Source organism: Panthera tigris, chromosome A1 (assembly GCF_018350195.1).
Source record: "Panthera tigris isolate Pti1 chromosome A1, P.tigris_Pti1_mat1.1, whole genome shotgun sequence".
NCBI lineage: Eukaryota > Metazoa > Chordata > Mammalia > Carnivora > Felidae > Panthera > Panthera tigris.
The window spans coordinates 481,853-739,130 of NC_056660.1; the positions used below are offsets into that span (position 1 = coordinate 481,853).

At 40.1% G+C, this 257,278-nt stretch overlaps 3 protein-coding genes and 1 long non-coding RNA gene across 17 annotated transcripts; 2 read left to right on the top strand and 2 right to left on the bottom strand.

Annotated features, from left to right (window-relative positions):
• Positions 1-538: 538 nt before the first annotated feature.
• CENPJ (centromere protein J) lies at positions 539-55,608 on the bottom strand. 9 transcript variants are annotated; one of them, XM_042991075.1, is made up of 19 exons: positions 55,450-55,608; positions 54,733-54,785; positions 50,989-51,056; positions 49,122-49,631; positions 48,502-48,625; positions 42,827-43,126; positions 40,777-40,888; positions 39,396-39,498; positions 37,641-39,270; positions 34,010-34,142; positions 24,119-24,284; positions 20,216-20,458; positions 16,358-16,442; positions 7,809-7,873; positions 7,196-7,315; positions 4,042-4,182; positions 3,644-3,728; positions 3,217-3,337; positions 539-882 (listed from the first exon to the last, which is right to left on the bottom strand). In XM_042991075.1, the coding sequence occupies exons 4-19, from the start codon at positions 49,563-49,565 to the stop codon at positions 690-692; spliced, it is 4,065 nt and encodes a 1,354-aa protein (XP_042847009.1). In that variant the 5' UTR covers positions 49,566-49,631; positions 50,989-51,056; positions 54,733-54,785; positions 55,450-55,608; the 3' UTR covers positions 539-689. The 9 variants fall into 9 exon arrangements, with proteins under 9 accessions (XP_042847009.1, XP_042845510.1, XP_042846091.1 ...); XM_042989576.1 differs by having other exon boundaries at positions 50,989-51,196; XM_042990157.1 differs by having other exon boundaries at positions 54,720-54,785.
• Positions 55,609-60,255: 4,647 nt separating this feature from the next.
• PARP4 (poly(ADP-ribose) polymerase family member 4) lies at positions 60,256-168,904 on the top strand. Of its 2 annotated transcripts, XM_042987727.1 has the most exons (34): positions 60,256-60,541; positions 66,615-66,747; positions 69,949-70,150; positions 72,725-72,788; positions 73,680-73,755; positions 74,491-74,607; positions 77,456-77,605; positions 78,137-78,274; positions 79,329-79,502; positions 82,971-83,131; positions 86,711-86,848; positions 89,107-89,202; positions 92,868-93,051; positions 93,243-93,399; positions 94,843-94,967; positions 103,094-103,225; positions 103,998-104,084; positions 108,192-108,356; positions 109,025-109,071; positions 109,378-109,456; positions 115,695-115,832; positions 127,595-127,790; positions 128,792-128,859; positions 129,438-129,625; positions 132,561-132,660; positions 134,318-134,488; positions 134,771-134,851; positions 136,225-136,305; positions 137,393-137,488; positions 138,081-138,203; positions 146,084-147,088; positions 149,664-149,763; positions 165,155-165,287; positions 168,525-168,904. In XM_042987727.1, exons 2-34 carry the CDS (start codon positions 66,616-66,618, stop codon positions 168,718-168,720), a joined length of 5,100 nt encoding a protein of 1,699 aa, XP_042843661.1. In that variant the 5' UTR covers positions 60,256-60,541; position 66,615; the 3' UTR covers positions 168,721-168,904. The 2 variants fall into 2 exon arrangements, with proteins under 2 accessions (XP_042843661.1, XP_042844166.1); XM_042988232.1 differs by lacking the exons at positions 60,256-60,541; positions 66,615-66,747; positions 69,949-70,150; ... (3 more) ...; positions 77,456-77,605; positions 78,137-78,274 and adding an exon at positions 78,316-78,696.
• A 5,015-nt stretch (positions 168,905-173,919) lies between these two features.
• Positions 173,920-225,883, top strand: MPHOSPH8 (M-phase phosphoprotein 8). Of its 5 annotated transcripts, none has more exons than XM_042995262.1 (14): positions 173,920-174,249; positions 194,371-194,535; positions 196,896-197,741; positions 199,054-199,153; positions 200,931-201,188; positions 208,729-208,854; positions 208,937-209,025; positions 212,683-212,769; positions 213,737-213,823; positions 218,073-218,227; positions 220,690-220,844; positions 223,866-223,993; positions 224,838-224,921; positions 225,548-225,883. In XM_042995262.1, the coding sequence occupies exons 1-14, from the start codon at positions 174,025-174,027 to the stop codon at positions 225,587-225,589; spliced, it is 2,547 nt and encodes an 848-aa protein (XP_042851196.1). In that variant the 5' UTR covers positions 173,920-174,024; the 3' UTR covers positions 225,590-225,883. The 5 variants fall into 5 exon arrangements, with proteins under 5 accessions (XP_042851196.1, XP_042852490.1, XP_042849986.1 ...); XM_042994052.1 differs by having other exon boundaries at positions 173,921-174,249; positions 212,683-212,823; XM_007087875.2 differs by having other exon boundaries at positions 173,921-174,249; positions 194,371-194,526; positions 212,683-212,823.
• A 3,418-nt stretch (positions 225,884-229,301) lies between these two features.
• LOC107180170 lies at positions 229,302-236,767 on the bottom strand. The gene is made up of 3 exons (XR_001510917.2): positions 235,813-236,767; positions 231,975-232,073; positions 229,302-229,418 (listed from the first exon to the last, which is right to left on the bottom strand). It is a non-coding gene; the product is annotated as an uncharacterized LOC107180170 (long non-coding RNA).
• Positions 236,768-257,278: the final 20,511 nt, after the last annotated feature.

Genomic DNA, 257,278 nt, shown 5'->3' on the forward strand with positions numbered 1-257,278 from the left:
CAGTTTTATAGGTTATAACATCAGGGTACCTGTGGTTGTTCAGTTAACACCAGCTAGTTATTTTTCACACGCCCTCCATCCTCAAGTGTCCTATTCTGACCACTTACATATCCTCACTGTAACTTTTCTCCTGTGATGCTCTGTACTCACAGAATGAACTCTTCTACCTGTGTTGTTTGACCTATTTATATTTATTCATGGTTTTAACTTCCCATTCCATTATATTAAAGAACCTCTACAGTAGATAAATGCTTTAATTTTAGTACTAATTGAACACAGTATATTCTGACTGGAGACATTCTCTTATTCCTTGACTAAACTTTCTGTGCAAGTCTTGTTCTGTGGCTGATGTGCTCATGAAAAATCTGTGCTATTGTATTTCTTGTACTTCTTGGTTTTTATAACCATCTTCAATAAGTAAGAGTCTCATTATTTTTACAGTCTACACAGTTCATAAAGTAATATTTCTTAGACATGCATTCAACTGTAGAAAAGACAGGTGAATTAAAAATGAAAGCTGTTCTTGTACATTTCAAAGAATATAAAAAACTATGATGTTTTATTTTATAATCCAAACATAATCTCTTCCACTTATATATAAATGAAACCACAGAATCCACAAGAAGTGTACATTTTTTGAGAAGAAAATCAAGTTAGTGTTATTTCATGATGAGTCACATATAGGATCATTACAATTTTGTATCCATTAGGATATTACCATCCTTGTCTTTAACTCTTATTCGACCAGATGTGTACTTTGTTTCTTGATGACCATTTGTATATACGGTTTTAACAGTGCCATCTGGATATTCCCGTCTCTTGAACTGGGCAGTGTGTAGTTCTCTTTGGCCATTATTAAACTCTATGATTTTGTTGCCATCTCTGTAAATTTAAAATAGAATTTATTTAAAAATATTAAATATGTAACAGGAAAATGATCTAAAAATGGCTTTTGATTCTGACAGTTCTCTCTTTTCTTAAAGCCTCCTGTGGTCCTTTTCTTGTACAATGCCTTCTTTGCAAATTCTTTCCACCCTGTTTCTGCTTCACGCTATTAGTTCCAATGATCAAATTAGCACTTAAATGTGCCCATGAAAAGGGGGACGCCTGGGTGGCTCAGTCAAGCATCAGACTTCAGCTCAGGTCATCTCATGGCTCCTGAGTTTGAGTCCCGTGTCAGGCTCTATGCAGTGACAACTCAGAGCCTGGAGCCTGCTTCAGATTCTGTCTCTTTCTCTCTGCCCCTCTCCTGCTCCCGCTCTGTCCCTCTCTCGCTCTCTCAAAAATAAACATTAAAAAAATAATAGAAAAGGAAAGGTGCCCATGAAAAGTTTTTTAATAAATTTATGTCGTGAAACTACAAAATCCTTAGGTTTGTTTTTTAACTTTAGATGTATTATGCATCTAAGAAAAACTGGGCATTGTATTAAATACCGCTTTCAGTTTTTACCTTTATTCTTTTCACTAAGTTAAGTAATGCTTGCTCTTTATCAGGTTGGAAACGAGACTTTATATTCCTGGGAAGGGGCATGACTAGACTTAAGACCTGTTCAGAAGCCATGAAACAAAAGAAGCAGTTAATCCCAAGTGGACTGCTTGATGTGCATGCGGGACATTCAAACTGAACCCCCTAAAAATAGGTATGATGTGCTGTTAGAAACAAAGCAAGGTTTATAGATGGTGAATTACCACTTCTCCAAACTGTTTTTTTTGGTTATTTCTCAGATTTTATGTAAATGTAGTGGCTTTGCGCCACATTTAAGTGTTAGACTTAAAAGCCATTTTGAGAGCCACTGCTTTATCATGCGCAGCCCTGGGACCAGGGATAACAGCATCACCTGAGACCTCATTAAAAATGCAAATTATTGGCATGGGGCCTAGCATTCTGCAATTGAACAATCCCTTCAGGTGGTTTTAATGCACAGTGAAGTTGAAGAACCACTGCTATACATCAGAAATGCCAAAATAATCCTCAATGAACTAATATCTGACATTTGCCTGAGTTTAGATGAAAAAAGACTGGCCATGAGTTAATAACAACTGTTGGAAAATGGGGGCGTCTGGGTGGCTCAGTCGGTTGAGCGTCCGACTTCAGCTCAGGTCAGGACCTCACAGTTGACGAGTTCGAGCCCCGCATCGGGCTCTGTGCTGATGGCTCGGGGCCTGGAGCCTGCCTCCGATTCTGTCTCCCTTTCTCTCTGCCCCTCCCCCACTCGTGCTCTGTCTCTCTCTGTCTCAAAAATAAACATAAAAAAAAAATTAAAATTGTTGGAAAATAGATGAGTACATGGAGGTTTTCATATTTTCTTTTTATTACAGAAAATTTCAAACATAAGACTTAAAAAAAAAAAGATGGAAGTCTCTGAAATTGTTCAGAGTATAATGTACAGATAAAATTTTTCGCAAATTTTAGAAGACATTGGTATTTATTTGGTTGAGCAGCAGAGAAAGTTTCGAACCATATTCAGGAAAAACACTACATAAGAAGTTGCTACATTATTTGAATTAGCATTTACTTTTTTTTTTTTTTTTTGCTGTGTGTCACAGAATTCAAGTTAGTTAAATGCATGCACACTCTAGGAGAGGAGGGTGCAAACTAAAGTAGGACAGTGAACTTGACAAACCTTCAGCACAGTGAGTACAAGAAACTCTGTATTGTGGATTGAAGACGTCACTAGGAAGAATTCTCTAACTTCAAAAAATGTAACACTCAGAAGGATAAAGAGATTGTTATTTTAAAAAATTGAGTCAGGGAGGCCAGGGAAGTAAAATGCTAATCAGGCTGGGACAGGGAGATCCAGCAAATCAAAATATAAGCCAGAGAAGAAATGAACAGTCTAATTCAAATACTGCTGCCATTGTTTGGTTATTCTTAAAAACTGGGCAGCTTTCCTTCTTTGTGTCTTATTCACTGTTTTCCAGTTTCACCAAATTTAATTCTGTACAAATACTTGCCATTCCCCTTTCATCATGTGCTGTACATACCTCCTTTAAGTTTCTGTAGAGTATATATTAGAACCTATACGTCTCTAACGAGATCTAAACTCCAAAATGCTGAAAACTCTTCACCTGCTCTCAAAGTGTGTATCTGTGCTCAGTGCTAAACTCACAAACATTCTGAATGACTTATACAAATGTTTTAAGACTTTCAAAATTCACTTGGAAACAGAAGTTGAAAATTGACAAATCTAGAAGCAAATTTAACAGGTATCATACCTTTGTACTCTAACAATTGTACCATCTGGAAAAATACTTTCTTCTTGTCCATCGGGAAATAGGTTTTTGATCGTCTGGTCAGGAAACGTGATTTCTTTTCTCCCGTTTGGGAAGTGTTTTTCTGTTTAAAAAAAATTACTGTAAATATTTTTATTTATTTTATTTTTCTGGGCTTTTTTTTTTTAAGTTTATTCAGTTTTTAGAGAGACAGCGTGAGCAGTGGAAGGGCAGAGAGAGGGGGCGACAGAGGATGCAAAGCAGGCTCTGTGCTAACAGCAGCGAGCCTGATGTAGGGCTTGAACTCGCAAACCGTGAGATCATGGCCTGAGCCGAGGTTAAATGCTCAACTGACTCAGCTACACAGGCGCCCCTTATTTTTTTTAAAAAGGAAACCATTTAATTAAGAAAGAGCAGAACAAGTTTTTACCTATTTGTCCACTTGAGAAATGTAAGACTTCTAGACCTTCTGGGTAAGTAGTGTGAGTGGTCTGGGCAGATGCATAGTAGTAGATCTGTAAAGACACAAAGTCAGTATGCCTTTTCTCTGGAGATGTTTGTTTTCTTTTTTTTTTTTTAACGTTTATTCATTATTAAGAGACAGACACAGAGCGTGAGCAGGGGAGGGGTGGAGAGAGAGGGAGACACGGAATCTGAAGCAGGCTCCAGGCTCCGAGCTGTCAGCACAGAGCCCGACGCGGAGCTCAAACTCACAAACCGTGAGATCATGACCTGAGCCGAAGTCGTTACCTGACCGACGGAGCCACCCAGCCACCCCTCTCTGGAGATGTTTAAGCCATGGAGAAAAACACTGCTATGGAAACCTACCACTCTCTCATCTGGCATGACTTGCTTCACGTCACCATTAAAGAAAGTGACGGTGACAGTCTTCCCATCTGCACTCACTTCTTTTCGAGTTCCATTTGGAAACAATATAACATGGCACCCATTCTTATAAACCTTTTCTATCTACAAAAAAAGAGAAACAAGATTATCAATATGAGAGATTTCCTCCTGAGACCATATGATAAAAATGTCCCTAACTCTTTTCCAAATTGACTACTTTGATATCTCTCATAATACAAGCAACACTGTCACAAAAGAAGAAAAGTTAATAAACTCCCAAGTATCAACACACCACCATTCTTATGTCACCTATTCTACCAAAACCAACTCATTTTTTGCTGAATTTTCTTTCTTTAGAGTATAGTTGACTGTACACAATATTAGTGTCAGGTGTACAACATAGTGATCTTACAAGTCTATCCATTCTGCTCTGCTCACTTGTGACTTTCCCATCGGTCTCCAAACTATTACAATATCATCAACTATATTCCCTGTGCTGCACCTTTCATCCCCATCCCCATGATTTATTCATTCCCTAACCGGAAGCCTGTTTTTCCCACTCCCCTTGACCCATTTTGTCCATCCCCCAAACCCTTCCCCTCTGGCAACCATCAGTTTATTCTCTGTATTTATAGGTCTGATTCTGCTTTTGGTTTATTTATTTAATTTTTTAGATTCCACATGAGTGAAATCATATGATACTCAGTCTGACTTATACCATCCAGGTCCATCCATGTGGTTGCAGATGGCAAGATCATATCCTTTTTATGGCTGTGTGATATTCCTGTGTGTGTGTGTGTGTGTGTGTGTGTGTGTGTCTGACACACACACATCTTCCTTATCCATTTATTAATGTACACTTAGTTTGCTTCCATAAATTGGCTACTGTAAATAATGCTGCAATAAACATAGGGGCACATACATCTTTTCAAATTCAGGTCTTCGTTTTCTTTGGGTAAATACCCAGTAGTGGAATTACTGGATCATACAGTATTTCTATTTTAAACTTTTTTAGGAACCTCCGTACTGTTTCCACAGTGCACCACTTTGCATTCCCATCAACAGTGTACAAAAGGGTTCCTTTTTCCCCACATCCTCATTAACACTTTTTTGTCTTTTATTTCAGCCATTCTGACAGATGTAAAGTGATATCTCCTTGTGGTTTTGATTTGCATTTCCCTGACAGTGATGATGAGCATCTTTTCATGTGTCATCAGTATGTCGTCTTTGGAAAAATGCGTTCACATCCTCTGCCCATTTTTTAACTGGATTATTTGTTGTTTGGGTGTTGAGTCGTATAAGTTCTTCATATATTTTGGATATTAACACCTTATCAGATATATAATTTGCAAATATCTTCTCCCATTCAGGAAGTTGCCTTTTGTTTTGTTATTGGTTCTCTTTGCTGTGTGCAAATGCTGTGTGCAAAAGCTTTTTATTTCGGTGTAGTCCCAATAGTTTATTTTTGCTTTTGTTTCTCTTGTCTTAGGAGACATATCTGGAAAAATGTTGCTATGTCCAATGTCGAAGAAAGTACCGCCTGTCTCTTCAAGTACTTTTATAGTTTTAGGCCTCACATTTAGGTCTTTAATCCATTTTGAGTTTGTTTTTATGTATGGTATAAATAAGTGGCCCAGTTTCATTCTTTGCTGGTAGCTGTCCAGTTTTCCTAACGCCATTTATTGAAGAGACTATCTTTTCCCCATTGGATATTCTAGCCTCATTTGTCAAGATTAACTGACCGTATAAGTATGGGTTTATTTCTGGGCTGTCTATTCGGTCCCATTGATCTAGGTGTCTATTTTTGTAACAAACTAATTCCTTCGTCATGGTATAACCTCCATGCTGTTTTCTCTGAATTCATGAAAAAGACTTTTTACAGTTTATTTGATCAAAACAGGGTCACATACAACACTTGATATATGTCTTAAATCTCAACCTTTAACAGTCCCTGCCCTGCCCCTTTTTAATGATAATTACTTATTAAAGGAACTGGGTCATTAACCATATAAAATTTCCCACATTCTGGAATTGGTTGACTGCTTTCCCATTATGGTGTCATCTACATGTTCTCATATATCCTTATACTTCCTGGAAACAAACTAGTAGTCACATCTAGAGGTGTGATTAAATTCTGGTTGAATTATTCTGACAAGAATACTCTCTAGGAACTGATGAGAGCTGCTTATAGCTACACATTCAGAAGGCAATCCCCTGCTGTCCTCATGAACTCAAGACCAACTGAGTCACATTAGTTAGATCTGCCTTGAAGCCCCATCAACCTGTCATCCATGGGTTCATGGTTTTTCATGACTACTGCCCAGAACCTGTATTTCAATTAGAGATTGCAAAGTAATGATTCTCAAGTTTTCTCATTCCTTTTCCATTTATTAGCTAGAATTCTTCTTTAAAAAAAAAACAAAAAAACAAAAAAAAAAAAAAAAAAACCTTTTCCTGTACCAACTCTGCTTTAGTATAACAAATTATTGGTGGGAAAGTCTAACTACTTCCTTGGACTATTGTTATTTTGTCCTTTCTCACTCCTCAAGACTAGCAGTGAATTTTGGCTTTATCATTTCAATTAAAATGGGTCAAATTAAGGTATTCAGAAAAGTAAATTTTCTATAAACCTGAGGAAAAACTACCTCATTCCCTCCCTGCTAACAAACCCTGTTTATGTCCCCCTTCCCTTTTCATTCTTACTTCTAGCTGGAACACTAAGCCAGGCGATTTCCTGCTCAAAACCTTTCCTAAGCACAAGAATAAAACTGTGCACCTAGAGATGGACAGAAAGGCTGCAGGAAGGATAAGGCCTAGAACAGAGGCTTTTAAAAAGTACCAAAGATTACAAAGGCTTTTTAGCTATGTTTAGAGAAAGAACAGAGTTTAAACAAAGAACTGTATTCCCTCCTTTGCTGTATCCCTAAACTAGAAAGGGCAACTAAATGCCTGTGTGTGTCTAGCATTTTTAGGAGTCCAAAGACTCAAGCTAAGGTCACACCCCAAGGAACTAAAGTTCTTAAGGTCCCTCAGTGGTCTGGAAGATCAATTATTTTAGAATCTTAAATGTTCCAATTCTACTTTAACCTATACTTATTTCTTATAATATTCATTATTTAAAAAAAAAAAGTTTAACCTTTCCATCAGGATGACTGATTTCTCCCTGGATTTCTTCTTTTTCCTCTTTTTTGTCATCCTTTTTATATTCAGGATCTGAAAGGTCCACTGATTCAGGGGGCTCCCTGGGTGAGGCAGTCTGTAAGGACAAAAGGCTCTCTTTCATCTGTCATAAAGGACGTGTAATAACATTTCAAGCAGCTAAAATTTACATTTATTTCCAAATGCCAGATTCTCCTATTATAGGATTTGACAGCTAGCATTTGGTGTTTATAAAAAACATTTACAGGGCGCCTGGGTGGCTTAGTCGGTTAAGCGTCTGACTTCGGCTCAGGTCATGATCTCACAGTTCTTGGGTTCAAGCCCCACATCGGGCTCTGTACTGACAGCTTAGAGCCTGGAGCCTGCTTCAAATTCTATGCCTCCCTCTCTTTCTGCTCCTCCCCCACTCATGCTCTGTCTCTCTCTCCTTCAAAAATAAATAAAAACATTAAAAAATAAAAAAATAAAAAAAACATTTACAATGTTAGGTAAAAAACCTTTATAAATGGTTTAGAAACTTAAGTCAGTTAACTAAGCAGTTTCAAGCCTGAGTAATCTATGTCTAAATATATAAAAATATAGAGATTTACTTGTCCCTTATCCAAACTGCCTAAGTCACGAGGAGGCACAGTCTTGGATCTTCGAGATGGATTACCTGTTAGAATATAATTGTCGGAGTTAGTTTTCATATTTAATTGAAAGTTTTAAATTTACTTAATATTATGGTCAAATATTTCCTTAGTTCATATCCTTTTGTGAACTACTATCCTTTACCCATTAGCTAAGGAAGTCTTAATGTTTTTCTTTACTAATTCATAGGAGTTCATTATAGAACTTCAAATATTTATTCAGGCACTTAAGTCCAGTGTGACCCAAGAAAGACAAGGACAATATCCAATTTCTGAGAATTTACAATCTGGAGGAACAGACAGGTGCTCAACTAACCTAACAGATGAACCCAAAGGTATTTTGGAGCTAATCACAAGGACTTTAGTTAGAGGTTAGATGTAGGGTAGATATAATAGAGGCATCCAAGAATACATCTCGAATTTTGCTTGACAAAATAACTGGGTATTAAAATCCAGACCTAATTGCTGTGGTTTAAACTGTTTAGGTTATGACCAGCACACCAATCATATACTATATTAGTAATACATACGTTATAGAATAAGTGTATACACATATACACACACTCACCAACAACAAATTAAGGTGAATTTTAAAAAATATACTGACATTCTAATATTTTTTTCCTATGTGCCAAAGGGCCATATTAAAAAGATGCCCAAGGGGAGGGTGGGTGATGGGCATTGAGGAGGGCACCTGTTGGGATGAGCACTGGGTGTTGTATGGAAAACAATGTGACAATAAATTTCATATTAAAAACAAAAAAACCATGCCCAAAATTTGCAGGTTTGTTTCAAGTACGTGCCACTAGATGCTACACAGAGAGCACACTAAAGAACAGAAGCAGAGTCCATTCAGGCAGTTGGCGGGCATCTGAGAAGGCTTGTGCAGTACTCAGGGAGACAGAAATGTTCTGACTGCACTGTGTTAAATCACTGATAGGTTCCAAAGAGCTGGGTTTCATATGGTTCAACCTACTTAATCGATTCAGAAACTATCAGCATCAGAAGGATTAGTTTAGAGATCCCTGGGAGTGCATTTTGGCTTGGGCAAACGGGTAGATGGTAGATGGTTCTGGGGACGAGAGGAATGCTCTGTTTTGATGTGATAAACGAAGAACAATTGCCTGCACCTTACTTACATGTGCAAAGTAAGCTCTGTTGGACCTCACTCCTAAATGTTTTAACCATCCTCCATAGAAAAGACTAATATCCCCATTTTAGAGGTAAGGAAAACGAGGCTGAGGTTAAATAACGTGCCAAAGTTGTCAGCTAATAAAGCAAACCAGGATTCAATCCTATGGAGCTGAATTCTTCTCTCAAGCTGTTCATGAGCAGAAACTGGAAGCCTCTAAGCAGAGACCCACTGAGAGGACCAGGACACATGAGCAGGAGCATGGAGCTCTGACTCCTGAGTCTGTGTTCACTACTTTGAGTATAAACATACCTTATAAAATTACATATCTTATAAAAGTTGGGACAGATTAAATTATTTAATAAACAGTGCTGGAATAGCTAGATATAGACAATATAGGAGGATAGGTTTATGACCGCAAGATAGGGAAGACCTAAGAGGCACCACCCGTAAAGTAAAAAACCTGAAATTCAACAACATTAAGTAAGAATCTTGGGAATTGTGGGGAACTATAAGGTACCATCAAGCATCATGGCAGTATAAGTCATTCCTTTTTTCCTTCCCTTTTTAAACAACTAATTAGACATCTATAACCAAATGAAAGTACCTCAGCACCTCACACCAAGGGATCTGGGAGGTTTCCTGCCCACCTGGGCATCCAAAAATAGGACCTCAGTAAGGGACGCAGATCCAAGGGAGTTAGTGAACCTGCCCCGTCCCCATTCACCATGACTGGAAAAGAAACCCAGAGAGCACAAACCTTGGTGGATACCCACAGACAAAAGAGAATTTGCAGAAGTCTAGTCCACCCTGAGGGGAGATTCCAACATGCCACTGGAAAAGGACAGCGATGAGTTTGGATGCAGAGAGGGAGGAACTTGCCAGAGCTGCTCCCCTCCCCAGGGAGACACAGCACGCTGTTGTTTGGCAGTGGCAGTAACAACCTCTCCAAAGGAAGTGATAGCAAAGCAAAAGCAAAAAGTGACTGCCCAGCTAGGCCAGTTACATGGGTTGTGGCTAAAGAAACATCTGTTTCCAACAGCACCCAGATCTCTGAGGAGAGACCCCCATGACTTGGAGAAGGAAAGAGAAAGGGAAGGAAGCATACTAGAATATCAAAGGTCATTACAGGAATGTTGTTCCTGCTGTCTGCTTCAGCACTTCAACATGAAGTCCACCCACAAGCCTCTGGTAGTACCCCACTCGAAGATCTTCGAGTGGCACCCCCAAAGCCCAAGTGCTAAACCCACACCTCTCCTAACTCTGCTACCAGCTCCTTATGTGCCCTCCCAACTACAACCAAAGAGCAAGATTCAGTAAACAGGGAGCATGCTCAGAAAATAGGCCACAGTTGGTGAGCAGGGGAATAACTACAAATTTGGGCCATTTTACCACCTTCTGGAATACAGAAGAATGGTTTCTAACAGCTAGACTGGTGAACTATAAAAACCAAAGAAATCATAAAAACTAAGAAGGTATCTGCTATTTCAAATGGGAAAGCAGAAGTCCATAGCTACAAACAGTATAAAAAATTAAGGAAACATGGCATCACAAAAAGAAACTAATAGGTCTCTAGCAACAAAACTCAAAGATATGAAATACCACATCTGATAAAGAATTCAAAACTGCTCTTGTGAAGAAATTCAACAAGTTACAAGAAAACTCAAAGACAATTCCATGACGTCATGGAACAAAATTAATGAACAGGAGTTCTTTACAAAACAGACTGAAATTATAAACAAGAACCAAACAAATTCTGGACCTGAAGAATTCAACAAATGAGATGAAGATGCAATAGAAAGCATCTGTAGCAGAGCAGAACACATGGAAGAGAAAATAAGTGACTTGGAGGACAGGAATATAGAAATAACAACAGAAGAGGCATAGGAACTAAGATTAAGAAAGAGTGACGAAAGCCAACAAGAGCTATGAGATTCCACCAGAGAGCCAAATATTGGAAGAATTGGGGTTCCACAAGAAGAGAAGAAAAGGGACAGAGAGTTTATTTAAAGAAATCATAGCTGAGGAGAGCCTGGGTGGCTCAGTTGGTTAAGCATCCAATCTTGGCTCAGGTCATGATCTCATTGTTTGTGAGTTCAAGCCCCACATCAGGCTCTGTACTGACAGGTCAGAGCCTGGAGCCTGCTTCAGATTCTGAGTCTCCCTGTCTCTGTGCCCTTCCCCGACTTGTGCTCGCTCGCTCTCTCTCTCTCTCTCTCTCTCAAAAATAATAAATGAATAAACTTTAAAAAATAAAATACAGAAATAATAGCTGAGAACCTGTCAAACGTGGGCAAGGACTTGAACAAACAAGTCCATGAAATAGGACACCCTATTACCTTAATGCAAGACCTTCTCCAAGATACATTATAATGAAACTGTCAAAAATTAATCACAAAGAAGAATCTTAAAGGCAGCCAGGAGAAAAAAAAAAAAAAAAAGGTAACATACAACCCCCCCCCCCAAAAAAAACCCCAAGACAAACCAAATGAGGCTACCAGTGGATTTCTCAGCAGAAACTCTATAGGCCTGGAGACAGTGGAATGACATATTCAAAGTGATGAAAGATAAATATTGCCAGCCAAGAATATTATATCCAGGAAAATTATCTCCTTCAGATATGAAGGAGAAATAAAGGCTTTCTCAGATAAACAAAAGCAGAGGGAGTTTAATCACCTGCTGTGCAAGAAATGCTGAAAACAACTCTTCAAGCTGAAACAAAAAGATGCTAATCAGCATCATGAAAACATGTAAAAGTAAACAACACAATGGTAAAGATGAAAAATTTATAATCAGGGGCGCCTGGGTGGCTCAGTCAGTTGAGCGTCCAACTTCGGCTCAGGTCATGATCTCACAGTTCGTGGGTTCGAGCCCCGCATCGGGCTCTGTGCTGACAGCTCAGAGCCTGGAGCCTGCTTCCGATTCTGTGCCTCCCTCTCTCCCTCTGCCCCTCCCCTGCTCATGCTCTGTCTCTCTGCCTCTCAAAAATAAAGAAACGTAATAAAAAAAATTAAAAAAAAAAAGAAAAATTTATAATCAAATACAGAAAACTCCAAATCTACAATAAGATGGTATATTAACCACTTAACTATAGTATAAAGGTTAAAGGAAAAGAACACTAAATAACTATCACTCGGTGAAAAGCTAAAAGCTTTTCTTTGGAGATTAGGAAAAAGACAAAGATGCCTACTTTTACCACTTTTATTCAACATAAAATTGGAAGTCCTAGCCACAGCCATTAGGCAAGAAAAATAAAAAGCATCCAAATTTATCCAATTTGAATTAGAAGCAAAAGTTTCACTATTTGCAGATGACGTACTAAATATAGAAAACCCTAAAGACTCAACCAAAAAATCTATTAGAACTAGTAAATGTTGTTGTAAAGTTATAGGATACAAAAATTAACAAAGAAACTAGCTGAATTTCTATCCACTAATAACAAGCTATCAGAAAGAGAAATTTAAGAAAACGATTCCATGTTACATCAACAAGAATAAAATATCTAGGAATAAATTTATCCAAGGAGGTGAAAGACCTATAGTCTGAAAACTGTAAGACTGATAAAAGAAATTGAAGATGACACAAATAAATGGAAAGATACATTATGCTTCCGGGAAGAATTAAAATGTTCATACTACCCAAAGCAATCTACAGATTCAGTGCAATCCCATCAAAATACCAAAGACATTTTTCACAAAACAAAGAATGCTAAAATTTGTATAGAACCACAGAAGACCCCAAATAGCCAAAGCAATCCTAAGAAAAAAGAACAAAGCTGGAGGCATCACAATTGCTGGTTTCAAACTATACTGCTAAACTAGAGTAATTAAAACAGTATGGTACTGGCATAAAAAAGGACACACAGACCCATGGAATAGAACAGAAAGCCCAGAATTAAACCCTCACATATACAATCAGTTAATATTCAACAAAGGAGCCAAGAACACTCAACGAGGAAAGATAGTCTCTTCAACCAATGATGTGAAAACCGAACACATGCAGAAAAGTAAAATTGGATCTCTTTTTAGACCACTCATAAAATTAATTTGAAATGGATTAAAGACTTAAACATAAAACCTGATACCATAAAACTTCTAGAGGAGAACACGGAAGTAATCCCTTGACATTGGTCTTGGCAATGATTTCTTGGATATGACACCATAAGCACAAGCAACAAAAGCAAAAATCAACAAATCAAAAATCAAAAGCTTCTGCACAACAAAAGAAACAATTGACAAAATGAAAAGGCAACACACAGAATGGGAGAAAACTTTTGCAGAGTTAATATCCAAAATACAGAAAAACTCATACAACTCAATAACAAAATAATGTAACTGAAAAATGGGCAAAGGAATTAAATAAGCATTTTTCCAAAGAAGACGTACAAATGACCAACAGTACATGAAAAGATGTTCAACTTCACTAATCATCTAGGAACTGCAAATCAAAACCACAAGATATCACTTCACACTTGCCAGAAAAGCTATCATCAAGAAGACAAGAGGTAACAAGTATTAGCAAGGATGTGGAGAAAAGGAAATCCTTATGCACTGTTGGTGGGCATATAAACTGGTTCATCCACTATGGAAGTTCCTCAAAAAAACAAAAATAGATCTACCATATGATCCAGCAATGCCACTTCTGAGTACATACTCAAAGGAAATAAAACCAGGATATTGAAGCCTATGTTTACTGCAGCATTACTCACAATAGCCAAGATATGGAAACAACCTAAGTGCCCCTCAGTGTATGAATAAAGATGTGATACAGATACACAACAGAATATTATTTTGCCATGAGAAAGAAAGATATACTGCTATTTGCAATAACATGGATGCACCTTGGGGACATTATGCTAAGTGAGATAAGTCAGACAGAGACAGACAAATATTGTATGATATCACTTACAAGTGGAATCTAAAGAAGCCAAACTTGTAAAACAAGAGTGAAACCATGGTTACCAGGGAGGGGGAGTTTGGGGGATAGGGGAGATGTTGTTTAAAGGTATAAACTTGCAACAAGTAGTAAATAAGTCCTAGAACAGTATAGTGAATATAGGTAATATTGTATTATAATGAACAATTTGGCTAAGAAACTAGATCTTAAACTCTTCAACCATTAAAAAGACATAATAACTAGGTGTGCCTGGGTGGCTCAGTCGGTTAAGCATCCAACTTCGGCTCAGGTCATGATCTCATGGTTGGTGGGTTCGAGCCCCACATCAGGCTCTTTGCTGACAGCTCAGGGCCTAGAGCCTGCTATGGATTCTGTGTCTCCCTCTCTCTCTGCCCCTCCCCTGCTCATGCTCTCTCATAAATAAATGAACGTTAAAAAACTTTTTTTAAAGATATAATTATGTGATATGATAGAGGTATTAATTATCACTACACTGGCAATAATAATATATAGATACATATATCAACATTATTATATACCTTAAATTTATACAATGTTGTATGTCAAATTTTCAATTAAAAAAAGGAAAAGAGTTTTGGTTCACCAAAAGATATCATAAAGAGTAAAAAGGCAGGCCACAGACTGGAAGAAGATATTTGCAATGTGTGTAACTCTTAAATGATTACAACGGAGGGAGGGGAAATCCCCCCACAAACCAATAACAAAAAAGACAACACCACAGAATGAGTAAAAGACCTGATCAATTTTCTCATAGAGGGAATCTAAATAGGTAATAAACATAGGCAATGGTATTTAACATATTTAGTGATCCCAGTAATGCAAATCAAAACTATGATGAGACAGTTTTCATCCGTACCAGACTGGCAAAAATTGAAGTCTGACAATACCAAGTATCAACAAGGTGTGGAGCAGTGCAAGCACTTACATTACTTTGCTGGTTAGGCAGTAAAATCATTTTGGAAAATGTCTTGGCAAAATCTATGAGTGTTAAAGATATTCTTACTGATTACCCAGTAATTGCAGTATGTGCCCTAGAGAAATGAATGTAACCAGAGACGTTTACGAATGTTCACAGCATCATTGTTTAACATCCCAAACTTAAAAAAAATTTAACCATCAACAGGTTAATTTTAATATATTCATAAACATTCAAACTGCCTTGCAGGAAAATTAGTGAACTAGAGTTGCAGATCAACATGACTCTCAAAAACAATGTACAGTAAAAGACAACAGAATACATACAGTGTAACTATTCAGAAAGTTCAAAAAGCATTTTTGTAGGACTGCACTTATAAGAGTAGAAACTACACAGATAGGGAATATAATATGATCATGGAGGTGAGAGCTCTGGGGTGCTGTTACTCTCTTTATCTTGCTGGTATTTATCCAAGTATTTCCTTTACAACCATCAAGCTGCATATGTTATATCCACTTTTATAAATTCAATTCATGAAAATAATTTCTAAAAATTCCTGGTAAATGAAAAATCTAGTTGTGAAAACAAAAGTTAATGAGAGAATATATATATTTGTGACCTAAGGATTGAGAAGGATTTCTTAAAGTCATAAAAAAAGATGGATAAATTCCATATTAAAAGGAAAAACATGTATATAAAAAACACAAACCGAAAGCTAAACCCAGACTGGGAAAAGATCGTGGCAGTGTTTGTAACTGAGAAAGGATTGGTACGCAGAATAACTTCAATAAAGAGAAGCCACTCCCTAAAAAGTTTTAAATGGGCAAAAGAAATGAACAGGCAATAAACAAAAGAGGAAACCCAAATGCCCATTAAATATACAAAAAGATGCTCACATGACCTTACCAGGAATCAGAGAAATGCATATTAAAATTACACTAACCCACCATTTCATGCCCATCTGACTGGCCACAGTCTTAAAGTCCGACCAGGTCAAGGGTTGGTAGGCACAAATAGCATACTCTGCTGACAGTAAAAAAACTGGCAAAGCCACTTTGCAGAGCAAAGGGAAAATCTCCTCCAGTAGCACAAACCTGGTATGACCCAGCATCCTACTCTTGATATGTATCCTGGAGAAACTCACATGACAGATATTTTCTTCAGCCTTATTCATTCTATTGACAAACTGGGGGAAAACATGAAGTCCATCAACAGGAAAACTCAACTGTGCAAATATACATGGAATCTGTATAGCTATTAAAATCAACAAACTAGAGTTTTATATGTATTAATGTGGGCATCAAAATATTGAGAGAAAAAAGCAAATTGTAGAGGGATACATAGAAACAATACTATATTGATTTATGGACATAATGTGGTAAAAGAATGAAAAACAAGCAAAGGAATGTTGTCAGGGTGGAAGTTGGGGAGAATACATAGGGGCTTCAATGATATTTTACAATGTTTTACTTCTTACATTAGGTGTAAATTCTCTATTCTTTAAATTCCTAATATATTTTGTAAAAATATCATGCAACTTCTTACCTTGTGTCGGCAAATGGTTTTTCTTGTATTTTTCTACCCGGGTTCCTGAAGAAATCTGACTCTTTTGTAATCGAACTGATGAATTCTATAGTATGAGATAATTTTGAATATAAAATTAGTACTTGTCTACATATTAGTACAATGAATGAAACTAAAACTCAGCTTGCAAGGAGAATGGCTTAAGTTTGTTTATGTTGTTTTCATTTATCATCACCACAGGTCAGAGTGAACAAGCTATTATTTATGAATGTACTATACACACACACACACACACACACACACACACACACACACACACCCCACCTTTGGAAAAACAGATGGCCCTGAACAACGCTGTGGGGGTTAGGGGCACTGATCTCCGAAGAAGTTGAAAATCCATGTACAACTTTGGACTACCTCAAAATTTGACTACTAATAGCCTACTGTTGACGAGAAGCCTTACTAACAATATAAACAGATTAGCACATATTTTTATGTCATATGTATTATACACCATATTCTTTTTTTTTTTAAGTAGGCACCACACCCAGTGTGGAGCCCAGTGCAGGGCTTGAACTCAACCCTGAGATTAAGAGTCAGACGCTTAACTGAGTGAGCCACCCATGTGCCCTATGTATTGTATTCTTACAATAAAGTTAGCTAGAGAAAAGAAAATGTTATTAAGAAAGTCATACACTCAGGGGAACCTGAGTGGCTCAGTCGGTTGAGCCTTCGACTTCGGCTCAGGTACTGATCTCCTGGTTCATGAGTTGAAGCCCCACGTCAGGCTCGCAGGTGTCAACGCAGTTGTCCCCCTCTCTCTCTGTCCCACCCCTGCTTGCACTCTCTCAAAAATATATAAAATGTTTAAAATAAATAAAACTTTTTTTAAATTTAAAAAATGAAAAAAAATTGTACGGAAGAGAAAATATATTTACAGTGCTGTACCGTATTTATTGAAAAATTGTGTGCAAGTGGACCCACACAGCTCAAACCCATGTTGCTCAAGGGTCAACTGTATATTCATTCTTCAAGTGAGGGCATAACAGACAACATAAAATGAAAGTCTTCTGTAACTGTTGCCAGATTAGCCAGAGAAGAGGGCAGTTAGTTACTCCTCAACATCAGCAAAACCCCCTTATCTCTACCTCGCCTGTGAACACTTCCCAACCATCTTGCTCCACTTTGAGCCCTAGCTCCTTACTAAGATGGCTCACCACTGCCTCCTTCTAGGGATGGAAATTTCTCACCCTCAGAATTTACACCCCTAGGTTTAGAGGCAGGGTACAGGTAGGTCTTCCTTGCTCCCCATCACTGATTCCAACCAAATCTCTCTCCTGCCTAACCACCCCTGTCCTAGTTCTGTGTCTCATGTCCACAACTCACCCAACACGTACTCACCTTGCCAGGAGATAACTCCACTGCCTTAGCTTCAGTTTCCCAACCTACTCTATCCTCCCTCAGCCATGGACACCAATGGCAAACTCTACAACTGGTCATTATCAATATGTGCAATTACCAATAACTGCAAACATCTCATTTTCAAAGCCTTTGAATCCAGAATGTGGGGAATTCTACAAAATCATTAGCCTGGTCTACTGAAAAAGCCAATGCCATTTAATAAAATGCTATAGTATCCAGGGGTAAGATGCCATGATTTCTGCAATTAGCTTCACATGGTACAGCAAAACACATACACACAAGTGGTTAAATATTAACAGTGATTGAATCTAGGTGACTCTTCAGGTGGTCATCCTATTATTCTTTCAAATGTCTCTATTTGGGGAAGCTGTTATAATAAAAGGTTTGGGGAGGTGGGGAGAACCCCACTTTCTTCTGACTGCTATATCTAGCTCATTCCTCTAACACCCTAACTCCACCAACTGTACAGGGTCCTACAATTCATTAATCCATATTCCATGTAGATTTTCTATGTCCCTCAAAACCTTATGGTCTTATGCAGCTTAAACCAAGTTTCACCACAGTGACTCTGGTTGCATATACTGTTGCCTCCATGCCCTCAACTCACTTTGTGGTATTCACCTGGATGACCACACCTCTTCTAAAATATAACTCTCCACCACCTTACAACCAAAATGCTGAACAAGAAAATAATGCAAACAACTCTCACCTGAAATATATGATCTCTAACCTACATAGGCTCCCAAAGCAGTCCAGGAACCAGACTACACTTCCCTAGTTCCTTTGCCTTTCACTCTCCTTCTCTCATCTCCCCAAACCTCCTACATCTTCACTCTCAGCTGACGACCAAGCTTTCACTTCACTGACAATACTAACATTAGGAGGGAGCTTCCTACCAACAGGTACCACACGTTGAGCCTGGGTTCCACACCTTCAACCTTCTGCTACCAGGCACATGGTGTCCATGCTCCTGGCCAAGGCCAGACCCTCCCTTCATTCCCTAAATCCCCCCTTCTCTCATTTATGAACATTGCTCCAACAATTTCTTCCCACCTTCTCCTGCATCGGCATTTTCCTCTTTACTGAATCAATTCTGTCAATACAGAATACACTTGTTAATTTTCCCATTAAAACAAACAAAACAAAAACAAAAAAAACCTTTCCTACAGCCACTACCCCTTCTCTTTCCATTCACTGCAAAATCTCTCCAGAAAGTTCTTATTCTCTGTCTGAAACTTCTCATTCTCTCTTATCTAGTCAGGCTTTTACTTTCAACACATTCCTACGTGGTAAATCCAATGACCAATTTTCAGCCCTCATCTAACTTAGCAGCAACCTTTGACATCGCTGGCCACTCTCTCCTCTGGGAAGTACTTTCTTTACTTGGCTCTCAGGACACCACGCTGGCTTCCTTAACTCCATCCTCTGGTTGTCAATTTTCCTCCCCCCGTCTTCTCACACTCTGGCTCAGTACGTGGATCTCTTTACTACCCACACTTTCAGCTTTGGTGAACTCCGCCAGCCCAAAGCTTTACCACACATCCTGATGACCCCTAAACTTTTAGCTCCAATCTGACCTTCTCCTGCTATGTACATAACTTCCCAGACAACATCTCAACCTGAGGGCTAATAGGCATTTCAAATTTACCCATCTAAACCTGAGATCCTAATATCCACGCTCCCAAGAAATACATGCTCTTTTCTTGTGGTCTCTTACAATAAATGGAAACTCTATTATGCCAAATCACTACACTACACTTGGAAGCCATTTTTTTTTTTAAGTTTATTTATTTTTGAGAGAGAAAGAGACCGCATGAGCGGGTGAGGGGCAGAGAGAGAGAAGAGAGAGAGAAAGAGAATCCTAAGCAGGCTTTGCACTGTCAGCAGAGAGCCTGATGCAGGGCTAGAACTCACGAAACTGTGAGATCATGACCTGAGCCAAAACCAAAAGTCGGATGCTGAACCAACTGAGCCACCCAGGAACCCTACTGGAAGCCATTCTTGACTCCTTCCTTGCTGTCACACCCAATATCCAGCTTATCAACAAATCCTATACACTTCTCAGCCCTCCACTGCTGCTCTTCCAGTCTAAAGCCCCTCTCATCTGCGGTGTGAATAACAGTAACAATCTCCTAACTGGCATTCCCAATCACGCCTATAACCTTCTCCTCCCCGTTCAGTCTACAGTCAGCAGCAGACAGAGTGACCTTACTAAAATAAAGGATCAGGCCCCCTCTTCAACCATAGCCCTCCATAGCTCCACTTCTCACTCAGAGGAAACACCCAAGTGCTTACAGGAATCAACTAAGGCCTAATGAACTCTGTCCCACCTCCCTCTATCACATCTCTGATCACATCCCCTACCATTCTCCCCACTTCCTCTGCTCCAGCTCTATAAATTTGAGGGCTCAAATATTTAATATCTCCCTGACTTGACGAAACTGGCTCCAAACCTACCACGGATCCATCTTTTTTTGTGGCAGTCACACACGGACCCATCCTTATGTTGCTCTCTGTAGCTTCTGCTTTCTTCCAGGCGTCTAATCGGAATCTTTCCATCACTTTTATTTCTTCCCTGAGGTCTGTGTTCTCTCTGACCAACATTTCTATTTGGCTTCTAAGACGGCCATGTGTGCTTGACCATTTTGCTTCCTTTCTTTTCAAATCTTCCTGTAAATCTGCTATCTGCTGTTTCAAAGCCTCTCAAAACAAAACAACAAAAAATTACTAGAATAACGCAACAGAAGAAAAGAGATACATCATCAAAACATAAGTGCTGCCATAGCACAGGCAGCAGAAAGGGAAGGCTTGGTCAATCACATTTCAAAAACATCAAGTTTTTCACGAAAAGGGAATGGAGTTCAGGGTAAAGACTCACCTCATACCATCAACAAAACTGATTCCAGAAGAAGGAAGGCACTACTAAGGAGTTCACTGCAATAACACTGCCATGAGGCAATAAAGGTCTACACTAAGCTATTAATTGAAATAGAAAGAAAGACAAATGGGAGATTATCTGGTAAAGAAAAAATTAACAGGAATCATGACTAATTGAATGAAGAGCTGAGGTAAAGGGATGAATAAAACATTCAAAGTCAGGGGCGCCTGGGTGGCGCAGTCGGTTAAGCGTCCGACTTCAGCCAGGTCACGATCTCGCGGTCCGTGAGTTCGAGCCCCGCGTCAGGCTCTGGGCTGATGGCTCGGAGCCTGGAGCCTGGAGCCTGTTTCCGATTCTGTGTCTCCCTCTCTCTCTGCCCCTCCCCCATTCATGCCCTGTCTCTCTCTGTCCCAAAAATAAAATAAAAAAAAAACAAAAAAAAAAACCATTCAAAGTCAAAACCACCAGCCCTGAAAGCAGATTCTGTTCCAGATTCATTAGAAGAAATGGGTTTTAAGAAACTGATCTGTTTCAGATGGACTAAATGACATTTGTGAAGAAACTCCTAGAAATGTCTAGAAGCAATTTGCAACTGTACAAATAAAAATCAAGACCAATGTCAAAACTAAGGAAAAATTCATCACCTACATGGCTTATGTGGGTGCATGATATGGGGAGTGCCTGAAAGCTGAGGCAAGGAGCATGAGCAGAAGCAAGATCTCCTTGCCCACCACCTGAGAACTCACCTGAAGGCAGTGAGGAGCCTTAAGGAGCTCATTAATACGCATGCAAAACTTGATATAAAAAGATGAAATAAAAAAGTACATGGCAGCAAATGAAAATGAAAACATGACAGTCCAAAACCTTTGGGATGCAGCAATGGCAGTCCTAAGAGAAAAGTATATTGCAATCCAGGCCTACCTCAAGAAGCAAGAAAAGTCTCAAATACACGACCTAACCCTACACCTAAAGGATCTAGAAAAGGAGCAGCAAATAAAGTCTAAAGCCAGCAGAAGATGGGAAATAATAAAGAATAGAGCAGAAATAAATGATATTAAAACAACAGAACCCAGCAGAACAGATCAATGAAACTAAGAGCTGGTTCTTTGAAAGAATTAATAAAATTGATAAACCCCTAGGCAGACTTATCAAAAGTTAAAGAGAAAGGACCAAAACAAATAAAATCATGAATGAAACAGATCACAAACACCACCACAGAAATACAGACAACTGTAAGAGAATATTATGAAAAATTATATGCCAAAAACTGGGCAATCTAGAAGAAATGGACAAATTCCTAGAAACATACAAACTACCAAAACTGAAACAGGAAGAAATAGAAAATGTGAGCAGACCTATAACCAGCAAAGAAATTGAAACAGTAATCAAAAATCTCCGAACAAACAAGAGTAGTCCTGGGCCAAATGGCTTCCCAAGGGAATTCTACCAGACATTTAAAGAAAAGTTAATATATATTCTCGTCAAACTGTTCCACAAAACAGAAATGGAAGGAAAACTTCTAAACTCAGTCTATGAGGCCAGCATTACCTGATTCCAAAACCAGACCAAGACCGCACTAAAAAGGAGAATTACAGGCCAACATCCCTGATGAATCTGGATGTAAAAATTCTCAACTAGATATTAGCAAATCTAATCCAACAGTACATTAAAAGAATTATTCACCACGATCAAGTGGGATTTATTCCTGGGCTGTAGGGGTGGTTCAATATTCACAAATCCATCACCATGATACACCACATTAATAAAAGAAAAGTACAAGAGCCATATGATCCTCTCAATTGATGCACAAAAAACATTTGACAGAATAAAGGACCCATTCTTAACAAAAACACTCAAAAAAGTAGGAATAGAGGGAACATACCTCAAAATCATAAAGGCCATATATGAAAGACCCACAGCTAATATCCTCCTCAATGGGGAAAAACTGAGAGCTTTGCCTCTACAGTCAGGAACAAGACGGGGATGTCCACTCTCACCATTTCTATTTAAACACAGTACTGGAAGTCTTAGTCTCAGCAATCAAACAATGAAAAGAAACAAAAGGCATCCAAATCAACAAGGAAGAAGTCAAACAATCATTATTCGCAGACAACATGTTACTCTATGTAGAAAACCCAAAATACTCCACCAAAAAATTGCCAGAACTAATACATGAATTCTGCAAAGTAACAGGATATAAAAATCAACATACAGAAATCTGTTGCCTTTTTATACACCAATAATGAAGGAGAAGAAAAAGAAATCAAGGAAGTGATCCCAAAAACTAGCACCAAAAACTTTAAGATACCTAAGAACTTTAGCACCAAAAACTGTAAGATACCTAAGAATAAACCTAATCAAAGATTTGAAACCTACAGAACACTTATGAAAGAAGTTAAAGACAACACAAAGAAGTGGAAGAACATTCCATGCTCATGGATTGGAATAACAAACATTGTTAAAATGTCTATACTACCCAAAGCAACCTACACATTCAATGCAACCCCTATCAAAATACTACCAGAATTTTTCACAGAACTAGAACAAATAATCCTAAAATTTGTATGGAGCCACAAAAGACCCCAAATAGCCAAAGCAATCCTGAAAAAGAAAAGCAAAGTGGGAGGCATCACAATTCTGGACTTCAAGCTGTATTACAAAGCTGTAGTCATCAAGACAGTATGGTACTGGCACAAGAACAGACACATAGATCAATGGAACAGAATAGAGAACCCAGAAATGGACCCACAAACGTATGGCCAACTAATCTTTGACAAAGCAGGACAGAATATCCAATGGAAAAAAACAACAAACAGTGCTGGGAAAATTGGACAGTAATGTACAGAAGAAAACTTTTTGGCTTTTCATAAATAAATAAATAGTTAAGAGCTTGCAAGTATTAATAACTGGGGGAAAAGAGGCCCGAAAGCTATGAGAAACATCAAAGACAAGCTAACTAAAACAGATTTTTACTACAAGACCAGAAAGTCAAACCAATAAGTGAAAGAGAAAGGTAACTATTAGAGAAAAACACACAAATGTAGTGCTGGGAAAGATTGGTGAGCAAGTGCTCTACCCAAAGGAAGAGTGCAAGATTTACAGTTAGTACAGAGGGCTTCAATTCATATAAATGAACAGAATTAACAGCATTTGGTATGCGGGACATTAAACAGGTCAATGCAACATGACACTGGTGAATTTCCAACTCTTGGCTTATTAATTCACCGATGCCGTTATTGTAGTTTTTTGTTTTTTTTTTTTTTTTGGAAGACTTTGGTAAGTAAACAACTGATATATTTCACTCTAAAAGCCAGAACTACAAAAAATGTTCTTCATGTAGTATCTCAGATTATTTGTTGAGTCAATGAATGATTAATAAATTGATACCCAATTTCTCTTTGACACATCATATAACTCTGAGATCCTTACCAGACTGTCATCCTTACTAACTTATATAAGTATAACAAAAAGAACTGGCATACCTGTATTTCTTCACGTTCTTTTTTATCTGGAAAAGTTCTGGCAACTGTAGTATACTTTTCAAAAACTTTCCGTTCCTTTTGTAGCTTCCTCATTTCCTCCTTTTTAAACTCTTCTATCCGAGTCAATTCTTTTGCTTTCTGTTGTTCAAAGTCTGTAATTTCTCTCCTAAAATGACCAAACCATGTTATCATCTAAAGGGACCATCTTAATGGAGTAATCCACATGTGGTACAAAACAGAACACCAGGGACAGCCTAGGAATGTAGGAACTGCTGGTCTTAGTGAATCCATCTTCCATCCATCGTACTGAGATAGCTGTCAATTAATTCCATGAAGCATTCCCCCAATAAATATTCATTGAGCATTTGCTATGAATCAAGCACTACCCTAGGTACTGGAGAAACCACAGTGAAAAAAAACAAACATCCTTATTCCCATGAAGCCTCTCATTCTAATGGGAGAGACATAATAAACAAGATAAAATATATGGCACATTAGAAAAGTGTTAAGGAGAAAAATAATGTAAGTAAAGAGTGTAGGAAATAGCAAGGAGACTGAAATTATGGATGGGGTCATCTTGCTGAGATAATATTTGAAGTAAAATCTGAAGGGACTGAGAGAACAGCCACGATGGTATATGGACAAAACAGCTCGGGAAGAGGGAACACCACAGGCAAAAAGCCCAGAGGTAGGAATATGCCTGATGTGTTCAAAGATCAGCTAGGAGGCCAGGGTAGCTAAAACAGAGCGAACAAGAGACAGAACAGCAGGAAAAAGTGTCAAAAAACAAACAAAACAGAGGGCCCAGGTGAATTCAGGTCTTATAGGCCAGTGTGGGGACTTTGGTGTTTAGCTCAGGAGAATGCTGATCAGAGAAACTGTCATAACCCAGGTTCATTCTGAGGCTCTGTTAAGAACATATGGAGAGTGACGCCGGCCAGATAGTGGAATAGGACGTCCCCAGCTCACCTCTCCCTACACAAACAACAATCTGACAGCCAACCACAGATAAAACTGCTTTTGTGAGAGCTCTAGGATCCAGGTAGGAGGTTGAGAAACCCCAGTGAAGCCTAAGGCTGAGGACAGCCACTTTGAGAAGACAGTCCCATGGCCCAGTGGCAGGCTGACCAAACGTGGTCCTAGCTACAGGCCTAAAACAGCCCAGTCTGTCTGGAGGCTTGGCTCCAGCCCCATCTGCCAAAGGACCCAGGAGGAGCCACACCCAACTGTGTCCCTGGTAACAGGCCCACAGACCTCAGTCATGACTATAACATCGGAAACAGCTCTGTAACCTGGCTCCAGCCCTGCTCTGTTGTGGTACTGGAGTCAGTCCTGCTCACCCAGGGACCCAGCAGGAGGACTGAGGAGCCTAGCAGGAAGCTGCTCAAAACCTGTAGGAGCCACACCCATTCTCACTCCTGGTAACAGACCCACTGTCTGCACACTCAACAGTGGACCTGAAAGCAGCCCCATGATGTAGCTTCAGCCCTGCTGGACTCTGGTCCTAGAGCAGTCCTGTGCAACTGAGGATCTGGTAGGAACCACATCCATCATGTCCCTGTTCACAGACCTGCCAATTAAGGACACTGTGCACTCAGCACTAGGCACACTACAACCCCACTCAATTATGATCCTGGAGGCAGAACATCAGTCCAGGCATCCAGCAAGAGAAGGTCTTTACCTGCCAAAACTGGTCTGTTAAGACAAAAAGAGCTTTTTGGCCTTTCAAATGCAAAAATGTCAACACAAGAATTAGGCAAATGTGACACCACCAAAGGAAACTAGTAAATTAATAAGGCTCCAGTAACCAATCCCAAAGAAATGCAGATCTAAGAACTGACAAAGAATTCAAAATAATTGTTTTAAAGAGTAAACTACAAGAGAACACAGATAGGGGTGCCTGGGTGGCTCAGTCAGTTGAGCGTCTGACTTCGGGCTCGGGTCAGGATCTCATGGTTCGTGAGTTCAAGCCCCAAGTCGGGCTCTGTGCTGACAGCTCAGAACCTGGAGCTTGCTTTGGATTCTGTGTCTCCCTCTCTCTCTGCCCCTCCCCCACTCGTGCCATGTCTGTCTTTCAAAAATAAACATTAAAAAAAATTTTTTTTAACAAAAAAAAAAAGAGGACACAGATAAACAACTCCACAAAATCAGGAAAATAATATCTGGGGAAAAAAAAGCAAACAACAAGTTCAACAAAGAACAGAAATCATTAAAAAAAAAACCAAAACTATAATTACTTAAAACTAAATAAATAAATAAAACTTAAGGGGTGCCTGGTTGGCTCAGTCAGAAGACCATGTAACTCTCGATCGCAGGGTCACGAGTTCAAGCCCCACAGGGGATGTAGAGATTACTTAAAAATAAATAAAATAAATAATACAAAAACAGAAATTCTGGAGCTAAAGAATACATGAATAAAGTGTAAAATACAATAGAGAACTTCAACAGCAGACTTAAGCAGAAGAAAGAATCTGTGAACTCAAAAACAGATAATTTGAGGTTAGCCAGTCAGAGGAGAAAAAAGAAAAAGAATGACAAAGAGTGAAGAAAGCCCATGGGGTCTATAGAGCACTACAAAAGAACCAATACACTCATTATGGAAGTCTCACAAAGAAAAAACAAGCAAAATCAACAACCCCCTTAGAAGACTAAGAAAGACAGAAGACTCGAATAAAATCATAAATGAAAGAGGACATGTTGCAATAGATGCCCCAGAAATAAAAAGGATCATATTATGAACAATTATATCCCCAAATCTGGATAATCTAGAAGAAACAGACAAATTCCTAGAAACATACAACCTACAAAACTGAACCTAGAAGAAACAGAAAGGCTGAAGAGACCCATAATAAGGAGATTGAATCAGAAATCAAAAACCTCCCAAGAAAGAAAAGTTCAGGACCAGATGGCTTCCCAGGTAAATTCCAGTAAACATTCAAAAAATAATTAATACCAATCCTTCCTGAACTTCTTCCAAAAAAAGAGAAGAAACACTTCCAAACTCATTTTATTATGAGGGTAGTATCACTTGGACGCCAAAGTCAGACAGTGACACCACAAGAAAACTACAGGCCAATATCCCTGATGAATATAAGATGTAAAAATCCTCAATAAACACTAGCAAACCAAATCCAACAGCACATTAAAAGGATTTACACCATGACGTAGTGGGATTCATCCCTGGAACATAAGGCTGGCTCAACATATCAAATCAATTAATGTGATGCAAACTGATGCAGCCACTGTGTAAAAGTTTGGAAGTTCTTCAAAAAATTAAGTATAGAATTACCATATGATCTAGCAATTCCAACCCTGGGTATATACCCCAAAGAACTAAAAACAGAGACCTGAACAGATATTTGTACACCAATGTTAGTAGCATTATTCACAATAATCAAAAGGTAGAAACAACCCAAATGTTTAGCTGTGAGCCAAGAAATGCCAAGGATTGCCAGCAACACACTTCTCCTTCCCCACCCCTCCCTGTTGGCCCTCACCTTCCCCAAGAAGATACTCTCCTCCAATACAAAGGAGATACTCTCCTCCACCTCCAAAAAGAAGAACGGCTTCTCCCCCTCCCCCTCCCCCTCCTAAACAAAGGGCATTGCCATCTCCACCACCAAAGTGTGGGTTCTCCCATTCTCCACTTACCAAACAAAGAACCTCCCCAGTCACCAAGAGACATTCACATTCATTAATATCAAAGCATAGGAAAGGGTCTTTCCCAAGCCGATCTACCCAGGAGCCCCAGTTACCACAACCAAACAGCATTCACCCTCACGATGGCCTCGAGGTCCTCAGACCTCAAGTCCTCCACCTGTTCAAAGAGGAGCATCATCAATCACCCCAAAGAAGGCAGTCCCGATGTCCAAGTACTAGGCCCGTCAGGAGAGTCTCCAGGACTCTGAAACCCAAAAAGACAAAACAGGCTGCCTCACCAAGCCCTCAGTCTGTAAGGAGGGTTTCATCCTCCCAATCTGTCTCAGGATCTCCTGAGCCAACAATTAAAAATCCTCCACCAACTCAGTCTCCTGTCCAGTCTCAGTCACTTTACCAACTGGTCACCAGTGGTACCAGTCAAAAAGGCTAAAAGCCCAACACCAAGCCCATCTCTGGCAAGGAACTCAGACCGAGAAAGAGGTGGGAAGAAAAAGAAAAAGAAGGACAAGAAACACAAGGAGGATAAGAAGCACAAGAAGAACAAAAAACACAAGAAGGAAAAGGCCGTGGATGCACCTGCTGTGGCTGCTGTACCCCTGCAGCCATTGCTGCTCCCACAACCACATCAGCACAGCCAGAACCAGAGGCAGAGCCTGAGCCTAAGAAGGAGACCAAAAGCAAGCCTGAAGACAATCTCGACGACTGAGAAAAGCACTTGAGTGAAAAGGCACTGAGGTCGATGTGGAAGGCTCAAGGGTCCCCACAGTCTTAGGTGGGAATGTGTGTTATGATGTACATTTTATTTGGTCTGTACACAATTCAATTTCAAAATTGCTAAAATGTGTTTGAGCTTTAGACTATCACATTTGTTGTAATAACTGCTAGGTTGAAGTTCACCATGTAAAAAAAAAAAAAGGGCACGGATTTGCATTGCAAACCAAAGGTGTCCACAGTGTATTAGTGACATTCTTTCATTGACAGCTGACATAAATTCATTTCAAGTGAAATATTTTAAGCCAAAAAAAAAAATCCCATTTTAAAAAAAAAGGAGGGTTTCAATATTGTGGGCATTCTTACAGTTTCTTTAAAGGCCTTGGTTATTCCTAGAGGTTTTCCTTTTTTTGGTTTTTTCTTTTCTTTATTTTTTCTCATTTGAGTCTTAGCACCCATTTAAGTTATGATGCTTGTAAACGTTGTAAACGTTGCAAGGACCACAAAGTACCAGAGACATCACTACAAGCATAAAACCTACAGTTAACACAATGACTCTAAAACCGTATCTTTCAATAATAACACTGAATGTAAATGGACTAAATGATCCAATCAAAAGACACAGAATATCAGAATGGATAAAAAAAAAACAAGACCCATCTATTTGCTGTCTACAAAAGACTCATTTTAGACATGACAACACCTTCAGATTGAAAATGAAGGGATGGAAAACTATCTATCATGCTATTGGAAGTAAAAGAAAGCTGGAGTAGCCATACTTGTATCAGACAAACTAGACGTTAAATTAAAGGCAGTTAACAAGAGATGAAGAAGGCATTATATAGTAATTACAGGGTCGATCCATCAAGAGCTAACAATTATAAATGTCTATGCACCGAATTCGCAGGCACCCAAATATATAAAAGAACCAATCACAAACATAAGCAATCTTATTGGTAGGAATGTGGTAATTGCAGGGGACTTTAATACTCCACTTACAGAAATGGATAGATCATCTAGACAGAGAATCAGTAAAGAAACAAGGGCCCTGAATGATACACTGGACCGGATGGACTTGACAGATACATTTAGAACTTTTCATCCTGCAGCAGCAGAATATACTTTCTTCTCGAGTGCACATGGAACATTCTCCAACATAGATCACATACTGGGTCACAAAACAACCCTCAATAAATATAAAAGAATTGAGATCATACCATGCACACTTTCAGATCACAATGTTATGAAACTTGAAATCAACTACAGGAAAAAGTTTGGAAAACCTCAAATGCATGGAGGTTAAAGAACATCCTACTAAAGAACAAATGGGTCAACTAGGCAATTAAAGAAGAAATTAAAAAATATATGGAAATAAATGAAAATGAAAATACAACAATCCAAACGCTTTGGTATGCAGCAAAGGAACTCCTAAGAGGAAAATACATTGCAATCCAGGCCTATCTCAAGAAAAAAAAAAAAAAAAAATCCCAAATACAAAATCTAATAGCACACCTAAAGGAACTAGAAGCAGAGCAGCAAAGAAACTCCAAAGCCAGCAGAAGAAGAGAAATAATAAAGATCAGAGCAGAAATAAACAATATAGAATCTAAGAAACCAGTAGAACTGATCAATGAAACCAAGAATTGGTTTATTGAAAAAATAAACAAAATTGATAAACCTCTAGCTAGGCTTCTCAAAAAGAAAAGAGAGAGGACCCAAATAGATAAAATCATGAATGAAAATGGATTTATGACAACCAATCCCTCAGAAATACAAGTAATTACCATGAAATACTATGAAAAATCATATGCCAACAAACTGGACAACCTGGAAGAAATGGACAAATTCCTAAACACCCACACACTACCAAAACTCAAATGGGAAGAAATAGAAAACTTGAACAGACCCATTACTAGTGAAGGATTAAATCAGTTATCAAAAAATCTCCCAATAAATAAGAGTCCTGGACCAGACGGCTTTCCTGCAAAATTCCACTAGACATTTAAAGCAGAGTTAATACCTATCCTTCTCAAGCTGTTCCAAAAAACAGAAATGGAAGGAAAACTTCCGGACTCATGCTACGAAGCCAGCATTACTTTGATTCCCAAACCACACAGAGACCCAACAAAATAGGAGAACTACAGTCAAATATCCCTGATGAACATGGATGCAAAAATTCTCAACAAGATACTAGCAAATCGAATTCAACAGCATATAAAAAGAATTATTCACCATGATCAAGTGGGATTCATTCCTGGGCTGCAAGGCTGGTTCAATATTCACAAATCAATCAATGTGATACATCACAGTAATAAAAGAAAAGATAACAACCATATGATCCTGTCAATAGATACAGAAAATGCATTAGACAAAATACAGCATCCTTTCTTAATAAAAACCCTCAAAAGTCGGGATAGAAGGAACATATCTCAACATCATAAAAGCCATTTATGAAAAGCCCACAGCTGATATCATCCTTAATGGGGAAAAACTGAGAGCTTTCCCCCTGAGATCAGGAACACAACATGGATATCCACTCTCACCACTGTTGTTTAACATAGTGTTAGAAGTACTAGCATCAGCAATCAGACAACAAAAGGAAATCAAAGGCATCAAAATTGGCAAAGAAGTCAAACTTTCACTTTTCACAGACAACATGATACTCTACATGGAAAACCCAACAGACTGCACCAAAAGTCTGCTAGAACTGATACATGAATTCAACAAAGTCACAGGGTACAAAATCAATGTACAGAAATTGGTTGCATTTTTATACACCAATAATGAAGCAACAGAAAGACAAATAAAGAAACTGGTCCCATTTACAACTACACCAAGAACCATAAAATACCTAGCAATAAACCTAACCAAAGATGTAAAAGATCTGTATACTAAAAACTATAGAAACTTTATGAAAGAAATTGAAGAAGACACAAAAAAATGGAAAAACATTCCATGCTCAGAATATTGTTAAAATGTCAATACTACCCAAAGCAATCTACACATTCAATGCAATCCCAATCAAAATTGCATAGGCATTCTTCTCAAAGCTAGAATAAGCAATCCTAAAATTTGTATGGAACCACAAAAGACCTCAAATAGCCAAAGTAATATTGAATAAGAAAACCAAAGTGGGAGACATCACAATCCCAGACTTCCCTCTATAAAGCTGTAATCATCAAGACACAACAGACACATAGACAATGGAATAGAACAGAGAACTCAGAATTGGACCCACAAATGTATGGCCAACTAATCTTTGAAAAAGCAGGAAAGAGCATCCAATGGAAAAAAGAAAATCTCTTTAGCAAATGGTGCTGGGAGAACCAGATAGCAACATGCAGAAGAATGAAACTAGACCACTTTCTTATACCATACACAAAAATAAACTCAGAATGGATGAAAGACCTGAATATGAGACAGGAAACCATCAAAACCCTAGAGGAGAAAGCAGGAAAAAACCTGTCTGGCCTCAGCCGCAGCAATTTCTTACTCAACACATCTCCAAAGGCAAGGGAATTAAAAGCAAAAATGAACTATTGGGACCTCATCAAGATAAAGAGCTTTTGCACTGCAAAGGAAACAATCAACAAAACTAAAAGGCAACCAAAGGAATGGGAAAAGATATTTGCAAATGACATATCGGACAAAGGGCTAGAATCCAAAATCTATAAAGAACTCACCAAACTCCACACACGAAAAACAATCCAGTGAAGAAATGGGCAGAAGACATGAATAGATACTTTTCCAAAGACATCCAGATGGCCAACAGACACATTAAAAGATGCTCAAGGTCACTCATCACCAGGGAAATACAAATCAGAGCCACACTGAGATACCACCTCACACCATCAGAGTGGCTAAAATGAACAAATCAGGAGACTATAGATTCTGGCAAGGATGTGGAGAAACAGGAACCCTCTTGCACTGTTGGTGGGAATGCAAACTGGTGCAGCCACTCTGGAAAACAGCGTGGAAGTTCCTCCAAATATTAAAAATAGAACTACCCTACGACCCAGCAATAGCACTGCTAGGAATCTACCCAATGGATACAGGAGTGCTGATGCATAGGGGCACACGCACCCCAATGTTTATAGAAGCGCTTTCAACAATAGCAAAATTATGAAAAGACCCTAAATGTCCATCAACTGACGAATGGATAAAGAAGATGTGGTTTACATATACAATGAAATACTACTTGGCAATGAGAAAGAATGAACTCTGGCCATTTGCAGCAACGTGGATGGAACTGGAAGGTATTATGCTAAGTGAAATACGTCAGTCAGAGAAAGACAGATACCATATGTTTTCACTCATGTAGAACTTGAGAAATTTAACAGAAGACCCTAGGGGAAGGGAAGGGGAAAAAATAGTTACAGAGAGGGAAGCAGGCAAACCATAAGAGACTCTTAAATACAGAGAACAAACTGAGGGTGGATGGGGGTGGGGGAGAGGGGAAAGTGGGTGATGGGCATTGAGGAGGGCACTTGGGATGAGCACTGGGTGTTGTATGTAAGCCAATTTGACAATAAATTATATTAAATAAATTTAAAAAAAGAAAAGAAAGCATAGTTCCACTGGATGCCTTGACTTCAGACTTCTGGCCTCCAGAACCATGAAAAAATAAATTCCCGTTGTTTTAAGCCACCTCATTTGTGTGTACAGTTGATCCTTAAACAACATGGTTTGAACTGCATAGATCCACTCATAAACAATTTTTATAGTACAGTACTATAAATGTATTTTCTCTTCCTTATGACTTTAACATTTTTTTTTCTGTACCTTACTTTAATCATGAGAATATGTATATAACACATATAACAAACTGTGTTAAACAACTGTTATTGGTTAAGGCTTCCAATCAATCATCAGTAGATTATTCCTAGTTAAGTTTTTAGGGAGTCAAAAGTTTTATGTGGATTTTCGACTGTGCAGGGGTTTGGAGCCTCTAACTCCTGCATTGTTCAAGGATGAACTGTACTTTATTACATTAGCCCTAGAAAATTAATGCATTGGCCAAGGTAGCACCTGAAATCACAGCTCCAAAATGCTTGTCAAATTTCAATTTATGAACTCATCACTAAGAAAATTCCCCTTTTAACACACTTCTGATGACAGTGGGTCATTTTAATTAAAAAATTCTTATGTGGTGGGGTGCCTTGGGTGGCTCAGCCGGTTAAGTGTCCAATTTCAGCTCAGGTCATGATCTCACAGTTCTTGGGTTCTAGCCCCACACTGGGCTCTGTGCTGACAGCTCAGAGCTTGGAGCCTGCTTTGGATTCTGTGTCTCCCTCTCTCTCTGCCCCTGACCCACTTGTGCTCTGTCTCTCTTTGCCTTTCCAAAATTAATAAATGTTTAAAAAAAAAAAAATCTTTTTTTTTAATTCTTATGTGGTAAAGGTTTCACTTCCTTTTCCTTTTTATTGTTGGATCGACAAAACTTATTTCAAATATTCTAGATAAAATCTTAAAGATAAAAGTGAATCATTGTATCTTTTCCCAACATATATGCAAACTTACCTAAGTTTTTCCAAGGCACTTTCCCGTTCAATGCGAAGTTTAGCTAAAGATGTGTTCTCAGCTTTAAATTTTTCTATTTCTGTTTCCAATTCAATTACTTTCTCTCTCAAAACTTGAGATCGAGCACTGTCACCTATAAAATAGGCCATATATATTGAACTTCACAAAAGGTCTTCAGCAGCAGAAACCAGCTAGCTATTAATACTAAGAGCCAAAAATATGGTAAACATCTGTACTATTAAAATGCACAAGAAACAATGCCTCTGAAAAAAACAAAACAAAACTATACGAACCTGACTTTCCAGATAAAACCAATCTAAATTTAAAAAAGACATTATTCAACTGAAGAGTAACAATCTACCAATGAATTAACATTACATATAAAAAGAAATCATTCAAATAATTTTTAAAAAGCTAATACATATGTTTTTTGTCTTTTTGATAACAGCCAATATTGTAATAACTGTATGGTGACAGATAGAAACTAGACATATCATGGGATCATTTCATAATGTATAAAAATACTGAATCACTATGATGTATACCTGAAACTAATACTGATGTTGTACATCAATTGTACTTCAATTTAAATATGTATATATGAACAGGAGTAAGTAATTCACAAGACATCTAAAGCAAGTAATTAACATCAAAATCAAAGTTTACTCCCACTAATCACGGAAATACAAATTAAGATGTTTTTCACATACCAATTTGCTATTTCAAAGAGTAAAAAAGCCAACACTTCTGTTCTTCCACTACCCTTTTGAAAAATTGATTTCCGCACAAAAATATGCATTGCAACGTGATTTCTAATAGTGAAAAATAATTTAAGTATCTAACATTAAGGAAATTACTGAATAAAATGATGCTGTATTCACATAGTGTTCTGCAACCTTTTTAAACAATTTTTTAATGTTTATTCATTTTTGAGAGAGAGAGACAGCACAAGCAGGGGCAGAGAGAGAGGGAGACACAGAATGTGAAGCAGGCTCCAGGTTTTGAGCTGTGAGCACAGAGTCGACTCAGGGCTTGAACCCACAAACCATGAGATCATGACCTGAGCTGAAGTCAGATGCTTAACCAACTGAGCCACCCAGGCACCCTATGTTCTGCAACCATTTTTAAAATACACAAAAGTGTTTTAAAGAAATGGCCAGTGCATATTATACACCTGGTCAAAGAAGATAAGGTAATTTTTTTGTTTTTTGTTTTTTTTTTTAAGTTTATTTATTTTGAGAGAAAGAGACTGGAGCACGGGGGCAGAGAAAGAGAGAGAGAATCCCAAGCAGGCTCCACACTGTCAGCACAAAGTGCAACGTGGGGCTCAAACTCACAAACTGTGAGATATGACCTGAACCAAAACCAAGAGTCAGATGCTTAACTGACTGTGCCACCCAAGCACCCCAAGAAAGAAAAGCTAAGTTTTTTTACTTTTTTTTTTTAAGTTTATTTGAGAGAAAGAGCAGGGCAGCGGGGGCAGAAAGAGAGAGAGGGAGAGAATCCCACAAATCCTGAGAAAAGACCTGAGCTGAAACCAAGAGTCAGATGCTTAACTGACTGAGCTACCCAGCTGCCCCAAAAAAGATAAAGTCAGTTTATGTTTTTTATCATTTTTTTAAGTTTATTTATTTGAGAGACAAAGACAGCACGAGTGGGGAGGAGCAGAATGAGAGGCAGAGTGAGAATCCCAAGCAGGCCCCATGCTGCCTGCACAGGGCCCAACACGAGGTTCAGACTCACAAAACCGCGAGATCACGACCGGAGCCAAAACGAAGAGTCCGACGCTTAACCGACTGAGCCACCCAGGCACCCCAACATAAGTTTTAACAAATGTCTGTACCATATTAAAAATACATAGGAAAAATGACTGGAAGGAAAAATTCCAAAATGGTATCACAACTACCTTCGGATAGTTCAGTTATAAACATTTTTCATTCTATACTTAAGCTTTCAAACTTTCTGCAAAAAGTACTACTTTTAAAATCAAAGTATTTTTTTAAATAGTTTAAGTTAGGGGCATCTGGGTGGCTCAGTCAGTTAAGTGTCCAACTCTCTTTTTTTTTCATGTTTGTTAATTTTGAGAGAGAAAAAAAAAAGAGCACACATGTGGGCAGGGGAAGGGCAAAGAGAAGGTGAGACAGAAAATCCCAAGCAAGCTCTGCCCTGTTAGGCCAGAGCCCAATGTGGCGCTCAATTCCACAAACCATGAGAGCATGACCTGAGCGGAGATCAAGAGTCCAACACTTAAATCAACTGAGCCACCTGGGTGCCCCAAACATCCAACTCTTGATCTTGGCTCGGGTCTTGATCTCAGGGTCATGGGTTCAAGCCCTCTGTTGGGCTTCACACTGGGCAAGAAGCCTACTTACATAGCTTAAGTTATAATTTACATTTTTTTCAATGTTTACTTATTTTTGAGAAATAGAAAGACGGAGTGCAAGAAGGAGAGGTGCAGAGAGAGAGGGAGACACAGAATGTGAAGCAGGCTCCAGGCTCCCAGTTGTCAGCACAGAGGCAGTGCGGGGCCTGAACTCACAGATGGTGAGATCATGATCTGAGCCAAAGTCGGATACTCAACCGACTGAGCCACTCAGGCACCCCTACAATTTAAAGCACCTGTGCTTTGGTAGGTATTCACAGTTTACTACATGATATGATGGAAAGGAGTTTTCCATATAAGTTTTAGAAGTCCATCGCATCAACTATACAACCATTAAATGGAACGTGGCAGATGTGTAAGCGGGAAAAAACAATCTCCAAAGTTTATTATAAGGTGAAGAATGGCCTATAAAAAACGTGTTTTCAAAGTGTGTGGATTGCTCAGTCAGTTAAGTGTCCAACTTTGGCTCATGTCATGATCTCACAGCTCCAGGGTTCTAGCCCCACATCAGGCTCTGTGCTGACAGCTCAAAGCCTGGAGCCTGCTTTGGATTCTGTCTCCAGTCTCTCTGTCCCTCCCCTGCTCACACCCTCTCTCTCTCAAAAACTGAATAAATATTAAAAAAAATTTTTTAAGTGTTTTCATTTGTGTAGAAAGAAGATTACATACCCACTCCCACATATGCTTTCATATGCACAGAATCTTTTTAGAATATACAAATGAAATGGGAATGTAAGTTCCTCTAGGAAAAGGAATAGGAACCCAAATATAGGGAAGAAAGGAAACTTCAATTTTACTGTATTTCTTCTTGGTCCTATCTAGCAAGTTAGCGCATGAGTAGTAAAAAAAATAAAAATAAAAAAATAAGTAAATACATAGTCATTTTAAAAAGTGCACACACAAAGGTTCACCTCATAGTGACACAAACCACAAATTGGATACTCTAGTTACAAAAGAAACTTATGTTACCTCAATTCATAATGAAGCAATTAATGTTACAGCCTTGAGAATAAGACATAGGCTTAAATTAGAAAATCTGAAATCAGAATGCATCCATATCTTTTGTACTAGCGGCCATTACATTATTTAGACCCACAAAACAAATCAAATTTTAACAATCACCTACTTAGACTTCTACTGAGCAACTAGAACGATTAGGATTTTAAGTGTTCTGATAAGATACCCCTACTGATAAGATAAATGTTAAATTTATAACATTCTGATACCTATTTTATAATGCTGACTTACCAGGTGGTTGGTCTTGACTTGGGTTTAACTTGGGTTCACTTCCCAAGTGTGAATCTGATTTGGGTTTCAGTTTCAAAGCAGGAAAGAATTTCATCATGAGATCTGACGTAGGAGGAGGGCTTGTGCTCCTACTGGATTTCCTCAAGTCTTCTCCCTTCTTGACTGGTGCGACCTTCCTTTTTATTGCTTTGTCTGGTACACATATTTCACTCTTATTAGGGTAGGCTGCCTGAGGAGTCCCATTAGTGACCTCTGTCCCAAGAACAGCATCATGTTTAAATGAATTCTCTTCAAGGTCAGTCCAAGTTCTTTCATCATCAAAGTCAATTTTACTCATACTTACAGATGAGGGTCTTCTTGAGGACTCAGAAACTTTGTTTTTCAAGCTTTCTATTATGATAGACTCATCACTACTATAATCTTTATCAGACAAATCTAAATCAACATCTCTCCTTTGATCTTCTTGCATCCCAGTGTCCCTAAAAGGCCCCTTACCATCACAGACCTGTGGACTGTCTTCTCTGCTGCTGAAACCCCTCTCTTTATCGTCAGTTGATGGTTTTATGGTAACATCAAGTTGTTCCTCAGAGTCGGTGCTACTGTCACTGTCCATGGCACCTTCGTCATCACCTACATTCCACCGAGTCTGATTTTCAGAAGTGCTAGTTTGGAATGCTTTCCTACTGACTTTACAAGACTGTTCCTTATGTGCTTCAGGTGAGGACACTGAATCAGTCTGTTTGGGTGCGACCTCACACTCACACACATTATCAGGTTCAGTACAGTCTGGAGCCTCATTGTGGTTACACTGAAGAATGGGATCCAGTGTCACCATCTTCTCCTGCTGTACGGCTTTGACAGGGGTGGAAGACAGCCGGTGCCCTTTGCAGATCTGCTGGTCCCTCTCTAAGATTTTCAGTACAAATGAAGAATTACTGGAAAATGAGATTTCATCAGCAGCTTGCTCCAAAAACAAAAATTCATCTAACTCCAAATTTTCCTTTTCCTTTTCTCGTTCCCACTTTTCTAACTTTTTCTGAAGAGAAATGTCAAGAGAAGATTCTGACTTTTTCAAGGTCTCATTTATTGGGCTCTTAGAAGCCATGCAGCTGACCAGCCCTGCTGAAAGAGGAAGTCTGTCTCTACCTGGTGTCTTATTCCAGACTTTGCAACCAACATCACAAGGTTTTGCACACTCGGGCATTTCTCTACTATTAGATTCAACTTTTTTTTCTAATTTGATCTGGTCTCTAAATTGCCCATCACATTTCTTCCCTGCCAGTATTTTCAATCCTGATGGAGAAAGACTTTTCCTGTTGTTACCCTTAAGCACTTTTGGCTTCTGACTAAGTGTGACAAAACCACTGCTGGCCCTAGCTTTATTGTTCTTTTTAACAGGAGGGTTCTCTGTACACAGTTCTTTGTTTATTAGAGCAGTTTTCCGCTGGAATTGCTGTCTATCCATTTTAAACACAGGTTGGTCCTCTGAAATGCTCTGATTAGGCACTAGTTTACTTTCTCTCCCTTTCTGAGACTTAGATTTAGCATTAGTAAATCTAGCTAAACCTTCTCCTCGTTTCAAAAATGGTTGTTTTGGCTTTGCTTTGATTGGCAATGATCCTTCTGCTTCCTAAAATAAAGAATATTTGAATTAATTCTGGTATATCCAAGTTATCTCAATGTTCTTTTTAAAGCAAATTATAAATAAATCTCTAAAGCCTCATCTAACTTAATCAAGATAGTGGCGATGCCTACCCTTAGTTGTTTTCGTTTCAGTTCTTGTTCTTCCAGTCGAATTTGTTCTTCTAAGTAGTCTTCAAATGTCTGTTTCCTCTCTCTGATAGCAACTTTAATAGGCCTAATCATAAAAATAAAGTTATTTAGCATGCAAGTCAAGATGTGGTGAATATCTGCCTCAGTGTGCCTGACGGAGATACCCCTGATTACACTGAGAACTAACCGTTTTCAAAGTCACAGACCCCGTATGAGAATCCAAAGAAAGCTATAATCCTACCCCATCTCCCAAAATACAGAAAAATACAACACTCTACACATGATTGGAAAAAAAAAAAAAAAAAAAACCCTTCTGAAGTTCATTTTTTGCCTATAGATTATACAACTTTAAAATATACTTTGAGGAGCGCCTGGGTGGCTCAGTCATTGAGCATCCAACTTCAATTCAGGTCATGATCCCATGGTTCGTGAGTTTGAGCCCTGCGTCGGGTTCTATGTTGACAGCTCAGAGCCTGGAGCCTGCTTTGGATTCTGTATCTCTCTCTGCCCTCCCCCACTCACAGTCTGTCTCTCAAAAATACATTAAAAATTTCATTAAAAAAATAAATAAGAATAAAATATATTTTGAAAATACTTCATCAAATAAGCACTTTAAGAAAGATCCTTGACAAGGGCGCCTGGGTGCCTCAGTTGGTTAAGTGCCAACTTCAGCTCAGGTAATGATCTCACAGCTTGTGAGTTCAAGCCCTGCGTCAGGCTCTGTGCTGACAGCTCAGAGCCTGAAGCCTGCTTCGGATTCTGTCTCCCTCTCTCTGCCCTTCCCCTGCTCACACTCTGTCTCTTAAAAATAAATAAACGTTAAAAAAAATTTAAAAACAAGATCCTTGACAATGTAATAGAGCAATAATCAGAAGTAATTTGCCCATCCATAACATCTATTAAAATATGTCAAGTATTTAAGAAAATAAGAAACAATCTCAATATTGATAGTTTATATTTGTCATAAGATTTTTAAATTCTGTAACTAAGCTTACCCAATTATAATTTATAAGTGACACCAAATGTGAGACTCAATATTAATTTGTTTTTGTCTTTGCCAAAATAGGATTTACCTAACTATTTGAGAGAAGATTAATTTTATCCAGATTTCTTCTCTTTGGTGAAAAAAGTTTGCTCAATTCTTCCAAAACAATGCAAAGCTATCTGAACTGACAGGTCTCCCCGACCACTGTCTGTTGCTGACAATATGTGGTAAGTTGTAACTTCAACATTATATTTAAAAGCATATTCAAGCAAAAACAAGAAAACCATGGGTCTTTTTTAAAAAGAAAGTGCTCTACCATAATAGCCGGCTATTACATTAAACTGTCACACTTCTTATTCCTTTCAACATGGATGATACCTTTCTTCAATATTAGCCACTTCTGAAGAATCACCAATTTTTTTTACATTCACATCTTTCCCTTCCTGAATAGGTTCGGCCACTTTCTCCCAACATGGTGAAACACCTTCTCCTAGGATAAAAATTAGGAACAATTTAGTTCCAAAAAATAAAGAATAACGTCTTAAAACCTGAGAATTTTACAAGTTACTATGCTAAAGTAATATTTATCAAAAGTAATATATGCCAAAGATTTTAGAACCCTCAAGGATTTCTTTATTATGACTTCTTTATATGACTTTTTAATATGATTTCTTTAATAGGAGATAAACTACAAAACCCTAATTAAAACATGACACTGTTCACAAGGTAAATGTTATGGGCTTCTCTAAATTAAAAAAGACTAGGAGCACCTGAGTGGCTCAGTCGGTTAAGCATCAGGCTCTTGATTTCGGCTCAGGTCATGAATTCATGGTTTGTGGGGATCAAGCCCCACTTCCAGCTCCACACTGACAGCATGGAGCCTGTTTGGGGTTCCCTCTCTCCCTTTCCTGCGCAGGCGCTCACTCTCTCTCTCAAAATAAATAAATAAATTTTTAAAAAATTAATTCATTAAAAAAGACTAAAAAGAGAGCTGTAACAACTGAATGTAACAGATGAACTTGATTGTTCCTTTTTTTTTAAAAAAACACATATTTGGGACAATAGTGGGAATTCTAAAATGAATTTAAATATTAAGGAATAGTATTAGAGAATACTATCTATACAGAAGAATATCTTAATTTTTACTTGATGTGTGCTGAAATATTTGAAGTGATGTAACATAATGCCTGCATATTATTTGCAATGAAATGACTGAGCAAGTTACATTTAAACGTAGGCAGAAATACAGATGTATAGATATACATACACACATAGAAAAATATGTAGACAAAGTAAATACAGCAAAATATTAACTGCTGAATCAAGGTCTATTATTAATCATTGCAGTAGTCTTTCAACTTTTCTGGATGTTTGAAATTTTCCAAAATAAAAAGGTAAGAGAGTATACTGCTTAAAAAATTTTTAAAAGGCATGTGACCTTTCCATATTCTAAATCAGAAATAAAATATTATGCACAAAGGTGCCCAATCCTAACTAGTAAGGGTAGACACCTTTTGTCATATTTTCTGCACTTTTTTAGAACTTTCTCCAAAGAACATATTCATGAAAACACCATCAAAATTGAAAATAAAATTCAAATTAAAAATATTGGAAACAACTCAGCCCTACTGCAAAGAACATTAAATACTGATATATTATTTGATGACCAGCATGATGACAACCATTAAAATTATGGTTATGAAACTATGAAATTTACCATTATGTTTGAGTAGGAAAAGAACACATTATTTTCCATCTTGGCTGGGAAAAGAACACAATTATACAATATTTTACAGTTACAAAATGTAAAAACAAAAAAAAGTGGAAGGGGGAATGGGGCACAAAAACAGCACTTTAAAAAAGGAAAAAAAAGACCAGAAGAAACTACACCAGAAATGCCACAAGACCTCCATGAGTTTAGACCATCAGATGCTGCCAGTTCTCTGGCAAAAACATGTTGAGTGTGAGGAATACAGAGGTACAGTGAGGGCAAACCGAGTGTCTGGGAGTGGACAGAATTTCTCTCCTGAATAATAACTGCCACCACCAACCTATTTCTCACATTTCACATCTTCGATCATGTGCCCCTCCACTACCACACATACTACATAACCTCAAACTATTTCTAAGCTCTCAGAGAAAAATAGTACACACAGAACCCACCATCCCCCTTTTTGAAGACCCCATGCTACCTTGAGAGGTTTGAAATCAGTATGAGTATTGCGATTGTTCTCAGAAAGTCACAAAATTCTGTGTCCAGTTCTGTGTCCAATCCAGGCTCAATGGTTATGCAACATGTAGGGGCTCATAATTAAAGCCACAGGAACGGGGGACAGGGGAAAAAAATGCAGAAAGGACTTTTCTTGTCTTAGCACAGCTTGGTAACACTGCTAGCTAAGTACAAAAGAGAGAAATAGAAGTAACTCACCTATAGGATAGTCAGGGTTTTCTTCCTTCAAATCATTGTTTTTCACAAGTGCTTCTTGATATTGTGCCTCACAAAACAAAGTGAGAGGAGCACCAGTTTTTGCAGTTAAGACAAAATCTGGATGAGTAGTTCTACAGAAGTTGTTTTGTTCATCAGATAAAATGTTGGAAGTGTGTGTTTTTTCTTGGGTTTGATTCTGGTAGACATGTGATGGTAGGAAGGGCGAGGTTTTCTCTACAGTGGTTGAATTTCCTGGAGATCTATACTTCTGGCTCTGACCATCAGGCAGTAGGGTTAAACCTTGCAATTAAAAAAAAATAGTTGAAAAAGAAAAAAAAACTATCAAAACTAATGACTTCCTAGAACATTTTCGCTTCTACCTGTTAGTGATCCCTACCTACCAGGTTTTCTCCAAAGTGATAAAAGTATTTTTTCCTCCTTATATTAGGAAACTCTATTTAACAAAATGATGAAATTTAGAAGTCCAAAATGACCGCTGCATAATTTGAATCAAGGGTATGTTCATACGACAATTGATGTGCAGACAGTGTAGACCTGGCACAGCTGCAACACAGCCTGCTTCTGGAAGGCACCATTCATCTTCCATCTGTGAGAAGCACTGCTGGAATTCTCAACTCTGCAGCCCCACAACAAACACAGAGAGCACCAATGCCAATGGCTGTAAATGATCTGAAGAGTTCCCTAAAGACAAATAAGCTCCCTAAAGACACCCGGGGTGCCTGCATGGCTCAGTTGGTTGAGCATCCACCTTTGGCCCAGGTCACGATCTCATGAATTCAAGCCCCACGTCGGGCTCCGTGCTGACAGCTCGGAGCCTGGAGCCTGCTTCAGATTCTGTGTCTCCCTCTCTCTCTGCCCCTCCCCTGCTTGGACTCTGTGTCTCTCCCTCAAAAAAAAGTAAAAAACATTGAAAAAATGTAAAATGTTAAAAAAAAAAAAAAAGTGAAGGGGCACCAGTTGGCTCAGTCAGTGGGGCATGTGACTTTTGGTCTCAGGGTTGTGAATTTGAGCCCCAAGTTGGGTGTAGAGATTACTTAAAAATAAAATCTTAAAAAAAAAAAAACCAAAAAAAAAACCAGAAGGGGCACCCAAGTAGCTCAGTCAGCTGAGCATCCAACTCTTGATTTCAGCTCAGGTCAGGATTTCAGGGTTTGTGCGTTCCAGCCCCAAGTTGGGCTCTGTGCTGACCACATGGAGCCTGCTTGGGATTCTCTCTCGCTCTCTCTATCCCTCCCCTGCTCACACACTCTCTCTCTTTCTCCCTCTCTCTCAAAATAAAGAAATATTTAAAAATATATAAATCGAAGAAGAGAAGACACAATGTGAAGGGTTTTATAAGAGCCATGCCACCCATCTCTCAAACCCTCTGCCTCATCCCAGATCACAAATAAAACTGGAAATGAGGTAGGTCTTCATAGACTATCAGGCTCAAACTCCTTTCTTTTATAGAACAATACTCTCTCCATCCAAAGATTTTTTTAAGTTTATTTATTTTGAGAAAGAGAGCATGAGTTGCGGAGGGGCAGAGAGAAAGGAAGAGAGAGAGAATCCTAAGTAGGCTCTGCGCTGCCAGTGGAGAGCCCAATGCGGGGCTTGAACCCATAAACCATGAGATCATGACCTGAGCCAAAATTGAAAGCCAGACGCTCAAATGACTGAGCCACCCAGCATCCCCAAATGTTTTTGACTTATAGTCACCTCACTTCAGACTGAAGATGTCTTTGATAAAAGTGCAATATCCCAAAGTAGCAGTTCTCAAAGTGTGGTCTGTAAACCCCTGAAGGTCTCTAAGATTCTTTCAGTGCATCCACAAAGTCAAATCTATGTTCATAAAATATTAAGATAGCATTTGTCTTTTTTACTTCATGCACTAATGGTGCAAGAGCAAAACAGAAACTCGTGGTACCTTCACTCAAAAGCAGGACAGCAAAACAGTGGCACTAAACTGTGCTAGCAGTCACTGTATTAGTCACCACAAAAAACAAACAAACAAACAAAAAACAGGGGCGCCTGGGTAGCTGAGTCAGTTGAGCGTCTGACTCTTGATTTTGGCTCAGGCCATAATCCCAGGGTCGTGGGATAGAGCCCCACATCAGGCTCCATGCTGGGTGTAGAGCCTGCTTAGGATTCTCTCTCTCCCTCTGCCCATCTCCCCTGCTGGTGCTCTCTCTCTCTCTCTCTCTCAAAACAAACAAACAAACAAACAAACAAACAAACAAACAAACAAACAGTTTTATTTAAGAATGTCCTAGATAGGAGCGCCTGGGTGGTTCAGTTGGTTGAGTACCCAACTCTTGGTTTGGCTCAGGTCAAGATCTCACAGTTGTGAGATTAAGCCCCATGTTGGGCTCCATGCTGAATGTGGAGCCTGCTTGGGATTCTGTCCCTCCTCAGCGCACTCTCTCTCTCAAAAAAATAAAATAAAAAGGTCCTAAAGTTGCAAGAATTATTAATTTTTAAACTGAGTTTGAACTGTTGAGTTCAAGTGTCATTTCAACATTCTATAGGACAAAACAAAAAGTGCATAAATCACTTCTACTGCAAACCAAGACATAGCTTGGTTTGAGATGTAAGCTTGACTAGGCACTTCTCTCAAAGAACATCATTTTTACTTGAAAGAATAAATGACAAAACTATGATGATTTAAACCTTCATACTTGGCAGTTTCTCAAAAATTAAACAAGCGAGCCAGTCACTTCAAAGAAAATAACTACAGTATTTAATAGTAAAACTTGAAGTCTCTAGTAAAAATTAGAATTTATTAAACAAACCTACCACCATGAGCTTGACAGCTTCATAACACTTCAAGACTTTAAAAAAAAAAAAAAAAAAGACTTAAAAAAATTTTTTTAATGTTTATTTTTGAGAGAGAGAGGGAGAGCACAAGTTGGGGAGGGGCAGAGGGAGAGAGAGAGGGAGACAGAGGATCCCAAGCACCTCAGCGCTGACAGCAGAGAGCCCCATGCAGGCACTGACTCAAGAACTGTGAGACTATGACCTGAGCCTAAGTCAGACACTCAACCAACTGAGCAACCCAGGCAGCACCCTGCTACTTCAAGACTTTTACGATGAGCTCTGTAGTGGTATTAATGGATATAATTTTTTGATATTATATGATAAAATACACTTAAGTATATTTTAAAGACCTACATAACTCAGTGAACCACTACTTTGCAAATAACCAATGCACAATTTTAGTAAATCATGCATGATAAAAGAGCCATTCAAAATGCCAAGATATTCCAATATATTTCATGTACTAGAGTATAAAAAAGTTCATTAATATAGTTTCAGACTCGATACTTCGAACTATCACTAAGAAACGGCCAATTGTTAGGTTTGGGTGCAATATCAAAGAAATAACTACAATTATTTGAAAAGGCTATTACAGTACTCTTCTTTCCCTCTTCCAAGTAAACATCCATGTGAGGCCGAATTTTTTTTCACATGCTTCAATCAGAACAACATAACTTAAGAGAATGAATGCAGAAGCAGATAGGACTATCAGCTGAGCTCTTTTAAACCAGAAGTTAAAAGAGATATTCAAAAATATAAAACTATGCCATTCTTCTAATTTTTTAGAAAAACCTCTTCATTAAGTTAGTTATGATAACATGTAACTGCTTTTTATTTTAATGCATTAGTTTTTTAATTTCTCCAATTTAATTTCTGATAGTTAAATATCAACAGCCATAGCCCACAGAACAAATACTCTGGAGTCCTCATTAATTTAAGTGTTCAGTGGTCCTGAGACCAAACAGTGTTAAAAATCACTGTCCTAAAAGCAATGTGCCATAACTGAAAGGCGCTAGCTTTTATATCAACAATGTTGAAACTGCTTCCTTATTGCTCTACCGTAGTGCTATTTCTACCTTAAAAAGTATCACAGGCTGTTATTGAAATGATCTGGATTATCCTCTTATGTATTCCATAAAGGAACCCTGACCCATTCAACTATTTCAAGACACACACCATGTTCTCTACATTTACTAAGATAAACGTCCTAATTCCCTAAACCACTCTTCATCTGATACATTTCTCATCACTACCACTACTACTATTCCCTGAATCCCATCCAGCTACTTTGCACATTCATCTGTCAATGTCTTTTATTCTTCGTATTCTCAATGCCCAGTGCAACCTCTGAACAGAACAGGCACTTTTGTGAATCAGCACTGTGTCTCTGAGAAGGTGCCATCAAGAAGCAAACACATGTTCCAGATCACTATTTCTCAAACTAAGGGATACAATCCATTAGTAATGTTATCATCAGAATCATGACTGGTACTTTTTTCTATGAATGAGATTAGGACAAAATAAATAGAAAACCTCCTTACAACATGCCAGGCACACCAATAACGACTGATTTATGAAATTTCTTTGAAATTATGAGTCACGATTTTAAATGTTTTTGTTATAATGTGGTATGGTGAAACATCTCTCAAAACCACTACTAGAGATCAAATTTACACAGGTTTACAGTCCCCTGATAAGCACATCGTGTTTTCTGTTAACTGATCTAGTATACAACAAAAGATCTGTCATCTGCCACCACAGAAAATATTTTTGGTATGGCTCCTCTGCTGACCAGAGTAGCCTCTACACATATTTTACCATTATGACCCTGAGGAGTTTTTCATTCTTTTTTTTTTTTTTTTTTTTTTTTTTTTTTTTTTTTTTTTTTTTTTTAGAGAGAGAGAAAGAATCCCAAGTAGGCTCTGCTTTATCAATACAGAGCCTAATGCAGGGCTTGATCCCACAAACCAGGAGATCATGACCTGAGCGGAGACAAGAGCCAGACACTTAACTGACTGAGCCACCCAGACACCCTACGGAGTTTTTCATTCTTCAGGCAGGGGTTGTAAGCCAGTAGCCCTAGGCCAAATTTGGCTCTACATCTTTTATTCTGCTAGGTCTTTTTAAAATTTTATAGGGGCGCCTGGGTGGCTCAATCGATTAAGCATCTGACTTTGGCTCAGGTCACCATTTCACAGTTTTTGAGTTCGAGCCCAACACAGGGCTCTCTGATGTCAGCACAGAACCCACTTTGGATCCTCTGTCCCTCTCTCTCTCTCTCTCTCTGCCTTTCCCCCTCTCCCCACTCATCTGCTCTCTCACTCCCTCTCTCTCTCTAAAATAAATAAACATTAAAAAAAATCCTTAGGGGTACCTGGGTGGCTCAGTCAGTTAAGCGTCCGACTTCAGGCTCAGGTCATGATTTCACGGTTCATGGGTTCAAACTCCGCATCGGGCTCTGTGCTGACAACTCAGAGCCTGGAGCCTGCTTTGGATTCTGTGTCTCCCTCTCTCTCTCTGCCCCTCCCTCTCTCTCTCTGCCCCTCCCTCACTCATGCTCTGTCTCTCAAAAATAAGTAAATGTTAAAAAAAAATTAAAAATCTTTAAACTTTTATTTTATAAATAAATATGACTGCCGTTAAGCAGGGCACACATGCTCCAGAATGGCCCAGCTCCCACCTGTCCCAATCATATAACACCACCACCATTTCATAGTTATCTGCAAGGCCCCTAAAGAAACTGGGGTTCACCACATATGATAGAGTAATGGTAGAAAAAACCTGTCAAACAACTAAAGGTGAGAAATGTCAGTGTTCACTGTTGAGCTGACTGAAGGCTCTGTGTAAGCACAAAGTACCTGGGAGTGGTTGGTGCCCAGACACAGTAGTGAGCAGCTTCTCTTGTTCTTCCAGAAGTCTCTGTAGTTGCTCGAAATGCTGCCTCCTCAGCTGTTCCTGCTTCTTCTGTTGTACTTCTTTCAGCTTTTTAAACATAAAACTTGATTAAACTAACTTTACATTTCTTTAGGGATCTTTGCTCCTTACATTTATCTTAACCCCCTCATCTCCCTTTTCGTATCATCTCTAATACAGAGTTTCAAAGAGTGATCCCTAAGTAACTACATCTGCCACCCAAACTCTAAAATCCTATTTTTTATGAAGGAAACATAGAAACAGAAAAAGTCATTTGAATCTGTAGATTCTTACAATACGATAGGTATCAGTACATTTATGATCAACTTTTCCCCTTTAATATCTAATCAGCCATTTCCAATTCAGTTTTTGCCAAACGAAGCAGAAACTTAAAAGACATTGTTATCTCAAGTGTTGTATGTTACATATCAAACCTGTGTTAATGTTTCACATTAGATAAAAGGCAAAATTTGGTATTTTGAGGATTTCCCAGGCAAGGGGAAGAAACTGTTCATCAACAGAAACTTGCAATAATGCAAATACATTAGGCCAAATCCTGTTGTACCTGTTCAAGCTTTTTAAAAAGTGGGTCTTTATAAGGCACTTCTTTGCATTCACTTGAAAGATCTGAGACAATGTCATTTTTGTTATCTTCCCAGGGTCCAGGAGCATCCTGACATGCCACTATTTGTGGTTCCTCTTTAGTTAAAGGAAACACTGCATGTGTTTCAGACTTATTTGACTGTAGTTTATAAGGGCTGTTAGAGTCCAACTTCTGTTCTTCATGAAGTGAATCTTCTTCACTTATAAAGGTGAAGCTATTTGAAAAATGAGTGGCTTTAACAGGAAAGCTGGTAGAAGTGTCCACACTTGCTTGCTGCTCTTCGTCTGCTTCCAAAATAGGAAATCCACGATTTAATATGACCCCAGCCCGAGAAGGATTGGTCATCCACTGGGTTAGGAAGCTCTGCCCACTATTTAACTCTGAAGAGGCTGGCATCAGGAACATTTTAGTCCAACGACACTATTATATTTAAATAATATACAAGCTGGAACTGCTATTAATTTCCAAAGCCTGTAGAAAGAAGATGCCAACAAAAAACATCGGTTAAAGCTGTTCTACCCAAACCGCGAACCAGCACAAAAATCTACTGGATATTTCAAATTCAAAAGACTTAATCAGCAAAGCAACTGCGCAAGAAGTTACGTGGTTTGTTTTTTTTTTTTAAGTCTTAAAAATATCCAAATTGAGTGAATCAAAAACCTAAGTTCCTTGCTGACAGAATCAGGATATAGATGTTATTTAAGGCCTTGACACTGGGCGAGATCACTAAGTGACTGAGGGTACAAAAAAGAGAAGATGTAGAAAGTAGTGTCCTGGAGACCAAGTGAAAAAAGTGTTTCAAGGAAGAAAGAGACGTGTTAAATGCTGTTAACAGACGAAGGGTGAGAACTGAGAACTGATCTTGGAATTGAGCAACGTAAAGGTCATGATAACTTTGATGAGAGCAGCTGGAAGGGAGAGGGACGCTGCCAAAGCTTAAATGGAGGAAATACATGAAAGAATGAGAAATTAAGGACAGCTAACTCTTCCCAGGAGTTCTGTTATAAAGGGAAGGAAATAAATGGAACGGTGGCTGTACAGGGAAGCATGGTGAAGAATGATTTTTTAAGACAGGAGAAATAAAAGCATGTCTGTAGGCTAATGAGGATGGACAGAGGAGAGAAGTAGTATAGCCATGTCTCTGAAGTGAGGGGTGAGAAAATCTAGTACCAAAGCGAAATGACGTTTCACATTATTTTTCAGACACAATTCTAGATTTTAACTTTATCAATATAATACAAAAGGAAATGAAAAATGGCAATTTGGAGGCATACATGTATTTATTTAGCTTTGTACCTAGTGTCTGAAAAAAAAAAAAAGATACAAGCAGAAAAAGAAATATAGATGCACAAACATTACAATATGCTCATACTCACTCAAGTGGAACAGAAATTAAAACAGTAATGACATACCAGTTTCCACATACCAGGTTGGCAAAAACTAAAAAACTGATAAACCCCAGTGTGGAAAAGAAATCTTCCATAAAGCGTCATTTGGGAATGTAAACTGGTAAAACCTTTTGAAGGGCAATTTGACACTATCTATCCAAATCGTAAATGCACAGAAACTCTGACTTAGCAATTTCACATCTAGGCATTGCGTGCTATATTGGCACAAGCTCACGTTTGTAACAAACCGAGATTAACTTAAATGTCTATCAAGAGGGGACCGACTAATTATGGCTTTTATATTATGCTACCGAACAGAACAAGCAAGACCAGGTACTGACTGATATGGCCGTCTTGGAATACCCAAGACACATTGTTAAGTTGACAAAGGCAAAGTGCAGAGCAGTGTGCAAGAGATAAAGACAGGAAAGCAAGGTTACCTGGACCTGTGCTGTCCATTCTGGTAGCCACTATTCGGCACTTGAAAGTACTCAGTATGACTGACGAACTGAAAGACAGATGGTGTCACTTTATCAAAACCGGATTTAATGGAATTTTAAGTCAAGTGACTGCTGCTTCCCTTGTTGCTTCACTGCACTCAGCGACCTACGCTGAAAATACTTGTCCTCCATCTTCTGAAGCACAACCCTGAAACAGCGTCACGAGTCGAGCTGTTAAAACTCCTCAGTGCGTTAGGTACAAATGCTGTGAATCACCAGTTTGTACAACTGTCCAAATAGAAGACAAAACGACTGCTCGCAAACTACTCAATAAGCAAAGACCAAAGTGGCGGTGTGATTTTTACCACTTTTGAGAACCGCAGCTACTGAGACATTAAAAAAAGAGAGAGAGGGGCGCCTGGGTGGCGCAGTCGGTTAAGCGTCCGACTTCAGCCAGGTCACGATCTCGCGGTCCGTGAGTTCGAGCCCCGCGTCAGGCTCTGGGCTGATGGCTCGGAGCCTGGAGCCTGTTTCCGATTCTGTGTCTCCCTCTCTCTCTGCCCCTCCCCCGTTCATGCTCTGTCTCTCTCTGTCCCAAAAATAAAAAAAAATAAAAAAAATAAACGTTGAAAAAAAAATTAAAAAAAAAAAAAAGAGAGAGAAAGAAAAAAAGGAACTGTTGCTACAGACAACACAGATGAGTAATGTTGAGTCCAACTCTCAACAAATTCACACCTGTATGTTCCCATTTAATATGAAGTTCAAGAACAGGCAAAATAAATGTATAGGTACAGAAGTCAGACTCATGGTTATCTAGGAAGCTGGGGGTTGGCATCATTGACTGAGAAGCGGCTTCTGCCTTTGGGGACGATAGGCAGTCTTATTATCTTTAACTAGTGGGGATTACTCTGGTGTATACATTTGGGTAGTACACTTAAGATTAGGGAAGATTACTTAATATCTGCTATTCCTGAATAATTTTTGAAACTCTGTTCTAAGCGAAGTAATTCTAATTATTTTTGAGATGACGCCTTTTGAAAAAGGACCAACATTTCATCAAAACCAGCCAGGTAATCTTTGTTAAACTGAAGTGACTTTAGCAGGAAACTTCTGAAATCCGAATTTAGAGACACAAGCTACAAGGTTATTCTGTAACATTGAAAACTAGAGAAGTTCCCTACTAGACTCACAAGCCCAAGTCCCCTTGTGCTGCAGCATTCAAGGCATCTGCGTCTTCCCACACTCAGCACCTCTGTTCCTTCCTTTCAACTTCGTGACTATGATCTTCAAAGTATATTTACTGTCAGCATGAATAAAAGTAGTTTCACTTCATCTGCTATTTATTGCTGGGAAGGCCTTGCTAAAGGGAACATACATATATATAATATAGCAAAATGTCTACCAAGGGTTAGTATGTGGACTAGGATTTTCTAAACATTAAAATCTGTTTGAAACAAGCGGACAGCCTTGCAACCTCCAAAGTCTGCTATGTAAACGTTCTTAAAGCAGTCTGGGGGGATACATTTTCTGCATTCTGAGGGGAAAAGTGGATACAAACAGTTAACTCAAAGCCATCCTCAGACCGTATAACTAGTTGGTTAGGGAGGTGATTTAACAGTCTCCCAAATACGAGTCCTCGAACGCCACGAATGCACAGCAAAGCTTTGAAAGACAAGGAGGACTAGGGTGATGACGGGCCTACGTAAGGACAGAAAGCAAACCAACTTTACAGTTTCTCGAACCCACTGTGTCCCCCGCGCCTCTGAACAGCTGTTTGAAGTAAAGCCCAAACCACAGGCGGTGAGAGTCCCTGAAAAGAAGGCTCGCCACAAAAACAGCGTTAAGCAGGGACGGCCACAGAAGTGTTGGCCACCGTCGCACGGCCGGCGAGCGTCCGGCTCGCTTGGCGCCCAGCTGAGCCAGCGCTGAGGCCGGAGCAGATCCCTCCCACGCACCGCCAGCACTCTTAGGCGCAGGGCGACAAACACACTAGCTCCCCCGCTCCTCTGCCCACACATTACCGCGCCGCAGTCCTCTGGCCTCTCCGTCCACTCACACCACAGCGAAAATCGCCACCGCATTTATGAATGAGCCGCCACAACCAGCACCTCCGGCCGGAGCCCCGCCCCCAAGTCCGGCTCCGCCCCTGATCCGAGGGCTCCTGGGAAACGTAGTTTCCACCGGCCCCCTCGGCGCTTGCGCGGGGGCACCGGAGAAACCCACGTAAACTACCACTCCCGGCGGTCTCTCAGGGACGGACGTTACCTAGGGTCTCACTGAGAGGCGCCTTCCGCCTGGGCCGCGGGGCTAGTGGCTGGAGTAGGCGGGCTGCTGGGCGGGAGGGAAAAAAAAAACCGTTCTTAAAGAGAACTTCCTGGGCAGAGCTAGCCCGCCCCCAACCCCAGTCCCGCCTTGGAAACTAGGGATAGCGCCTTAACGAGAAGTCGATCGCCGCGTTCAGAGAAAAGCTGGGAACCTAGAGATTCAGAGCTAACAACCTACAGACCAGTGTTTTTAGAGGTGATGGGCGCGGGGGAGGTGCTTTTTGTTTAACGTCCGTCTATTTTGTTTTCCGATTTGGCTGGGTGTGACAGTGCTCACAGGCACTCACCAGACCAAGGTAAACGGGTGAGAATTCACTCCCCAAAATAGTCATCACTCATCATTTCTCGTACAGCTAATACATGGTTTGGCTGTGTGTGGCCATTAGATGTTAAAACTCTTTATTTTAAACACTGAAAGTGCAAAATTCAGAAAATGTTTTCCTTATTGCCACCACAGAGGGTTGTGTAGGTAGAGAACAATGCGGTGCAACTTACCGTAGCCTACACTACCCGGGCTTCATGTCTGTTTAATTAAACACCAGTAAGCCAAGTGAAATTTGTAAAAAAAAAAAAAAAAAAAAAAAAGTCAAATAAAGTGCCATTTATAACAACCAGTGTAATCACTGAAATAAACTACCACTGGTTAAAGATAATTAACTTTCGCAGAAATTTGCCCCCCAAAATTGTTTTGCTTCCACCCTCAAAAATAGACTTTCCCTAAAGCAAGGTTTTGGATTTGCTTTTTTCTCTTTTTTTCATTATGGATGAAACCAAATCCCAAGACTTCCAAGATCACAAAACTATTTAAGATGCCTTGTGAGGATCCAAACTCTCATCTTCATTTGTAACAGTCCTTTGGCTTGAAAAAGCATGCCCAAAGGTTCGTTGTTTCTCTTAAAATGTTGTGTGTCTTTTAAGATAGTCACAATATCCTCTAATTTTGTGCCTGTATTTTATTGCTATATTCTTATTCCAATGTGGTATGTAGTACCATATTGCTTGCTGGCTGAATAAAAATAAGACTGTTACCACACTCAAGTCCTAATCGGTTGTTAAATTAAGGTTCTAATACCTAAATGTTCATCTATAGCCCAGGCAATTCTCAAAACTGCCCACTAAGTGTGAAGTGTCCTCAGAATCCGTCACAAGGTGGGAGGGGTAGAGGGGAGAAACTTCCAACTTCTGTTGTGCCACGCAGTGGAAGATTCACCCTCATCAGCTATCTTGTTGCATCTTCAGTATTGATGTGGAGAGAAATTAGACTAAGAGCTCCCATCCAGGGGGTTCAACCACAAATTATGCATTCTGATACCATCCTTTATGCCATCATAAGAGGAGGCGGACACTATAATAAAATGATTAAGAGCCCATGCTTTGAAATCAGGCATTCCTGGGATCAGATCCTACCTTGAGGACTTACAAAGTGCTTTGTAGTCTTCAGTACTGCACCGTTGAGAAACTCAGTCTTCTCATCTGCAAAACGGGGATGATAACAATGCCTACCTCACAGAATCATCAAGAAGATTAATTTAAAACGTTATATAAAAACAGCATAACATCTTGTCAAATTTAATGAGCAGGAGGTGTTTGCACTTTTTAAGAAACCATTTTTTGAGGTATGATTGACATACAAAAAGCTATACATATTTAATGTATATAACTTGATGAGTTTTGGAGGTAAGTATTCACCCATAAAACTATCACGAAAATCTGTACCACAAACATGTCCGTCAAGGTGCTTCCATCCTTGTCATGATTTCAACTCGATGAACTCACTTTGTTTGCCAGGCCCAGCTCTCCAGGTCATGTCAAACGGTTTTGTAAAATACAAATTGATACCATGTTATTCTCAAGTTATTGGGAATAATATTTTAACACAGCTGATCTGGCTATGAAAGATGTTCAGAGAGTTGAAAATCCTTCATTGCTGGGCTAGTAATAGTAGTAACTTCTCTGTCAAGAGAGGATAGAATTGCAGGCCTGATCAAGGGGTGATCCCCATGCTGGAATCATCCAGGCTAGAAAGGATGACTCTAGCAGGTTAGAGGTAATACTGAAGAGATTCAAGTAGTTTCCAGGCAAAAGCAAGAAAACCCATGGCCCACTTCACCTATGGGGAAGAGAGGGAATTCCTTACCAGTTCCCAAACTCGGATTTCTGGAATTTTATTGCAGTAAAGAAGTTTCCATCAACCATGTTGGATGCCAAAAGAACAGCTTTTTAAAAAACCTTGTTGTTTTAATAAAGATAAAACTATTGCTGGTGCATTGGATTGCAGCAAAAGATTATGGAAACCTGTGAGTCTAAGTAACAAAGGGATTATCACATCTACTACATTCTAGAATGCCTGAGCCATAATGTTGAATACACAGGAAAGGGGAATAGTAGCCTGAATCATTGCTATAATCACAGCAGAGCAATACTATGATACTTGTCACACCTATATTTTTATTTTACCCTCTTCTTGAAAATAACAATAATTAAGGTTTTTATTTAATTGTCTGATGGTTTCAAAGCATTCTACAGGTTTTTATTGCACATTTTTTTGTATTTGAGAGAGAGAGCATGCGAGCTGGGGAGGGGCAGAGAGGGAGACAGGGGATCCAAGGGGGGCTCTGTGCTGACAGCAGACAGCCCGATGTAGGGCTCAAATTCGTGAACCTTGAGATCACAACCTGAGCCAAAGTCAGATGCTTAACCAACTGAGCCACCAGGTGCCCCTACACATTTTTAAACTAGCACATTTACTTTCCACAAATATGAAAATTACCAGTGATTTGCATATCCTAAAAATTACATTAACTACAATAGGCAGGGCTATCCAAAAACTTCCACATGTGTTCCATTGCCCATTCCTTAAAATATTGAGTAGTTCCTATGTGTCAGGCATAAGAACTTCTTCTTTGACTATTTAGTAGAATTCACCAGTGAAGCCAGCTGATTCTGGGCTGCTTTTCTTTGTTGGGTGGTTTTTGATTACTCAATATCTGTTCAGATTTTCTATTTCTTCCTGAGCAAGTGGTGGTAGTTAAGAGTGTTCTAGGAGTTTCTCCATTTTATCTAGGTTATCTAATTTGTTGATGTACAATTGTTTGCAGATTCTCTTATAAACCTATTTCTATAAGGTCAATAATAATGTCCCCATTTACATTTCTGATTTTAGTAATTTAAGCTCCCTCTTTTTTCTTTGTCAGTCTAAAATTTTGTCAGTTTTGTTGATCTTTTCAAAAACCAACTTTTTACTTCATTAATTCTATTTTTCTATTCACCATTTCATATACCTCTGTTCTGATCATTATTATTTCCTTCTGCTGACCTTGGGTTTAATTTGTTCTTTTTTTTTTTTTTCTAGTTCTTTTAGGTGTAATTTGGGTTGTTAGCTTGGGATCTCCCTGCTTTTTTCATATAGGCATTTACAGCAATAAATTTCTTCTGAACACTTTCACCACATCCCATGAGTTTTAGTATGATATGTTTTTGTTTTAACTCATCTCAAAGTATTTTCGAATTACCCTTGTGATTTCCTCTTTGACCCACAGGTTAAGTGTGTTTTGTTTGATTTCCACATATTTGCTATTTTTCCAGTGTTTTTTTTTTCTGTTACTAATTTCTAGCTTCATTCCACTGAAGTCAGAGAAAGTACTTTGTATGATTTCAGTTATTTAAATTTACCAAAAATTGCTTTGTGGCTTTACACATGGTCTATCCTAGTTTTGTGTTCTTTTAAAAGAATATGTATTATGCAATTATTGTATGAAGTATTCTATATTTGTCTTTTTTTTAATTTTTTTTATGTTTATTTATTTTTCACAGAGAGAGAGAGACAGAACATGAGCAGGGGAAGGGTAGAGAGAGAGAGGGAGACACAGAATTGGAAGCAGGCTCCAGGCTCTGAGCTGTCAGCACAGAACCCAACACGGGGCCCGAACCCACAAACCACGAGATCATGACCTGAGCCGAAGTTGGACGCTCAACCGACAGAGCCACCCAGGCGCCCCTGTATATTTGTCCTTTAGGTCTTATTGGTTTATAGTGTCTATTTCTTCATTAATCTTCTTTCTAGTTATATCAAATAGTGAAATTGGGTATTGAAGTCTTCAACTATTATTTTAGAACTATCTTATTTCCCCCCTTCATCAGTGTTTACTTCAGATATTTTGGGGCTCTGTTGTTAGAAAATATATTTATAAATGTTCTATTTTTTAATGTATTGACTCATTTATTAATATATAATGTTCTTTGTTTCTTATAACAATTTTTTAATGTTTATTTATATTTGAGAAAGGGAGGGGCAGAGAGAGGGAGACAGAGAATCTGAAGCAGGCTCCAGGCTCTGAGCTGTCAACACAGAGCCCGATGCAGGGCTCAAACTCACAAGCCATGAGATCATGACCCAAGCCAAAGTCAGACACTTAACCGACTGAGACACCCAGGCTTCCCTCTTGTAACCAGTTTTGACTTATATTTATTTTTTTTCCCCAGAAATTCTAAAAGGTTTATTTTGTGTCTGATGCTGGATGGTGGAGCTCAATGGTCAAGAAAGAATTCTTAAGATGTTTTATGGTGCAGGGGTGCCTGGGTGGCTCAGTCCGTTGAGCATCTGACTCTTGATTTCAGCTCAGGTCACGATCCCAGGGTCATGGGATCAAGCCCTGCGTCCAGCTCCATGCTTAGCATGGAGCCTGCATAAGATTCTCTCTCTTCTTTTGCCCCTGTCCCCCAATAGTGTGCTTTCTCTCTCTCTCAAATAACAATAATAATAATAATAATAAAGATGTTTTACAGTGCAAAAAGGTGTTTTTATTATAGCATGGGGACAGAAACTGTGGGCAGAAAGATCTCCATTGTGATTGTGAGGAGTGACTGATTATATGCGTTTTCTATCCTATGGAGGGGAAGGTGACATTAGGGCTCCAGGAAATTGCATCTATAGGTTCCTGGAGATCTGACTGTGTTTTTCTTGGGGCACCAGGGTGGCTCAGTCAGTTAAGTGTCTGACTCTTGATCTCAGTTCAGGTTTTGATCTAAGGGTTTTGAGTTAATGCCCTGCATTGGGCTCCACGCAGGGCATGAAACCTATTTTAAAAAGAAAAAAAAGGGGCTCCTGGGTGGCTCAGTCAGTTAAGTGTCTGACTATGGCTCAGGTCTTGATCTCCCAGTTCATGAGTTCAAGCTCTGTGTAGGGCTGTGTGCTGACAGCTTATAGCCTGGAGCCTGCTTCGGATTCTGTCTCTGTCTCTGCCCCTTCCCCACGCCCACTCTCTCTCTCTCAAAAATAAACACTGAAAAAAATTAAAGGAAAAAGACTTTTTCTTGTAAATCATTAAGATTTACAAACTATAGTGGAGTTTCACATTCTGCATGGCTGCAATCTTGACCAGTTGACCATTTGTTTCTCCCCTTCCTTTGTTCTTAAGCAGTCACCAGTGCTTAAGGAATTGTTACACATATCCGCCTTAAGGAGGAGGGGGGTTGTGGGGAGTCAGTTTGCATTTTGCTCTCAGCTTGCCTTTTGCTCTCATCAGCATTAGGCAGCCTAAAGATCAGCCAGAAATGGAAACTTATGGTGTTCTTAAGTCTTTTCTGAGCATGAGTCCTGGGCATGTGTGAGCTTTCTAGATGCACCTGTGTACCCAGCTTTTCAAAGCCCTTATTCCTCTAGGAAATCTCATTCCTGGCTGTTCCTCTCATGCTTTTCCTCCCAGGCCTTCAGCCTGTCTGTACTTTCTACTAACTGTTTGTTGGGATTTGTTGTCCCATGCAGCAAGTTTGCTCACTTGCCTTTCAGTGTTTTGGAGGTGCGTGCCCGAAGTAGCTATTTATCTGCCCTGAGAAAGTTTGAGTTAGGGGAAACAAAGGCAAGCCCATTGTATCAGTCCTTCACGGAACCCCCAGACAGGTCAAAAGAGACAAACATAATTCCTTAGGACAAAGTCTGCTCTGCTCTGCTCCCTCCAGAACCAGATTATCTACACTGGGAATGAGGGCTGGCAAAGGGAGCGGAACGGGTTAAAACATGTAAGAACCTCCTACCTTGTTTCCTCCGCCTTTCTCCTGGTTACACATCTGCTTGTTTGCTGTCAACTTTTGACTATTGTCTGGGTTAAGATAAGGTGGTTTCTGAGTTTTCGTCTGGTTTTTTAAAATGTTCTTGGGGAAGGATGGGCCCTGGGACTCCCTATTATACCAGTTTTGCTTAATGTCACCTAAGCTGATTCATATACCACTCTGTAAGGTAATGATGGGGCGCCTGGGTGGTTCAGTCAGTTAAGCATCTGACTGTTGGTTTTGGCTCAGATCACGATCTCAGTTTGTGAGATCCAGCCTCTTGTTGGGCTCTGTGCTGACAGCATGGAGCCTGCTTGGGATTCTCTCTCTGCCCCTCCCCTGTGCACACAAGTATGGATGTGCGCTCTCTCTCTCTCTCAAAATAAAGAAACATTACAAAAGACAAAGGAAATGGAGGTCCCAGTAAAGTACCTTGTTGGCAATCCCGAGTAATAAATAGTAGAGTCTGGATTCAAACCCACACCCTCTCTACATCTTTTCTCTTCTCATTTAATTCAGTAGCTGGTGAATTTTATTGTTTTCCTATTATTTTACCCCCTACTCGATGAATCTCAGCCCCCACTTCTCCGGAATGGCAGGTATATATTTATACCTCCGTGAGAACACTACCACAAGCTTCAAACTCAGGAAGTCCTAAACTAAGTTTCATTATCTTACCCTTTTGCTCCTCCAATCTCACACCCTCCCGAAATTTGCTTCTCTTCTGTTCCCAGTAATTACTCTCACTTCTCAGTTAAATGACAGCACCAACCACCCACTTTCACCAAACTGCAACTTTGGAGTTACCCTCACTGCCAAATCCTGACGAAAAAATGAAACTGAAAAAATGCGGAACCCTCAGTCCGATCCAGGAAGAGAAACCCTACCCGAGCCCAACGCCTCACTCCTGGGCGACCGCCCGCAATCTTCAGGCTGGGAGCCCTAGGTCCTCGGGGGCGCGGCCTTGGGAGGCAGCCAAGGGCGGGCTTCCGGCAGCGTTCTCCCTGGCTGGGCTTGGCTGCCGCACCCCGGTTCAGCGCCGGAGCCTGGAGCCGGGAATCCGGAATCCGGAAGCAATCCCGGCAGGAGCGCTGGTAGCCGAGAACGGCGGCTGCGGGGACGTCGGAAGCCGCGAGCACCAGGAGCCGGGGGCGTGCAGAGTGGGCGGGATTCCCTGGCAGGTGCGTTGGCGCCCCTGGGTGGCCGACCCGGCCCGGCGCAGGCCCGCCGCCCTCCGGGTGGTCCTGTAGTCTAGGCCTGAGGGTGGTCGTGTCGACGCCGCGGCTGCCCGTGGTTTCGCGGTTGTCCTCCCAGCCCTGGCTACTGCAGCGCGCGCCCCCCCGGGGGGGAGGGGTTGGAGTGTTCTCGTGCGAGTCGCGGGCCCAGGTGACAGGACACAGGTGGGGCCTCCACGGGGAGCTGGCCCTCGGGGGGGGGGGGGGGGGGGAGGGGTAGGTTTCTGGGCGGGGGGATGAACAGATCGCAGTAGAACTCAATGCTTCTTGTTTCCCGTATGCAGACAGCCTTTCTTCTTCAAGTTAGGTATCAAAGGAAACTTTTCATAAAAATACAGTATTTTGGTGAATAAGCAGGGAATGCAATCCGACTTCATAATTAGGAACACCGTGATAGAAGTATTTAATGTTTATGTTGAAGATCAAAGTTGAAAACTTGGAAATCCGTTAAATATTTCCTGCAGGGAATGCCGAATGACTCATCCAGAGGACTGAGTAGGTAGACGTCAGCTTCTAGAATAACAAGGCTTTGCTGAGTGTTCAACCTTTCGATTCTGGATTGCAAAATAACAATAAACATAAAAATATTTAAAGTGCAGTATTGTGAAAAAGGAGGATTCACTCTCAATATGTGTGTGTTGTGGATTTTTTAGGTACATTTGACTTGATCGTTTATGCAGTAAACATTTATTTACGTTCTGTCTGTGTGCTTAGAGGTATGATATTCCATGGGAATAGAAGCAGTACCAAAGTAGGTGGTCTTTGCTTTTTAGGGGTTTATTAGTCCCACTAGGGGAGTGTGGTATTGATGCAGTGCGGGTCCAAATATGCAAATAATTAGAAATAGAAGGCTTTTCTATAATCCTAGGCTTTAATTGATGCATGAAAGACTTTTTAGTAAGCAGACATTTATTGAATGCCTACTGTGTACCAAAAGTGAGCTAGATTCTAGGGATATAAAGATAAACAAGGCACAGCCCCTCAAATAGCATTGATCCTCGTAGAGAAATGGATTAAGAGTGGAGAACAGCCAATGATTATCCACAGATGTGTGATGAAAGCTGCCAGTCTGTAGGGTTGTTGAGAGGGCCAGAGCAGGGCAGCAAATCAGAGGGAGAAGGGTTCCAGAAAGAGCCACTGTCTAGGGAGATACTGAGGCTTTCAAAGAGGAAGAAATGCCATTTGTAAAGACATGAAAATGCAAGGCAGTAAGCCTCTTGCTTCCAACTGCACCACTGGTTTTTGGGTAGAGTAGCTGGAATTTGGGAGGAGTTGCTCAGGAAATTTCTCAGTTGCTGGAGATGTATGCTCTAGTCCTGTGTCCCTAACACAGGGCCTGATGGATGGAAGACACTCAGAGATCTCATATGTATGTAGTAGGCCCTGGTAAAAATATGCAGAGATGCTGACTGTTGTTTAGGAAAAGCTTGGAAAGCAGGGAGAGACTGGTGGCCCATGTCTCTTGGGAGAGCTGCTAGCCAGGAGAGGCCACACATTGCAGAGAGACACCACATACAATCTGTAGGAAGACAGAAGTCAAGGCCTGATTTGAGATTGCATAGAACTTAGAGTCTGTTTCTCTACCTCCTCTGTGGCCCCAGCTGCTAAGAATGGGCCAGAGTTTGATAAAATGTTTGTTTAGGGGTGCCTGGGTGGCTCAGTCCGTAGAGCGTCCAACTTTGGCTCAGGTCATGATCTCACAGTGTGTGAGTTCCCTTCGGGCTCTGTGCTGGCAGCTCAGAGCCTGGAGCCTGCTTGGAATTCTGTGTCTCCCTCTCTTTCTGCTCCTCCCCCACTCATGCTCTGTCTCTCTCTCTCTCTCTCTCTCAAAAATACATAAACATTAAAAAAATTTTTTTAATGTTTGTTTATACTTTGATTTCACAAAATGGTGAATGTACTTAATGCCACTGAGCTGTACGCTTAAGAATGGTTAAAATGGTAAATTTTGTGTTAGGTCCATTTTACACCAAAATAAAGGCTAAAAAATATCTATGTAACAAGTTTAAAACATTTTCTTCAAAGTGTATTTTCTAATGAATAATTTTCACTAACCAAATATCTGATGACTTGGGGAAAAGTTAAATTACACATAGCCACTACAAATATTTTCAAAGAATATTTAGTGATATGGGCAAATTCTCATTACAAGGTGGCTCAGTAAGTTAAGCGTTAGACTTTGGCTCAGGTAATGATCTCGCGGTTCTAGGTTTGAGCCCTGTGTCAGACCCTGTGCTGGCAGCTCAGAGCCTGGAGCTAGCTTCAGATTCCCTCTCTCTCTGCCCCTTGCCTGCCCATACACTCAGGCTCGCTCTCTCTCTCTCTCTCTCTCTTTCAAAAATAAACATCTAAAAAACATTTTATTAAGTTAGATAAAAGAAGCGCTATAAAATACAATAAATAATATTCACAAATATATATTTTTATAAAAATAATTTGTAAAATATATTGATACAGGAAAGAATAATATCAAAGATATTGAAAGAAATATCAAAATATCAACAGTGGAGTTATTTCCCGATAGAGGGATCATAGGTACTTTAAAATTTTTTTTAATGTTTTTATTCATTTTTGAGACACAGAGAGACAGAGCATGAGCAGGGGAGGATCAGAGAGAGAGGGAGACACAGAATTCGAAGCAAGCTCCAGGCTCTGAGCTGTCAGCACAGAGCCTGACGCAGGGCTCAGACTGACGGACTGTGACATCATGACCTGAGCCGAAGTTGGATGCCCAACCGACTGAGCCACCCAGGCGCCCCTCATAGGTACTTTTTTAAAACAACTTTACAGACATATAAGTTATATACCATTAATTTCACCCATTTTAATGGCATGATTCAAAGATTTTTAATAAAGTTACCAAATTGTGCATCATCACCATAATCTACCTTCGAACATTTCCATCACTGTATGTGCTCTTTATTTTTCTTTGTACTGTTTAACCTACTTTGGGGGAGAAGTTATTTCTATAAAGACAAATTCATAGTAATTTCCTAAGAACTTTAGGCAAAACTGAAAAGTAATACAATTTAAGCTAAATATAAATTAACAAGAATAAAAATTATTTGAACTCTGACTCAGTATTGTTTAGGATTTTAGGTCTGTTCTCTAAGACAATCATGGGAGTTACAAACAAAGATTTACATATAGGGATATACATTTTAGCTTTGGTTTTGATGCCAAAAATTAGAAATAATTTACTTGCCCAGCAATATAGAAATAGTTCATTTATGATACATATCTCAGATAGTCTCTGTTAAAAATGTTTTCCAAGAATGTTTAATGATTTAATGCTAATGACAAAATGCTGCCATAATGCAAGATAAGTATTGTGAATATGGTATGATTTCAATTTTGATAATAAAATAGTCAATTACAGTACATACACGTAGAAAAAAAACCTGGAAGAAAAAGCAAAAGAAATTGTTAACATGACCTCTATGTTTTGAAATTATTTTGCTGTTATGTAGTTCTGAATTTTCCACATTTTCTTTTTTTTTTTTTTTAACGTTTATTTATTTTTGAGACAGAGAGAGACAGAGCATGAATGGGGGAGGGTCAGAGAGAGAGAGGGAGACACAGAATCCGAAACAGGCTCCAGGCTCTGAGCTGTCAGCACAGAGCTGATGTGGGGCTTGAACTCACGAACCGCGAGATCATGACCTGAGCCGAAGTCGGACGCTTAACCGACTGAGTCACCCAGGCGCCCCTGAATTTTCCACATTTTCTAAGATGAGCACGAATGACTTTCTATTAGAAAACATTTTTGGGGGGGCGCCTGGGTGGCTCAGTCGGTCGAGTGTCCGACTTCGGCTCAGGTCATGATCTCACGGTCCGTGAGTTCAAGCCCCGCGTTGGGCTCTGTGCTGGCAGCTCAGAGCCTGGAGCCTGTTTTGGATTCTGTGTCTCCCTCTCTCTCTGACCCTGCCCTATTCATGCTCTGTCTCTCTCTGTCTCAAAAATAAATAAACGTTAAAAAAAAAATTTAAAAAAAAAAAAAAGAAAACATTTTTTTAAAGACCAGGTGAGAGGACTTAAGAACTCACCCAGGACAGATCTGGAGAGGTGGATTCGAGCAGCCACGCCCATCCAGCCTTCCCTGTCCAACAGTGGCAGAATGCATTATATAGAGACTTTTCTGAAAATTTTTAAAGATTCATTAGAGAGTGTTAGTGTTTTGTTTGTTTTTTAACTGTCAGAGATTAAAAGCAAGACAGATTAATCTGAATGACATAGTGTGATAACTTTCACAGTATCCATCGGCAGCTCTCCCATCTACAAACCCTGACAAGTATGAACCAATTCAAACATAAAAGGCAATCAATACACAGGAAGTAAGTAAATATTAATGCTATGGAAGGGCAGAATTAGATCAAGGGACTTCAGTTTAACCAGATGTCATAAGAAAAAATTTGAACCCCCTTTGTTCGTTTACTGGACAGATACTACTAGGTCCTGGGTAGGATACACAAGTGTAGGGTGGGGATAGGGAGAAGAGTCCCAGGGAGAAGGAACAGCATGTGTGAAGGCCCTGAGGACCCAACTTGGGGTTTTTGCCAACCTGGAGAAAAAAGCCAGTGTGGCCAGGGCAGAGTGAGAGAGAGGTGCAGGAGGAGGCTGTGGGGAGAGTGGCCAGGCCTTGAACCATAGTAAGAAACTTAAATTTCATTTGAAACATAATTTTAAGAAAAAAAGTTCTGCAGCTACGGCGTGGAGATTAGAAGCAGAGAGGAGCAGAAGTGGGGAGAGGAGTCAGGACTCCACTGATGGGGGCATGGGCCAGGGTGACAACGGAGACGGAGACGGGGAAAGTGGATAGGTTCCACTTATGCTTAGGGGTGGTGAGAAAGGGCTGCTGATCACCGAAGGGGGTAAGACAGGGAGAAATCAAGGGTAGCACCCAGTGGCTTGAGGGGCCAGCAGCACCCGGCATCCACTTGCCTAGAGGGGAACAGGGGGAAGGCCTAGGTTGCAGACTTGGTAAGTCTGGGTGCCTGAAGCGCACACATGGGGGAGGCAGTGGGCATTTTGTCCCAAATGAGGGGTGGTCCTCCCGTAGGCGGTATTTAGGGCCTTGAGAAATGGGCACCATTGCTCATCGAAGGAGACTGGAGTGGGGACTCCAGCCTGGGAGAACTGGGCGTTCGAGAGGGAGGTGGAGTTTAAGGAGAAACCCGGAACCCCGAGCTCTGGGTCTGGCGGGAGGCTGGGCCCCCGTAGGCGCCCTGGGAGACTGGCGGCGTCCCGTGGTCCTAGAGCCCGCCAACTATCGGCCTCACTCGGAGGTCAGACCTGGGAGCCGCTTTCCCCAAACATCAGCTTATTTGGGAGAACCTGTTAGAGATGACTCCAGTTTTAAAAAATTGACAAATAGCTACTGTGAATTAAATCAGTATCTCACCATTTATTAGTTTATTGTTAAATACCCATAAAATTTCTTTCAAGTCAAAATACGCTCATTTTTCTTAGGAGTAATCTTTAATGTAATTTGGAAAGTATGACAATAAAAGAAATTGAATTAACATACAGATATCTTTCCCTTTAAACATAAATTGTATATGTTTGTTACTAATTGCTCAATTTTTCTCCAGAATGACTTAACGGAAACCGACATAACTAATGGGTCTCTTTGATTTTATAGAATTATATATAAATATCCATGGATTCATTATCACATAGTATTTTTAATTTAGAAATAAATGCTTCTATATTCTTAAACCACACACTTGATCTGTAACTAAAATCTGTACATTTTCATTTAGCTATATATTATGCACCTATACCAATGTATTTCAGGTGTCATAATATCAGACGTAAAAACTAGAAATGATTCTAAAACTAATATACTTATTGCAGGTTTGACGATTGTCCAATTTTTATGGTTAAATGTGATTGCAATGCCTTTTTAAAATGCCCAGCTTCCCGCAGTTTGCATGTAAAGCAATTCTAGATTCAGTCAGTTGTATTCACTGAGAAGAGAATCCTTTAAAACTATGACTTGAAACTTTTTTTCCTACAGGATGACTGTGGGGATCTTTGCAAATTGTACCTTCTGTTTGAAAGTCAAGCACTTACCTCGTCAACAGAAGAAAAAGCTACAAAATGACATTAAGGAGAATGGTGGAAAATTTTCCTTTTTATTAAATCCTCAGGTATTTTCAGATTTTGTAAGAACTGTGTGGTAAACACTGTGCATTAGGGGAGGGTAGGTTGGGGAGCCAGGATAGCTCAGTGGGTAGAGCATGTGACTCTTGACTCGGGGTCTTGAGCTCAAGCCCCACATCGGAGGTAGAGCTTATCTTAAAATAGTAAGATTAAGACATTTTTTAAAAAAGGGAGAGCGGGTCATGGTTAGAAGAGTAAGCAGAGAAAATTGGCAGCAGGAGAAAGTCACTGAAAGCAGGTGAAATTGTGACATTGCCAACAAGGAAGTGGACTGGAGAAAGGCAGAGGAGGGAAGACCATCATCCCACCTTCTCTCCATTGCTGTGAGCTGTAGGGAAATCCTACATGCCCTGTGAATCTGAGGATATTAGAGCACAGCCAAAGATATAAATAGAAATAATTTCAGACCAGCCAAATCTATTCTCGAAGGAGAAAAGTTATGGGGTACAGAGTTTTGCAAAAAGCCCTCTATCCAGGGGCACCCAGGTGGCTCAGTTGGTTAAGTGCCCGACTCTTGATTTTAGCTCAGGTCGTGATCTCATGTTTTGTGAAGTAGAGCCCTGCGTTGGGCTCTGTCTGCGCTGATGGCATGGAGCCTGTTTGGGATTCTCTCTGTCTCTGTCTCTGTCTCTCTCTCTCTCTCTCTCCCTCTCCCTGCCCCTCCCCCATGTGAGTGCATGCTTTTTCTCTCTCAAAATAAATAAGTAAACATTAGAGAAAAGGGCTCTCTGTGTAATCACTCACCAGTCTGTCAACCCTGGAGTGTCACCTGTACAGTGTGACCTGTAAGGGACAGAGAGGAAAACATGCATTGCAGACTGATCTTCGAGATACAGCTTGTATTGCTTGTTTTGTTTATTTAAAAGCTGAAGGGAGCTTCCCTCTTTTGAAATGAATTGTAGGCCTGACAGTTTAAATATAGAATTTTGGCAGCTGGATGAAATCTTAAAAATAATTAAGGCTAACCTCTTCTTTTATAAACACTTCATCATAATGAAATTAAAGTCTGAAGTCATTGGATCCCAGGCTTCCAAACGCCAGGCTTGCCCCTGTCTGTTGCTCCTTCCTGTGTTGCTGAACTAATGGGTGACTCCAGCCGGCCCCTTCCTGGACCAGATCCCCGGGGCTTGCTGCCAGCGAGTGTGGTTTTTCTATGAAGTATGTTCAACTCCAGTGGGATGCTAGGTGCTTTCTGGCACTTAAGTAGTTTGCCTGTGGTTATCAGAAACGGAATGTCTCTATTTACCTCCAGTTTAAGCAGAACTGCATATACTTTCCTTATACAGTTTCCCTCACTTGCTTGTCTCACCATTTCTTTGGGTGGATGGATGATTCATGACTGTTACACCTTCTCAGTTTATCTTCTGGGTAAAGAATAAAGAATAGCATCATGGTCTCTCCTTATTCGGAATTTCCCACATACTTTGAGTGCAACCTTTTTGAAAGTTATGTTGTCAATGTACATACATTTTTGAAATGTGCTTACCAGGTATTATAACCAAGGAGACAGCTGGGTGTGTATTGTTGAGGAATGAGCTCCAAGGTAAATTGCCAAGTGGAAAAACACATTCAGAGCAGAATGTTTAGGGTGCTGCCATTTGTGGCTAAACACAGGGCTGTGTGCTTACATGTGTGTTGCCTATGTGTACAATAGCTCTGGAAGGATACTCAAGAAGTTACATGAGGTGCCGCTGGGGAGAGTAACTGGGAACAATGGTGGGGAATATGTTAATTTATTATTATTATTACTACTGTACTTTTTAGATTTTCTACAATGTACATATACTCTTTATTGCAAAATAAATTAATAAAATTACAACCTAATGGGGCACCTGACTGGCTCAGTTGGTTGAGCATCCAACTCTTGATTTCAGCTTGGGTAATGATCCCAGGGTCATGAGATTGAGCCCTGTGTCAGGCTCCATATTCAGCATGGAGCCTACTTGAGATTCTCCCTCTCTCTCTCTCTCTCTCTCTCTCTCTCTCTCTCTCTCTCCCCCCTCCCTCCCTCTCCCCCCCTTTACCCCTCTTCCCTGCTCATACTTTCTCTCTAAAATAACATTCGTTAAAAGTTAAAAAAAATACAGTTAAAAAAATAAAAATAAATAAAATTACAAGTTAGCAAATTAAATAAATAATGAATACCTTTTGAATCTGCCATTCCACTCTTAAGAAAATAAACAAGTGTACAAGAAGATATTCAGCACAGCTTTGTTTAGAGGAGTGAAAATTTGGAAATAACCCCTAGGGTTGGTTAATCCATTGTGGTACATTCATATCCATACTCTTTATTTTTTACATTTTTAATTTTTTAATTTTTTATTATTATTTACTTTAATTTTAATTTTATGTTTTTATTGGAGAGAGAGAGAGTGAGAGAGGGCAAGCGCTAGCAAGGGAGAGGGGCAGAGGGAGAGAAAGAATCTTAAGCAAGCTCCACGCTCAGCATGGAGTCCAATGCGGGGCTTGATCCCATGACCCTGGTATCATGATCTGAGCTGAAATCAAGAGTGGAATGCTCACTCAGACACTCAGACTCAGACCACTCAGGCACCCCATATCCATACTCTTTAAAAACTGTGGGGGCACCTGGGTGGCTCAGTCAGTTAAGTGTCTGACTTTGGCTCAGGTGGCGGTCTCACGGCTCATTAATTCGAGCCCTGGGTCAGGCTCTGTGCAGACAGCTCAGAGCCTGGAACTGGCTTCAGATTCTGTCTCCGTCTCTCTCTGCCCCTCCCCTGCTTGCTCTCTGTCTCTCTCTCTTTCTGTCTCAAATATAAGTAAAACATTAAAAATTTTTTCAAAATAACCTGTTGATTTTGGGGGCACCTGGGTGGCTCAGTTGGTTAAGTGTCTGACTTTGGCTCAAGTACTGATCTCACGGTTCATGAGTTCGAGCCCTGCATGCACTGTCAGCATGTGCTTTGGATCCTCTGTCTCCCTCTCTCTCTGCCCCTCCCCTGTGTGCACAATCTCTCTCAAAAATAAACATTTAAAAAAAAACCTTGATTTTTTTTACCTTTTATGTAACTAAAACTTATATTACTTATAAGGGTTTTAGAAAGCTGAGAATGATTACTACAAATTATCTTCAAGATTCTTTAAGGGTGAAAATTACAGATACAAGTAATATATTTAGATATTATTTTTACAAGTACATAATGATTTGGTTCTTTTTTTTTTCTAAGTGCACACATATAATCTTAGATAATGCTGATGTTCTGAGCCAGTATCAACTGAACTCTATCCAAAAGAACCATATCCATATAACAAACCCAGATTTTATATGGGAATCTATCAAAGAAAGGAGACTCTTGGACGTAACGAATTATGATCCTCATAAGTCACCAGACATCACACCACCTCCTTGTCAAAAGGCAAGCAGTTCTGGTAAGTATTTTATATCAAGTACTTAATATATTATAGGTGCTATAATAAACATTTTGGTTTGTCCAAGATAGTATAGTCAAAGGATTGCCCAAAAATATTACAAAAATAGGGGTGCGCGGGTGGCTCAGTCAGTTAAGCATCGGACTCTTGATTTGGGTTCAGGTCATGATCTTACAGTTCATGAGACTGAGGCCCGTGTTGGGCTCTGTGCTGACAGAGCAGAGCCTGCTTTGGATTCCCCCTCACTGTCTCTCTCTGCCCTTCCCCTGCACGCATACACATGTGTGCACTCTCTCTCTCAAAATAAATAAGCTTAAAAAAAAAAGAAATATGACAAAAATAATTAAACTTCTTATCTCAGAATATAGGCAAATAATGAAGGACAAAAGACTACTTTAGCAATAGGAATAAATTTCTTAATATCCAATCTAATGTGATCAGATTCAAAAAGACTACAAAAACACTGTATAATCTCAGAAAACTTGATGTGTAATTTTATCTGGGAAGGGGAAGAAACTTTGTGTTTAAAAAATTATGACTGGAAATTTTATGATTAGCATTTTGCTAAATAAGTTCTTTCCAAAAGATGATCTCTCCAAAGGAAACATATCTCCTTTATAGACCAGATTTTATTTTGGAATCTGGCCAAGAAGCAAGACTTTGGACATAGAGAAATGCAGTCTTCATGAGACACATCAAAAGTCAAGCAGTTCTGATAAATAATAATTTATAGTAAGCACATGATACATGTTAGATACCATATTGTGTATATAAATTGTATTATTTATGAGAATTTTAGAAATCTAAATGTTTGGTATGGTGCAGCCTCTTTAGACAAATGATTGTCCAGAAATGCTGTCATCAGACTTTCTTGCTCTCAAGAAATGGTAGCTAAAACAAAATAGGCAGAATGGTAAACTCCTCCAGGGATGCCTGGGTGGTTCAGTTGGTTAAGCATCTGACTTCAGCTCAGGTCATGATCTCATGGTTTGTGAGTTCGAGCCCCCCATCAGGCTCTGTGCTGACAGCTCAGAGCCTGGATCCTGCTTCAGATTGTGTCTCCCTCTCTCTCTGTCTCCCTGCTTGCACTCTGTCTCTCTCTCTTTCTCAAAAATAAATTGACATTAAAAAAAAAAAAAAAGAATAGTAAACTCCTTTTACATTGAAAATGTTTTTCAACATCCAGAATAATACCCTCGGATTTGGAATTACTATAACTACATTGACGCCTTTTGATATCTTGATAGCATATATATATATATATATATATATATATATATATATATATATATAGTTTTAGAGATAGCATGCAAGCGGGGAAAAGGGGCAGAGAGAGAGAGAGAGAGAGAGAGAGAGAGAGAGAGAGAGAGAGAATCTCAAGCAGCTCCACACCCCAGCATGGAGCCCAACATGTTGCTCGATCTCACCACCCTGGGATCATGAGCCAAGCCAAAATCAAGAGTCGGATGCTTAATCGACTGAGCTACCAGGCACCCCTTGGTAGCATAATTAAAACTGGAAAGAAATCCTTTTATAAAAGAAGTTATTCCATATGTATCATAATGCCATAGACAGTGTTATGATTCTTTTATAAGAAAAACATGAAGCAAAAATTGCTTGGCTTCACATAGGAGCCCTCGAATTTCCCTCCTTTAAAACATCCCAGTTCCTTCATTTGTGACATGATGGCACTGGGGAACCACTCTGATCCTGCAGCATATTAGAAATGCATTTCATGTTGGGGCACCTGGGTGGCTCAGTTGGTTAAGCGCCAGACTTGGGTTCAGGTCATGATTTCGCTGCTCATGAGTTGGAGCCCCGCATTGGGCTCTGTGCTGACAGCTGAGAGCCGGGAGCTTAGAGCTTGCTTCAGATTCTGTCTCCATCTCTCTGCCTCTCCCCTACTCGTGCTCTGTCTCTCTCTCTCTCTCTCTCTCTCTCTATCTCAAATATAAAATAAAACACAAAAAAATTTAAAAAAGAAAAAAAGAAATGCATTTCATGGGGCGCCTGTGTGGCTTAGTTGGTTAAGTGTCTGACTCTTGAATTCGGCTCAGGTCATGATCCCAAGATTGTGGGATTGAACCCTTGGACTCTGCTGGGCATGGAGCCTGCTTGAGATTCTCTCTCTCTCTCTCTCTCTCTCTCTCTCTCTCTCTCTCTCTGCCTACCCCTCCCCCACTTGCATGTACATGCTCTCTCTCTCAAAAAGAAGAAAGAAATGCATTTCATAACTATCCTCACCATAATCTTCAGAAGAGAAAAATGCTATTTGAAATTGTATTTCTATCAATAAGTTTCACATAATACAGATTTTATTACAATTGTCCTCACATGCCTATTAAAAGAGAATTATAATGTATTCTCACCATCTTTTGTCTTTAATCTTTTTGTCCCACCTGCTCTGTCCTTAGATCACCAATTTCTATAGCTAATTTGAGGACATCTTTAAAAAAGATAATAGCATAGTAAATATTACCTATACTCAAGAATCTTAACAATTCCAGGGTTTATTGTTGATAATTTTAATAAATCTTTGAGTAGCAAACAAGTGTTTTGTTTGTTTTCTCTTAGAAATGACAACAGATGATCTGTCCCAGGACAACTCCACTGAGAAGGAAAACGTGGAACTCACAGAGTAATCTACTTCTGATCATTAAGACTCTCCAGTTTTGCAAAGTATTTTGTAAACCTCAAACACAGTTTTAAAATACTATTAGTACCTCACGTTTCTTGTAGTATTTTTGTTTATCTTGCTTATCTAATTCTAGGCTTTTATTTATTTAAGACTTTTTACTTCAACTAGTAGAGTGATAATTATTTCCATCTTAGTATTATACAAGATTGGACATGATAGTTGGATTGATTTGAAAAAAGAAAAGGTTTGGGCAGTCTCCTCACCCTGCTACCTTACAGAGAAGCCTTTAGAGTAGAGACAGTCCCTTACTCCCAACTAACGTGTCAAAAACTGGAAATGACAGCCTTTTGCAAATGGACCGTGTGCAGCTTCTTCCAGCATACCCCAAACTGTAATGTCAGTTAAGGGTCACATTTAGCTTCATTTTATTTGTTAATCGTAGTGTTAAAAAAGAGAGCAAATACCAAAGATAAAAGTACAGATTATGAGAAGTCTGACATTTTTATTTCAAAGGGTTGTTGACTGTAGTCCAGACAATCTCTGGTGTGAGCCTAAGTGATTGGTTCCTAAGGGTCAGAACCCAAGAGGATGCAGGATTGGTTCTCTCTCCAGTGCGCTGGCCTGCTTCTCTTATGCCCTGCCTCTGCTTCAGGACGCCCACCTTCTGATGCAGACACTCAGTATTTGGCATGAGAACTCTAAAGTTACACACAGGAGGAATCCAGCTCATTCCATAAGACTTTCTAACCGTTTTCAGAATATCTAAGGAGGCATTAGGGACTTAAAATGTACTTTGTATGGAATTAGGAGACATCCAAGAAAAAATTTATGAAAAGGCTCTTTAGTTTAAAAGTCCATTGTAATGTTTCATTTTTCTTATACAAATTTCAGGTCTTATACAGAGAATGCTGAAATTCCTCATTTTCCACAAGATTTCGAAGTTGCAAAATATAACACCTTGGAAAAAGTAAGAGCCTGATTTGTAGTTGAAAAAAAAAAAACCCCGAATGTCTTCTGATTACTTTTCCTGTTTGATAATTTTCTCATTGTTTTGGAAAATTGTGCATATCCTGAATAAATATTTAATAGATGAGTTGATTTTTAATAGTCAAAAAAATTTTATATTTAAAATGTAACATTTAACTTCTTAGTGTTTTTATTATAAAAGTAATACCTGCTCACAATAAAATATAAACAGTACAAAATATTAATGGGACTTTAAAAGTAAAGGACTTCTTCCGTGTTTATTAATGGCTTCTGTATTTTAAGAGTAGATTTGACACTATTTACATTATGTTGAATTTCCATTACCACTCATTAAAAAGAAAAGGAGATAATTCTTTCTCCAGTGTCGTGTAAATGAAAACCCTCGCATTCAAAATGATGCTCCATTTGTATTTTTTAGATATTTTAATGAAATGTAACTTGAAAACAACATTCCTTCTGTGATAGAGAAAATATAAAAAGTGGTGTAGTTTAAACACATACAGATATATCTGCAGTAAAAACACAGGCAGGAGATATACCAAAATATTAATAGTAATTATATCGGTAGTGTGCTTTCCGGTAATTTTTATTTTTTCTTCATACTTTGTGCATTTTCCGAATTGTGTCTCGCGTGAACTTGTGTTGGCTCTATAATCTACATTTTTAAATGGTGCGTGCGGCTTGTTATTTAACGGACACACGACCTATTTTCCAGGTTGGGGCGGAGGGTGGTAAGGCAGTGGCGGTGGTGGAGCTGCAGTGCTCCCGGGAGGAGCCCGGGGACGCCGCCTTCCTGATATCCGCACACTTCCTCTCGGCCACCGGCGTCAAGGTATCGATCTTTATGTTGATTCGTATGTGTTTATCCACCCTCGTTCGTAACTAGTTTCCTTAACACTGGTCAAGGTACCGGCCAATCTGTTACCCTTTTTCTTTTTACCTGGTAAATGGTTTTGAAAAGTTGAGCCGTGTTCTCCCTTGCAGTGTAGCCGGTGAAGGAAAGGGGGTGAGAGCGGCGCCTTGACTAGAGCCGCACGGGGTTCTTCAATGTCAGTAGGGGAATATTCAGCGGGTGCAGGGCACGTGGGCTTCCTGCCCCTGTGTTGAAGCACTTAGGGGAACTTGCCTAATGCACACACTGCTAAAAACCACCCATTCACACACTTGGTTAAGTACCTGCTGAGTACCAAGTGATCTACCAGAAGCCAAAGATAAAAATTACTTAGGGGCGCGTGGGTGGCTCCGTCGGCGAGGAGTCTGACTTCAGCTCAGGTCATGATCTGGCAGTACACGAGTTCAAGCCCCGCCTCAGGCTCTGTGCTGACAGCTCCAACCCTGCAGCCTGCTTCGTTCTGTGTCTCCCTCTCTCTCTCTGCCCCTCCCCCTTTTGCATTCTCTCTCTCTCTCTCTCTTAAAAATAAATAAACATTAAATTTTCTTTTTTTAATTACTTCAAACCCTGCCCCTCAGAGGTAGATCACCACCAGGGAAGATTCATGATTGTAACCCCCTGGGACAGAACTGGGACAGAACCCACTGGGACAGAACTGATACTGAAATGTAAAGTATTGTAGGCTCACAAACAACCAGGAAGCCTTTGCAGAGCCCGAGACCTTTGCATTAGGTCACTGTCAAGTCAAGGGCATGGTTCCCATCTGAAACTATTATGACACAAAAATAAATTCAGAACTAATACCTAAAGTTCAAAGCAAATGCTGCCACACCACCAGGGTGTCTTCCGTTTAGACAGACTTACAGGCAGGAAGCACAGCACCCACAGGGCACACAGACCCTCTTCAGGGGGAGTGGTCCTCGCAGCATGTTACTCGGGCTCTGGCTGCTTCTGGCTTTGCCCCCGCTGGAGGTGCCAGCTGTGGTGCCAGGAGGGAGACTCACATCAGGAGGAGGCAGGATCTACCTGATGTAGAAAGTCACCCACAGTAGCCCGTGCCTGTTGTAACATGGGCCTAGGTTGGAGATGTCTTGAAGGGAGATGCCCATTGCTCGCATCACTGCCCTCAGGGAAGCCCAAGGCTCAGGTTTCCCACCCACCATTTAAGTTTCATTCATTGAACTCCTGGTCCTGATGCAATTTATTAATGAGAGGTCACTAATAACCTAAGCAATTTTGCCTAATATTACAGCGTCCCACCCTTATCAGCTTTCCACAGGAACAAATATAAAAAGTTAATCCAGGGGCGCCTGGGTGGCTTGGTCGGTTAAGCGTCCGACTTCGGCTCGGGTCATGATCTCACGGTCCGTGAGTTCGAGCCCCGCGTCAGGCTCTGTGCTGACAGCTCATAGGCTGGAGCCTGTTTCAGATTCTGTGTCTCCCTCTCTCTGACCCTCCCCCGTTCATGCTCTGTCTCTCTCTGTCTCAAAAATAAATAAATGTTAAAAAAAATTAAAAAAAAAAAAAAAAGTTAATCCAAGTCGAATGTGTCCAAGGAGGAGAAGGGGTTTTGTTAACCTTTTACCCAAAAACATGTGCTCTGTTTTGTGGAGGATTTAGTTGTGTGGGTAAAAAGTAAGGAAACATCAAGTTGAAAACCATGATAGAGTGTGTTGTCACTGGTTTTCTTTACTGAAAACTATAAGGCTGCATCAGCCACTGTGTCCCCTCCTGCTTACTATCTCGAGAGCCCTTCCTGAGTGCCTTCCGCCCTTAGCAGGCGTGAGTCTGAGAACACAAGTAGAGTGCTCCTCCGGTGAGTGTGTTCACTTTGATAGAAATTATCCTCACCAACTGTGAAAGAGCTGTCCTGCAGAAGAGGCTTTTCTAGTTTGCCCCTCTCATAAAAAGCCAATTTGATGGAAACCTTCCAAAATTGTGTTAAACTCTGCCTTCTCAAATGGAGTAACTTGAACATGGTATGCTCTTTTCTCTAAGCTTCAGAGGTGTCCTGTGGCCACCAGAGCGGGAGGGCAGTTGAGCAGTGTCATGAGTAGCCTGGCTTCTTCCCGGGGCGGCACACTCCAGAGCCAGAGGCTTGGCTGACACCCAAACCGACACCCATGGGCAAGACCTCCCCCGTTCTCTGAGGTTAATGACTTTGGGATAACTGCTCACTACAGGAGCACGGATTTCCAGGAAAAGCAGAAGAATGCCACATCCATGGGCAGGTTGCAATGAGGGAGACAGTTTGCGTCTATCCACAGGATGCCTTGTTCCACTCCCTCAACATGATTTGCGTGACCTGAGAGCTTTCTGCCTTTCTCCTTGCTGTGGTAGTATCGTTTCATTTTGACGGTGTGCTTGTCCCTAACAGTACCTCATTTCTGAGCTATTTTTCTTTTCCTCCCTTCCCCTGATTTATTTTTCCCATTTCCAAAAAGCTTGAAAGCCAGATTTCAAAGCTAATTAGAATAGTATGTAAATTAAGAATGTGTAGTCTCTGAACAGACGTTTGAGTGACTCTCCAGTGAATCAAACGTGCCTCTTCTGCATGTTGGGCCTGCTCAAGCTTTTCTCCCTTTCAGGTTTTAGGCTGTTTTGTGAAGGATTGAAGATTTAAGTAATTCTTTGAAAATAGTTAATAAACTTTTTCATGGCAGGGATCCAATGCCTATTTACATTGCTTTCCCCTGTGGTACATAGGAGGCATTCGGTAAAGACCCGTATGTGAATAAGTTAGTACATCCTCGCATCCTGACATTTTGCTGCACGCTATGATTCACAGACTAGAAGACACTTCTCTGTAAAGAAAACCTCTGCAGACGCAAGTGAGCACTATGAAAATTACATTGAAGAACTGAAGAAACAAGGATTTCTGCTAAGGGAATATTTTACACCCGAAGCAACCCAGTTGGCATCTGAAAAACTGCAGGCGGTAAGACTGACTCATATGTTTAGTTTTTGTGACTGACTGAGTATGTTGAATAGAAATGTTTTCTTTTTGACAAATAAAAACTTGGCAGGAGGGAAGAGTGGGAGTTAAGAACAGGAAAGGTAAACTCACAAAAATGCACGGCAGGGCAGCCGGTGGGGAGTGAGTTCCAGGATAAGCCGTGAAACTTCCTGCTTGCTTCAGCAACAAACCCTCATGGCTTTCAAAAAATTTGATTGTAACCTGGGCCAGGAATCAGGGGTCCTTAACCCTTAATGCTGCTTAACCTTTGATGCCACTGGCAGGCCTCAAGCTGATAAAGTGAAGGAAGAGTCAAAAGGAAACATAGAGTGGGAGTAAAAGAGAGAAGGGGAAATGAGGAGAGTGTAGGGAGGAAGTGGAAGCTCAAAGTTATCAGTCACTTGACTGCCCGTGACTCTTTGCCTGGCTGAAATTAATTATTTCTTCTCTCTTGGTTTTAAATCGGTCCACTTACGAAACTTCTTGTTGGTTTTTCAAATTTTGTTGTTGCAGTTGCTTTTGGAGGAGGTAATGAATTCAAGCACTCTGAGCAAAGAGGTGAGCGATTTGGTGGAGATGGTCTGGGCGGAAGCTCTCGGCCACCTGGAGCACACACTTCTCAAGCCTGTGAACAGGATTAGTCTCAATGACGTGAGTCACGTGCCTCCTCCAAGCAAACCTCTATGGTGACAGACCCGCTTTCTGGCTCACTAGCTTGAATGAAAGCACGTGTGTTTGCGCACCGGTCTGGTTGTTCTGGATGCGTTCCTGACATGCTTTTTCGTACCTTGGAGAAGGGGAATGTGGAGAGTGCTGAGAGGAAAACAAGCTTCCGGGAAAACTAGATGTTCCTGTCTCTCAAATGTCAGACCCAAGAACTGCTCCAAGCAGGCTTTTTGGTGCCAGCTCTGTAGGAGGCCCGCTCTCCTAGGTCCCGAGGTTTGTGGCAGGCCTGAGGGACAGGGATGCTGTTGGTCCTCAGTCGGATGCTCAGACCCTATTCTGCTTCTGTCACTGCTTCACAGTCTTGGAACTTGTGACTGTTGTAGAGAAAGACAGCATGCTTCCAGAAGGTACTCTTCTTAATTTTACATGATTGAAGGAGCAAGTGAAGACAGTATTCCCACTGGTACAATTGCGTTGTCGTAGTAAAATAGTAGTCTTCTGTGGAACTGAACTAATTTATTTCAGGGAGAAAAAGGTTTCCTGGCACAAGGCTCAAAATGCACTTGTGTAATTAGAAATACATTCTGCTGAATTTTGTTCTTACTTTGATTCTTTCTAAATTTCTAAATTTCTTTCTAAAATCTTTCTAAATTTCTTGTGTGAAAAGCACATCTCCTATGGTTGTGCTAGAATTCCTCTCTCTGTGAATATAGACATAGCTGTGGATGCAGTTGTAGCTATAGATACAGATGTAGATGCAGGTATAGATATAGATACACAGATACAGATATTTAAGGCTCTGGTTCTTTCCCTTAGTTAAGCTGAGCCCATTTTTGGAAACCTTCTCATGGCATCATTGTCACAGCTGAGATACATCTCCCATAAACGTGGCATTTGTTTTATGGCTGGTGTCCAGTAGAAAACTAATAGTTATGACATATCTAACAACTATTTTAGGTATTTTTATGCATGTTCCTTCACTTTCTCTTTGATTGTAAAGATTCAATTTTAATAAGAGTATATTGTTGTCCACTTAAAGGTGAGCAAGGCAGAGGGAGTTCTCCTTCTAGTAAAGGCAGCCCTGAAAAATGGAGAAACAGAAGAACAATTGCAAAATATGATGACCGAGTTCTACAGATTAATACCTCACAGAGGCACAGCAACCGAAGAAGTGAACCTGAGACTATTAGCTAAGAAAGAGGACCTCTGCCAGGTAAATCTCTGAAATACAGAATTCAATTTAAAATATGTTGGGGAAGAATCTTTTCAAATCTGATTAATAAGATAGCACTGAATCACAAAAGTTGGCTCAAAAATAAATGCTGAGTCATTTTAGAATGCTTTGGATCCTTATGGAAGTTATCTGAACCATGTTCCCAAACATGAATGTGTCGGAATACTAGTACAAAGGCAGATATGTTTAGAATTACTGCACGGTAAAGTAATTTTCTACATTAGGATGATGCCGGCCGGCCAGGTCTGAGGACCCAGAGCGGCTTCCTGGCTGCTCACAGGATAGAAATCAGCGGGATTGATGGGGTGCCTGGATGGCTCAGTCAGTTAAGCGTCCAACTTCGGCTCAGGTCATGAACTCGCTGTTCATGGATTCGAGCCCTGCATCAGGTTCTGTGCTGGCAGCTCAGAGCCTGGAGCCTACTTCTGATTCTGTCTCCCTCTCTCTCTGCCCTTCCCCCACTTACTCTCCATGTCTCTCTCTCTCTCTCTCTCTCAAAGATAAACATTTTAAAAAATTAAAAAAGAAAGAAATTGCAGGATAGAAATCAAAGGTGGGCCAGCGGGAGGTGAAAGCAGAGGTTACTGAAGGGAGAGAGAGTGCAGGTACAGGCAGTGTCTGGGAGAGGGAATCTTATCTTTGCCTGAGGTCTGGGGTTTCTGTGGAGGGTCGTGGTCTGGTGTACATGTGCTCTCAGGCATGCAGGAACTGCTCAAAACAAAGTGGGGGCTTAGGTGATGTTCCTTGGAGCCAGGAGGGTTGTGTGAGATATGTAACTCTGGTGATCTGGAATGCGCATACACTGGCTTCTCGGGTCTTCTCACCTGGTCCTTCCTTAGGTATTATCTCTTCTACAGAAATCCTTAACTCCTGGTCCCATACAAGGAGGACATGCACTATTTGCATTCTGACCTGTGTGTAAAGTGGGGGTCCTAACAAGAATAGAAGCAGGAAAAGGAGTAAAAAGCAGATTTTTATGGAGTCCTTCAGTTTCCCTATCTCAAGGAGATGAGTTGGGATTGTGTTTGTAAAAGAAACAGAAAGCTGTAATTGCCTTGAACAATGAGGATACTTACCCCCCTGTATAACAGGAAGCCAGCTGTAGGGTGACGGCTGGTCCAGTCGCTCAAAGGTAGCATTACCATCAGGGGCCAGCTTCTTCCCATCTCTGTGCTCCCTTCTCCACCTGGCTCCCCTTACATCACCTTACAGCTACAGTGCTTCCTAGCATCCCATCCAGAGTATTTCCTTTCTTGTCTCTTAGAAGAGGCTCCCCCTACCCCCTGCAATCCAAAATAAGTGAAGAACCAACAGATGAGATGAACCAGTCCGCAGGATGAGAAAGGAGTCTTCCAAATTTAAAGTTTCATGATTTGCCTCACCAGAAGAAAGAACCTCAGTGGCTGGTTTTCGTATTGAGCAGGTGTCTGGGATGCCCATCCAAATGCTTTTTCATTTAACTTTTCTATATTTTCAGTAGGTGATGCATCTGCATTATTCAAAAGTCAAAATTATATATTTTTTAAAGTTTATTTATTTTGAGAGAGAGAGAGAGAGCAGAGGAGGGGCAGAGAGAGAGGGAGACAGAATCCCAAGAAGGCTCAGCGATGTCAGCCCAGAGCCCGATGCCGGGCTCGTGACCTGAGCCAAAATCAAGAGTCAGATGCTTAACCGACTGAGACCCCCAGGTGCCCGGTCAACATTATATTTACAAGGAATACTCAGAGTAGTCTCTGTTCTACCCTGTCCCCTCCACCCATTGCAACTCCCCAACTCGATAGATAACCATTTTTACTAATTCGTTTGTCTTTGCAGTTTCTTTATGCACAAAACTGTAAATATTCACATGTATACTTATTCCTCTTCTCCTTTTTTTACATAAGAAGTCATATGCCATCTTTGCTGCTCTGCACCCGCTTTCCCCATTTAACATATCCTGTACATAGAGAGCATCTTCACTCACCACATTGTGGATTGTTTCCGGACTTTGCTACTACAAACAGTGCCACAGTGAATACGCTTTTGTATTTGTCATCTCATACCTTCAGAGGAGTGTCCCTGAGACATGTCCCAGGAATAGAAGTGCTAGCTTACAGGGTGAATGCATCTGTAATTGTGATAGATTTTGTCCGATTCCCTCATAAAGGTTCTACTGTTTGCCCACCCATTATCAGTGAATGAGAGTTTCTATTTCCTGTAGTTTTACCACAAGTGTATTTGTCAAACTTTTATAGATTTTACCAATTTTGTGGATGAGAAATGACCTCTCAGTTCCAGGATTTGTATTTAGGGGACGTTTGTGTGTCTTTTTCTGTGAACTGCCAATTCATGACCTTTGCCTCTTTTTCTTTTGGATCTTGATATTTTTCCATGATTTTTAGCACATCTTAAGAAGTTAGGGAGCTTAGTCTGGGATGAGTTACAAATATTTGCTACAGTTTATTTGTTTCGTTTTGCTTTGTTCTTTACTTTGCTTATGGTGAATTGGGGTGATGGTTGACGTGTTCTATTTCACCACACAGAAATTTTTGACTTTTATATAGAAAAATTCATCAGTCTCTTCTTTTCTGGCTGGTGTATTTGAATTGAAATTAGCCCCTCGCCACGCCAAGGTCATAAGGATGCATGGCAAGTAGAGTGAATAGGGCTCCCCTGTCAATGTCTCCTTAGCCTCAAAGATGGTGAAAGCAATACATTCCTGTATAAACGTAATTCAGATTATCCAGGAGCTGTGTTCCCTCCTCCAAGCTCCATGACCTATGAGTGTACTAAGTATACCAGGGTTCCCTTTCAGGGAAGACACCTGTTTCTTCATCATTTTTGTGTCTTTCAAACCTAATACCAGCCTGGCATAGAGAACATGTTTAATGAATTTTTTGGTAACAGAATTGGACTTGAGTCCTGATGAGCTGAGTTCCTATTTAGTCACTATCCCCTCTCTGCTGTGGAGTCATGAGCAATTAATTCAGCTTCTCAGAGCCTCATTGTCCCCATCTATCCAGTGAGGATAATAAGATCTAATAAGACCAGTGTAACAGTGTGGATTAAAGGAACAGTGTACCTGAAAACACTTTATCAACAATGATGTGCTGTCCTAAAGTACACTATTATTATTATTGTATATTATGCTATCACTGAGGGCACAATACATACTAAAGGTATTACCTTTAATGTTCCACTTACATATTGATCAAAATATTGATCAAAAGCTTTGGGGAGGGGCACCTGGCTGGCTCAGTTGGTGGAACATGTGACTCTTGATCTCTCTGGGTTTTGAGTTCAAGCCCCACATTGGGTGCAGACATTACTTAAAAGTAAAACCTTTGGAAGAAAAAAAGCTTTGGGGAAATAAAACCTTATTTTTCCAGTCTTTTTGAGAAAGTGTAATGTGCTATAAATATTTTGATATGTAGTGATTCTAACGTCTTACATCATTTCCATCTACAGCTAATAAGAGACATGGTTAATGTCTGTGAAACTAATCTGTCCAGACCCAACCCGCCTTCTCTTGCCAAATACCGAGCTTTGAGATGCAAGATTGAGCATGTTGAACAGAACACTGAAGAATTTTTTAGAGTTAGAAAAGAGGTTTTACAGAATAATCACAGGTATGCATAAAGGAAATGTCTTAGGATCTGTTATTATGTAATACTATTTCAGATTCTGTTAAAAAGCTACTGTCCAGGGGTGCCTAGGTGGCTCAGACGCTTGATTTTTGCTTAGGTCATGATCTCATGGCTCCTGAGTTCAAGCCCCCTGCAGTTGGGCTCCACACTGAGAGGGCGGAGTCTGCTTAAGATTCTCTCTTTCTCCCTCTCCCCACCCCCCACATGCATGCGGGCATGCTCCCTCCCCCCCCCCCCAAAAAAAAAAAAGCTACTCTCCACAATTACCGGTATGATTTAATCCTCTATAACAAGGTAGCTATATTGTGATGACAAATTTCTTTCTTCAGTGTTTATAATATAACTTTGGACAGTATTCTATGCTTGAAAACTCTCCCCATTCACTCTGAGTTCAAGCTTACCTAATCTTGCTGAGAATTAAATTTAAAAATTTTAAATCACAAGGCTTTTTTGTGTTTTGAAGGGTGTTATATAGGAAAACCCATTTAAATTAAGATTTTAAAATGCAGCTGTGTGCATGGTAGCTTCTAAGACGCCCACTCAATGGCATGAAAACACTCAGTTGAAAATCTGGAAAACATGGCCAGAGATATGGCACCCCTAACCGTCAGTCACATCTGTTATCTGTTTCCTCACTGATGGTGAGACTCCCTGTTTCTTGTGCTCACGTGTGTTCTACAAGCCAGGACAGCAGCAGGAGCAACAGGAGGCTGGATCAGCCTCTCAGACCAGCCTTCACTGGGTGTTAGTTTCCTCTGAGATCCTGGACCCAGTTTCAAGGTTCAGAAACTAATTTGATGGATTATTCTTAAGGGTGGGACTGACTTCCATTGGATTGGTCACTCAGCCCACTAATGTAACTTCCCAGCACTCCTCTGCCTGAAGTCTTTCTTCTGGGTGTTTCTGGCATCTCAGCTCTCATTAGGTACAATGGGCCAGGTTAGCCTTAATCAGCCTCACACACTGCTTGGAGCCAAACCACGGGGGCCATTTGTTACATTTTTAGGAATTTTGTGAGCTGAATACCATTAGTAACTTGACATCGGCTGTGGTGGGAGGATTTATACCATAGAAACCAGCAAATGCCACAAATCGGGGTCCTGTGTGGGTTTTGCTATTGCTTTGAGAACTGGTTTTCCGGCAGCTAGCTAGAAGCACCCCCCTTATGGACTAATTCAGACCTGTCTAAAACGGTGTTCTGCCTTCCTTGACCAGTTGCCCTCAAATGCCATTACTAGCGTTACTTCACACCCACCAAGATGGCTGTATTTTTTTTTTTTTTTTTGAGAAAATGAAAATATGGGTAATCATAGTGTTAGTGAGGATGCCGGGAAATTGGAACTCCCATAAAATGGTGCAGCCGCTGTTTGGCGGTTCCTCAACAAATTCAGCACAGAATTACTGTCTGCCCCAGCGATTCCAGTCCTCGTTAGATACCCCAAAGAAGTGGAAACAACTACTCAAGCAGATACGGATACATGAATGTTCATAGCAGTGCTATTCACGATAGCCCAACGGTGGAAACAACCCAAATGTCCATCAGTGGTTGAATGGATTAGCAAAACGTGGTATGTACACATAATGGAATGTTAATCACCAAAAATGAGTGAGGTACTAATACATGTTACAAGATGGGTGAGTCTCAAAAGCATTATGCTAAGTGAAAGAAGCCAGACATGGAAGACCACATATTGTATGATTTCATGTATATGCAATATCTGGAAGAGACAAATCGAATCCATGGAGACAGAAAGCAGATTGCCAGGCTCCAGGAGAGGGAAGAACGGGGACCGACTGCTAAATGGATATGGGCTGTTCTTCTGGAGTGCTGAAATGTTTAAGTAGAAGCGGTGGCTGCACATTTTAATATGCTAATTATTACGGAACGGTATACTTCAAAAGGGTTAGTTTTGTGTTATGTGACTTTTACATCAGTTAAAAAAATCCTTTCCTTTAGATCTTTTCCAGATTTTGCTTTTATATATAGTCAAATTACTTTTCCTTCTTTTGATTTGACTTTTGACCCACCCCTAGATATCTGCTAGGATCTAATACTAAATTAGAAACTACTAACAATGAAAGCAGAATCAGGAGGGGAGTAACTGACTTTCTCCAGGGAGTCAAAGAGAAGGAAGAGCCATGTCTTCAAGCCCTGGGGAGGGGGGTGCAGTTCAGTCATCTAATGTAACTCAAGCCCTTAGAGATCTCACCTCGCACCCTAGTAATGTCATACAACAAAAGTGGACCTCTCTGTGTGGAGAGATTCTGCTGCTGTTAAGAACCACAAGCAGAAGAAGCAGAAGAAGAAGGAAAAGAAGAAGCAGAAGCAGGAGAAGGAGAAGAAGATTTTCTCCATTTCATTTCACTAATGATGATTTTTTCATGTTCATTTTTTCTAGTTATAAAATTCATGTTCTTTGCTGAAAGTTTAGACAATGTGTGAAAACATGAAGAAAATTAAAGATCACCCAAAATCTCACCACCCAGAGATAACCCAGAGATAACATGACCACTGTTAACATTTTGGTGTAGAATAAATATATCCCAAATTGAATTATTGATTCTTCTCCTCACCTAGTGGTGTGTTGGTAAGCCAGCTCTCTGAAATAAAAGTCCTGACTTGTAACAACTGCTGATTTCTGTGGTATAAAAATGCTCCCACCATAGCTAATCTCAGGCTACCAATGTGACACCAAGAAACATGGAGTTGGGAAGACATACTGGATAGACTCTCCTACCCCCTCCACCCCACAACTCCATCTCTCCGTAGTGCCCCAGTCTTTCCCCATGCCTCCCCATCTAGTCACCCACCCAGAGCCATTGTCCACTGTCCCTCATCCCCACATCTCCATTCCTGTCACTTCTGCCTCCAAAATGTCTGTAATGCATTGGCTTCTTTCGTTCACACTGCTGCCACCTTCAGTCCAGACACCGTTGTCTCATCTCCTTCCTGACGTTCTTCCCGCTCCTGCCACATCCAATTAAGTTTCCCATAACAACCAGTTAAGTCTTAGAATACACACTGTATTATGCCATGTTGCGGTAAATGTCACCTTCAAGGATAGGCCTTTCTTGACTATCCCGTCTCTGAACCTGGTAGAGTAGAACTTAAAATCAGTTTGTTAACTTTTCATTTTTGTCTTGCCATTAGGATGTAAGCCCCATCCTAGCCAGAGACCATGCTATCTCACTTCTAGTGCCTGGCAGAACACTCAGCACAGAGTGTATTTGTGAATGATTGAGTGCAATGAATTCAAGCTATTTATTCTATATGTTACATATTTGAAAAACTTTGGGATCATACCATCCATAAAGTTTTGTAACCTATTTTTAAAATTCATTTTACAACAAGTCTTACTTCATATACTTATTTATTTTTTAAGAGTGTGATTTTTTTTTAATGGCTACATAGTATTTGCAAGAAATGTTATGTTGTGACTCGCAGAATCCATTCCATAATAATGGACGTTTGGGCTGTTTTGGGTTTTCTCCTGCTAATAATGATTTTTTTATTTTACTTTCGATTGTACAGTCTCAAGATTTTTCTTCTGCTTTTTACAGTACAGGTCCAGTAGACATCTTGCAGATATTTAGAGTTGGCAGAGTGAATGAAGCCACAGAGTTTTTGAGCCAGCTTGGCAATGTGAAGCCCTTACTGCATGGATCTCCCGTACAAAGCTTTGTAGGGATCCTATCCCGGTAAGAGGACACCATCCTTATTTTCCAAATGTTTCAGCCTCACGAACGAAGTGTTTTACCCTTTTTCCTACTTTTTTTATACCCTACCTGGGTCTCTTCAGTTAAAACCAGCTTATTGCATTCCAGAGAAAACTGAGCCCTTTAAATTATAATTAAATATAATTTAAATTATTTATTATTATATGTATTTTAAAGTGTAGTACATGGGTATGAATTGCTTCTTGAAGACAGTATCATATGAAGAAAGGAGATTCTCTATTTCATGGCTCTTCTGTGTGTCTAATTTGGGAATGTCCAATACTTAAAGAGAAGGGTCTACAAATTAGAGTACCTAGATGCTATGAGTTATCTATTCAAAACGTAACTCTAATTTCTGTTTGCTTTGAATAATCACTTAATATTAAAGCCAAACTGCAGTCACAGAGAGCAGGGGAGAATATGATTACGTCTGGGTCCTTAACTAAATACCTAAGAGGAAATATAAAAGGAAATATACAGGATACATCTAGAAAAAACGTTCAACTGCTGTTGAAGGACCCAAAAGACACTTACATTAATCGGAAGGATGCCAAGTTTCCTTAAATTAACCTATAAATTTAGAGCTATCACAATAAAAGTGCTAACAAGATGTTTTTTTAAGAAATAAAAAGCTGATTATACTGCACATATTTTTCTTTTAATTTTTTTTTTAACGTTTATTTATTTTTGAGACAGAGAGAGACAGAGCATGAATGGGGGAGGGTCACAGAGAGAGGGAGACACAGAATCTGAAACAGGCTCCAGGCTCTGAGCGGTCAGCACAGAGCCCGACGCGGGGCTCGAACCCACGGACCGTGAGATCATGACCTGAGCCGAAGTCGGACGCTTAACCGACTGAGCCACCCAGGCACCCCAACACATATTTTTTTTTAAATTTGACTTTGCCAGAGTAATTTTGAAAAAGAAGATTAATGAGGAAGAATTAACCAGACACTAAAAACATGTTATAAAACTGTGTTAATTAAAACAGTGAGGTGTGCCCAAAAAGATGATTCTACAGAATAAAGAATCCAAAAGTAAATGCAAAAACATAGAGGGTTTAGTACATGATAAAAGTAGCTTTTATTTCTGTGGAAGAAAGATAATTTCTTCAATACTATGTATTGGGACAGATTAGTACCTGGAAAAATACAAAGTTGGATCCTTACCTCATTCCTCACACGTAGGTAAACCCCACATGGAACAAAGATTGAAAAATGAAAAATGAAAATATAAAGGTACTAGTTGAAAAATAGGACAGTTTTTTTAATAACCTTTAAGTAGGACTAAAACCCAAAAACCACTTTACAAAGGTAGTTACATTTCATAACACAAAATTCAAACTGGAGATGTTCATGTAATAAACGCAGAAGTCTCCCTTTACCCACCTTCTCAGAGACAACAGGGTTTAACTTTGATTGCAGAGAGTTCTTAGCAATGCTGGAAGGCCTGTAGGATATGTGTAAGTTCTTGAGCCAGGGAGAAACACAGTCAGCATTGGGCCTAAACATGGTTCTGCTGAGTGCTCGACCTTGGCAGGTTGGAGTCAGAGCCCTGACCCAAGGCAGGAAGAATGGACAGCATCTCCAGGCTGGTCAAGACAGGGATGAGAAACTGACCATAGATTGGGTCATGTGAATAGCACCTAGAAATCCTTCTGTGAGATTACTTTGAAATACATTTTTCTTTTCATTTCATGCTCTTTATTTATTTATTGTCTTTTTAATTGGTGTCTTTTTTCCAGCTTTATTAAGGTGTGATTGACAAATGATAATTGTATATATTTAGGTTGTACAAGGGGATTTTTTTAAATGCATAACATGATGATTTCATGTACATGTACATTGTGAAATGATTATCACAATCAAGTTAACACATCCATCACTTCATATAGTTATCTTTTTTTCTTGTGGTGAGAACATAAGGTCTACTCTTAGCAAAGATAATTTATTTTTATTCTTTATCTTAGAACTGAAAGTTTATACTCTTAAGCCAACAACTCCCCATTTTCCCCAACCCCCACCTCCTAGAAACCACCATTCTGCACTCTGGTTCTGAGTTCGACTTTTCTAGATTCCACATATACGTGAGGTTATGCAGTATTTATCTTTCTGTGTCTGGCTTATTTCACTTAGCATAATGTCCTCCTTGAATAGCACCTGTCTTTGCTAGAATTATGACCCTATAATTAAAAATACCCTTTCTTTTAGTAAATCATTTTAATGTCCTTTTCTTTTTAGTGGGTTGCTTTTACCCAAAGTAGTTGAAGATCGTGGCACAAAGAGAACAGACACTGGAAATCTTGGGAGTGGGATATATTTCAGCGATTCACTCAGGTTAGTATATTACATATACTATACATGATGTCTTAACCATGTTACTCACACCCATCACCAAGGATTTATACCCAAGTAGTTGCTATGTGGTTTCCTCCATCTTTCCTTTGTAAGGGATTTCTCATCCAAGAAACATATCGGTGAAAGCAACCAGTTTTCTCAGTATACCATAGAAATATGTCTTTTGTGGTGGATATTTGGGAAAATTTTATTTTAAATCACCTTGATTTTACTATCCTGAGAGTCTTTACATATATTTACCTGCTTAATCCTTACAACAACCCTCTTAGGTCAGTTCTATTATTATCCCATATCACAGATGAGAACACTGAGGGACAGTGAGGGTATCTTGCCCAAGATCACATAGCATTTTGTCTTTCTCCAGGACCAGTGATCTTAACTTCTATAGCACATGACCTCTCATGTGCTTATACACATTATATACACAACTTACCATTTACACAACTTAAGTTGTGTCTTATCTATTGTAAATGAACTCTATGTGTATAGAATAATATTTCATCTTCAATATCCTTGTTAATATTTAAATCTATCCCCACAATAGCCACAGGGTATTAAACATCTGCCCTGTGCAAGGCACCGGACTAAGTGCTTCACGTACATTGTCTATAAACCTCACAGGTGGTATTGTGACATCATTTCGTGACAAGGAAACAGATTGATGGAGGTTAAGTAACTTGCATAAAGTCACAGACCTATTTAAATGATGGACCCTGGGTTCAGGCCAGGCCAGGATAATTAATTATCCAGGATATTTCAGGAATTCCTATGGAAATCCATAAGAAAAAAATAACCCAAAAAGCAAATGGACAAAAGACATGAGTAGGAACCCAATAGAAGAGGAAACACATGGACAATGTCATTTGAAAAGGTTACTAATCAAGAATGTGCATTCATCTATCATATACCATTTAATACCTATCAGCAAAAAAAAAAAAAAAAAAAAAGCAACAGCTCTAGGTGTTGGTAAGTCTCTAGAACAGTCTGAACTCTCAGACACTGTCAATAAACTGATAAGCCCTCTTGAGAAAATGTTGGCATCATCTGCTGTAGTTGAAGAGCATAGTTAATGGTGTGACTTAGGAATCCTATAGATGGGACTAGGAACCAGGAAGCAGCGGTTCTCAATCCTGGCTACACATTCAAATCACCTGGAGCTTTTATTTTTATCTTTTTATGTTTTTTACTTGAAGGACTTTCTTTTAAAGTTTTCATTCAAATTCCAGCCAGTTAACACAGTGTAATGTTTGTTTCAGGTGTACAGGTTAGTGATCCAACACGTCTGTGCAACACCCAGTACTCATCACAAGTGCCCTCCTTAATCCCCATCACCTATTTCACCCATCGCCCCACCCACCTCCCCACCTGGAGGAGCTTTTAAACACCACTGGTGCTGATTTCACCCCAGATCAGTTAAATCAGGATGTGTAGGGGTGAGGTTTTTAAGCTCCTTGGATGATTCAGCCTGAGTTGAGAATCACTTCCCTAGTGAGTCTACATAGACCAGGAGACATGTACACAAATGGCCAAGAAAACTGTAAGATCACTGGAAATGATGCAGATGTCCAGTAAGAGTGGAATGGATCCAAAAATTTTGGTGTCGGCCTACATGGAGTCCTATATGGCAGTTGAGACACGTGTACTACAGCGCACGTGCCAGATGGAGGCGTCTTAGGAAGGTAACGTGGAGCACATAATTGCTCTATGATTCTATATGTACGCAGAGTTTGAAAACAAGCAAAACTAAGCATACTGTTGAGGGACACATATCTATGCATCAATACTGTAAAAGAAGGAAAAAATAATATACACATAAACACAAGATAGCGATTAGATTACCCTCTGGGTGGCAGGGAAGGGAATGCCACAGGCAACGTAGAAATATTGATGATGTTCTTTTCTGTTTCTTTTCTTTTTTTTTTTTTAGTGTTTATTTATTGTTGAGAGACAGTGGGCACACATGCATACATTTGCAGAACAGGGGTAGAGAGAGAGAGAGAGACAGTGGGTCCAAAGCTGGCTCATGCTGACAGCAGAGAGACCGATGCAGGGCTTGAACTCACTAACCGTGAGATCATGACCTGAGCCAAGGTCAGGTGCTTAACCGACTGAGGCACCCAGGCGCTCCTGTTCTTTTCTGTTTCTTAAACTTGGCAGGAGCTATGTGGTTGTCTGTCTTATCATTGTTCTTGAAACTTAACACTTATAGTATAAATGCTCTTTCCTCTGTACAAATCTTTCAAAGTAAAATTTTTTAAATGTTAAGATTTTTTTTTTAACAAATTGGGATTCCTTTGGTGACTTTGGACAGAGTGGTTTCAGTTGAGCCAAACTGCAACAGGCTGAAGGGTGATGGACAAGCAAGCAGATAGAGGCAGCCATTGAGAAAGGTGGGGGATGGAGAGGGAGGAAGCGGAGGTAAAGTCAAGGGTCACAGGCTCAGCAGTCACAGGGAAACAAGTTTTAGGAGAAATGGGGGAAATTGATTATTTTTTTTTTAAGGGGACAGGTCTTGGGGCACCTGGAAGGCACAGTCGGTAGAGCACGCGGCTCTTGATCTCTGGGTTGAAAGTTCGAGCCCCGCATTGGGTGTAGAGGTTACTTAAAAATAAAGTATTGTTAATATATAAAAAATTTTTTTAAATAAAAGGGAGTAAGTCTTAGGGAGCTTGGGTGGCTCAGTCAGCTGGGTGTCTGACTCTGATTTCTGCTTGGGTCATGATCTTGCAGTCGTGGGATTGAGCCCCATGTCAGGCTCCCCACTGAGCGTGGAGCTTGCTTGAGACTCTCTCTCCCTCACCCTCTGCCCCTCCCCACTTGTGCACATGTGTGCTCTCGATCTCTCACTCTCTCTCAAAAAAAGAGGGGGGAGTCAAGTCTTAGAGGGGATAGAACAAAGGGTCATCAGGCAACACTTTTATATTTGGGTCTTGATACTTGGAAAAATAAAGATATGTCCCAAAAATGTTGCTTCCAAAGGTGTCCTAGCCTATGCTCCTTAATAACAAGAGTTGCTTTTTTTTTTTTTTTTTAAGTTTATTTATTTAAGAGAGAGAGTGAGCATGGGAGGGGCAGAGAGAAAAGTTGCTTTTTTTAAAGCTGCTGAGTCCTGAAGAAAGTCAAAACAAAATCTCTCATTTAGATGTCGTTTGAAGTTTTGTTTCTCTATCTGGATTCAGAAGGCTTTGTGAGAATACCAGTGCTGTCTTTCCCTTTGACCAGTTCTTACTTACCTGGTATTTCATGTTCTCTCTGAGCTTCAGCGCACAGAAGTAATCTGCTCTTTCTTAACTAATAAGGTGGGGGGTTTTCCTTATCTTTCGTCACTTTGGTGTTTGCTGTACCAAAATGTGTATGTTTTAGTAGTTAATAAAGATTTGAGGCAACAGGGGAATGCATCCATCCCTGAAAGAAAGTACTTTGAACACTACCTGCACAACAGAAAGGCAACATCTGAAACAAGTAAGTGAATAATAAAGTTCTAAACTGACCCTTCAGAGATATTTTAATAGCAGTAAAATCTGGAACATCCTGCCAGCAAAGTCGTTGAGACAATATTTCACATATAGAGATGGATAATGGATACTAAAATATTATTGCCATGTAACCATAAGTCACAAACACGTACTTCCTTTCCCTCGCAGTACGGGTATTAAGTACTCCCACCCGGGAGAGACCGATGGCACCAGGCTCCTGGCTGTCTGTGACGTAGCCCTTGGAAAGTGTGCGGACTTACACAGAAAAGACTTCTCCTTGTCGGAAGCACCACCAGGTTATGACAGTGTCCATGGGGTTCGAGCAACAGCCACTGTCACCACGGACTTCGAGGTATTTATTTCAAGAAACAAGCAGAGAGCTCCTGTTTTTATTGAATATGCTTAAGTTTAAATAATTATTGCATATTTATGGCTGCCTGAATTCAATATTTTCTAAATTAGCAAACCTGAAAATCTGCTTTTCTGAAAACATTTGCCAATAAAGGATTTGTCCCCATACCTATTAATTTCTGTTGGCTCTAGGATGATGAATTTGTTGTGTATAAAACCAATCAGATTAAATTGAAATATATCATTAAATTTTGCCTACCCGGAGATGAAATAAAGGACTTTCATCCTTGTAATACTACTGAATTAGAAGAATCCAGACCTGAGTTTTCAAATTTTTCAAAGGTTGAAGGTAAGACAATTTTCTTGAATGCTGTTTTATGTGATATTTATAGAACTCAAACATTTTATTCTTAGAGGAATTTATGTTCATGTTCAGTAACTATATCTGGGAACTCATACATAAATATTCTATTTCCTTTTTTACTTTGTAGAAGTAAAAACCAGGATACTTGAGAGAGGTTAGGTGTTCTCAAAATTACATCTTACTTTGTTAACATACCGCGTTGAACTCTCACACCTGCAGACGGCCAGGGCCACAAACCCACGGAAGCAATTTAAGATGCCAAGTGCAAGAAGTGTCAGGGGGGTTGGTGGAGTAGACAAGAGACACAGCTTTAGAACCAGGAAGCCCAGGTTCTAGTGTCGACTTGCTGATTACTAGGCTGTGCAATATGGGACAAGCTGCATAAGCTTCTGCAGCCTCAGCTTTTCCGTGTTGAGTATGAGATCAGTATCTGCCTCAGGTGAAAGCTGTAATGTGCAGCTTAGTAGAAATACATGAGAGGATGGGAGCTTCTCAGAAAATCAGAAGCCCACACTATTTATAACATTTATTATAGCGTTGTCAAAACACATTAACATTTTCAACTGTGATCCAATTATTTTTTATCAGAAATGTATGACTTCACATATAAGCAAATGACTCCTGTTTTCTGTCCTAGAGCCGTTAAATTAAATATCTGGCAAGAGAGTACATATTTACATATCTAACTATATGTGTATTCTTGTACCACCTGGTATAGAAGGGGAACTTTTTTTTTTCATATGCTATATTAGAACTTTGATTTAGCGGGGCGTCTGGGTGGCTCAGTCGGTTAAGCGTCTGACTTCGGCTCAGGTCGTGATCTCCTAGTCTGTGAGCTCAAGCCCCACGTCAGGCTCTGTGCTGACAGCTCAGAGCCTGGAGCCTGCTTCAGATTCTGTGTCTCCCTCTCCCTCTGCCCCTCCCCTGCTTTTATTTTATTAAAAATATTTTTTTTTAAGTTTGATTCAGTGTTCCTTGGGTTGAATGTCTAAGCAGTCTCATATTGGTCTTACATGCTTCTGTGGCACAATAAATGGTAGTGACCAATCAAAATTGCAGGCCAAGGAATGCATTATCTAGATTCATGCATAAACTACACTCATTTAAATAGTCTTAAGACTTTTGTGTGCTTGTGTATATGTTTAAATGTATGTCTTTCAAGTAATTGCATGATTCTAAATTTTCAAGATGACTCCTCAGAATCTGTAGATTAAAAAGTTAATGTGTCTATTATAAATGCTGCCCCCATTTTTCTCATATGGGTTCACTTACTTTACAGAATTGACTACTGAAAATCATAAAATGCTACTTGTCCATTTTTCCTAAAATATACTGTATGAAGGGGGAAGGGAAAGAAATAAAGATTAAGATAACAAAGATAGTGCAGGGATGGTCTTAAAAGCTAACATTATAATTTTTAATATGTAGATTATCAGTTACAAGATGCCAAACCTTTCGGCAACATCACGTCTGGCCTTCAGGATTTCTCTGGCAATTCAGTTCCTCTTGAGGAGGTTCACATCAAAGGAAGAATAATAGACTTTGTAGCCCAGGTATGTTTTTGTGGGTTTATGATACTTTAAATGGATATGAGTCATAAATGACAATTTGATTATAGTTGCATGAATTAAAATGTGCATTTCTTTTTCTTTCATGTTTGTTTATTTATTTTGAGACAGAGAGAGAGAGACTTGTACAAGTGAAGGAGGGGCAGAGAGAGAGGGAGAGATGCCCAAGCAGGCTCCACGCTGAGCCCCAACACAGGGCTCGATCTCACAACTGTGAGATCATGACCTGAGCTGAAATCAAAAGCCAGAGGCTCAATGAACTGAGCCACCCAGGCACCCTGAAATGTGCACTTCTAAAATTCGTTTATTCATTGAGTACCTACTACATACCGACTGTTCCAGGCTCTAGGCATGCAGCAAGGAACAAAAGAAAAACTCTGCCCTGATGGAGCATACATTTTATTGGGGGATAGGCAGTAAACAATGTAAATAAACAGAGTGCATCATATGTAGATGGTGGTAGGTGCTAAAGAAGAAAGTCTAGGCAGGGGGAGCTGCAGGGGGGATGGGAGCCTCAGGAAGGGTGGGAGCCACAGGGAGGGTGGGAGCCTGGGGCGGGGGGAAGGTGGGAGCTGCACAGGATGGGAGGTTTGAACTTGTAAGTAGGATGGCCAAAGAAAGCCTCACTGAGGTGACACCTGAGTACAGCCATGTAGGAAGTAGGGGACTAGGTACGTGACCCAACCCCAGCAGCCCTCCTTCCAAAGCCCCCAGTGGAGCTGAGCCCAACTAACACAACCTGCCTTCCGCTCGCACAGAGCAGCAGGGCCCTGTGCTCCTCACCCTTGCTAAAACAGCCAGCAACATCATCGCTGAGTCTGCTGCGGACTCCCATGGCGGGGAGTAGCAGGAGGACATGAGCCCGCCAAGGCAGTATGGTGCCTGCCTGCCTGGGCTGGGCAGCAGCCTGGACCACAGGAAGAGGCTGTCACACTGCCCCCACCCCCAGCCAGCGCACCACCTCCCCCCAGCCCTCCCACCAGCAGCCGCCAGCAAGCCCTCCCCACCACTGCCCCCTCCCCGAGCAAGCCTACCCACCCCCAGCCAGCCCACCTCCTCCCCTCCAGCCTTCCCACCACCTCCCCCCCAGCCCTCCCACCACCTCCCCCCAGCCAGCCCACCAGTGCCAGCCAGCAAGCCGTCCCCACCACTGCCCCCACCCCCAGCCCTCCCACCACCTTCCCCCAGCCCTCCCACCACCTGCCCCCCAGCCCTCCCACCACCTTCCCCCAGCCCTCCCACCACCTCCCCCAGCCCTCCCACCACCTGCCCCCCAGCCAGCCCACCACCTCCCCCCCAGCCCTCCCACCACCTCCCCCCCAGCCCTCCCACCACCTGCCCCCCAGCCCTCCCACCACCTCCCCCCAGCCCTCCCACCACCTCCCCCCAGGCCTCCCACCACCTCCCCCCCAGCCAGCCCACCACCTCCTCCCAGCCCTCCCACCACCTCCCTCCCAGCCAGCCCACCACCTCCCCCCAGTTCTCCCACCACCTCCCCCCAGCCCTCCCACCACCTGCCCCCCAGCCCTCCCACCACCTCCCCCCAGCCAGCCCACCACCTCCCCTCAGTCCTCCCACCACCTCCCCCCCAGCCCTCCCACCACCTCCCCCCAGCCCTCCCACCACCTGCCCCCCAGCCCTCCCACCACCTGCCCCCCAGCCCTCCCACCACCTTCCCCCAGCCCTCCCACCACCTCCTCCCAGCCCTCCCACCACCTCCTCCCAGCCAGCCCACCACCTCCCCCCCAGCCCTCCCACCACCTCCCCCTCAGCCAGCCCACCACCTCCCCTCAGTTCTCCCACCACCTCCCCCCCAGTTCTCCCACCACCTCCCCCCCAGTCCTCCCACCACCTCCCCCCCAGCCCGCCCACCACCTCCCCCCAGCCAGCCCACCACCTCCCCCCACAGCCAGCCCACCACCTCCCCCCACAGCCAGCCCACCACCTCCCCCCTCAGCCCTCCCACCACCTCCCCCCAGCCAGTCCACCACCTCCCCCCCAGCCAGTCCACCACCTCCCCCCCAGCCAGTCCACCACCTCCCCCCCAGCCAGCCCACCACCTCCCCCCAGTTCTCCCACCACCTCCCCCCCAGCCAGCCCACCACCTCCCCCCCAGTCCTCCCACCACCTCCCCCCCAGCCCGCCCACCACCTCCCCCCAGCCAGCCCACCACCTCCCCCCACAGCCAGCCCACCACCTCCCCCCACAGCCAGCCCACCACCTCCCCCCTCAGCCCTCCCACCACCTCCCCCCAGCAAGCCCAGGACCTCCCCCCCAGCCAGTCCACCACCTCCCCCCCAGCCCTCCCACCACCTCCCCCTCAGCCAGCCCACCACCTCCCCCCAGTTCTCCCACCACCTCCCCCCACAGCTCAGCCCTCCCACCACCTCCCCCCAGCCAGCCCACCAGTGCCAGCCAGCAAGCCCTCCCCACCACTGCCCCCTCCCCCAGCCAGCCCACCACCTCCCCCCAGCCCTCCTACCAGTGCCAGCCAGCAAGCCCTCCCCTTCTCTGACCTGCAGCTCTCCAGGTAGCTGCTTATGAGTACAGGATACTTTCTCAGACCTGAGTGGACACAGAAGAGGAAGCAGGTGTGCAGTTTGGGATCCTGTGAAGAGAGGGTTCTTGGACAGCCCTTCTGCCCTGTGCCTCCCCTGGCCCCCAGCCTCAGTGCAGCTCGCACAGCACCCTGACCCCCTACTAATTGCAGAGAAGGGTGCGGAAGAGGAGAAGAGTGAGGTTGGAAGCCTGAGCAAGTGGCAGCCACTTGGGACTGGTGTTTAAAGCCCTGGGCCGGGATGGGGTGGGGGTCAAAAGGTTAGGGCCTGGTGGGTATTCACTGTCACTGGTAGAGGTACCACTTGTGAGGGTGATCCCTAGGGGAGCGTGGAACCCCCCCCCCCCCATTCTTACTGTTTCTCTTGGCTTCACTTATGTCCCCCTCTCCCTGACTTGGTGCTCTAGTGCACCTCACTAGGGTTTGTGACCAGAGTCTGGATGAGTTTGAATTTGAATGAATTGAGTTTGTATTTCTAGCACCCAGGTTTTTACATGTTTGGGGTTTGGGGTTTTTTTAGGTTGTCATCCTTGATAAAGGAAGCGTATCCATCAGAAAGAAAAAAAGAAATAGGGAGCTAAACCATGTGAACATCTGGGGGTTGCTCATTCCAGGTAGAGGCAACAGTACGTGCAAGGGCCCTGTGGTGGGAGCAAGCCTGATATGGTCAGGGACATCAAGGAGGCCACTGTGGCTAGAGCAGAGTGGAAGGGGAAAGCATGGCAGCAGATTGGGTCAGAAAGGTGGTGTGGGGTCAGTTCACGTCAGGATACAGGACAAGTTATTGTCCTTAATTCTGAGTAAAATGGAAGCCACTAGAAGATGTTTGGCAGAGGAGTGATATGATCTGACCTGTTTTATTAGGATCATACTAGCTGCCATATTGAGAACAGTACGAAGAAGGTCAGTTAGGAGACATCTTAGGTCACGTGGTCTGGAAAACAGACTCCAGGTAAAAATTTGTTCTCAGGAAGCTTGTTGGGAAGTGCTCCTGTAAGAGAGTGAGGGAATCAGGACGTGGCAAAAGGAGACATTGAGCCGTGACACCTCTAGCATATGATGCATATGAGTCCTCAGATGATCTCAGAGGGAGCTCCGAAGCTGGGATAGCCCCTCAGAGATATTCTGAATTGAGGCCGGGTGCCAAGCTTTGTGCTCACAGAGGCATCAGTCACTGGATGTGGCTGCCTGTGGAGAGGGGTCGTAATCTTGGGTGAGGCGGTCCACCTTTTGCTGAGTACCGTCTGGGGAAGGACTCAGCAGAGGACACTCCCAGCAGCCTTGGTCCTGAAAAGAACATCTGGGAGCATGTCATGGCACCAAACGTAGGTGACCATTCAAGCAGTTCGTTCAAGGATGACGGTTAACAATGGCGGTGGGTAAGAAATGATTTGGTCTGGCAAAGGATTGAAGGTAGAACCAGTAAGATTTGCTGATGGACGTGAACACTAGAGAAAGTCGAGTGTCAAGAATGAAGCCAAGGTTCTTGTCCTGAGCAACTAGAAGGACTGATCACGTTTGCACGTACTGAAATGGGGAAGGTGGTAGGAGGGCAACTTGGGAGGACTATCAGGAAGCCATCCTCGGCCGTATCACACGAGACGCTGATGTCCAGATGGAAAAGCTGAGCAGGAAGTTAGGCATTTGAGTCTAGAGTGCAGGGAAAAGTTAATTCCCAGCGGAGTCATAACTGGGGGAAGTTGCCAGCACTTAGGTTCTGTTTAAAGTCCTGTGACCCCTTTAGATCACCGAGAGAATAGGTAGGGAGGGAAGACCAACATGCCGTGGGTTGGGAGAGGAGGCTGGTCAGCAAAGGAGACAGAGAGGGAATGGCCAGTGAGACACCCGGGGGGGCCTGGGTCTCCGGAAAGAAAGATAATTCTGTCAAAGGCTGCTGACGGATCAGGTAGAGTCAAGGCCGAGACTTGACCTTTGGATTCAGCAATAAGGAGATCATCGACAATCTTGACAATTGCCTCTTTGATGGAGCAGTGGGGGTGAAAGCCTAATTAGAGTGCAAAAGAAAATGGGGGGAAAGAGGAGAGAAAATGAGACCATGACTGAAGAGAAGTGGAATCAGATTGGTTTCCTTTTTCTTTTAAGATGAGAGAAATCATGGCACGTGTGTGAGCCAGTGCACGAGAAAAACACTGATGATCCATTAGAGGGAGTGTGAGATGTGTGTTCACACCCCCAAGCAGTAACTCAGTTCTGACACTGTCTGCCTGGAAATAGTGTCCAGTCCCACAGGTTAGTCCCGCAGGACTGCCCTCCTCCCCTGCTGTCACTTCAGAGGCTGGTCCCGGGTCCCACAGAGCCTGATGCGGGGCTCTAACTCAGGAACTGCGAGATCATGACCTGAGCCGAAGTCAGCCACTTAACTGACTGAGCCACCCAGGCGCCCCTCCAGAAGTCACCTCTCTAACATAAACTCGGATGTGGTTGAAAGGGGTTTGTTATGAATACGGAGATGCCCACATTGTTCTTCTCACTTGGGAGATGCTGAGAGCTGTGGGAGCTCTGTGCGAGAAACAGGCACGAAGACCGAATACATATTTCTTGTTCTAAATCACAATGGCACAGCGGGGAGTGATACCCCTTCTGTAGCAGGGGCGAGGGGGAGAGGTAATGCTCAAGTGCAGTGCTGGGCCGCAGCCAGAAGCTCACAGCTAGTGCCCCCAAGGTCATGGGACAGAAAGTCAAGCTCATGGGCACACATGCAGGTCGACTGCCAGTGTGCCGTGAAGGTTGTTTTCTAAGATTTGACCTCATCGTGGGCTCCTAACACTGAAGACTGCACTGAACGGCTATCAAGCCCTCTTAGGAAGATAAAAACATCTGAGTCCGGTATTGGGATATTCCTCTCTCTGCAGAGGGAAATCAGATTACCTGTCACGGTGGCCTTAAACTGGGGAAATGGGTGTGGCCGGTGGAGCGGGTGTGCTGTGTGTGATATTCGTACTAGTTTGCATACATCCGATCATTGCCTTCCGGCCGCTCTGATCCAAACCCTCATCCCAGAGGTGGTTCAGGGAAATGTTATAGACTTTGTCTCTGTCCCGGTGTGGACTCCTCGTAAATGTTCTACTATATATTAATCTCTTTGGAGCCACGTAGGAGCTGTGACCCCATGGTTACCACTTCCTATGAGTCAGGCCCTGGATTGAGTTTTTCACAGGCTGTATTTAATTCTCCCCAAAACTCTGTGAGGTGGCTGCTGTGATTATGCCCATTGTTTAGATGAGGGATCTGATGTGCGGAGATGTTAACAGTATGATAAAGCGCAGATTTCAACGCAGATCATCGTGACTCGCGAGGGCAGCCTCCTCAACCGGCGGTCTAGCGCAGAGAATCCGGAGTTCGAAAGACTTAGCTTCATATCCTCGCTCATTCTATTCTAGCTCTACGACCTTGAGGAAATTATTTAACTTCTTTGTGCCTCAGTTTCCTCATATGTAAAATTGTGAGGATTAAATATAATGAATGTAAAGTAGGGCATTTTTTCATAAGCAGTAGATACAAAACAAATGGTGATTATGTTAAAAGGAGAGTCATGTATACACTACTGTGGATTAGAAAACTTGTGCCATTTGATATTTTAAACCTGATGAAGATTTTTTCCATGGGGAAGTTTGCCCAAAAAATAACTCCTGATTTAGCAGTGAATTTTCCACTAATTTGTGATTAGACAGCCGGCCTGTAGGTTGACTTTGAATATCCAAACAGAGGCCCAGCAGCAGGGACTTGTATATTCATGGCTCATTTACTTGACTCTTAGAATGAGTTTAATGTTTTTAGTTTAGTAATAAAACTAAAATAGTAGTTTCATCTGAAGGAGGAAAATTAAGATGTCAAAAATTAGTACCACTGTATTTATTTCTCTTCTAAGACCTAGTAAAAATACTTTTATCATCATTATCAAATATTCCTTGCTTTCTGAGTGCTCAGTCATACAATTACAGAGAGAGTGAAGCTGCCATAGGCCTGACCCCTGGGAGCTCCCATGCGAAGACAGACCTGCTGACTAGATCCAGGCAGGACATGCACAGAGTAGGATGAAAACATTAACCTAAACCAAAAGACAGTTAGACAGATTGATCCTATCCATCAATCACAGGCGGAGCGTAGGTGCCCTGCGGGGTTTGGTAAAACTGGATATCCTAGAGACAGATGAAGAGAGTTCCGTGCACGGGAGCACGGATAGCCTCCTGGTCAGCGATCTGCGTGCCTTCTCTGCCGGGTGCTCTCTGACCTTCTACAATGCCTTGGAGTCACCAGACGCCCAAGAAACTCTGGGATTCAATCCTTTGGGGTTATCTTGGGCCATGGCCTGTCCCCAGTTCCAGGGAGCTGCCTGGTGAGCAGATGGCTGCCACCAGCTGGTGAGGCCTTTGTTTGAAGAACTGGGTCTCCTGGAGGGTGCTGACCTGCTGATTTGGAGAAAATCAAATTCTTTTTTAAATGGATGTGCCTTGAATTTTTTCTCTGGTGAGGCACATTTTTTCTCTGGGAGCAGCACAGTTTACTGTGAATCTAGCTGTGGACAGCTTTTTTGTATAAGTTCATAACCTTTATTCTTTTTTGTTTTGTTTTATTTATTTATTTTGAGAGAGAAAGAGAGCAAGCAGGGGAGGGGCAGAGAGAGAGGGAGACAGAATCCCAAGCAGGCTCCGTGCTGTCAGCTCAGAGCCTGAAGAAGGGTTCGATCTCATGAACCATGAGATCATGACCGGAGCATAGATCAAGACTCAGACATTAACAGACTGAGCCACCCAGCCATCCCACCTTTATTCTTTTTAATTTTTCATTTCACTCTCTTCCCAGAGGTTATTAATGACAAATGGTTAAATATTTTTTCCTCATTATTGCCACATGTTTAAATGTTACTGTTTATTATATGTCTAGGTGTTTTTGTTTTTTTTTTTAATTTTCAAATGTTTAAAGACTGGCCTTTTCTTAAGCAAGGGAGTGATGTGATGAACACAGTCCGTTTAGTAAAATTAATCTGATAGGAATAGAGACAGCATGTAGGAGTGGAAAAGATTAATTCAGGAGTCGTCTAGACAGGAAGAAATGAGCATGGATGAGAAAACCCATGGAGGGCTGTGCACAGAGAGGTAAAGGAAGAAGTGCCAAGACCTGAAAACAGGCCAGATATAAGAACCCTTCTGGAATAGTGTCTGGGCCCATGTGACACCAAGGAGAGATCAAGATCCACACATGAAGGGACCATTCTGTTGCCGCCTTAACAGAAGTTGCATTGCTTCTGTTAAGCCATTGTTTGCAATATTGTAATACTAGTGACTTTTATTCTAGCCATGTGTGTATGAATTTCCTAAAGATGTAGCTACTATGTTTTATAATGTAACATGGACTCTACACAGTAACTGTAGAATGCTCTAGCCCCTGAAGCCAGGATTGGGAGTTTGAGGGACATGATGCAAATTCAAGCAATTGAAAGAAAATATACATTGTAGTTTCCGTTAATAGTTGTTCCTGCAAATGTTGTTCCATATGGTTTCATCAAGTACGTGGATTTTTTGTTCTTCTTCAGGTCATTGTTTTTCAGACATATACAAATCAAAGTTCTGTGCCCATTGAGGCAAAATATATTTTTCCCTTGGATGATAAGGCAGCTGTCTGTGGTTTTGAAGCATTCATCAATGGGAAACACATAGTAGGAGAGGTAAGGGGAGAAAATGCACTGCGATCGCTCTTTGGTTTCAAAGTAAGTTTCCCATTTACTCAAATGTTTCTCATCTGAGTCCCCATAGCTATAAGGTTGAGTAGCAACCTTGTCATAAGACAGAAATAATCTTTGAAGAACCAAGCACTTGGACAGTTGGCTTCCTGGGACGCATCCCTCCCTGATTAACTGGTTTCTGTTCCTGTCCGTCCAGTGTTCATCAGTCAGTGCCTTGCAAATTCTTTGCCTAGCACTTCAGAAAAGATCAATTTCAGTATCAAAAGTTTAAGAGAGGCACATTGGAAAATTGGTGAAGCCCTTATACAGTTTTGCAAACAATGACCCTCTGCGCCCTGCTGTAACAGACGGACTGAGGTGATGGCTATTGTTGTAAGAAAGGGTGTACCAAAAGAAATAACAAGTGATACATTCTTTGTTTATTCTAAGGATTAGCCCACAATTGCAATAACTGCTATTTTATTAAATTTAAGATTTAACTTATTATTTTTGTTCAACATAAAATCCCAATCAAATATTTTTTTCACTATTGACTGAAATATTTTGGTCCCAACATCATCATTTTGGCCTTTTAATATTCAAATTCTTATTAGGTAATTACATTTTAACGACCACTTTATATAGGTTTCATTTCACCTTAGACGCTTAGTTTTCTGGTTTTGCATAGGTTTTAATAAATATTGATGAAGTTTTTCTTGTTAAAGTCTGAAATCACTATTCATGTTATGACTGGCTTGAAAATAATCTTTTCCAGGTTAAAGAGAAGGAAGCAGCCCGCCGTGAATACCGAGAAGCCATCAGTCAAGGCCATGGCGCTTACTTGATGGACCAGGATGCACCCGTAGGGCTTGATATTCATGCATTCCTCTAACATACTTACCAGAAGGGAGAAAGAGTTGGAATAGGACTTGAAACATGAAATTCATAGTAGAAACTGGGATAATTTATGCTGTTTTAGGCCTAGAGTTTAACTTGCCATTAGTGAGGGGAGGTCAAGCTGGTCAGAACCATTTGGCTTACCTGAATGCGGGAGGAAACGGTGTCAGAATTGCCAAACAAATAAGAACAGCTACTTCTGTCCTTGGGAACCGAGTTTCCCAGAAGTGACAATGAAAATACATTTGGGGTACGTAATCTTCATCTTCTGGTAAAAGAGTGTAATATACGGTTGACCATTGAACAACAGAGGTTTGAACTGCATAGATGCACTTTTAGGCAGATTTTTTTGGATAAATACAGTACAGCCTTGTAAATTTGTCTTCCTTATGATTTTCTTAGGAACAGTTTCTTTTCTCCAACTTACTTCATTGTAAGATTATAGTATATAACATATAGCATGCAAAACATGTGGTAATTGACTGTTTATGTTATCAGTAAGGCTTCCAATCAGCAATAGGCTATTAGTAGTTAAATCTTTAGGGAGCCAAAAGTTATAAGCAGATTTTTGGCTGTATGGGGATCAGTGCCCTTAACCCCCATGTTGTTCAAGGGTCCACTGCGTATACATTTTTCTTAGAACTAAGCCTACGTAGCAATTTATCCAGTTTCCACCAAATCATATCCCAGGGAGGCATTTCTGCAGAGTCCGGAGACAGGTCCAGATTCTTTTCATTCTGATTAATTGCTTTCATAGGGATAAAATTGTGGAGAATCTGGAAGCAGGTACAGTTACCATGCCTACTAGATTTCTTCTTTTGAAAGATAAGCAGGAATTCTCCAGGTAACCTAAGAGGTAAGGGCCTGCAGACAGAGGGGAGACACATACACAGGCTGTAACAGACCTGAAAAAGCATGGTTCCTTGGGAAAATAGAAATATTTCAACTTGGCTGGGGTGACACTGATAAGAATTGCCTTTGAGAAAGAACACTCAAGTGGTGATGAGAAGGTTGGAGTGGCCTGAGGGACACCTCGGGGCAGGGGAGATTGTCTAGTTTGCTAAGTTGGCTTTACCAACAAACACTTATTTCTTACAGTTCTGAAGGGAGGGAGGTCCAAAATGATGATGGTGGATTTCTTCCTGGTTTCCTCATATAGCAGAGAGTAGGTGCTAGTCTCTTCCTCTTCTTATGGGGACACTAATTCCATCATGAGGCCTCATTGAAACCTGATTACTTCCCAAAGGCCGCACCTCCTAATACCATCCCAGTGGGTGTCAGGGTTTCAACCTATGGGTTTGGGGGGGGACACGAACATGCAGACTGTCACGGAGAGGAGTTGGGTGGCCCTTGTGGTAATCTAGGCAAGAGGTGGGATGAGGGCCCAAACTAAACTGCTGAGGTAGTGACAGTGGAAACGGAGAGGATGCAGCACATCCGAAAGATGCCAGGGCGGTGGAGGGCACAGACTGAAGCCAGATTGGAGGGTGTGGCAGGCAGAAACGAGTCAAGAGTAACACTGGGATCAGTGTGGCTGTTCATCAAGGCAGGGATTTGAGAGAAGCAGATGCTTCGTGGGTGTGGAAGTGACAAGTGCAGGAGGAGATGATGAGTCTAAGAGACTGATGGGACTTTGTGGGGACAGGTCCCTGAGACAGCTGGTCAGGCATCAGGAGAAAGGTCTGCACTGGGCGTGGGGATCTGGGAGTCATCGTGGGAGGCCCTAAATTGACATGGTGACACATTGGGCATCATGCAAGGATGCAGCCCTGGGACCCTGCCTGTAAGTGTTGGTTGGCAAAGGGAAAGCAGAAAAAGACCTGAGCTGCCATGCCCAGATTCCCTAGCTTTCTGGCTTGAGGAAGCTTAAGTCTAATTCAGCTTTAAAGTGTACAGTTTTTTCTCTTCCTAAGATTCCTGGGATTAAGGCACAATAAAGAGTCTGTCAAAATTACTAGACTCAATTTTGCCTTGGCCCACCTTTAGGATATATCTATCTAAATTAATCTTATATTTAGTGCATTTTGAAGTAAGGTTAAAAAGAACGAGGTGGAGTGGTCATGAAGTCCGTAATTGAAAATATTTTTAAAAACCACACGTATTTATTAGGCGATAGGTCTAAAGCTGATTTCGTTCCCCTCCCTTCCCCTCCAAACTGTTTCCTTCTCCTGTTTTTCTGGTGGTAATAATGGCGTCACCACTTACGCAGTCGGCCAGGCGGGAACCCAGGGCATCACCCTTCGGTCCTCCCTTCCCTGTTGTCCATCGTCCATCTCCAAGTAATCATCTGTTCAGGTTTCTTACCAGCTTAGGAGGCCTGCCCATCTCACCACCTCTCCTATGGCCACTACTGTGGGGCCCACCGTCATCCCCTCAGCCCATCAGTACGGTGCCCAAGACCCTCCCAAGCCTGGCCTCACCTGCCTCAGCCTCATTGCACTACGTCCTTCCTCCCACTTCAAACCCCAGTGAGCCTGAGCTATTATTCGTCATCTTGAAAACATAATGCCATTTGCAGAGGCCCTCATTCTTCTGCTTGGAATGTCCAGACTCCATCTGCTCGCTTAATTTCTTTTTTAAGTAAGCTTTATGCCCAGCATGGGACTTGAACTCATGACCCTGAGATCAAGAGTAGCATGCTCTACTGACTGAGTCAGCCAGGTGCCCCTGTTTGCTTAACTTAAAAGACACGTATGTTTAAAAAGCCTTGGCTTCAGGGTCTCTCCACGTAAGGGAAAACTACAGTTGTCCTTGCCTTCACCCAGGACAGGTACCACTGCTTTCTGCTCCTCTGGCAACAGTGCATATCTGCCTCACTACTCTTCATACACTATTTACAAAGATAGAGGTCTAGTTTGTCGTCCCAAATATTTAAGCAGGGAAGTAACAGGAAAGGGTAAATAAAGAGTTAATGAGGAAATGCAGAGGAAATTTCGAGGCCAAGTCGGAAGCTGGGAGAAGCTGAATCAAGGGCCCAGCCTCCGTGGACGGAAGCTGCCGAGTGAGGGCTAGCTTCCCTGTTACTCCAGACCAAGATGCTAGCCCCCTCGGAGCCCGTAGGGGAATCCACAGTTCCCGTGCCCCATCTGTGCCTTGAGGGGCTCATCACTCTTTGGAATTCAGTTCACTTGGCTGCCTTGCAACTCAGTGTTCTGGCAGTTCAAGACAAGTTACAGTTTTGTAGATTATCCGGCTTGTTGCAACAGAAGTGACATCTTGCGTCTGCAGCCTACATAGAAACGGAAGTGCAGCCCCACTCTATTCCCGTGGCAGTCCCTCAAATGAGCCCCAGGTTTTTATGCACTTCTTTCAAGGACAAACACTGTTTACGAATCATCTCTCCATTGTTTATCCCTTCGTTGGAATCCATTTCTTCATTGGGTGTTCTTGCAAATGGATATTATCATTAGTATTATATGCTCCTAAACATACTGAATTTTATGGCAGTACAGTCAAGCAGAACGGAAGATACGCTTGGGGTATTAAGAGCTTCTCTGTGTAGGATCAGAAAAAATAGATCTGTTCTTTTTTCTGCCCTAGTCATTCATGAGTCTGTCTCCTTATGCAGTGATTATAATGCCCCTTTAAAAGAAAATGAAATGCCTTTTCTAAATAAAATGATGAGTAAACTGTAGGGTGAAAGAATTAAGTGAGGAGCAAGTTAGCGAGAACTGCTGAAGCTCTCTGGCTCCTGACAGAATTACCGCCAGATGCTGTGGAGGTCGGAGAGGCTACAGGCCCTTCCAGAAGGGGCTGTGTGGAGGCTGGCTGTGCAGAGCCCCGTGCCCAGGGCCTCTGTGCGAGGATGAGGACGGTGAGGCTCCCCAGTCAGGGTGGGGTCCTGCTTCCAGGGGGCCTCCCCTCCCTCTGCCCCTTGTAGATGTCACACCGTTCCCACCCCTGGGGACCCGCTCCAGGATTCTCCTTTAGCACTACAAAATGGTATATGCTCATTTTCTGAGGAAGACTCTGGCAGATTGTAATTTAAGTGGCTCATGTAATAGGGGGGATTAACTAGCATAGAATGCATATGCTTTTGAGTGGAAAGCTGAGTAATGTGTTTCTATTTCAGGATGTTTTTACTGTTAGTGTTGGAAATCTACCCCCTAAGGCTAAGGTCCTGATCAAAATTACCTACATCATGGAACTCAGCATCCAAGGCACCAGGGCCGTCTTCTTCATGCCCGCCACCGTAGCACCCTGGCAACAGGACAGAGCTTTGAATGAAAACAGTCAGGTTCGTATGCTTAAGAAAGATTTAAAGAAGCTTTTTTTTGGTGATTTATTCACAGGGAAGAAAAAGTATCCAAAATAATCTAATCTTTGTGGTGCAAAATCCGTTTTGCTGACATTTCTGCATATAGATACAAGGCACAGTTACACTCAATGGGTATCATATTTTTATTCTGTTCAGTCACTTAAAAAATTTTTGTGTCTCTACTTACATGTTCATTATGAATAATTTAGATAAGCATAAAGAATGCCAAGAAACCAAAGAGGAAAATTTAAACAACCCTTAATTCCATTGCCAGAGATAGTAGCCCAAAGCTACTGGTTAACACTTTGTTCCTATTTTGTATGTATTTATATAAACTGTGTTTCTATGTGTATGTGTATATGTATATATAGGTGTATAGGTATATGTGTGCATATACACTCATAGAGATATATGTATAGTTGAAAATCTCTATGAAAATGGTCATAAATAATCCCCAATATCAGTTGCATTTTAGAAGTTACTGTTTTTCCATGACCAAATGTTCTGTGTCTCGCCACTCCAACATGAGACCAGCTGTCTCATAGCTGCTGTAGGTTGTGGCCTTGGCAACACTACTTTCAGCTTTGAGGTCTCATTGTGAAACTTAGTAGATACTTAGTTATACATGTATATTTTTCTTTTAACAGGATACAGTAGAGAAGATTTATGTAAAGGAAATAGGAACAAAGCAAAGGTTAGTACCAAAAATATAAAACCCACCAGTCATTGAATGGACTGGTTTTAAATTTTCATTTAAAATTATGTATATATACATATTTACATATGTATTATATATATGTATTTATATGTAACTTAAAAATTATATATAAATATGTATATTTAAATATGTATATTAAAATTATATATACATATTTATATATGATATTTATATGTATATTATATATGTGTATATATATATATAATTTTAAAAAATGACTACAAGTAGTTGTTTAATATTTAAGATTATAGACTCAGACAACTTTCTCTTCTTTTTTGGTAGCTTCTCTTTGTGTATGTCCATTGAGATGCCATATGTGATTGAATTCATTTCTAGTGATACACATGAACTGAAACAAAAGGTTAGTAAATCTTTGGTTTATTCTCTAAGAGCTCTTATTTTAGCATAGTTTTATTTTATCAAGGCAATACTTGATGGCTTAAAAAGTTACGTAATCATAATGCTAACAATGGCTTCTACAACAAGCTGCAGTCGGTTCTACCCTGCCGCTTCCAGACCCGCCTCCAGAGACAGTGAACCACTTTAAATACTTTACCTCCTTTCTGCTGGCCTCCAAAGTTGTGAATGATACATTTTTTTACTGCTTGTTCTTGACTCATCTATTTCAAAAGTATTTTTTTGGCTTCTTACTGCGGTAGATGAAAATCTGATTATCTTGCCGCTCCGCTACCCTCAGTCGCACACAGATTGAAACTCTTCGGAATACTGTTTTTCACTGCTGAATGCTCCCAGTAATTCGGAAATGTTTTCCCCCTGAGACCCTCTTCCTTTTCCGTGTCTCCACTGTAGCCCAGCCTGGTTACTGCAGGGCAGGGGTTGTCCCAGGGCCTTTCTTTTCTGATTCTCCTTTGCAGGACTTTTGTTCCTTACCCTCTTTCTTGTGTTACTCCTTCCATTGGCAGAGCACAGCCTCCATTCACTTCCTGAGTAGGTGGAGTGTGTGGGCAGCAGTGCCTGAAGCTGTCCTCATCCCATGTGTTAATGCTGATCATTTGTTGAGGTTTTCATCTCGGGTTGAAAATCACCCTCTGAAAATACTGAAAACGGTATCTTCTAGCTTCTAGTGTTACTTCTGAGAACTTAAATGCTATTCTTATCCCCCATTCCTTGTATGTAATCTGTTTTGTTTTGTTTTAACTTCTACAAGAATTTCAGATCTTCTGTTTATCCCTGGTATTCTGAAATTTTATAAGAAGGTGATACTCATTCATTGTATGCAACTCGTAGCCTTTAGTGCTGGAAATTTTTGTTATATTTTTAAAAATAAGTTGTTCCTCTCTCCTGTACCTTTTGCATTGCCTTTCAATCAGGTGTCCCCTGGATGGAGCCTCTTGTTTTCTTTCTTTTTTTTCTCCTGTTGACCATTGTATTGTTTTCTTGTTCTACTTTCTGAGTGATTTTTTCAATTTTAAATTCCAACCATTCTACTGAGACTTTTATTTTAGTTCTAATATTTTTAATTTGCAAGAGCTCTTTTCTGCTCTGTAAATATTACTATTGGGGGGCACCTGGGTGGCTCAGTCGGTTCAGTGTCCAACTCTTGATTTTGGCTCAGGTCATGATTCCAGGGTCATGAGATCGAGTCCCACATCAGGCTCTGCACTGAGCATGGAGCCTGCTTGGGATTCTCTCTCTCCCTCTGCCTCTCCCTCATGTGTTCTCTCTCTAAAATATAAATGAATGAATGAATGAATGAATGAATGAATGAATATTCCTTTTTTATAGCATCTTTGTGTGTTTCATGAATGCAGTACCTTCTCTTTCTTGTCTCTCTGAAAATACATTTTTTCTTCTCTTCCCTGTGTTGTGTCCTTTTTCTTTGAGCTCTCTTTTCCTTCTGGCTTTTGCTTTTTGTTCTCTATATTTTGTGTTAGAGGCTTTTCCTCAAATGCCTGGGTGACCCCTCTGTGCTCGTGTCTAACTGAGACACACACAAAGCTAGCTAGATGCTGTGAGGTAGGGCGAGTGGATGGGAGGCCCTGCACGGGAGGCCCTGGCAACTGGCTGGCTGTTTGATGGTGAGTCTCATGGTAGTGTTTTAGCCTTTCTGCAGTTATTCAGAACTCCTCTAGGGTATTCATAAAGTATGACTGGGGAGAGGGACTGAGGGGCCCACACTTAGGATGCCACCTTGCATGTCCTTCCCCAGTTGACGTCACTGCACACCTATGCTTCGGTACACCTAGGATTCCTGTAGATACTCTTTGCTTGAATTTCTGTAAGTAATGAATCTTCAGTTTCCTTAATCGAGAGAACAGGGCGCTAGCTATCGGAGCTAGCTGCTTGGCTACTTAGAGCAGGGAGGAGGTCTGCACCAAGGCAACTGAGTGCATAGTCTCCTCACTAGTACTGTTGTTTTCTGCAGTACCTCCAAGGTGTGACCCTTCCTGGGTCGCTGCAGTCCTCCACCCAGTTGGTAGCTTCTTCCACTCTCTGTACACCTTCCACCACACCTCTGTCAGCTTTGTTAAGATCTCTCATCTGCGATCGTCTTCGTTCCTACTCTCCATGTCTTTAAGGGTTGATACCCTCTAATTGATTCCCTCTTATGGTAGGGGGTTTTAGGATTTTGGTAGAGAATGGAGATAAACACATGCATTTAGTCCATCCTGAACAAGAAGCCCTCTGCATCAGGTAGCTTTTGCTCTGAAACAAACAATCTCAAAACTTTATGGTTTAAAACAATAACATTTATTATTTCTCACAGTTTTGTGAATTGGCTGGGCAGTTCTTTTTTTTTTTTTTTAACGTTTATTTATTTTTGAGACAGAGAGAGATAGAGCATGATCAGGGGAGGGTCAGAGAGAGAGGGAGACACAGAACCTGAAACAGGCTCCAGGTTCTGAGCTGTCAGCACAGAGCCCGACGCGGGGCTCGAACCCACGAACTGCGAGATCGTGACCTGAGCCGAAGTCGGACGCTTAGCTGACTGAGCCACCCAGGCACCCCATGGCTGGGCAGTTCTAATGGGCTGCACTGGCTTGGCTGGGGCAAGATGTTCTAGAATGGTCTTATTCTAATACCTGGCTGTTGGCCTGGTGTCATTTGGGATGACGACCACGTGTCTCTCTTCATCAGGTTAGCTCAGCTTCATGCGTATGGTAGTGGGAGAGTTCTCAACAGCAACAGGGGAAGGCGAAACTCACTGCACAAACATTTTCCAAGCCTCTTGCATCACATCTGCCAATATCCCATTGACCAAAGCAAGTCACACTGGCCAACTTTGGATTCAAAGGCAGAGAAAGGCCACTTCCTGACAGGAAGAGCTGCAAAGTTGCATTGCAAAGGGGCCAGCACACAGGAATGGAAAAACCTTGAGGCCATTTCACAGTCTATCACATTGCCTTTATTGTTTAAAGCATATAATTCACATTTCCAAAAGTGATTCTATGTTTATGAAAACGTAATTTAAGAATTAGTCATAATTGGGGATGCAAGCTGGTGCAGCCACTCTGGAAAACAGTATGGAGGTTCCTCAAAAAAACTAAAAATAGAACTACCCTACAACCTAGCAATTGCACTACTAGGCATTTATCCACAGGATACAGGTGTGCTGTTTCGAAGGGACACATGCATCCCCATGTTTATAGCAGCACTATCAACAGTAGCCAAAGTATGGAAAGAGCCCAAATGTCCATCGATGGATGAATAGATAAAGAAGATGTGGTATATATATACATTGGAGTATTACCCGGCAATCAAAAAGAATGAAATCTTGCCATTTGCAACTACATGGATGGAATTGGAGGGTATTATGCTAAGTGAAATTAGTCAGTCAGAGAAAGGCAAAAATCATAGGACTTCACTCATATGAGGACTTTAAGAAACAAAACAGATGAACGTAAGGGAAGGGAAACAAAAATAATATAAAAACAGGGAGGGGGACAAAACACAAGAGACTCATAAATATGGAGAACAAACTGAGGGTTATTGGAGGGGTTTTGGGAGGGGGGATGGGCTAAATGGGTAAGGGACACTAAGGAATCTACTCCTGAAATCATTGTTGCAGTATATGCTAACTAATTTGGTTGTAAATTTTAAAAAAATAAAAAATAAAACAAGTTAAAATTAAAAAAAAAAAACAATGTACAGGGATATATGGGAAAAAACCAACATATTTTAAGTATTTGTTTATTTATGTGAGAGGACCCAAAGATTATTATAAGCTTGAAAAATGGAGTAATTTGCATATATGATATGTAATTTTAAAATTTTTATTGGTGGATGAGAGTGGTTGAACACAGTAAAGCCTCCATTTAGTTGATCATTCAGTATTTCATATGTGTTGCTTGCTACATAATATTTTAACATTTGTCTGAATTTGAAATAAGATGGCACATTAATTTATCAGAATACTGTATAATAAATACTATATAATATTATTATAAATACAGAATAAATATCCAGAATAATGGATATTTCTTTTGTTAGACGCATATTATTCAGGATCACTTATTATGTTTATATAATTTTGATATGAAGTAGAAGACTGTATTACAACTTGGAGTTTGTTTTAGAAGATGTTAGAAAATTCTGTGGAACCATAATTTTAGAGTTGCGCCTAGGGCTAACAGCCAATGCTTAAATAGTTTAATAATTTATTACTAGGGCTTTACTGTATGTAGTCGTTATGCTTCTAGACATTTTTTCTGCAGTATTTCTGGGATAATTTGCACTAAAATTAGTTTTTAAAAAGGCCATAAAATATGAGAGTTAACTATAAATCCAGGGAATCACTCAATTTTAATTTGCTTCACCAATGCCTGGTACATATCAAGAAATTCATCTTTCCTACAGAATAAAGGATGTCTGTATATATGGGACATAATTTTTTTTTTTTTTACTAAACACCTTGTCATATTAAATGAGGTAGTTTGTAGGGCATACTAAGGAGTTCAGAACACATGGGAAAGCTATTTTCTATCTCTTAATAAAGTGATTAAAAATCATTCATTGGACCAATGGAAGTCACATAGTGACAACCTAAATAATTATAAATATTAATCTTCATGCAAGTCATATCATCTTCCAAATTTAGCAAGTAAGAGAGGGCATTCCTAATAAGAGATGTAGCACACACATTTTTTCATAGCAAAACATTATAGAATCCACCAACAAAATACTAAAAGATAACATTAATTTTAAAAAATTAATCTGTCAGAATCACAATCTATGTCATATTTCTGATCCTCTACAAATTATAGTCATCATTTTGTCACTCTGTTTCAGGTACAATTAATCAATCTGTTTCCATAAGCTTCAAAAACATCCTTGGTTCTGTTACGGACAAATTTTCTTCTATTCATACCTTCCTTCTTATCTTTCAATTTATCTTCCACTTGACAAATTTATTATAGCATCTTGAATCATCTACCCATAGTTCTCTATACAGTCTCAGTGCTATATGAGAAGTCAAATGACTTAATTTTCTCATTGATAAGGATTGTCATTTGGAGGCAAATTGTATCTCCTTTCCCCCTTTTGTTAATCAAACACTTTATTCTACACGTATTCATGTTAAAGAATAAAAGAAAATCTTTAAGGAAAAGAAAACCCACAATATAACATCATAAAAGCCAATCAATTTATGTAGAAGAAATTTAGGTAACAGAAACCCACATTCTTAGAATGGAAAAAAAGTTTTTTGCCTTAATGCAGGAAGTCCCTGTATAATATCCCAGAAACATGGTTAATTGTCTTTGCTTAAACAATTCTAGCAGTGGGGAATGCACTACTTTATTAAGGAGTTCATTTTATTGATGGACAGCTTTAAAATTTGAAAGTTCCACCTGATATTTGTTCATTTTTTCATAGAGAGCATGAGCAAAGTGCACATCTAATGTAGCTGACCTCATCTAGGCTCTGAACAGGGGCATCTTCCCTGCACTTGTGTGTTTTGTATTCCAGATGATTTGACAGCAGATAGCCGTGTAAGAATATCTACATAGATTCTTTTATTTAAAATTTTATGAAGATAAAATTTTATCTTGATAACTGAACTCATACTCTGAAATAAGAACCTGAACACACAGTGAATTACAAATCTCTTTTTCCTTCTCACTAAGGATAGGATGAAACTCTTCACCCATGTGCCTGAAATAACTCCAGTCTAATCTGGATCCTGCATGATGTCCCCTCTATAGGTTTTGCCCTATTCAACATGACCTACAAATACATTTGCTTTAAAAAAAAAAAGAATTAGCCATAATTATAAGATTTCCATTGAAGTTTCTTTTTATACTATTCTAAGTTATGATTATCTAGTATACTTTCTGCTATATCCAGATAGTTCTAACTGAATACATAGACCTATAACCTTAGGATCCAGGACTTGAGACTGTCTTAAACGTATCTGAATTTGACTGTGTACATCAACCTTAGCATTTCAGGAGGGTAACTGATATAATAATGGTCACACTTCTCAAAACATCATAATTTTAGAATTTATGACTACAATGTTGATTGCTAATGGAGTTATATAAATTATGCAAGGGTTTGCTACTTGAAAGGCAACTTCAAACTGATACTATGGTATTATTCCATTATTTACTTTGTTGTCATTGTTGTTTGTTTTGTAGAGTACAGACTGCAAAGCTGTAATTAGCACCATGGACGGTAGCTCCTTAGACAGCAATGGATTCTCCCTTCATGTCGGTTTATCTGATGCACATCTCCCAAGAATGTGGGTCGAAAAACATCCAGAAAAAGAAAGTGAGGTATGGTCCTTCTTACTTAAAAATGAGACACTATTAAAAAAATATTTCAAATACATTATTTAAATTTGGAAGTTACTGTTAGTCCTGGAAAACTAGCATTGCAAAATGAACTCTCACCATTCCAAGATTTTACAACTAAAAATACTTACGGGATCTGGATTGATAAACTTCTGAGGTTTCAACCAAGTTCCTCATGTGGCATGTTTCTCTATAATGACTTTATTTTTTACCTTAATCCCCACTGAAAACAAAAAATGCCTTCAGACATTACATTGTTAGTCTGTGTATTTTTGTAGTTTTTAAATATTGATACTGTAAAAACAGATACAAAATTATTTATGGCCATAAGACCATTTGTGTCCCTATGACAAAGAATCTCTTATTAGAATAAAAATCGAGAATGACATCAGCAAGATGGCCCAACAAGATGTCCTTCACATGTATCCCCCCGCCAACAACAATTATTTGGCATCTATCCATGGACAAAGTGCCATTTGGGAACTTTGGGATCCAGTTAGGAGATTTGGAAATGCCAATACAGCTCAAAAGTGAGGAGAACTGTTTTGAAAAGACAGGCTTGCACCCAGGCGGCTGACTTGCTGACCATGGTCCTGGCTGCAGGCACCATCTGTGCCCCCAGATATCCTGAAAGTACCCTATACTTGGCTCCAGCCTCCTCACAGTCACAGTCTTCAAGCAAGCCTGTGAGTCCAGGGACACTTCCATCTACAACCTTGAAGATTCTGAAAAGGCTGTCAGAAGATTCTGAAAATTCTCGGCTCTAACCCCCTCCTGGCCGCAGTCCACAAGCAGTCCTGTTGGCATAGGACCTATTGGATACTCATGTCTGCACCTCAGGAGATCCAGAAAGGGCCTTATACTCTGCTTCAGCCCTCCAGCTATGGAGGGTCGGTCCACCCAGAGACCCCACGGAACACATCTATCTTCACCTTCAGAGCCAACTCTGCGGATGCCAGTCATGGCTGTGGAACCTGAAACAGTTGTGGTGCTTGGTTCCAGCCCCTCTCAACTGTAGTCCAGGGCCAATCTTGTCCACTAGAGACTCATCCAGCAACTAGGCAGGAGTACTTCCAGGGACCTAGTGGAAGCTACACCCATCCATGTACCTGGTAATAGGTCTGATGACTGAGAACCTGTGGACTCTGAAGTGGATTCTCATCCCAGGTGACTCTACCGAACAGGTTCCGAGGCAGATCCACCCACCCAGGGACCAGACGTGCTCAACCCTCTGGTAACAAGAATATCAGCTGCAGACCACACTATAGACTTAGGAACAGCCTCAAAATTGACTCCAATTCTGCACAATTGTGATTCCAGAGGTAAATGCACCAACCAGGGAGCCAACAGGAAAAGGTCTTTACCTGCCAAACTAGTGCAAGGTTATGCACAGATACCAGTGCAAGGTTATGTAGATCATGAAGAATCAGGCAAACAGGGGCGCCTGGGTGGCTCAGTCGGTTAAGCATCCGACTTTGGCTCAGGTCATGATCATTGTTCGTGAGTTCAAGCCCCGTGTTGGGCTCTGTGCTGACAGCTCAGAGCCTGAAGCCTGCTTCAGATTCTGTGTCTCCCTCTCTCTCTGCCTTCCTCTGCTCATGCTCTGTCTCTCTCTCTTAAAAATATATAATAAACATTAAAAAATTAGGAAAAAAAAAAGAATTAGGCAAACATGACATCACCAAAGGAAACTAACAAAGCTCCTGTAATTGACCCCAAAGAAATGTAGATCTATGATTTGCTGACAACAAACTCAAAATAATCACCTTAAGAAAACTCCATACAATACAAGGGAACACAGATAAACAACTAAATGAAATCAGGGAAACAACATGTGAACAAAACGAGAAGTTTAATAGAAATAGAAACCATAAAAAAGAACCAAACAGAAAGTCTGGAGCTTAAGAATATAATGACAGGAGGATCCTGGGAAGATGGCGGCATAGGAGGACGCTGGGCTCACCGCGCGTCCTGCTGATCACTTAGATTCCACCTACACCTGCCTAAATAACGCAGAAAACCACCAGAAGACTAGCAGAACGGAGTCTCCGGAGCCAAGCGCAGATGAGAGGCCCACAGAAGAGGGTAGGAAGGCTGGAGAGGCGGTGCAGGCTCCACGGACTAGCGGGAGGGAGCCGGGGCAGAGGGGCGGCCCGACGGCCAAGCAGAGCCCCCCAGTCTGGCTTGCAAAAGGGAAGGGGCCAGACGGAGTGTATTCCAACAGCAAGCGGGACTTGACATCTGGAAGGTTATAAGCTAAGCGCTCTGCTCGGAGAACGGGAGGGCTGGAGGACAACGGGAGGGAGAGTTGTTGAGCCCTGGACGACAGAGCTCAGCTTGGCGGGGAACAAAGGCGCTTGCCAGCGCCATGTCCCTCGCCCATCCCCCAGCCAGAATCCCAAAGGGAACCAGTTCCTGCCAGGGAACTTGCTTGCACTGCCCAAACACCCAATGCTGTGCTTCTGCGGATCCATCCCTCCGGTGGGTCTGACTCCCTCCCAGTGCCGCAGGGCCCCTCCTGAAGTGGATCTCCAAAGGAAAAGCGAGCTGAGCCTGCCCCTCCCACCCCTGTGCACCTTGCCAATCCAGCTAATACACCAGATCCCCAGTACCAGAAGCCTGGCAGTGTGCAAGTAGCCCAGACAGGCCACGCCACCCCACAGTGAATCCCGCCCCTAGGAGAGGGGAAGAGAAGGCACACACCAGTCTGACTGTGGCCCCAGCGGTGGGCTGGGGGCAGACATCAGGTCTGACTGTGGCCCCGCCCACCAACGCAAGTTATTCAAGACAGTACAGGGGAAGTGCCCCGCAGTCCCGCACCACTCCAGGGACTATCCAAAATGATGAAACGGAAGAATTCCCCTCAGAAAAACGTCCAGGAAATAACAACAGCTAACGAACTGATCAAAAATGATTTAAACAATATAACAAAGTGAATTTAGAATAATAGTCATAAAATTAATCGTTAGGCTTGAAAACAGTATAAAGGACAGCAGAGAATCTCTTGCTATAGAGATCAAAGGACTAAGGAACAGCCAGGAGGAGCTAAAATATGCTATCAATGAGCTGCAAAATAAAATGGAGACAACCACGGCTCAGATTGAAGAGGCAGAGGAGAGAATAGGTGAACTAGAAGATAAAATTATGGAAAAAGAAGAAGCTGAGAAAAAGATAAAAAAATCCAGGAGTATGAGGGGAAAATTAGAGAACTAAGTGATGCACTAAAGAGAAATAATCTACACATAACTGGTCTTCCAGAGGAGGAAGAGAGAGGGAAAGGTGCTGAAGGTGTACTTGAAGAAATAATAGCTGAGAACTTCCCGCATCTGGGGAAGGAAAAAGGCATTGAAATCCAAGAGGCACAGAGAACTCCCTTCAGACATAACTTGAATCGATCTTCTGCACAACATATCATAGTGAAACTGGCAAAATACAAGGATAAAGAGAAAATTCTGAAAGCAGCTAGAGATAAACGTGCTCTAACATATAAAGGGAGACCTATAAGACTCGTGACCGATCTCTCTACTGAAACTTGGAAGGCCAGAAAGGAATGGCAGGAAATCTTCAATGTGATGAACAGAAAAAATATGCAGCCGAGAATCCTTTATCCAGCAAGTCTGTCATTTAGAATAGAAGGAGAGATAAAGGTCTTCCCAAACAAACAAAAACTGAAGGAATTCGTCACCACTAAACCAGCCCTACAAGAGATCCTAAGGGGGTCCTGTGAGACAAAGTACCAGAGACATCGCTACAAGCATGAAACCTACGGACATCACAATGACTCTAAACACATATCTTTCTATAATAACACTGAATGTAAATGGACTAAATGTGCCAACCAAAAGACATAGGGTATCAGAATGGATAAAAAAAACAAGACCCATCTATTTGCTGTCTAAAGAGACTCATTTTAGACCTGAGGACACCTTCAGATTGAGAGTGAGGGGATGGAGAACTGTTTATCATGCCACTGGAAGTCAAAAGAAAGCTGGAGTAGCCATACTTATATCAGACAAACTAGACTTTAAATTAAAGGCTGTAACAAGAGATGAAGAAGGGCACTATAAAAGAATTACAGGGAGTATCCATCAGGAAGAGCTAACAATTATAAATGTTGATGTGGCGAATACAGAAGCCCCCAAATATATAAAACAATTACTCACAAACATAAGCAACCTTATGGATAAGAATGTGGTAATTGCAGGGGACTTTAACACAGAAATGGATAGATCATCTAGACACAGGATCAATAAAGAAACAAGGGCCCCAAATGATACATTGGATCAGATGGACTTGAAAGATATATTTAGAACTCTGCATCCCAAAGCAACAGAATATACTTTCTTCTCGAGTGCACATGGAACATTCTCCAAGATAGATCACATACTGGGTCACAAAACAGCCCTTCATAAGTATACAAGAATTGAAATCATACCATGCATACTTTCAGACCACAATGCTATGAAGTTTGAAATCAATCATAGGAAAAAGCCTGGAAAACCTCCAAAAGCATGGAGGATAAATAACACCCTACTAAAGAATGAATGGGTCAACCAGGCAATTAGAGAAGAAATTAAAAAATATATGGAAACAAATGAAAATGAAAATACAACAATCCAAACGCTTTGGGATGCAGCAAAGGCAGTCCTGAGAGGAAAATACATTGCAATCCAGGCCTATCTCAAGAAACAAGAAAAATCCCAAATACAAAATCTAACAGCACACCTAAAGGAAATAGAAGCAGAACAGCAAAGACAGCCTAAATCCAGCAGAATAAGAGAAATAATAAAGATCAGAGCAGAAATAAACAATATAGAATCTAAAAAAACTGTAGAGCAGATCAATGAAACCAAGAGTTGGTTTTTTGAAACAATAAACAAAATTGATAAACCTCTAGCCAGGCTTCTCAAAAAGAAAAGGGAGATGACCCAAATAGATAAAATCATGAATGAAAATGGAATTATTACAACCAATACCTCAGAGATACAAGCAATTATCAGAGAATACTATGAAAAATTATATGCCAACAAACTGGACAACCTGAAAGAAATGGACAAATTTCTAAACACCCACACAATTCCAAAACTCAATCAGGAGGAAATAGAAAGCTTGAACAGACCCATAACCAGCGAAGAAATTGAATCAGTCATCAAAAATCTCCCAACAAATAAGAGCCCGGGACCAGATGGTTTCCCAGGGGAGTTCTACCAGAGGTTTAAAGCAGAGATAATACCTATCCTTCTCAAGCTATTCCAAAAAATAGAAAGGGAGGGAAAACTTCCAGATTCATTCTATGAAGCCAGTATTACTTTGATTCCTAAACCAGACAGAGACCCAGTAAAAAAAGAGAACTACAGGCCAATGTCCCTGGTGAATATGGATGCAAAAATTCTCAATAAGATACTAGCAAATCGAATTCAACAGCATATAAAAAGAATTATTCACCATAATCAAGTGGGATTCCTTCCTGGGATGCAGGGCTGGTTCAACATTCACAAATCAATCAATGTGATACATCCCATTAATAAAAGAAAAGATAAGAACCATATGATCCTGTCAATCAATGCAGAAAAGGCCTTTGACAAAATTCAGCAACGTTTCTTAATAAAAACCCTCGAGAAAGTCGGGATAGAAGGAACATACATAAAGATCATTTATGAAAAGCCCACAGCTAACATCATCCTCAATGGGGAAAAACTGAGAGTTTTTTCCCTGAGATCAGGAACACGACAGGGATGTCCACTCTCACCGCTGTTGTTTAACATAGTGTTGGAAGTTCTAGCATCAGCAATCAGACAACAAAAGGAAATCAAAGGCATCAAAATTAGCAAAGATGAAGTTAAGCTTTCACTTTTTGCAGATGACATGATATTATACGTGGAAAATCTGATAGACTCCACCAGAAGTCTGCTAGAACTGATACATGAATTCAGCAAAGTTGCAGGATACAAAATCAATGTACAGAAATCAGTTGCATTCTTATACACTAATAATGAAGCAACAGAAAGACAAATAAACTGATCCCATTCACAATTGCAGCAAGAAGCATAAAATACCTAGGGATAAATCTAACCAAAGATGTAAAAGATCTGTATGCTGAAAACTATAGAAAGCTTATGAAGGAAATTGAAGAAGATATAAAGAAATGGAAAAACATTCCCTGCTCATGGATTGGAAGAATAAATATTGTCAAAATGTCAATACTACCCAAAGCTATCTACACATTCAATGCAATCCCAATCAAAATTGCACCAGCATTCTTCTTGAAACTAGAACAAGCAATCCTAAAATTCATATGGAACCACAAAAGGCCCCGAATAGCCAAAGTAATTTTGAAGAAGAAGACCAAAGCAGGAGGCATCACAATCCCAGACTTTAGCCTCTACTACAAAGCTGTCATCATCAAGACAGCATGGTATTGGCACAAAAACAGACACATAGACCACTGGAATAGAATAGAAACCCTAGAACTAGACCCACAAACGTACGGCCAACTCATCTTTGACAAAGCAGGAAAGAACATCCAATGGAAAAAAGACAGTCTCTTTAACAAATGGTGCTGGGAGAACTGGACAGCAACATGCAGAAGATTGAAACTAGACCACTTTCTTACACCATTCACAAAAATAAACTCAAAATGGTTAAAGGACCTGAATGTGAGACAGGAAACCATCAAAACCTTAGAGGAGAAAGCAGGAAAAGACCTCTCTGACCTCAGCCGTAGCTATTTCTTACTTGACACATCCCCAAAGGCAAGGGAATTAAAAGCAAAAATGAACTACTGGGACCTTATGAAGATAAAAAGCTTCTGCACAGCAAAGGAAACAACCAACAAAACTAAAAGGCAACCAATGGAATGGGAAAAGATATTTGCAAATGACATATCGGACAAAGGGCTAGTATCCAAAATCTATGAAGAGCTCACCAAACTCCACACCCGAAAAACAAATAATCCAGTGAAGAAATGGGCAGAAAACATGAATAGACACTTCTCTAAAGAAGACATCCGGATGGCCAACAGGCACATGAAAAGATGTTCAACGTTGCTCCTCATCAGGGAAATACAAATCAAAACCACACTCAGATATCACCTCACGCCAGTCAGAGTGGCCAAAATGAACAAATCAGGAGACTATAGATGCTGGAGAGGATGTGGAGAAATGGGAACCCTCTTGCACTGTTGGTGGGAATGCAAATTGGTGCAGCCGCTCTGGAAAACAGTGTGGAGGTTCCTCAGAAAATTAAAAATAGACCTACCCTATGACCCAGCAATAGCACTGCTAGGAATTTACCCAAGGGATACAGGAGTACTGATGCATAGGGGCACTTGTACCCTAATGTTTATAGCAGCACTCTCAACAATAGCCAAATTATGGAAGGAGCCTAAATGTCCATCAACTGATGAATGGATAAAAAAATTGTGGCTTATATACACAATGGAGTACTAAGTGGCAATGCGAAAGAATGAAATATGGCCCTTTGTAGCAACATGGATGGAACTGGAGAGTGTTATGCTAAGTGAAATAAGCCATACAGAGTAAGACAGATACCATATGGTTTCACTCTTATGTGGATCCTGAGAAACTTAACAGAAACCCAGAGGGGAGGGGAAGGAAAAAAAAAAAAAAGAGGTTAGAGTGGAAGAGAGCCAAAGCATAAGAGACTCTTAAAAACTGAGAACAAACTGAGGGTTGATGGGGTGTGGGAGGGAGGGGAGGGTTGGTGATGGGTATTGAGGAGGGCACCTTTTGGGATGAGCACTGGGTGTTGTATGGAAACCAGTTTGACAATAAACTTCATATATTGAGAAAGAAAGAAAGAAAGAAAGAAAGAAAGAAAGAAAGAAAGAAAGAAAGAAAGAAAGAAAGAAAGGGGAAGAAAGAAAGAAATATTCAGTAGAAAAAAAAAATAAATCACAGTGACTGCTGCTTACCAAAAAAAAAAAAAAAAAGAATATAATGACAGACTGAAAAATTCAAGACAGATCTTCACTAACTCCCTTAATCATGCAGAAGAAAGAATCAACTAACTTGAAGACGGATCATTTGAAATTAAAGGAATAAAAAGAAAAGGAATGAAAATGAGTGAAAAAGCCTACATGAATTATGGAACACTATCAAGCAAAAGAATGTTTGCATCATAGGCATCCCAGGAAAGGAGAGAAAGGGGTGGAAATATTATTCAAGGAAATAATAGCTAAAATCTTCCTAAATCTTGAGGGAGAGATGAGTAACCAGGTTCAGGCAGCTCAGAGGACCCAAACAAGATCCATTGAAAGAAGATTACTCTAAAACACATTATAATTAAAACATTAAAAATCAAGGACAGGGAGAGACTTTTGAAAGCAGCAAGAGAAAAATGGCTCATCACATACAATGGAACTCCCATAGGGCTATCAGCAGGTTTTTCTGCAGAAACCATGAGGTCAGGAGGGAGTGTGATGATATATTCAAAGTGTTGAGAGGAAAAACTGCCAACCAAGAATACTGCTCTTTTGGGTTCCTGGACCCAGTTCCAAAGGCAGGTAGGGGGCTTTCCCACATACCACTATACTATGTAAGTCCAGGTTGTTACCTGTACTTTGACCAACTAGCTATAAATCAGAGATTCCCACAATCCTTTCCTCAGTTTTTATTAGCTTGCTAGAACAACTCACAGAACTCAGAGAGGAATTTTACTCCCTAGGCCACCAGTTGATTACAAAGGCATGTAACTCAGGCACAACCAGATGACAGATATGCATCGGCAAGGTCTGGGGAAAGGGTACAGACCCTCCATTCCCTCCAAGCACGCCACTCTTCCACATCTCCATGTGTTCACCAATGTGAAAGCTCTCCGAAGCCCATCTTTTGGGTTTTTATGGTGGCTTCATCACATAGGCATGATTGGCAAGAATTATTGGCCATTGGAGATTGATTCAGTCTCCAGTCTGACTGCCCTTCCAGGAGTCTATGGACAGGACTGAAGGTTCTAACCCTCTGATCATATAGTTGATTCTCCTAGCAACCAGCCCCCCTCCTTAGGTGGGGATCCAAAACTCACCTCATTAACATAACAAAAGACACCTTTATCACTCTCATCACTTAGGAAATTCCAAGGGTTTTGGATTAAAAAAAATTTTTTTAATGTTTATTTATTTTTGAGAGACAGAGAAACAGAACGCGAGCAGGGAGAGGCAGAGACAGAGGGAGACACAGAATCCAAAGCAGGCTCCAGGCTCTGAGCTGTCAGCACAGAGCCCAACATTGAGCTCAAACTCACAAACCATGAGATCATGACCTGAGCTGAAGTCGAAGTCAATATTTAATGGACTGAGCCACCCAGGCACCCCGGAAATCCCAAGGGTTTTGGGAGATGTGCATGAGGAACAGTGGACAAAGACAAAATATATATGAGTTGACCAAATATATATGTCTTATAAATCACAATATAGCATAAACCCAGCAAAACTGTCCTTCAGAAATTAAGGAGAGATACATTCCCAAACAAAAGCTAAGGGAATTCATCACCACTGGACCTGACTTATGAAAAATGGTAAAAAGAGTTCTTGAAATGAAAAAATGCTAGAAAAATACAAGCTTCCACTTGTGGAATGAATAAATCATGGGAATAAAAGGAACAGCATAGAGAATATAGTCAATGCCATTATAATAGATGGTAGCTATACTTGTGATAAGCATAGCATAACGTATGAACTTGTCAAATTACTATTTGTACACTGGAAACTAATGTAACATTGTGTGTCAAGTACACATCAATAAAAAATTTAAAAATGAGGTGCCTGAATGGCTCAATCAGTTAAGTGTCCGAAATCTCTTGATTTCAGCTCAAGTCATGATCTCATGGTCATGAGATTGAGCCCTGTGTCAGGCTCTGCACTGGGCCTGAGGCCTTCATGGAATTATCTTTCTCCCTCTCCCTCTGCCCCTTCCCACCTCAAAAAAAATTGTCCTTTTTAAAAAGTAATTTAAAAATTGGGGTGCCTGGGTGGCTCAATGGGTTAAGCGTCCAACTCTTGCTTTTGGCTCAGGTCATGATCTCACAGTTCATGGGACTGAGCCCTGTGTTGGGCTCCATGCTGCCAGCACAGAGCCTACTTAGGATTCTCTCTCTCTCTCTCTCTCTCTCTCTCTCTGCCCCTCCCCTGCTTGCTTGCTCTCCCTCTCTCAAAATAAACATTTAAAAACTAAAAATAAAATAAATTATATGATCCTGTCAATAGATGCAGAAAAAGGGTTTGAAAAAATTCAACACCCTTTCATGATGAAAGCTCGGAACAAACTGAGTATAGAAGGTTACCTCAACATAATAAAGACCATGTATTACAAACACAGCTAACTCGATGAAAAACTGAGAGCTTTTTCTCTAAAATCATAAATAAGAGTGCCTACTCTAGCCATTCCTATCCAATGTAGTACTGGAAATCCTAGCTAGAACAATTAGGCAAGAAAAAGAAATGAAAAGCATACAAATAGGAAAGGAAAAAGTAAAATTGTCTGTGTTTGCAGATAACTTGATCTCATGTATAAAAAACCCTAAAAATTCCACTAAAGCACTGTTAGAACTAATAAATAAATTCAGGAAAGTTGTAGGATACTATAAGAAAACTATAGACCATGGGACACCTGGGGGAAATACTTAGGAATAAATTTAACCAAAGGAAGTAAAAGACACGTACATTGAAAACCTTAAGACACTGATGAAAGAAATTGAAGAAGGCACAAACAAATGGTAAGATATTTCATGATGGAACCACAAAATACCCTGAATAGCCCAGGCAATCTTGAGGAAGAATAATAAAGCTAGAGGCCTCACACTTCCTGATTTCCAACTATACTGCAAGGCTGTAGCAATCAAAACAGTGTGATGCTGTTGTAAAAACAGACACATAGACCTATGGAACAGAATTAAGAGCCCGGAAATAAACCCATGCATGTTTGTCAACTAATATTTGACAAGGGAGCTAAGAATATTCAACGGTTCGGAAAGGATGGCCCTTTCAATAATTGGTGCTGGGAAAACTGGATATCTACATGCAAATGAATGAAATTAGGCCACTATCTTACACCACTCAAAAATTAACTCAGAATCAGGGCACCTGGGTGGCTCAGTCAGTTGAGCATGTCTGACTCTTGATTTTGACTCAGGTCATGACCCCGGGGTCATGGTATCGAGCCCTGCCATCAGGCTACACATTACATCTACACAGCTACACGTCTGGAGCATCACATGCTACAGAGAAATCACTCATGGAAGGGAAAGTCAATAGATGTGGAAACTTCATTGTTTATCTTATTTTAAGAAATTGCCACAGCCACTCCAGCCTTCAGCTGCCACCATCCTGGTCAGTCAGCAGCCATTGACATCGAGGCAGGACCCTCCAGCAGCAAAAAAATAACTATTTTTTTTTAATGTTTATTTATTTCTGAGAGAGAGATTGAGAGAGAAAGAGATTGTGAGTGGGACAGAGAGAGAGAGAGAAAATCCCAAGCAGGCTCCCTGCTGTCAGTACAGAGCCCAACACGGGGCAATCGCACATTTAAGAGACTGCACTGTAGTGTAAACATAACTTTATATGCGCTGGGAACCAAAACCTTTATTTACCTCACTTTATTGTGATACTTGCTTTATGGTGGTATTCCGGAACCGAACCCACAGTGTCTCCAAGGCATGCCTATACCAATGTAAACAAGCCAGACCGGTTTAAGACAAACACCAGTCCAGCACCTTTTTTCTTTTTTTAGGCCTGCATGCTTGTTTTTCAACCAGACCTCGATATCACACTCCCTGACCTAGCTGAGAACAATGAAGTGATTATTTGTCTTGATTGCTCCGCTTCCATGGAGGGTGCGACATTCTTGGAAGCCAAGCAAATTGCCTTATATGCACTGTCCTTGGTGGGAAAGCAGCAAAAGATAAACATTGTCCAGTTTGGCACAGGTGAGTGCTCTTTGGCCCCAGTCCAAAGCGTGCTTCCTCCTTAATATGAACAGGCTCGTGAGTAGAGCTGATGGCTGTTAGTACCCTGACCTCACCTATGGAGTAAGAGGTAGCATAGCATGGAGTTCAAGAACCGGAACACCGGAGCCAGATCCCTGGCTTCACATTCCAACTCTATCACTTACTAGCCCTGGCTGTCACCTTGGGCAACTACTTGAACTTTTTATACCTCAGTTTCCTCATCTGTAATGTAAGGGTGATAGTTCCTACCTCACAGTGTTGGTGTAAGGATTGAGCTACTTCCTGTAAAGGATTTAAAACAGTGCCTATCACATATCAAGTGCTTTATAAATACTACTAGTGTTCCTAGCAGCTGAACCAAATGCAAGACCCTTGGTTGAGATGTATGAGGGTCCCAAGCATATGGACAGAACATGTGAAATCAGCACAATGTAGAAAATCTATAAGGGTTCAGCAAGCGTCAGATCAGCCCTTTTAGAGGAAAAGCAATACCATCCTCCAGGTGGGGGTCCAGGGACATGTCAGCCACCAGAAGAAGGTATTTCAGGAATGAGAGAAAGAACCAGAGTAGAGTGAGGGGGCAGTCCGGTCCTGATGATTCTTACGTTCCATCCCATTGAGCAGAAGACCTGCCCTTTTATGAAGGAGCTAGGGTCTGCTGCTGCTGGGCAGAGGTCAGATAAGCCTGGGAAAACCAAGGCCCTGGAAGGAGAACGTGTCCCTGCCGTGGCCAGGCTGCCTGTGCTGTTGTGACACCCCACATCTTACTTTGCATGAGCAATCTGCTACAGAACAGAAGTCTACATGTAATTTTATTCAGGACACTTTGCATTGTAAAGTGCATAATTTCAGTGCACTAGAGTTTATTATTTAAAGGAATAGTGTGGTGAATTTTTGGCATGTTAAAACCATCAAACATTGTTAGTGGTCAGTAAAGTGAGTATTTCGTAGCTACACCTCACGCCAATCTTATCACACAGGTTACAAGGAATTATTTTCATATCCTAAGTACATCACAAGCAACAATGTGCCAACAGAGTTCATTATGGTGAGTAAAAGGACCTTCCTTCATCTCTTGGGTCTTTTCCTATCAAGGTTTAACAGTACTGTCCAGACTTATTCCCCCCACGAGCGCTCTTGGAACACCCCCAGTCCTTCAGTTTTTGTATGTTGGTGGGCTCTTTTATTTTATTAATAAAAGCCATATGAACTCATTAAAGAAAAACTGGAAATTAAAAAGGGTAGAAAGAAAAAAATCACCCACATTCCTACCACCTAAATGCAACAGCATTGGAATGTTTTCTTCTGTTCCTTTTTTTCTATTTCTGAAGACAGAGCAAGCTGAGAATGACTAATTGCTTCCTCAGTCCATGCCAGCAAACCCTGGGGAGGCATAAAAAAAGTCAAATAAGTGTCCACTGATAATATTATAGTGACTGTGTGACATAAAATAAACTAAGAGGATGTAAGTGAAGTTGTTGCACAAATGCATAATTGAGAAAAAAATACACCTTTTCAGTGACGATGTCTCTAAACCCTCACTGAGACGTGCTTCAGTAAATGATGACAGTTAATGGTGAATAGACCCCAAAAGTAGTAAATAACCTTTCACTTCATTTCCTCTAGTCTGCTACACCTACCATGGGAAATACAGACTTCTGGAAAACACTCCGGTATTTAAATTTACTGTACCCTTCCCAAGGGTTACGGAACATTCTCCTTATATCTGATGGGCACCTCCAGAATGAGAGTCTGACATTGCAGCTTGTGAAAAGAAATGTCCGACACACCAGGCTGTTCTCCTGTGGGACTGGGTAAGTGTGGAAGGTCTAGTGACACAGTGAGCACTGTGGGTGAAGAAGGCAGCCTGTGGGCAGGGGTTTTTTTTGTTGGCCTACACAGGATTTCTAGAAGTTTTGAAGTTGATAACGGTGTATAGAAACTGTTTAGCATATAGTTGTAGAGCTCTGGGCTCTGAGACTGCCTGGGTCTCAATACCTGAATTGGCCATTTGTTAGCTCTGACCTTGGGCATGTTGTTAAATCTCTTGTGTATAAAATGAAGATGATAGTGAAAAAGTCAGAGATTTAATAGGTTTACTCTGAGGATTCAATGAGCTCATGTATAAAAAGTACTTACGGGGCACCTGGGTGGCTCAGTCAGTTAAGCATCTGACTCTTGATTTTGGTTCAGGTCGTGATCTCACTGTTTGTGAGTTCCAGCCCCGTGTAGGGCTCTACACTGACAGTATGGAGCCTACTTGGGGTTCTCTCTCTCTTTCTCTCTCCCTCTCTCTCTCTCTCTCTCTTTCCCTGCCAAGCTTACAATCTCTCTCTCTCTGTCTCTGTCTCTCTCTCAAAAATAAATAAATAAACATTAAAAAAATTAAAAAGTACTTAAGAATAGTCTTAAGAACAGAGATGGCACACGGCAAACACCAAGTCGACGTTAGATATTATTATGTTACATAAAAATCCAGATTTCCGGCCTATCCTGAGAAGCCTGAAGTGCCGGGCGCACCCCCACCCCTGGCGGTTTGTGACCAGGGCTGAGGATCCCACCCAGGCTCTTGCTCCTTCACACCTTTGTGGTGGCTGCCACATTTGCATTTTCAAACCCTATAATGGATTTAAGATCTCTCTCTCTGGAGGCTAGACCCTCTTCATTGTTGGAATGAACCCCCACCCCAATCATAGTTAGCTGTTTTGGACGAAACCGAGGTGTATGGTGTAAACATAAGGAAAACACCAAGGGCCAGACTGGTGTTTGCACAGAGCATGCCTGCACCCTCGTCTCCTGGGACTCTCCACCACATAGTCACCATCCTGGCAAATGATCACCAGGCCTCCCTATTCTGAGTGCATGGAGTGGGAGAGCCCCTCAACACAGGGGTAGGGGTGGAGGTGGGCGTTGCTGTTCTCTGGGGCCACTGTGCTGTCCTGGACCGGGGTCCTCCTCAGGCCTCGGCCATGACTTTCAGGAGCTGGAGCCCTAGACACCCTTTGAGGGCCCTGTACCCAAGCCAGACCTGCCTGCCCAGAGGGCTCTTCTCCTCTGTCTGCCCTGCCTCAGTCACAGCTCCAGTCCTGTTCCCTAATGTGAGAGCTGGGCACCACAGACCAACCAGGAAATTATCCAGCCCCCCGTGGACTTCCCCAGCAAGTGCTCCTAAATGGACTTCACCTGAGTAACTTGTGCCTGTACACACAGGGGGCTGCCCGCAACACGCTGCAGGGACCTGCCTCCTCCCTGCTCCCCTGACCGTGTGGCAGAGGCAGTGCCAGGGTCGTGGCTCAGACATCAGTGCAGAAGACACCGGGCCCCGTTGATTCCTTCTTTGCTGAGGGCCTGTCATGAGACAGATGCGTCTTGGTGTAGGACCACAGTGCCGGGTATGGGGAGCCAGACAGCAAACAACCCAGTAAGCTCAAAGGGAGGCGGGTTTTCCTAAGTGCCACGAAGGAAATAGGGGAGGACACCGTGATGGGGGTGGGTGGGCACAAACCTCCTTTGGGAGGTGACTTTGTGCTCTCACACAACCCAGCCTGAGGGAGCTGGAAGTTTTACTGATTTTCTGTCAGGTTTTTAGGATCTTTCTGCTGGTTTCTCATACTCCTTTGTGTTCACAAACTCTAGCAAGATGTGAGTTCTCCAGGAGTAGAGACTGAACTATTGCCTATTGTAACAAGCTGTCCCCTGAGGTCTGCACAGCAGGAGCAAAAACGGATTCCAAGCAGCCTCACTAGCTGATGAAATTGGTAAAAGAGAAATAAACTCCAGCTTAGGGGGATTCTCTAACTGGTGTTGTAGTCACCACCAATTAATTTTGAAGACTAAAGACAAATCCAATCTTTAATAAATAGGTTAAGACATATTTCAGAAATAAATAACTTTCTTAAGCTCTTTTCCTGAAAAATAATTGTTTCTTTATTATTTTAGGAGGAACGTCTCTAAGAAAAGCTTTCTTAATAGTTACAGAATTATTATCAAGAGAAATTTAATACGACATTGTTATTCAAATAGCAAAGCTTATTTTTGCTAGAAAGACACTTCCCTATCCTTTTTGCTATCTAGTTGTGCATCATAATTTTTTAATGTTTGTTTGTTTGTTTGTTTGTTTGTTTTGAGAGAGAAAGAGAGCAGGGGAGGATCAGAAAGAGAGGGAGAGAGGGAATCCCAAGCAGGCCCTGCACAGTCAGCGCAGAGCCCAATGCGAGGCTTGATCTCACAAACCATGAGATCATGACCTGAGCCAAAATCAAGAGTGGGACGTTTTATAGGCTGAGCCACCCATGTGCCCCCAGATGTGCATTATATTTGAAGATATAGACTTTATTAACTCTTTGCCAGTTCTTGGCCTTTGGGATCAAATTTGGGTAACTGACATTCATTGAAAGCAGGTTGATATTTTTACCAGTATTCTGATAACTTTTCAGAGGTTTTTCAGAATCATCTATTCTCTCTTTTGGTAAATCAGGAGTCAAGAATTTCTGCTTTTTTTTTTTTTTTTCTATTGTGAAAGAGAAATAAGTTTTCTGATATATGGGAGCCTAAATTACCCAAAGCTTCAGATGTTTCATACTGTCTGTCCTGAGTTTTATCTCTCTAACCTCAACTACAGAAAAGCAATTCTTCTGCGTATAATGTTTCCTCTATTGAGCTCTGAACTATATCAACACTGTTAACTACATGTACTTCAAAAATATTTCTAAAATTTCTTGAAGATTATAACATGTGAAATGCGATCAGTTCTACAGCAAATCGTCATATCTTAAGGACTTTGTCCCAGTATGGTGCTGGAGTATTTGAGTATTTTAACTCAAAATCCAAACACAGTTGGAAAAAACAGGTACGTTTCTCAAACATCTTATTTCTAGTTTTATGCTTATATGTGGAAATAATATCTTCTTACAAATCCATTGACAGTAACTTCTGTGTTTTCGTTACTAGAAAGGGGCCCTACAAAAAGGCCACAGGCCTGAAGGTATTGCACCCCTCAGTTATTGTCTAACATCTAGCAGAAACATTCTCCTTAATTGGGTCATTCTCTTAGCTTGTAGTTTGATTTCTTCTTTATAAAGTATCATGGGGGATTTTTAAAGGTAAAGTAGTATCCATGTTTTGTTAGCATTATCTGTCATTGTGGCAAAACATACATAAAATTTACCATTTAACCATTTTTAGTGGCATTCAGTGGCATTAAGGCACATTCGTAATGTTGTGCAGCCATCACCTCCATCCATCTCCAGAATTTTTCATCATCCGAAACAGAAACTCAACTCATTAAAGAGCTGCTCCCATTGTACCTACACCCCAGCCCCTGCCAACTACCATTCTACTTTCTTTCTGTGAATTTGACTCTTTAGATACTTCATGTAAGCGGAATCCTATAGTATTTGTCCTTTTGTGCCTGGCTTATTTCACTTGGTATAATGTTTTCAAGATCTATGCACATTGTAGACTATGTCAGAATTTTCTTCCTTTTTAAAGGCTAAGTAATATTTCATTGTGTGCACACACCACATTTTGTTTATGGGTTCATTTGTTGGTAGACATTTGTGTTGTTTCCACCTTTTAGTTGTTATGAGTTATGCTGCTCTGAGTATTGACACACAAGCATGTGTTCAGGACTCTGATTTCAGTTATTTTAGGTGTATACCCAGAAGTGGAATTTCTGGTAGTTCTGTGTTTAGCTTTTTGGAACTGCCATACTGTTGTTCATAGCAGCTGCACCATTTTATATTCCCATCAGCAATGTACTAGGGTTCTAGTTTTTCTACATAATCAATAGCACTTGTTGTTTTGGGGGGTTTTTTTTGTTTTGTTTCATAATAACCATTCTAGAGTGTGAAGTTGTATTTCACTGGGGTTTTGATTTGCATTTTCCTAATGACTAGTGATGTTGAACAACTTCTCATGTGCTCCTTGGCCATCCGTACACCTTCTTTGGAAAACATCTATTCAAGCCCTTTGTAGGATTAATTTGTATAATTGGAATCTACTCCCTGCAAAAGTTGTATATTAGTAATTAACTAATGGAATGATTTAGGGATGTTTTGCACGTTTAAATTATGTGCTAATGCTATTAAGAATTCTATTTAAGGGGCGCCTGGGTGGCTCAGTCGGTTGAGCGTCCAACTTCAGCTCAGGTCGTGATCTCACGGTCCGTGAGTTTGAGCCCCACGTCGGGCTCTGTACTGACAGCTCAGAGCCTGGAGCCTGTTTCAGATTCTGTGTCTCCCTCTCTCTCTGCCCCTCCCCCATTCATGCTCTGTCTCTCTCTGTCTCAAAAATAAATAAAAATTAGAAAAAAAATTTTTAAAAAAGAATTCTATTTAAAATCTTTTTGAAAAAGTACCCTGAGCAGGAAGGAGGAAAAGAAAAAAAAAAAAAAAAAGCAGAGAGCTACAAATCCTGAAAGATAGAATGTAAAATTATTCTCAGTGTTAAGTCACTATTTTCTGGGTGTAACATTGAGAGAGAAATAATTCCTTTCTTATAAATAGATAGAAGACCAGATGACCCGGTTGCATTCTCCAAGTTGTCACTCTGTCTCCGTCAAGTGGCAGCAGCTAAGTGCAGATGCACCTGAACCCCTGCAGGCCCCAGCCCAGGTGCAGTCCTTGTTCCTCAACCATCGACTCCTTGTCTACGGATTTATTCCTCATTGCACACAGGTGAGGAAGCACATGGCTGGTTTTAGTGTGGGAAGAACAATGTATGTTGCCAAGAGTTCTATTTTTCTTTTCTTTCTCTTTTCTTTCCTCTCCTCCCCCCAGATCATAATATGCTGGCAAATTTTTCTGCTTCTGGAAACGTAATGGGTAGTTACCTAGGGACATCGGGGAGCCTTTTAACTTCCATTGAAAGGAGAGAGAAAATCACTGTGAAACTAACCAAGACACTGTGGAGTGACAAAGCTAATAAGGGATTTCCTTCCCACCCCCACCCCGTTTCAGGCAACTCTGTGTGCATTAATTCAAGAGAAAGAATTTTCTACGATGGTATCAACTACTGAACTTCAGAAGACAACTGGAACTGTAAGATTCAAACCTTGAACTATGAACTCACTGTTTGAAAGTTGCCATCATTTAATATTTTCTTGTGTAATGCTCCCTGTACTTCCTTTGTTGCTCCTGTTTCTCTGTGTTGACACTTCAGTACACAATATGATGTGGAGGATTGTTATCCGTACAAATGAGGACACTTGGATTCAGTTTCTAACACAGTACTTCTTCTGGGGTTCTTGAGTCTCGTGTATCCACATGAGCATCAGTGGCCATGAATAACTGCAATGAAACTTGGTATTTTATACATGAACAGTTGTTAGGGGAGGTTCTCGAATGTGCCCATGACTCAATAAAAGTTAAGTGCCACGATCCACCTATGTTATTTCGTATTACTCAGTATAATAGTCCTAGGCCAAGAGTAAACATATATTGAGAGTGTGTTTGTTTTTTCTACTTTTGGATTAAAAGCAAATGAATTGTCACTGAGAAGTTTGTAGTATTTGCATTAGTACTTGATCTACTATAGTCAGACCTGGAAAATCCCTCACCTATGTATATTATATGTGCAGTTTGCTATTCATAGAAGTACTTGCATAAGCAGATAAACTATTTCCCAGACATTGCAGATTTTTGTTTTTTGTTTTTCAAATAAAATATGACTTGCTTTTTTACCCCAAATCAATAATTATAACTTATTATTTGCCCGTGATGTGTGTATAGAAGTTTAGGGAATCTCCATATTGGTTTAAAAATTGAATCTAAGGAGGAAATTAAGTCAAACGATTTTGCCTGGGAAGAGGTCATCCTCCATGAAATTGCAGGTTTTATAGTGGTACTTTCTCTGTGAGCTGTGGCCCTACTGATAACAAAATTACAAGAGTTGGAATCATTATGGAAATGAGACATTGCCATTTAAGATCAGTTGTGTTTCTCCGTTGGAGAGAAGGGGAGGCGATCCTTTACCCCACACTTCCCAGGGCACATTTTGCTGCCCCTGCCCTTCCGAGTGGAAGTCACATTCACGGTGGGGCATCGCAGCGCTAGGCCGACTCTTCCTACAGAAGAACAGCTTACAGTTTTTGAGATAAACTGAAGTGGCAAAATACCCTTTTACAGAAAAGGCAAAACTGTAGGGACGGAAGACAGATGAGTGGGTGCCAGGGGCTAGAGGTGACAGCCAGGGGCATGAGGAACTTTTGAAAGTGAAGAACTGTTCTGAATCTTTATTTCAGTGTGGTCATCACAACTGTATACATTCGTTACAGCTCACCAAACTGGACACTTTTAAAAGGGGTGAATTTTTTGTATGTACTCTTATACCTCAAGTTAAAAGTGGTTTTCTAAGTAAGACTTCAGTTAGAAGCCATTTGAATCTTTTTCTCCCCTTTGCCGCTTCAACACAGATGATACACAAGCTGACAGCGCGAGCTCTGATCCGAGATTATGAAGATGGCATTCTCCATGAAAATGAAACGAATCATGAGGTTCGCTCTTTCCATTGTTCTTGATGCTTCTTAAATTGATTTTATCCATGGAAACGTAAAGTGAGGATAGCTGAGTGGAGAAGCATGTGGGGGGGTGGGGAGGGATTCATTGTTGTGTCTGTATTTTCTGCACCTACGGTGCTCAGTACATGTTCGTTAAATGGATCAATGAAAGAGCAGATGTCATTGGTTTCCTGAGAATTCCATGACCATTTTACTCATCAGAAAGAGACCAGAAGAGGGCTCAGAGGACAGTCACTGAGTGCCTGTCATAAATATCACCTTAGATTTCATACATTGTAGGCGCTGGTAGCCTCATCGTAGTGATGAAGCAGCCCAGGTGCAGGGCAGGTAGGTGAGCAGCCTAAAGACAGACAGTGGAGCCAGAGCCTGCCCTGCTCCTTCTTCACTGAGCCGATGCGGCCCCTGGCAGGGGGTCCCACTCAGCCAGCCCACCGATGGCCTGGTGCCTCTGGAGCTGTGAACTTAAATGAGCTTAGGAGCAGTCATACCCGGTGCCCTCCCAGAAAGAAGGCACCAGAGTGCCATGCCTGGCTGTGAATGAAGTCCCAGCCAGTGATAGAGGGCCTTGTGTTTTCACTGTTCTCCCTTGCTGCCCTTGGATTAGCAGCCTGTGTTCTGCTTTACTTTAGGCCTTCTTACCTCTAGGGGCAGCTGACCAGCCCTGCCACCAAATAGTCCTGAACAGGTCCCTCCACCTCTCCACACCTTGGACTCCCCATCTTTAAAATGGGAGGCGTGGACTGTCTGTAAAAGAATGCAGAAGCTCACCACACTTGAGGATGAGAGTTCTTTGTTAACCGTAAAGAGCTATGTAAATATGAATTATTTTTTCTATGACTTAGCCAGTCACTTGATCCTATTTTGCAGGGAATGTTGAGTCCCCTACTCAAGACATTCACACAGGGCCATTGACTCAATTTAACTTGAAATGCTAATTGTAAAATGCTTTATTTTATAGAAAAATGCCTTGTTAGATTATTTAACACTTGTTTTATTGGTCATACATAGCTAACTAGTGAAAAATAAAGTGAAATGTGACTACACTTGTATGATTCTATCCTAGATGAAGAAGCAAATGTTAAAATCTCTGATTATTAAACTCAGTAAAGAAAACTCTCTCATAACACAATTTACAAGCTTTGTGGCAGTTGAGAAAAGGGTACGTATTATTGTTAATTCATGGCTATTTCATTTGTATTTGCATATTAAGAAAATTTCTCTTGCTCTGTCACTGACAGTATCCACATTCATGACTCACAAAGAGCAGGGGAAGAGGGCAGGGAGGACCATCAAAGCAGGGCCTTGCATTCATGAAGGGCCTCACAGTTAGCGTTTGTGATAATCTCTCTAAATGAGTCACATGTACTATTATTTTTAATGTTATAATTATTAGTTATGTGTGTACTTCTGAGATATACTACAATTTTGTTACATTTTGGTATTTCTCATCTTTTATTGATGCGAGACCCTCAAAAAGTAGAAAGGGCTTGAGCTTCCCCTCCCGTGAGAGGCCCTTTCTCTTTCATAAATTTAAGAGGTGAACCCACAGAAGGCACTTTGTACACGGCACCCAGCTCAATAAAGAGGAAAGCTAAGCGTGTGCCTCTCTCTCTCTCTCTCTCCCTCTTGTGGCCCAAGACACCCAATCTGACACCCAAACGTACTAAGGATTCACCAGGCTTTAGAATATATAGTAATCACTTGATTTGATAATGTCTGTTTTATTTCTACCTAATTGTGATTCAATATAGGATGGTAAGGAGGCACCTTCTCCTAATATTCCAAATATTATGGAACTTATTGCCAAAGAGGATGTAGATTTCCTGCCATACATGAGCTGGCAGGAGGAGCAACCAGATGCCAGTGTGGTACAGGTAAATGTTAATTACCAAATAAGTCGATATTGTGTTTTCATATTTTAATGATGGTGAGGGGAACCCTTTGCTAAAATAGCACCCTATTGCTTGTATATGCAGAAACTGTTGTCTCCCTCATAATGGAAAATATTTGCGCATTTATAAACAAGCTGTTACGTGACTGAGAAAGCCACCATATATAAATGTATTTATAGAGTCCCGAAGGAGAACAGCTGTGATTTGGCTTCATTCATAGACAAATAAACTGCCATACAGGAAACTGAAGTCATTTATTCTAAGTAATTGATAGGTTCATCATCATGAAAGTAGTGATAAAAGTTCTATATAGTAATCTAAATCCACCACGAATAATTCTTAAAGCTAATAGTGCTTTATACTGTGGCCTTTGTAGCCAGAAACAGAAGTTGAGAAATGTGACTTGCATAGAAAGTGGAAGGCATATGCAAAACCAAAGGAACGTAACAGTGCTATTAGACCCTTAGGTGTCTAGGTTGGTTAAAAAAAAAAAAAGCCAAAATTTTGGAATTCAGAATCTAATGAAAAAATTTGAGAGGAATTTTGGGAAAATATGCAACATTCATTTTCCTCGATCCATTTTGAAGTTATTATGTCAGTTAAGAATATAAAAACACATTAGATATCATTTGCTTGCTTTGCTCATAAAACCATGTTTTGAGATGGTAAATGACAACAGAGCAACAACAAAACCACAGATGTTTCCTCAAATCTTGCATGCAGAATTTCTGTTTTGTTTCATCTTCTAGTTGTCTTTAAAGAAAGGAAAAGGGAAGAATAACTTCTGAAAATCCTGTTTCCACTTTTTTTCTGAGTTTACTTCTCTGGTCACATAGTTCCTCTTAGATCAAAGAGAAATTGTAGCTGCCACAGAAGAGATGGGCAGTGGCAGGGTTGGGGGGTGACTGCAGCCCGCCTCTCAGACACAGAGGTAGGTGGCCTCTGAGGCAGCTCTCCGGTTGTTGCAAGCCCGCTGCCCTCTGGCTAAAGTGACTTCCAGGGGATTTAAAGAGCCTGCAGCTTTACTCCCCCTGCTCATTTTTTGCTCTTCCCCTTTTGGGAGCCAGACACTGAACATCAGGACATTCAAAAACAACTGCATATCTGGGAATAATTAAAAAGTGTCTGCACAAAACCAACGAAAAGCTCAGAAAAGACCTACGAAGGCATTAAGTTTACTTCAGGCTGATTCTCAGCACAGAGACAGCCTACAACAATTAAAAAAGGGAAAAAAAAATAACAAGAGCCTACTAGGAAAGGGAAATCCCTCGTTTGATAAAGGGCACCAATGAAGAACTTAAAGTTAATGTCATATTTAATGGTAAAATACTGAATGGTTTTCCCCTCAGGGTGGGTACAAGGCAAGGATGTCTGACCTTACCACTTCTGTTCAACATTGTACAGAATATTCTAGCTGGTACCTAAGGCAAGAAAAAGTATATGAAAAGCATACAGGTTGGAAAGAAAGAATCAAAACTTTCTTTACTCATAAGCAACCTAATTGTATATGTAGAACCTCTTAAAGATTCTGTAGAAAAATTAGTGGCACTAATAAGTGAGTTTGGCAAAGTTACAGGATGCAAGGTCAATGTAAGAAACCAACTGGATTTCTGTATACTAGTAATAATCAGAAACTGAAATTTAAAAAACAATAGCACTTATAATACCATAGAAAATACAAAATACATAGAATCAAATTTGACAAAATATAAGCAGGACCTATACATTGAAAGTTAAAAAATTGCTGAGAAAATTTCAGTTGAAGAAGACCTAAATAGATGTTCTTGAATCAGATGATTCCATATTGTTAAGATATTGATTCTCCTCAGATTAATATATAGATTCAATTCAATACAAATCAAAGTCCCAGCAAGTTTTTTTGTTTAGAAATTGACACGCTCCATAACCAGTAAAAAAAAAATTGACTCAGTAATCAAAAATCTCCCAACAAACAAGAGTACAGGACTGGGTGGATTTCCAGGGGAATTCTACCAAACATTTAAAAAAGAGTTAAAACCTATTATTTTGAAGCTGTTCCAAAACATAGAAATGGAAGGAAAACTTCCAAGCTCACTCTATGAGGCCAGCATTACATTGATTCCAAAACTAGACAAAGACCCCACTAAAAAGAACTATAGACCAATTTTCCTAATGAACACGGATGCAAAAATCCTCAACAAGATACTAGCCAACCGGATCAAATAATACATTAAAAGAATTATTCACCACAACCAGGTGGGATTTGTACCTGGGATGCAGGACTGGTTCAATATCCACAAAACAATCAATGTGATACATCACATCAATAAAAGAAAGGACAAGAACCATATGGTCCTCTCAATAGATGCAGAGAAAGTGTTTGACAAAATACAACAGCCTTTCTTGATTAAAAAAAAAAACCCTCAAGAAAATAGGGATAGGAGGATCACACCTTGAGATTATAAAAGCCATATATGAAAGACCCAATGCTAATATTATCCTCAATGGGGAAAAATTGAGGGCTTTAAGGAACACAAGGTCAGGAATACAAGGATGTCCACTCTTACCACTGTTATTCAACATAGTGTTGGAAGTCCTAGCCTCAGCAATCAGACAACACAAAGAAATAAAAAGCATCCAAATCAGCAAGGAGGAAGGCAAACTTTAATTCTTCATAGGTGGCCTGATATTCTATGTGGAAAACCTAAAAGACTCCACCAAAAAACTGCTAGAACTGATATAGGAATTCAGCAAAGTCACAGGATATAAAATCAACGTATAGAAACCGGTTGCATTTCTACACACCAATAATGAAGCAACAGAAAGAGAAATTGAGGAAGCAATCCCATTTACAATTGCACCAAAAACCATAAAATACCTAGGAATAAACCTAACTAAAGTGGTATAAGATCTGTATGCTGAAAACTATAGAAAGCTTATGAGAGAAATTGAAGAAGACACAAAAAAAAATGGGAAAACATTCCATGCTCCTGGATAGGAAGAACAAATATTGTTAAAATGTCGATACTACCCTAAGCAATCTACATATTCAATGCAATCCCTATCAAAATAACACCAGCATTCTTCACAGAGCTAGAACAAACAATCCTGAAATTTGTATATAACTGGAAAGGACCCCAAATAGCCAAAGCAATCCCGAAAAAGAAAACCAAAGCTGGAGGCATCACAATTCCAAACTTCAAGATGTATTACAAAGCTGTAATCATCAAGACAGTATGGTACTGGCACAAGAACAGACACATAGATCAACGGAACAGAATAGAGAACCCAGAAATGGACCCACAAACGTATGACCAACTAATCTTTGACAAAGCAGGAAAGAATATCCAATGGAAAAAAGTCTCTTCAACAGACGGTGTTGGGGAAACTGGACAGTGACATGCAGAAGAATGAACCTGGGCCACTTTCTTACACCATACACGAAAATAAACTCAAAATGGATGAAAGACCTATTTGTAAGACAGGAAACCATCAAAATCCTAGAGGATAAAACAGTCAACTACCTCTTTGACCTTGGCCACAGCAATTCCTTAACTTGAGATGTCTCTGGAGGCAAGGGAAACAAAAACAAAAATGAACCATGGGGATCTCATCGAAATAAGAAGCTTCTGCACAGCAAAGGAAACAATCAGCAAAACTAAAAGGCAACCCACAGAATGGGAGAAGATGTTTGCAAATGACATATCGGATTGGATTTGGACTGGATTTGATTTGGATTGGATCCAAAATCTATAAAGAACTTATCAAACTCAACACCCCAAAAAACAACTAATCCAGTGAAGAAGTGGGAAAAAGACATGAAGAGACACTTTTCCAAAGGAGATCCAGATGGCCAACCGACACATGAAAGATGCTCAACGTCACTCATCATCAGGGAAGTACAAATTAAAACCACAATGAGATACCACCTCACACCTGTCAGAATGGCTAAAATTAACACCTCAGGCAACAACAGATGTTGGCAAGGATGCAGAGAAAGAGGAACCCTTTTGCACTGATGGTGGGAATGCAAAGTGGTGCAGCCACTCTTAAAACAGTATGGAGGTTCCTCAAAACATTAAAAATAGAACTACCCTATGACCCAGCAATTGTACTACTAAGTATTTTCCCAAAGGATACAAAAATGCTGATTCAAAGGGGCACATGCACCCCAATGTTTATAGCAGCACTGTCGACAATAGCCAAAGTATGGAAAGAGCCCAAATGTCCATCGGCTGATGAATGGATAAAGAAGATGTGGGGTGTGTGTGTGTGTGTGTGTGTGTGTGTACATACATCCATATATATATATATATATATATATATAATGAAATAGTACTCAGTGATCGAAAAGAATGACATCTTGCCATTTGCAACAGTGTGGATGGAACTAGAGTATATTATGCTAAGTGAAATAAGTCAGAGAAAGACAAATATATGATTTCACTCATATGTGGAATTTAAGATACAAAACAGGTGAATATAATGGAAGAGAAGCAAAAATAAGATAAAAACAGAGACGGAGACAAACCATAAGAGACTCTTAAATACAGAGAACAAACTGAGGGTTGCTGGCGGGTGTTGGGTTGGAGGGAAGGGCTAAATGGGCAAGGAGCATTAAGGAGAACACTTGTTGGGATGAGCACTGGGTGTTATATGCAAGTGACAAATTACTAAATTCTATTCTTGAAGTTATTATTACATTATATGTTTAATAACTTGGATTTAAATTAAAAGAAAAAACACTAGAGGCGCCTGGGTGGCTCAGTCGGTTGAGCATCCGACTTCGGCTCAGGTCATGATCTCACGGTCCGTGAGTTCGAGCCCCGCCTCGGGCTCTGTGCTGACAGCTCAGAGCCTGGAGCCTGTTTCAGATTCTGTGTCTCCCTCTCTCTCTGACCTTCCCGCATTCATGCTCTGTCTCTCTCTGTCTCAAAAATAAATAAACGTTAAAAAAAAAGAATTAAAAAAAAAAAGAAAAAACACTAATTTCAAAAGATAAAAAATAAAGTTAATGGCACTGAAAAAAAAAAAAAACCTGACACACTAATTTCAAACGTTTTATGTAAGGGTAACAGATCTTGGCTAGCCAAAACAACTTTGAAAAGGAAGAAAATGCTGGAGGCCTTACACTATCTGATTTCAAGACTACTATTTTATAAGGCTACAGTAATTAGGAGAGTGTGATATTGGTGTAAAATAGACATCTGTACCATGGGAACATCACTGGAACATGTAACGGTTGGAACAGAGTAGAGAGTCTAGAAATATATCCACATATATAAGGTCAATTAATTTTCTATGAAGGTGTCAAGGTAATTCAATGGGAAAGGGTGATTTTTCCAACAAATGTTTCTGGAACAACTGGATAGCCATATATGAGACAAAAATGAACCTCTGCCCTCAGCTCACACTGTGTGCAAAAATTGATTGGATTGCAGACTTGAATGTAACAACTGAACAGTGCTAGAATATCTAGAAGAAAAAGTAGGAAAAAATGTTAGTGAATTTGGGTTGGACAAAGGCTTCTTAATTTTTTTAGGGTTTTTTGTTTGTTTGCTTGTTTGCTTTGAGAGAGAGAGAGCATGACCAGGGTGGGGGCAGATAGAGAGGGAGAGAGACAGTCCCAAGCAGGCTCCATGCTGTCAGCACAGAGCCTGATGCAGGGCTTGATCCCACGAACTGTGAGATTACGACCTGAGTCAAAACCAAGAGTCAGACACTTAGCCAACTGAGCCACCCAGGCACCCCAAGTTTTCTTAAATTAAAAAAAATCTGTAAAAAATTGGTGAATTGGACTTCACTAGAATCAAAACTTTTGCTCTTTGGGTTGCCTGGGTGACTCTATCAGTTGAATGTCTAACTCTTGATTTCTGTCCAGGTCATGATCCCAGGGTTATGGGATCAAGCCCCACATCGGGGTCTGTGCTGAGCGTGTAGCCTGCTTAAGATTCTCTCTCTCTCTCTCTCTCTCTCTCTCTCTCTCTCTCTCTCCCTCTGCCTCTCTCCCTGGCTCGCATACACACACACACTCTCTCTCAAGTAAATAAAAAACAAAACACAAAAACCACACAAACTTTTACTCTTCAGAAGACCCCCTTTAAGCAAATGAAAGGGGAAACCACACAGACAGTGAGAAAATATTTGTAAAACATACCTGGCAAAGACTTTTCTAAAATATAGAAAGAAATCTTAAAATTCAATAAGAAAATCCAATAAAATAATGAACGGATTTGAACAGACACTTCACCAGAGAAGGTATACAGATGGCAAACAAGCATATGAAAAGATGCTGTACATCAGAATATGCAAGTTGGAACCACAGGGAAATACCTTTACATACCACCAGCATGGCCTAAAAGGGACTGACAGTACTAGATGTGATGAGGATGTGGAACAACCGTAACTCCCACGCACTGCTGGTGGGAGTACAAAATTGCACAACCATTGTGGAAATTCTTTGGGAAAGGACTACTCTTTTTTAAAAATAGCTCTTTTAAAAGACAGATACCATATGGTTTCACTCTTACGTGGATCCTGAGAAACTTAACAGAAACCCATGGGGGAGGGGAAGGAAAAAAAAAAAAAAGAGGTTAGAGTGGGAGAGAGCCAAAGCATAAGAGACTGTTAAAAACTGAGAACAAACTGAGGGTTGATGGGGGGTGGGAGGGAGGGGAGGGGAGGTGATGGGTATTGAAGAGGGCATCTTTTGGGATGAGCACTGGGTGTTGTATGGAAACCAATTTGACAATAAATTTCATATATTAAAAAAAAATAAATAATAAGTAAATAAATAAATAAAAATAAAAATAGCTCTTTTACATTGGTAAAATAACAAGCTAATTATTTTTTTTAAGATTTTATTTTTAAGTAATCTCCAAACCCAATATGGGGCTCAAATTTACATCCCCGAGATCAAAAGGCACATGCTTGGGGTGCCTGAGTGGCTCAGTCAGTTAAGGTCCAGCTCTTGACTTCAGCTCAGATCATGAGCTCACAGTTCATGGGTTCAAGCCCCTCATAGGACTCTGTGCTGACAGTGCAGAGCCTGCTTGGGATTCATTCTCTCTCTCTCTCTCTCTCTCTCTCTCTCTCTCTCTCTCTCTCTCTCCCCCCCCCCCTTTCTTCCTCCCTCTCTCCCTCCCCTGCTCATGCACACACACTCTCTCTCTCTCCCTGTCTCCCTCTCTCTCTCAAAATAAATAAATACACTTAAAAAAAAGAGTCACATGCTCTACACCTGAGCCAGCCAGGTGCTGCCAGGCTAATTATTTCCAAAATATCTCAAACTTGTAATTCATATAAAACTAGATCTTATTTACATGCAACTTTTTAGGAATGACTCTTTAACATTCAAATAATAGTAGTAACATAGCATCCTTAATTCCCTTTTGTTTTCCATGTTATTCAAAGTCTAGTGTAAAAATATATTCATTTAGTTACTTTAAAGCTTTCGAAATTTCTGTCAGTTTTCTCAGTTTCCTAATATTGCTATAAAGCAGTATAAAAGACTAGAATAATTTATTTCAAATTATCAGCTTATTTTAGGGCTAATTTACACATTATGATACTGCTATTATAAAATCTTGTACAAGACACTTCTTTGGTCCTCAGTTTCCTCTTGTATAAAATGAGGGATATTGAAATTCCAAGATGCTAAGAACCAAGAGAAACTAAGATATTTGATGTATTTATTGTTGCTGTTCTCTCCAGATCTCAGACTCTGTATCTACAAAACAAGGGCATTGTACTTAAATTATCTTGAATATCTCCTCTTTTCAATGCTCTGGGATAAGCAGCTGCTTGTCTGCTTGGAAGTCAACTACTAGGAAGTATGTTCATTTTATTCTGTGTTTTCCCTTACATTTTTCTCTTTCGGGCAGCCTCTTTCAGCATTCTCTACACGGAATGAAGAGCTGCGACATCATTTGACTAACAGAAAACTTGGATCACCTGAGCTGGAAGTTTTTGAAGATTTTGAAAAGGGTTGCTTCAGTTCCCCACTATCAGAAAAATCTTTAACACTCAATTTCGCATGGGAAGATGTGGAAATGCCATTGGATCTAAGTCAGATGGATTCATTTAAGCAAACAGGAACTGAACCATTATGTAGAAGTGACCCTTTCCTAAAACAGGGTGCTTGCAGTATTTCTGCTGCCCAGAGGTTAGCCTGTTTGGAAGTCGAGCCCGTAATTGGTTCTCGTTTCCACTGTCCTTCCCACTTACATCGTTCAAAGGTTTGTCTTGCTTCTCCTGCTAGCTCTGAACAGCCTGGTCCATCTGAGAATGACCAAGACCTTCAAACTGACAGTTGTAGTGATTCTTCCCTTGAGTCATCTACCGCTTTCAGACTGTCTGTCCTACCTTTGAGCTCCTTTGCTTGTGTTCCTTATTCAGGTGACTCATGTAACTTTGGACAGGTTGATCTACCTGACAGTTATCAAGGTCATAAGACTGACAATTGTGCTAGCAATTCTCTTGAGTTGGACTCTCCCCCACAGCCGAATACTTTTTTCTCTCCTCCTAGAGTTCCTTCCTCTGGTCTATCCAGAGAGTTTGACTTTCATTACCCTTCTGGTTCTCCTCTTTATTTTCAAAATTCCTCAGTTCATTCGAGCACTGCTTACAAGCCACAGATAGATCTGTTTGCTAACACAGAATTGGAGGCTTCTTCAGCAAATGTTTGTGCCATAATTTCATCATCTACTTCAAGTAATGGGCATTTTTCTGAAACAAAAAATGTTGAAACACCAAGATTTCAGAAACGTTGTTTGGCAAAATCTGTTCTAACAGGAAGTGCCTTTACTGCAAGCTTTCAGGCACAAAAAGATGAACAAAGCTGGATGAATTTTGTGCCTTGGACCAAACTCTTCAGTCTACAAACTGAGGTATTAGTCTTATTTCTCCTTAAGTCTGTGGTTAATTAGCTTCATAGTTTAGAGCAGAGCTATTCAAAGTACCTGGTCGTTTATCAGTACAATAGTGAGGTGAGTGACTTGTGGCAGAATGTAAATCAATACACTGCTTCTTCCATTGAGAAAAATTTTCCAAAAAAAAGTCAACAATAAATACAGTGTGCTTGATAATGGTATTTATCTATCTAGTTTTAACTGTTAGGCTAGAATATCATGCAAGTGAATGTTAATATTCCTCAGTTGAAAGTTAATCATCCCTGAATGGGTCATGGGGTAAGTAAGACCTTGATTTCCTAGGTTCTAGAACAGGTGAATTGCAATTATGTAAATTTCCCACTTTGACGTAGAGGACGAGAGCTGTAAGTATACTCTAATTGTTTTCACATATGGTCTTAGGAATATCACTCAACATGTAAGACTGTGTTAGAGCTTATCATTCCATTTGTGAAGCTAAGAAACCCTAAGTAAACTTAGTTCCTGCGCTGGTACTAAGACCCAGCCTCATATCTGTAATTATTTGTTTTAATGTAAAGTAGTTTAGTAAAGTGGAAACGCAACTTGATTTAGTGTAAGACTAAATTTGAGCCGTGGTTAGTACTTTCTGATTTGAGGCAAGTCAGATAACCTTTCTGAGTCTCAGTTTCTTCATCCATATACTGGGAATAATAATAGTGTCTGCCTCATAGAGCAGTTTTGAGGTTTAAACATGATCATAACAGCTGTCCAGCTTTTTTTTTTTTTTTTTTTACCTGGAAGAGTGTCCATGAAAGCAGTGTAGGAAGCAGTACAGCAGATGCTGCTGTCTCTGGGCCCTGGAGCCAGACTAGTAGAGCTTACATGGTGCCTCTGCTGCTTGTTAGTTGTCTGACTGTGGACAAGTTGCTTAACCTCTCTGTACCTCAGTGATCTCATCTGCAAGGTGGGTATAGTAATAGTCTCTCCATAGGAAGTGGCTAAAAAGATTGTTTTTCTTAAATCTAAGCACCTAGGACTAGTTTAATACTAGTTGGCACATACCACTGCTGTTGTTTTTCAAATTATTGCCATAGAGTCTGTGTACCTGCCTATGACCTCATCCACCTTTCTGCTTTCTGTATTAGCTCCTCTGGGATCTGAAGTTGATATACTTTGAGGTCAAGATCCCCATGTTCAGGCTTACGACCACCTCGTAATATGTAATAAACATCAGCCTTAAAAGTAGAGACTTAGGGATGTTTGGGTGGCTCAGTTGGTTAAGCGTCTGACTTCAGCTGAGTTCATGATCTCATGGCTCATGAGTTCGAGCCCTGCGTCAGGCTCTGTGCTGACAGCTCAGAGTCTAGAGCCTGTTTTAGATTTTGTGTCACCCTCTCTCTCTGCCCCTTCCCTGCTCATGGTCTATCTGGCTCTCTCAAAAATGAATAAACATTAAAAAAATTTTTTTTTCAAGTAGAGACTTAGCTGGGGTGGGCAGGGGACAGTAAGGTCATTTTATTTTATTTTATTTATTTATTTATTTATTTATTTATTTAATATATGAAATTTACTGTCAAATTGGTTTCCATACAACACCCAGTGCTCATCCCAAAAGGTGCCCTCCTCAATAAGTAAGGTCATTTTAAAGAGCATATTCACCGTAACAATTTTATATTTAGTAAAAATTTGTCATTTTCATATTTTGGACTTCATAAAGGCACATTTTTAATATTGAACAAAAGGAATAATGCTACTTAAAAGTTTGAGAAACATTGGTTCAAAGCATTACTAGAAGAAAAAATTCATAACACCGTTTTTTGTGGTTTTTTGTTTGTTTTTTTTTTTAGTTTTTTTTTCAACGTTTTTAATTTATTTTTGGGACAGAGAGAGACAGAGCATGAACAGGGGAAGGGGCAGAGAGAGAGGGAGGCACAGAATCGGAAACAGGCTCCAGGCTCTGAGCCATCAGCCCAGAGCCTGACGCGGGGCTCGAACTCACGGACCGCAAGATCGTGACCTGGCTGAAGTCGGACGCTTAACCGACTGCGCCACCCAGGCGCCCCGCATAACACCGTTTTTTAAAATGCCTACACATGAGCCTCTTTCCAGACTCTTTATAAGTGCCATCTGATACATACTGTCCATATGGTGTTTTTGAGATTCCTAACAATACTATGTCACTAGTGTATGAAGAACTTTGACTTAAACTTTTTTTTTTTCATTTTTTAATATTTTATTTATTGTTGAGAGACAAAGACAGACAGAGCAGGGAAGGGGCAGAGAGAGAGGGAGACACAGAATCCAAAGCAGTCTCCCTTCTTGGAGCTGTCAGCACAGGGCTCAACCCATGAACTGTGAGATTATGACCTGAGCCAAAGTCAGTCGCTTAACCGACTGAGCCACCCAGGCACCCCTGAAGAACTTTGATTTTAAAAATAATAAAAATGATAACAAAAATTTTTTATAATACAAATTTTAGAAATGTCTTAATAAACTGAATTTAAATAATTGGGAACATTATTTATTACATAAATTCTTATGTATGTGATTAAATTTCAACAATGTGGCTTAAATTTGCTTTTTTATTTCATAGGATGGCTTCTGGAAACTTACATCAGAACTGGGATTTATTTTAAACCTTAATACAAATATTTTAAACAGCTTTCTTGAACAAAAAGGCATTAGATCTCTAGGTAAGTCACCATTTTTCTATTAATTAAATGGCATGCTCTTAACTGTTGTAAATTTTGTTGTAAACTAGTATACTAATATGATAATTATGTAAGTTACATATGAGTGGAATTATATTTGTTAACCATCAAATGAAACAAGAGGACCAGTTTCTGGTCATATCTTTACCACTAATTAGGGTATTACCTGTGTAAGTTAATTAGCATAAGTAACAATAACTTCTGTTTTAAAAATCCAAACTTTCAGTAGCTTAACACAAAGATTATTTTCTTGCACATATCACAGTCAAATAGTAGTCAGCAGGAAAATTCCACTCCAAGTTTTCATTTACAGACCCAGGCTCCTTCCATATTGTGGCTCTACCATTATCAAAAATGTCTTTAAAATTACTCTAGTGAAAAGGAAAGAAGAAAATACTGCTCTGGCATCACCTACCTGGTAGATAGTAAGAGAAAGACAAACTGGGGCAGGAACTAGTCACAGAGCCCCTCCCAGATACAAGAGGGCTGGGAAATACACTTTAGCTTGGTGTCCAGGAAGAGAAAACAGCTTTGATAAGTGTCTAGTCAGTCTTTGCCAGAGCAAGTTCAATCTCTGTGGACCTGTTTCTTGTCATGATAATGAAGGGGATGGTTAAGCAAGTGGTTTGAAGGTCAAATGCTAGTCTTAGGTTAAGACATTTTTTTAAATAAAAACACATTATTAAACAGTAGTCAGTATTCATTGAACAGCAGTGTCTAACTACCCTGCCATCCCCTCAAAAAAGTCAGGGTTTTCATACTCCAGGCTTATTCCAGAGTTAGCAGGTCTTTGTTTGTTTGACTTGCACTACACCAAAAAGGAAAGGTGAAAATTTGCATGAGGAGAATTCTACTTCCTGGAATGATAAAGGAGCTTGAATCTGACTAAATCTCTCACCAGTAAGATTTAGTAAGCTCATTGGGACCTCATCAAAGTAAAATCAGATAAAGGGTTAGTATCCAAAATCTACAAAGAACTTATCAAACTCAACACCCAAAAAACAAATAATCCAGTGAAGAAATGGGCAAAAGAGGTGAATAGACACTTCTCCAAAGAAGACATCCAGATGGCAAACCAACACATGAAAAAATGCTCAACATCACTCATCATCAGGGAAATACAAATCGAAACCACAATGAGATACCACCTCACCCTTCTCAGAATGGCTAACATGGACAACTCAGGCAACAACATATATTGGCGAGGATGCAGAGAAAGAGGATCTCTTTTGCATTGTTGGTGGCAATGCAAGCTGGTGCAGCCACTCTGGAAAACAGTATGGAGGTTCCTCAAAAAACTAAAAATAGAACTACCCTACAACCTAGCAATTGCACTACTAGGCATTTATCCACAGGATACAGGTGTGCTGTTTCGAAGGGACACATGCACCCCCATGTTTATAGCAGCACTATCAACAGTAGCCAAAGTATGGAAAGAGCCCAAATGTCCATCGATGGATGAATGGATAAAGAAGATGTGGTATATATATACAAAGGAGTATTACCCGGCAATCAAAAAGAATGAAATCTTGTCATTTGCAACTACGTGGAAGGAACTGGAGGGTATTATACTAAGTGAAATTAGTCAGTCAGAGAAAGACAAAAATCATATGACTTCACTCATATGAGGACTTTAAGAGACAAAACAGATGAACGTAAGGGAAGGGAAACAAAAATAATATAAAAACAGGGAGGGGGACAAAACAGAAGAGACTCATAAATATAGAGAACAAACTGAGGGTTATTGGAGGGGTTGTGGGAGAGGGGATGGGCTAAATGGGTAAGGGGCATTAAGGAATCTACTCCTGAAATCATTGCTTCACTATATGCTAATTTGGATGTAAATTTTAAAAAAATAAAAAATAAAGTTAAAAAAATTAAAAAAAAAAACAAAGATTTAAAAAAATCTTAAAAAAATATTTAGTAAGCTCAGATAAAGTATTTTAAAACCACTCTTTTAAGGCCTGGAATGCAATAAAAAAAAACAGGCAGAAACTAGAAGGATCAAAATCCCTGAAAAAAGGAAGAAAATGAGGTGAGTTCTACATTTACCTAACTATTCACCCAAAGGTACTTCTCAGTTCATGAGGCACATGAGAGGTTAGAACTGAAATGGAAAGTCTTAATGGGATAATGACATAGGAGTCAGAATTCAAGGCTGCCAGAGTGGCTGGAAAATAAGAGTGAAACTCCTAAAAAGGAAGGAGCCACAGAGCCCAGAGCTCTGAAATCTGCATACAGATTCCCTCAGATTGTTGGCTCTCCCCTAACCTGTACATACACGTGACTTCAAGGAATCCAGAAAAAAAGCAACAGCTGGAGAGAAAAAGAGCAGAGATTCCAGCTGCTGCCAGGTGTTGGGGAGACAGAGTTTGGTGTTTGAATTATACCAAATTAGAATTGACAAACATCTTGGGGTGCCTGCGTGGCTCAGTCGATTAAGCATCCCACTTTGGCTCAGGTCATGATCTTGTGGTTCCTGAGTTCAAGCCTTGTGTTGGGCTCTGTGCTGACAGCTCAGAGCCTGGAGGCTGCTTTGGATTCTGTGTCTCCCTCTCTCTGCCCCGCCCCGACTCACGTGTGTGCGCTCTCTCTCAAAAATAAATAAGCATTAAAAAAAATTTTTAACAACAAAAAAATAACTTGTAAACATCTCAAGTTTTCTACTAAAACCCAAAAAGGGTAAAAAGGACCATAAATCAGGGAAAAAACAAAATTGGCCCCTTAACAAAGCCTAAAACAAAGCTTTCACAGGATACACCAGAACATAACTCAACACTCTTTTGAATAAGATAACATACTTCAGGGGCTCCACAACCTTCAATGTACACTATAGAATGAAAATTTAATAACATACAAAGAAGCAGGAAAATATGACTTATAATCTAGGGGGAAATAGCCTATTGATGATGACCTCCAGGTGCCCCAGATGTTGGAATTAGCAGATAAGGATTTTAAAACTGCTATTATAAATACAGTAAAGGTTTACCAGAAAATAATGGGTGAACAAATGGGAGAATCTCAGCAAATAGATGGAAACTCTAAGAATCAAATGAAAATTCTAGAACTGGAAAATAAAATTATCTTCAATGGAAAGGTCATTGGATGGGCTTAACTGCAGAATGAACAAAACAGAAAAAAGTATCAGGTAACTTAAATTATAATAATATAATGTGGTAATAAAAATTATCCAAACTGAAGCATAGAAAAAAAAATAGAACGAGGTAAAGAAGAGAATCCAGGACATGTGAAATGGTATCAAAAGGTTTTACACTTGTGTAATTGGGGTCTCAGAAGGAATGAAAGTAGATAGAAAAATGTTTGAATAAATAATAACTGAATTTTTTCTAAAATTGTTGAAAGACATCAACTTATAGATCCAAGAAATTCAGTATAACTTCAGGCAGAATAAATACAATTAGAATCGCATTTGAGTAGACCAGAATCAAACTGCTGAAAACCACAGATAAATCTTAAAGCAGACAGGAAAAAAGACACATTGGAGTCCAGAGAATATCGATAAGAATTTTATATTACTTCACATCAGAAATAATGGAAGCTACAAGAAAATGGAACTGTATCTTTACATTTATTCATTTTTTGAGATAGAGAGAGACAGGGTGCAAGTGGGGAAAGGGCAGAGAGAGAGACACACACACACAGAATCTAAAGCAGGCTCCAGGCTCTGAGTTGTCAGCACAGAGCCTGATGTGGGGCTTGAACTCATGGACCACGAGATCATGACCTGAGCCAAAGTCAGACGCTTAACCGACTGAGCCACCCAGGTGCCCCAGAAAATGGAATTATATCTTTAAAGTGCTAAAAGAAAAACACCTATAGACTAAGAACTCTATATCCAGCAGAAAAGATCCTTTAAAAATAAAGGAAACTTTGTTTCCATAATCATAAAGACAGAGAACAAACTGGCAGTTGCTAGAGGGAAAAGAGTTGGGGGAGGGCAGATGGGCAAAATGGGTGAAGAGAATTAAGAGGTACAAACTACTAGTTATACGTAAATAGTGATGGAGATGAAAAGTACAACATAGGGGGCGCCTGGCTGACTCAGTCAGTTAAGCATCCATCTCTTGATTTTGGCTTAGGTCAGGATCTCACGGTTCCTAAGATGGAGTGCTGCATCACAGAGCCTGCTTGAGGTTCTCTCTCTCCCTCTCTCTCTGCCCCTCCCCTGCTTGTGCACTTTCTCTCTCTCTCTCTCTTTCTCTCTCTCTCTCTCTCTCAAAATAAGTAGACATTAAAAAAAAAAGAAAAGTACAGCATATGGAATATAGTCAATAACACTGTAATAACAGTGTATAATGACAGATGGTAACTACATCTGAATGATTGTCAGTGTAGTATAATGGGTACAATTATTGAGTCACTGTTATTCACCTGAAACTAACATAACATTGTATGTCAACTATACGTCAGTTAAAAGAAAAGAACACTAAGCACAAGGAAATACAATGTATGCATGTATATGTATGTATTCATATCAACAAACAAAAAGCCTGAAAAAAAGGAAAAAAATGAAATTAAGGAAATAAGGAAATTAACAAAAGACAAACAAAAGCTGATTCAGGGTCAAAGGATAGAAGATCAAAATACAAAAATCAATTTTAATTCCATTATTCCATTTGCTAGCCACAAATCATGGGAAAATGCAATTAAAAATTTTTTTCTAATGTTTATTTATTTTTGAGAAAGAGACAGAGACAGAGCATGAGCAGGGGAGGAGCAAAGAGAGAGGGAGATACAGAATTTGAAGCAGGCTCCAGGCTCCGAGCTGTTAGCACAGAGCCTGATGCGGGGCTCAAACCCATGTGAACCGCAAGATCATGACCTGACCCAAAGTTGGATGCTTAACCAACTGAGCCACCCAAGTTCTCCAGAAAAGCAATTTTAAAATACTATTTATAGTGGTATTAAAAATGTCAAATACCTAACAATAAATTTTTTAAAAGATATGCAAGATTTCTCAAATGAAAACTACAAAACATTATTGAGAGAATTCTTAAAAGATCTAACTAAGTGGAAAAAATTTCTCTCAAAACAAGAAAATGTCAATTCTCCCCAAAGTGATCTATATATTCAATGCTGTGAATAACCATGCCTACAAATTTGATAATCTAGATAAAATGGACTTATTCCTTGAAAGACAGTATCTGCCAAAGTCACTCAAGAAGAAATGGAAAATAGGAATAGACCTGTATCTATAAAATAAATTGAATCAATAATTAATAACCTTCCAAAACAGAAAGCACCAGGCCCAGATGAGTTCACTGGTGAATTCTACCAACATTTAAGGAACTAATTATACCAAGTCTTTATGGTGTCTTTCAAACTATAGAAGCAGAGGGAATAATTCCTAATTCATTCTGTTCATTCTAATTCATTCTAAGGGCAGCATTACGCTAATGCCAAAACTATACAAAGACATTACTAGAGAAGAAAACTACAAACCAATATCTCTCAGGAACATAGATGCAAAAATCCTCAATAAAATATTAGCAAGTTGAATCCAAAAAAGTGTAAAAAGAACAATATACATGACTAAGTGGGATTTATCACAAGTACACATGGCTGGCTCAACATTAGAAAATCTATCAATGTGATCCATTACATCAACAAACTAAAAACAAAAAAATTACATGATTATACCAGTAGATCCAGAAAAAGCATTTGAGAAGATCCAAATCATGCTATAAAATCTCAGTAAACAAAGTATTGAAAGAGCCCAAATGTCCATCAACTGATGAATGGATAAAGAAGATGTGGTATACATGTACAATGGAATATTACTTGGAAATCAGAAAGAATAAAATCTTACCATTTGCAACAATGCAGATGCAACTAGAGTGTGTGTTATGCTAAGCAAAATAAGTCAGTCAGAGAAACACAAATATCGTATGATTTCACTCATATGTGGAATTTAAGATACAAAACAGATGAACTTAGAGGAAGGGAAGCAAAAATAAAATAAAAACAGAGAGGGAGGCAAACCATAAGAGACTCTTTTTTTAAAATTTTTTTTTAACGTTTACTTATTTTTGAGACAGAGAGAGACAGAGCATGAATGGGGGAGGGGCAGAGAGAGAGGGAGACACAGAATCGGAAGCAGGCTCCAGGCTCTGAGCCATCAGCCCAGAGCCTGACGCGGGGCTCGAACTCAGGGACCGGGAGATCATGACCTGAGCCGAAGTCGGACGCTCAACCGACTGAGCCACCCAGGCGCCCCATAAGAGACTCTTAAATACAAAAAACAAACAGGGTTGCTGGTGGGGTATTGTGGGGAGATGGGCAAAATGGGAGGTGAGCATTAAGGAGGGCACTGGGTGTTATATGTAAGTGATGAATCATTAAATTCTATCCCTGAAATCATTATTACACTATGTGTTAACTAAAACATGGATCTAAATAAAAATAAATTAAATAAATAGATAAAATCTCAGTAAATGAATGGAGGAGACAGATGGTAACTACATCTGAATGATTGTGAGTGTAGTATAATGTACTACATTATGATATACCTTTCCTATGGGTTTTCTCTATACTAATTTTTATATCTCCATATTACTCATGTTATTTTTCTATATGTGTGTTTTTCAGCCTTTTTTCCTCTGGTATAGTTGCGAGATGTTTGATTTTTTCTCTGATTTGGCTTTATATCTCTCTACCAATCTTTCCCTTTTATCCTCTTCTTTGTTTCTCTTTTATCTTTCCTTCCCCCTCTTAATTTATTTTCTAAGTGACTCTGATAATACTATTTAGGCATTTTATAATTTTATTATTTATGATGTTTTTAATAGAGATACGTGTTGCTTGTTATTAATGTCATTTAAAAATTAGTCTATTTTTATATGTAATGCTTAAGATTTTATATGTAATGCTTAAAAAAAAAGAACACACTAAATTAAACAGTCCCCATATTTTCTTTTGTCTCTGCTGATTTTCTTTATGAGATAATGGATTGGTTTTGTTGTTTTATTTTAAAATTTTATTTAATTCTTTTTTCCTGTATTAAGAAAATGAGGTCTGGCAAAATCAACAGCAGAGTGCACACAACAAACACTTACCTACTGAAGTGCCAGGCCTTGGGCAGTGTATGACCCGTTTTAGTATAGTAGTACTCTCAGCTGCAAGACATGCTTTTCAGACACGCAAAAGACAGAAACTTAGCCAACATGACAAGATGGAACAATTCTCCCCAAAAGAAGAGTCAAGAAGAATTCAGAGCCAAAGACTTGCTCAGAACAGATATAAACAATATATCTGAACAAGAATTTAAAACAACAGTCATAAGACTAATACCTGGACTTGAAAAAAGCATAAAGCATAGAAGATACCAGAGAAAGCCTTGCTGCAGAGATCAAAGACCCAAGAACTAGTCAGGATGAATTTAAAAACGCTATAGCTGAGATGCAAAATAAACTAGATACAGTGACAGCAAGGATTGAAGAAGCAGAGGAGAGAATAGGTGAAATAGAAGATAAATTTGTGGAAAATAATGAAGCTGGAAAAAAGAGGGAAAGGAAATTGCTAGATCACGAGGGGAGAATTAGAGAACTGAGTCCATGAAATGAAACAATATCCATATCATAGGAGTTCAAGAAGAAGGAGAGAGAAAAGGGGGAACAAGGTTTATTTAAACAAATTACAGCTGAGAACTGCCCTAATCTGGGGAAGGAAACAGGCATCTAAGTCCAACAGGCACAGAGAACTCCCTTCAAAATCAACAATAACAGGTCAACACCATGACATATCATAGTGAAACTTGCAAAATACAAAGATAAAGAGAAAATTCTGAAAGCAGCTAGAGATACAAGGTCCTTAACCTACAAGAGTATACATATAAGGTTAGTAGCAGACCTGTCCACTGAACCTTGGCAGGCCAGAAGGGAGTGGCAGGAAATATTCAATATGCTGAATAGGAAAAATATGCAGCCAAGAAGCCTTTATCCAGCAAGCCTGTCATTCAGAATAGAAGGAAAGATAAAGGCTTTCCCAGACAAACAAAAACTGAAGGATTTCATGACCACTAAACCAGCCCTGCAAGAAATTCTAAGGGAGGCTGTCTGAGTGGAAAGCAGAAACGACTATAAAGGACCAGAAAACATCACCAGAAACACGCAATCTACAGATAACGCAATGGCACTAAATTCATATCTTTCAGTAATCACTCTGAATGTAAATGGACTAAATGCCACAAACAAAAGACAAAGGAGTCAGAATAGATAAAAAACAAGATACATCTATATGCTGCCTACAAGAGACTCATTTTAGACGTGAGGAAACCTACAGATTGAAAATGAGGGGATGGAGAATCATCTATCATGCTTCTGGAGGGCAAAAGAAAGCTAGAGTGGCCATGCTTATATCGGACAAACTAGATTTGAAAACAGAGATGAAGAAGAGCATTATATTATAATTAAGGGCTCTATCCATCAAGAAGAGCTAACAATTGTAGGGGCACCTGGGTGGCTCAGTTGGTTAAGCATCCAACTTCCTTTGGCTCAGGTCATGATCTCACGGCTCGTGGTTTTGAGCCCCACGTTGGGTTCTGTGCTGACAGCTCAGAGCCTGGAGCCTGCTTCGGATTCTGTGTCCCCCTCTCTCTGCCCCTGTCTCACTCATGCTCTCTCTCTGTCTCTCTCTCTCTCAAAAACAAATAAACTCCAAAAAAAAATTTTTTTTAAAGAAGAGCTAACAATTGTAAATATTTATGCCCCTGACTTGGAATAACCCAGATATATAAATCAATTAATCACAAACATAAACCCATTGATAATAATACCATTATTGTAGGAGACTTTAATACTCCACTTACAACAATGGACAGATCATCTAGACAGAAAATCAACATGGTAACAAAGCCTCTGAATGACATACTGGACCAGATGGACTTAACAGATATATTCAGAACATTTCCTCCTAAAGCAACAGAATACACATTCTTCTAAAGTGCACATGGAACATTCTCCAGAATAGATCACGGTCTGTGAGTTCAAGCCCCGCATTGGGCTCTCTGCTGATAACTCAGAGCCTGGAGCCTGCTTCAGATTCTGTGTCTTCCTCTCTCTCTGCCCCTCCCCAACTTGTGCTCTGTCTCTCTCTCAAAAATAAACACTAAAAAAAGTTTCCTGGGCCAGATGACTTCCCAGGGGATATCTACCAGACATTTAAAGAAGAGTTAATACCTGTTCTCCTCAAACTGTTCCAAAAAATAGAAATGGAAGGGAAGCTTCCAAACTCATTCTATGAAGTCAGCATTACCTTGATTCCAAAGCAGATGAAGACCCAACAAAAAAGGAGAACTACAGGTCAATATCCCTGTTAAACCTGGATGCAAAAATTCTCAACAAGATACTAGTAAATTGAATCCAACAGTATATCAAAATAACCTTCCACCATGATCTAGTGGAATTTATTCCTGGGCTGTAGGGCTGGTCCAATATTTGCAAATCAATCAACGTGATGCACCACATTAATAAAAGAAAGGATAAGAAACATAATCCTTTCAATAGTTGCAGAAAAAGCGTTTGACAAAATACACCATCCTTTATTAATATAAACCCTCAAGAAAGTAGGGACAGAAGGAACATGTCTTTACATCATAAAAGGCACATATGAATGGCCCACAGCTAATATCATCCTCAGTGGGGAAAACCTGAGGGCTTTCCCCCTAGGGTCAGGAAAATGAAGCGATGTCCACTCTCACACCTGTTGTTCAATATAGTGTTGGAAGTCCTAGCCTCAGCAATCAGTCAACAAAAAGAAATAAAAGGCATACAAATTGGCAGACGACATGATACTACATGGAAAACCCTAAAGACTCCACTAAAAAACTGCTAGAGCTGATACATGAATTCAGCAATATCATAGGATATAAAATCAATGTACAGAAATAGGTTGCATTTCTATACATCAATAATGAGGCAGCATAAAAAGATATCAAGGAATCAATCCCATTTACAATTGCACCAAAAACCATAAGATACCTAGGAATAAACCTAATCAAAGAGGTAAATGATCTGTATGCTGAAAACTATAGAAAGCTTATGAAAAACATCGAAGAAGATTGCACTTCAAGCTGCATTACAAAGCTGTAATCATCAAGACATTATGGTACTGGCATAAAAACAGACACTCAGATCAGTAGAACAGAATAGAAAACCCAGAAATGGAACCACAAACATAGGGCCAACTAATCTTTGATAAAGCAGGAAAAAATATCCAATGGAATAAAGACAGTCTCTTCAGCAAGTGATGCTGGGAAAACTGAACAGCGACATGCAGAAGAATGAAACTGGAACATTTTCTTACACCATACACAAAAATAAACTCAAAATGGATGAAAGACCTAAATGTAAGACAGGAAGCCATCAAAATCCTTGAGGAGAAAGCAGGTAAAAACCTCTTTGGCCTGGGCCGCAGCAACTTCTTACTCAACACGTCTCCAGAGGGAAGGGAAACAAAAGCAAAAATGAGCTATTGGGACCTCATTAAAATAAAAAGCGAAGGAAACAATCAACAAAACTATAAGGCAACTGGCGGAATGGGAGAAGATATTTGCAATCGACATATCAGATAAAGGGTTAGTATCCAAAATCTATAAAGAACCTATCAAACTCAAAACACCCCCAAAACAAATAATCCAGTGAAGAAATGGGCAAAAGAGGTGAATAGACACTTCTCCAAAGAAGACATCCAGATGGCAAACCAACACATGAAAAAATGCTCAACATCACTCATCATCAGGGAAATACAAATCGAAACCACAATGAGATACCACCTCACCCCTCTCAGAATGGCTAACATTAACAACTCTGGCAACAACAGATGTTGGCGAGGATGTGGAGAAAGAGGATCTCTTTTGCACTGCTGGTGGGAATGCAAACTGGTGCAGCCACTCTGGAAAACAGGATGGAGGTTCCTCAAAAAATTAAAAATAGAACTACCCTATGACCCAGCATTCGCACTACTAGGTATTTATCCAGGGGATACAGGTATGCTGTTTAGAAGGAACACATGCACCCCAGTGTTTATAGCAGCACTATCAGCAATAGCCAAAGTATGAAAAGAACCCAAATGTCCATTGACGGATGAATGGATAAAGAAGATGTGGTATATATACAATGGAGTATTACTTGGGAATCAAAAAGAATGAAATCTTGCCATTTGCAACTAGGTGGTTGGAACTAGAGAGTATTATGCTAAGCGAAATTAGTCAGAGAAAGACAAATATCATATGACTTCACTCATATGAGGACTTTAAGAGACAAAACAGATGAACATAAGGAAAGGGAAGCAAAACTAATATAAAAACAACGAGGGGGACAAAACATAAGAGACTCTTAAGTATAGAGAACAGAGGGTTACTGGAAGGATTGTGGGAGTGGGGATGGGCTAAATGGGCAAGGGGCATTACGGAATCTACTTCTGAAATCATTGTTGCACTATATGATAACTAACTTGAATGTAAATCAAAAAAATAAATTAAGAAAAAAATTGAAGACAAAAAGAAATGGAAAAGCATTCCATTCTCATGGATTGGAAGAACAAATATTGTTAAAATGTCAATACTACCCAAAGCAATCTACACATTCAGTGCAATCCCAATCAAAATTGCACAGGCATTCTCCTCAAAGCTAGAACAAACAATCCTAAAATTTTTATGGAACCACAAAAGATCCTGAATAGCCAAAGTTATGTTGAAAAAGAAAACCAAAGTGGGAAGCATAACAATTCTGGGCTTGAAGCTGTATTATAAAGCTGTAATTATCAAGATAGTATTGTACTGGCACAAAAACAGATACATAGAACACTGGAATAGAATAGAGAACCCAGAAATGGACCAACAAATATATGGCCAACTAATCTTTGACAAAGCAGGAAAGAGTACCCAATGGAAAAGAGACAGTCTCTCCAGCAAATGGTGCTGGGAAAATGGGACAGTGACATGTAGAGGAATGAAACTGGAACGCTTTCTTACACCATACACAGAAATAAACTCAAAATGGATGAAAGACTTAAGTGTGAGACAGGAAACCATCAAAATCCTACAGGAGAAAACAGGCAGCACATCTTTGACCTTGGGTACAGCAATTTCCTACTTGATATGTCTCTGGAAGCAAGGGAAATAAAAGCAAAGATGAACTATTGGGACCTCATCAAAATAAAAACCTAATGCACAGCAACGGAAACAATCAACAAAACTAACAACAGAACGGGAGAAGGCAACCAACAGAACGGGAGAAGATATTTGCAAATGACATATTGGATAAAGGGTTAGTGTCCAAAATTATAAAGAACTTACCAAACTCAGCACCCAGAAAACAAATAATCCAGTGAAGAAATGGTCAGAAGACATGAAGAGACACTTTTTCAAAGAAGACATCCAGATGGCTAACAGACACATGAAAAGATGTTCAACATCACTCATCATCGGGGAAATACAAATCAAAACCACAATGAGATACCACCTCACACCTGTCAGAATGCCTAAAATTTAACAACCCAAGAAACAATAGATGTTGGTAAGGATGCAGAGAAAGGGGAACCCTTTTGCACTGTTGTTGGGAATGCAAACTGGTGCAGCCCCTCTGGAAAACAGTATGGAGGTTCCTCTAAAAATTCAAAATAGGGGAGCCTGAGTGGCTCAGTCAGTTAAACGTCTGACTTCAGCTCAGGTCACGATCTCAGGGTTCGATCCCCACATCTGGCTCTGTGCTGACAGCTCAGAGCCTGGAGCCTGCTTTGGATTCTGTGTCTCCCTCTCTTTGCCCCTCCCCTGCTCACTCTTCTTCTCTCTCAAAAATAAACAGGGACTGGGTGGCTCAGTTGGGTAAGCAGCTGACTTTGGCTCAGGTCATGATCTCATGGTTCATGAGTTTGAGCCCCGCATCAGGCTTTGTGCTGACAGCTCAGAACCTGGAGCCTGCTTCGGATTCTGTGTCTCCCTCTCTCTCTCTGCCCCTCCCCCACTCACACTCACTCCGTGTCTCAAAACTAAATAAACATTTAAAAAATTCAAAAATAAACATTAAAATTTTTTTAAATGTGTAGACAGAAGAAAAGACAACATATGCATAGGTAAGGTATATACAAAGTATACATATATATATACATATATATATATATATATACATACACACAACATATGCATATGTAAGGTATATACAAAAGAAAAGTGCATTTAATTGATTAAGCAAGGACTTGGAAGGAAGAACACATGATATGTAGAAGCTAACTTTGCAAAACAACCACCACAACCAAAGGAGCGTACATCATGAGAATGTAAACTGAAAGATCCAAATAGTGTTTACGTCTGAAAATCTGGGGAGCTGAGGAACAGGGAGTTGGAGGACATATATAAGATGGCTTCAATTTTATAATATGTTATTTCTTCTAAAGAAAAGAGAGGAATTTGAAGCAGATGTGGGAAAACGATAAAAGTTGACAAGCTACACAGTTCTCTTTGCTGTATGCTTAAAAGATTTCGTAATAAAAAAACATTAAGTGGCTATGTTGTAGTGATGCTAACAGTGCTACATATCAAAATCTAAGATGGAAATACAGATAATTTACCTGGGAAACTCGCACACAACTCACTGTGAACTCTAATGATGATGAAGATTGCAGGGGAGGAAAATAACTTTCCTTACCCCCTTCTAGGTTCTTGGCTGAGACACCCTATGATAAAAAATTAACAAGAGAAAAACCAACCATTTTAATTATGTACACACACATATATACCTGTACAAAAGGGAGTCCCACGAAGATGGGAGCCTCACAGGCAGCCAGGCACTGAGCTAAGGAAATGGAGAGGGGTCTGGGCAAGTGGGGGAGGGGCAGGGATGATTCACAGGAAGGTGCTTGATAAACAAATGTTGACTCACCATGTAGGTTAGTCTCTTATGTGAAAAACTAGTCTCTGGTAATAGCTCTCTTCCTGATATAAGCCTCCTTTCTAATTTCTTTAGGCCGTTAGGTGGGAGGTAAAAAGCTTTTTGTGAGTTCGCTGGATCTTGATTGCCTTCAGCTCAAGATTATCCACATCCAAAAGTATCATGTTCTGGGGTGGCTTGTTCTGAACCCACTCAAGATAGATGCTAAAACTTTAGTTTCGGGGCACCTGGGTGGCTCAGTCAGTTGAGCATCTGACTTCGGCCCAGGTCATGATCTCAGTTTGTCAGTTCAAGCCCCGCGTCAGGCTCTCACAGTCCGTGAGTTCAAGCCCCGCGTCAGGCTCTGTGCTAACAGCTCAGAGCCTGGAGCCTGCTTCGGATTCTGTGTCTCCCTCTCTCTCTGCCCCTCCCCCACTCGTGCTCTGTCTCTCTCTCTCTCTCTCTGTGTCAAAAATAAATAAACATTAAAAAAAAAGTTTAGTTTCGTGAAATGTGAGATTGAAAAAATAACAATACTTGAAGTCTAATTTTTGTATCAAGTGATTTCAAATACATGATTCGCATTTAGAAAATTAAAATGGGTTCTTATTTTCTGGCTCACTATATAAAAACATTCATTTTCAATTGTATTTTATAGTAAAATTTCTTGGTTTGGGTAAATAACACTCGTTACCTGTAATAGTGTTAAAATAATCAGAATAATTTGGATAGTCTAAAAAATGTTTATTTTACATTTCCTGAAGCGGTACTCTCTACCCTCAAGAGTCCAGAGAACTACAAAGTAAGGGGACTGGGCTGCAAGCTTTTATAGAAAGAGGCAAGTGGGAAGAAGGAAGGAAGAAGTACTCGGCTTATATTGATTGGCTAGGGTTGCCTTTCTGGCCTTATTCAGAAAAGTCGAGGAACAGGGTAGTGAGTATCGCATCCAGGTTGGCTTGGTGTTGGGGGATTGGCTGACTGGATATACCTTTTTTGTTTCTGATCAAGGGGAGTTTTTACAGGGACATAAAAGCTTTGGTTCACTGTCATGACACCCCGGACAGTAGTGGCTCCATCCTAGGCCTGGAAATTTATTTCAGTGGTACTAATCACTAGAAATAATGTGATATACCGACTTAGTCAGCCATATCAATTGTTCATCTGTTGTATATTTAGTTTACTCCTCTGAGGTATTTGTAGCAGGAGCCTAAGAACTGAATTTCTTTCACCAACTTCATGCATCTCTGGTTATTAAGGATGGCAAAGGATCGGAGCTGTGGCTATAACTGCTTCCTAACAATGGTCAGGGTGCTATGGTGCTTGTTTCATTCATCCTCTTTTGTTGTTTACATAGCAGGCTAATTTATGATCTGCTAATGTACCACGGTTTATGGTTTGCTAATGTATCAAATCATAGCGCTTTCATAAATGGGCACGGTTTGAGATGCAGAATTTACAACAGATACAAAAGAGTTTTCCGCTTTCAGGTATAAAAGGAAGCGAGCGTCTCCTGGACCTGATCGCCACATTTCTGGTACTGCAGTTTCTTCGTACCAAGTTGGAACAAAAGGGAATAGTCTTCAAATCACTGATGAAGTTGGACGATGCTTCCGTTTCCAGGTGACTTTAATTATCGCATTAAGTAACTCATTTATATTTCTAACCATTTCTTGACTAAATTTTACAAGAAGCTACATGGAATTGTAAGAACAAAGAGAATTTATTCACAGGGAGTATCTTGCCTGCACTATTCTGTCATTGGCAGGGCAGACACAGTGTTTTTGCCTCTTGGGTTCCAGGAAAAACCAGGGCTCAGAGAGTTAAGTGTAGCTTATACTGGAGCTCAGATCTATGGCTCCTGGTTTAGTGTTCTTTTCACTATGGTATATTGATTAAACGTGCTTTTGGAAAATCTGCAAAATGATTGTTAGGACCAGTCCTGTTCCCAAAAGTTGCAGGCCTGGCACAAGAATATAGATGGAAACCCACATATCATCTGTGTAAGTATTTAAAAATTATAAATGAAACTAGCAAACTGTCAAATAAAATATGTTTTAAAGTCCTGCCTTGGTAAATACAACTTCATGAAGACTGGGTTTAAATTTAGAATTCTGTGACCACTTGGTAGTTTTATGCCATAATGTGACAGAGTGGAGAGAGCCAGTTCTGGGACCCTGGCTTCTAGCCCTTGGGCTGACCTCGGGCACCACAAGAGGCCTTGAGCCTCCATGTGAATACTTTCCTTACTTCCCAAAACTTCGTCCATACCCCATGCAAATGGTCACCCCGTATGTGTGTGTATATACACAGAATATACATATATGCACATAGCACACATACATACATATATAATTTGTTTATGCCTTTTTAAAAAGGCAAGATAAGTGGGAAAACTAGCAAAATTTATAAAAATACTATCTATAAGGAAAGGGGGAGGAGACACGCTACGTTCTTCCTACTATATCTTGTTTTACCTTTTTGACTTTGAAACTATGTAGATATTTTGCATAATAAAGTCCATGTACCAGGGAAGAGGTATTAAACATGTTAAATTATACCATGGACTGCAATCAGCAGCTTCTGGAGTGTGAGGAAATAAATGGCAAAAGAAAAAAGGCAAGGGGTGGAAGCTGTAAGTTACAGGACACATGCCCCAAAGGCAATGTGAGACCTTGTTTGGATCCTGATTTGAACAAAACCCATATTATTTTAAAAAGAGAGAAAGAGGGGTGCCTGGGTGATGCAGTCAGTTAAGCATCTGACTTCGGCTCAGGTCATGATCTTGCAGTTCCTGAGTTCAAGCCTTGTGTTGGGCTCTGTGCTGCCAGCTCAGACCTGGAGCCTGCTTTAGATTCTGTGTCTCCCTCTCGCTCTGCCCTTCCCCTGCTAGCACTCTGTCTCTCTCTGTCTCTCAAAAATGAATAAATGTTAAAAAAAAAAAAAAACAACAACACCTTTTTTTAAAAGAGAGACAGACAATTAAGGAGATTTAAACAGTACCTGAATGTTTTGTGATATTAAAGAATTATTTATAGCTATTTTAATGTCATGTGTAAGAAAAAGTTCTTGTCTCTTAGAGATACATATTTACAGATGAAATTAAAATAAATAATCAAACCTGTTTTTTGGGAGTTTTTATAATGTTTATTTAACATCCATGCTAGCGGGATAGTCAGTCAAGTTTACAGGCCAGCTGGATTAAAGGAAGGCCACTTGAATTAGTGAGAATATTTAAAACTAGTTTTGGGGCACCTGGGTGACTCAGTTGGCTAAACATCTGACTTAGGCTCAGGTTTCTTGAGTTTGAGCCCTGCGTTGGGCTCTGTGCTGACAGCTCAGGGCGTGGAGCCTGCTTCAGATTCTGTGTCTCCCCCTCTCTCTGCTCCTCCCCCACTCGTGCTGTGTGTGTGTGTGTGTGTGTGTGTGTGTGTGTGTGTGTGTGTCTCTCTCAAAAAGATGAATAAACATTAAAAAAAATTTTTTTAATAAATAAAACTAGTTTTGTTGCTTTCAGTAGTTAGTAACTATAAGTAGACTGATGATTACTGGCAAACAAATCTGTTTGATCGTGCTTGCCATTTATATGTTCATGTCATCATGATATTCAGCTAACATTTATTAATTACCTACTCTGGGCCAGGGACTATTGAGCCATGTGTTTTGTTAATCCCCACAACAAACCCCCTAGGATCTCATATTATTATCATAATTGAGGAAACTGAGGCTTTCAGTGTTGAATGAAAGCTGCACCATATCACATAGCCAACATTGTGTGATTTCAGAGTCAGGCTTTGAAACTAGCTCTTAGCCACCCACTATACTAATGGCTCTTTCCCAGTTCACAGGGAAAAAAATCAGGAAGATGGAGAATTTTCCAAATTTTTAGTCCCCCTGCCCATAGAATTTTTTTTTTTAACTTTAGTATATGTTATGAATCGTTTGCTAATGAATTCTAGCAGGTGACAAAACAAATGAGGAAGTAGCTAATACTAATGAAAAAAATCTCAGAATTTTTCTGAGTCTTGAATAGACTTGAATATTTGACATTCTTGAATATTCGACAGCATTTTATGGACACAAACTTGAAGTTTTTATGTAATGCACAATTTAGTAGTACGTTGTTCCTGGTTTGTATGATAATTAAATATGACAGTTTCATGGGAAATACCTAGGAAAATGGCTAACTAATCAAATTGAGAATTCCTGGTACAGTAAAAAGGCGAGAGAAATAGAAGCCTGGTTTGTAAAATAGTATTGAGTTTCTGCTTGAAGAATGGATGGATTTAGATCAAGAAAAATGAAAAGGGACAAAAAAAGACAAATACACATAGGCTGGAGGAAGTTTGAATTGTCCTGGAGGCAGCCAGGAAGTCTGTGAAGCATTTGGAAGCTGGAAAGTGATGGGTATAATATACTTAAAAATGTATTGAATAAGGAGCACCTACCTGGGTGGCTCAGTCGGTTAAGGTCAGACTTCAGCTCAGGTCATGATCTCACGGTTTGTGAGTTCGGGCCTCAGTTTGGGCCTTGTGCTGACAGCTCAGAGCCTGGAGCCTGCTTTGGATTCTGTGTCTCCCTCTCTCTCTGTCCCACCCCTGCTTGCTCTCTGTCTCTCAAAAATGAATAAACATTAAAAAAAAAAAAAGAATAAACATTAAAAAATGTATTGAATAAGTTAAAAGCACCATGTCAGTCTGGTAGATAGAACTTTCATAAAATGTTAGAATTGCTTTGATTAAATATCTTAATCTTTGACAGAATTATTTTGTCAGATCTAATGTGCTGCATTTCGTACCACGTTATATTTCGTATGTAATTATATTCTGAAATTGATGGAAACATTTATTTTTAATCTAGAAATATTCCCTGGGCTTTTGAAGAAATAAAGAAAGCAAGTGAGTGGGTAAGAAGAACTGAAGGACAATATCCATCTATCTGCCAACGGCTTGAATTGGGTCAAGACTGGGACTCTGCAACTAAGCAGCTATTGGGGATCCAAACCATAGACACCACTTCTCCTCTTCACAGAGTTCTTAATTACAATCAAGGCTGAATCAACTGAAGTTGTATTTTAAACATTATTCATGCTTCTATGTGTAAAATAATCAGATATCAATAGATACCTATAATGAAGTTTAACTCAGATTTTATTCAATGTAGCACTCACTTTAAACAGAAACAGAATTGATTATTTTAATGAACTAACAAGTGATAACCAAATAAATATTACAATATTACAGATTTTTTGTGTTTAAATGCTTAAAGTAATAAGAGATACACCTGGCTGCTCCTGGAGCCTATTTCCTTCTCCCCTTTAAGGAGTCTGGTATAGAATCTGGCCAGCTAGGCTGAGTAAGCTGGGGAGAAACAAGGCCTTTGGCTGATGTCAGTGTTGCTGACATGCCAGCCTGTTTCCAGGCCCTGAGTATCTAGACCTTTGCCCTCGGTATGCATACTCCCTGCATCCCAGTCTGTAGATCTCTTGATACATTTTTTGTCACTCAGAGAAACTAGGTGTCTCGTGCGATTCTTTCCATGGATCTTGCTTTTGGTATTGCATCTAAAATCCTACAGTCATGTAGATTTCTTCCTATGTTATCTGGTAGAAGTTTTATAAACTTTGCATTTTATGTTATGGTCTATGATCCATTCTGAGTTATTTTTTATGAAGGTTGTAAGGTCTTTCCATCTTCCCCTACGCTACCATTTCCAGGCCGTTACCTCTCTACCTTTATGCAAAAACTTCGGTTTCTTTGAGGTTCAGTCTCTGGCTGTCCTCCAATCTGTCCTCCTTGCTGTCATTCACCAAATGTTCAGTACCTCAACACATTTACATATGGTTCAGGATTTCCCTTTCTATTGGCAGTCCTGCCTTCATCTTGAGTGACTCCCCAAATCCTAATGTATGACCCCTCCTAACTCCCTGGACTCGAACCACAGCTATAACTGAGTCTTGGCAGAACTCTCTGATACCCAACGGATAGCAAGGAAGCTTGTGAGGTGCTACCACGAGGCCTTCTCCCACCTGCCTGTCTCTCTGGGAGGCAGACGTGAGACCGTTTTTTATCCCCTCCCAGTCCTGACAAGGCATAAGGCTCAGATACAGCTACAGACTAAAAATCCTTACAGCTGCATCTAGACTTGGCTCCTCAGCATTGATGTGTCCCACAACCCACTTAGCAGTTATCTAGCTCCTTTTCGGGTGTGGGACAAGAACCAAGGGGAGCTGGCATCTTTGACTATCTTCCTCTTGCTGTTTATATAAGTAACAAATCATCTAAATCTAAAGTGGCTTGTTGTATCTTTACTGGCCATATCAATCAGATCTTGCCGTTGGCCTTGCTGCTTGACATAATCATAGAAGATAAACTCTTTTGTTTTATTAGATTAAGGAATAAAAGAATGATACCTGGTAGCAGAGTGTATGAAGGTTAACAGACTCCCTTGTGTTGTTAATGAAAACGTGTACCTGGTAAAACAAAATTTTGCAATATTTTTAAAAATTTTTTTAATGTTTATTTATTTTTGAGAGAGAGAGAGAAAGAGAGAGAGAGAGGGAGAGAGAGAGAATGAGCGGGGGAGGGACTGAGAGAGAGGAAGACACAGAATCCAAAGCGGCCACCAAGCTCTGAGCTGTCAGCACAGAGCCTGATGCGGGGATCAAACCCATGAACCGTGAGATCATGACCTGAGCTGAAGTCAGAGCTTAACTAAGCCACCCAGGCACCCCTAAAATTTTGCAATATTAATCCAAATTTATTTTTTGCCTTAATTTGGATCTCCCAAAGTGCTCTCTGGATCACCAATTAGCTCTGGGATCCCTCAAATTAGTGAGACCACCTGAACATTTAATTAGTTAATGTTTACATATGGTGATCGCTGTTGAAACTCCTCATTCATTCATTCAATATTTATTGGGTACTCACTCTCTGACAGACCCTGTGCTAGGTGTGGGGGATACAACAGAGAGAAGAATCAGGTATGGCTTCTGCCCCCTGGAGCTTAGACTACAGTGGGAGCAGACAATATAAAAAATCAGTGGTCTAATGCATGCACAGTTACAGCTGTAGTGAGTGATCAGGGAAGACTTTCTTGAGGAAGTGATAAATGGGAGTGGATAGGTCAGGTAAGAGGGGAGAGAAAAGCATTCTAGGCAAAAGGAACAGCATGTACAAAGATCCTGGGGGATGAGCAGGTTAGCCTGACCAGGAGGCAAGTGTGGCTGGAGCAGATAAAGGGAGGGGAGTGGGGTGAGCTGTGGTTGGAGCAAGGTTGGGTCCAGGCCAGGGAGGGCCTTGTCAGCCACGTTGAGAAGTTCTGTCTCTCCAGGAGAGACAGAGTTCTCCAAGAGAACTCAGGGCTGCAGTTCTCTTTCAACATATTCCTTTTTAAACAAATGTGCTTATCATTGTGTACAATGACTACTTGGTATTGTTTCCTAATGATATACATATACTGAAGGATTTACTACTTAGGTAAACTTGAATAATCTACTTAAACTTTTTTTTTTAATATAATTTATTGTCAAGTTGGCTAACAGCGTATACAGTGTGCTCTTGGTTTTGGGGGTAGATTCCCGTGATTCATCGCTTACATACAACACCCAGTGCTCACAATATTAATCCAAATTTCAATCAGTACCCTCCTTGACCTATAACTTTTATTAATAGGAATTCTACATCTGGAAATTCGTCTTACATATGGACGCACACACATGCATATGTTATATATGCATGTACATATTACAGTTGCAGAACAATGTGGAAGAGAGCACATTTCAAAATTATATAAATGGGTGTTTATACATGTATGAGGTAAAAATCTGTCATATTCTAAACTGGTTACATCTGAGGAATAGGAACTTTATTTCTGTTACATACTTTTGAATTAAAAATTTTTTACAGTGAACATAAATTTTTATTTCAAAAATATATAAAACCAGAAAAATAGTATGATCAATATAAATCCCATCATTTAAAATATTTTGCCAAATTTTTGTATATTTAGAACAGTCTTCTCTTGCCTCTTCTTTTGCTATTGACTTGTTGAAGAAACAAGGTCAGTCGTCCTAAAGGATGTCCCACATTCTGGATTTGATTGTTTCCACTTTTTCTTTCCCCATATTTCTTGTAAACTGGAAATTTGATCTAAGGTCCTGAATAGATTAAGGATCAATCTTTTTGTCAACAGGAGCCATATGGTTTGGTTCTTTTACTTTTAGTAATGCTAATATGGATCAGTGGGTTTTCCAATGTGAAGCTGTGTTTCCCCTACACCCAACAAATAATCTGTGAAGAGATACTTTGGTAGCCAGTTCGTCATCAATCTTTCACCCCATGGTTTTGTTGCCTGAATCATTTTCATGAAATATTGTGATCCTCTATCTTTTCTTCTGTGCGTATTAACTGAAATTCTTCTGAAAAAATGAGCTCTCATTAACAAATGTTATTTGTTTACAATATTTTTCTAAAAACTTATTTTAAAAAAGATATCCAATTATTAGAATTGTTGTGTCTTCCTTTTTAGACCGAATCTGTGACAGGCAGAGAGACCGTTAAGAATGAGATGACAGGCCCAAAACGCAGTTATCTGTGCCAAGCCCCACATCAGCAAACCAAGAGTCCATACCCAACCTAACTGCAGTCTCAGCCTCTTCTAGGAATATAATCTTAACCAGGAGTCTGGAATTTCCTAGCTGTACTAGTGAGGTAGTCTGATAGACCCCAGCCTTCCCTTAAAGGACAGTGAATTTTTCTGAAATAATCCTTTCGTTTATGACTTCATGCCCCACCTCCTTTCTGCCTTGAGAAGCTTGTTTCTTTCTGCATTTCTTCGGATCTCCTTTCTATTTGCCAAATGGAATGCTGCCCCAACGTTGAATAAAGCCAATGAGATCTTCCAAAACAGTCAGCTATATTTTAATGCCACGCTCGACTGTTCTGTATTCTTAACGCTTAGTAAAGTCCTGGTACACAGGATGCATCTACTAAACTAAACTAATAAATCACTGTGCCCACTCAAAGATCCGATGTGCCTCTCCAAATGGATCCTCTGGATCATAGATCATTCTTTAGTTAACCTCAGAGTTAATTTAAATGAATCTTGTAAATTAAGTCCGCCACTCAAAGACACAAAAAATGAAAAGCTTGCTACCGTAAAGATGTTATTTGAAATTCAAAGTGAGAAAAATATTTTATCCTTAGGTGGATTATCCTAGCAACTTTGGATGAGTATCTTTGTCAATCATTCATAAGGGGGACAAAATACTTTATCACGTCGATGTTTTCAATGGGGAAAAAAATCTCTAGAACTTGGAAAACAAATGTTTTTTGGCCAGTTACTTAAAAAAATTTTTTTTCCGGGGCGCCTGAGTGGCTCAGTCGGTTAAGCGTCAGACGTCAGACTTTGGCTCATGATCTCACGGTTTGTGAGTCAAGTCCCTCCCCAGCTCTGTGCTGATAGCTCAGAGCCTGGAGCCCGATTTGGATTGTGTCTCCCTCTGTCTGCCCCCCCCCCCCCCCCCAGCTTGCACTGTCTCTCGCATTGTCTCAAAAATAAATAAACATTAAACAAAATTTTTTTCCTATCTGTAAACAATACTTAATACCATACAACTCTGAATTATGTTTGATTGGCTCGTTCACATGCGTTAAACGAAATCAAAGTTACACAGGCACGAAAGGCCGGGCATCGCGTTCCGGCCCGCTCAGGTCTGGGCGGGAGGGGGCGCTGGTTTTCCTAGAAGGCCCAGGGCGGGCCCTTGCGCGCTCTGGACGAGGGAGGAGGCCCCACGCGGCGTTCACCCCCCTTAAGCGCCTCAGCTTCTCTTCCAGGGCGAGCTCCCGCGCTCCGGTGTTCCCCGGCCACCCCTTCCCGACCCGGGAAGCACCGGGGAGCCCGCCTCCGCCGCCCGCTCCAGCTCCACGCCGGAGCCCCCCCTCCCGAGGCACCCCGTCAGCCTCCGCCCTTTCTCCTCACGCGCCCTGACAAGCCCCTCCCCCGAGCCGTTCCCACCCCTCCCCTCAGGGGCTCCCAAGCAGCCCTCCCGTACCCCTCGCCCGCGCCAGAGGTGCCCGGCGCGCTCGTCTCTCACGGCCCGAGCCGCCCCGCCCTTCCGCCGGAGCGCCCCTCCGCCCGCCCACCCGCTTCCCGTAGGCTCCGCGGGGCCCCGGCGCGCCCGCCTCCATCTGATTGGCTTAAGCGCCTGCCGCTCCAGGGTCCCGAGCCCGCCATTGGCGGGTTCCCCTCTCGGTCGCGTCACGCTGCCCGAGTGGATTACAGCCGAGTGCGGAGCGCGAGGAACCGCCAGGGTGTGTGTCGCAGCCGCTCGTCTTCGGCGGTTTGCTAGGCTCCTATTATGGCGGCGGCGGCTGCGGCGGTTGCGGAGGAGGCGAGCGTGACCGCAGCTGTTTCAGGTGCCGACAGCAATGGTGAGTCTCCTGAAGTCGAAGGAGAAGGTGTTGGAGCAGTGGGCCAAGAGAAGGACGCAGCCACGAAAGGAGCGGAGGCCGTTGGAGACAGCGAGGAGGACGGGGAGGATGTGTTCGAGGTGGAAAAGATACTGGACATGAAGACGGAGGGGGTACGTGGGCGCCGGGGGAGGCGAGGCTGGGCGTGCAGGGCTTGAAGTGCAGAAGCGGGGAGCGGTGGGAGTTGTGTAGAGGGTTGCCGCGCGGAAACGCGAAGCCCTCCCCGAATTCACAAGGTGGAGAAGCTTGTGCAGACCCACGACGTAGGCGGGGGAAAGGGACGTGACATCCAGAGCCGACGCAAGCGCGCGCACGTTGGGAGCCCTGCGCTGACGATCCTGGACGGACTCTTGGGCTGTCTGTGGCGGTGAGGGTACGTTGCAAGAAGTTTGGAAGGGTTGTGTGGCCAGAAGAGAGGAAGCAGTGTAGGGTGCGGTGTGTGAGTATCGAGGGGGCCGACCGTCGGTGAAGGATTTGTCACGGTCATCGGCGTTGAGGTAGCTGATTGGGGCCACTGCTCGGTGCTGGAGAGGAGTGGCGCTGACATCGTGCCGCTTCTCATAGTCCGTTGTCCACGCCGTCGTTTCAGTGTTTTCCAAGGCCGTGATCGATTTTCCGCTCTCAGATCGTTCAGACCTTCTCGTGCTCAGAATCGCGTCCAGGAGGTGGCATTTAAAGGTCGCCAAAACCTGACCATTGTCTTTCCTCTCTTCTTGCATATTATGTGATTGCAGCCACACAGTAATACGTGAAATTCTTGATCACACTTGGCGCTTACTGTTCTCTTTCTCCTCAGTCTCTCAGGTCTTCCTCTCTCTCCCGGAGTCAGTTTGTCTGTGAAATCCTGTTTTGACCCTGGTCCCTGCAGAGTGAGGTGCTTCTTCGTTTACGCCCTCGTAACACTTTGTTTAGACCTCTGTTTTAGCACTTAAAGCACCAATCTTTATATATGTCTGCCTCTCCTGCTAGGTTTAGGCTCCTTTAATACAGGAAATACGGTTATTATTACTTTTTGTATCACTGGTACTCAATCCACAATACTGTGGTGCAGTAAGTGCTTTGTGTATGTCACATTATTGAATGAGTGAATGAATCATGGACTGCAGGCTGGGGTGAAGGAGAGAGGGTGGAAGGATGCACAATAAGGAAACTAATAACTGATTTGTTTCAGTAGGTAAGTGTGAGATGACCAAAGGTCCCATATCGTAGTCGGATCGGTGCGTTCTTTTTATTGTCTGTTATTTTCTATTTGTCACGTGCTACTTTGTGTTAATTTTTTTGTCCATTCATTCAGCAAACTTTTTTTTTTTTTTTTAAATCACATATTTTGTGCTAGGTGCAGTGTTAGGTTCTGAGGATATAGAGATGAATTGTAGCGTACACGGTTACTTACACTGAAAAGTTCTGGCTATTGAGGATAAATAATTGAAGCCTAATGCCATTAATATTATTGTTAGTTGCAATACAGTAAGCGTAGGAACTTTGTTTTGTATAGTTTTCCCAAATATATTACAAAAGCGCCTTGATGAGAGTAGAGCCGGTCTTTTTAAAAATTTTTTAATGTTCATTTATATTGAGAGAGAGAGAGCGTGAACAGCGGAGGAGCAGAGAGACAGGGAGACACAGAATCTGAAGCAGGCTCCAGGCTCTGAGCTGTCAGCACAGCGCCTGTCGCAGGGTTCGAACCCACAAACCACAAGATTATGATCTGAGCTGAAGTTGGATGCTTAACCAACTGAGCCACCCAGATGCCCCAAGAGAATAGAGCCAGTCTTAAACTGTTTTTGTATCACCTTCATTTAATACAAGTGCTTGGCACATATAAGATATTTAGAAAAATCCGGACACCTGGGTGGCTCAGTTGGTTAAGCATCCGACTCTTGATTTCAGTTCAGGTTGTCATCTCCTGTTTCCTGAGCCCTATGTAGGGCTCTGCACTGACAGTGGAGAGCCAGCTCGGGATTCTCTCTCTCCCTCTCTCTCTCTCTGACCCTCCCCCCGCCTTAAACCAATTAAATAAACATTTAAAAAAAGATATTTAGAAAAATATTTGGTTAGGAGAGTAAAAGCTTTAGAATTAAGGTGATTCACCCGTTTGGTATAATATTTTTTAATGTATTTTATTTTAATTCCAATATAGTTAAGTTCATACAGTATTTAATATATCTGGTCCCAAAGAATTGTAGGCACTATACCCAAAGTCTCATATTCTAGTCAAAAGTGGATGAAACTAAGAAGCTTAAGTGTTTAAGACATTAAGGGTACAATTGGGTGAGAATTCTAGTTTTCAGGGCCTTGTATTTTTAGATGCTCTTGCAAGTGAGTGATTTGTAAGATGAAAAGTATTAACTCAGCAGAACAGGACTGTGGCAGTTACTTTAGAAGTACTGCTGAGTGAGCCAGCCAGTTGAAAAACCAAAGGGTCCTGGTAGCAGTTTGTTTGGCCTTCTTATAATCTTGTCGTCTATGGTATTTCTGTTGTTCGTAAGCCACCAGACTGTGCTATCCTGACAGATAGACTAAGACCATCACTATGATGAGGGTTGGCTTGGAGGAACAGCATCAATGCTAAATTTATATATAAATTTATATATTGGCGTTTATATATTCTTTCAGTTTATTGCTAACTAATTTTTTGTATGTTTTCAGAAGAATTAAATGAATCTGACAACTCTTGGGTTTTACCTTCAATTTTGAATTGGAGTCATTTTTACATAATAAAAAACTGGCATTTTTTTAGTGCCAGTTTATGGGCATTTGATTTGATTTTGTAGTGTATAAGTAAATAGTTATACAATTTAGTGAATTATCACAAAGCCAACACCTGTGTAACCTCCACCCAAATGAGGAAATATTAGAGTGCCATCCCTAAAAACCTCTTTTGAATCCCCTTTTCGATCAGTACCCCCATCCTCACCCAGAATCATTGTCCTGAATTATTATATGATAATAGGTTTCGTGCTTTGCTTCGTAATTTTTCCATCTAAGGATGCATTCCTTGACACTTGAGTGTCATTTTACCTGTTTTTTTCTTTCTCTCTTTCTTTCTTTCTTTCCTTCTTTCCTTCTTTCTTTCTTTTCATCCTTTCTTTTCATTTATTTATTGATTTATTAGTTTATTTATTTATTTTGAGAGAGAGTGTGTGCTGGAGGGGGAGAGAGAGAGAGAGAGAGAGAGAGAGAGAGAGAGAGAGAGAGAGAGAGAAAGAGAATCCCAAGCAGGTTCTGCACTGTCAGCACGTGGAGCCCAGTGCGGTGCTCGAACCACCAACTGTGAGATCATGACCTGAGCCGAAATCAGTAGTCAGACACTGAACCAACTGAGCCACCCAGGTGCCCCTTTTTCTTTCATTTAAATGGAATCTCACAATATTTATTTTGTGTGTCTGGGTTTTTCCCTCAACAGTATCTTTGTGAGATTTAATCCATGTTGTGTGGAGCTGTATTTTATTTCATTTTCATTGCTGCACATTATTCGGGTGCATGTATATATTACAGCCTATCTTTTCTCCTACTGTTAAGGGGCATTTGGGTTGTTTCCAGGTTTTGGCTGTTATGAATAATGCTTCTGTGATGAACATGTCTCCTGATACATTGTGTACATGTTTCCCTTGGTTATAAACACTAAATGGAATTGTTCAGACTTAAGGGACACAGGTATCTTCAACGTTCAGTGGAAACTATTTTTGAAAGCGGTTGTACCAATTTACACTATTACTAATGGTTTATGAGATTCCCTTTTGTTTTGCATCCTATCAGCACTTGATATGGTCAGACTTTTTATTTCTAGCCAGTTCTGATGGGTTCATGGTGGTATTTCCTACTTTTAATTTGTATTTTTCTGATCCTACATTAGTAATCAGTGTTGAAATCATTGAGCATCTTTTCATATACTTAATGGAGATTTAGTTATCCTTTTATGAAATCTCTTTCTACTGGGTTGTCTGTCTTTATTGATTTGTTGATACGTATTTTGATTCATACCTTTTGTTGGTGATGTGAGCAGATCTCTTTCCCTGCTATCTTTTGATGAACAGTTTATATAGTTCAGGTAAGGAAACTTTGTCGTGATGTTGAGTGCTTTTTATGTTTGGTTTGAGAAATCTTTCTCTACCATAGATATTCTCTATAATTTTTTTTCTAGGTGCTCTTTTGTTTTCCCTTTCAGATTTTATGTTTAACACTTCACTTAGAATTGATTTTGTGCATAGTGTAATGTGGGGGTCATGTTTCATTGAGCAGATCTTTCTTATTTTTCCTCTAACAATGCTTTATAGATTTTAGAATCAACTTGCCAATTTCCTTACATAAAAACTTGGGATTTTTATTGGAATTTGCATTGAATCTGTGGATAAATTTAGGATCAGTTTAATTTCTTTCAGTAATGTCTTATAGTTTTCTGTGTTGAGGTCTTAAACATCTTTTATTAAATATGTTTTTAGGTAGGGTCACCTGGGTGGCTCAGTCGGTTAAGCATCCAACTTCGGCTCAGGTCATGATCTCGTGGTCCGTGAGTTTGAGCCCCACATCGGGCTCTGTGCTGACACCTCAGAGCCTGGAACCTGCTTCAGATTCTGTGTCTCCCTCTCTCTCTGGCCCTCCCCTGCTCATGCTGTGTCTCACTCTCTCTCTCAAAAATAAATAAACATTAAAAAAAATTTTTTTAATATATTTTTAGGTATATTTGATATTTTTGATGCAATAATAGTCTTTTTAAAAATTCCATTGTGTTTGTTGCTCATATACAGAAATACATTTAATTTATGCATATGTGCCCTCAGTTGGTTAAAGAAATTCCCTTCTATCTTTAGTTACTAAATAATTTTATGAATGGGTGTTGAATTTCATTAAAATTTTTTTTCTGCATCTGTCAAGGTGATCACATAATTTTTCTCTTTTAAGTTTACTTATTTATTTTGAGAAAGAGACTGTGAGCAGGGGAGGGGCAGTGAGAGAGAGAGGGAGAGGGAGAGAATCCCAAGCAGGCTCCATGCTGTCAGTGCAGAGCCCAATGTGGGGCCTGAACCCACAAACTGAGATCATGACCTGAGCCCAAACCATGAGTCAGATGCTTAACCGACTAAGCCACCCAGGCTCCTCTCTAACATCTTGAGGTGGATACATAGCTAACTGTTTTTCAGCCTTTGTTTTTTTTCAAATTATATGCCTTTAGTACTATAAATTATCCTCTGAACTTAGTTTAGGTGCAACTCATAAATTATGTTTGTACTATGTTTTCATTCAGGTAAAAATATTTTCCAATAGCTATAACTTATGTGTAAATACATTGCTTAATTTCTAAACATTTGAGAGTATTACTAATATTCCATGTGCTTAAAAAAATTTTAATTTTAACTGACATATATCTATATATTGTTTAACATTGAATATTTGCTTGATTAATTGGGTTATTTAAAATCTATAATATTGTTGCCAGCAAGCAAGGAAGCCATTACTTAGGAAGTTGAAGCTAGAAATATGGGAAACTAATTTGAGAATAATTTACATGCATGAGCTGTTCTCAGTTTCATATTCCTAATATTATTGATTATTGTAACATTTTTTATGACGTGTTCCTTGTCGACATTAAAGCAACACTAAAACAGACTAGATATTTTTACTTCTAATATTAACACATTTGGAATCCATTGAAATGCTTAATTACAGTTGCACTTTTTTTTTTTTTTTTTTTTTTTTTTTAACATTTCATGCTTATAATACCCTGGGACCCATTGGCCTTGAGACTTTTTCTAAAAAAATTTTAATTATCTAATGTATGCACTCTTGGAGGATAGGATGACTGTCTTCTCCCTTTTTGGTTTGGCTCACTGAGTAAGCTAAAAGAAAACTTGGCTACCAAGAAAATAGGCTGTTTCGGGTGGGTGATGGGTATTGAGGAGGGCACCTTTTGGGATGAGCACTGGGTGTTGTATGGAAACCAATTTGACAGTAAATTTCATATATTAAAAAATAAATTAAAAAAAAAGAAAATAGACTGTTTCTGGCATTTTGAAGATAAATTTATCATGAAATTTAATATATGGCAAAGCCCTGGGCAATATTTGGATCTACGGGATTTCTGTAAAAGAACATCTAGTTCATGGATTTAATCTGTTTTCTATACTGTTGTATCTCTAAGACTCAAAGTTCCTAACATATAGTGACTTTCAATAAATATTTGTTCAATGAACGAATGAAACAAAACTGCTGAAATAAAGATCAATAACAGTTATTAACAAATGAAATCTGGAGCTAGAATTGAGATGTGCTACTTAATACTTGAGAATGGTTGTTCATGCACTTACTCTCATTGACCAGGTTGAGCTTAATTGACAGCTAGCACTAAATTTATAACTGTGTTCAATGTAGAAGTAAATGTTTACTAGTTTTTTTTACTGGTTTTTTTTTTTTTTTTTTTTAGTCATCAGAAAAGTTGTAAGAATTATATGCAGCCTCACATATACCTTCGTGCATATCCCCCAGTTGTTAATACTGATTTTGTCATTTTCCTCTATTTATATACATTTTTTTCTGTCCCATTTGAAGGTAAATAAGGGTTTAAAAGCTACATTGAGTAGCAGATACTACTGTTTCTATGTACACATAAAAATAATGGGGCACAAGCATCGGTCCCTTCATCCTGTTATGTAACTGACCCATCAAACTATCAGTTTAGACTTAGTTATTATTTTAAGATTATGAGGCTTATCTTTAAAAGTTAAGTTGCACTTTTTTCCCATTATTTCTTAGTTTTCAATTCTACTAGTTTCCAATCCAAGACCGATGTTGGTCTTTCTACAGGTGGCAGAATGATTGAAAGGCAGTGTAGGTATGTTGAAGGGTAAAAGGAGAGGGACCAGCACTTGGCCTTTGGTTTGGAAAGTTTATTGCCTCGGTGGTTGTGTGAATAACATCAAGCAGGTGTTAAGTGTAAGATAGAATAGTGCTCTGCAGGTCAAGTGGAAAACTATTTCATCTTTTCTTGCTTCTCAGTGAGATTGGATATTGAGCAGAAAAGATAAACCAGAAATCTGGAGGAGCAAAAATTTGGAATATATGTGATAAAGACTTTTTTTAATGTTTACTTATTTTTGAGAGAGTGAGCATGAACGGGGGAGGGGCAGAAAGAGAAGGAGACAGAGGATCTGAAGCAGGCTCTCCACTGACAGCTGAAACCACAAACAGTATTCAAACTCACGAACCCGTGAGATCATAACCTGAGCTGAAATCAAGAGTCAGACCCTTACCCAACTGACCCACCCAGGCACCCCAATGTATGATAAAGATTTGATAGCCATAAAACATTAAAAAGAAAAATTACTATAAATGAGTGAGAAAATGGGCAAACGACAATAGGTAATTTTTAAGTCTTGTTTATTGTAGTTTCACATACATGTTTCTCTATTTATGTATCTTAAAATTTGCCATCTTAATGTTTTTAAGGGCAAATGCATAGAGACAGAAGAGTCGTTAAGTACATTTGGGTAGATACGCAGCCATCACCACTGTCCATCTCTAGAACTTTTTCATCTTTCCAAATGAAACTGTCCCTGTTAAACAATAATCCTCCTCCCCTGAACCCCTGGTATCCACCATTCTACTTTCTGTCTCGGTGAATCTGCTAATTCAGGTGCTTAATGTAAGTGGAACCATGCAATATTTGTCCTTCTGTTTCTGGCTTATTTCACCGACCATAGTATTTTCAGGGTTCATCCATCTTATAGAATGTGTCAGAATTTCCTTCACTTTTAAGACTGCATAATGTTTCATTGTATGTGTATACCACGTTTTGTTTATCCATTTATCTGTTGAAGGACACTTGGGTTATTTCCATTTTTTGGCTGTTGTGGACCGTACACTACTGGACATGGTTGAATGAATACTTGTTTGAATTCCTGTTTTCAGTTCTTTTGGGTATATACCCAGCAGTGGAATTATCGGGCCATAAGGTAATTCTGTTTAACTTTTTGAAGAATTGCCAACTGTTTTCCACAGCAGCTGTAACACACAGCAGCTGTAACACTCCTACCACTAATGTCAGAAGGTTCTAATTTCTCCCCATTCTCACACACATTTGTTTTACATGTTTTTGCTTCTTTTAATATACCCATCTAGTAACTGCTGTGAAATAGTGTCTCATGGGTTTTATTTGCATTTCCCTAAGGACTAATGGTGATAAGCATCTTTTCATATGCTTATTGGCCATTTGTATATCTTGTTTAGAAAAATGTTTGGTCAAGTCCTTTCCCCTTTTTAAGTGGGTTGTTTGCCTTATTTTTCTGTTTCGTTTCTTAGTTTTTTGTTTGTCTTATTTTTGAATTATAGGAATTGTTTACATATTGTGGGTATTAATCCTTTATCAGATGCGACTTGTAAATATTTTCTTCAGTTCTATAGGTTGCCTTTTCACTATGTTGATAATGTCCTTTGATGCACAAAAGTTTTTAATTTTGATGAACTTCTCTCACCTATTTTTGTTTTTGTTTTTGGAGTTAAATTCAAGAATGCATTGTCAAATCCAAGGTCCTGAAGATTTACCCCTGTGTTTTCTTCTAAAAATTTTATGGTTTCATTTCTTAAATTTAGGTCTGATTCATTTTGAGTTAATTTTTGTATATGGTATGAGGTAGGGTCCAGCTTCCTTTTTGGGGGGGGAAATCCAGTTGTTTCAGCACAATTTGTTTCCATATTGGACTTGACACCCTTATCAAAAATCAATAGGCCAGGGAGCCTGGGCGGCTCAGTTGGTTGGGCGTCCGACTTTGGCTCAGGTGATGATCTCACCGTCTGTGGGTTTGAGCCCCGCATTGGGCTCTGTGCTGACAGCTCAGAACCTGGAGTCTGCTTCGGATTCTATGTCTCCCTCTCTCTCTCTGCCCCTCCCCTGCTCAAGCTCTGTCTCTGTCTCTCTCAAAAATAAATAAACATTAAAAAAATTTTTTTTAGAAATCAATAGGCCATAGATGTATGGGTTCATTCTTGGATTTTTCTGTGTCTGTCCTGATGCCAGTACCATACTGTTTCGATCACTGCAGCTTCGTAGTAAGTTTGTAAGTCTTCTTACCTTGTTGGTTAAATTTATTCCTAAGTGTTTTATTCTTTTAGGTGCTGTTATAAATGGAATTGTTTTCTTAATTTCCTTTTTGGGAGGAGTTTGGGAAGATGGTGGAGTAGGAGGACCCAGAGCTCACCCCATCTCATATTTACAACTAGATAACGTCTACATCCGAGTTAGTAAACTGGAGAGCAATCTGAAGACTGGTGGAAGAAATTCCACAACTAAATATAGAGAAGAAGCTGCATCTGAAAGGTTGGGAAGGTCAAAAAGGCAGAGGGAGGCTGCCTGCAGGAGAGAGGGAGCCGCATTGCATGGAGAGAGCAGAGAAAGGGGCCCTCACACCAGGGACCTCACACGGGGAAAACTAATCCCCATAACATTAAAAACCAGAGGAGCCGAGTTCTGTGAGTTTATAAAACCAGTGGGGCTTGGAACCTGGAACTTTAAAAGTCACCTGACTCGGCACTGCACTGGCCACTAGGGTGAGTGATAGCTAGGTGGTCACCCTTAAATAAGAGACAGCAACTTTTGTGGAGAGGCAACATAAAAACAGCATGCATATAACACTGGGGGCATAGAGGAGACAGATCTGTTCATACTGATTTTGGACCATGTTGGGGGACTTCTTTGAAAACAAAGGAGCTGACAGGTGCTGTTTTCTTCTCCACTCCCACCAGCATAAACTCAGAGCCACCTATAGGAGGCAGAGCTGCACAAACACTTGCTACCTAATGTGCTAGCAGTATGCCATGCCCATGATTTCTCCTGAGAACTTGCCCACTCCAGGCCTGCTAACCTTGGTCCTGGACTCAGGATGAATTTTGTTAAAGCCACGCACGCTCACTCCAATACCCAGCATATTGCACCCAGCCACATGCTCCCACCCACTCTCGTGCACCAGGCCCACCCATACCCAGCTATCATCATGCACCATGCCAGCCTTTTAGCCCCTGCCACCTCCATGCACAGCTCCCAGCTGCTATAGCACTTCAAGGAATCCAGCATTGGACTAGTGGTCCAACCCAAAATTTGCTAACAACATCATCCTGCTACCAAGCTCCCTGATGGGCATGCCCCCCTCAGAGCTGTCTTGCCTGGGTCCCACTAACACCAGAGAGCGGGCACAGCCCACAAAGGTAGAGAGTCAGTGCAAACAATTGCACTGAAAGGAAATGTGACTAAGATACAACAGCCAAGTATAAGCAACATACGATACTCTCTAAGTGCCAGGTTCTGGTGAACAGGGGACACTGCACTTTAGGGCACACCAGGACATCCTCTTCATAAAGTTACTACTTTCAAGAGTAGAAGGCATAGCTGACTTTCTTTTGTGTGTGTGTGTGTGTGTGTGTGTGTGTGTGTATGTATGTATATATATAATATAATTTATTGTCAAATTGGTTTCCTTATAACACCCAGTGCTCATCCCAACAGGTGCCCTCCTCAATGCCCATCACCCGCTTTCCCCTCTCCCCGACCCCCCATCAACCGTCAGTTTGTTCTCAGTATTTGAGTCTCTTATGGTTTTCCTCCTTACCTCTCTCTAACTTTTTTTCCCCTCTTCCCCTCCCCCATGGTCTTCTCTTAAGTTTCTCAGGATCCACATATGAGTGAAAATATATGGTATCTGTCTTTCTCTGACTGACTTATTTCACTTAGCATAATACTCTCCAGTTCCATCCATGTTGCTACAAATAGCCAGATTTCATTCTTTCTCATTGCCAAGTAGTATTTCATTGTATATATAAAATTGCTGCCTTTCTTAACAGAAACAGAGAGGCAGACAAAATGAGGACATAGAAATTTATCCAAAATGAAAAAAACAGGACAAGGCTATGGTCAGAGATCTAAGCAAAACATATATGACATGCCTAATAGAGAATTTAAAGCAGTGATCATAAGTATACTCACTTGACTTGAGAAAAGAGTAGAAGACATGAGTGATACCCTTAACACAGAGATAAGGAATAACATAGCAAAGATAAAGGGCTTAAATAAACAAGTGAGAAACACACTTGATGAAATGAATAGCAGTATGGAAGAAGCAGAGAAACAAATTCATGACCTAGAAGACCGTAATGGAAAGTAACTAAGTTGAACAAAAGACAGAAGGAGAATTACACAAAACAAGAACAGACTTAGGGAGGCTCCTGTGTGGCTCAAGTGGTTGAGTATCTGACTCGATTTTGGCTCAGATCATGATCCCAGGATTGTGGTATCAAGCCCCACATTGGGCTCTGTGCTGACCATGGATTCTCTCTCTCCTCCTGCTATTCTCCCCTGTTTAGAATCTCTCTCTAAAAACATAATAAAATTAAATTTAAGAAAGAACAGCTTAATGGAGCACCTGGGTGGCTCAGTCAGTTAAGCGTCCGACTTTGGGTCAGGTCATGATCTTGCAGTTTGTGAGTTTGAGCCCCACATTGGGCTCTGTACTGGGAGCTCGGAGCCTGGAGCCTGTTTCAGATTCTGTGTCTCCCTCTCTTTCTGTTCCTCCCTCGCTCACACTCTGTCTCTGTCTCTCTCTCTCTCTCAAAAATAGGTAAAGACAAAAAAAAAAAAAAAAAAAGAATAGCTTAGGGAACTCAGTGACACCATCAATCAATATTAATGTTATAGGAGTCTCAGAAGAAGAAGGGAGAGAAAAGGGGGCAGAGATTTTATTTAATGAAATAAAAGCTGAAAACTTCCCTAATCTGGGAAAAGAAACCGATATCCATATCCAGAAGGCACAGAGGACTTCCATCAAAATCAACAAAGCAGATTCATGCCAAGACATACTGTAATTAAATTTGCAAAATACAGTGATAAAGAAAAAATTTTTAAAGCAGCAACACACAAGTCAGTAACTTACAAAGGAAAGCCCATAAGGCTAGTGGGAGATTTTTCAGCAGAAACTTGGCAAGATGGTAGGGAGTGGCATGATGTATTCATTGTGGTGAATGGGAAAAATCTGCAGCCAAGAATACCCTGTCCAGCAAGGGTATCATTCAGAATAGAAGGAGAGTTTCCTGGGCAATAAATAAATAATCACTAAACCAGCCCTGAAAGAACTGTTAAAGAGGACTCTTTGAAAAGATAGACCAAAAGTGACAGTATAGAGGTATGAAATACAGTAAAAATGAATATTTCTATAAAAAATCAGTCAAGGAACTCATACACAAAAGAAAGGATGTAAGATATACTAATATATACTTAACCTACAATGTGGGGAGTAGAGGAGAGAAAATGAGCTCAAACTTAAATGACCATCAATTTAATATAGACTGCTATATGTAAAAGAGGTTATATACAAATCTAATGGGAACCATGTCAAAAACCACTAATAAACATACAAAAGAGAAAGAAATCTAAATATATCAGTGAAGAAAATCAACAAAACATGAAAGAAAGAAAAGATCAGAGAAAATCTTCAGAAACAACCACAAAATTAGCAATAAAATGTCAATAAATACATATTTACCAATAGTTACTTTGAATGTAAATAGACCAAACACTCCAATCAAAAGACATGGGATGACAGAATAGATAAAAGACCAAGAGTCATCTATATGTTGCCTACAAGAGACTTGTTTTAAACCTAAAGACATCTGCAGATTGGAAGTGAGGGAATGAGGAAACATCTGTCATGCAAGTGGATATCAAGAGAAAGCTGGAGTAATGATACTTAGGTTGGAAAAAATAGACTCGGGAATAAAGACTGTAACAAGAAACAAAGACACTATATAATGGGACAATTCAACAAGAAGATACAACAGTTGTAAATATTTATGCACCCAGCTTGGAAGCGCCCATACATAAAACAGTAACAAACATAAAGGAACGAACCAATAATAATACAGTAATCGTAGTGGACTTTAACATCCCACATACATCAGTAGATCATCTAAACAGAAAATCAACAAGGAAACAATGGCTTTGATTGACACACTGGATCAGATGGATTTAACAGATAATATCAGAATATTCCATCCTAAAAGAACAGAACACACATTCTTTTCAAGTGCACACAGAACATTCTCCAGAATAGATCACATCAGCTCACAAAACCAGGCTCAACAAATTCAAGATTGAAGTTATACCGTGAATCTTTTTGACCACAACACTATGAAACTGGAAGTCAGCCAGAAGAAAAAATCTAGAAAGACTACAAATACATGGAGGTTAAGTAACATACTACTAAACAATGAATAGGTGAACCAGGAAATAAAAAAAAAAAAAATTAAAAAGTACATGGAAACAAATGAAAATTGAAACATAACAGTCCAAAACCTCTGGGATGATGCAAAAGTAGTCCTAAGAGGGAAGTTTATGGCAATATGGGCCTACCTCAAGAAGCAAGAAAAATCTCAAATAAACAATTTAACCTTACGTCTAAAGAAGCTAGAAGAATAACAAAAAAGAAAGAAGAAAAAAAAAACAGCAGGAAGGAAATGATAAAGATTAGAGCAGAAATAAATGATACAGAAACTAAAAAGTAAAACCCAAAAGAACAGATCAATAAAACGAGGAGCTGGTTCTTTGGAAAAAGTAAAATTGATAAACTTCTAGCCAGAGATATCAAGAAAAAAAGAGAAAGGACTGAAATAAAAATCACAAATGAGATCAGAGAAGTAACAACTAACATGATAGTAATATAAATAATCATAAGAGAATATTATGAAAAACTGTATGCCAACAAAATGGACACCCTAGAAAAAAATGGATAAATTCCTAGAAACATATAAACCACTAAAACAGAAAGAAATAGAAATTTGAACAGTCCAATAGCCATTTAAGAAATTGAGTTACTATTAAAAATTTCCCAACAAACGAAAGTCTAGGACCTGGTGGCTTCATAGGAAAATTCTACTCAACATTTAAAGAGGAGTTAATACCTATTCTTCTCAAAACTATTCCACAAAATTAAAAAGGAAGGAAAACCTCCAAATTCATTCTGTGAGGCCAGCATTACCCTGATCCCAAAACCAGATAGACACCACTAAAAAAGAGAACTACAGGCCTATATCCCTGATGAACACAGATACAAAAATTCTCAACAAAATACTAGGAAACCAGATCTAACAATACATTAAAAAAATCATTCACTGTGGTCAAGTGGGATTTATTCCTGGGTTGCAAGGGTTGTTCCGTATTTGCAAATCAATCAACATGGTACATCACTTCAGTAAGAGAAAGGATAATGGGGCATCCAGGTGACTCAGTCAGTTGAGCATCTGACTCTTGATTTCAGCTCAAGTCATAATCTCATGATTTGTGGGATGAAGCCCCACAAAACTGTGCAGACAGCATGGAGCCTGCTTGAGATTCTTTCTCTCTCTCTCTGTCTCTCCCCCCCTCTCTCTGTCTCCCCCCCCCTCCCCCTTGCACATGCATGCATACTCTCTCTCAAAATAAACTTAAAAAAAAAAGAAAAGAACCTATAGGATCATTTTAATAGATGTAGAAAAAGCATTTGACAAAGTATAACATCTGTTCATGATAAAAACCCTCAACAAAGTAGGTTTAGAGGGAACATACTTCAATATGATAAAGGCCATATTTGGAAAACCCACAACTAACATTATCCTTAATGGGGAAAAACAGAGCTTCTTCCTAAGGTCATGAATAAGACAAGGATGTCCACTCTCACCACTTTTATTCAACATAGTACTGGAGGTCCTAGCCACAGCAATCAGACAATAAAAAGAAATGAAAGCCATCCAAATTGGTAAGGAAGTAGTAAAATTTTCACTATTTGCAGATAACATGATATTCTATACAGAAAACCCCCCAAGACTCCACCAAAAAACTGCTAGAACTGATAAACGAATTTGGTAAAGTCACAGGATACAAAATCAATGTACAGAAATCTGTTGCATTTCTGTACACCAGTAGTGAAGTGGCAGAAAGAGAAATTAAGAAAATGATCCCATTTACAGTTGCACCAAAAATGATAAAATTCCTTGGAATAAACCTCACCAAAGAGGTGAAAGACCTGTACTCTGAAAACTATAAAACTCTGATGAAAGAAATTGAAGACGACACAAAGAAGTGGAAAGACATTCCTGCTCATAGATTGGAAGAATAAATATTGTTAAAATGTCTGTACTACCCAAAGCAGTCTCTACACATTTAATGTAATCTCTGTCAAAATACCAATAGCATTTTTCATGGAACCTAGGACAGAAAATCCTAAAGTTTGTATGGAACCATAGAAGACCCCAAATAACCAAAGGAGTCTTGGGGGGAAAAAAAGGACGAAAAAAAGCAAGGCTAAAGGCCTCACAATTCTGGACTTCAAGTTATATTACAAAGCTGTAGTAGTCAGCAGTATGGTACTGGGACAAAAATAGACACATAGATCAATGGAATAGAAAACCCAGAAGTAAACCTACAATTATATGGTGATTAATCTTTGACAAAGCAAGAAAGAACCTCCAATGGGAAAAGGACAGTCTCTTAACTGTTACATGGTCAATTAATCTTTGACAAAGCAGGAAAGAATATCCATTGGGAAAAGGACAGTCTCTTCAACAAATGGGAAAATGGGGGGGGGGGGGGGGGGGAGAGGAAAACTGGAACACTTTCTTACACCATACAGGAAAAAAAAAAATCAAAATGAATTGAAGACCTAAATGTGATACCTGAAACCATAAAAATCTTAGAAGAGAGCACAGGTAGTAATTTCTCTGACATCGGCCATAGCAACTTTTTTCTAGATCTATCCCCTAAGGCAAGGGAAACAAAAGCAAAAAACTATTGGGACTACATCAAAATAAAAAGCTTCTGCACAGTGAAGGAACAATCAACAAAACTAAAAGGTAACCTACAGAATGGGAGAAGATATTTGCAAATGACATATCTAATAAAGGGTTACTATCCAAAATATATAAAGAACTTCTAAAACTCAACACCCAAAAACAATCCAGTTAAGAAATAAACAGAAGACACGAACAGACATTTTTGCAAAGAAGATATACAGATAGCCACAGACACATGAAAAGATGCCCGTCATCACTTATCATCAGGGAAATGAAAATCCAAACTACAATGAGATATCACCTTACATCTATCAGAATGGCTAAAATCAATAACCCAAGAAACAACAGGTGTTGGCGAGGATGTAGAGAAAAAGGAACCCTCTTGTGTTGTTATCGGGAATGTAAACTGGTGTGACCACCATGGAAGACAGTATGGAGGTTCCTCAAAAAGTTAAAAATAGAACTACCTTATGGTCTAGTATACTACAGGGTGTTTATCCAAAGAGTACAAGAACACTAATTCAAAGGGATACATGCACCCTGTGTTTATAGCAGCATTGGATATAATAATCAAGAATGGAAGCAGCCCAGGTGTCCATCGATTGATGAATGAATAAAAATGTGATATATATATATACAATGGCATATTATTCAGCCATCGAAAAGAATGAGATCTTGCCATTTGCAATGACATAGATGGAGCTAGAGAGGATAATGCTAAGTGAAATAAGTCAGAGTCAAATACCGTATGATTTCGTTCGTGTGGAATTTAAGAAACAAACCAAACAAGCAAAGGGCAAAAAGAGAGAGACTGAGACAAATCAAGAAACAGACAATTATAGAGAACAAACTGAAGGTTACCAGAGAGGTGGTAGGTGGGGGGACGGGTTAAATAGGTGAGGGGCATTAAGGAATGCCCTTGTCATGATGAACACAGGGTGATTATGGAAGTGTTGAACTACTGTATTGTATACCTGAAACTAATATTACACTGTATGTTTACTAACTGGAATTAAAATAAAAATTGAAGGCAAAAACAATTCCCTTTTTGGACTGTGCATTACATGTGTATAGAAACACAGCTGATGATTGTGTGTTATTCTTGTACTCTTCAAGCTGAATTCATTCATTAGATCTAGTCATTTTCTTGTGATTCTTTGGGAGTTTCTATATAGAGTGAATGTAGTTGTATTTCTTCCTTTCTAACTTGAATGCCTTTTACATCTTTTTATCTAATTGCTCTGGCTAGAACTTATGGTACAGTGTTAAATAACAGTGGTTAAAGTGGGCATATTGCAGGTAATTCTTGAAAGAAAAAATGTGAATGGGTTAATAATAATTATGTAAGTGATCATAAAGCTGAAGTCAGCAGACTTTGGTAAATTGCCATATAGTAAATATTATACTTTGTAGGTTGAGAGGCAAAATTAGCTTTTAAAGTTAATGTTCATGGGGAAGGCATGACCTCATTAACCTAAAAATCCTTCCTTCTCTCAAAGACCGTGATCTTCTCTCTTGGGACCTCACTAGGATATGTTAACTGCATCCACCTTTGGATACTTATACATACTATCCTCACAGAGTTGGATAACTTTTCATATGCAGAAGCTGGTTAAGTGCCGTTGGGTGTTAATTTCAGCCGAATTACTTTTTAGCTGTGTAATCTTTACTAGTTACTTTTTCTAGAAGCTTCAGTTTCCTCCTCTATAAAATGAGTAATAGTACTTCACAGTGTTGTTGTAAAGATTGAATGAGCTAATAAATGCCAAGATTTAGGCCATGCATGACAGATTGTAAAGCACTTGATTTGTATGTAATTATTCTTTTGTTTTCAACCATTTACAAATGTAAAAACCATTCTTAGCTCACAGAATGACCAAACTAAAATAGGAGATAGGCCCTGCTATAGTTTGCAGAGATACACAGAGATGAGCTCTTTTATCTTGTGGAAATGTAAATTGGAACATCTTTTCTAGAAATATTTTTTTCTGGCAGTGTGTTTTAACAGTGTTAAAAAAAATTTTTTTTTTTAATGTTTATTTATTTTTGGGAGAGAGAGACAATGTGAATGGGGGTAGGGCAGAGAGAGAGGGAGACACAGAATCTGAAGCAGGCTCCAGGCTCTGAGCTGTCAGCACAGAGTCTGACATAAGGCTCAAACCCACAAACTGCAAGATCATGACCTGAGCCAAAGTTGCAGGCTCAACCAACTGAGCCACCCAGGTACCCCTCAACAGTGTTTAAATGGCTTTATTATTTGACCCAATTGATCTGTCTTTGGGGACTTCATTCTAGCAACCTGAGAGATGCACAAGCATGTAACAGCTTTGTTTAAAAAGAAATTGGAAACAAAACAACCTTTGGTTTCCAAAGGGAGAGGTTTTTTGTATTTTTTATTGTATTTAAAACAATCAGTAAAAATCATGCTTTTGAAAAATATTAAAACAAGAAGTGTTTCATATCTAAGTGAAAAAAGAAAGTAAAATCATAGTATAAGTATCTAAATGATACATTTAGTGTTCTAAGCAATATGTGTTTAATACGTAGTTATAATTACATACTTGTAAATACATTTGTAAATGTAAAGAGTGGGAAATAGGTCAAATCGTTATCAATACTCTATGGGTGGTTTTTGGGTTTTTTCCTGCTTTTTATTGATTTTCAAAGATTACACGTTGCTTATATAATCAGAGAAGGACCTCAATCTTCAATTTATGAAAAGTAGATCAGTAATGCTGTTTATGTATTTTAATTTTTAAAAATTGAGGTATAATTGACATATACCAGTAGTATTAGTGTTAGTTTCAGGTGTACAACATAATGATCCAATATTTTTATGCACTGCAAAATCATCACAGTCTAGTTAACATCTGTTACCTTACATAGTTACAAACGTTTTCTTACGATGAGAACTTTTAAGATCTGCTTTCTTAGCAACTTTTAAGTATGTAGTACAGTATTAACTATGGTCACCATGCTGCACATTACATCCCCATGACTTGTTTTATGACTGGAAGTGCCTTTTGCCCCCTTCATCTGTATCTTCTACTCTTAACCCCTGCCTCTGGCAACCTCGTCTGTTGTCTTTATCTGTGAGCTTGGGTTTTCATTTTGTTTTGTTACCTTCCATACATAAGTGAGATCATGCAGTTTTGTCTTTCTCTGTCTGACTTATTTTATTTAGTATAATGTCCTTGAAGTCCAGACATGTTGCCAGGCGCAAGATTCCATTCTTTTTTTATGGCCGAATAATATTCCATTTGTGTGTGTGTGTGTGTGTGTGTGTGTGTGTGTGTGCGCGCGCACATGTGCGTATACATAAGTGTGTGTATACACACACACACACACACATGCACCACATTTTCTTCATTCATCTGTTGAGGACACTTGGGCTATTTCCACTTTTTGGCTGTTGAAGTGATGCTGCAGTGGACATGGGGGTACATATACCTTTTTAAGTTAGCGTTTTTGTTTTCTTCAGATAAATACCCAGAAATGGAATTGCTAGGTCATATGGTAGTTTGTGTTTTTTAAATTTTTTGAGGAACCTTTATACTGTTTTTGCATGGCGGCTAACCTAGTTTCCATTCTCACCAACATTGCACAGGGGGTTTCCTTTTTTCCTCATCCTTCCTAATACTTGTTATTTCTTTTTTATAATGAGATCTCATGGTGTTTTTGATTTGCATTTCTCTAATGATTAGTGGTGTTGAGCATCTTTTCATGTATTTGTTGGCCATCTGTACTCCACACCCCCCCCCCCTTGGCCATCTATATGTCTTCTTTGGAAAGATCTGCTGCCCAATTTTTAATCAGATTGTTTGAGGGTTTTTTGTTATTGAGTTGTTTGAGTTCTGTATATATTTTGGATATTAACCCTTTATCAGACATGTGATTTGCAAATATTTTCCGATTCAGTAGGTTGCTTTTTCATTTTATTAGTGGTTTCCTTTGTAGTGTAGAAGCTTTTTAGTTTGATATAGTCCCATTTGTTTATTTTTAGTTTTGGTGTGGCACTGTTTTTTCATTCTTTTTTTAAAAATTTCTTTAACATTTATTTATTTTTGAGAGAGAGAGAGAGACAGTGTGTGTGGGGGAGGAGCAGAGAGAGAGGGAGACACAGAATCCAAAGCAGGATCCAGGCTCTGAGCTGTCAGCACAGAGCCTGACACGGGGCCCAAACTCAGGAATGGCGAGATCATGACCTAGGTCAAAGTTGGACGCTTAACCAACTGAACCACCCAGGCGTCCCTGGTGTGGCACTGTTTTTTCTTAAACCCACTTGCTTCAAGAGATGAACATACTTTATGATGATGTTAATCTCCATTTCAAGTTCATTCATGCATTCTCAGGGTTTTATGTTTTTGGAAATTTAATCACTTATATTATCAAATTTAATGTCCTTTATTTGCCTGTTTTTAATTCTGTAACAGGGTAAAATCCTTTACAAAGTTCGATGGAAAGGGTACACATCAGATGATGATACTTGGGAGCCTGAGATTCATCTTGAGGACTGTAAAGAAGTTCTTCTCGAATTTAGGAAGAAAGTTGTGGAGAACAAAGCTAAGCCAGTCAAGAAGGATATTCAGGTATCAAATGTTAGTTCATATTTCTTTTTTTAGTATAATAAACTTATTACAAATTTTACTGGTATAAGGAATGTGCAGTAAAAATTTACAAATGGTAATAAAATATATAGTATTCCTATTATAAATTCTGTATAGCCACTTGATTCTCATAGAATGCTTATATTGATTTTTGCCAGACTCTTCTTTCTGTCGTCAACCTATGATCACCTTTGATGAACAAGTATAGTTTGTACGTGTTGATTAATATTTTCCTTCCAGTCAACAGTAAGGTGAAAGTGCGGGGTTAAAAACATGTCAGAACTTTATTTGTCCATGATTTGAGCATCTTGTTTTTATGTACCTTAAGAATATATTCTGTACTATTCATGTTAACTACTATACAGTGCATACTTTATATTTTGTCTGCATTATTAACACATTTCTTATGTCTGATTTTTATGCTAATTAAAATAAAATAAATCTTAGATCATTTTATAAAGCTGTAAATTTTAATCTATTACAGATTATGCACAGAGCTGATTATCCAGGTCTTTTGTTTTTCTCTTCTATTCCCACTTTAGTTTTTAGCTACTTTATTGCTTTTTAGTAAGCTTTTTCTGATAGTAAGGATAAAGAGATCAGAGGAGCTTAGATAAATTAAAGTTCTGTAATCAGTTTGGAAAAAGATTTGATGGTGGGCTAGAGTGGGATAATATTAAAACAGATGCAAAAGTTAGGGTAAGGGTTTTCTTCTGTGAATTTGTCCATTGTTTTATCCTTGGTCCTCTTTTTCCACAAATAATTGGCTTTATTTATGAATCTTATAAGACTTTCCCATTTTTCTTTCCCATGTAAATTTCATTCCAAGCTTCTATTTTATAAGTTGAACCAACTCTTTCTCAACTTGCTTTTGCTTTTTTTCTTTTCCATTAGAAATTATTTTTTTTTAGAATATTGGCAGAGGTTCTCAAACTTAGAACTATATGGTGAAAAATTTTCACAAGAAATAGATTCTTACCTAGTTGAAGTCTTTATTTTAAGGACTGAATGTTGATCTTTTTTCCCTACAATTTGAGTTTCAACCACATTTTAAAAAAAATACTTGCAGGGGTTCCTGGGTGGCTCAGATCATGATCTCACAGCTCGTGAGTTTGAGTCCTATATCAGTGCAGAGCCTGCTTTGAATCCTCTGTCCCCTTCTCTCTCAGCCCCTTCCCCCTCTCTCAAAAATAAACATTTTAAAAAATTCTTTAAAAAAAAAAAAAGAAGAGTCACATGTTCTACTGACTGAGACAGCCAGGCACCCTAGTCTTGTCTTTTTATGAAGTGCTTCTGGGAAATTGAAAAACTTACGCCAATTCCACCATATTCTCACTGTCTCTGTAACCTTAGTGGCATTCATTTCATACACACTGTAGGGAAAACATTTTGTAAATGTACCTATCTTTTCCCTCCCTTTCTACAGAACCCCAAGTCATTTAGAAGAAAAGAATTTGGGGAAATGGGAGCTGAAAATACTGCATAGTGTTTGCATAGTGTTTTTGTGTCTATACATATAATAAATCTTTTTTATTTTATTTTTTAACATTTATTTATTATTGAGAGACAGAGTGTGAACAGGGGAGGGCCAGAGAGAGAGGGAGACACAGAATCTGAAGCAGGCTCCAGGCTTTGAGCTGTCAGCACAGAGCCTGACGCGGGGCTCAAACTCACACACCACAAGATCATGACCTGAGCCGAAGTCGGACGCTAAACCGACTGAGCCACCCAGGCGCCCCTATACATATTATATTTTTAAGGTGTGGTTTTGTTTGTTTATTTAGGGTTTTTGTTTGTTTTGTTTTTTTAGAATAGGAAACTTTATTTTCCATAGGAGGTATTTCAGATTATACAACACAAATCAAATCAGTTGGGGAAGTAAGATTTGTGTACAGTCTTGCTTATTCCGTATGTAACTGTGAAATATAACAGCAAATTTAAGGACACCTAGGATTCAGTCTTAAAAAAACTTTGCTTTTGGATTGATAACTACTTTTTTGACAGCCAATTCTGTACAGATAACTTTTTTGGTGTTTTTGGAAAATTTGAACTTCAGATCATGTAAAACATACCATTCATAAGGCTGTTATTACTCACTTCTGCTTTAGTTTAGGACCTTCAGTGGCACTAACGTTTTTTTCACTGTGTTTATCTGCTTTCATTTTAAAATGATGCTCAGTATCACAACCAAGACCTATTTGCTAAATCAGAGACATAAGTAATATACAACTTCAATTAATAATTTTAAGAAGTTGAGAAACTTGGGAAAAAAAATTACTACTAGATTTCATTCGTACTACTTTTCCAGTTACTATGTTAATGAGTATTTAAGTCTTTTTTATATCTTATAGAAACTGTCCTTAAATAATGACATATTTGAGGCAAATTCTGATAGTGATCAGCAAAGTGAGACAAAAGAAGATACTTCTCCAAAGAAGAAAAAGAAAAAATTGAGGCATAGAGAAGAGAAAAGCCCAGATGATCTGAAAAAGAAAAAAGCAAAGACTGGGAAACTAAAAGATAAATCCAAACCAGACCTGGAGAGCTCTTCTGAAAGTTTAGTTTTTGATCTAAGGACAAAGAAAAGAATTTCGGAAGCCAAAGAAGAAATAAAGGAATCCAAAAAGCCCAAAAAAGAGGACACAAAAGAAACTAAGGAATTAAAGAAAGTTAAAAAGGGTGAAGGAAGAGATTTCAAGGCTAAAATAAGAGAAGATTCCAAAGAAAACAGAAAAACAAAAAAAGAGAAATGTGTTGAATCTCAGTTGGAATCTGAATCAAGTGTACTTAATGACTCCCCTTCTCAAGAAGATGACAATGAAGATTTTCATTCTGACAACAGAGAAGAGAAACAGAAGATTAAAAGTGCAAAAGACAAAGCAGGGCAAGATGCAATTCAGGATGTTTTTGATAAACAGCCAGATGGCTCCGTGAGTGCCGATGAAGATGCTGATGTCAAAGCAAAGAGAAAAAGGAAAAAACTGAGAAAGACTGAGGAACTCAGAGAGAGCAAAACACTAGAAAACAGGAACCTTTTCCTAGAGAAGAAACCTATACATAAGAAGCAAAGGAGTCAGGACAGAGGCAGAAGCACCACAGAGTTAGATAAGCTGATACCTGCACCTGCCCAGACACAGAAGAGTTCAAGAGCAGGTGTGGAAGAGAGAGGCCTCAGGTCTACTGACTCAGCTGGGGAGGTAAGTACTTGGGGGGATCAGTTGAAGGGCAGTAAAAATCTTACAGAGTACAGAAATGCTCCTGTCAAGCTGGCACTCTTTTGAGTGTTCAAGAAACTTTACAAAAACAAAGTGGAAACGGTGTAACCAACCATAAGAATAGTTTTTCTGTGGTTAGGGAGTTCCTTAATGTGTGATTAGAATAAGTAGTTATAAATGATGAAGATCATCCAGCTTTTGGACCTCCCACACTGATCTCTTAGTCTTAAAATTTGCTTTCTTTTAGACTACGACTAGAAAATTGAGGACTAATTTGTGAACAAAACAAGGATTTTTTCAGGGCTACTCAGATGATGTGTCACATTGTGTAGTAAAACTGAAAATAAGCTTCATCAGCTCAGCTTTTCACACCTTACTTGGTATTTTTCCTATTGGCTTAAAAATATACTACTTTTTTACTTAAATAACAAGCACTAACATGATGAATTTTTTTAAATCTTACAAAAATATGTTTAATAGGAGTTTATCCCATTATTATAAAAATTATTTTCATATGGCTTTTCAAAATGGAAATATTTTCCACATTATTAAGGTATACATATATACAGTTCATGGGCTATGAAAAAGATCTTTTTTTTTTCCATCCATTATTCTGTGTTTGTGGATTTATCTTAAGGCAGTCATTTTAAAGGAAGAAAAAGCTAGGTATACAAAGATACTTATGGCAGTGTTAGCCTCAGTAAAACTCATACCAGTCTGTCTACCATACCATTTCCATGAGGGAAATGATTAGGAAAATATTGCTGTATCAGCTTTGGGACTATTACCTATCCATGGAAATACTAATTATGAGGTCAATGTAGCAAAAATAGAAAAGGTTCAAAAAATGTTACAGTAAGGAAAGTTGTAAATATGAAACCAGTCATGTAAAAATATCTATGAGATGTAAATAAAGGAAAATGAACTTTAAACCACAAAATTATGCAAATTTACAATGATCAGAGGGGAGAATGTGGAGAAATAAAAATAGTCATGTTTGGTTAGTAGGAGTGTAGGAAGATTTTTTGGAATTTTCTTTATTTTTAATAATTAAAAAAAATAAGAGTGAGGTGTTGAGTTTTGAATTTGATATTTTTATAAATCATCAGAGTTGAGGGATAATCTTGATTGAAGAAGCAGTTGACATTCAAAAGGATATAATAATCCGTGGTCATGTGCCATAGCACCCAAAAGACAGTCACTGATGCCAGGAACCTGCGTTTTCCAATTTTCAGATAAATAGTATCAGTTCCTTCTCTGTCCTTGTTTTGGATCTTACATATGTCTCTTTTAGGAGAAAGAGATTAAAAAAAATGAACCCAAAGAAAAATACCAGAAAAGGCAGGATTTGGACAAGGAAGAAAAAGGTCGTAAAGAGCCAAAGGGATTAAAGAGTGAGTGTGAATACTAACATTTTACCTTTTACCATTGCAGTCTTTTATACAAAAATTTAATTTACTGTGAAGACAGTCTCTCTTTTCTAACCTGCAGTGTCACAGAACTAGAAAATTTCATTCACTGGAGAATTTAGAACTTTATGCTACTTTTGTTTAAACAGTTACTTTATTATATGACAGTTCATATTTCTGTAATTTTTTTCTCTTCTGTTCACTTTTGTTTCTCCTTTTGATGGAGTACACTAGTACTTGATCTAGTACATTGTAAATCCGTTGTGGTGGAAAAGTAAAGGTCTCTTACGATGGATGCTAAATGAGACACTGTTAATACGTTAATTGTATTTAAGCGCTGAGTCATTTATATAAATATGATACTGAATATAAATTTTGTATCACATCAAGATACACCATAATTGAGAATCCATGACATGTCAGTACTAGAATCAGGTACTTTATAAAGCATTCACCATTATAGTATTTAAATAAACCCCACTGGATATTTTAGTTCATGTACCAAAAGTACTTGGAACACATGTTCTCATGAAGCAGTGATTTTCTAAAAGATAGGTAATTTCTTGTCCTCCCCCCCCCCCCCACCCAAGTCTGTATATGGCTGAGGTAATATTCAAATCAGATTTTGGTTACAGCTTGGGTTGGGACTTAGCAGTAAGTTAGAGTATTATAGGAAGCTGGGAAGGACCACTTGTTTTGATGGATTTTGCATAAAGTAGTTATAACTTAGGGGTATCTATTCAAAGTACCATAGTTTTAAGCATGTATCATTCTTCAGAGTCGAGATTAGAGATTCAAAATATAGTACAGTTGGAACTAATTTTTTTCTTCCTCAGATACACTTGGAATATGTACTCTTAAACTGCTGTTCATTCCTTTTATAATGGTACTCACTAGGAGGCCAGTTTTCAACATCCCTGCTGATAAAATCTATCTGTCTTGTACCCTGAGTTTATAATGGAATTCTTCCTAGTTTTTTTCTATTCTGCCCTTTTTGGGGGTTATTGTCACATCTGTTGTTTTGCCACTCTTCTTTCCACTTTGTTTTTTTAATTTTTTTATGTTTATTTGTTGTTGAGAGAGAGAGAGAGACAGAGTGCAAGCAGGGGAGGGGCAGACAGAGAGGCAGACACAGAATCCAAAGCAGGCTCCAGGCTCTGAGCTGTCAGCATAGAGCCCGATGTGGGCTTGAAACGATGAACCGTGAGATCATGACCTGAGCCGAAGCCGGGGGCTTAGCTGACTGAGCCACACAGGCACCCCATCTTCTTTCCACTTTTATGTTTAGTTAAAAGCTAAGTAGATTTTTACAGACATCAGGTATAATTTTACCAGGTGCATGGTCAGTGTGCTGGCACCCTTCTGTTTCCCCCACTCTCCACCAAGAGCCATTTTTGTGCAAGGTTAGCTTTGGGATACAGTTGTAGGCAGTTGTTTTAGCAGAAGGACAGTGGTGTCCTGAGACTAGGATTATTCTGAGGCTCACTATCTTTAGTAGGCCTTTATCAAAACAGGCAGTAGTTCCGAACACCTAGTTTAACAGCCATTCACTTTAGACACCTTTCTAAATATTGAGCAGGCAATAGAAAGGCCAGTTGAAACAAGTTCACAGCTTTGATAGTAAATCTGATCATGCTTTATAACCAAGACAGATACTAGTAAAAATTTCAAATTCTTACTATTTCTTTAATACCTAGATTTTCTTTTGATTACAACAGAAATTTGTGAGTCATATTTATTCTCAATTTTATTTTTTCACTAGCATTTAAGGAAATCAGAAATGCATTTGATTTATTTAAATTAACTCCAGAAGAAAAAAATGATTTTCCTGAGACTAATCGGAAAAAAGAAGAAATACCACTAGATTATAAAATCACAGAAGATCACAAAACCAAGGAAAACAAGCAGTTACTTAAAGAAAGGAGAAATACAAGAGATGAAACTGATACTTGGGCATATATAGCTGCAGAAGGTGATCAAGAGGTTCTGGATAGTATGAGCCAAGCAGATGAGAATTCTGGTAAGTATGTTTGTAATTATTTTGCAGTATTTTTTCAGGATAATGTACCATATTTCACTTTTCTAACTCCTCTCTCCCAGTATAATTCTGATCAGGAAGTAATGAAGTAGATTTTATTGACCCTTCCAAAGAAACACATTTTTATCTTGAAGACTTAAGTCATTCTGTGACTTCTGAATTGATTAAACAAGTATTTTCTGAGTTCCTATACTTTGCTTTTAGCACATTTAGAAATTATAAAGATTTTTGGTTTTCTACATTACCTACTCTTGCCAAGCAGTCTGATTGTATGTCTCATTAGATTTCTTTCAGAAAATTATCAAATACAGACTTATTTGTATTCTACCCTTTTAACTTTGCAATAACACTTGCTAAAATAAAATTATATTATAAATGCTATCCTGGGGATGTTGGAATTGGCTGCCAAGGAAGGAGAATCTTGGATAGAATTCAGAGTACAGTAGCTGTGGGGAAGAGCGTGTGTACACACACACAGACACACACAGACACACACACATACGTATATAAAACTAGGACACAATAAACAAAAGAGATTAACCTGGTAAAACTCTATTATTTGTAAATCTTGAGAAACAATTGAAGAGAATTAAAAAAAAATTGTTTTTTAATGTTTCTTTGTTTTTGAGAGAGAGAAAGAATGCAAGGGGGGGAGGGGCAGAGAGAGAGAATCAAAGCAGGTTCCAGCTCCAAGCTGTTAGCACAGAGCCCAACACAAGGCTCGAACTCATGAACCAGGAGATCATTAGCTGAGCTGAAGTCAGCTGCTTATCCAACTGAGCCACCCAGGCACCCCAAAGAGAATTTTTTAAGTATTTCAGCGGGCACCTGGGTGGCTCAGTCATATGAGCCACCAACTCTTGATTTCAGCCTCAGGTCATGATCCCAGGGTCATGGGATTGAGCCTTACGTCAGGCTCCACGATTAGCATGGATCTTGCTTAAGATTCTCTCTCTTCTTCTGCCCTTTGCATGTTCTTGCTCTTTCTCTCAAATAAAAATAAAAATAAAATATTTCCAGATGTATGGCAGGCTAGATAGTCTGGGTGACTCTCATCCTGCAATACAGCTGGATTCTGCATACTGTGTAAAACATACTTTCTGATACATTGCTGAGCTTGCAGGAAATTGGGACACCTTCTAGGAGGAGTAGACAAAGGGGACGAAAGAGGTTGCCCACAGGGCACATGCCAAATAGTGGCTTTGCTGTTGGGATATTAAACAATAAAGAACAGATAGTAGGTGTTGGTTTGCAAACTCCAGACTTCCCTGGGTGAAATCTGAATCCAGCCTGTCTGGGGAGTACAGGAAGTAACCAAAGAAAGAGGTCGGCCACTCCAGATTGATAGGTGGCAGATTTAATAAGCAAGGGACTTTACATATGAGACTTGCCTTCGTTTGCCACAAGTCGAGTAGATCAGTCTGTGCATGTGCACGCACACAACACACACACATGCACCCCTCCCTGTGAATCTTAAAAGTTTACATAGAGGCTTTAACTGGATTCAGTCACATACTTAGTCCAGATAGTCTCAACAACACCTTACACTCTCAAGGCTATGTCCTTGAAATAGCTCCTAGTATGAAAATGGTGGGTGGAACCTTCTGAAGAAAAGCCTCTCATTGCTTGTGTCAACCCAAAGTCATATCCTCTCAATGACCTCCTTCCAACAGTAGGGAACATCAGTAAAGCCATAGGTTGGTTCACTGAAAAGACTAATAGAATAGACAAGCTTCTACCAATGTTGACTAAAGAATGAAAATTGAAAAGAGAATGCATAAACAAACAATATTTCCAGTGAGAAAAGAGACATGATTGTAGATTGTGTACAGATTAAAAAGATAATTCTGTGAGCAGTTTTTTACCAATAGATTTGAAAATAGAGTGAAATGGGAAAATTCCTGGGAGAATATAGTTTAACAAAACTGACCCAAAAAGAAATACAAAAATTGAGTAGTTTTACAGCTATTAAAGAATGTGAGGGGCGTGTGGGTGGCTCAGTCGGTTAGGCATCTGACTTCAGCTTAGGCCATGATCTTGTGGTTTGTGAGTTCAAGCCCCACGTGGGGCTCTGTGCTGACAGCTTCAGAGCCTGGACCCTGCTTTGAAGTCTGTCTGAATGTCTCTCTCTCTCTCTCTCTCTCTGCCCCACCCTTGCTTGTGTTCTGTCTCTGTCTCTCAAAAATGAATAAATGTTAAAAAAAAAAAAAAAGAGTGTGAAATAGTAATTTAAAATAGCCTTAAAAATTTAACACTACAGGGCGCCTGGGTGGCTCAGTTGGTTGAGCGTCCGACTTTGGCTCAGGTCCTGGTCTCATGGTTCATGGATTCAAGCCCAGCATCGGGCTCTGTGCTGACAGCTTGCTTGGAGCCTGGAGCAGGCTTCGGATTGTGTCTCCTGCCCCTCCCCCACTTGCTCTCTGTCTCTCAAAAGTAAATAAATGTAAAAAAAAAAAAAATTTTTTTTTAAAAAATTTAACACCAGGCACAGATAGTTTCAATACAAGAGCTTACCAAAATTATAAAAAAGTCTTCCTAAAATAAAGAATGCTAACTTGTTCCTTGGGCCCATTATACTTTCAGAACCATAATGAGAAAGAAACTTTGTAAGAAAGGAAAGTGACAGGTCAAGCTTACTCATGAACTCAGATGTAAGTATCCCAAACAAAACGTTAGGCAATTGAATCTAGCTGTATGTAAGAACATAACCTATTATAATATAACGTAACCTAATAGTTAGCAGTCCTTAGGAATTCAGTGAGCAAAGGAAAATTGATTCAGAAACATCCTCAATTTCTAAAAAACAAAACCTAACAAATTAATAAAAGGGAGCTTTCTCGGGGAACGGTCAAGATAGTGGAGCAGCATGGAAGTTTTTTGCATCTCTCATCCCTGAAATGCAGCCAGATCAACACTAAACCCTCTTTCACGCCTAGAAAATTGATCTGAGGATTAACACAACAATCTGCACAACTTGAACCACAGAACTCAGCAGGTACACGGTGCAGAGAGGTGAACTGGGGTAGAGAGAAGCCGCAGAGGGGTAGGGATCTGTTTTTGCTTGCAGAGAGAGGACAGAGAAAGTAGGGAGAGTACGGGAAAAGCACTCCCCTTGAAAGAAGCTGGAGAGAAAAAGAGAGTAGAAATACCCATAAGGGAATTCCCAAGAAAGGAAGAAAAGAGAAAGGAAGCGAGTTTGGATAGCATTAAGACTCTATGAACAGGGGAGTATAGAGTCTGAAACTCCACAGCTCAATACCTGGCAGAGTTCTGGTGGGAAGGGTGCATCCTCAGGAGCAGAGAGCAAGGTCCTCAGGGTCCTTAGGCCACACAGGGAGAGACAGTGGTTCCCCTGCCGAGAGGACATTTGGTAGAGGCTGTGTGGCCTCCCCCCAGCAGGCAAAGGTCTCAGCAAACCCTGGAGAACAGCCACGTTTGCTGGTGTTGGAACAAGGATGTTAAGAGGGGGGTGAGGCCTGGTGCCAGATGTGTGTTGTTATAGACCCTAATCCCTGAAACACTGGTGCTACGCGATCATGTGAACTTTTTCTGGGGCAGGCTGGCACCTGGCCACAGTCTCCAGGCCTCTGCAACAGTGTGGTTGCATGAACATTCCTGGGGCTGGGCTGGCATTTATAATAATAATAATGTATTACAAACCTGTAATCATCAAAACAGTATGGTACTGGCACAAAAACACTCAGATGGATGGGACAGAATGGAGAACCCAGAAATGGACCCACAAACATATGGCCAACTAATCTTTGACAAAGCAGGAAAGAATATCCAGTGGAATAAAGACAGTCTCTTCAGCAATTGGTGTCAGGAAAACTGGACAGCGACATGCAGAAAAATGAACCTGGACCACTTTCTTACACCATACACAAAAATAAGCTCAAAATGGATGAAAGACCTAAACGTTAAGACAGAAATCCATCAAAATCCTCTAGGATTTTCGGCCACAGCAAGTTCTTTTTCAACACGTCTCCAGAGGCAAGGGAAACAAAAGCAAAAATGAACAATTGGGACCTCATCAAGATAAAAAGCTTCTGCACAGTGAAGATAACAATCAGTAAAACTAAAAGGCAACTGATGGAATGGAGAAGATATTTGCAAATGACATATCAGATAAAGGGTTAGTATCCAGAATCTATAAAGGACGTATTAAACTCAGCATCCAAAAAACAAATAATCCAGTCAAGAAATGAACCAAAGACATGAATGAACACTTTTCCAAAGAAGACATCCGGATGGCTAACAGACACATGAAAAAAATGCTCAACATCACTCATCATCAGGGAAATACAAATCAAAACCACAATGAGATATCACCTCAGCCCTCTCAGAATGGCTCACATTAACAACTCCGGCAACAAAAGATGTTGGCAAGGATGCGGAGAAAGAGGATCTCTTTTGCACTGCTGGTGGGAATGCAAACTGGTGCAGCCACTCTGGAAAACAGGATGAAGCTTCCTTAAAAAGTTAAAACTACCCTACGACCCAGCAATTGCACTACTAGGTGTATATCCACGGGATCCAGGTGTGCTGTTCCATAGGGGCACATGCACCCCAGTGTTTATAGCAGCACTATCAACAATAGCCAAAGTATGGACAGAGCCTAAATGTCCATCGACACATGAACGGATAAAGATGTGACGTATATATGTGGGGAGGGGGTGTATACATGTTTATACACGTGTGTATACATGTATATATGTGTGTGTGTATATATATATGTGTATACACACACACATATATACATACAATGGAGTATTACTCAGCAATCAAAAAGAATGAAATCTTGCCATCTGCAACTATGTGGATAGAACTAGAGGGTATTATGCTAAGCGAAATAAGTCAGTCAGAATAAGACAAATATCATATGACTTCACTCATATGAGGACTTTTAAGATATAAACCAGATGAACATAAGGAAAGGGAAGCAAAAATAATATAAAAACAAGGAGGAGGACAAAACATAAAAGACTCTTAAATACAGAGAACAACTAAGTGTTGCTGGAGGGGCTATGAGGGGGGATGGGCTAAATGGGGGAGGGGCATTAAGGAAGACACTTGTTGGGATGAGCACTGGGTATTACATGTAGGGGATGAATCACTGGTATCTACTTCTGAAATAATTATACTATATGCTAACTAACTTGGATGTAAATTAAAAATTAAAAGGGAGCTTTCTCAAGAACGTTAAACTTTTGGCAAACATCTGTCACTGCTTTTATTCCACATTATTCTAAGGTCTACCCAGTACAGTAAGAGAGTGAAAAACAAAAGATACAAGCCTTTGGGAAGGAGGCCTCCCCTCTCCCTTCCCCCAAAAAGCTGTTCATTATCAGATGTTATCATATATGTAGAAAACTCAAAAGAATCCACAAGTTTTTAGAAATGTTAAATGTTTAACAGGTGATTGGATATAAGGCCAATATATAAAAATTACCTACAGTTCTGCATATATTTATTTCTTTAAATTTTTTTTTTACATTCATTCTTTTTTGAGAGACATAGTGAGACAGAGCGTGAGCAGGGGAGGGGCAGAGAGAGGAGACAGAATCCAAAGTAGGCTCCCAGCTCGAGCTGTCAGCACAGAGCCCAACGCCAGACTCGAACCCATGAACAGTGAGATCATGACCCGAGCGAAAGTCAGACACTCAACTGACTGAGCCACGCAGGCGCCCCGATGGCAAAACCATTTTTAAAAGAATGAAAGAGAATGACATTCAAATTATGGATCCTTAACATCACTGTTGGGGGGGGGGGGGTACCAGGTGGGAGTGTTTAGGTCCTGGCATGGTTCTGTGCTCAAGGTAGTGCTGTGTTCACTGATGTTCACCTCCTAACACATTCTTTAGCGTTATTAAAAATAAAATTTTAAATTAAAACTAATAAAGTTTATTAAAAATAAAGAGAAAAAGTTAAAATTACCAGATGCTGAATCAAGATCCAGTACTTGGTAGGAATGAACATAGGATTTTGAACCAGTTTGCTACGTGAGAGACCAAAATCTGAGCTGAAGCATAACCTTTTCTTGTTACTTTGTAAGAGTCCTGTAAATTAGGCCATATTCTCTCATCTGATATAAACCCTCCTGTGTCCTGCTTCCCAGATCTTTTTCGTGGTACCATGGTGCTGTGCTAGAGTGAGGAGGTCCAGCTGTGGGCTCAGATACGTCACAGTACGAATATGGCTCTTGGCTTACTGATGTGTGTCTGAGCAGATCCAGAACCTCTTCAGCTTACCTGTAACATGTATCCCCTTACAGGTTATTGTGTATGGATTAAATGTGCTAATTCTTACTGAATGGTAGCTGCTTTTACTATTACTACTGCCATTCAGAAAGTGAGGTAAGGCAACTTTATGTGACTTACTCAGAGCCATGCAGCTGACATGTGGAGCTGGGATGTAGAAAATCCAGGATGTGCGGCTCCTAAGGTGCTGTTGCTACAGTGGAATGCTCTTGGAGGTGCAGAGAGAAGTGTTGGCTTGAATCGAGAGCTTTGGAAGAATTTCCTTCATTTACTTGCATGTCTTTTACAAACTTCATCTCGATGGCAAGATTAACTGCCTAACGTTTGTAAAATTTGAGGAATTGGTTTTAGGTGAAAATACTTTAACTCTGACCATAAAATATTTATGCTTTTTACTTTCTAAAATAGCACAGTTGTTTTTTGGAGCCCTGAGTGGCTCAGTTGGTTAAGCATTTGACTTCGGCTCAGGTCATGATCTCGTAGTTCATGAGTTCGAGCCCAGCGTTGGGCTCTGTGCTGACAGCTCGGAGCCTGGAACATGGTGCCTGCTTCCGATTCTGTGTCTCCCTCTCTCTCTACCTCTCCCCCGCTCGCACTCTCTCTCTCAAAAATAAATATTAAAAATTCTTTTAATAAAAAACTTTAAAAAATAGCACAGTTGTTTTGAATTACTCCCTAATGAGTTATGTTCAAATCTTATTTGTTGCACGGCTGATAGTGGATCAACACGTCCTTTCCTAATGTTAATGAGCCCCTGGGTCAGACAGATGAGGGAGGAGACTAGCACTTGCTTTATGGGTAGGAGGGAGCACAGAGGGCTTTCAGGAGGAGAGTTTGGAGCTGAGCCTGAAGGATCAGTGGCTTTTATTTACGTACAAGTTTGGTTTACACATTTAGAATGGCTTTACCTACATAAATGATTGGAGGAAATACATATCCAAGAAGAATGGCCAAAGATAGAAATGTTAAGAGATTTGGGGTTCCTGGATGGCTCAGTTGGTTAAGAATCTGACTTCGGCTCAGGTCATGATCTCACACGTGGCTCGTGAGTTCGAGTCCTGCATCAGGCTCCATGCTGACAGCGCAGAGCCTGGAGCCTCCTTCAGATTCTGTGTCTCCCTCTCTCTGCCCCTCCCCTGCTCACACTCTGTCTGTCTCCAAAATAAAACGTTAAAAAATTTTTCAAAAGACACTACAAACATAAGAAAATGGCATTGTTACAGGGAAAAAAAGTGTATTAATAAGCCTCTTCTGTGTTCCAGATGGCAGACAACAGATTTTGAGTTTGGGCATGGACTTGAAGTTGGAGTGGATGAAATTAGAAGACTTTCAAAAGCATCTTGATGGGGAAGATGAGAGTTTTACTACAGCAGATGCAATTCCGAGTAGTGAGTAGTGTGGGAATTTTGGAGATTCTTTTCATGAATCTAGATGTGTGAAGCCTAATTTATCTTAATTCTTTCATTGTAGATTTATTGAGGGATGCTGTGAAAAATGGGGATTACATTGCTGTGAAGGTTGCACTTAATTCAAATGAAGACTATAACCTGGACCAAGAGGTAATACATCTTAGTGAAATCTCATGAAATAAAGATGGAAAGTAGCGCTTTTCACATAATTCAGTTTTACTTCTCGTATTTTAAAAATTATAAAAGTAAGGGGGTGCCTGGGTTGCTCAGTGGTTAAGCACCAACTTCAGCTCAGGTTGTGATCTCGCGGTTCATAAATTCAGGCCCCCGCTTTGAGCTGTGCTGACAGCTCAGAGCCTGGAGCCTGCTTCAGATTCTGTGTGTGTCTGTCTCTTTGCCCCTCCCCTGCTTGTTCGCTCGCTCGCTCTCTCTCAAAAACATTTAAAAAAATTTTTTTTTAAATTATAAAAGTAGGGGTGCCTGGGTGACTCAGTCAGTTGAGCATCTGACTCTTGTTCAGCTCCAGGTCATGAGATCGAGCCCTGAGTCGGGCTCTGCATGGGGCATAGAGCTTGCTTAAGATTCTCTCTCCCGGGGCGCCTGGGTGGCTCAGTCGGTTAAGCGTCCGACTTCGGCTCAGGTCACGATCTCACGGTCCGTGAGTTCGAGCCCCGCGTTGGGCTCTGTGCTGACAGCTCAGAGCCTGGAGCCTGTTTCCGATTCTGTGTCTCCCTCTCTCTGACCCTCCCCTGTTCATGCTCTGTCTCTCTCTGTCTCAAAAATAAATAAACGTTAAAAAAAAATTAAAAAAAAAAAAAAAGATTCTCTCTCCCTATATCATTCGTGCTCACTCTGTCTCTGTCTCTCTGTCTCTGTCTCTCTGTCTCTGTCTCTGTCTCTCAAAAAATAGAAAGATGCTCTCTTCCCCCTCCCCACCCCATATCCCTCTCCCTGGCTCGTGCTCTCTCTCTCTAAAATAAAATGTTATAAAAGTAATGTTCACTTTATAAACTGAAAGCACAGTAGAAATGTATAATGTAGAAAATTATAGACCTTGTAATTCCAACCCCTACAGTGACCATTTGGTTCAGCTGTGACCTGTCTGGTTTTGTTTGTGGTTCTGTCTGTGGTTGAACCTCTGCTGCTTGAGGGGCATACAATGACTCCCTGTGTCTGAGTCTTTTAAGCTTGGAGGATTTTTATTTTTATTTATTTATTCTTTTATTATTATTTTTTAATGTTTATTCATTTGAGAGAGAGACAGAGCGTGAGCAGGGGAGGGGCAGAGAGAGGGAGACACAGAATCCAAAGCAGGCTCCAGGCTCTGAGCTGTCAGCACAGAGCCCAATGCGGGGCTCGAACTCAAAAACTGTGAGGTCATGACCTGAGCTGAAGTCGGACGCTTAACCGACTGAGCCACCCAGGCGCCCCAGAGGATTTTTATTTTTAGATAGTCACATCTGTCAGTCCTTTCCTTTATGGCTTTTGGGTGCCTTGTCTTACAAGAGATTTTTATATTTTCTTCTTTAGTTTTCATGCTCTCATGGTGGATTTTTAGGTTTAATCTTTAGAGATTATGGTTCAAAAAAATTACTGGGATTTTGATTAAAATTGCATGAAATCTGGGGCACCTGGGTGGTGCAGTCAGTTAGGCATCCAACTCTTGATCTCAGCTCCGGTCATGATGTGGTTTGTGAGGTTGAGCCCCGCATTGGGCTCTGCTCTGATGGTGCCAAGCATGCTTGGGATTCTGTCTCTCCTTCTCTGTGCCCCTCCCTTGCTTGTGTGTGTGCGTTCTCTCTCAAAATGAATAATTAAACATTAAAAGCATTTTTTTAATTGTATGAACTCTATAGATAAACTTGGCTGAGAATTGACATTTTTTACATTTGAGTCCTCCAAATAAGAACGTGATAACTCTACATTCATCCAGCTCTTCATTTATTCCTAAAGCGGTTTTATGAGTTTTTTCCTTCATACGTTCTTGCACATTTAGTTTAGATGCTTTCCTACATATTTGATAATTTTTAAATTATCTTAGTGTGATCATTAGGATCTTTTTCCTCCCATATTTTGTCTTCTAACACGTCATTACAGGTGTTCGGTGAGGCTATTGATCTCTGTGTGTGTGTGGTCTCTGGTCACTTTGAAATTCTCTTACTTTAATAACTTTTAAATTATTCTCTGGGTAGAGATTATGATCATCTGCTGAAAAGTAACTGTTTTGTTTCCTTCGTGCACAGTAATATTTCTTTTTCTGGTCTTGTAAACTTGGTGACATTTTGCAGAAGAGTTCTGATGGAGGCCATCCTGTTCTGTCTCTCGTCTGAGGGTGGCTTTCCCCTGAGGCTGTGTGAAGATCCTTTTTCTGTTGTGCTGTTGTTGGTTTCTAGTGGACAGTAGACTTCCTTTTGTCTATCTGTTGAAGTTCTTATCAGGGATGGATGTTGGGTTTTATCTAGTGCTTTTTTCCCTACTTTCATTCTTATGTAGCTTGGTCTTCATTAATAAAAAGCCTAGCAGCTACAGGGAACTTTACTAAGTTAGAAAAAAGGTTTTTTCCCTCTAATATGTTTTGTGGTAATAAGGTAATTTGCAGATGAGAGGAAGTGCACTACCTTATTTCAGGTAATTTTTCTTACATTTGTGTTCAGATTGCTCATGCAGGTGAATTCTGCTAAACTTTCAGATTGTAGCCAAATTAACTCACCTTGTTAGAACTTGGTTTTATCGAATGGCATTTAATAAATGGCTTGATTTTCCCATGTGTTTGTTTCAAATGATTAGAAATGTTTTGGCTTTTTATTTTTTGTCAACTTTATGTAATTTTATCTCTTTTTAAAGTATTTTAGGGGTGCCTTGGTGGCTCAGTCAGTTAAGCATCCAACTTCGGCTCAGGTCGTGATCTCGCGTTTGTGGGTTTGAGGCCCGTGTCAGTCTCTGTGCTGACAGCTTAGAGCCTGGAGCCTGCTTTGGATTCTGTGTGTGCTCTGTCTCCCCTCTCTGTCTCTCTCTCTCTGCCAAAAATAAACAAACATTAAAATTTTTTATAAAGTATTTTAATTTGTCTAGATTGTCATAGCCTCTTAGAAACCAATCATATCAGTGTCCTGTTTCCTGCTTCTGAATTTTCTTCTTCATCCCTTGAGCAATCAAACTGTCATTTCCCAACAGTTAGCTTTTGTAGAGGCCATTTGTCTAATCCAGACAGCATTCAGTTACCCTTGGACTTAGGTCACTTCTAGTGGTCATTTCTAGCCTCAGATCTTTGGCCAGCTAAGCAACTATCACGAATGTGAGTTTCACCTGTTTTACCTAGAACACAAGGAGGCTTTCGGACCTGAAATGTGCGATAAATAAATAAGTACCTTTGCCATTTTTATAGCATCAAGATGCACTATTCATCAGTATGTCGTGCAGAATGTTGACGGGCCTTTAGAACATTAATACCTGGAAGTTGTAAAATTTTTATGACATTTAAAGAAATTGTGAAGGTTATTAGTTTCTGATTATAATAAGGATATTTTAGTGAGGGGTGCCTGCCTGGCTCAGTCAGAAGACGGTGCGGTGCAACTCTTGATCTCAGTGTTGTGAGTTCAAGCCCCACATTGGGTGTAGAGATTAATTATTAAAAATAAATAAATAAACTTAAATAAAAATAAGGATATTTTAGTGAAAGACTTAGGTAGATGCTTAAATCAGTATACTTCAGCGATTTCACGTTGAAACATCCTAGGTGAAGAGACTTAGTTCTGGAATTTTTCTGATAGACATTGACATGTCTTTTCCTCAACAAAACCAATGAAGGATTCAAGCGGGATGACACTGGTGATGCTCGCCGCAGCCGGAGGGCAAGACGACCTGCTGAGGCTCCTCATCAGGAAAGGGGCTAAGGTGAATGGCAGACAGAAGAATGGGACCACCGCCCTCATTCACGCAGCCGAGAAGGTTGGGAACTCAAGAGCCCTCAGTTTCTTAGTCTGTAGGAATTCCTACCTGTGGACTAGGACGGTCTGTTTCTGTCCTGTCCTGAAATGTAACTCTCATATAGTCACAAAGCTTTAGAGTCTCATATTTCAGTTCATCTCAGACTTGTCGTGAATAGATTTTTGTTAATTAGTAGCTGTACTTTGTAATTGAATTTTCAAAATGTGATTTATGTAGTGGGAAGTGATTTATATTGAAAAAGGACCCTGGGGGCTCCTGGCTGGCTCAGTTGGTAGAGCACGCGAGTCTTGATCTCGGGGTCATGAGTTCAAGCCCCATGTTGGGCACAGAGTTTACTTTAAAAAAAGAAAAAGTAAAAGGACCTCTGGTTAAGGTACTAATACTGGTTTCAATCTTAGATCTTTTAAAAATCTTTTCCGGTTGAGGGGCACCTGGGTGGCTGAGTCAGTTAAGTGTCCCACGTCAGGCTCTGTGCTGACAGCTCGGAGCCTGGAGCCTGCTTCAGATTCTGTGTCTCCCTCTCTCTCTGCCCCTCCCCCACTCACGGTGTCTGTCTGTCTCAGAGATAAACAAACATTTAAAAAAATTAAAAATCTTTTCCAGTTGAAATTAAATGTTCCTTTTGGTTCAGAATTTAATTAAAATATTGCCACATATTATCTTTTTAAAAGATTAATACACAGAGATTCATAGGTTGAAACCAGTGGTTCCGCTTGAGATTGAAGTTGCTGGCAAAGGGCGTGTGGCTGTGTGGAGCCTGAGCAGGAGGGCACAGTGAAGAACCGTGTCCACCAACCTGCTTGGGATAGAATCTGAGTATTTTTCCTGATGGCTAAAAATTTCAAATCATCAAAAAATATCTTCTAAAGAATTTTGGGAATTAAATTTGTGTTGTTGTTTTTTTTTTTAATAGAATTTCCTAACTACAGTGGCTATTCTTTTGGAAGCAGGAGCTTTTGTAAATGTCCAGCAGAGTAACGGTGAGACTGCTCTAATGAAGGTAAATACTTCACACGGGTCACCTACTCCCTCGCTCTTCACAGATGCCTCTGCCAGGCAGTCTGCTGGGGGCCAAGAATAGGATGGGGAACAGGACACAGATGTATAAGAGAAACCGTTTAGCAAAGAAGCAGTTAAAAGCTGGTGTGAACAATAATGTAATAGGAATAAGCACAGAGAGCTCTGGAATTACATGAAAGTTGGTACCAGGCCTAGCAGTGTGGATTCAAGGCCGGACAGGGCAGGGCTCAGTCAGTAGAGCATATGACTCTTGATCTCAGGGGTCATCAGTTTGACCCCCACGTTGGGTTTAGATTACTTTAAAAAAAGGAGGTAAGGAGCACCTGAGTGGCTCAGTCGGTTAAGCGTCTGACTTCAGGTCAGGTCATGAACTCATGTTTTGTGAGTTTGAGCCCCGTGTTGGGCTCTGTGCTGACAGCTCGGAGCCCGGAGCCTGCCTCAGATTCTGTGTCTCCCTGTCTCCCTGTTCCTCCCAGCTCCTGTTCTGTCCCTCTCCCTCTCCCTCTCTCTCAAAAATAAAGATTAGGGGTACCTGGGTGGCTCAGTCGGTTGAGCCTCCAACTTCGGCTCAGGTCGTGATCTCACAGTTCATGAGTTCAAGCCCCGCATTGGGCTGTGCTGACAGCTCAGAGCCTGGAGCCTGCTTCGGATTCTGTGTCTCCCTCTTTCTGTCTCTCAAAGATGAATAAATGTTTAAAAAAATTTTTTTTAAATAAATACATAAATAAAGATTTTGAAAAAAAATTTTTTTTTCTTTTTAAAAGAGGTGAGACACGGTGGATGTGATGGGTGGCTGAGCTGCATCCCACAGAATGATACATAAGCTGACAGGGATGAGCTGTGTGAGCGGAAACTGGAGTAAGATGTGTACTGACACCTGGGAGTGGCAAAGAGTACGATGTGCTTACATTATGGTTTTACGTGAGTGGAATCAGGTTTCTTCGTGTGTGTTTGCAGTTGTGGTTTGATGCTTGTTTTGAATGGAAGGTTGCTGAAGCTTCCTGCATATCTCCCCCTTTAAATGCCCCTCTCTGTTTACAACAGTTTTGTATTTGCCTCTCCTGGGGCCTAGCCCAGTCTAGAATGTTCCTGTGGCAGTTCTGAGTTCCTGGCCTAAGATGCTGTTAGGACATAACAGGTCCTGACATCACACCTCGTGTTAGTTCCCTGCACGGAGGGAGGCTCTGTCTTACTGCCCCCTGCCTAGATACAGGTTGATGCAAGCTCTTAATCCAAGTAGGTGTTTCTTGGCCGTACTGAGTTTCAGCTGCATTTCCTGAGTCGGTGAGAGCACAGGTACAGGCTCAAGTTACCACTGGGCCTGGGCCTCAGTGTGGTCTTGAATCTTTATACTCTCAAGGCCAGCATCACCTGTCCCCTCGGCCGAACTCCTTGTGCTGCTGTTTCACTTCTGGTTCGCGGAAATGCTTATTTTGTTCAGGAGCCCTACTTTTGAATTTTAATTTTCCTTTATGTGTTCCTGTTGCCATATGTTTAGAGCAGAGGTGGCACCCCAAAGCATGAATTAAAACTTTGTCTTACCGCGAAATCACCGGATACATGCCGCACAGCAGATACTCGAGTAGTCAGGCGTGTGGAGGTGCGCACAGGGCAGTGAGCGCACACAGGAATTAGGATGACCTAATCCTGAGAGCGTTCAGGAGCCACTAAGCTGGAGAAACATAATCGGAAGAAAGGTGATTGTTTTTAATGTCCCCCTAGGTCAGTAGGGGGAAGGAATTGGATAAAAGACCAGGAGTTAGCAGACATACAGGGGACATTTTTTAAAGTAAGTGAAATAATAGTCTGTACCCAGGTAGTGACAGTGGAGATAGAAGTGGGTAGACCAGTGTTTTAAAGAGGTAGAATTCATGGGACTTGGTAATTGACGGCTATGCTTGTAATCCTGTTTGCTAATTTAGGGAACACAGTACACAATGGGAGTGGGGTTGCATTTGAGCTGAAAATGCTCAGATGTTTCACATTGTGATCTTTTGCTCAGGAGAAGGGTGTGGGCTGTATATTCAGATTTGGGTTCATCTGTGTAGACAACATGATTGCAGCCCTAGGCTGAGAGTTGGGTCACCACTGAGATTTGGAAGGGAAAGAACGGTCAGAGAAGGCAGCCACATAGGAAAGACCAGAGGAAGAGGAAGATCAGGAGGGAGAGGTATCCTGAGTGAGCTGGCCCGGAGCATCTGTGGGTCAGAGATGCCAAAGAACAATGGGCTGAGAAATTGGGAGAAAGGGAGAAATTGCCCTTGGGGGTTAGCACTGCAGAGGGTGTTGGCGCCCTCATCTGGGCAGAGTTTGTATTGGGTTTGAGGGATGTGGGATTGTAGGGGCTGGGAAGGTGGATGCTGGATGTAGCTGGCACTGAGGAGTTGGTCTGAAAAGGAGGAAGGCAGTGCCCAGAGGGGAAGAGGTCGAGGGATGGTTTCCTGTTTCTTCCCAGAGAGGAACTTAAGCATACGTAATAAACTGTTGTCTAAATTAGACTGCCTATAAATGTATTTAATTTTGTATTTTATTTTTTTGGTTTGCTTTGGTTTTTGTTTGTGTTGGGTTTTGGGGGGCACCTATTGTTTAAGCTTTACTTAGATTTAGTATATTAAATTGGTTTTATTGAATTTGAGAATTAGAAGAAATAAACCTGGGGAAAGATTTTCAGAAATGTTTAAAACAAAATAAAAAACCTTTCATCTCAGAAATAATGTATAAACTTGATCATTACCAGAATGTGAGGGTGTGGAGAAACCACATTCTCACCCCCTAATGTTGGGCATATAACTGGTCCCAGCAGGGGCCTCTCACCCTTCCTGCTACTGACATTGTGGGCCGGATCACTTGTAGGATGTGTCACAGCATCCCTGACCTCTGCACCCACCCTCAGGTGTAACAACCAGAAATGTCTCCATACATTGCCTGAATTCCCCTGGGGGCAAAACCACCCCAGTGAGAACCACAGGGTTACATGCTTTTGAAGGGCGTTTGTCAGATCTGTCACTAGATGCATGCCCTTGGACCTAGCGATTACACGGCTTAGACACCTGCTCTGTAGAAATGCTGTCCCGCATGCTCAGTAGCATACGAGATGGCATTGTTCTTGTGGGAAAGCTTACCGGCTTGGCCCTGTTCCATGTACAATATATATTATATAGATTTTAATATTGAAACATATTGTCAAATTGGTGTCCGTACAACACCCAGTGCTCATCCCAACAGGTGCCCTCCTCAGTGCCCATCAGCCCCGTTCCCCTCCCCCATCTGCATCAACCCTCAGTTTATTCTCAGTTTTTAAGAGTCTCTTATGGTTTGCCTCCTTCCCTCTCTGTAACTTTTTTTTTTTACCCTTCCCCTTCCACATAAGAGTGAAAACATACGGTACCTTTCTCTGTATGACTTACTTCACTTAGCATAACACTCTCCAGTTCCATCCACGTTGCTCCAAAAGGCTGTATTTCATTCTTTCTCATTGCCAAGTAGGATTCCATTGTATATCTGTGTACAATATATTATTTTAATTTCAGCCTCAGTGTCGTGAGGCAGAAGTACCGTTATCCCCTCTTGACAAGTGGAAACAGTGAGACTCAGAATTAAGGGATTTACTTGAAGTCACAAAGCCGGTAAGTGAACAGAGACAGGAGAGAGCCTGGGTGTAGGTCTTTTTACTCTAGAAATGGTCTTTGAACTGCATCCAGCTCCATCTTAGATGTGCTGGATTCAGATTTGTATCTGCGCTTAATTAGTCTCCTTTAAAGCAGCTTCTAGGAAAATCTTGAAATTACTTTGTGATGCTAAGAGAGCTCCCTTAGAGATTCCCAAGAGGATCTCACTTGTCTGGGTGCTGAGGTATCGGCTGCCAGGGCACAGGACTTGGTCTGAAGAGCGGAGCACGCCAGAGCTTAGAAAGGCCTGGTGTTTGTTCTGTCTTGGGACAGAAGTACCTTTCTCAGACTTGCCCGTTTCCCCAGGAGTCAGGGAGGAGATTGAATGTAGCACAGATTTCGGTACTGTTCGCGGAGTAAAAGGAGCACATGCCACCTGTCGACGTCACAGTTGGTAACCGTGGGTGAGACCTGATAACCGTGTTCTCCCCGCCCCCCTCTGGCCTTCTGTCCTCTTCTTGAAGAACACCTGGGCTCACGTGTGGACAAGGGGACAAACACTGATGGGTAGTTCTCTTATTTTGCAGTTAAGTGATTACGACTCCTTTTCTCCTGTCATAGGCCTGTAAAAGAGGAAATTCCGATATCGTACGACTTGTAATTGAATGTGGAGCTGACTGCAATATTTTGTCAAAGCACCAAAATAGCGCCCTGCATTTTGCGAAGCAGTGTAACAACGTGTTGGTGTACGACTTGCTGAAGAGTCACTTAGAGACGTAAGTGTGCGTGAATGTGCCGTGGCTCAGTCACAGAGTCGTCTTGGACACGTCGTCATTAGAGGTGTGGAACGGGAAAAGATTGTCGAGTGGAAGTCCTGCCAGGTTTCTGTTCTCAAAAGCTCATACGTTTAGTAAGTGCCATATGAGTTGTTTTTCCGCAAGTCCTTGAGGTCCTCAGACTTTTAAACTTAACGCAGTCTTACCTAGGAGTAACTCCTTAAAACCTTAATTATGCTTGTAATTTGGCTTACGGACATTTTCTCAAAACTACATAAGCTGTAGTTGTTGCTTTTTTAATAGACATAATTTTTAGAGCAGTTTTAAGTCACGGTGAAGTTGAGCCGAAAGCCCAGAGGTTCCTAAATACCCTCTGTTTCCACACATGCACAACTTCCCCGCCAACTTCTGTCGCCAGAGTGGCGTATCCACTGAACCCAGTGAACCTGCATGGACTGTTCCCGTCCAAACTCCCTGGTTTACCTGAGGGTTCACCTTGGTGTTGTGCAGCTTGGGGTTTTAACACATTGTAATGACATGTACCCACCATTGGTGCCATTCAGAGTGCCACTGCCCTGAACATCCTCTGTCCTGCTTATCCCTTCCTACCCCCTGACCCCTGGCAACCACTCGTCTTTTTACTTTCTCTCTAGTTTTGCTTTTTCCAGAATGTCATGCAGTTGTAATCCTGGTGCTTGCCTTCTTCAGATGGCTTCTTTCTCATAGTAGTAGGCATCGAAGATCCTTCCACGCCTTTTTTTTAATGTTCGCTCGTTTGTTTGAACTCCGGGGTAGTTGACATACAGGGTCACACTGGCTTCAGGTGGACGGTGTAGTGACCCGGCAAACCCGGTGCTCCTCCGTGACGAGTGTACGCTTTTTCCCGGTCACCTGGTTCAGCCTTCCCCCTATCAGCCTCCCCTCTGGCCACCACACTTCGTTCTCTGTAGTTAAGAATGTGTTTTTTGGTTTGTGTCTTCATTTTTCCTTGGTTTTGTTTCTTCAGTTCCACACGAGTGAAGTCGTATGGTATTTGTCTTTTTCTCTGACTTACTTCACTTAGCGTAATGCTCTCTAGCTCCACCCATGTGGCTGCAAGGGACAAGACATCGTTCTTTTTTAGGACTGAATAACGTTACATCGTATATGTATTCCACATCTTTATTCTTCAGTCGATGGACCAAGAGTTGGGCCGCTTCCAAAATCTGACTGTTGTAAATAATGCTATAAAAACATAGCCGCCTCCGTCCTCCGTGTCTGATGGCTAGATAGCACATTTCTTGTTTTACTGAATAGTGTCGCGTTGTCTGGATATACCCCAGTTTATCCTTTCAAGATCATTCTTTTTCAAGCGAATTATTAGTATTATTTTTCTTTGTGAGAGAGAGGATCTTAAGCAGGCTCCATGCTCAGCACGGAGCCCAACCCTGGGCTTGATTCCACAAGCCTGGTATCGTGACCCGAGCCAGAATCGAGAGTTAGATGCTCATCCAGCTGAGCCACCTAGACACCTCTTTTTAAGTGAATTCTAAATCATTTTATTCTAATTAAAAGTTCATGCAAGTCATTCGGTAGCTTTTTCACTTAACGAGTATTTTGGCAACACGTAACAGAAACTTCACAAACAGTAGGTAACACAAGTAAGGTGTTTATTGTTCCTGTAACGGGAAGTCCGGGGGTAGGCAGCCTTCGGCAGGAATGGCCACTCTTCCCCTCTCTTCCTCCTCCACCGCCAGCCACGCTCAGGGTGTGACTCGGATCTTCGTGCCTCTGCACGATAGTTACTCCAGTTCCGGTATCAATATCCTAAGCAGCAAGTAGGTAAATTTCAGATGAGAGACAAAAAACAGAACGAAAGGGCGTGTGCGTGGTGAGTCTGCCGACATCGGCGGCCTTTGCCGGAAGCCTTCCCCAGCCGGTAACTTTTGTGCATCTGTGATCCAGCACACCGGACTTCTCCTCCTAAAACCAGAATGTCCTGGGCAAGCCAAATGAGTCGTTTAAAAATATTTTCTGAATTAGCACTTCTCAGTTCATTCGACTGCTTTCTAAACTAAGTACTATAACAAGGTGTGTGTGGGGGTGTGTGTGTGTCTGTGTGTGTGGCAGTTTTTGAATTTATTAATAGAATTCTCATTTTCATAGACAAATAAGTCCTGAGTGCTGTCCGTGTACCAGGAACTATTCAGAAGACTGGGAAGATGGAGACAGCAGTGAGAGAGAAAGATTTGCTCTCTTACGGCCTGAATTTCCATGTGACAGCACAGACAGTAAGACACATACATAGTGTGTCAGGTGCCGAGTGCTAAAGAAAAGTGCAGGGAGGGAACGATGAGTAGGAAGTTAACGTTTTTTTTTTAAGTTGATTTGGGAAGGCCTCGCCGGTATTGAACAGTTTGATGATAAAGTGACTCATGGTTATTTTCTCCGTCAATATTAACAAGTCTATTCTTTTTTGTTAGACTTTCAAGAGTAGCAGAAGAAACAATAAGGGACTACTTTGAGGCACGTCTTGCTCTGTTAGAACCAATCTTCCCAATAGCATGTCACCGTCTCTGTGAGGGGCCAGATTTTTCAACGGATTTCAATTATAAACCCCCACAGAACATACCAGAAGGTAAGCCTATGTTTTCTCTCCGTTTGAAAAGGGACACTTTAACTAATTTTTAAACAGTGTAGACCTCTTTCTGTGAACATAACTTAACAGAGTCCCAGTGTGTGTAATAATTCTGCAAAATGGTTAACAGCAGGGCTACTCTGGCAGAGAGAAACCCAGTTGGTACCTCCCATCCTAGGTGACCTGGAGGGACCCACAGAGCACTGTGTTAGCACTTGTTTAAAAAGTGCGGAAGTTGGGGCAGCTCTTTCTGCCCACAGGTCCTGTCCCCGTACTTGAATAAAACCATTTCTCACACACACACACACACACACACACACACAGTATGGAAGTTGGGTCTTAATAATTGTACTTGTTTGGTTTTTTCTTTTTTTAATGTTTATTTATTTTGAGAGAGAGTGCGTGCGTGCACAAGCAGGGGAGGGGCAGAGAGAGAGGGCGAGAGAATCCCAAGCAGGCCCCCCGCTGGCAGTGCAGAGCCCAGTGTGGGGCTTGAACCCATGAACTATGAGATCATAACCTGAGCCGAAATCAAGTCAGCACTTAACCAACTGAACCACCCACGCACCCCTAGTTATACGTTTGTTTTTTTTTAATTGAGTTTTATTAAAATTTAGTTAGCTTCAGGATTCTAAGCCCAGAGTGAATGTTTCTCCTGAATAAGCCAGTGTCTTGGCTCATCGTAAAGTTGAGTACCGAGGGATGGAAACTTCAGTTCTGCTTCCTAGGCTCTGCTTAACAGCTGCTTTGCAGGCAAGACCATGACCATGGCATGGCCTTCTCTGGGACACTGGGACACCACATATTTAGATGGAGATAACACTGTCTCTGCCTGAAAGTAGGAAGCTGGGCTTTTCCTTTTCTGTTAAAAAAATAAAAACATCCATTTAAAAAATATGTACTCAGGGGCACCTGCGTGGCTCAATCAGTTAAGCGTCCAGCTCTGGTTTTGGCTTAGGTCATATCTGGTGGTTTCATGACTTAGAGCATTACGCCGGGCTCTGTGCTGACAGCACGGAGCCTGCTTAGGATTCTTTCTCACTCTCTCTCTGCCCCTCCCCCACTCATGCTAGGTCTCTCTCTCTCAAGATGAATAACTTAAAAATTTTTTAAATTAATAAAATAAATCGTATGGATTCCTTAATGGAAATTTAATTAAAATATAGCCAGGAAAATTTCATACCATGAAAAGACATCTATTCATAACACCTGTGTTTAGTGACCTGGACACTGAAGAATCATTCGTGGTTTCCACTGTCCAGACGGTTAGTTCGCATTGCTGGGTGGCGAGCACCAGGTCGGGGGTTGGGGTGCAGGGATGGGTTAGTTGAGCCCGGCGTCTCCCAGCATGCGTAACTCATGGGCTCCAGAGCACCAGGACTGCCTTAGGGTTACTGAGGGCTCTTTTCTGCACATGCACAACATCTGCAGCCAACAGAAATTTTCTGTTTCCAAAATCTCAAAGATGCCTTGATCTCAAAGATCTCAGACGGAAGATCCTGATAGGTTTTCCTGCCCCTCGCTAGCTCGTGAGAGATGCAGACTCTCAGGCCCCGCCCAGACCTGACCCTCAGTCAACACCCTGGTGAAGTCTCCATTTAGGAGCACACTCAGCCCTGAGAAACACTGACCTTGGGCTCTTGAGGAGACTGTAATTGTTCAGCACCTAGTTTGGCTGGAGAAAATGTTTATATCGATACCACAAAACAACTGCTGGCAAACTGATTAGAGTCCCCTGTGTCATTTTCTTCTGTGAAATTCAAGTATCTGTCAGAGGAGAGCAAATAAACACACCCCCCTTAGATCTCCTTTTGGTCAGAATAAACAGCACCTGAATGAAAGATTTTCGGATAGGATTTTCACTGTTGACCACGTGTCCCCATTCGGGCCATTTTGAAGAGTTACACCACCCTCCTTTTCGGTGCAGACAGTAGTAAATACTCAACTCTTTGATAGTGGAGCGGACGGGAAAAAGACTGTAGGCCTTCTCTTCTTTTGAACCTCAGCACTCAGGTGCGTGGGGGGTTGCATTTTAAAGCTAGAGAGCAAAGCCAGGATGTCAGACCTTAAACACCTTGAAAGGAAAGGTAAGAGGGCCAGGGGCTCTGTGTTCTTCTTTCCCTGGGATCAGGACAGATGGTTCCTTTGGGTCTCTATTATGAAGTTTATAATTGTTCTGGACCATTGTTTTTTTTGTCCTGAAAGTGGCTTACCAGAAGGGTCATGGAGTTCATACGCCTATTTTCTGTTATACTGGAAAGTATGGCTTAATGTTCAAAGAAATGAGTCATGCGGTACAGTTCGGATATTCAGTGAAAGCTTCAGACCTCATGTTCCTCCCCCTGCCTAGAATAAGTTTGGGTATTAACCGAAAAATTTGGAAAGGGCCAAATACCATGTGGAAGAAAATGGACAATCATTCAAACCCACACCCAGAAACAGCCACCACAGAAGTTTGCTTCCATGGACATTTGCATTCCATGGACATGAATATGTATTCAGCTGCAAATTATAAATACCGCTACTTTTTTAGACCAAAAACTGTTATGTAGAAAAGCATATTTTAAAAATTTTGATTCATGAGTTCTCAGTAGGGATTAGACAGAAAATAAAAGGGATCTGTGGTTTGAAAAGTGCTGGGAGGGACACCTGGGTGGCTCAGTTAAGCATCTGACTCTTGCTTTCGGTTCAGGTCATGAGCTCATGGTTCATGAGTTTGAGCCCCAGGTTGGGCACAGAGCCTTTGGAATTCTCTCTCCCCCTCTGTCTCTGCTCCTCCCCTGCTCACTCTGTCTCTCTCTCAAAATAAATAAACTTTTAAAAAATTTTTTCTAATGCCGAGTTTTGAAATCGGAGGGCTGATGATTTGGTGTGAATGGGCACTGGGTGGGGTGCTGCTGCACCCAGGCGCATTCCGGGGACCGCTTCCAACTTGTACGGGGTGGTGCGTCTCCCTCTGAGCTGAAAGGTGGCCATGTTAGGAGTGGTATTAAAATCTGTGTTTACATCTCCCTTATTCAGGCTCTGGCATCCTGCTGTTTATTTTCCATGCAAACTTCTTGGGTAAAGAAGTAATTGCTCGGCTCTGTGGACCGTGTAGTGTGCAAGCTGTAGTGTTAAATGATAAATTTCAACTTCCGGTTTTTCTGGTAAGATTTTCTGTAGTTCGTTACTGAAAAGCACATTCTTCTGATCCAGAAGCACAGATGACGTTTAAATTGCTGTTTTGATAAAGTACGTTAATTTTAATTTAGTAAACTACTTGGAAATGAGGCAATAACCCATAATCATAAAGTAAAATTGTCCCACATTTTGTCAATAAAGTGTGGATTTCTAAATGTTTGATATATATGCCTTAAGTTACATTTACCACGTCTTAGAAATTCTTAAGGTAGAAGAAACATACTGATTTTAAAATACTCTGCCTTTTCCCACCGTTATAATTACAGACATTCACTTAAAGAAAAATTTGGAAATCTTAAAAGTATTCTGTTCTTCAAATACCCAGAAACACAACCACTAGTATAACATGGGTGTACTTAGGCTGAGCTTTAGGCAACCGTCATACTGTAATTTTGCTTTATAATAACAAATCTATTAGTGGCTATATACATTTTTTAACATAAAAAAATGGTCTTGAAGAATCTTTGTGTATGTTTCCTTTTCCACAGGTAGAATTCTTTCCTTAGGCTGAAGTCAGCAAAATTAACTGGTTATGAAGATTTTTAACACTCAGGCTCTATATGGCTGGATACATGCTAATCCTAAAGATTTATCTGAGTATTGTTTTTTTGCAGATAAATCTTAACAAGCTTTTTTGTCATTTGTATCTTTTTAATAAATCAAGGGGAAAGTAGTCACAGGAAATTGCTTTATATAAATTAAAATACAAAACTGGTATTCTCGTCTGAAAGGTTTTTGTTCTCTTAAGCTACAGTGATACTCTTAGATGTAGAAGTTTGAGGAAACACTGACTGTGGTCTTTCTCTCTAGGATAGCCATTTTGTTTACTCGTTCAGCCCTGCTACAGGCCTCAATAAACTCTTCATAAGGTTGACGGAAGCGCCTTCTGCCAAGGTGACAATCCTTTCCTCACATTTAGTGCAACTACTCACATTGCTATTCCAGCAGCAAGCCCAATGTGGGGCTCAGTCTCACGAACCGGGAGATCACGACCTGAGACGAAGTAGGTGCTCAGCCAACAAAGCTACCCAGGTGTCCCTAAGCATCCAATGGTCGTGAGTTCACAAGCCCCACATTGGGCTCCACGCTGGTTGTGAAGCCTACTTAAAGGGGAAAAAAAAAAGAACATACAATGTGTTAGACATAATTGTGTGTCATAAATTGTGTGGAAAGATGAGAAGAATGCATCTCTCCAGTACGGAGCAGCCTGAGTTGTATTCTAGGCTGTTATTTAATGGCCATATGTATGTCTCATAGGCTGCTCACTAAACATTTCTTTGTAAAATGAAGATGAACCAAAAAAGTCTATGTAATAAATGGTAGTTGTTTACTATAACTTTAAGCACTTGGGTTTATTACAAGTGATAACCTAACACTTGAATTGATAATCAATTTGAGAACATTGCCAAATAAGAACTCTCAGCCGCGCACGTGCGCGCGCGCGCGTTTTCCCTCCTCTAAGAAAGGGGGACTCGGCAGAGGTGTTGGTGCTGCTACGTATGCCTCTGTTCTTTCGACAGGTGAAGCTGCTGATAGGCGCCTACAGAGTGCAGCTGCAGTGACGGAACAGAGTCGGGACGGAGTCCTTCCCAGACCTGTTTCGGGACCCTGGCACAGCTAACACCTCCAGCTTTGAAGTTTCATCTGTAAACCTCTTGCAGTTTTGGGCTGGGTATCTGTTACGGGCTGTGAGATGGGACGTGGCGGTTCTAATATATTCTGAAATAGAGATGTGTTTGTGCCAGTGTTCTCAAATCTTGATGTTGTCTCCAGACTGCATACTTCGGTTTTTCCACAATGTGGAATGGTATATAGAATTATTTAAGAAAATTAAAAGTCTCTTTTCTAACTTGAAATTTTCTACTAGCCCTGGTGAATTTCTGCATTAAAAACAAGTCTGTGTATGCCAAGCAGTAAATAAGGGGCGAATTTGCTGGCCTCGAAGGATGACTTCTCTGACTTGGTAGGCAGGTTCGAGGGAGGCGGTGTGATGTCTAATCTGCAGTTGCCACAGGTCCTGAATTGGAGGTGACAACTTTGTACTTGCAGTTACCCTTTATTCCGGGAAAAGATAAAAGAAGATACAACTCATGAACTAACTTTTATCCTTGTTCTTAGAATCCATCAAGTAATTTTTAAAAAGCAGATCCTGTGCCCTCGTTACGAACGCTGGGAAGGCAGCCAAGGTTTGTCCGCCACACTGGGCCTCATGTGAAGAGCTGTCGTCTCTACAGATTCCCCACAGGTCTTAAATTCTTTTAAGAAATATTTGGCAAACTAGTAAGTCAAACCCCATCTGGACTACAGAGATGGATAAAATTATTTAGTTCCTGATTGGTTTTGTAATTGTTTGAATTACAATTTTAATGAAAATTTTTCAAAAGGTCACATATTTGACCACATTGTACAGATATTTGAGAGAGCCGTTTTTACTTTACTAAAACGGCCTTTTCCTACAGTTTTCTCAATAAAATACCACAATGTTGGTCTATTTTCTTTGTATCTCAAGTCTCAAGACTTCAAGGTGGATACTAATGTGTAATATTTTTAACTAAATGACAGCTGGGATTGGAATTTTTTCAGCTATATTGAATCATGCACTAGTACTGTATCTAGTACTTTCTAGAAAAATCACAAGACTGAGCAGCAGTGGATAGGTCAGGAACAGCAAGGGAGACAGTACCTTAATCTAATACACACTAAGAGAAACGGGTTTTTAAAGAAAATCTGTTCTCTCAAAATCATGCTGAAGATCTCCATCATCATCTTTATAAGCACACGTTATTACAAGGTGATGTACTGTTGATCCAAGAGGTAAGGCCAGGCTAGAAACCCAAGTAGAACGACGAGTAATTCCTTCAGTAGGAGTTTAGGCTCAGAAGGATGAAAGCTGTTACAAGTCAGCAAGGAGAAAAAAAAAAAAAAATCTTGAACAGATGAAACTTAATTATAGGGAAAGTGGCAAGTTATTTTGACAGAAGCGGGGTCAGGGAAGGAAGACAAAAAGTTTGAGCTTACTTGGAGTAACCCCACCTTTGAGTTGTCCATCTCAGCTTTGTGCCAGATGTGCTAGTAAATTCTGTAAACAGTTGTGTCTACCAGGAATGGAAGGTACAGCCACACAACTTAATACATTTTGCTCTAAATTACAGCTTTGTTGTTGTTCTTTTGAGAGAGAGGGAGGGGCCGAGAGATGGAGGGACACTCCCAAGCAGGCTCTGCACTGACAGACACGGGGCTCAGACTCCCGAACGGTGAGATCATGACCTGAGCCGAGATCAAGAGCACATGCTTCACTGACTGAGTCCCCCTGGCGCCTCAGCCATAGCTTCTCTGGAGCCAAATGAAAAGCACACTTGTCCACTTTGGTTTCTTAAGGATGAAGGAGACTTGAATTGTCTTGAGACTCGCACTTGAGAGAGTGGTTTCTTGCTGGTTCTGTGATGAGGCAGCTAATAATTCCGTCAGATATTAATAATGCTGCTACTTTGATTATTCAAATAAAGTATGTACAAAGTGTGAGCCTTGGTTTCTCTGGAAAACAAAGCAATTCTCAAGCGGCAGCTTAACCAAAAGGTTTACAGACCTGCTTAGGTACTGCAGGTCAAAACCAAAGCAATCTTCTTAGAAAGCATATACAACACAGAATATATAACTAAACTTCATCATCTCGGCCGTGGGTGATATCACTAAGTACATCATCACTGAAAAGCACAGAGTCCACATTTTTACTTCAATTTTATCTTAGAAAAAATCACCCCTCAGCCTTTACTCTTTTCTGGTGCATATGGCAGTGAGGACATCCTAATTGGATGACTCAGTGAACTTTTCTAGATCATTCGTATCTGGCCCACTCTAATAAGCATGGCTGTAGTGGAAAACACGTTATACGGGCTTTTCTCCGCAACGGTTAGTACCAAAGAGAAACCTCTAATACCTAATACTACGCAAATGTTGAACCACAGTTAGTTTCCTTTCACTCCGAGAATAGGTCATTTTCGTACTTTTTCCAAGTCATTCCCAACTTAGTGAAATGTCAGGAGGTTGCAATTTGAAGCTCAGCTTTCCAAGTAAGTAAGAATGTTTTAGTGCTGGCAAGGCTTAGCACCAGGATGTTAACAGTGAAAGGACCTGATAAAGCATTTACTCTGCAAGCCTATGGTCTTTTTATTTTATTTTTATTTTATTTTTTTTAAATTTTTTTTTTTCAACTTTTTTTTTTTTTTTTTTTTTTTTGGGACAGAGAGAGACAGAGCATGAACGGGGGAGGGGCAGAGAGAGAGGGAGACACAGAATCGGAAACAGGCTCCAGGCCCCGAGCCATCAGCCCAGAGCCTGACGCGGGGCTCGAACTCACGGACCGCGAGATCGTGACCTGGCTGAAGTCGGACGCTTAACCGACTGCGCCACCCAGGCGCCCCCCGCCTATGGTCTTTTTAAAGCAAGGAGGATAATTGATTAGCAAAGACCAAGGAAAAGGAGGATACATACGCCAGAATTGTCAAAAAGTGACTTGTGAAATAATTCTGAAAATGTTAACATTTCACACAGTTCATGTTTCATAGCCTAAATACTATATGAACTCCTAAAACTGTTGTAAACTTTTTAAACTTTATTGGCTAAGTAAACGCAGAGAACCACTCACAGGATCCATACGGCTTTCCTCTTTTCTGTGCAGACTTGCAGATAAATCTCCTTTCAGACCAAACTGGGATTTCTAGGCCTCACATCTACTTCCAAGTAAAGAAAAGTGTTACTAGTAAGCTAAATCTAATTACAGTGAGGAGGCACAAATAAGGACCAAATCAAAATCCAGAAATAGTCCTCTGCCGACATCCAGAGCCCCCAAGAACCCCAGCTGGAATCTAACCCTAACACTGCATATCAGTTTCACTTGGAAGAAATTAATTTTTCATTATTCTACAACACACTACTTCCCTCATACTCTCTACTTTCTTTGGGCTTAAATATATATATACATGGCTTTAGTAAAACACGATTTTTCTAACAGTGCCAAATTTCATGAGTAGCCCCTTATCTTGGGGACTGACCCCAAATTGCAGGCTAGAGGGGATGCCAAAAAAAATCCCACTAACAGTTCCCATTTATAGCGAATTGAAAGGAGAGTTTGTCTGTCATTCTGTATTTGTAGGCTACTCCCACACTACTTTGCAACATCAGCCAGCAAGAACTCTTAAAACACCTGAATGAAAGTGGAAGTTTGCACCATTCCAGATATTTTAACCACGGAAAATTTGTCCATGAGGCATAATGTCAAGTGTTAACGATTATTCGTAAGTTGTTTATATGGAGTAATAAATTCACAAATGAAATATCTGTTTTCTGGCTGTTTCTCCTCTGTCTTTAAAAGCATTTCTCCCACAAGATGACCTGGAAAAAAAGACAAATTCTTTATTAGCAAACAGGAATTAATATCTATAGTGTATTTTCTATTAGAAAAAACAAAGAAAATGTAGTCCTCATGCCAGAGCAACACCAGTTGTTAGAAATGAAAATTCTCAGGCCTTATAAATCACAAACAGTGGGGTTTGTATTCTAATAAGCCTCCAGAGGGTTCTGCTATATACCTTGAAAACATGAGAACCACTGTTTCAAAGGATAACCTGAAGATAATCCAATTTTTAATAAAATTCCTGCATTTTGTTAACTTCCAAAACTTTAATAAAAGTTAATTATCTTCCTGAAATGAATCACTCTGTTTTTGCTGACTATAAAATCTGTAATAAAAAGCAGTTACTTCAAATAAAAACACTATTCATCTCTTACCAAAATTAACTTCAAAATCCTCAAGTTCCAATGACAAATCCACTTGACAAGCCTGTAAGATCTCTCTCCGCTGGCCACATAATGCCACAGCTTTGATCTGTGCCACAGTCGGCCTATGTATCTTAAATTTTTTCCCCTTACCCATACATTCTGAGGTTATTTCTTCAAATTTTATTTAAGTAAAGGATTCACAAAGAAGTCTGAAAATTTAATACCAACAAAAGGTCTAAAGGATATTTACAAAGTAATTCTCTAATTTCAAAAGGGATTCTAATTTTGTAAATAGTAGAAACCACAATTTACCTGGATGGCTTTTATCATTCCCTCCCCACCCCCCTGGATTCTCTACACTCAATGTGGGGCTGGAACTCACAACCCCAGAGATCAAGAGTCGCACGCTCTACTGACTGAGCAAGCCAGGCACCCCTACCTACAGAGCTCTTAAAAATAAAGAATCTTGCTTTGCTGGATCCCAACCCTCAAGTTTATATTCAGTAGGTGGACCTGAGAATGTGCATTCTTGATCCCAGAGGAGAACGACACTGGTCTAAAGGGCCAGCTTTGAGAATTACTAACCAAAGTTAATTTCCTAGAGCTGAGTAAAAGAACACAAACCAGAGCTCTCACATTTTTGTATTCATGGGCATCAGATACTTTAAAAGGGGGAAGTTTCTCCAGGTTTCCTTATATGCCAGAGCCTCTGACACAATGTGTGCTCAGATCTCCTGGGATCTCGTTTCAATGGGTAGTCTGGTTGATGTGGTCAGCTGTGCGTTGAGATTCTGCACTGCCAAGAGAAGCCCTTAAGGCTGGTGCTGCTGGTCCCCGGGACAACCCTTGTAGCAAAAACAGAAGAGCTCCTTTATCGCCACCAGATAAAGTGGTTGGAAAAGAAATAACCTTAAAACAATACTTTCTGGAGGTATTAGGATGACATTTTACCATCAACAGAATTCTGTCATAATAAGTCACAATGTAGGGGTGCCTGGGTGGCTCAGTCAGTTGAACGTCCAACTCTCGATCTCAGCTCGGGTCATGACCTCACAGTCTGTGGGATCGAGCCCTGCATCGGGCTCTGCGTGGGTAGCATGGCCCCTGCTTGGGATTGTCTCTCAAATAAATAAATAAACTTAAAAAAAATAATGCTTTTTTAAGTCACAATGTAAATGTTGCTATAAAATAGAAAATTCGCTACCTTTTAAAAGGGTGGAAAGAGCAGCAAGGGAGAAATGGAGCTGGTATCCCTAGTACTGATCTGAATTTATGATATTAAACCATTTCTGAGGGGCACCTGGGTGGCTCAGTCAGTTAAGCGTCCGACTTCAGCTCAGGTCACGATCTCACAGTTTGTGAGTTGGAGCCCTGCATCAGGCTCTGTGCTGACAGCTCAGAGCCTGGAGCCTGCTTTGGATTCTGTGTCTCCCTCTCTCTCTGCCTCTCCCCTGCTTGTGCTTTCTCTCTCAAAAATAAACAAACATTAAAAAAAATTTTTTTTTTTTTTTTTTTTAATAAAAAAATCCACCATTTCTGAGATTACACACTTTCCGGGGCGCCTGAGTTGCTCAGTTAGTTGAGCGTCTGATTCTTGATTTTGGCTCAGGTCATGATCAGGATCAGGTCATGGGGTTGAGCCCTGAGACCGGCTCCACGCTCAGCGTGCCTGATCTATTCTTTCTCTTTCTCTTTTTTTCTTTCTTTCTCTCTCTCTCTCTCCCCCCCCGCCTCCTCCCCCACTTGTGCTCTCTCTCTAAAATAAAAATAAATAAGATTTTTAACAAAGATTTACATACTTTACAAGGAACATAAGACTAAAATTCTAGACTTAGGATCACTAAAACCCAGGAGGGAACTTTTTTCTTAGTAAATAAGACCTGTTTAATATTTTATCTCTACTCTTAGTTCAGTTTTACCTAAGGACAAGTCAGTATACCAACCAGTGAGTAAAGACGAGGGCAAATGTGGAGTTAAAAATAGCCTCTGACTGCTCAGATAAAAGGGCGGTGCCCCTGCAGATCCCGTAGGACCGCGGAGGAGCAGAGGGTTCAGCTTCTACTACAAACTACCCTTCACATCCGTTCCGGAGGTCCGCAGGCAGCACCAGGAAGTAGGACTAAGGAAACTAAGAAGCAAGGAACGTTGTTTTAACGGACATTGACTGACCTGAAAGGAAATCTGACACCAGCATTTCCTAGTCTCTGAACTTGATTCATGCCAGAAGCCGATATTCAGGCAGCTTCATCCATGTTTTCTTTCACCCTCCTAGAAATAAAAATCAAATTTGGCCAGTTTCAATGATCAATAAAAAGAAGTGTTAAATCATTTTCTTAAAGTTCTTAACCGTAATCGGTTCCCACTCAGTAAAGATCTTCCTTTGAACAGACTTAAAATTCAACTCAATTTTATGTTTTGGCATTAATCACTACTAAATCCTACACCTTGAGTTTCCAAGCCTGCTAATAATTTTAAAATATCGAGAGCCTATTTTGCTAAATCCTTCCTTTTTATTTCGGTAGGCAGGCCCTCTTGTTTGCATGGTTGATCCCTCAGCATACCACTGCCTGAAGTTTTATAATCCAGAATCCTACACAGGATACTGATTCCTACTCTAATTTGCAACATTTTATTCTACTTGTACTTGGGCAAGGCACACAAATATACCTCTTGTGCTCCATCAGAAAAAGACTCAACCTACCCTAATAATCCCTTGAACCCACATTCTCCAAACACAGAGCATTAACCCCAGATTTTTCATTGGAATACAGTTTTAGATATATTATCTCATCCTTATAAAATGTATTTTATAACATACCTGAAATGTTATACACAATACTACACTATTACAGCTTAGAAATACACAAATTGGCACTCAATTTTTTTTTTAACTGTTAGGGTACATGACCCCAAAACACTGGAAATAACTACCCTAAATTAATATTGTTTTCAAAACCCATCTGGGTCTCAATTTCACCTGAAAACTGGATGGAATATGAAACTGCTCCCAAAATCTGCATGTAAAAAAATATGTACACAAAATTCTGCATATAAATTTAAGGGGATTCCAAATGATCCAGCAGGACCCCATGGTCCAAGTTATAAAACCTTAAATATTTTTTCAAACAACACATGCCACAAATCAACAAGAAATTATCTTTTATATATATTTCCACCTGCAAGTAGCATTCTACACATAATCTTAGGTAACTGTGAAGTCATTAAAGCATTCTTAAATTGGACATATATATATATACATATATATGCGCACTTTTATCATTGTATTTCCTTTAGTAAAATTAAGGCTGACAAGAAGAATGGAACCATAAACCAAACTGCACAACTGGGTTACTAATTTTTTTTTAATGCTCATTTATTTTTTAAAAAGAATCAGAGCACGAGCGGCGGAGGGGCAGAGAAAGAGAGGGAGACCCAGAATCTGAAGCAGGCTCCAGGCTCTGAGCTGTCAACACAGAGCCTGACATGGGGCTCGAACTCTTGAACCGTGAGACCATGACCTGAGCCGACGTTGGACGCTTAACCAACTGAGCCACTCCAGCTCTCCTGGATTACTAATTCTTAATGACACAAGGACTGCTAAAAATAACTGTCTCCTCAACTTCTCAAAAATGTGAACCTGCAATTTACAAAGCATTCATCACATATATTGAAACCTGGAAAGATAATCTCTAGAATGATCCAAGTTTAGTTGCCAATATCTAGTCTTTAAAAAGGTGGCTTAAGGGAGCCTGGGTGGCTCAATCAGTGGAGCATCCAATTCTTGGTTCTGGCTCAGGTCATGATCTCACAATTCATGGGTCTGAGTCCCACTGTCAGGCTCTGTGCTGACAGTGCAGACCCTGGCTTCTCAAGCCTTCTCTCTCTCTCTCTGCCCCTCCCCTGCTCACACTATCTCAAAATAAATAAAATAAAATTAAGTTAAACTAAAAATAAAATAAATAAAATATAGAATTAATTCAATTAAAATAAAAAAATAAAATGGTGGCTTAATATCTGAATTCAATATTCAAAATCACTAGCATTCTGTTTAAAGACGTGGTCTTACAAAGAAGTGACCAGGTTTATTGTACACTGGATTATAATCAACATCAATGAAAGAATCACAGTGAGCCAACGCACGTGCACATCCATTCCATGATACAGATACTTTGGATTTAAAATCTGTAAAGTCCTAGAAAGGTGACACACATAATTCCAATGCTGAAGAACAGTGTCTCTGTCAAAGCGATACTGTCAAATACTGGGGGGAGGAGAAGCAGCCAACAATCACATTAAAAGAAAAGGTCTCCTATAACTGAAATCTTAAGCATCACTGTAACAAGACACCGCTTTGGACGAAAGTGGTCTGTTTTTATTTAGGATAAAACTGGGTAAGAACTACATAGAAGTTCATGTTTGACTTGCCAAAACATGGATTAAGAGTGAAACATGGCTCCTCTGACCACACCCTAATACCTTTCATAGTCAGAAATGTAAGCATCCAATAATATCATGTATGCTTTTCTGATGATTTTTCTTAAAGAATAAAAAACATTAAAGATCTACAGAAGGCCCATTCTTAACAGTCAACTAGGTAACAATGACTCTCCCCTCTTTGAGTGAAAGAAGGTATCCTTTCCCACTGAGTACTCAACCCTACTCTCATCCACACATTACATGTAGTTTGCATTATTTAATATATAAGCTACAATAGAAGTAACGTTCTAAGAAAGGGATGTTTAAAATATAGGTTATACTTCAGCAAGCATGGATGCTGAGCGAGACTATTCAAATTACAACAAACTGTAAATACCCAAGACAGGACTTTAATGGCTCGTGTTGAAAACACCTTGCCAGAAATCAACCTAAAATTAGGTAACGATTTCCTCTGAAGTAGATTCCCATGGTATCAAACCCTAAAGGAGCCTGTGTTCCGAAGTGTGCAGGTACGGGGGAGAGGGGGACAGCCACGTTATCGAACATCACCATCAGAGACAGCTTAGATGGCATAGTGCTCACAACTGAATCTGACCCTTGGCCTTCATGACAAAGACACAGACCACAATACCAGTCACTGAAGCAATAAATAAGCCAAATGCTATTATTACAGGCAATTCACAACAGTGAAAATATGTAGCATATTCTTTACTAAGTAATTTTATTTGAATGTTAATAGATTCTCTTTAAGCAACAAAGAATATAACTTCAAAGAGTATAGGGAAATAGTGTGTGATTAAGTGAATAATCTACCAGAAAGATTAGGCCAAAAATCCAAAAGCCATCTCCCAAAGAAACTTGAGAAAATGCCCATGAAAACAGCAAATCTCTAAAATAATACTACTTACACAAATTCACTCTTTCTGATGGAATACAATTTCGACTGATGAACAAATGATGTAACTGAATAGTTTCAGTTAACTGAATTAATTGGAAGTCACAATGACGAAAAGTTTCTTAGCATTTTAGGGGCACCTGGGCGTCCAACTCTTGATCTCAGCTCAGGTCATGATCTCACGATTCATGAGACTGAGCCCCACAACAAACTCTGTACTGTCGGCATGGAGCCTGCTTGGGATTCTCTCTGTGCGCCTCTCTCTCTCTCTCTCTCTCTCTCTCTCTCTCTCAAGATAAGTAAATAAACTTTTTAAGAAGTTTCTCAACATTTTAAATTCTCACCTCTTTTTGAGTTGAAAATTGGCAATAAAACATAGCAAACTGAGGGCTTTGATTTTTTTCATCAAACCCTGTTTCTTCTACCCAAATTAGCAGTGAGATATCATGATAAAAGCTCAATTATATAATTTCTACCTTCCAGCCAATATTTTACAAAAAGCAAAAATCCATAATATGAACATTCAATTCTGGATTCCCAACATCATCTGGCTTTCCAGAATTCTAATAAAGATCCCTATGGTTTTTTTACACAGATAGTGATGAAACCACACAACCTAGTTACAACAGTCCCCCCTTACCCATGGTTTCGCTTTTACCAGTTTTGGTTACCTACAGTCAGTGGTTGTCCGGAAGCAGACGGTCCTTTCCTAATGTTTTGTCAGGTCAACAGTAGCCTAATACTACTTCACCACACTTCATCTCATCACATAGGCACGTCACATCAGCAAGAGAAAGGTGACAGTACAGTAAGACATTTTGACAATTACTTAAGTTGTTCTATTTTATTAGTTATTGTTATTAATCTCCCACTGTGCCTAACTTATAAATTAAGCCTTATCATAGTTACGTATATTGGGAAAAAACAGTTATCTGTAAGGTTTGGTAGTATTCACAGCTCCAGGCATCCACCTGGGTTCTTCAAAGTGTCTCCCTTATGCTCTGGTTTCTCTTCAGATCGCGTAAATCTTTCACTTTTTACGAAGCGTCTCCCTTAGATAAAGTGGGGGGAAGGGCTACTGTACAAACAGTAATAAGGGTATGACACACAAAAACATACCCAAATGACCAAAAAGTGTGAAAAGTTACTCAACATCCGAAGTTACTAGGAAAGTGTAAATTAAAACTACACGGATATACCTCTACACATTCACTCTATGGCTAACACTAACACAACTTGACAATACTGAATGTTGGCAAGGATGCAATACGGAACAGGAATCACGCACACTGACGTAGGACAGACACTTTGGAAAATTAGCAGTTTCTAAGAAACATACATATCCACGATACTCCGCAATCCCACTCCCAGATATTTCCTCCCAGAAAAATGAGAAGTCTGAATGACTTGAACAGGAATGTTACAGCAGCTTTATTCATTACAACCCAAACTGGAATCTAACCCAAGAATGTATCAGTAGCAGACTGGACAAACAAAATGTGGCATAGTCACTTCATGGTACGCTATGCAGCAATAAGATAGAACCAACTGCTGACACCTGCAACAACACAGATGAATCTCAAAAGCACTATGTTGAATGAAAGAAGCCAGAGGCAAAGGGTATACATTCTATGATTCCATTTACATGAAGTTCAAAAACAAGCAAAACTAATCTACTGTGATCAAAACAAAACAGTGGTTGCCCGTGATGCAGGATGTACCGACTGGAAAGGAGCTCCTAAGATACAGTTTATGAAAATTAAGGCTGTCAGGCCAAATAAAATTCACAAATTTAAATGACAGGCTATTCCAAATTTTTAAAAAGCATGATTTTAAGGTTTTTTTCCCCCAAAGATTTTATTTTTGTAAGTAATCTCTACACCCAACGTGGGGTGCAAAATCATAACCCTGAGATCAACAGCCACACACTTCACCAACTGATCCAGCCAGGCACCACAGGATTTTAAATTTTTTTAAATTAATGAATCAGAAAAAAAAACTATTTTAAAGTTCATATAGCAACTCAAAATTAATAAATAAGGGTATCTGGGTGGCTCACTTGGTTAAATGTCTGACTCTTGATTTCGGCTCAGGTCAGGGCTCATGGGTTCGAGCCCTGCATCAGGCTCTGCTGACAGTGTGGAGCCTGCTTGGGATTCTCTTTCTCCCTCTATCTGCCCCTTCTCCACTCACATTTGCTCTTGCTCTCAAAATCAAAAACAAAAACAAAAAAACAAAATGCAATAAGGTCTTGAGTAGATAAGAATCATCATTTAAATAATATTGAATCATATTAAATAATCATATTAAAGAATTAAGAATCATCATATTAAATAATATTGAAATCTAGAAAACATTTACAAAATATTTTTTTTCAGCTTTATTGAGGACAACTAGATATTTCAGGAAAATAATTTATTGATACACAGTCTTTTTCTCCAACAGTCATAACATTTACTGTAGTTATCAAAGAAATGTAAAATTCAGCAAAGACTCATATGAAATCTAATAAAGTACTTGATGATGACTTTTAGGGGTGCCTGGGTGGCTTAGTCGGTTAAGTGGCAGATTCTTGATTTCAGCTCAGGTCATGACCTCATGGTTCCTGGATTCCAGCCCCATGATGGGCTCTGCACAGACAGCAGGGAGCCTGCTTGGGATTCTGTCTCCCTCTCTCTCTGCCCCTCCCCAGCTCACATATGCACTCTCCCTGTCTCAAAAATTTATTTTTTAACGTTTATTTACTTTTGAGACAGAGAGAGACAGAGCATGAATGGAGGAGGGTCAGAGGGAGGGAGACACAGAATCTGAAACAGGCTCCAGGCTCCGAGCTGTCAGCACAGAGCCCGACGCGGGGCTCGAACTCACAGACCGCGAGATCATGACCTGAGCCGAAGTTGGCCACTCAACCGACTGAGCCACCCAGGCGCCCCTCCCTGTCTCAAAAATTTTTTTTAAAAAAGTGAAAAATGTGATGACTTTTATCATACGTAATTAATGACTTCTAAGAAAAGTTACAACTCAGTTTCAAGGTCCCAGACCCATATATATTTTCAAGGCAATTGTCATGAGGTCAACAATGGCTTGTGACTGAAAGATACCACTGAAAATTTCCAAACTTAATTTTGTCCACAAATTCCTACAAAAGCATTTCGATCAAAACAAAGGGGGGAGGGGCAGACGGAGGACGGTCCCTGGGCAGCTCAGTCCGTTAAGAGACCAACGTCAACTCAGGTCATCATCTTGTGGTTTGTGGGTTCAAGCCCCACATCAGGTTCTGCTGCTGACAGGTCACAGCTTGGACCTGCTTCTGATCTGTCTCCCTCTCTCTCTCTGCCCCTCCTCTACTCTGTCTCTCAAAAATAAACATTAAAATAATAAAATAAATTTAAAAAGCATTATCCTCTTGTGATGACCTGAGATTTCTCAAGCACCTCTCCCCTAAAAAAGCCAAAGAAAACATATCCTTGATCATTGCATAATCAAGGTTGTTTTTTATGTTTTTTTTTGTTTGTTTGTTTTTGTTTTTTTTTAAGTAATCTCTACACCCAACCTGGGGCTTGATCTCAAAACTCTGAGATAAAGAGTTGTATGCTCCACAGAGAAAGACAGATACCATATGGTTTCACTCTTATGTGGATCCTGAGAAACTTAACAGAAACCCATGGGGGAGGGGAAGGGGAAAAAAAAAAAAAAAGAGGTTAGAGTGGAAGAGAGCCAAAGCATAAGAGACTCTTAAAAACTGAGAACTGAGGGTTGATGGGGGGTGGGAGGGAGGGGAGGGTGGGTGATGGGTATTGAGGAGGGCACCTTTTGGGACGAGCACTGGGTGTTGTATGGAAACCAATTTGACAATAAACTTCATATATTGAAAAAAAAAAAAAAAAAAAAAAAAGAGTCATATGCTCTATAGACTGAGCCAGCCAGGCAAACCCAGGGTTAAGTTTTTAAAAACAAGTGGGAGTACAGTAATAAATTGCATTTTTAGTTCAAGATAGTTGTTATGAACTTACCCATATGGTTTCTTAGTTCTTTAAAAGTTGAATATTTCACATACATTACTGCACAAAGAACCTCAGTTTATTTAATGTATGAACCACATTCATTTATAACGAAATGGCACTGGAAATGAATTACCAAATGACATTCAACAGTTTTTATTTTTCACCATATACTTACATCCACATAAAATAACAATGTTACCTGCTTTGAAGATAACATGTGAGGGACACCTGGGTAGCTCAGTTGGTTAAGAACCCAACTTCAGGTCACTATCTTGCAGTTCCAAAGGTCAAGCCCCACATCAGGCTCTGCGCTGACAGCACACGGCCTGCTTGGATGGATCCGTCTCCCTATCTCTCTGCCCCTCCCCAACTCATGTATGCACATGCACACTCTCTCAAAAATAAAATGGTATTGGGGCACCTGGGTGGCTCAGTCGGTTAAGCGTCTGACTTCAGCTCAGGTCATGTTCTCACGGTTTGTGGGTTCAAGCCCCCACACTGGGCTCTGTGCTGACAGCTGGGAGCCTGGAGCCCGTTTCAGATTCTGTGTCTCCCTCTCTCTCTGCCCCTCCCCTGCTCCTGCTCTGTCTCTGTCTCTCAAAAATGAATAAATGTTAAAAAAAACTTTTTTTTTAGTAAAAAATAAAGTGGTATGTTCACATGCAGTGAATAATATCACAATGTTATACTGGAGAGAAACTACTTAAACATCAAGTAAGTGTAATCTGCACTGTAATGTTTTATCTATTTAAATTTATCTAAATATAGGGTAGAGAACGGGTGCTAAACTAAACCAGTGGTGCCCCAAGATGAGGAACATCAGTCAGGTTTCTACTTTCATGTCAGTGCTCCAGCCAGCAACTCCTCCTCGTGGGAACACGATGCTGGTATCGTCAAAACCGCGTTCATACGAAAATACATTAAGGTGGTCACATGTTTTAATACCTTGTCTTGGACACAAGATAACCAACACATGTTCTAGAAAAGAGACTGTAAAGTCTAAAAACAGATGAGAGATACAAAAAAAATTTGGCGGGGGGGGGGGGGGGTCACATTTTAAAAATGCACAAAATTTCCTGTTTGATTACCACTAGGTTTGAGAAATTGGGCTGTAGAAACACAACAGAAAACACAAAAAGCATAAAAACACATAATAGTCATAAATCTCACTTCTCATACTTTTTGTGTCTCTGCATCATTTGTAAATGCAACATACTCCCATCGATCAGCAAAAGCTCCAGATGCACACGGTCTTTCATCAGAGCCCACAAGGACTTCATGCCTCCCCTTGGCAAGGAGAAACAGGATCCGAATGGTGTGCGAAGCTCAGAACTCCCTGCAGTCCCTTTTTAAGACCATCTATGCTACGTTATTTCCCATTTTCAGTCACCATCAGGGCTTATTAAAACATTCCCAGGGGTGCCTGGATGGCTCAGTTTGTTAAGTGTCAGATTTGGGCTCAAGTCATCTCATGGTTGAGGAGTTTGAGTCCTCCATGGCTTTGTGCTGCTGGTGGGATCCTGTTTGACATTGATTCTCTTTCTGTTCCTCCCACTTGCACACACTCTCTCTAAATAAACTTTAAGAAGTGAAAAAAAAAAAAAATTCCCAGTAATTTTGCATTCATTACACTCAATTATGAGACAAACCCTCTGTGGTATAAAATCTCATTTGGGTTCTGCCAATACCTTCCAGTATGATCTTGGAAATATTGCCGGTTCACTGATTCAACAAATTGCAATAAGCACCTACATATGAGAGTGCTTCTGCCTCAGGGAATTCACAATAGGTCCCCCTCAGGATCTTGGAGGGTCCAAGAATTGTCTATTAGATTAGAACCATTTACTTCTAACAAACAATGAGAATTTAACTGAAAATAGCCACGTACGAATAACCACCAGTACTCAGAACATGGAAGAACAGGCAGGCTTTTAAGCTGATTTCCCAGTAAAAAGTCTGGAATGGAAGGTACACAATATGGGGGGCACATTCCTACCGAGAAAAAAATAGAAAGTTGAAATAAATCTGTGGAGTTTTGCCCATTCTAAACTGCGTGTGTGATCATCTACTTATACACAAATGACTAAGAAACTCCAAATGATAACAAGGTTAAAAATCAGACAAGTTTTGGGGCACCTGGGTGGCTCAGTTGGTTCAGCGTCCAACTTCAACTCAGGTCATGATCTTGCGATCCGTGAATTTGAGCCCTGCGTCGGGCTCTGTGCTGACACCTCAGAGCCTGGAGCCTGCTTTAGATTCTGTCTCCCTCTCTCTCTCTCTCTCTGCCCCTCCCCTGCTCTCTCTCAAAAATAAAATAAACATTAAATTTTTTTTTTCATTTTTTTTTAACGTTTATTTTTAAGACAGAGAGAGAGCATGAACGGGGGAAGGTCAGAGAGAAAGGGAGACGCAGAATCTGAAACAGGCTCCAGGCTCTGAGCTGTCACCACAGAGCCAGACACGGGGCTTGAACTCACGGACTGTGAGAACATGACCTGAGCCGAAGTAAGACACTTAACCGACTGAGCCACCCAGGAGCCCCTAAATTTTTTTTTAAATCAGACAAGTTTCTCATTTCCCAAGAGCCATTTTCCTCCTTCATTTCAGTGGGTTCTATAGGCAACCTCCCTTTGTGTCTCAGAGGGCGTTGTTCGCCAAGCTTTGATCAACATATACCTTATGACCACTAATGCTACATCCATTTATTCTCTCTCTCTCCGTTTGCTCTCCCTCCTCTTCCTTATCTCTATATAATAATAATCTTTGGGGCACCTGGGTGGCTTGGTCAGTTAGGTGTTCAACTCTTTGATTTCAGCTCAGAACACGATCTCACGGTTCATAGGTTCAACCCCTGCATCTGGCTCCGCGCTGACAGTGCAGAGCCTGCTTGGGATTCTCTCTCTCCCTCTCTCTCTCTCTGCCCCCGTCCCGGCTATCTCTCTCTCAAAATAAACTTAAAAAAAAAAATCTTCGTAGACCAAGCCATTACTTTTCACCTCTCCTTACTGGTTTAATTCACTTGCCTGCTTTTATTCTGGCTCTCCTTCAGTTAAGTCTTCATGAGTAGCAAAATTCTGTTCTAAAACATAAACTAGATCATGTCACTGCCTGATCCAAGCCTTCATAATTATCTCGTCAAGAAAAAAAACCCCAAGGGGCACTTGGTTAGTTCAGTCAGCGGAGCACGCAACTCTTGATCTCAGGATTTTGAGTTTAAGCCCCATGATGAGTGTAGAGATTACTTAAAAATAAAATCTTTATGAAAGAAAAGAAGAGGAGAGAAAAGAAAAGAAAAGAAAAGAAAAAAGAAAAGACCTCAACTATTTACTATGGCATACCCTGGTCTACATCCTGCCTACTCAGTGGGGCAGTATTATCCCCAGAGGGAGAAAATTAGTTGAAGGTGGGAGTAGGGGAAGGCAAAAATCCCTTTTCATGTGTAAAAGCATGGACATAACATATATTTACAGGACATGAACAGCTGTGTTAAAATTTCATGGGGGGGGGGGGGAGAGAAAAAAGGGTTAAGAATCACCTTTGTCTTGTTCACTTAATTCGAGCCACATTCTCCTCTTCCTTGCCATAAATGATAATCCTCTCAGCTTGAACTGGATTCACCTTCAACACCTCCAACTTTGCAAGTCCCCTCTTCTGATCATTCAGGTATCAGCTATCTCCTTAGAGAAGCCTCCTCTGACCATCCTAAAATGGACAGGTCAGTTTCCCCAGACCAGCTGTATCCCCAGTGTTTATTAGGAGTCAGTCAGAAACTCTCTAGTATTGCCATAGTATGTGCTCAATGTATTTAGGAAATCTAATAACTACATGATGTGGTGAAACAAAACAATGTTTATTTTCTAGTCATACCTTGGAGATAGAATACTTCAAATTTATGATGGATATTGAAGAATAAAGTGGAATAAATGATCTCTGACCAAGATTAGTTTTGGAAATGGCAAATTGCTCATTCAAGTCCTTGGGTAAACAATATATATACATAATTGTTTACAGTTACTATCTGAAGATACAATTTTTTTTAATTAAAAAAATTACTTTGGGGTCTGAGCTGGCTCAGTTGGTTAGAGCATGCGACTCTTGATCTTGGGATGGTGAGTTCAAGCCCATGTTTGGCTACAGAACTTACTTTAAAAAAGTAAATAAAGCACACAAAACAATCATTTCATTTTGCTATGAGTCTTCAAACTTATATAATCCACTGAATAACAAACCACCATTCTTTAGAAATGTACACAAATGTCTTTTTATTAATTCCAAGCAGAGCTAATCTAAAATACAGCTTACAGCCTCCATCCTTTTTGGTTTGTAAATGAAATACCTACTTCCCTCCAGTATTTCCAAATTAATGTAAGATTCGAAATTCAAAGTGAAATCATAATATGAATACCACAGATGGGAATTCTTCTAGAAGAGTTATGGTTCTTCCTATAACTGATTATTTAAGAAGTGAAATTCAAGTTAGCTATCTGGGCACAGTAATGCCCATTTCCCCATCACTGGAGAACTGTAGAAATTTTTTAAATTAAAGACTTCAATTTGAATTGGAGTCAAATGCCCTTCTTTTCTCTATCACAATAAAATAACCCATTATTAAATTGTGTCAACTGTTCACCAAGTTTGATGTTCACCAAGTCCTTTAAAAATCTTACATATTGATAACTCTCTCGAAGATATTAATAGTTCATTTAATTAAACAGGCATCTACTTAATGTAATCTAATTTTTAAAGCACAAGACTTTGGGTCTCTAATTCCTGGAATTCTTATAAGCCAACTTTAGACTTTAAAGCTCTTCCAATTTCAATTACATAATTTCTATTCCAAAACGTCCACTATTACCTACAATAATCCCATCAGGGTTTATTAACATGTGATCTTTACTGACTTTATGCATTTGGTTGGGGGCTGCAGGGAATAAAGCTAAGTTCTGTCTATAGTGAGGCAGGCAACATCTAAAAAAAACTCTATAAAAACATACATACACCACGACCGATTTAACTGGTAGAAATTTTATCCTATATATACATTCACACGCATGCTTCATAACACATATCCTAAGACATATGTTAGGGCATATAAGGGAGAGGAGAAGGAAACATCCCTGGCCAAGAAAGATCTGGTATACACCTGACAATGACCTACCAACAGGTACAGGAACAAGGGATCTTTCTCTCTCACTTATGCATTTGGAACAATCTCCAAAACAGAATATTGTGAGGAAATAAGTAAATGGCAAATGTGTACAGTGTGCTTGCCTATGTACTAAGAATGTACACAAATACGCCTGAGTGCACAGAAACTTCTAGAAGGATACACAAGAAATTTATAACAATGATTATGCCTGGACAGAGAAGTCAGGTGACTTGTAAACACAGCATAGAAAAATTTACTTTTACTACAGACCAGTTTATACCTCGTTTGTACAATAGATGGATATTATTCAAATAATTCAAAAATACATTAAGTAGTTTACGTATCAATAGTATTTGAAGGTAAGTTCATATATATTGGCTGTTAATGCTTTCTAAAGTACAATAGTGTGACAAGGATTATTTCCAGATCTCAAGTATTTAAATGATGGCTATAATATAGGGTTTACTTAAGTAACTTTCAACTTTGAGGAGTAAGACAATAGGCGTTAATCCACCTCTGGTTTCCACATTTCCTTGTGCTGACCACTAACCAAATATGAAAAAATTAGGGAAATGTCCATTTCTGTAACAGACTGTTTTTGTAACTAATGAACACAACTGCAGTATTTATGGATTAAATGTAATCCAGTATGAGACTCCGTTCACCAAGCCCTTCCAAGTCTACCTAAGCAGCTCCATCTACATAGATGGTTAGAAGGTATCCCAGCCCCCAACCCATATAAATTTTGTACTGGTAAACTATTTGTCTCATACTTTATGAACTATTAACTTTTTTTGGTGACAATCAAAACTCATGAGCCAAGACCTTTTCCTAAGCATAATTTTTCATGCTGAAACCCTTTACAAGGTGTCACAAGTACCTGAAGCCTTCCATCCTGACCTTGCTGCCCTATTCTTGGAAGCTGGCAGCACCAAAACTACCCACCATTTGGTTAAAATCAGTCATCCTTGCGTTCCTTCACATAACTGGCCCCCACATCCACTTAATCACCAAGCCCTGACGGTTTCATAATTAATTGAAGTCCTGACTTCTACTCTTCCTCTCCAATCCAAATACCATATAAAAACTCGTTTCCCTGCCTGCAGTCTATGTTACTACAAATACACCCTTCCTACAATAAAGTTAACTTTTTGGACAATATTAATCGTACCACCATCATTCTCTGACCAAAAGACTCCCAATATCTGATTAGTTTTCTACTCTCATTTTGGACTACCAGCTTCACGCACAGTTATCAGCTCCCAATCTTTGTTCATAATGGGCCTTCTCTGATAGCACCTGCTCCCAAAGACATGATGTAACTCATCTTGAAGATGATACTCAGGAGCTTGTACCTCCTCAAATCCTTGGACACACACATTAAGAATTCTCCCCCTTTTGTTGTGAACGGTCCTTTAAATCTCACACTCCTAAGCAACAACATTCTCTCATCCTATGCAAATCTTTCCCAGTTAGTTTTTATCTTCTACTCATTTCTCTTCTCCAAACTCTGTAACACTTCATTTTGGACAACAGGTCTCAAGTGTAGTATGTGAAGTCACCCAAATATACCCAGTACCACCACGGAGCTGAACACACAGCAAGCTATTTTTTTTAAATGGGAAATGAGATACGAGATAACCTACTGCATGTGATGCTCTAGGTCAATCACAACAAAATGCATTCTTTACTCACAACAAGAGACCAAGACTTATTTTATATTCATGTGTGCTTTCTTGAATTTTTGTTTACTTTGGCCTGCCACCAACATCATGCAAATATAATGCAAGTCTCAAAGATGCTACCCCCTACTGATGTTTACCATCATTTTGTTTTCCCTTAGGACTTTTTTTCTTCAGTGTATTGTAATTCTCGCGCTGTATTCCAACCTCTGCCACTACTAGAGTTTGGAACTGGTCAACAAGAGGAGCACCTGCACCTACCCAGTCTTAAAAAAAGGTCCCCACATTAAGGTTCTTAGTCTAAAATGTAGCAAATACTTAACAAATGGGGCTACCTACTGTAGAATCAGTCATCCATGATCTGTGACTTCTGTATACTAACCTAGGCTCTTTGCAAATATAACAATGACAGTAATCCTTTACAATGCATGCATGGGTCGTATCCACTTAAAATCATTCACTTCACTGACGAAATACATGTTAGCATATATCCAAGTATGACAGCAACAACACATGTAAATTAAATTAGCATTTTAATACCTAAGTTATTTTTAACAATGTGATAAAATTCTAAAAAACTCATGGTAGTACTAGCACCTATGCTATTGTGTGTGCATATGCAAGCGCGATCTAAAAGAAAAAAACTAGCAAGGAACAAACAGAGAAAGAATAGTTACTGCCAAATTCTCAAGTGTTCGTTTAATGGTGATCCAGCCAAGAGCACATACAATCCACTGAAGTTCTAACGGGTACAGTTTTGCTACAGCTGTTCGCAACAGCAACAGCTCAGTTTGGAGCAGAAAAAAGCAGGACTGTACAGGGAAGTCTGGGATGAGGAGGAGAGCTAAATAAAGGCAGGATGATGGACATGGGAAATTAATGAAACGGTAAAGATACTGAATGCTGAGGAAAAAAATGTCTGAAAAAGTTATACAAATTAGTTCAAACAGCTAACTAATGGTCTTAAAAACCCATTCTCTTTTCACACTATTGAGCATAAGGATAGAAAACTTAACTATGGCTCAAGTAAATATTAAAATATACTTCTATTTCACATAGAACATATTAGCTATATAGAAAAAAAAAAAACACATTACAACTCTGGCTACCTCAAGTTGACTCAACTTATTTGTCCTCCTTGTAGATGTTAGGTAATATGTACCAGTGTAACATATTGATTTAAAGTCGTACCATAATGCAAACTGGAAAATTTTTAAATCATTCCTAAATATAGCACTTAGACATTTATTTCCCAACTTTTCATCAGTTCTGAGGTCAAAAAGAAATGGCAAAACAGGAAATTATTTTCTTCAGGTTCCCAGACTCAGTGGCATTCCCATTCTTCCTAACTTATACTAATTTGCATTTACTATAAAATATATGAAAGATAAAAACCCAAATGCAGGAACTCAGTAATGTCTACTATGTAACTAAGAAAAATGTTAATTTATCTCCTTAGAAATAGTTCAAATCGTTGTAAAGGCAACTCAGAAAAGCAAGCAATGCCTCTTTTATAAATAATTTTAAAAATCCATACAATCCATCCAATTGAACAGTAATGGGGTGTTAAACTCCAAGAACATGATAAAGGAAGCAAGCACATAAAACAGGATGAGGCAGAAGGGAATTGGTAGCCTATAAGAAACCCTTTAGAGAACTGGAAACATTACCATTCTTAAATAGGATTAATAAAAGACCAAGTGAGAAAGTTTCTTCAAACTGTGTATCACATGCCTTTTCTCTCCCAATACTTGTACAAAAGCTTCTCATGCTCTTTTTGATGCAATACCCAGGTTATGTATCAAAGCCCCCAAGAGTCCTAGATGTTCCTCTCGTAACATCCAAGTTTTTTTACTGAAAGATTTCTCCTGGAAATCTTAACCACTCTGTCATTTTAAAGTCAATTACTAGAAAATACCACAGTAAGACCTTCAGTGTCTGTAGAAGTGTATCTGATGATTACATATACGAAGTGTATGTGGATAATACCAACAACAGTAAGTTCAAGTTGCTGCACTTTAATAGGAGCCCTTCTATGTCCTGACAAGTTGCTCTTCACAGCCAACCTGTCCCCCTTTTGCTGCTTCTAATCTTCTCAACATACACTAAATGTAAGAAAAGATGCAAGACAAATATGTAAATTCTTAAAACCAGTCGCCTTCATTTTACATTCAATTAGGAAGAAAATGTTCTTTTTCTGGAGAGAAATATCAATAATATTTGGACATTTCAGGAAGGCTTTTATATTCACTTTCAGTTCCTCTGCTTAGGGTTTCACCACCCACAAAACACCATGTATTTGGTGTACCCGATATACAAAACTGTGGCATTTTTTTAATTGAAAAAATTTTAAGAACCCTTGTTTCAATTTTTAAAAAATTTAAAATTTGCCTTCTTGCAAGTTTGCCTCATCCACTCACCAGCTTCAGAGTAAGAGGTCATTTCCATCCATCCATTTCAAATTACTCTCTTCACATTTCCTGTCTCCCTCCCTCACTTGGTTCTTAGTACTTTCTTTTTAGATATATTTTTATTTAGACATTTTTATTTACGAAATATGTACATATTTTCCTAAATTCTATTAAACACTGGGCAATTCACTCACATTCTCTACTGGCTCTTCTTGCTCTGACCCTCAGTACAATGATGGAATTGTCTAAGAATTTATCATTTCTTCTGATGATTTCTCTTGCCACCCACTAACTTCAAGCTCCAAGAAGGCAAGGGCCCGTTCTATTTTTTCACTATTGTAAGTCCAGGCTGAGACACAAATGCCCAGTAACTGTTTAGGGAATGAATAAGCAATCTGGGATTCTCATGCACACACTTTAACTAGTACTGAAAACTCCACATTACTCCCAGTCTTTCTTCTGGATTTTGCCTCAGACTGGTTCAAGATATACTGAGTGTCAAATGTTATGCTAGCTGGGAACCCTGATAAAAGATGAAAATGTAGGCACAACAAGCAAATAAGTAAATAGCATATACTGACAAAGTGACAGGAATGTAAATTCTGAGGAAAGGCTCTTTCTTAAGAGACCTATAAAAATATCTGGGGACACAGAGGGTCAACTTTAGTATTTAGTACACAAAGGGTGGAAGATGGAAAACAGATCTTAGAGCCCTGTGGCCTCAGGGCGCCTGGCTGGCTCAGCTGGCAAAATGTGTGACTGTTGATCTTGGGGTTGTGGGTTTGAGCCTCATGTTGGGTGCAGAGACTGCTCAAAAAAAAAAAAAAAAAAAAATCTTAAAAAACAAACAAACCCAATGGCCTACAATATAGCTGGGTTTTAATTCAAATGGAAAGCTATTGCATTTGAAAAAGGAGACGACCATTATCTAACTCACATTTTAAAAGAATGCACTAGATATTATGTGGAAAATAAATTACAAGAGCAAAAGTAGAAGCAGGACAAGTTAGAGGGTAATGTAGTCACCTTCAGGAACAAATGATAGTGCCTTGAGAGAGAATACATTTACTGTAGAGTTTTAAAATCCCAACAATCCACCAAGGTACTCAAACCAAAATGTTATACAATCCAATACCTACCTCTCCCTCAAGCAGCTACACCTCCCCCACGCCCAATCCTAAACACACTTACCTTCTGTGTTTCAGTTAATGGTTTCACCACCATCACCTTATCATTCAAATTAGAAACTCCTAGATCACTCTTCGTCTCCCCGTCTCCCACTAACAGTCTGTTAAATTCACTCTACTTCTGAATTACTCCTGTCTGGAATCTGAGCAATCATCACTAACATTAAAGATCCCTTCAAATATCATGTGAGGGGTAGGGACTGTGGGAGTAAACCAAGAATCTATGTGGTCTCTGCTTTGTTTCTGATCCAGTAATTTTGTACCGAAAGTAACTGTTCTGACACCCAGTCACACAAAAGGCAAAGATCCAAACTCCTTAACTTGAGCCCATCAGTTTTATCTAATCTTTACTTCTTCCCTTCTCTATACTTACCTCCCTCCCCTAGACAACTCCTTGTAACTGCCCAGGACCTGTTTACTTATTAGCCCTTCCGACCACACCATTCCATCATCCCACAACCCTCCCCGCCCTCTCCTTCCCCTCCAAAACCCCAAAACTGGCAAGTACTTACTCACCTTTATGACCTGCTCAAAAGTTACCATCTTAGTGAACTCCTCCCCGTCTTCCCAACCTTGTTTCTAGATTATCAGAACATTTCCTATTCCCTTCCTTCCTACCAAGTGGTCTTACACTTTGCTTACTTATAACCATTAAACTCTAAATCCCAAGAGAGCAAGAACCATTCTTTTATTCATTTTTTTATATTCTCATGTAGACACCAGCTGGTGTCATTCATTCACTAAACAAACATTTAATAAGGACATACTATGAGGATAAAACACTAAATAATAAGGTCCTTACTCTGCTACAGCTGCCTGACATCCTGGACAGAATGAAGTAAACAAATAAATAACACAAAAAGTTCACACAAAGATTTAAAGAGAAATCTTGTATGACAATAAAAATTTTTTAGGGCTGAAAATTTTATGGAAAGAGCAGCCAATAGGCAAGTCCAAAAGAAAAGTAACAAAAGTGAAAGGAGTAAATGTAAACTTAATGTGTACAATTTATTTCTTGAAAACTGGTACTCAAAACTCCTTTCTTGCATTCCTGCATAAACACCAAGCAATTAGACTACAGGAAATCAATCTCATTAACACCTAATCAACGTCACTAACACCTAATGTCTAATACATAAACTCTGAAGTTCAACTTCAAATTTTTCATTTTAAAAAGAAAAAAATAAGTGAACTGCATAATTACACCATGTAGGGAGATTCTGGGATTATATCCATGTAAGGAAAAGAAAAATTTGACAAAGTTACTATTCTAGACCAGAACTGTCCAGAAGAAAAATAATGCACACATTGTAAGAAATTTTAAGTTTCTAAGAAACACATTAAAGAGAAAAAAGCAACAGATGAAATTAGCTAAACAGTGTATTTTATTTAACTTAACATATCCAAAATATATTTCAACATATGGCCATATTAAATATTGATACTTTACATTTTCTTCATACCAAGTCGTTGCAATTCTGTACTTTTACACATCTGTTTAAGTGGTAAATTTTCTCCAATATTTATGTGTATTTAGATTTCATTATATTAAAGATGAAAAAATAGATTTGCTTACCCAAGGTGTTCCAAATATGCTAAACACTGTACTGATAAACTGAATTTAATTGCAATAAAATTAGAAATCTTACAGTCTTACTAGTCCCATTCTAAAGATTCAGTAGTCCACATACGGCCACCACACTGAATAGCACAGCTCCAATAGAATTATGGCATCCACTTCATCCATCACAATGTTGTCTTTTACCAGCACAGACTAAATCAAACAGAATGTTGTCCCTTTGTCTCCTGAGACACACATTTTCTAGTCCTTTTATCTAAAATAGCTGTCACTTTCTCTACCCTTATGACTACACAAATTATTTCAACTCTATTTGGTCTCCCTGGAACACCAGTGCCACGGGAGCCGAGGGCTGCTCTCCTCTGTGCAGTTATCTGCAGTGCCCAGACTGCAAGAAACTGCCAACACAGCAATTGTACAAAACCAGTATAGAATGTTTTAAATGTTGCTATATTCTTTAACATGTACATATTTATATAATCTACTGGATAGAATGACTAGAAATTGCTTATGACAAGTAGTCTTCCACACTGTTCAAGTAACTGCACAATTCAAATTATGAGATCTATAATTTCAATCAACAAAAGAGCTCATCCATTTACAGATCTAAAAGATCATTAATACGAACCTAACTACACCTTAGTTTACCTCAGCTCTATCATCTGTAGCACAAATACTGGGACATAAACTAAACTTACTCTTCCTAAAATATAAGCGTATTATATAGAAAGGTAGACATTAAGAATCCGAATACTTGTGCTTTCTATATTATACTTCCTACCCCCAAAATTTGGAGCATGTTATCTTCCAAAAACTTGTGATCTCTTCTAACATTTTAAAGATTTAATGGCTCCAGATAAAGGTGAACGTACCTAAAGAAAGAAAAAAATTAGGTCTTTCGAATCTTCCTAATTAATCATGTGTAATTCTGAACAGCTGCAGCAACAGATCAAGCACAAAACTAAAGTTCTTATACCTGCCTACTAGGATAATAGGGGCTCTTAAATACAAGGTCATGTGTGCAGGGAGTTATAGGAGTTCTCCTTATCTGTGGTTTTGCTCTCCACAGTTTGTTACCCACAATCTGGAAGTAGATGACACTCCCGAGTATATGGTCAGAAGGTCACTAGTAGTTTAATGCTGCATCACAATGCCTAAACATTCGCCTCATTTTGTCTCATCACATAGGCATTTTATCATCTCACATCACCACAGACATGACTACAATATTCTGGGAGGCCACATTCACATAACTTTAATTACAGTATATTATTATAATTGTAGTTTTCATTAGTCATCACTGTTAATCTCTTACTGTACCTAACGTATAAATTAAACTTTGCCACAGATACGTATGTAAACAGGAAAAACCTTATTATTTATATAGGGTTTGGTACTATCTGTGCTCTCAGGCTTTCACTGGGGGTCTTGGAATAATCCCTCCTTAGATAAGGGGACACTACCATATAGGGAAACTATAATCTGAATCAGAAAACTTGAGTAATGCATAGATTAACAGTTTCCTTTTTCAAATTTTACTGTATTTTTCTGCATTTGTGTACCTAAAAATAAAGTTAAGCGTTGACTTCTGTAGAAACAGAATTCGCTGTAGTGTCCAAGTACTGCGACAGAAGTAAAAAAAATCACTTTCTGACTGGAGAAAATGAGTAATAAATAACAGGAAAACCAAATGTATAAGAAATCTATTCACATAAGTTTGTTTAGAAGTAAACAATGAAACAAAGTTTCACTCATCAGACTGCATGAAAATTCCTCATTTGGAAAACAGATTAAATAAGCCACCTTGGGGAAGAAACCTTGTAGTCTCTTAAGTCCTGGGTTTCCACAGAGCAAGAAATCTGACTTTTTAATAAAAAAGTGAGGGAGATGTGGGTTGGTGCAAAGTTGAAAGGGTAGCTAAGTTGTCTTCCTTGATGACAGATAATGTAACCCCTCAGAGTCACATTGCTTGGTCAATGTGGATTTCCTGGTAAAACTGAGAGGACATTATGCTAGGGCAGTATTTGGGAAGAACAGAGAGGCACCCAGGTGACATCTGAATTACAACTAGAAACAAGTCGCTATCCTTGTTTTCTATACACAGATATTCTTAGCAGACATACACCACAATGTTTTAGAAACTACCTGCTGAGACTTTTACAAGGCTACAAACCAGGTGATTGTTTCTTTGCACTAATATATTCAAAAAACTTTTTGAAGAAACTATAGTCAACAATAGCAACTATATATGCTCTCATTATGGACTGATTTGATTGTTTTAACGTACTGCATAATTCTGAATAGACTTTGAATCATACATATACGTAGCGTAAGTCTTTGTAAGGTCTCACAATCCAGGCTGTAACTTTTTACCATAAAACTACTTAACAATTTCCATTTATTGAACTCCTTGTTCAGCATTATGTTCTAAAATGACTAATGAAAATTGAAGCTGCAAAGCAAGAGGGAATTACATTTAATAAATATACTCATGGTCTTAGAAAATACATTTATGACATCTTTATCTTTAATCTACAAAAGCAAAAACCAGTTCACACAAGAGAAAGGTCAAACCATCATTTTAATCCATCAAAACGGTGTAATTCTATTCATATTTACCAAGATGGTAAGCAAAGACCCGGACAGTTCTAGAACTTTCACCTGTCAGGCATACCCATCTTCAAATACACTGGTACAAAACAGATTATTACATTGTTTCATTTCTCATACTGGTGTAAGTAACTTAAAGTCACTTGAGTAAAAAACTTTTACAAAATTTTCAAACTATACTTTTCTGCATTCCCTCTTCACTTCAATTAACTAGGCTTGTGACACAAAAATTAAATCCTAGTTCAAAAAAGGATAAATACATATCACGTGTTAGGATTTAGCAATCAATAGCCATGACCGTGCCTGCTTTTAAAAAATGGATTTGGGGGGCACCTGGGTGGCTCAGTAGGTTGAGTGTCCGACTTCGACTCAGGTCATGATCTCGCAGTTCGTGAGTTCAAGCCCAGCGTTGGGCTCTGTGCTGACAGCTCAGAGCCTGGAGCCTGCTTCAGATTCTGTGTCTCCCTCTCTCTGCCCCTTCCCCACTCATGCTCTGTCTCTGTCTCTCAAAGATGAATAAATGTTAAAAAAAAAAAAAAAAAAATTTTTTTTTTTAATGGCTTTTGTGTGGTACTCGTCAATTGGCAGAGAAAAGTTTGGGAGTGTTTGGATGGTCTCAATGACTGGCCAGGGATCCTAAACAGCAGGACAATGACCTACACCACCACCAACAAAAATCAACCAACCAAAAATGTTACAGTGATTCTTTTGAGTGATACTTGAACAGAGACTCTCAAAGTGGGGTCCCCAAACCCAGCATCACTACCAGGGAACTTGTTAGAAATGTACATTACTTAGTCCTACCTGAGACCTGCTGAATGAGAAAACTGTGGGGTGGGCCCCAGAAAGCTGTTTTAATGAGCCCTCCAGACGACTCTAATGCGCACTTAAGTGTGAGAACCACTACTCTGCAGGATGTGCATGACTTCTGTCCTTTAATGTAGAACAGGGACTTTGTTTCTCTACAGTTGTATCTCTCAGCCCTGGGAGCAGGTACAGCAAACAACAGGACCCCTCAATACATACTGGTAAAATAAACATATGGGTATAGTACAATTCTGAATGACATGGCTCCCCCATAAATTCCTTATGACTGAGAAAGTATCACTTTGTAGACACTCCGATTTTTATGTTCACTTTGCTTAACAGTGGACCCCTAATGTTTAAAATATTCTAACCATTTACATGTCCATGAACATGTAAATATTCTAACCAATTCTAAGAATGTGCATTATAAACTAAGCAATAACCACTGAGCGAGTTACTACTACCTCCAACACTTCTAAAAAGATCACAAATTAAAAGAGAATCACTATGTGTTAAATTGTTTGCTTTTTCTCATAAGAACACCAGACATTTGTAAATCTAAGCAATGCATCATATTTGATACTGATTAATGTTATCTAATAATCTGAAAATACCCTGAGGAAAAACTTATTCTGGCAAAATGTACAATAAAACAATATAAATAACCTGTGGAAGATAAATTGTTCCAACAAGAATACAAAAATTAAAATGTATGTAATTCGTAGGCCAAACATGGCAAATAGCAATAGGATTGTATTTATATAGTTTCCTAAACCCCAAAACATACACAAACTCTCATTTGCATTCACCAAAGTCTGCTAAGTTGACATTTTGCATAATGAAGATGGAACAAGGAAGAGTATGTCTTAGAGATCCAGGCAGGGATGTAACACAAAACGTAACGGATTACTGTGGCTACTCCTTTAAGCTTTGACAGTACCTCATATACATACATATCCTACGTTAAATATGTGAAATGATGATTTCAGAACTAGAAACAAATTACAGATATCACTATCAGTTCCAAAGTCTTGAACATTACCAAAAACACACTTACACAGAGCATTTAAGAAACACAAGGTCCATTACATTACTATTCAATTAACGTCTATACGTTACTGTTCATGCAATGCAGGGCCCTCATTTTTAATGAATAAAAACCATTTCTTATTAACTATACTTAAAAAAAAAGTTGAAAATTCAAAAATCATATATTCAAACTAAATACACTTAATTGTATCTAATCCTACTAACTAGTCTTAACTTTAAGACGGACGTACCTTACATGAAATTTGAATTATACTGTATAAGACAGAAGTGAAATTTTATGTACATGTACAAGCACAATACCATCTTTTAAAATCAACTTCTTTAATTCAGAAAGCAAACAGTAATTCTACCTTAGGGTTTTTATATAAACATAGTCAACGAACCCTAGTATTTGTTGCAAAGGAAGGAAGAGTTGGTCCTGGTAACAGTGATTCAAGCCATAAAACAATATCCTTGAAAGGTAACTTTTTTAACGTGCACTATGAATTCTGGCTAGCTCACTTTAAGAAATGCAGTATTCTCCATCTAGAAAATCTAGAAAATTCTCCATCTAGAAAATAAAATCCTCTTATTGAAAAGGAAAACTATACATCATAAAACAAAGTACATACCACTGATTCTACCAAGTAAATAAAAAAATAATCAAAGAATAAGTTTCAACCAAAAGGAAACCTTGGAGATATTTATAACCTAAACGTGATTTTATAGAAAAAGGCAAGAAGTCAAGTAATATTCCCAAGATAACAGTGTTCTGGTTGGGCCTTTAAATATTCAGTCATGTAAGATTCAAACTTCAATCACCAATACTGCTATTCAGTAATCCAGTAAACAAAAGAAACTTCCAAATTGTTTTTTCTACACTTAGAAGTGCTTTTGACAAAAACAAAACAAAACAAAACAAAAAAAAAAAAACACCTAATACAACATACAATGCAAAATACAGATCTTAATCAGATACTGTTTTTTTTAAAAACTTAAGATTAGATACTATAAAAATAATGAAATTCTTTGCGATTTCCCCAGAGCGACATTCTATGAATTACCTGTCCACATTCACTCAGGAAGCTATGCATGCTTTATTTTACACAACTGTGAAAAAACAATTATGTAAAGTAAACATACTAAAATTGTTTCCTATTTTTAGAAACTTAGTTCTGAAGGATGCAGGAAAGGATGTAATGCTCTTGTGAAATATAAAACTACTCTCAGGGTGCCTGGGTGGCTCCATCAGTTAAGCGACTGGCTCTTGGTTTTGGCTCAAGTCATGATCTCAAGGTTCTTGAGTTCGAGCCCTGTGCTGGGCTCTGCATTGACGGCGCGAAGCCTACTTGGGATTCTCTCTCCCTCTCTCTCTGCCCCTGCTGCGTCTCTCTCAAAATAAATTAATAAACTTTAAAATAAACAAAATAAAACTACTCTCAATTTATTTAATCATGCTTTCTTTAGGATGAAATAAACCCACATGGGTCTATACAACTTTGATGGACTTGTTACTTACTTTGAAGTAGTTCCCACCTCTCCCCACTAAATAAGTTCATGTCTACAACTATCTATGAAGCAAGCACAGAAAAATACAACTGTCTAATCTAGGAGTTAGATATGTGGGTGTTCACCATCTTATTCTTGAAAGTATTAAGTCTGAGTTTTTACGTCATTACTACC

What these genes read in the sequence shown, in the direction of transcription:
- CENPJ (XM_042992873.1), bottom strand. Translation starts at nt 49,565, where the DNA reads ATGTTCCTGATGCCAGCCTCTTCAGAGTTAAATAGTGGGCAGAGCTTC. An exon ending in GTGGCTAATATTGAAGAAAG is followed by an intron (nt 39,499 to 40,776) that starts GTATCATCCATG and finishes TTTTATGATTAG; the next exon opens with GCCTATTAAAGTTGCTATCA. An exon ending in ACAATTGTTAGAGTACAAAG is followed by an intron (nt 883 to 3,216) that starts GTATGATACCTG and finishes TTAAATTTACAG; the next exon opens with AGATGGCAACAAAATCATAG.
- MPHOSPH8 (XM_042994052.1), top strand. Translation starts at nt 174,025, where the DNA reads ATGGCGGCGGCGGCTGCGGCGGTTGCGGAGGAGGCGAGCGTGACCGCA. An exon ending in TTCAACTTCCGGTTTTTCTG is followed by an intron (nt 223,994 to 224,837) that starts GTAAGATTTTCT and finishes CTTTCTCTCTAG; the next exon opens with GATAGCCATTTTGTTTACTC. An exon ending in CGGAAGCGCCTTCTGCCAAG is followed by an intron (nt 224,922 to 225,547) that starts GTGACAATCCTT and finishes TTCTTTCGACAG; the next exon opens with GTGAAGCTGCTGATAGGCGC.
- PARP4 (XM_042987727.1), top strand. Translation starts at nt 66,616, where the DNA reads ATGACTGTGGGGATCTTTGCAAATTGTACCTTCTGTTTGAAAGTCAAG. An exon ending in TCTTCAGTCTACAAACTGAG is followed by an intron (nt 147,089 to 149,663) that starts GTATTAGTCTTA and finishes TTTATTTCATAG; the next exon opens with GATGGCTTCTGGAAACTTAC. An exon ending in AAAAGGCATTAGATCTCTAG is followed by an intron (nt 149,764 to 165,154) that starts GTAAGTCACCAT and finishes TTCCGCTTTCAG; the next exon opens with GTATAAAAGGAAGCGAGCGT.